This window comes from Pezoporus wallicus, unplaced genomic scaffold, assembly GCF_028554395.1.
Source record: "Pezoporus wallicus isolate ANWC-B61680 ecotype Strahan unplaced genomic scaffold, APGP_CSIRO_Pwel_v1 contig_10790, whole genome shotgun sequence".
Classification (NCBI taxonomy): domain Eukaryota; kingdom Metazoa; phylum Chordata; class Aves; order Psittaciformes; family Psittacidae; genus Pezoporus; species Pezoporus wallicus.
Window position 1 is genome coordinate 829,905 of NW_026640522.1, and position 280,086 is coordinate 1,109,990.

The 280,086-nt window shown below is 52.3% G+C and overlaps 9 protein-coding genes and 1 non-coding gene across 20 annotated transcripts; 6 read left to right on the forward strand and 4 right to left on the reverse strand.

Moving 5' to 3' along the window:
• The first annotated feature begins 19,375 nt into the window (after positions 1-19,375).
• On the forward strand, positions 19,376-19,448 carry TRNAT-AGU (transfer RNA threonine (anticodon AGU)). Its single transcript has one exon. It is a non-coding gene; the product is annotated as a tRNA-Thr (tRNA).
• A 75,948-nt stretch (positions 19,449-95,396) lies between these two features.
• Positions 95,397-170,209, reverse strand: RGS3 (regulator of G protein signaling 3). 8 transcript variants are annotated; one of them, XM_057419267.1, is made up of 24 exons: positions 170,167-170,209; positions 165,693-165,839; positions 159,605-159,655; positions 159,005-159,063; positions 158,279-158,373; positions 157,405-157,473; positions 156,577-156,637; positions 154,821-154,911; positions 154,141-154,208; positions 150,256-150,337; positions 149,593-149,698; positions 148,953-149,292; positions 148,466-148,505; positions 143,729-143,919; positions 141,931-142,014; positions 135,023-135,134; positions 128,960-129,000; positions 117,864-117,986; positions 104,893-105,519; positions 101,431-101,504; positions 98,130-98,231; positions 97,466-97,527; positions 96,718-96,884; positions 95,397-96,638 (listed from the first exon to the last, which is right to left on the reverse strand). In XM_057419267.1, exons 4-24 carry the CDS (start codon positions 159,059-159,061, stop codon positions 96,453-96,455), a joined length of 2,778 nt encoding a protein of 925 aa, XP_057275250.1. In that variant the 5' UTR covers positions 159,062-159,063; positions 159,605-159,655; positions 165,693-165,839; positions 170,167-170,209; the 3' UTR covers positions 95,397-96,452. The 8 variants fall into 8 exon arrangements, with proteins under 8 accessions (XP_057275250.1, XP_057275247.1, XP_057275248.1 ...); XM_057419264.1 differs by having other exon boundaries at positions 169,839-170,199; XM_057419265.1 differs by lacking the exons at positions 165,693-165,839; positions 170,167-170,209 and adding an exon at positions 164,026-164,110.
• A 6,409-nt stretch (positions 170,210-176,618) lies between these two features.
• Positions 176,619-180,624, forward strand: POLE3 (DNA polymerase epsilon 3, accessory subunit). The gene is made up of 4 exons (XM_057419335.1): positions 176,619-176,718; positions 177,537-177,622; positions 178,333-178,451; positions 178,911-180,624. Exons 1-4 carry the CDS (start codon positions 176,653-176,655, stop codon positions 179,069-179,071), a joined length of 432 nt encoding a protein of 143 aa, XP_057275318.1. The 5' UTR covers positions 176,619-176,652; the 3' UTR covers positions 179,072-180,624.
• A 3,675-nt stretch (positions 180,625-184,299) lies between these two features.
• Positions 184,300-189,343, forward strand: ALAD (aminolevulinate dehydratase). Its single transcript, XM_057419336.1, has 11 exons — positions 184,300-184,433; positions 184,607-184,657; positions 185,364-185,460; positions 185,820-185,955; positions 186,407-186,490; positions 186,704-186,792; positions 187,378-187,433; positions 188,073-188,160; positions 188,743-188,829; positions 189,002-189,131; positions 189,207-189,343. The coding sequence occupies exons 1-11, from the start codon at positions 184,321-184,323 to the stop codon at positions 189,284-189,286; spliced, it is 1,011 nt and encodes a 336-aa protein (XP_057275319.1). The 5' UTR covers positions 184,300-184,320; the 3' UTR covers positions 189,287-189,343.
• Positions 189,344-189,615: 272 nt separating this feature from the next.
• Positions 189,616-190,540, forward strand: HDHD3 (haloacid dehalogenase like hydrolase domain containing 3). Its single transcript, XM_057419256.1, has one exon. The coding sequence runs from the start codon at positions 189,743-189,745 to the stop codon at positions 190,457-190,459; it is 717 nt and encodes a 238-aa protein (XP_057275239.1). The 5' UTR covers positions 189,616-189,742; the 3' UTR covers positions 190,460-190,540.
• Positions 190,541-190,938: 398 nt separating this feature from the next.
• On the reverse strand, positions 190,939-199,446 carry BSPRY (B-box and SPRY domain containing). Its single transcript, XM_057419338.1, has 6 exons — positions 199,328-199,446; positions 198,811-198,909; positions 198,455-198,685; positions 196,878-196,903; positions 195,442-195,566; positions 190,939-192,212 (listed from the first exon to the last, which is right to left on the reverse strand). Exons 1-6 carry the CDS (start codon positions 199,382-199,384, stop codon positions 191,686-191,688), a joined length of 1,065 nt encoding a protein of 354 aa, XP_057275321.1. The 5' UTR covers positions 199,385-199,446; the 3' UTR covers positions 190,939-191,685.
• A 60-nt stretch (positions 199,447-199,506) lies between these two features.
• On the forward strand, positions 199,507-208,172 carry WDR31 (WD repeat domain 31). Its single transcript, XM_057419272.1, has 10 exons — positions 199,507-199,571; positions 202,001-202,134; positions 203,464-203,593; positions 203,964-204,038; positions 204,962-205,106; positions 205,195-205,295; positions 205,695-205,762; positions 206,533-206,674; positions 207,262-207,424; positions 208,012-208,172. Exons 2-10 carry the CDS (start codon positions 202,088-202,090, stop codon positions 208,170-208,172), a joined length of 1,032 nt encoding a protein of 343 aa, XP_057275255.1. The 5' UTR covers positions 199,507-199,571; positions 202,001-202,087.
• Positions 208,173-208,881: 709 nt separating this feature from the next.
• PRPF4 (pre-mRNA processing factor 4) lies at positions 208,882-217,357 on the reverse strand. Its single transcript, XM_057419332.1, has 14 exons — positions 217,272-217,357; positions 216,543-216,720; positions 215,696-215,882; positions 215,388-215,475; positions 214,585-214,664; positions 214,230-214,323; positions 213,257-213,351; positions 212,882-212,940; positions 212,154-212,277; positions 210,899-210,988; positions 210,482-210,604; positions 210,222-210,329; positions 210,022-210,140; positions 208,882-209,901 (listed from the first exon to the last, which is right to left on the reverse strand). Exons 1-14 carry the CDS (start codon positions 217,341-217,343, stop codon positions 209,708-209,710), a joined length of 1,611 nt encoding a protein of 536 aa, XP_057275315.1. The 5' UTR covers positions 217,344-217,357; the 3' UTR covers positions 208,882-209,707.
• Positions 217,358-221,167: 3,810 nt separating this feature from the next.
• SLC31A1 (solute carrier family 31 member 1) lies at positions 221,168-226,461 on the reverse strand. The gene is made up of 4 exons (XM_057419261.1): positions 226,176-226,461; positions 223,654-223,726; positions 223,107-223,275; positions 221,168-222,444 (listed from the first exon to the last, which is right to left on the reverse strand). The coding sequence occupies exons 1-4, from the start codon at positions 226,269-226,271 to the stop codon at positions 222,243-222,245; spliced, it is 540 nt and encodes a 179-aa protein (XP_057275244.1). The 5' UTR covers positions 226,272-226,461; the 3' UTR covers positions 221,168-222,242.
• A 19,868-nt stretch (positions 226,462-246,329) lies between these two features.
• Positions 246,330-273,939, forward strand: FKBP15 (FKBP prolyl isomerase family member 15). 4 transcript variants are annotated; one of them, XM_057419257.1, is made up of 30 exons: positions 246,330-246,410; positions 248,034-248,143; positions 248,941-249,031; positions 249,655-249,724; positions 250,478-250,552; positions 251,603-251,701; positions 252,152-252,301; positions 253,302-253,370; positions 254,848-254,991; positions 255,436-255,581; positions 256,307-256,355; positions 257,030-257,149; positions 257,399-257,498; positions 258,455-258,558; positions 260,030-260,123; positions 261,153-261,262; positions 261,655-261,765; positions 262,437-262,531; positions 263,190-263,292; positions 265,031-265,063; positions 266,627-266,798; positions 267,298-267,434; positions 267,845-268,000; positions 268,726-268,878; positions 270,409-270,501; positions 270,928-271,038; positions 271,546-271,653; positions 271,853-272,616; positions 272,910-273,000; positions 273,457-273,939. In XM_057419257.1, the coding sequence occupies exons 1-30, from the start codon at positions 246,352-246,354 to the stop codon at positions 273,529-273,531; spliced, it is 3,792 nt and encodes a 1,263-aa protein (XP_057275240.1). In that variant the 5' UTR covers positions 246,330-246,351; the 3' UTR covers positions 273,532-273,939. The 4 variants fall into 4 exon arrangements, with proteins under 4 accessions (XP_057275240.1, XP_057275242.1, XP_057275241.1 ...); XM_057419258.1 differs by having other exon boundaries at positions 246,352-246,410; positions 248,944-249,031; XM_057419259.1 differs by lacking the exon at positions 265,031-265,063.
• The last annotated feature ends 6,147 nt before the right edge of the window (positions 273,940-280,086 follow it).

Consider the following 280,086-nt stretch of genomic DNA (forward strand, 5'->3'; position numbering starts at 1 on the left):
TTGGTAAAACTGGGGGCAGACACCACAGCACATTCCCCACAGCAGTTTTGAAATGCGAGACTTGCTCTCCGTATGAACAAGTTCTCCTTGGCCCATCTCACTGCAGCCCTCTTTTCTCTTCCTCTTCCTCAGCTTTGCTGTGCTTGATGCTGGAGAAACGCAATAATTTTGCTGCCCCTGCTGCTGGGTGAGGTTCTTCCTCTGTCCCAAAATGAGATTAAACCAGACCTGGCCCAATAGCCCATTTGCTCACTCAAGTCAACACAGCCCCACAGCCATCGCATAGCTCCCCCTCCGCCCCATCAGCCAGCCTGCAGCTTTGCTTTGATGTTTTGGGGGATACAGGCAGGAAAAAGACAGGCGTTTGGAGGGCTTTCGATGCTCAAGACCAGACACCTGACAGAGAGTGGGATTTGCAGAGCCATTTCTGTGGATTTGGCATCTTTTCTGATTAAAATCTTCCTTCCCATCTGCTTGTGTGGCACACTCACCCCCAACTCCCTCCCCACCGTCACCCAGCAGCAGAGCTGCACCCACTGCCTTCCCTTCCCATGTGATTCCTTCGATAGCTCTCCGTACCCTCAGCAGCACATTTGTTACTTGACAGCTTTTATTTTATATTGCATTTGCCATTTGTCAGCCCTGTAACACAGATTCACGTTCCCTTTTGATGTTTGCATGTTATCTACAAACGCTTTAAAGTCTCAGCGCTTGCAGGGCTGCGGAGCTCCCGTCAGCACAGGCACCTCCCTCTAGTGGTCCAAAGGCAAGGAGCGCTCTTCCGAAAGTGAAGCGGTTTTGAATGGGTCCATCCAACTTCCACAGGCTCCAATGCGCGGGATGAAAATGCCCACAGCTCCATCCTTTAGGATGGAACCCCAAACATCCAGCTGCTGAGCTCCTTGCAGGGAGACTGTCACACCGTCTGCCTCCAATACTGTTTCTTTCCTTGGAAAATACGGAAATAAGAAGATGATGTCCCGTGACAAAACTGGATTTGGTCCCTGTTTTGTGGTTCTGAGACTGCAAGGCTCAGTAAACATGAAATAATAATCTAATCCTGTTTTGCACTCTGTGGCTCTAGAAATCACTTGACTGTAAAGTTAAAGTGTGATTTAAAATACTATAAGCAGGGAAAACCGAAATTCAGAGTTTATTAAAATTACACAGTCATTGTCACTGTACCTGAACTTAATCTTCCCCTGGTACTGCTAATAAATATCATATTTAGAACACAATACCAGCAATGGCCAGAAGCTGATTCCTGTCCAGCTGTGTGTGCTGCCCTCCCTGGGCCAACACGCTTCGTATTCTCCTGGAGACTGTGTCCAACACAAGACAATGTGGATGACATTTAAGTAGAGGTATGTTTAGTTTAAGCACTGTACAGGAAAATTGCTGCACATTTCAGAGTCTTTAGATGATGGCTCATAATTTTTCAAAGCTATCAGTGAATGAATTTTCCTCACAGATAAGCTCATCTGTAACCATCTATCTCATTGCCAAGCTGCCACAGGGGAGAAGGTATCTGAGTGAATTTGAACGTGAGCTTTAGTAGTTTTCTATCATGAGCACTGGATAGCAATTGTAGATCTTCACAAGAAGATCTACAATCTTCTCAAGATTTTTAAGGAGATCTTTAGAAAGCCTGAATCAGAGCACTCAATACTGTGCTGAATTTCTGTGCTGAACTGAAAGAAGGTATTACCGAAGCTGAAGGAACAAACTCACTTGACCCCTACGGTACATGGCGGTTAGTTTAAAACAAATTTCAAATGAAAGATGAGAGAAGTGAAGGTAGAAACTAGGAGGAAAAAGGACACCTATTTATCCAAGATAGCTCCAGGCAGACTAACACAGCGCCCTCCTTCAGTTAGATTCCAGATGCTATAGGCAAAGGAAACACACATCTCATCTGCACAGACTTCAGTATTTGATACTGTGCCCCCTGGGAAATTGTTATTTAATCTGGAAAACATGGGGATTAGCTCAAAAATTTCAAGGAGCTAAGGAATTATCTGGAAAAATCATACACATTGTGCTGAAAGGGGAGCCGCTGAGCTTGGAAACAGGAGTGGTGAAGTTTCAGGTCTCAACCCTGGAGCAGACCAAACTGATCTTCTACTCAGCGACCTTGGCAGAGAAGCAGGTATGAGGTCATGAAATCACTGGAAGGTGAGGGTGGTTCAGTGGAGTATCCAAAGTGTTTTGTGAATTTTAGGACTCGATCAACAGAAATGTTATGAAGTTCCCAAGTAAGTCTTTAGGTCATGCATCTGTGGGCTCAGTACCTGAATTTTGCTATGTTATAGAGCTTCCAACTGGAAGCAAGAGAGGTAGAAAAATACTTAAACACAGTCATTGTATTGCCACTATCATGACGTAACTGAAAACTCTGACAGGTATGAGGCAGTAACAGATAAAGTGTTTCCACAGAGGTTTTGCAGTTAGTGTTGCGGAACAAGCTGTTGATGAAACCTCACCTGAAACACTGTGTACAGTCTGAAAAGGTGAGTAGAAATTGGAGCAAGAGCAACAAAGGGGCATGAAGAACCTGTTCTCCAGGAGGAGATGAAAAGCTTGGCTTGTGATGCCAGGCTGGGAGAGGAGTGCTTGAACTTTATGAATGAAACAGCAGAGTGAACTGCAGGGAAGGAATGGATCTCTACAGAGCAAGAACTGTGTAGGCAATTGTGAACAGATTCGGATAGGACTCAGAAGGTCCTAAATGTCAGGATCCAAGTTGTGTAAGCTTGTCAACAGGAGACATGGTGTTAGGACACACCATAGTTTTCAAACACATCCGTTAAGGCGATAAAAATGATGGCTAGAGACAGTGCAGGCGTGATAAAGTCACCTGTACCTTCGTATTCTAAAGAGCACTGAAAAGTATACACAGTACTCAAAAAAAACAAATCAAAGTTTTGTCACAATTCCAATGTCAGACTTTTGCACAAGAGATAACCTGCTTTGTATTAATGGGTTTTGATGAATATCAAGAAATATTTGTCTCACCTTGTTGAGGAGGCCACAATCCAAATGGTCTTTATACACTGGGACTTAGAGGACAGCTGTAGCTGACTCCAAATGAAAGATTGGTTTGTTGGCTCTTGCAGGTTTTATCTGATCTTCTGTTTCAATTGTCACAGTAACATTACTGCCAAATGATAAAAGATGTAAAACAACCAATGTGGCCATTCCTCCATGTGATGCCTGGCCCCTGGAGCCCAGCAATTTGCAACAGCTCCCTGCGCCTCTTTAATGTTCATGCAGCCCAGCATCACCCACTGTTCTCAGCCCAGGCCTGGGAGGCACCAGTATAAACACAATGACAATATGGAAAGGAATTTCTCTTGTGCCATTGCTGAGAGCTGAGCAGGACTGAGTTTGAACCCAGTCCTCTGCGGGGATATATGTTGAGTGCCAGCACCAAGGCTTCTCCTATAGGTCACTTCCTTTTCTCCTTAATCTCTGTAAAACATTCACAGGGACTGGTGTTGGCACAAGGACGTTCATGTGGCTCCACCATGTGAACATATACCCTGTCCATAAACACACATGATCAGTCCAGAAAGTCAGCTGCCCTTTGTGTAAGGAACTTGCTATTTCTGTACCCAGATCCATGTCTCTCAGGACAAGCAGCCATTAACTGCTGTCACATATCCTGCAAATTCTCCTTGCTCTAATTAAAGAATAATTAATGGCTCCAAAGTACTAGGTGGATTCCCAAGTTCTCTGCATGACACAGTATCAAGACTGTTTTCTGCTTTTCGGTATCAATTAAAAGAGCTAATATTCCCTTTCAGCATCCTTGTGTCTACAGTCATAGTCCTTATCAGACACTGCTATTACAGCAGTGACTCACTTGTTCCTCACATGAAATAATACTTAAAAAGAAAAGCTTACCTTCATTTCTTTTCCCGGCTTTTTCCCCTGTTATGAGCAGCATGCCTAGACTTGCATAAGAAAACTCAGCTCTATTGCAACCACAGCTGACATCCCCTTCTGAAGGCCACTGAAGATGCCTTGCTCCCCTGTGCTGTGCTCCTTGCTCAGTCCATTGCAGCCTCAGCTCAGTTCCTGCAGCAAGGTCAGAATTAAGGTGGTTTCCATGTTGCATGGAAAATATTATTTTTAATCTACACATTCTGTTTTCTTCATGATTCCTAAAAATACAAGGATTCCAGCTGAGGGAACTTGGCTCATTATTTCTGGGTGCCTGTTGTGTATGGGCTGTATTTGGTTGCCCTCCTAACACTTCTTTTTTTTGGCAGGAACAATGTGTGAAGCCTTTAAATGAGCATTCTTCCCTTGGTCCAATTTTTACATCTGTTTCGGACAGGGCAGGAGGAAGGGGAAGCCCAACCACCTCACAACACCTTTAACGCTGCCCAACAAGTCTTCCACGCAAGTGAAAAACCAAGATGTTGCCCTCCCTTGGGGCAGTGAAACATTTCCCATTGGTCTCCCTGCCCCTCTTGTCTATCCAGCCCGGATTCTCTAGTGCCTTAAACATTGGCTGCCAGTAGTAAAGACTACCCACCCCCTGAGCAAATGACATTCTCCAGCTTGCCCCTGCAGAGCTTAGGGCAACCCTGGATCTGCTGAGAGAAACATCGGGTTTAATCCAGAGGCACCAGCTACAGCTCAGCCAGACACCCTAGGCAGAAACTAGAGTTCCCTGGAGAGATGCAGACTCCAGGCTGGTTTTTGTTGGCCCCTCTACATGGCCATTACAAACCACAAACCACCAAGGCACAACACAACTGCAGTTCAATGAAGTCTTTGGGTGACATTCCCCTCCCTGGAGAGCAGGGTCTGAAGCTGTTGCTGCCTTCACACTCTGCAGGAGTTGGCATGGATATTCCCAACTGGTGACTTGACTCCTCAAGTTGCTGGAGCACCCGGGTTTATCTGGAGCCCCGTTATTCTGTGTGCGCACCTCAGGGCAATTCAAGGCATGTCTATTTCTGGAGACTTTTGTCCAAGTGGACCAGAAAATCTCCTTTTGTGTGGGTTGGTGGGAACCCTGCAATGGGTTGATACAGTCCATATGCTTCTGCTGAGCTGGTAAGCACTAATATGTTATTTTAGAAAATAGCAGTTATTAGCTTTTACCATGGAAAACTTGCATTTGTGGGACTCTATTTTTATCACTTCACATTACCACTATTTCTACCACTAATTTATTGACTAGGCTAGGAAAAATGCTGCTCCCTGAGTTGTAACTGTTATGATGCCAACATTGAGTTCATCGTGGCTCCAGCAATCTCTTAATATGGACTTAGGGTGTCCCACTTTAACTGGATATTGCCTATAAATCAGCACGGGCAGCTGAGCTGAGTAAACAGTGAAGGTGACTGGCTGGGCAATGGTTTTCAATGAAAACAAAAGGGTTCAGTTTGCTTGTGGTTTTCATTTGGGAAATTGCGAGAGTTCGCCCTATTAACGAAAAACATCCCAGCAATGGCTGAGGCTCTCATGGAAATTATGGTGAATTCCAGAAGTTCCCCAAAATTTTGCCTGAAAGCATTATTCTGCTGGCTCCAGTGCAGGTACAGCCTGTTGCCTCTTTCTGCTGGCTTCACAGCATACACTTGGTGCATCGAGAGCCTCAGTGGGGAACAACCACCAACAGTCCCGCTCAGCTCAGCACTGTGTTGGGCCTTTTGTCTTCAGGTTGCTCTTCTGTAAAACATTAGATCAAATTCTCATGGACAATTAGAACTAGGAGAATATTAACAAAGGAGAAAATTATGCATTGAACATTTTGCTTGCAAAATTCACTGAATAAATTATTCAGATTTAATGTGGAAGAATAATGGAGGAAATAATTGAATAATGAAATATCGTAAAATTAATGGACTATTCTATTAATAATTTTACGTCTTGGTCTAATACAATAGAACGATGAAGAAGAAAAAAAAAGAAAAAATAATTTGGGTGTGTTTTGATGAAAACAGAGCAGTGGGTCTGTTATGAAACTGCATGCAGCATTGTCAGCACTCATGAATTTACCATGACTCCTGTGATGCACAGAGCCTGCGCTGAGCACTGAAAGTCCACATGCAAATCTCAAACTTCCACCTCTATGATGACACCAAAAAACCTGAATGTGGCCTCACACACACACACACACCCCATCCCTAAGTATTGCCTAGTGCTTTTTAGAGCAATCTTGCGACATTTCGAAGTCAACTTGCCATGAGATTCAGGATCATACTTGCAAACCCTGAGGAAGGTGTGAAACCGCCAGGGCAGGCAGGCCCTTGGGTGTCAGGGATATGGAAAGTGCCCACAGGGCTTGCTGGGGATTGGTGAAGCCCATGGGCAATTTGGATTATTTCCAAAGACCTAAAGTGAGGTAAGATGAGCCGCACCTCAAGAAGACTCAATGTCTTAGCAAGATCCTTCAGGTTAGCTGCAGAGAATCAAGTGTGGGAGTCTGATCACTGAACTGCTCATTCCTGCAGTGGCTCCTGGGAATCCATATCCTGTTTTGCCCAGTAAGGTAGTGCAGATGCTTCATTTCACACCAAAAGAAATAAAAATGGGGCTGTTCAGCCTGCAGAAGAGAAGCTGCATGGAAACCTCAGAGCAGCTTTACAGTATCTAAAGGGGGCCCACAAGGATGCTGGGGAGGGAGTCTTCATCAGGGACTGCATCAATAGGACAGGGGGCGAAGGGTTCAAACTGAAACAAGGGAAGTTCAGGTTAGATCTAAGGCAGAAGCTCTTCCCTGTGAGGGTGCTGAGGCGCTGGCACAGGGTGCCCAGAGAAGCTGTGGCTGCCCCATCCCTGGCAGTGTTCAAGGCCAGGTTGGACACAGGGGCTTGGAGCAAGCTGCTCTAGTGGAAGGTGTCCCTGCCCATGGCAGGGGTTGGAACTGGATGAGCTTTAAGGTCCCTTCCAACACAAATCAGGATTCTATAATTTACTCCAGAGGACACAGAGCTGAGGTGGACCTGCCTGCATGCAGCAGGAGGGCAGCCTTGCTGCAGACCCACATCGCAAGGCTTACATTTCTCTTCATTAGTTACCATAACTGATGAACCCGCAGAGGGTCAGTATGTTCTTTAGCAATTAACTGAGCTCCAGAGACTGTAATTTGTCTTGTTCATGTTACAGCACCAAATGAATTTTGCTGTGTTTAATAATCATTCTAAAAGCAGATCACAGAGCCGGGAGGGAGGGAGGGAGAGATTGTATCAATCATTTGTTTTCTAACTCTTTCAAGGAATTTCCTACTGTGTTTAATTTCTTGCTGGTAAACCTCACATGAGCCTCGGGAAGGCGGACACTGCTATTATTGCTCATTTTTTAATCATCAGAGGAAACTATTTAGCTGCTCTAGAAAATTAACATGCTCCCAAATTCAGGAGGAGCCAACAATTTGGGAAAATGCAATTTTCACGGGCGCTGTCATATTAGTCTAAATGGTATAATTTAGGGCAGCTTCATTTAGGGATTTTTGAAGAAAATTTAGCTAAAGCCTTTGGATCCCTGCTGCAGAGAATCACTTTTGGGCTGTGCGACTGGGCCATTATCCCACTTTGCAAATGAGGCAGAGAGAGAGGAATTGGCTTGCCCAGGCTACCCTAGGGATACTCCAGCCTCCCTCACCCCTGGGACCCAACGCAAAGGCTGCCAGGGTGAGAGAACAAGGTGAGGTGTTGCATGCCTGTCCTGTCTCAGCTGAATAAGGAGGGGTGTTAGAAATAGTCTCAGAGCAGTAGATCACAAAATGGAAAGAAGACCAGAATTTGCTCTGATTAAAGAGGAAAAAAAAAAATAAATAAAAAAGAAATTAGCATTTGACCTGAAAGCCAACTCAGCTGGAAGGAATTGCCAACAATCAGTGTAGACAAATCATCCATATTCTGTGGGAAAAGGCTGCTTTTTCCTCATTCTGCCTGAACTCATCTGCTGGCACTGCTCCGAGGTCAGCCTCAAGGGCTCCAAGGAAAATAGCTGTAGACAGGACCTCCTGGGGAAAAGCACCTCCTTCCTGCTCACCTTGGCCATACTTCTCAGAGCCTTCCCTTTCCAGAAACCAAGAAATGTCCACTCACAGCACCACACCTTGGAACTGGCCCATGAAAGGCAACAAACACCCTCTCAAAATGTATGATGAAGCCCTCCACACCCTGGAGGACACTGCCCTGTGTGATATTAACAGCCCATATGGAGCATTTATAACATTCTGCAAGTATCAGCAGAAGACATAAAGTGTCATGAATGACTGAAATTACAGCTTCTGAGGACTTCTGCCCTGAGTCAGGAGTTCCAGAGCCGGCAATGTGCCTATCTCCATAGAGCTCTGACCCCATCCTGGTGAGTCGTGCCCTGGCTGAGTGTTCATCTCTTCCAAGGGTGATGCCTGCTCACAGCCACTGTGCCTGAATGCTTCATTTGAGGGTACATCTCAGGATCTCAGTCCTGTGCACCACGTTGCTGTCACTGCAGCACAATGCCGCTGGTACCACCACAGACACCACTACACACCACTACAGATACCACTGATACCACTACAGCCCACTGCAGGGAAGGCAGTGGGTCAGAGCTGGCCTGGCACCCAGCTCTGCTCTTCAGTGATTGCCATGCCATGGGGGGACCCTTTAGAGAAGCCTTCCCACATGATCTGAGCTCTTCTCAGCAGGACTTCTTCCTTCAGGAGATGATGTGGGTTTCTGCTGTGACAGGTTTTCTGTGTGACTGCTGCTGTCTAGCTGTTCAGTGACACCCAATGGGAGACATTTCTCACCTACTTTTCTTCCCAGACACCAAGTGTGCAAGAATTTGGAACAAATAATCAGAAAGGAAATTTCCATGACGATGCTGAAAACTCAGACCCATTTGAAAAGTACTGAAATAAGGTGATTTTCCTTAAGGAAAGCATTCCCTGTCGCTCCTCTTTCCTGCCATTCCCATGGCTAAAGGCATCAGTGTGGATGGCCCACGGGGAGTGCTGTTCCTTCAAGGCCTGGGGCTCAGGCGTGGGGTCCCTTTTTGAGAGGCGCATCAAGGTTGGGGTGAAGGAGAGCTCTGGGTCTGCACTAGAGGGCACTCGTGCCATGCGAAACTGCGCTGATGCTTCCCGGAAAGACAGAGGCTGTTTCCAGAGGAGGTACACGGCTGTTCCATGAGGAGGGAGAGGGGCTGCAGTGAAGAAACCCCCATGCACCTTCCTTCCCTCCGCTCCCTGCCACTGTCTCCTTCAGGAGTCTGCAGGGAGGTGTATGAAGCGTCGGTCTCATCGTCCTTGAAGGGGCAGCCCTGTCTGCAGGAGGGGTTTCAAAGCTTGCTGTTTCATAGAACCACAGCTTTGGGTACGAAGGGACGTTAAGCTCATCCAGTTCCAACCCCGTGCCACGGCAAGGGCATCTTCCCCTCGAAGGTGGCTAGCCCATCTCCTGGGCTGTTTCAAGCTCCCAAATCTGTTAGAGGAGTGCACAGTGGGGTCAAACTGCCGTGTTAGAACTGTTCATCTAGAAATGAGGGGGCACCTGGGAAACATGATCTGCTCAAGAAGAATCAGCGTGGCTGCCCAAACTGGAAATGCTGCTTCGTCAGCTTTCTGGAGACCCTGGGAAGCACCAAAAAGCATATGGAGCAAGGGTGATCCAGTTGATGACGTTTACCTGGGTTTCTGCAGCATTTTACAAAATCCTTACCTAAAGTTTTAAGGAAATTCAGAGAGCAGAGGACAAAGGAAGGTCCTGGCATTGACAGGTGCAGGTGAAGAGGAAGCAGAGGTGAACAGTCAGCTCTCATGGTGGGGAGGTCTCTAGCTGACCCCGTGGGCTCTGTGCTGGGACCTGGGCTGTCCAGCGCATTCATGGCCTGGAGAAGGCAGCGAGCAGCAAAATGTCTACGTTTGTGGGTGATAATCCAAGTAGTAAGGAGAAGAACAAACTGTAACTAGCTTTAGGAGGACATTACCAGACTGAATACACAGTGAAACGGGAGAGGAAATCTAGCATAGATAGGTGTAAAGTGGTACAGGTGGTGACAAACCCAAGGCAGTCCAGGCTCACCCACCACTGTTTGGGAGTAAGGCAATTTCATGGAAGCAGAAGTGCACCCACTGTCTCCAGCAGGAACCTACCCTACGTCTACCCTTTGTGGCAGGAACCACCGTGTCACTCCCACAACGTGCGGCTCCTGCAACACACATGGTGCCTGATCTTGCATTTGCTGCCACAATCCAGTCCCACGGGGATCAGATTCCTCAGTGTTAGTCTTACTTGCTGTCAGGGTTTAGTTCTGATGATGTGAAATACGGATGGCAAATACACTCCCTATCACATCTACTGTAGGGCTCTGCTGAGTATTAGACAACAACTTTCCTGTCTGCAGCCACTTTATTTATTGAGGTGACTGATACATCTGGGCTGATGCCTGGAGTCTGGTGCTGCTGCTAGCTGAAAATTCTGCTTTAGTCACCTCTGCCCTGTCCTTTCCTTCGGGATAGAATAATGAATTCTGGTGCTGCCACGGTAAAGAAGAAAAAAGGATCACGTTTTAGTTTCCCAAGAAGCTGGAAGCTACGTTGACTGAGTGGCTTCATTACTGGCACTTCTTGCATTAACTGAGAAAACTGAATCTTCTCAAAACAGGCTGTGCTCGCACTGGGGCGAGGGAGAGATTTGGTTCCCTCTTGAATAAGTGATTGGGGGTTCTGTGTACAACAGGCAGAAGGGTCGTTTTGGTAGATAGATACATGCAGATTTCTATGCCTAAAGCCAAAACTGGCCCTGGGTGGTATGTGAAGTAGCAGGTAAATAAGGAGTTCATGGGCCCAAGTGTTTCTCACGAGAGAGATTTTTAGGGCTGTGATTTATCCATTATTCCCCCAGGACTGAGTCTGACAGAGTTCAGGGATCAGCACCCTGCAGTGGGGCTGCAAACCCACTTCCCTGGTTTCTGCAGAAGCCCCTTCACGGGATGCACCCGCAGAGCTCATTTCCCATAGCTCATTTCTACCCTTGGATGTCTGGAAACACTTGTCTCCTGAGAGCCCCACCAGCTCAGGATGCGCAGACAAGCATTGTGCTGTGCTGGCACAAACCCACTGATAAGAGACTTAATATGAAAGACTGCTCAGAGAGAGAGAAATAAGATTGTCTCCACTGATAGTCCGAAGAACAGGAGCTGTGCACAGGCGCTGTTTCGCTTTGATAGGCCAGTTCTGCTCTTCTGATCATTATTTTTCCTTGCTGAAAGCTTAGCTTCCTTACTGAGAGGTCAGTGTGTTCTGCCCATCCTCCCAGCCTGGTCCCTACTATGCTAGCAGCTGCTTTCATGGGCTTTGCTCTCCTTTCAGGCCACTGGAGAAGAGCTCTTAAGGACTTTCCTCCCGCCAACCACATGCCTGGTTTTCTTCTCTGTAATGCACATGCATGAGCTGGAGCTGGACATGTAAAGCAAAATCCAACCTCCTGCCATTTCCTGGGACTGTTTCAAGGAGGCAGAAGTTGGGATGGGAAAGACTGGAGATGAGGTGGGAATCAGAGACACCACCACCACCGCCATCGGGACTTCCTTTCCTCTGCAGCCTTCTTGCAGACTGCTCACCTGTGCTGGCTTCAGCCCGTGTTTGTGATCTCTGTGTTTCCTACCATGTACAGAGGGGGATGCGTGGAAGAGAGGGGTTTTAGCACTTCAGCAGAGGAGCTAAGGGTTTCTGCAGCTCCATGAAGCCAGTTCTCAGGACAGGAGCAATGCAGTATGGGTTGTAAAGGTCTTGGCACTTCATAGATGTATGTTGCATCTCAGTAGCAGAGGGAAACAAACACATTCCAGTCACAGACCACCCAACCCTGACCCATGGCACAGCCCCTTGCACCCCCAGCCAACACCAAGCAAGAGAGGATCTGTGTTGCAGCAGTTTATTCCAGCAGAGCTGAGATGCCAGTGGTGGCTGTGCTGTGATGACCTGTCACCTCCTGGGCAGGCAGCAGCTGATGGCCAGGACACCTCCGCATGAGAGGGCACTGGTGGCAGGATCAGTGTCTTCTCGCTGATTGACATCAGCAACCTGGTGGGGAACGGAGCCGGCTGTGAGCCCCCTGCCACACTCCCTCCTCCTTGCCACCTCTCCATCGCCCAGGGCCGGCATTCCCAGGACATCCCCGCAGCGCCTGAGGACACGTCAATGACCTGCAGGAGTGATAAAAAAGGAACCACTTCCAGCTTTGCACCCTCCAGGCACTTCATCTGAGGGTGCGGGTACAGCCCTGCTTGGAGCATTGGTCACCAGGCACGATGCAAACCTTCTGCCTGGCCTGGGTCAGACTTGAGCAGCCATTGTTACCCATGGGGAGCCAGTCCAAAAGAGGAGCTGTGCTGGGAGAGGCTCCTGGGATCGGCAGGGGTCGTGGCAGAGATGGGACAACAACTGAAACTGGGGGACAGCCCCAGGCTGTAGGGACACTGCTGTCAGGGAACAGCACTCACTCCCCTAGTGCTTGTTGGTGTCAGAAGCAAAAGCACAGCGGTGGCAGTGGCAGCTCGTGACATGCTTGTAAGGGTCAGGAGTAACAACACCTTTCCAGGACAGCTCTCAGCATTGCAAAGGTCTACCACTGAGGTGACAATATCAAAGTATCTCAGGAAACATGGACTTTGAGAAATAGAGTTGCAGCAGAGTCACTCAAGAAAGCAACGAGACAGCCTTTCCAGCACCAGCAAGCCTTTCACATTCACACCACTCCATCACTTTCCATTACCAGACACATTTATTTCTCATAAAAATGCTTCCAGCATCACATTTAAACCATGTTATTTTTCACATCAGCGGCTGAAAACAGCCTGTACCAAATTGTTTCCCTCTTTCCTTTTGCCAGCCAGTGTCTCTCATGGCTCGGCCATGTGTTCGCAGGCCCTGAGCCCAGCTGCTCTTGTAAACCACCCTCCAAGCACATGTTCTTGGATAAGACATTCATGATTATTTTCAGGATTTTATTGGTGTATGTCCTTACTGTGTGCCCCCAAAGGGCTCCTTGTCAGCAGGATTTGTACAAAGTGGCTTGATTGGCTTCAAGCTTCTTTGTGAGTTTACCCAATGCCAGGCTCAGACATTGAACCCATGCCAGGGAAACCATCATTTCTCCTTAAAAGCTGCAGGCAGAACCGTGTTCTTGGCTTGTCAGATAAAGGCCTGAGAATTGCTTTTCAGCCCACCTAATGAGGGTTTGTGTATTTTGACGCTTGGAAGGATGGATAGTCTTAATTTCCAATTTCTCTCAAAGAAAGCAATTTTCTTCCACAAAAAAAGAGCAGGAATAATAGATACAATGTGACTTACTCTGAGTCACCCTTTAACCATTTACACTGATATTTTCTCTTTGTACATCTCTGACTAAGAACCTGAAAGTCAGAGTCCTCTGTTAGCTGCTGCTGTACATTTTCCCCTGCCATGAGGTATTTCAGTGCCTAAGGCTATAATGCACAACCATCCTCCACTCCTGGAGTTTCTGCAGGCTAACAGAGTCTTCATAAATGTTTCACTCAAATTTAAGGTAGTACAACCAGACTGGGCTTTTTTACCCCATCACTGCAGGACTTGCCTACTTGATGTGAAGAAGTCAAGGCATGGTACAAGGGACAGCAGGGAAAGAGCTAGCTTTCTTCTGTGCGCTAGAGACGCTGGAAGTGACACCCCAGTGGATGACATAGCTCTATATGGGGTCTCACGTCAGACCGGCTCACTCCATATTTACCATGTATATGCAAATATGCATGCAGATGACAGGGTTTCTCATAGCCCAAACTTTGTTCAAATGCTAAATACAAAGTTCTGCTCCACTCCCCTGTTTCTTGCTCTCTCAAAATTAACCCCGTATTTGCCACTCTTTCATCCCCACATGGAATCTTGGACTTTAAGGGGCGGTCACTCAATTAGACCATTGGATTCAGTCTGCTTCCTTGGAGTGGCATCCTGAGGGCTAACCAAAGGATGGTGTTTTGTTGATGAGGCAGAAGGGAAGGAAGAAAACAAAAGCTGATCTGTTTGCTGGCTTCCCACCCTGCTGCTGACTCTGCGATGGGAAGGAGAATGGGCTGAAGTATCCCTGCCGTGCTCACTGCCCATGGACAGCCTGTCTCAGTTTGCCTCAGCTGAATAAAAGAGAACCCACATCATGTCACCACTCTTCCTTACTGTCCTAGGTTTGGCTGTAACAGTCATTTTTCTGCTTCTTAGTAGCTGGTGCAGTGCTGTATTTTTGACTTTAGCCTGAGAACAATGCTGATAACACCAATGCTTTTAGATGTTGCTAAGTAATGCTTACTCCTATCAAAGACTTTTCAGTCTCATGCTTTGCCAGTGAGGAGGGGCACGGGAAGCCGGGAGGAAGCAGAGCCAGGACAAAGGGGTATTCCATACCATGGCACATCATGCCCAGGATAGAAACTGGGGGGAGTCACCCAGAAGGCCCAGATTGCTGCTTGGGTCAGGTTGGGTAGCGGCCTGTGGGTGGTGAGCAATTGCATTGTGCATCACTTGTGTTTGTTTTCTTTTTCCCCTTTTAGTTTTATATCCTTTCCCCTTGTTATTTCCCCTATCATTATTGTTATTGGTGGTAGCAGTAGTGGTTTGTGTTATACCTTAGTTACTGGACTGTTCTTATCTCAACCCATGGGATCTACATTCTTTCCATTCCCTTCCCCATCCCTCGAGACCGGGGTGGGAGGGGAAGGTGGAGAGTGAGCGAGGGGCTGCAGGGTTCTGAGTTATTGGCTGGGCTTAAACCACGACACTTAGTCACACCATGATTGCATGCTGCAGAAAGAAGCACATATATCCCAAAATACAGCTAACAAGTAGAGTCACTCTGCCAGGCAGCCCAATAAAAAGGTTGTGGTGCTGCTGGAGCAATGACAGAGGAGGCCACAGAGATGCTGCGAGGGCTGGAGCAGCTCTGCTCTGGAGCCAGGCTGAGAGAGCTGGGCTGGGGCAGCCTGGAGAAGAGAAGGCTCCTGAAGGGGAGACCTGAGAGCAGCTCCAGTGCCTGAAGGGGCTGCAGGAAAGCTGGAGAGGGGCTTGGGACAAGGGCCTGTAAGGACAGGCCAAGGGGAATGGCTTTAACCTGCCAGAGGTGACACTGAGATTAGACATAAGGAAGAAGTTCCTGTTCTTACCAGCTGCACAGCTAAGTGCACCCCACCAGCCTTTGCAAAGCATGAGGAGCAAAACGGAAAACCTGACATTCCAAGTCCAAGTGCTGACTGTAAGACTTGTGGTACTCTCTCCACCCTCCTATGTCCTTGCAGAGAGACCTTTACTTCATGCAGTCATCTGGAGGACCTTCTGGAAGGGTATATCCCCATGTATAGGTTGTGGCTGACCTAAGTTCATCTTCCATGAGCCAACATATTGAATCTTGCTGCTATCAAGGCCAATGTTTCAGATGTCTGTCTAAACAGAGATACTAAGATCCCTGCAATCCTATCGCTTTGCCTGTCAAATGGTAGGCAAACACCTCTAAGTACATTGTAATTGATTTAGACACCATCTGTTTCTTTGCTCATGTGAAGAGTTACTGATTTCAGGTTAGTCCCTGGAGTGTTTATTTTGTAGATGGCTTCTTGTGAGCTTGGTCAGTCATTCTAAGGTTACACCATCTGTTCACTGATAGCTGGACCCACATAAAGAGAAATCAGAGATCCCTAGGCTGGACCTGCTTTAGAGGAAAACCCTTGCTCTTAGCTTGAGTGGATAACCCTACTCAAGTAAGGACTTCAAAGGTACATCCCAGAGAGCAATGTCTGGGCCTTGCCTTTTCATATGAAGAGTACACTATCTATTCCCCTTAATTTCAGCCTCACGACTTTGAGCAATTCTTCTCTACTTTATTACCTACATAGATTTATTTATTTACAATGGATGGCAGAAAAGAAAACCAGCTGCAGCAGTTCCTTGCTGACAGTCACCCGAACCACAGCGTGATAGTGGCAATGGAAAAGCACTGGGGTTTGGGTGCTGCCAGCGTGTTGCATGAGCTCTGGACAAAGCAGCTAATGTGTCTCTCAGGAGGACATTTCCTCAAACTCAGGGGCAGATTTTCAGATTACTTGATTGTTCCCAGATGTTGCTTGTTCGAATAAATACAAGCACAGATTTGATGGTGTGAGCAGCAGAGACTAAGCTATGGGAAGTCCAGGGTGATACTTGGAGTTTGTTGTCTTCTAATTGATGGGATTAACAATGGATTCTGTTGGAAACCACTGAACTCTGAGCAACCAGCTAAACAAATGGAGACAAAACGAATGCTCCTTTGGCTAAAAGAACCACCAGCACGTTTCCTCTTCTTCTTGGCTTGTGCCATTCTAAGAAGCCTATTAGAGAAGAACCACATGCTGGTGGTTCTTTTAGCCAAGAAAACCAAACTGAGATGCTTTGCTCTGTGTCTTCCCAGGATCAGGAATATTTCCAGGGCAGGTTCTTTTAAGTGTGTTTAAGGTGCTTTATAACAATAAAAATTACTGGAGGGTTTAGGGTTTAGTGGAAAGTAAGGTGTTAGTGAGGGAACATGCACATGAGGGAAAGTGGCCTCTTCCGTTAGCATCCACTGCTCCAAGTACATCCTGATTTTCTAACTGCTTCTCACCTTCCCGTGCCATGGTTTTCACCCATAGAAAAAGGGAAAAAAACAGAAGGAGATGGAACCAACTAAGGAATAGTTGGATTGGAAGGGGCCTTAAATCTCATCCAATTACAACTCCGTGCCACAGGCAGGGATACCTTCCACTAGACCAAGTCACTCAAAGTTCTGCATCTACCTGAAAACAGGAGCACATGGTAGGACCAAGAAATACCCACCAGATGCAATTTTTGCACAGTTTATTTCCCTCTTCCCAATCAAGTCATTTCTTTCCCAAGCTTACCAAGATGCACTGGCTGGCCATGAGTCAGGGACCAAGTGGCAAACGTAGACAGCCTGTGATTACACCAGGCAGCGGGACTGGTGCCGGCCCCTTGGGTAAGCTCCTTGAATATGAACAGAAAGGACCTAAGCCCCGACAGCATCACCAACACACCTGCATGCCAGGGGCACTGGGAGATCAGCCCCGCGGGAACCACCAGCCCCACTGCCTGCCCGAAGTGGGACAGGTGCTAAGACCTCAAACCAGCACCAACCACTCTGCCGGTCCTGGCAGGGACAGGGGCTGAGCCCTGACACCAGCGCCAGCCCCACTGCCTGCCCAGGAGGGACAGGAGTTGAGCCTCAGGGCTCACATTCTGTTCTCCCCCCGTGCAGGCAGCGGGGCTGGTGATGGCCTCGGAGCTCAGATCCTGCCCCACTTATGTAGGCAGCGGGGCTGGTGCTGGCCTCTGGGATGATCTCCTGTCCCCCCTGTGCAGGCAGTGGGGTCGTGCTGGCCTCGGGGCTCAGCTCCTGTCCCCTCCTGTGCAGGCAGCGGGGCTGGTGCTGAAGTCGGGGCTCAGCACCTGTGCCCCCAGGCAGGTATCTGCGCTGGTGCTGGCCTCGGCGCACAGCTCCCGTCCCCCTGGGCAGGCAGCGGGGCTGGTGCTGGCCTCGGGGTCCGCTCCTGCCCCCCTCTGCAAGCAGCGGGGCTGGAGGTGGTCTCGGGGCTCAGCTCCTGTCCCCCCTGGGAGCTCCTGGCCTTCCTCTTGCAGGGAGCCACGAGCAGCCTCTGCCCCGGCAGAGAGCAGAGGCCCCGGCCACAGCCTCTCCCTGCTTCCGCTGCGGATCTTCCTGCTGCCGTGGGATGGGAGCGGGGACGCAGCCGGGGCAGCTGGGATCCCCCCGCGCAGGGCAGCGGTCGAGATGCGGGCAGGGTCGGTGCGTGACCCCGCTGCTGGCCCGGCTCCGTTTGCCGGTGCCTCAGGCATCACCACCGGTGTGGGGGGGTCTTTGTAGCTGCCGGCCTTCGTCTTGCGAGGGGATGGGGCTGTCACAGTGCACGGTGGGCTGATGGCACTGGTCCCGGCCGGGGCATGTCACTGCGGGCCTCTCTCTCCTGCAGAGCTCGCCCCAGGAGCCTGGCAGCCTTATCACAGGCTTTGGGACTCCGCAGTCCCGCTGCCAGCTCCATCCCCACGGCTTCAGTCAGGCGCTCACAGCCGGTGCTTCAAGCCAGTGGCAAGGCCTTGCCAGGGCGTCCTGTAGCCCCGTCCGGACGCGCTGACCTGATGTGGGCCACTTCTGCGCACAGGCAGAGCAAGAGGATTCCTAGAGGTCCTGGCTCAAGAGCAAGAACACAGGCATCTAGGTCCGGATTTAGCACTGCTGAATCACCTGGAGGACCAACTGCCTTGACCTAATGCAGTACTTTGCTATATTCAGCCCAGCATAACATTTAACCGCTTGGCAGCAAGGGCACATTGCCGGCTTCCATTCAACTTTTTGTTCACCAGGGTCCTCAGGTCCTGTTTCTGTAAAGCTGTTTTCCAAACAGCTCTTCCCCAGCACTTTCTGGTTCATTCCCAGGTACACTTGCTCTTGTTGATCCTTTCAGGTTCGTGTCAGCCTCCTGAGAAGGAAAGTTAGAAGAAGTGAAGTGAGAGAATAAAGACAGAAGCATGAGTTACCCATTGTCACGGACGGATACGTGCTTTGGGAAATCCTCCTGGTGGAAACAACGCATCCCAATGAAACATAACCTGGCCACTTGGTGTGAAGCAGTCAGACAAAATCCCGGGGTTGGAAACAAGCACAGAGCTGTGCTATGCAAATATAAGACAGACAAACATTGTTGACTGTCATAATTAGCTAACAACATCTGATACACCAAGGCTGTTAAAGTTTAACGGGTGTTTCAATAAGGGAGGAAACAGAACAAATGCTAGGAGTGTTTCTCATGACACCCCTGTCTAACTACCTGCAGTGAAGAATGAAACTGCAGGAGATAGATACTATCCTGAAAACTCAGGCACTATGAATCGCTTAAGAGATGTGAAAGTGCACCCATCAGCCATAGTAACCAAAGCACATCATGGACTCCTAAGAATCAACACGTTTGAAGAGCCAAGAGGAAAAAAGCAAATACGCAGCTGATATCCAAAGAAAACAGCAGGTTATAAAGAGTTCTTTTTTCAGAAGCTTCGCTTTCTTCCTTTGTAAATTAGTGCAACTATAAAGAACCCAAATATCATTTGGAAAGTTTGTAAGCTTCCCAAGCTACTTAGCTAGGGAAAAGACAGCCACATATCTTGGTGTCCTTACAGGGGTGAGCTGAAGGAGGGTACAGCTTGGTTTGGATTGATGTGGTGTGCTGCTAGTTTTGTGACTCGGACGTTTGCGTTAGTGCAAATCCTGGAGCAGCACAATTTGGCAGCGCAGGTTTTGTTTCACTCCAGAGGCAATTATTATATGGAATATTTGGAAATGAAAAGCTAATATTGGAAGGCTCCATAGCTCAGGGGTTAGAGCACTGGTCTAGTAAACCAGGGGTCGTGAGTTCAAATCTCACTGGAGCCTGGGGCCTCTGTACTTCCTACAAACACCTTCATCTTTCTGGGTTTTTTGTTTTCCCAAACTCCTGCTGGTGCCATTTTTGAGAGCACCCACTCAAGTCTGGGTGAAATAGAAACATCCTTTCATGCCTATACAAAATAACAGGCAACAAGAAGCAGAGAAAAGCAGCAGTGGTCAGAGTTAAATGCTTGAAAAAAAATACCTCAAAATATTTTTAATGTATAGCTCTCGGAGACAGGAAATACCTAATAATGGGATTTAAAGTCTTCAGAATCCCACAGACATTGTGAAGCTCGTTGATGAACCAATCTGAAATGACTGCTTGATACTTACAGTCAGACCTGCTTCACCTCTTCATACTTCAGCGCGACAATCAAATCACATCTGCAGAGCTCAGCAGTTACAGTGCTGGCTGAAAAAGTTGTAAATAGGGTTTGTGGAGGAATGTGGAGGGATAGTAACATTGATCATCAGAGTCCTGCTGGGGGCAGGGGGGAAGTTGTGATTTTTAAGAAAAATGTTAAAATATAGGAAATAACCTATTTTGCACCTTGTGTTCAGTGAATTGCAGCCCAGGTTCACGAGGCTGCACACTCTGCCATTGCACATGTCCTATTTTTTGTTTGTTTTTTTTTTTTTTGCTTATTTTCAAGTAGACTTCCTGTTTTGTTCCATCAAAATGATCCAAACCAGTGATGTAAAAGATTTCTGAAACTGAAAAGGACCTTTTCCATTTGAGGGAAAGAAAGCTCAAAAGCCTGAAACATTTCTGTCTTGTGGAGGAGGACTTGGGGTGCCAGAAAGGACATGGCACATTCATCACTTCTCTTCAGCTTTGTTTTGCCAAAACAGGGAGCACGTTACAGCTTTCGTGGGTTGATGTGTTTCGTCTGCATGAGAGGTGACCTGCAGGGGTTTCCTAGCTTTCCTTTCTATGTATATAACAGTAAGGCTAAAGAAACAGAAGTCAGCAGGGTTCCCATTAATCTGCAACCTAATAAGCTAGCACAAGTTATTGTTATTGTAACCCAAGATACTAGAAAATGGAAAGATGTCTTACTAAAAGTGAATTTGTTTCTAGACTGTTGTGGCTGTATATGTATTTATCCTGTCCCTTGTTTTAGTTATCTCTTTATTTTAGGCTCACAGAATCATAGAATGGTTTGGGTTGGAAAGGACCTTAAGGTGATCGAGTTCCAGTCCCTGCCATGGGCAGAGGCACCTCACACTAGACCATGTCACCCAAGGCTTTGTCCAACCTGGCCTTGAACACTGCCAGGAATGGGACATTTATCACTTCTCTGGGCACCCTCTGCCAGTGCCTCAGCACCCTCACAGGGAAGAACTTTTTCCTTAGATCTAACCTGAACTTCCCCTGTTTCAGTTTGAACCCATCACCCCTTGTCCTGTCGCTACAGTCCCTGATGAAGAGTCCCTCTCCAGCACCGAATTTTGCTTTCATATGACACTGATGAGCAATATCTAAAAAATCTTTATGGTTCAAGTTCACTTCAGTAATCGTACTCAGGGTTTCAGCTTAGCAGAGCCTGGCAGTGATGGAAATGGTCCTCTGAGAAATGAATGTCTTTCATTTCTGTGCAAAACTAACAAATGTTCAGGACATGTATTGCTGAATTCTTAATCTAGATGGTACCTAATATCAATGTAAAAACCCCTTTCTTTTGTAACCCCCCCTGCAATGAAGAACACCAAACATACTGATGCTACTTGTTAAAAATGGGACTGATGCAAAGATCACTTTTAACAGTGGACGTTGGACCCTGCCCTAGCTAAATCCTTTTCTATCAATCACCCATCTTCTTTTTCACTGCTGAAAACAGGGCTTGTCAAAGAATAGAGCTTGACAGGAGTGGCGAAGAGGGCAAAGTCATTTGTATCCATATCCTGAAGCCCATGTAAATGTTGGAACCTGTGAAATGGAAATGCTATACACAGGTCAGAGGGGCAGGAAAGGTTGTATTGCTCTGCCACAAACAGTGGCACAAGGCTGGTGCACTTACGGGTTTACTCAGGAAGAGCTCTCACTGTTGAAAGTCATGACCTGCCCTAATCCAGATGTGGACAGTCCCTTAATGCTTTGCTTAGGGAGATTTGAAAGTATCTTCCTGTATATCCTAGAAAACTTGCTTGTTGTATTTTCCTGAAACTCCAGAATGCCATTTCTATTTTTACAAACATTGTAGATGCTGTTGCATGCTTTTCATTCCTGGGTCTCCCTCCAAGGGTTGCATGCATCAAGCTGGACCAAGAAACTGTTTATTGTAGTATAAACAACATTGAACTTTGTGGCAGCCTGGATCATTGAAGTGCCCATGGTCATTCCCCGAATCCAAGGACCATGTTAGCAGAGCTGTATTTCTGCCTCTGGTCCAGTTCTAGTGAAGGCCACATAGGCTTCAACTAATCCATGTGTTAAATCACATGGGAAACAGCCAATAAATAATTGAATCCAGGGAAAAAACTTGCAGCAAGAGCCAGTGAAAATGTTTTCCTGTTTGAGGAGCTTTTAGGCTTAGAAACACAATTCAGGCCAAAGTTAAACTCTAACACACAAAATGGTGACATGGCAGCCAGTTAATTCACACACTGAAATTCATCAGCTGTGCAAAGGGGCCTTGGCACCTTGCTCAGTTGGAGGCAGCTACTGTGGATGTTGGCGGGAGGAAACCCGCATGCCGGTCTCGCAGTGCTTCTGCTGACATCTCTGTGAAAGCCAAGCTGGCATCTTTGAAAGAAATCAAATGCAAACCCTAGGGAAAAAATATTCACAACAGGTAGGTGGTGAAAAACAAAAAAGAGAGAGAACGAGAAATGCTGGTATGTTCATCCACACTTTGCAGTGTGGATGAGAAACCAAGGTTTCTCTTTCGAATGCAGAGAAGTCAAGTTTCCTTCCTGACTAGAGGACAGACATTCTTCAGTAATAGCAACATGTACCTGTCTGCCAGGCTCAGGGAGCTCCATAGCATCCCCAGGGAGATCTATGCACAGCCTTGTCCATATCCAGCCAGTGGAGATTTCTCCACCGCCTTGATGCAGAATTTTTCCCAGGGAGATTGTCATCTCCTGGAGCCAGTGCAATCCCTACCTTCTTCTCCTGAACTATGTGGCTTGAAAAGAGCATTACCATAAACCCCAGTCATGCAAGCAGCTTTAATGACACCTTTCTGGCTTCCCAGAAAGGCTGACTGCAAAGACACCATGCACGAAAATGGGTCTGAATGTGGCCTTGGTGCTCCCCATGTCTGCCACATACTCAAGGTGGTGTTTTTGCAGAAGCATTGATAATCTTGATGACTTAATACTGACTGCCCATTGCTTTCAAATATACATGAGCCTCTTACAGCAGTCCTGGCAGCTGACAAAGGTCATCTCCATGCTGAAGACAGGCACAGCAGCTCATAATCAAAGCTTCTGGCCAGTATCACCATGTTGCAAATATCTCTGTGTGAATAAGTGGAAAGGTTTACACCCAGACTGAAGGGCAAAGCCCCCAAACAGCAGTCCACAGGGGAGTAAGATCACCCACAGCCAGGAACAGCACTGGCAACTTGTCTCAAAGCCATAGACTGATGGGGCAGATATTCAGGACTCTTCCTTAGGATCCAGTGTGATCTGTGCAAGACTCCGATTCCAGAACTGCTGCAGCATCCCAGGCTCTGACTTACTGTGGTGCTCACTCTTACAACTTCCATCCCTACAGAGCAGACTAGGAAACCCTGTCCCCTAAATGGCAGGTCCCTCAGGATTTAATACTGGCATTATAGTTCTCCTGGGCTCAATCAGTGAGATACCATTGATCTGATCAGAGCAGCTTGAATATGAGGTTTCCTTCCCAGCAAACATGCTCCTTCCTGTAGGCCATACCTCCATGAAGAAACCGGGGGGGGGGGGGAAGAAATAAGATTTGGTTTGTAACTGAAATTTAACCAAGCTAAATAAAGCCAACCACATCTGCTTTCACATAGGTGCCTTGCCATGCAAATAAGAACTTAAAAGCAGATGCAGGATGGGGATAGCCTCAGTCTGCTTTGAGGATGCAAGAGAGGAACAGAGGAGCTGCCCTAGTTTAGGAGACATAAGGAGTTTGTTGTGTTTGGTCTTGCAACAGGAAGGCTGAAAGTAGACACAACCAGCTCATATGAATACCACAGAGTAAACAAGTCGAAGGAGAAAGCGCACCAGCAGGTTGTGGAGGGGGTGGATAGCAGAGCTGGACTCCAGGAGCCAAGAGCTCTCACCCTGCCCTGTGTTCCTCAGTGATACGACCTTGTCTAAGTTAGCAGTGTCCTTTGTTGTGTGAATGCTGGTGTGTACCCATGTGTACTTTTATCAGTCTTTTAAGCAACTTCTTTCTCCAAATGTTTCTTCCATTTCCAGAAGCTGGAGGTAATGACTTTAGGCCTCCTTTCTCCACCATGGAGAGCTTGTGATGTACCTGTTGTACTTCCCCTGCCTGTTTGGGAAACAGTTCATTCCCTGTGCAGTGAGCCTAGTTTGAGAGCTTGGCTGCTCTAATAACGCTCATCTATTTATAGCCTTTTATAATTTGTTTCATGACAAAGCGTTTCTGCAAGATGCTCCTTGATTCTTGCAAGTTTGTAATGATTTTTCCCTTCCTGTGTTATTGAGAGTAGCTTTTGTGCTCATAAAAATTACTGTAATAAAAGCTATTTCATGTGTTCAGAGTAAATGATAGGGGCTTTAATAGGGTTTGGATGAAAGCTTAGAATTCATCTTTGTTTTCTTTCAATTCTTTTCAATCTTCTGGGTCAGATGAGCCTGGCTTATCCTGAAACTTGTAAGAGCAGAGCAGGGATGGAGTAAAATGATCTCGATGCTGTACAGCCTTGCCCATTGCTAGCAAAGCAGCTCAGTCTTCTGCCCAGAGTCTCTGATGGTGGCATGTTGCAAAGAGCAGAAGGGCAAAACCTGGAGGTGGCACTGTCTCTTCTTCATTTGCTCATTCCGTAAGTGTTACCAGATATGACAATCTAATTCTTTCTGTTAGGCCACCTATTAAATTTTGGTGGAATTGAAACAACTGGCCTGATGAAATACTCTCCAACGCTCTCCTCCCTCAGATCTCTGCACTATCATAGCTGCCACTACATTTCTGTTGCCACTGTGAGCTGCACAGTTGCATCAGTTTTACTCCAGGAGAGGGTCTCCAGGTTTTCTCAATTCCCTGCAGTATTTTTAATCTGAAGCAGAGTTTTTCTCTGCTGGTTCCCTGTTCTACAGAGCTGATGGGGCAGTGCCGAAGCAAAGGGAGAAGTCTTTCTATCTGTTGTCTCTGTGCCAAGGCTCAGACTTACCACAACTACCCCCATCTGAAAACTACCCCGCAGGGAAAACTGGGCTGGGAGAGTTGATTCCTGAAGCTACAGCCATGCCATTGCTCTCTGCCAAACTGAGTGGGCCCTCATTAAGCAGTGGGCTGTGGTATTTCATTACTCAAGTTTCAGGTTCATACTTCTGTGGTTGTCCTCATCTTACCTGGTCACAGCTGTGTCTGCAGTTTATTTACAGTTAAAGGTTTCAGCAGTTCTCTGGTGGGCTCCAGCTTTGCTGCTCCTCCCTGGTCAGTCCATAGCCCAACACCACTTCCCTGCCTTTCCTCTTTCCTCATTTCCCAGTCTTTGCTTTTTTCCTTCTTGCTTTGATTACCCCTTTCCTCGTATTCCCAGCTGGTGACCTATGCATCTCCATGGGCACTTCTAAGTGCCAGCTGGGATGTTCCCAGCATCCCAGCAGCCAGGAGACCTTGCTACTAGTGGATGTAGTGAAGTACATTTGAGTGCACTTCTACACTCAAGTGAGCTGTGTCTGGGACCACCAGGAGGCATTAGTCCTCCATCAAGGTGGTGGGGATGCCTTCCTCATCGCCAAGGTCTGGTTCCCGCTTGGCTGTAGTGCCCAGCAGTGCCCTTCAAGTTAACCACAGTTAGAGAAGAGAGAAAGAGCATTACACCACTATCAAACCTGGTGTTTTGGAAGTCTAGCAAAGCTTGATCTGGCCTTTCTTGCGAATGCAAGTTCTGGGGCTCAATCAGTTACCATGAGAGGGCAGCACGTGGGCTTTCTGGAAGAGGTCCTGGGTATTGAGATTCCAGCAGAGATCCATCAGGCTCCCTGGAAAACATTGAGCAAACCTACAGAGACTTCTTTTTCTTCAAGTTTCAGATGCAGTCACGCAGATGACAGCTCCCGACTAAACCCTGCCCACAGCTTCCCTTCGCAGTTGGGCTGTTTGCTTCTTTGTATGAGCAGTTTCACAAAAGGACCTCAAATTGCCAAGAAATTCTCCTGCTTCCGCTCGGGACGGGAGTGAATTGCATTTTGTTTTGTTTTCTCAGCTGTTGGAACCAAAGTGTGCAAGAATTTGTGGGGACCAGAGGGGGATTATGAGTCTGAGTCTCCAGTCGGGACTTTGGGATTCCAAAACACCCACAGCTGTAATTCTCCAGCTCGTCACCAGTAACAAACCTGAACGATGAGGTCCACAGGACATTAGTGAGCCTGGTACTTGCTTCCTTTCTGGAGAGAGCCTTGTGCTTCCTTTCTCAGGAAGGCAGAGCAGCTTGAGGTGGATGGTGCTTTGATTTCACCTTGTTTCTCTCCTTCCCCTCTGCAGGAGTGAGAGCAGCAGGATCCAATTTGCAGGGAAGCAGCACAGGACTGAACAGCTCAGCATACGCTGTAGTGCAGAGGGCTTTCATAGAGCTGAACACAAACAAGCTGCTCTCTGTATTTGGATGCTTCTGGCTGGAAAGCAAAAGGGCAATTTCAATAGGCGCTATACATCACATGGATGTCCATCTGAATCCTTCCAGGGGGTGGCACATTCACTTTTGAAGTGAAGCATGTTCTAGGAGTGAACTCTGGTGTTGTTTGTAAAGGTAATTTTCCTGGGAACCATACAAGAACTTCCTGATTCAAATACAATTGACTGTGATGGTGCTGGTGGAAAGCAGCATAATTATATTGCCACTGGTGCTCTGTTGGGCATGTCAGATCCATCCCATAACCTGGAAAAGTTCATCCTATACCCAAACCCATGATAATGCGAGGGGTTGAGAACTTTAAGTATTGGTTTCAAGGAGTTCATTTTCTGCCATGGAATTTACGGTCTGATCATAAATGAAAGAGGATGACTATCCCCAAAGAGAACAGAATGAACCTCTTCAGGTGGTTTCATTGGCAATGAACTTTTTTCACCGTAACTGGTTGTTTCGGTTAAATTTGGAATAAGCCATCAGAACTGAAACAAAAGCTGTTGGGTTTTCCTGTGTGGGATTCTCTGCTGACTTGTGCTGGCCCCGCAGTCAAATGTGATATTCCCCCTGGCATTTCAAAGTGTTAATGAAGTCCAGAGACGACCTCGACTCTTGTTCTGTATTTCATGGAACATTAATGGCAAATTCAGCCCCCTGGCCCCAGCCAAGCAGATGGCCAAAATGCAGCCTTGGCTCCATTTCAACCCCTTTTATAGCCTGAGGGCAGAACCTCAGCTGGCGTCACAGCTCAAGACACTACAACCATTTCCCTCAGCTGGAGATCTGCTTTTCTGGGTGCAATATTGTATATGCTGAGCCTGTACCCCAAGATAAATTTTATCCTCATTGCAGTCCTGAGTCCAGTCCTGGACCTAGTCCAAATGCTGGGCATTGTCCAGAATCACTTCTGCAGAACTATCCCCTATTAAGTTACTTTTTTCCATGCTGGATATTGCTGTGCCCCATAAACCCATCTGTTCCTTACACCATTAGATTTGATGGCGAGTGGGAAGGTGTTCCCATGGAAGCATCAGTGGGAGGACTCAGGCAGAATTCCTCCTGTCTTGCTGGACACTCTCTACCTTTCCCCAGGCACTGGGGCAAGGTCATGTCCTTTCTGCAAGGTGAGGTGTGAGTGTTGAAATTATGTATTCTGATGGCAACTGGTGGTTTATGTCCTTTCCTTCTGGCCCCACTAATTTAAGCTACAGCCTGTTCTACAGCTTCTATTTTCTCCTGTACCATAGCTCTCCTTTGGGACATCAGAGTTTCAGAAGTAGGGAACTAATCTAAGACTGAGCTAGTGACTTGTACTAGAAATTGCTGCTTTTACATACTCCCCACCTAGAATACAAACAAATCTCCTTGGGGTCTCACAGGGGAAGATGTTGGTTCCAGATGCAAAGATCACGAGCTGTTTATTAAGCTGCAAGCAGAAATATTTATTTAATTGTCTGGAAACCAAAGGCAGGGATGAAGTTTCGGGTGCACCAGGCAAAGCAAGGGCAAATGGCACTCAGCTGGCACCTACCACTGTTTGCAAATGCTGGAGGTTTAGGTCAAGAAAACCCTGGTTATTTCTCACCTGGGCAGATGCTGGTGGCCACATTTGCAGACAGACTGTTTGGCAGTAAAGCTGCCTGAGACTCAGGGAATGCAAGGCAGTGAGTGACAGAGGTGAGGAGCTGAGGACCAATGGAATCATAGAATTCCACCTGGCTTGTGTTGGAAAGGACCTTAAAGCTTCTCCAGCTCCAACCCCTGCCATGGGCAGGGACACCTTCCACTAGAGCAGCTTGCTCCAAGCCCCTGTGTCCAACCTGGCCTTGAACACTGCCAGGGATGGGGCAGCCACAGCTTCTCTGGGCACCCTGTGCCAGCGCCTCAGCACCCTCACAGGGAAGAGCTTCTGCCTTAGATCCAACCTAAATCTTCCCTGTTTAAGTTTGAACCCATAGTCCCTTTTCTTAATCACTACAGATACTACCATGGTGTGATTTGTAAGCGGTCAAGCTGCAGAGTATTGCCAGACAGGAGCATCATGCCTGCACTTCTGACCCCCTGCAAGCAAGATGCTGATAGCTGTGCTCAACTGTGAACTGAGGCAACACCAAGATCTGGGTTCGTGGGTTCATTTAGGAATTGAGATGCCGATTCAGAGGCTTGTATCAAATGTGTGAGGGTGCAAAATCATGTAAAGGTTGGGACTGTAAACAGGCTGTCTTCTAGACCCCCACAGCATGTAGTGGTCTTAGAGGTGAACCTGCAGTAAACAGCAAGTCCAAGAGGCTGATTCAGCTTGAGCATCAAATGGAGAAGGGAGCAATACATGGGAAGACAGCTGTCCAGTAACTACAGTGCGTGTAGGGGTTTCTCTTCATTTTTGTGGTTTGTGACTCCTGAGCAGTGTCTTCACAGAACCGGTTCTGCTGGAAAGGTCTCACGTTTCCCTGCAGACCACAGAGAGTTCAGGTATTTGGGATTTCATCCATTCACCTTCAGTTTGCCTCTTGCACCCCATTCCCAGCTCACAGCTAATGCTGAGCTAAAAGTGTTCAGGGATTCCAGGATGGAAGGAGTGGGCTCTGCACCTGCTTGTTCCCCACAAGCTTCCCATGCAACGCTAGGATATTGGGAGTGAAGCATCACAGAAGGAAGCAAAATACAGCGGGATGGTGTGTTTCACAATAAGCTGATCATAACTCAATTGCAGGAAGAAAGAAAATCAAAAGCAGAAGTGTTTCACTGAGCAAATCCAAAGTTATCCTGGTTGTAAAATTCTACATGTAGCAGGAGGTCTGTGGGAGCTGCAGCAGGTATCTTCAGGTATCTGCAGCCATGAAAACACAAAATGTGTAGCACAAACAACCACACTGAATTCAACACTCAAAGAATAATCAATTCAGCCTTCCAGAATAGTGTTTAAACTGCTTAAATCCTGTTACAGCAGTAAATGGATTCCCCAAGAACCTCATCTGTCTTCAGAGAAAGATCCAGCTGCCTAATCTGTAGGTGGTTATGGAAGAGGCACCCATGTGAAAATCCTTCCTAAGGCTGTGCAGGGGACAGCAGGAGCAGAGGAAAACAGCCCCATATCTTTACGAAACAAGCATGGGCATTGCTGGCCCCTTTCCCCTCGCACAGGGGAATGGAAACTGAGAATTCCCAGAAGTTTCCAGCCACACTTGGCAACTTGCAGCAACCTCACGAGAGAAGCGAGAGGTGAGCGAAGAAGGGCTGCAGCAGAAGCCCAGGGTCAGTGAGAGACCCAGCATGAGCTCTGGGCAGCACGGCTGGTGGAAGTCATGAGTAAGGTACCTGGAAGCCCTGTTTCCTGGCATTACAGCCCCAAAACCCCCTTGGGGGTGTTTCCTGCTCCTTGACTATTCAGGTTCATGCAGCCACCTGCTGCCCTTCCCGCATTGTGCTGGGCAGCGGATGGAGGATGTCACTGGCCAAGAATTCCTTAACCCGCAATAAAACTCCACCAGGCTTTCAGATCTGTAACAAGCTCCTTGCAGTTACAAAGGCAGAATAATGGGTGGAAGAGATTTTGCCAGGTGCATCCTGCAAGCCAGGAGATGTGCCAGAGCCAGGCACGGGTGTAAGACCTGCACATGCAGGGCTGAAGCACCCCTGTGAAGGAAGCTCAGCAGGATCAGGACTCGGGTGTCAGAAGAGAGATGGCTGCTCTTGAGGCTTGTTCTGCAGGAGACTGACATGTTGTGATCCTTGAAGTAGGACCAGAGCCCTCCAGAGGTCCTTCCCAACCTTGGTCATTCAGAGGTGGTGTGATTCACTGGAGCAGATTCACCAGCAGCGAGGATCTGCCTAGTGCTATTTTTGCAAATCAGGAACTGTGTTGTTGTGACAGTGCAGCATCATCCAAATCTCATGGATTTACCCCAGGATTTCAATGTATGATCAAAAATCACTGAGCTATTTACCAAATCAGCCTACAAACTACCAAAATATTCTATTTCATTTTCTTTTTGATTCTGAAACCTGTTCCTAAGTGCACATTTCCTCTGACCTAGAGTAATGGGCGTATGAACAGGTCACTCCAGCTGATCCTCCTCTGAACCCAAAAGCCTGTTTCTTCTCCTCTTACACATGCCCATGGGGTCCAACAGCATCTTCAGCAGCTCCTGCCTCCTCTTCTTGGAGTTTGGCCATAACCGCTCCTGTCCTCTGCATTTATGATCCTGTCTTCTCCCCTCCCTCCCTGCAGCAGAGAGAGCAGCTGACGTGAAGAGCTGCAGGCAGCCAGCAGCTTTCCATCAACAACACACCGACCCATGGGCTGACCCTAGTCCAACTGCACCAGCAGATCCCTCCTCGCCAGCGCTGTCAGCAGCATCGGCTCACTGCATGGCAGGTGCTGGGATGGCTCCAACCATCCCATCGAGGCACGATGGAATGTGCCCAGCAGCTGCAGACGGGTCATGGAGAGGACACTTCGAGGCTCTATGAGATCCCAACTACGCGTATCAGTGCCAGACACCATTAGTGTCAGTTGACATTTCAGCTGCTGTTTTGGGTACCCATAGAAGTTGTTTTGCTCCCTGCACTTGGGACCCAGTCCTGCCCTTCACTGCGGTGTGGAGCTCCCTGCCCCATCAATCCCAGCACATGGAATAGCCTCTGTCCAGGCAGGAAGAAGTGGACACTGGAGATGCCCTTCTTTCTTCCATCCCTTCCTGGCAGTGCACCTTCTCTTCCCCAGAATCTAGGGTGGGGGAGGATGGGGGAGGTTGTGCTGTCCATGGGGAGAAGGAAGGAAGCAGTTGCTCTGGGTAATCTTTCTTCTCTGAAACAGTCCACTAGTAAAGAGGAGTGAGAGGGAGAGCGACACGGGCACATGTACAGCTCCTTTTACAGGGCTGCAGCAAAGTATCAGATGGGATTTTGATGTCTTTTCAGATAATACTGTCTGATAAAACCGAGTGGGTTTGTCCAGTGCTGCCACAAGTGCAGTTTTAGGATGGGAAGGGCTTTGTCTGAGCAGTTCCACAAGAGGGAAAGAAGGACAAAAAGAGCAAATGGACTTGGACCAGTTTTTCCTATTTAGACTCATTTGTTACAGAAGTATCAGAAATGCTGGAAGCCGAAAAGCTTTAAAAAGAGGAGGTTATTGCCAAGGCTTATCCTTGCCTAAAATGTTTGAACTTTTGCTCCAGAAGTCTCAGAATTATGTCAGGGTCCTCATTTTTTGCTAACTAAAAATATCCTCATAATGGAGAAAGAACCTTGCATAGAAACTATGATGTAAGTAGGAACCTGAAAACACAGAAACTGGAAGGTAAAGAAAAACCCAGGAACTGTTCTCTGAAGAGATGACACCGTATTAAAGCCAAATTATGATCTGGGGGAATGTGTCATGATTTTCAAACACGCCCTGGTTGGCACAGTGGGCACTGGCACCTCTTGCAAGCTTGAAGTTCAGTCTTCAGAGCAAAAAGGTTTTTGCTTGGTTTCTTTTCATTTCCTTCATAGCAGGTATTCTGTGTCTTTAAAAACACCACTTTGAGGACTGTGTCCCTCCATCATACAGTTATGTAGGTGTTGGGGGTCTTTAGATATCCTGATTCTCCCTCCTCTTGTCTTGTAGGGCAGAACACCCTCATGCCCCCAGGTAGACAATGTCATCCCTATGAACCTATACACTGAGCTAGGGAGAAGCCTGTGCATTGCACTTCTAATCCCAGCCCTCCTTCAGGGCTCACTTTGGAGTTCTCTCTTCCAGTATATGACAACACCAAGCCGGAGGTGACCCATGGTGGGCCATGATCATGTCAGGGACCCACTGTCACAAACAGCATCTGGCATTTATAGTTCACTGAGTCTGGGGGCTGTGATACCCCAGAATGTGGCTCACGGAGCTTGTGCTGCTCAATTCACAGCCCTGCATCACCTTGTGCCCTAAACTGTTGGATTACATTTCCCTTGGGCACTGACCTTGTGAGGCAGCAGCGCTGAGAGCCCTGCACATCCCCATGGTGCTGCTGCAGGACTTCAAGTAGTTCCCTGCAGGCACTTCACAAAAACCTGCTGAAGAGCAAATAGAGGGCAGCTGCAGGCAGGACAAGGCATCCTGTGCTGAAAAAAAATGAGGCTTAGGAGGAACTGAGGGGATATCAGGAGTGGTATCTCTTCATTGAGATTCCTGTGCTCAGATGAAGTGAGCAGGGAGAGAAGTGAAATTCCACAGCAAGGAACCACCTTTTCATCCCTCTTGTCACATCTGCTTTGTCCCATGAACAGCTGGCAGACAAGCCTCTCTTCACCTTCAGTGGTGCAACAGTGATGCCCTCCCAGCCCTGCTCTGCAGAGACCTTTGGGGAGGAGACAGAGCAGCAGGGAGCTGCGGAGCCTGTGCAAGGGTGATGTGGAGACTCCCGTATCCCCTTGTCCCTTCCTGCCCAGGCTGCCACAGGCTCCATCCCTGCTTGAGAGACCTGTCAGACACATGTGCATCCCTGCACAGAAACAGATCCATTCGCTCCCACCCAAGCACAGCAAAATGAGAATGAAGAGCTGAAGAGCTGACTTCAGAAACCACGTGGTAGAAATCTGTCCCCCACTATGACTGTGAACATCAACAGAGCTGCATTAAATACAACCGAATGGTGTCTGTGGGTGGTATTCTACATGCTCTCTTCTTAGGAGAAATGAGACCAAGCCAAATAAGTTATACCTGATTTAATACATAAATTATATGCAGCTAAAAAATATTTCAAATAATTGCAGGATTACATCTTTCTTTCTCCCCTCAAAAAAAATCAGGTCACCAGCAAATGACAGCTCTGCTTTTTCCTCTTTGCTGTCTATCATATCCCACCCAGGCAGAAACCAAGTGGCTCCAATGTGGGGGAAGAGCAGCAGCACCCACAAGCAGCCACTAACCCCCAGAGAGCTGGGGCTTCGCTGCAAACATACACATACCAAAGCTGTTGGGGGCTGGCAGGAGTGAGTGAAAAGAGAGTTTTATCTGTCAAACCATGGCACAGGGCCTGTTGATGCAGTGGAAAGGCCACAGACATGACCTGAGGCCAGCGACCTCTGTGGTATTTGTTCTGGTGTTAGATTGTAGTTCAGTAAAGGGAGCCAGGGGGGCTTTGAAGAGGGGTCATAATTTACATCCTTGCAAAACTGGTGAAAATCAACATCAGAAATGGCATTTCGCATCTCACACGTGCTCCTGCCTGCACTGGTACCCCCATGCTGTGATCTCGGCACAGGGATTGGTTCCCATCACACTGAGAGCCTCCCTTGAGCTGATGCTTGGGTGAGCCAGGGAAGGGAGGAGCGAGGGACCCTCCCTGGCAAAGGCACAAGTTTTGACTGTAGATTTGGGCATGTCCCTGTGCAGAGGCTGAACCATCACAGGAACTGATGTGAAACCACAAACAGCCTCAGCTGCAGTAGCTGTAATGAGCTCTGAAGACAGGTTTGTTTTGTGTATGAAAGATAGTCCTCCTTGCAGCTCCAGCACTGGTCTCTGTATCACATCCATACAGGGAGAGCTCACCTCCAAGTCCCTTCCCTGGCACCAGATGGATGCTAGGACATCCAGTTTAGACCTCAAAGCCAAGATGAAGCTCTCCATGACTTTCTCTGTCTGTGTGCAATATCCACAAACTTTCTCCTTTGCTGTTTTCCTTTTATTTAGTCAGTTTAGGGTAAGATTACAGCTGACATTATGACTAAAATTGTAGATCAGGATTAGGGATCACTGTTGGAGTTAATCTGGGTTAGGATAAAGATGTCAGTTTAGGGCTTTTTGACTTTTAAGGTTAAAATATACAATTAGGTTTTTCTTTGTCAGTTTAGATTCATTTTAGGGTTATATCTATGGTGATGATTAAACTCAAAGACAGGTTTTCTATTTCAGGAGATAATTTCCATTGGGTTGGAATTAAATTTGAAATAATATGAAGGATTAGTCTGGTATTAAGGTTCAAACTTGAAATACATCACAGAATGGTTTGGGTTGGAAAGGACCTTCAGATCATCTAGCTCCAGTCCCCTGCCATGGGCAGGGATGCCTTACACTAGACCCAAGGCTCAAAGGTTAGATATGATCAACCATAGCATTATAGTAGATTACAGTTAAACATAAACTGGGGCTGATTTAGGAGTTCAGTTTGAATTTAATTATAATTAGGACTGTTATTTGGCATAAACGCTGATTCCTGATCAGGGGAGACAGAAGGATGTGCATCAGTGTCTCATGCTCTCTGAGCTGCATTTCCAGCTGATGCTGCTGTTTATGTGCTTATCGTGGTGGGGGAGCCGAAGCCCCTCTGCCAGCAATTTCTATCCAGTCTGCGGCACAAGATCTTCCAAATCCGTGTGCTCATGAAGGGGGATGTTGCTCCCCTACCCCACTGGCAGCAGTATCCCCATCTGGAATGCTCCTTGCCCAGGAGCATGTCTCCCAGTGGTGGGAGACAACCAGACATGATGAGCATCCTGATCTAGTTGAAGATGCTTATTTCAGGGGGATTGGACTGGATGAGCTTTAAAGGCCCCTTCCAACCCAAACCATTCTGTGATTCTATGAGAAGGACCAGATGATCTCCTCGGTCTCCAGCCCAACACCCTGCTGAGGATACAGGGTCCTGTAAGGAAGCCTCCTCCCCACCCCAGCACTCAGGCAATGCTCCTCAGAGGGTCCCCAGCCAGATGACATGCTCCTAGCACACACTGTGTCCCTCCTTGTGGAAACCAAAAAAGAACCCCAAAGCCAAATAAGAGAGTTTATGCACACCTAAAATTCATGGCTTAAATCCAGGAGCTGCTGGTTGTTACTGTAGAGAGCCTCAGAATTATGACTCCCTGATGCCACCAGGCCAGAAGCAGTTTAGAGTTCTGCTGGATGTCAGATTACAAATACAGATGCTGCTTTGGTTGCAATCCATATTTTTGTTTTATGAGCACACAAAAAATAAATGAAGTGGTTTTATTTCTAACATGTTGATGCTCCCCCAGGTTTCCAGCTATTCAAAGCAAGTCAGCAGAAATACCTGATCATTTAAATCTGTTTTCCATTCTATGCTTAAACCTTTATGAATAAAACCTACATAGTTATTTAGAAATAACTCTATTCCATCTATAACTACAACTTCTCTGCGCAGAAAACCCTCTTGATGTTTATCAGTGCTATTTTATTCAGTTGCAGTTAAAGCATGGAAGAGAAGACTCAGTCGGCTCTTTATTACTGTGGATGTTGTTTTTTTTGTACTTTACAGGATGAATTTTCTGTCAGAATTTGTAAAATATTAATCAAACAAACAGAAAACAGTACAGAAACTACAACTTGAAACGAAGGTGATTTCACAGCAACACTAAATCCATAATGGCATCTTCCCCATCTTTTTTCTGTCAACTATGCCACCTAAATGCTTCATTTACAGAAGGTTTGCTTTTGTTTTGCTATTTCTTGACATTTTATTGTCGCAGTTGCATTGAAATGAGAACAAAGGAGAGAAACTCTCTGTGAATAACAAAGTTAAGAAGCAATTAGCCAGTAGAAATCATAGTACGTGATCATGCGATTAAAGTATGTGACAATTCATATGCACAAGAGGGAAGAGTTACACTTCAGTAGGTAATGTTTAAGCCAGTGTATCACATATAATACTTGTCATACTCATTGCACAGACTGTGATTCTTATAGCCTGAGGGAAATACGAGGTGGGAGGTTGCCATCTCCCCCCACATCTCACTACCCAAACTGTTTGCCCCATCTGTCCGAAGGAAAGCCACCCAAGTTACATTGGCTTCCACCAGAAATGAGTGCTAAATGAACACACAGGCTGTGTTTTGTGCTCGCCTGTTGTCAGAAGTCCCTAAGAACTTACATTGGATCCACTGGGCAGTGCTGAAAGAATCTGATGGGAGAAAATCAATTCAGAGTTTCTGGGGTGGTTCAGTCTTATGAGAACTACAGACTGAGAGAGGATGTAAACCCAGACTGATTCCCACTGCAAAGCAAGCTCCTGAGCAGGGATGCTCAGCATTGCGCATCCCAAATTCCCACCAATGGCTCCTGGTAGATCACGGTAAGGGTAGGAGGCATCGAGGGGAGAAACTGCCAATGCTCTGCTGGGTGAGCAGTGTTTGGAAGGAGACCTGCAGATACTGCCAGGAGACCTGGGGCACGTGCAGAGCTTGGGAGGGCTGCAGAGAGGTTTCTAAGTGGACAGGTGAAAGTAAGGTATTATGAGGTATGCAGAGAATAGCATTAGGCAAAATGGATTCCATCCCAGACATCTGAGCTCCTGCTTCCACGAAGCACCAGATTGGAAAGTGTGGGGGTTTGTGGAAAAAAAAACTGTGGAAAAGGAAATTTGAAGTGATGGGGTTTATTATTTTATTTGAAAACAAACCCACAAATTCCAATGTTTTAACAGCAATTTGACTGTTCTGAGACCAAAAATATGTTTTATTGAACTCCAAGGCTAAGGAAAGTCCTGCTCAGAATAAACAATTAGCAAAGATAATGAGGTTTGGTTTCCTAACCTTAGCGTCTAAAATATGCGTGCCTACAGCATGTTGTGTGTCACAACCCCATGACCATCAGAAGAGACACAAACAGTGCAGGCTGGGGGGATCACCTCACCCAGGGCTCTCAGACTCCACATGGCAAAGGTCTCCATCACCACAGAAGATGCCTGGGATCATGGATCTGATGGATACCTCCATCTTGCCACACCTACAGTCAGTCAAGTTGAATCCTGCTCTCCTGTACTGGACACATAATGCACTTCCCACATACACCAGATACTAACTCTTCAGTAGGACAGCTCATGAAGCATCTTGAGTCATGAGGTGCGTCATGAACAGCTTTGCAACTCCTATTCCTAGAACCAAGATTTCAGTGTTTCTTATTAAGGTGTTTTTGTCGTTAGCTAAATATCATAAAACCACAGGATTCCAGCCTGGTTTGTGTTGGAAAGGACCTTAAAGCTCCTCCAGCTCCAACCCCTGCCACGGGCAGGGACACCTTCCACTAGAGCAGCTTGCTCCAAGCCCCTGTGTCCAACCTGGCCTTGAACACTGCCAGGGATGGGGCAGCCACAGCTTCTCTGGGCACCCTGTGCCAGCGCCTCAGCACCCTCACAGGGAAGAGCTTCTGCCTAAGAGCTCATCTCAGTCTCCCCTCTGGCAGGTTAAAGCCATTCCCCTTGGCCTGGCCCTACAGGCCCTTGTAAAAAGTCCCTCTGAATATGACATTGTCATAACATGTCACATGTAACATTTTACTGTGATTTTTATTGCCAATTTCCAAAGCTGTGCTGAGTGCTGAAGACACCTCTGCCTCCAGGTCTTGTATGATAATTGAATGTTGGGGATATCTATAGCCTTTCCAGTTCTACAAGTGTTTCCTATACTTAGCATATAAAAGGAACATTTCCTCATTAATGTTTTCAAGATCCTCAAGTCATCTTCTTCTGAGATATGCCAAAAGAGTTTCACAATCACTGCATCTGATGGATCCATTTTTCAGAAAGAAGTGGTTTGGCATTAATATCACAGACCTTCCATTTGGACTGCAGTAAAGGCTGTAGCTGTTTTGAAAAGGGCTTTTTAAAGGTCCTTGTGATCTAAAGATGTATTTACATGGTCTTATCTTCAGGGGATTTTGGCAAATCATTGGACCAAGGCAATGGGTACATGTTTCTTTCTAAGTCAGAACAACTTTCCTCAGCTGGAGCTGCTGTCCTGGCTGCTTCTCGTTTGTGGGTTTTGATCTTGCACAGAACACTTGCACTTCATTCAGATACTGCAATTCTTATTTCAGGACCAGCTGTTCAGTCCAAAAGCATCTGAATTTCCCTTATTTTAGGTGCATGAGTGGAGGGTTTCGGTCCTCATACTGGGATTTCAGGAGCCTGTGCAGATGCATCCCCTCAGCCTCAGTCTGAAAAATCCATTAGGAAAATAATTTCTTTCTGGGCCTTGCCCCATCCTAATGGTTCACCGAAATGGGTAGAGGAGACAGGACGGTGAGGAGATGCTTAGAAATCACCTGCTGAATTTATTCTTTCCCTTGCTGGATCAGCAGGGCATTATCTCAAACCACTTAGATCAAAACCTGCTTGAAGCCTTTTTGACATCAGAAAATGTCCAATATCAGTAAAATCCTCAAATGCCTACATTTTTCCTTATCAGTTTTGACCAGTGGCACTGAGGAGCTGTCCCAAATCTCTGCACTGCTGCAGAGGTATCCAAACACACAGATGCAATTCATGACAAAGCAGCCTTTATAGTTCTTCAAGCAATTGTCACTGTCATCACGGCTGCTCTGCACGTTATTTCATTCTCAGTTCCATGTTATCCAGATACTGAACTGTAAAAATCAATAGAAACAAACAAAAAAGATAAAGCAGTATCTGAGCAGTGAGATCAGCCCCATACAGCATAGAACCACAACCCGAGAGCTGGCAGGGCCAGGCAGGCAAGGCAGTGCTGCCTACAGACATAGCACAGATGTCCAAGGAGTGGGATGGGATGGGATGGGAAGGGATGGGATGGGATGGGAAGGGATGGGAAGGGATGGGATGGGATGGGATGGGATGGGAAGGGATGGGATGGGATGGGATGGGATGGGATGGGATGGGATGGGATAGGCCAGAAAGGAGTAATAAAATAGGTAAGGGGATGAAAAGAAGATAAATCTCAGAAAGAGTGCAAAAGGAAGGAAACGGGTTGGGTCGTAGAGGCAAGTAGTGAAAAGTAAAGGTGGATAGACCAGAGCCTGTCCTGAAGACCTGTGGTAGCTGCAGCGGTGGGTGAGGGACTCACTCTGGCAGTTGATGGCCTGAATGATCTAATGGGTCTTTTCCAGCTGAGCCTTTGAGGCTCCACAAAGCTGCCAGAGACACTTTACGTAATCAGTTGGAACAAGGCACATTCCAGAAATAGTTTTCCAAAAGAAAACTTCGGAGTTGGTGCAACTTTTTCTCAAACCAGTAATGAAGGCGGCGGGGGGAGGGTGTGGGGGGAATTTTTACAGCGGCCCCAGAGGGAGCACAGTTAATATCGGACTGGTTTATTGCTACATGAAGTTTTTTCTGGCTCTATTTATACTCTTAACTTGAAGTGGAATCCATTCCTGAGGGGGAAAAGGCAGGAACATGTTTATTTTATGCAAAAAGCAACCTCCTTTTACATTGCAAAACCTGCACAGTGGAACAGGATGGGATCATTTCTGTAGCTTTTTCTTGGTAGTCTTTAACATTTGTTCCAGTGCTTTCACTGTTAAGAGATGTGCAGGACATTGTGTCTGAGGCACAGTGAGAGGAACAGAGCAGTGACTTATACCCTGCAGTCACTGATACTGATATTGTTTCCTGCCAGAGAGCTCAGATCAGAGTGAACAGCCATCCTATTTCTATGGCAGATGAAGCATCCCCCCAGGCCCACACTCAATGCTGAAGTATCTCCATGATCATTTTCTTTCCTTAAGCCCCTCTGCTCTTTGAGAACTTGTTTGTGCATCAGTAGCCAGCAGCTCTTTGGGGAGGAAACCTGCTTTTTATACAATCAGTTGAAGATTTTTATATGGCTTTGAGAATTTCCTATAGAATCATGGAATCTCAGACTGGTTTGTGTTGGAAGGGACTCTAAAGCTCATTTGGCCCCAACCCTCTGCCACAGGCAGGGACACCTTCCATAGACCAGGTTGCTTCAAGCCCCATCCAACGTGGCCTTGGATTTGTTGACCACCAACTCGTCAATTGTTGCAGTACAGGACATGGAGGGATCTCTAAGTCACCAAAGCCTACACCAACAAAAGCAGGGTGAGAAATATGGGGTGTGTTAGGATGGTGTGGGCTGGGAGAACCTCATGCACTCCAGGACAGCATGTCCAGGGCCACCTTGGCCAGGCCAGTAGGTATCTATCATTAACTTGCATGGTCTTTGTGAGCACTGAGGTTGAGGATATGAAGCTGTGTGCTGGGGATTCATCCAGGTCTCTTCTCCGCAGCTCCTGTGAACTGTCCCCAGCCAAAAGGCAAGGTGCATCTGCTACATCTAGTCTGGAGTACCCGTGAGGCTTGGCTGGATGCTGTGTGAGAATAACCAGTTGGGCTGCACTGGCCAAATCACAAGGCAGAAAGCCAAGTTCTGCTCTGGTCTGGATGGAGACACCCCCCGAAGAGGTTTCTCTTTGCACTGTAGCATTCTTTTCTGACTTGGAGATTGGACAGAAACTGCTTCTTTGCCCTTATGGTCCACCAAGGACATCTATAAAGTTAATTGCAGAAGGAAAATAATAGCCTGGAGATAAGGGAATGAGTTCTTTGGCTCTGTTTCAACTGTCCAGGGCTCTTATCCCTGGAGAGGTGTTCCCAAACTGTGTCCTCCATTCTGTCCCCCTCTCCTCTGACAGACTTTCTTGTGGGTCAGTCCCAGAAGGCTCCTGAAAATTTTTAGAGAAGACTTTTCCTAAAGCTTCTCTGAAGGGGAAGCAGAACATTTCTGAAACAGAGGTGACCTGGGTGGGAAGTTAATGTGGTGTTCTAGGGTAGAAGACAAGGGCTGGCATTTGATGGTGAGATGTCCAGCACTGGTCTCTGGGTCACTCTGCCAGGTTAGGAAATGCACTGGTCAGTTGTGAGGACTCATGGATAAAAAAAAAAACAGGCAAATAGAGTGTCCCTTTGCTGCAATAACCTTGCAATGTCTCAAAATCAGTGCTGCCTGCCACAGCTCATTTCTCATTTGGGCACCTGGCCCAGGAAGGCAAGTCAAAGCACATAAACCAAAGGTCTCACCTCCCTACCACATAGCAGCTCCGTCCCAAGCACCTGAGCAGCATGGAGATGTTTTGTATCATAGAATTATAGAATCACAAAAGATCTGGGTTTTTGGTTTGGGTTGGAAAGGACTTTAAAGCTCAACCAGTGTCAATCCCTTGCCAGGTCACGGACCCCTTCCACTAGAGCAGCTTGCTCCAAGCCCCTGTGTCCAACCTGCCCTTGAACACTGCCAGGGATGGGGCAGCCACAGCTTCTCTGGGCACCCTGTGCCAGTGCCTCAGCACCCTCACAGGGAAGGGCTTCTTTCATATATCTGACCTGAACTTCCCCTATCATTTCTGGAGGACTGATAAAAGCATGATGCAGGTAGGAAGACTACCAAATTGTGAGAAGCCCGGCAACGAAATGGGAAAAAGGAAGATGATAACAGTGAGTGGTCCCTATGGCCAGGGCAGGCTGAAGAAGGTGAAGGTTCTTAGTTCCAGCTTCCAACTCAGGATGTCCCTTTGGCCAGGAACAGGGTGAACCAGGAAAGGATCTCTCTGTTCTTGGGATTTTTCTTTCTCTTCTTCCCTAAGCCAGGGCCATTGGCCGTTATGAAGCAGGGTACCAGCCTGGAAAAGAAACTGGCTGCATTTACTTTGACTCAAGCCTGTAACAATATTTTCCATCATGAAGCAGCACTGCTTTGGAAGCAGGGAATAGGAAGGAGCATTGGAAAGGATCTTAATACTGTAGATGGTACCTGAAAACTCCTCATATGTGTTATAAAGTCCCAGAGCTGAGCGAAGTATCTGAGGCTGCCCTGGACTCCCCGCCTGCCCCATCAGTCCCAGGCTTTGCCATTAGTGATGACGTAGACACAATGGCTGCCCCTTTGCTCAGAAAAGCATCAGACCAAGGACCTGTGGGACTCCAGTCCATCATTCCACCCGATTGTTACCCAGACACCAGCCAGCAGGGATCGGGTGCAGCTTGCAAGCAGCATTTAATGAATCCCTGGTGGCCTCAGAGCACTGGATGGAGGTCAGGAGTCATCTTTGCTCTGCCAGGTCCTGCAAAAGCTCTTCCTACAATTAAATACCATTATCTGTTGACAGGCCATCTGGAAGGAGTCAATTTTAAATGCTGATGGAAGATCCCCGTAGCCAAGATGCCAAGATCACATCTCAATGCAGTGTTACAGCCTCTGACAGGGCTGGTACAGCAGCTCCTTCTGGGTCAGACGATGCTCTTCTAAGTGCTTGCAGGAATCACACAACACACTGAGCCTTGTATCTCTGCTGTGGGTATCCACTCAAAGGTATTCAAAATCTGGAGCTTTGCTTTGCTGCTGAGCCCTCAGGTGGCAACACCAAATGGCCAAGGAGGTTGTATTTGTACCTGGAAACCCCTAGGAGTGCAAGTCCTGGGTGGGCTGAAGAAGCTCACTGGATCATCAAGGAGCCTGCAGCTGTCACAGGGTCAATGCAGAAGCAGTCACAGTCATTCCTACCTCAGAAAAAAATAAGTGTGAGTTAAAATGCCCCGAGACTCATCCTCCAGCCTCCTCTGATGAACAGGGCTCTGGGCCCTCCTGCATAGGGCTGGAGCCCAACTCTAACATCAGTGAGGGGTGTAATGTTGTGGTTATTTCCTAACACTGGATGTAGAGCTCCAAGCATCTCCCTATTCCCTGCCCTAGAAAAAATGAGTAATTAAAGTATTGAGGAGCAATATTCTTAGCCCAAAATATTTTGCCAATGATTTGCCATTTTAATACTCCCAAAACCCACGTGAGGGCCCTGGACATGAGTGCTACAAAGGAAGCCATGTCAGGTCTTTGTCCTGATAACAAATCACTGAACTCAGCACTGAACAGGATGCCTGCAATAAAAACATTGATTCCTCTGCAAGTTTGGTTGGGCATTTCATGCCTGGATGCAGGAGTGATAACGTGGCTCTATTTCTGTCCCATCAGCACAGCTGGATCCCCGCTCCTTTCAGCTGTAAATATCCGTTGAAAAGAACATCTGTGATTTAGAAATCAAAATGTGGTGGCTGTAAATAGCAGCAGAAGGGGAAGCTTGTGAGACTAATGTGGTTGTGTGGAAAACACTGGGAGCGAAAGAGAAGCAAGGAATATAATGAGGAGGTGAACGATCAAGAAAGGTTAAGGTTGGACACATTCAAAAGGTGGAGTTGCCACATCTAAAGGGGCAGTGATGCTGACAGCAGAGACACTGAGATGTCTACATTGCCTTTCCAGCTGTAGAGGGGAAATGCATTTCTGTTTGTCCTCCTTCATGAGTTTATGTGCAAAGAATTCATCTCATGTATTGATCAAATTCCTGACTGACACCAGAGCTTACTTGATTGCCAGTTTTCTGTATCTCTGATTTTGTCTCTCTATTAAGATGTTAGTTTAATACATAGGTCGGCACGATGCTCAAGCTCACAGCCACAGAAAGCACCTGCTTTGGAAATGTCAGGCAATCAGGTTGCAGATAGTCTGGATTCACTGGTCTGGATGCAGCCCGGGGCCAGGCAGTATCACGAATGGGAATGTGTGGATCAGCACTTCACATTTCACTTACTGTAAACATTTGGATTTAGGAAAACTCAGGGTAACCGTTGGCTTTAACTTTCCACTGGTCAATATTTACTTATTCTGTCAATAAAACCTAATGTTCATTTTAGCAGAAGCCTGTACTTGTTTGAACAACACGGATTCTCCTCTCAAATAGGCGTCTGCAAGAGCAGTCAGGTTTGCATCTTTGCTGTCCTCAGCACCCAGGCTGGCAAAGCAAAGATGGTCATTTCCAGAGAAAACTTCCCCAAAATCACAGTGTGAGCTTCAATCACAGGTGAGCAAAACCCCAGTACCTCCTAGCCCTCCTCACTGCTGAGAACCAAACTGTGCCACGGGAAAGGCTCCTCCGGACCCTCCCCAGCCTTTACAAGCTGCTGTAGACCCAGGCTGCACCTGTGGAAGGTAAAGGTGTCCTTTGGTACCCTTGTGAGGGAACCACCTTCCCAGGGTTGCTTGATGGCCACACTCCTCCTTCAGGGACAGTGTCTCCTTTGGCTTGTCTTGCCCATGGTTTTGACCTGGTGACAGCTTCAGCTGCCAGTGTACTCTTGATGTCCAGGTGCTATCACAGGAAAGCTGCCTGGGATGAGCTTCTGGAGGTTCCTTGCCCCACATCCTGCTCTGAGCAACCATCCGTTGCTATCTCTAGAAGAGATCAGTCATAGGTTTGCCTTGCCTCATTCTGAAGACTCCATCCAGAAGTGCACTGCCCCTTCCTTCACGCCATGTAAGTTGGCTGCCACCCAGTATAGCCGCATTGATCCAAGGAGCCAAGCCAGCCAGGGAGGTGCTCTTTCTCCTGTGATCCTGGCTGTCTCCTTGGCTGAGCATCCCGACCAGCTCTCCAGGGCCAGAGGCATGGATCTGCTAGGGCAAGGGAGGAACAGACCTTTGGGTATGGGAGAGGACTCTAGCAGTAGTGTACCCTCAATTTTGGGCTATATTAATAGATCCGCAGCTTTCAGACATTAGGTGCTTGAAAACACAGTAGCAGAGGGATGTTGCATTGATATCCAGATTTATTACAAATTTAGAGTAATAGTGCCCTAAATCCTGAAGTTCTGAGCTCACATATCCCATTGATAAAGCAGAAAGGCTGCTTAGAGCAGGGGGATGAGGCAATGGGCTCAGGTGCCAGCACAGACATTTCTGTGCAGATACAAATAGTGTTTCTGACAGCTGTCCTCATGTCCAACACTACCTCTCTGATATGCTGCCACTATAAAAGGCCAAAATCTAGGGTCAAATATGTGTCTGTAAGACATCTCCATGAGCAATAAGATTACTTTCATAAACAAAGGGCAGTTGGTTTTCCAATAGATCAGTCTTCCAGAAAGACTCAGGAAGAACGTGATTCACAATCTCATGTATAGAGTCAGCACTGTGCCATTTGTAAAACAAACCAGTCCTCTCCATGTCTGCTAATAATCATTTTTCTTAAGGAGGCTTGTTACAGCCTCCAAGTGCCTGGCTGGGTTATTTAATCAGTTCTTGTAAGGAGCAGAGCACAGAAAGAGCTGTGCAGAGACAGGAGGCTGGACTCGTGCCAGCACCAGGGCGCTGGTGAGCTTCGCTGACAGCTTCATTTGTTCCCTCAGGGGAAGGGATGGCTCCCTGAAAGGCTGAGGCTCAAAGGAAAAGAGCCCAGCTCCCTGCGCTCTAGCACTTAACAGCAGTCAAGGCTTGAGTCAAATCTGGGGTATCACCAGCTCCCACTGCACCAAGAAACCTGGGAGAGTGAAGTGACACTGCTGCTCCCTGCAATGACTGGGTGCTGCTTTAGTGAAGGGAGAAAGATATCACAACAAACTGCTTCTGTCTCAGTGTGAAGAGCTGTTTCTGGTCCCAGCCTGTGCTTTCTGGCTGGACACTTCTCAGGCTCTGCCCTTCTCTACTTCGGGTCCAGGCTACATGACTTGGTCACAACTCGACCATCACGTGAGTCATCTGGCTCCAACTTCTATGTCTTCATAGGATTGTTTCCTCTCTTGCGCTCAGCCTCGCACCTCACTGGAACTGCACTGCTCTCAGACAAATGGCACTGGTTAGAAATGTGCTGGTGCCAGACCTTCATCCCTCCCTCCCTGGCAGGGGCTGGCTGCCCTACTGCTCACTGGGATCTCCAACTTGGCTGCAGCCAGGGCAGCCAAAGGCTCTCCTCAGGCGAAAGCCCCGATGCTCTCCCAAGGAGGTGATGTGTTGGGCATACGCGATAGCTCTTCTGCAGACACAAAGCGTGCAGCAAGGGAGTCATATGGAGTTTCTTGTGTCCCCTGGGTTTTATTCCCACAGAGCAGGAAGCCTCCAGCCTCCATCTCTCCCGGCTTGTACAAGGGTGGGCACAAAGATCCCCTCTTGTTCCCAGTGCTCGTTGTTTGGCTCTTGGCTCCTGCCATAGCTCTGCACCCGCACTGCCTCCAAGCCATGGAACAAAGAGCACAGAGGGACTTGGATCCTCCTGGACACCATGAAGGGCTCCTGCAGTGCCGCAAGAGGAGGTTTGCTGGGCATATGGTCACTGTAACCCTGCTAAATCAACACGCTGAGGGGCCCTGGCTTTGCCTGGTAGGTTTGCTTTGACACTTTGGGGAAGCACGTGCCCAATCTTGTGGATTATTTCTGCTTCCTACAGCCATGCCCAGGAGCTGCTTCCCTCCCATCAGCACTATAGCACATCCTAATCCCCCCCACATAGCTCATAAGCCAGCCACCCCGGTGTTGTTTGGAAACAAAGGGCAAAACTGGTCACATGAAAGATAAACGCAGCTGGGGCTGGAATAGAAGTGCTCACACAGCAAGGGAGGGGAAAAGTGAGTGGGGAAAAAGTCACAAAGAAAGTTAAAGACCTACAGCTGGGAAACACATGGGCAGCTGAGAGAATTAAGACAAAGAGAGATCAAAGCAAACCCCTGGATGTACTAATGGTGCTGAGGGGGTGACAGAAATACAGATGCTAAAAATCAAGGAGCCACATCCCAGCCCAGCCACATCAGGGGGTGGGATGAGGGGTATGCTCCCTGCCTCCCAGTGTGATCCTAGAGTTATTCAGCTGCCCAGAATGCAAAGCTGCTGCCTACCACCGGCTTGGCTGCAGCATCGTGGAGAGATGCTCATGTACTGGAGGTGGTAGCATCCCTGCTTGCAGTCTGTCTGAAAGCAGAAACTGGACAGAGGAGCAGCAAGTTGCATCCATTTGAAATTCAAGTTGAAGCTGAGGCAACTTCACTGAAAATCTTTCTTCTGCTCTGAAGGGTTTGGACCACATGGGTTTGAAAGGGAGGACCAGAAATGTGGGTTATTGGTTGTTGGTTTTACTTTGGAAGTGAATTCCTTTGATCTCAAACTGAGCATGCCAAACCTATGAAACAAGGTAACTCCTTGGAGTCAGCAGCAAGGAAACTTAGCATCCTGATCACTTTCATTGTGTTCAGTACCCATCAGACAGGACAAGAGCAGAGCAGAGCAGACCCTGTGATGCATCGGTCCACTTGGGAGGCAGCAGACCTTCCTGCTGTAAGTGAAGGTGCTGACACCTAGGTGTGTTTTTTGTGCTGGTCTATTTAACTAACATAGTAAGAAAGCCTACACCAGGTGAGGCTGATGAAAAGCATAACAAGCTGACAATTACAGCTATGAAAGCCCCAGAACATTGAGGGGTGTTGCAGCCATCAGTCACATGCGGATCAGCTTGGCAGAGCCTGTTAACAGCAGCCAACGCCGCCACCTCCACCTTCAGGTTGCAACCACACAGCACCCGGGGTCTCACTGCATCTTATAGGATGAAGTGAGCCTCTCAGGCAACCAGTGGAAGCAAAAGCACCTCCAGGACATGTGCAAGCTGGGGACACACATGCAGGGGTGGATACTCTCCTATCTGCAGGCAGAGGATGGGGTAGACTTGTGAAGCTACAAAAGAGAGCAGTTTTCAGGAGAGTATTCACATTAATAGGACTGCCTGCTTCCAGACCTGCTGACCTGCTCACTGCTGGACCCTTGCACTGGTATGTGCCACCCCATCTGCACGTACGCGGTGCTGGGGAGGGATCCAGCAGGCACAGCTCCTACAGCACCGAGCCAGCCTGTCCAGAGGCTTCATCTCCTCGACAGCCACATCTATTGTGAGATGTTTGGGCAGATTCCCAACGGCTGAGGCTGTTAATTGTGCCTGGCTTTGAGTGAGCTTAGGGCTTTTTCTAGGGTTTTGGACATCTGTCTGATGGTGATGGCTCAGAGAATGGTTCCCATTGCAGGGAGAGCTTTGAAGCTGTGGGACTGCAGGAAGCTGCAGGAAGCAGATGGATTTAACTGACAAATTGAAGCTCACTGAGTTGTCGTTTAATTAACTTTTAATTGGCAAATTTGGGGCTTGTGCGTTTTTGGTATAATTAGCTGCTTAAATTAGCTTTTAAGAGAGGTTTAAATTTAGAAGCATGCTTTTTATATCCCACGTCTGGTTTTCTACTGTATCCATGCTGCGATTCCTTTTAAGCCAAAGGCTTTAACTCCATCACACCAAAGTCTGAGGAGATTTGGAAGCTGCTACAGAGACCAGGAGCAAGAAAAGCCAGATGCACAATCCCACAAGGATTATCCCTGGTCTTCCTTGTTCTGTGCGGTTTCCAGTCACTTTGCACAATCAGATATGTAGGATCAAAGGGAGACCAGAAAATAAAGGACCCTGGGAAATCATGTGTACATTCCCTGCCCCAGTGAACACAGGATTTGCTCACTCTCAGGCTGCACAAGGGATCACAACCCATCACTGCTGCAGGTTTGCAGTGCTGGCAAGTCCTCTGTCACCACGAGAAAGGACTTTTGAAGCTGGAGCTGGTACAGATGTCATGAAATGCAGCTTTTCCTTGTTATTGTGGTAGAAGACAAGGTTTTGAGAGATGTTAATGCTGAGGGAAGTCCAGCTGGTGCACCCTCAAATGTTTGCCTGGAAACAGGCAGCACTTAATAAATCCTGCACCTTTCCAGGCTTGTTACTCAGTGTTTAGTACCACCAAGCAGCACATCTCTGCCTCTCCTCCCAACTAGATCACTGCTAAGGGAAGGTTTTTTTCCCCATCTACCCATTCAGACCTGTAGAGAGGGGCGATCATGAAGGGCCCGTTGCCACAGTCACAGGGAAAGCAGAGCTCTCCAGGATCGCTCTCATCACCATGGATCCTCTCACTGGTTTTAGTGAACCCGACTCCTCATGTCAGTCCTTGAAGCCTGCTTGTCTCCCTTATACCTGAGCAGCTCAGTGAAGTGCTTCAAGTTGGCAAGCGAGTTCCTGCCACCTCCTTGAGTGGATGGAAAAAGAAGGGCATAGAGTGAGATTCAAGCACCCAGAAAGGTTGCTCTTGGATGTGTTCTCCAAGGAACCATGGGCTACTGATCTCCCAAGGCAAAATGCCTCCATAAATTGGGTTGAATTAGCATCAAAGGATGAGTTATGTTGAAGGAAGAGTTCCCAGCAGCAGGGTGTACAAACAGTGCCAGGCAAATAGAGAAACCCTTGCTTGTTGCAGCTGAAATCAGCAGAGAAGAAAACCTCTCACAAGGTATCAAGAAGGAGACCATACAGCCACGATGTGCTCCTCTCTGTACAGCTGCACAAGAGGGGTAGGCAGATCCATACTGGTCTTAATCCACCAGAATAAGGGCAGCAGAGGAGACAGAGCAGCACAGCCAACAGCGAAGGCTAACGCCAGTTCGAGCAAAGCTTTAGTGTGTAAACCTGCTTTTTCTTCAGGATGAATAAACTCCACATTTTTCTTCTCTTTGCTAAGTTCTGCATAAACAGAACAAGAAACATGTTGTGGAGCAATGACCTTTCCCCAGACCAAACAAGAAGGCATTGTCGTGGCTCTACTCTTTCCCGGTAGAAAGGTCGAAAAATATTTTAAGAACTGCAGAAAGAATGGAAATGTGGGCAAGTGGAAATTCAAGTGGAGCAGGAAACAATAGCGTGGATTAGGTCATTCCCAGCAAGAGCGGGGAGGAAATGTCAGGGATTCAAGTGGTCTGCACCCTGCTTTCCTCTCCTCTTATGGGCAAAGGGAGGACCGAGCTCTCAACACCCACATAATCCTGGAGTGAATGAACGGCTGGGGAAGTGAGAGCACCCGTGAGACCATCCCTGCGGTGACAGAGGCTCTTTGGACTGATGGCTCCTCCAGGCTAAAGCACATCCGCAGGAGGTGGCACGAGCCAGCGGAGCCCTGACGCATCCCTGCCTCTTCCCACAGGGCTGGAACCTTGGAGGCCTTCACCCCCTTCGCTGTTAAATGCACTTTTAATGGTGAAAAGATTTGGAATGATTTTAACGATTAAATGATTAAACACATTAAATGAACGCACATTTCCAGTAACCTCTGGTTGTCAGCAGCCCCCAGCACTCACTCAGCCATGAAGGTTCGTGTAAGCTGGACAGATAGAAAGCAAGTGCCCGGAAGCCTCCCACATAAACTCTTTGCTACGGGACAAGCTGGATTTACACAAAATAAAACCCCTCAAATTCCCGGAAGAGGTCCGATTTCTGCAGAAATGGTGGAAAATGGGGGGGGGAGGGGAATAGGGAGGAGATATTTTCACTGACCAAAGTAAAAAAAAAAAAAAAAAAAAAAGAAGTATTTTCACTGTGATTTTCTTCAGAAATTTCTACCAGCATTTCTGGAGAAGAGAAGCTGCGTGGAGACCTCAGAGCAGGTTCCAGTGCCTAAGGGGGCTATGAGGATGCTGGAGAGGGACTATTCATCAGGGACTGCAGCAATAGGACAAGGGGCAATGGGTTCAAACTGAAACAGGGGAAGTTCAGGTTAGATCTAAGGCAGAAGCTCTTCCCTGTGAGGGTGCTGAGGCGCTGGCACAGGGTGCCCAGAGAAGCTGTGGCTGCCCCATCCCTGGCAGTGTTCAAGGCCAGGTTGGACACAGGGGCTTGGAGCAAGCTGCTCTAGTGGAAGGTGTCCCTGCCCGTGGCAGGGGTTGGAGCTGGAGGAGCTTTAAGGTCCCTTCCAACCCAAACCGGTCTGGGATTTTATGACTTTATGATTCTATGATCCTAACATCTTTCAAAAAGCACTTCTCTGGGCCGTGAGGGTTATAGGTCACAGTTTCTCCAGCAGAATGGCTCTGGAGGAGGCAGAATTGCAGAGCAGAGTAATGAGCTGAATCCCTATCCAGATGGGAACCCCACGGGCTGGAGCTCTTTTCCCCGTGCAAAGCATTGGGGTTTATTCCCTCACTGGTTCATCCCCGTGCAGATTCTGGTCAGAGACCAGATGATGGCTTCAGTCTGCTGCCTACCTTGTTTCAGTGCAGCCCATGCTCTCATGCCCTTGCTCCTTCCTCTTGAGTTACTTGCCAGGGGCTTTGCTCTCTCTCAGCTGTCTATCTGCTCTCAGACCTCACTGTTCAGCTCAGCTGTCCTTCCAATCTGCAGGAAGGCAAATTTAGGACTTGGTGAGCCAGGGAACAGATGGGCAGATTGTAGTATGAATGGAAACCTTTGCCTACGAGCAGATGAGGAGCACAACATCCACAGCCCTGCAGGGCTGCAGCAGTGACAGCCATTTACTCCGCAGTGGGGAAGCAAACAGGGGGGCTGGAGCAAGGCTGGTGTATGTGAGAAATCCTCCTTGTCAAGGAGGCATGAGGAGAGCTCCAGCTGCTTGCAGGGAACCTCTGCACCTGGCCAACCTAATAAATCTGTCATGAACTCAGTAGCCACCGACTGCTGTCGCGGGAGGGTGGCTCCTCTCGTGCCATTTGCACATCCTGCTAGAGGAAATGTGCCCGAAAGCATTAAGGCAAGGCCACGTTTCATGAATTGATCACATCCTGAGCCTTTCAGCCACGCAGTGAGTCAGCATCAGATGCCCAAAGGGATATTTCCTAAAGGGGAATGTCAGGTTAAAATGCTGTGTTTGTCAAATTGAGGTAGAGACTTTCCCTGCTCCCTACGTGATCTCAAATACATTAGAAGCCCATCTGTTGGGCTTGGTTCCAAGAAATTAATTACTTCCAAGGGTGACGAGTTGTTACAATAAAGTAATTATCAAGCTAATAATAAAGGCAAAGGTTGGACCTTCAACAAGAGCAAATTGCTGCAACTCCAGGGCCTGCAGCTGGGTGCTCCTGAGGCTCCCTGGGGACCCTTGCCCCCCAGGCTCCAGGAGACTGGTGCAGTTCAGTAAATAACCATGACACTGTATTTGCCTGTGCTAAGAAGTGCCCAGGAATGGGCTCCTAGAGACAACAGCAAGCACAATTTTGGAATTAGCAGCACATTTTACCGGGAAGTTGGGAATCTCTTGCAGTTTCAGCAAGGAAAGTGGCTCTGCTCCACACAGCATGGCTTAGAGGACATTTGGCTTTTGGGCAGGGTTTAGAAAGTGCCTGTATGCACCTCAGACATTTGGTCTGTCCTGGCAAACCTGAGCTTAGCACTTCAGGATTTACTGAAAACAAAAGGGAATTAAAACCTGATTTTAAAAGCAATTTACCTGATTTAGATGTAAATAGCCATTTAATGAGGGTTTCCAATGAGGAGCTCATGCTGGACACCATCCTGGACAAGGTCTCTGCCCCAGGGATGCCCATGGCCAAGGCTGCTGGCTCCTGAGGTTAATATGCCATAGGTGGCCCAAAGCCCTTGGAAGGGCACAGAGTGTGATGGGAGAGTCAATGACTGCCCCACAGCATGCATACGGCTGGTGGAAGGCAGGGCAGAACGGTGGGAGGCTTTAGGATTCTGTGGCCAGAGATACCACTGGCTTCAAGTTCCATGTGTGGGATGAGTCCCATGGCTGATGGGCATGTGGGCACAAGGAATCACCTCCGTGTCAGTGGCTTTTCTGTGTAGGAATAAGTCAACGAGCTGCTTCTACATGTGGGGTCAGTTTAAGTGAGACAATCTCTCCCTTTGGTGCAGTAGTGAGCATCAATAAACAAATCCCTGCGTGCAGGGAGAGCTGAGCAGCTCTGATATGAACGTTCCTCTGAAAAGAGGCATTGGCCACAGCAGCAGAAGCCCTGACTTTGGCCTAAAGCAGAACTGAGGGTGGGACAGGGACTTTCTGTGCAGCTTTCCCAGCCCCTGCCCACAGGCTGCAAACCTCCTTCCTTTCCTGGGTGCCGATGTCCTGCAGAGCACCTCAGACCCCACAGAAAGCTCCCAGCAGGTTTTGCTGCTGACCCACTCCTAAGTGCCTGCTGAACGAAAGCACAGCGCTGTCTTGAGAACCAGGTCTTCTGGTGTCTTTCCTTTACCTTTATAGCTACCCTGAACCTAACCTGTTCTCTGTAGCTAACCCAGATATCTTCATTAAAATAAAGCCAAGCCCCATAACCAGCCACCTGATTTTAGCATTAAAAGAACGAGCAGCTAGCAATAAAAGTTACTGTTGTATATCCAAGAGCTGTGCTCGCTTAGTAACGAAACAAAAGGAAACGCAACGGAATTCAAGGGAAGAAAGGACAGGCTTAACCTCTTCGGAAACACACATTAGCGAGAATATAGGGACCTCAGGGAGCAGGGAATGGACTTCCCATCCTGCTTTCTAGAACATTATGCTGGAAAGTGTAATTTTCCTTACTAGGAATAGGCTTTGCTGGGAAGCTTCCCAGGAGATTATGCAAGTGAACCCCTCAACCACACGCAACATTCCCTTTCCAATGTGTCCACATGAGCTGTGGTTTCACCGAGAGCTGCTGCAGCCGCATTGCACCAGGCAGGGCAAGAAGAAGGAAAGGTTCCTGAATGCCCAGATAATATTCCTGCCACTTCTAAAAATACACAGCACTATGGAGACAAGCTTCAGCTCCACACAATTGAATGTTTCTGTGTTGGCTCAAACGGTTCTCCTAAGCTACGTCATTGTTAAAGACACTGAGTTACTCATGTGGAGGCCAAGGACTTTTTTCCCACATAGCTAATGGCCAAAAAAGTGATGAATCAGGGCTTTGGGGTGATTTATCTGTTTCAGTCACTCCTCAACTGTATTTTCTATTTCTAGCATCCATAGTCATTCAGGAAAGTCTTGTAGGTATCAACCAACCATGAGTCACTCTTTGGCTCTCCCAGCTGACAAGAACAATTTTTACTATTGCACAGATTTTGGCATGCTGGCTTGCAGCAAGTGGCTATCTGGGACCAGAACCACTACTGTGGGAAGGGAAAATGCTTGAGTCAGCCCAAACACTGTGGCCTTGTTTGTATTGTCATTATTAACACGTCTACTTAGTTGGAGGCATTTTAATGACCTTGATGATGATAATAGTTTTAATAATTGTTTTAGTTGTTAATAGTCCACTTTCCATCCCCCAGTGAGTCTCTTCTTTTGGTTTGTGAAGGCTGAGTGAAACCCAGATACCTGAAAGCCAACAATAAGATCTCCTTTGAGGAGGTGCCAATGTTTCACATCACACATATTCTTTCTTTCCCTGAGAAGTTTATTCCTGTATCTGGCTCATCTGCTAGGAAAGCTGATGGTCAGGTCTGGGAGAGTCACCAAATACACCCGATAAACCCAGAATAGCAAAGTAAAACCAGATCCAGACTGGAAGGAAACTGCATGGCTGGAAAGTGGAGTTAGACATTTGCTCCAGTTCACCCTCTTCAAGGACACCTTCACCCTCATGCTTTGCAAGGTGCTCCTGAACCGGGCCCCAGATGAGATCCTTGCACGTGCCCCCAGTGCCAAGTCCCTCACTTTTGCTCACATCTCCAGTCAGTTCCCTCCAGCCCCCATCCCTGAAGTGAAAGAGATACCTTACAGACAACCCAGACATCTCACAGGTTGGTACCCAGAAATCAGTTCCCACATCAGGGTCTTCCTCTCCACCCAAGCATACGATAGCCTGCTGCTCCTGCCTTCATGGACTGAAAAGATCCACTTTGTCTTGGCCTTCATCACACCCACAAGTTTATCCTGGTGAGAGAATATTTTCTGCAGAGGACAGGTTCTGCCCCACACCCCTCAGGCAGGTCTCTCACTGTCTTTGGGAAGATTCAGACGTTGAGGAAAACAGTCCCAAATACCTCCTTGTGCAGCTGATCTCCAATGGAGCACAAACTGCTTGAGCCAGGAAAATCATCATAAACAGTTCTTGGGGAAAAAAAGTCAAATTCACCCTGGCACCAGCTCCCAGTTTACCGACAGAAAATGGAACCATGGCAGATACTGTCCCTTTCCGTGCTGGACACCTTGAGAGATTGTTTCTGATCCCACCTCCTCCGTGTCCAGGCTCAGGCAGCCTTGCCCAGTACCTGCTCTGATGCATGTAGCTGAGGCCAGAATCAGGCTGTGGGCTCCAAACTGCATCCTGAGAGCTGGAGAATGAGGTTCATGTCTCAGTGCAGATGGGCTAAGCGCAAGGGTCCGGGTATGGTCAAGGGAGCTTGTGTTGGCTCCATGACTGGTTCTCTTCCCTACAGCCCTGCCTGCAAGCCAGGGGAGCACTTGGGCAGATGTCACTGTGCGCAAGGGGGGTGAATGCTGAAATGCTCACTTTGTGCGGTATGAGGCTGAGGAGCCTGCTTTCTGATGAGTCTTCCTTCAGCACTGGAGAAAAGACATTTCCTCTTCTTCTTCTTCCTGCTTGGGCTGTACTAAACTAACTCCTCAATCTGCTGCTCTGCAGACAGACAGCAGCACATCTGTGTGGCCACTCTGGCAAACACCCAGCGTGTGCAGGGGGATGAGGCCATTGGGAATGGATGCACAACATGTCCCCCTGACCACCCACAGCCCGCAGCATCTGTAAATACACTGCACAGTGGTCAGAATCACAATAACCAGTTCAGGTCTGCAAGAAACCTTTCATGCCAGCCCTGGCAGCTCCCTGTGTTTTCCTTTAGTGCAGCTTGCAGCCAGATTTGTCATTCTGAGCATGGAAATATACCAGAGGGGTGACCTTGGGAATGCAGACACAAATCTCCCGAGGTCCTTTCCCACTTGGAGGCTCAGGTGGATGGAATTCCTCAGCAGGCATGCAACAACAAAGCGCAGCAAACACAGCAGAGTTCAGAGCAAGACTGTTTACACAGGCAGGGGGAGTTTATTTGAAATCCAGCTGATCTTACTCATTCTTTTATAGCCACGAACTGACCAGCTCCAGGACACAGGATCCCCACTGGTCTGCCCAGGAACACTCGCAGTGACAGAGAGGACAAGAAATACCAAACAAGGCCTTGTCACATCCCTTCTTAGGCTGGCAGCCACATGCTGACTTCGAATGTGCCCCTCTAACCCTTTAGGAGCTGACACTGGCTGTGATCATTTAGGTCTCCATCCTGGGCCACCTTGGTGAGCCAGGAGGTGACATTGCTGATTTACTCACAGCCCTTTCCACCCTTATCTGTGTGTGTTATTGTGCTGGTGCTGTGAATAAGGTAGCTGAGCAAGCGGTAAAGAGAAGGTGGATACATGATCACAGCCATGATGGGTTCAAGGATATTGGCACTGGAGAAAAGGCCAAGGATTAGAGCTAGCTTCAGACCATATGCTGCAAGCTAGCTCCCATCGATGCTTCCTACTTCACTTTGACTTGCCAAGGAGAGGACGACAGGGCAGCCCATGGTTTCATAGAATCATGGAATCACAGAATGGTTTGGGTTGGAAGGGACCTTAAAGCTCCTCCAGCTCCAACCCCTGCCACGGGCAGGGACACCTTCCACTAGAGCAGCTTGCTCCAAGCCCCTGTGTCCAACCTGGCCTTGAACACTGCCAGGGATGGGGCATAGGATGTCTCAAGACAGGACTGGAGATCCCTCAGGGCCCTGTGGCTTAACAAGCTCCAACAGCAGCGTTGGGTGGCTGTGGTGCAGCCGGTAACCAGGAGCTGAACCCCACCAGCCCCCCTGCTGCAGGGTCAGGCTTTGTCCTCAGTGCTGATGAACGGACAGAAGTTTTCCTGGGAGCCAGCTGCACGTGTCAGAGGGAACGGCTGTAGCCCTGTGTGTGCAGCAGGGAAACGGGAGTTGTTCCTGTGCGGGCAGCCAGGGGATGGGTTTGGAGGGCACAGAGCTTTCTGGAGAGGTAGCCCAGGATTTCTGCACATGGAGACGCCTCTTGCTGTTTGATCCACTTCTGCCCAGGGCAATGCAATATTGTGCCCTTCGCCAGCAGCTAATGAGAGAGCACAAACCAAGCAGAACAAAACAAACAAGGATTCAAAGCAGGGAAGTGCTGCTGACCTGGGTGATTGTTTACTCTTCTGATGGAAGCAAATTAGCACGGTCCCACCAGCAGGCAATCTGCTCAGGCTGAAGAGAAGCCGTGTTCTCCCATTCAGATTACACTGACTTGTCATATTAACTCCAGATATGCCTTGGCAGAAGTGATGCTGCTGTATGGAGTTTAAACATTTGCAGCCCTGCTGGGATCCTGTAGAAGCTGCTGTTCCAGGTTGTATCAAGGCTTCATCCCCCTCAGGGCTTTGTGCCCATCCTCAACCCAGGTGTCCAGGAGACTGTTCAGGACTGCAGCTCCAACCTCCAACATCACCTTCGATCTCTCCACCACCTGATGTGCTGCTTCTGGGGAGCCGCTCACAGATGGGCATGAAGAGGCCCAACTGTAATTACAAGTCTTGCCCTTTAGCCATTCCTGCCAATAGAGCTGGATGGTGCCTTCTCAGGTGTCTTGGCCAGCCAGGCACATTGGCACAGTGCAGTCCAGGAAGATGCTGCCAGTGTGACCATGGGGCTAAACCACATGGAAGGGACTGGAACTGCTTCTGCTGCCTCTCTGCAGAAATGGGTAGATTAAGGTAGAAACCCAGAGTTTCTCCATAGTTTCTACATAGAGAACCAGGATTTAGGATATAAACACAATGCAAGTCTTTTTAAGAGTAAAGAGTGGACAAGAGCTCAGATCTACAGAGTCCCTTCTGAAAGGGTGACCCAGAACAAAGGTGCTCCATCTGCAGTGAGGCCATTTCTTCATCTAAGCACCAGGAAGAAGCTCACTGCAGAATGATGGACGTTCTTGGACATTTTCTAAGAAAGCTCATTGTCCTTGCACAGGGGAATTAAGCCACCAGTTTGCCAGCAGTAAATCACCCCCAAGCATCCACCATGGTGCCTGAAGGCCAACGCACAGCCTACAGACTCTTACTTCCTTGACCAGTTCCGGTCTTACATGGGGGAAGTTTTAATTGCAGAGGGAAATGGAAGAAGACAAAGAGCTCTTTCCAGTTGTCACTGGGGCAGGGAAAAAGGAGGTCACACCAGCCAGCTTGCCAACACAGTATCCCCTGCAGAACTTACCTACTCACAACACAGTTATAATTAGGTCAGTTGATGGGAACAGGAGGGATGAAGCAGGTCCCCAAGCAGATGGGGACATGACTGATGTGTGCTCCCTGTGGTGAAGGGATGGCTGTAGGAGGACATGTGGTGGGGGAAGTGTTCTGGTTGAAGAACTTGTAAGAAACAAGGTCACACCTTAATACACTTTTCAAGGAGTTTTGGGGAGGACTTTGACTTTGAACTTCCTTTTTAAAAATAAGAAATGGCCTACATAGGACTGAGTAAAAATTATACAGGCATCCCATGGTAATGTATAGAGCAGCAGTAACCTCCAGAATAGCATCAGTGAGGGATTTGTACCCTCAGCAGGGACCATCTGCAGGTGAGAAACTGCAGCTGCTTTGGAAAGTCAGTGGTGGGTCACTGAGAAGAGACATTTGCCACCTTGCCAAGGAGCTGGGATGACTGAAGAACTGCAACATGTGCTCGAGTTAAGAGATCTCCTGAGCAGGTCCTTGGCCTGGTCCTTGAGACACAGCTGAAGTCCAGAAGGAGAAGCACTTGGATCAGCTACTTACTCCCCCAGGACCAAGCGGTCTTTGCTCAAACGCTGTAGCACCAGAGATGTGGAACACACCCCAGGTAGTGCGTTGTGTCCAACCACCCTGGTACAAGCTGGGACAAGGGGAGCTGCCTGAGTGTGCCTGGAAGGATGTCTCACCCCACCAGCAAAGGGGTGGATGAGAGGAGGAGCTGGTCAGAGGCTACTAACTTTCTGGATTATGGATATAGCCCATCCAGTGCCTGCAGTGGGAGGCAGCAGGGTCATGGGCTGCCCACAGGCAGAGCATCCTGAATTAGCATCCTTGGCCCAGTAGGAGCCCATCTGAGCACCATCACCAGCTGTGAGCTTGCCCTACACCCTCACCCTGGCATCAAGGCAATGGGGCCAAAATTGCTGTGGATTTGAAGTCTCTGTCCTCCCCTCTACTTTTACTGCCCTGGAAGGGCAGAGTCTCACCACTGGGCAAGCTAGGCACTGAGTGCAAGTTTGTCTACCCCTACAAGCAGCTCTCTGCACTGCCCTGGGCAGGACTTGCTTCCATAGGCACCATTCCTATATTTCCCAGAGCTGTGTGGGAGGCAGCCAAAGCCTAAAGGTGACGCAGGGTCTGTGAAGACAAATTATATCCCTTATTTGCGATGTTTAGGGTACAAACCAGAGCAGCAATCTTTGAGACACACCTGCTCTTCCTTAAAACAAATCCTCCTGTTACTGCTGCCCCAAACACAAACCCCAATTCATTTACACCATGGCATGTGGACACCATTTAGGAAGGCAAATCTGTCAGAGCAGGTGACTTGGCTGGCAGCAGAGCCCTTCCAGTGCTGCGTGCTGTGCTGGGGCAGCTACCCAACGTTCACTGGGACCTTGGGGCTGTGCGAGATGCAGGGTGACCAAAGGATGCTGAAGACATTTCAGATCTGTTTGTCTAGTTGGAATTATCAATGCTCTGTTCATCTTGGGGACACATCATCCTTGGATTGCTCCCTACCTCATTTGGAAAAGCCATAAGCTCCTGCAGAAATGACCTGGTTTGTATGAGTGTGGTCCCAGAGCCCAGTGACAAGGACAGGACAGGGTTCCATACTTCTGGAACCACAGATTTCAGTAATATTCCAGTCAGTCTGGCACAACTCCACCTTGGTCAGCAACTCGGGACGTCAGCCAGCTCAACCAAGCAACTTGCAGGTGGCTAAATACAGCATTCAAGAGGCTAAATACAGATGTTCAGGCTTGAAAAGTACGAAGAAGATTCACTCGCTGTTTCTTCCCGGAGGAGGGAAGGGAGATGAGGATGAAGAGGAAGCCAAAGGAGGAGCACAAGCAGCTCCATAGGCAAGCTCACAGCATTTCAGCCACTCTTTTGTACTCCGGCTGGATTAGCGCTTAGATCTGGCCGAGTGGTCTGTGCTGTGAACCGGGAAACAACCAAGGAGGGTGTGAGAGGTACCAGACCACAGTGATGAGCTTTGCCCAGTGACAGCCAAGAAAGGACATGGTTGCCCAGACTTAAGCCTCTATTGTATTTGGAGATGCCCTGGGGTATCCCAAAGGGAGAACCTGTGGGTCTGTGCTAGATCTTCTTGCCCCATGCACATGCCTCATGTACCCCGGAGCACAGGTCACCTGCATTTAGGCAACCGAATGCCCCAGTTCAGTGCCTACGACCTTCCAGTTCCAAAGCAGCAGCTCCCAGCTCGGGTCTGCAGCGAGTCACTGGGACGGCTGCGTGCCAGAGCCTGGCTCACAGCCACGTCACACAGGGAGAGGCTCAAATCTTGGCTCTGCTGCAAGCCACGACAACATTCCCATCAGTTTTCATGGGGACGTGATTCCCCTCAGATCCCAAATGATGCTCCCTGTGCTGTCACCTCATTTGCCCACCCTGGGGGGCTTCCCATGGCCTCGGAGCAATGCGGAGGCACCAGGCACTGTTCCCAAACCATTGCCCTCCTGGGAGACCATGTCCAAAAGGCATTGCAATCCTGGTTGTGCAGCACCCAGCCAGCACAGACCAACTCCCCAGCTCTCCTGTAGCCCCTCGGACCCTCCCTCGCAACCAAAGGTGCAGTTTTTGACCCAGTTGCTGCATTAGTGATGCTCTCAGATTTGAGACGACCCTGCCTCAAGGACAGCCCAAGAACACACCGCCGGAGACCGGCTTGGTTGCACACCTCCTCCTGCCTTGTGGCTCTCATAAAATCCACCTGGAAAAATAATCCCGGAGGCCGTGCTGACAAATGACTAACTCTTCCTGGTGCAGCAGTTTGCCCCTTCACTTTCCACGTGTGTGCTTTGGAAACCAAACAGAGAGAGACGCTTGGGGTGGCCAAAGAAAACAGCTGTTTCTGGGCAAGTGCTCTGCTTCTAATACAGAAATAAATATATAAACCAATGTATGGACAAATTATCAAGAAGCATAAATACAAACCCTGCCATGGGCCAGACGTTTCCAGTCTGCAGAGCCAACGAGGGGCTCTTTTGGGGCTGTCAGACGTTATTGCTGCTGCCAGGTTGATTTACAGCAGCTCTTTGTGCAGAGCCGCCTCTATACTGGGATTGTGAAGGGCTGGCTCCAGTGGGGGAGAGACACACACAGGAGATGGTCACGATCCTTCTTCCATCAGATGCAAACCCAGCAGAGGAAATCCCAAACCTTCTCTTTAAAGACATATATATGTATGAAAGGAATGTTAAATATCACCATCTTGATGTGATTTCTTTACTCAAGAGTTGGTTTTAGAGGCTTTCTGAGGCCATGGGGAGGAGCAGCCACTGTCTGTAAAACAGATCAGGAGCAGGGCTACCTTCTGTCTCTCTGATTAAGGAATGGGGGATATTTTGGGAACATTTACCCTGGAAAGACAGGAAGGGAGGAGTCAGAATGGAAACAAAGGGTTGGATTCTCCACTGACATAAAGCAGCATCAGAGGCAATGGAGTAGAGATGTCTCCTGCCAACAACTCTGCCTCAAAATCCATGAGCAGCAGAGTCACCTCTAGGAGGACAATGTTCTCTGCAAGGGAGACCTTGGTCTAGGATGAAGATGTGGGTCTGGAAGAGGACCTGTGGGACAGGGACTCTGTACAGGAAGGATGTCTCTGGAAGGAGGCTCACTGTGACTTTCACAAGCCAGAATGTGGGACATGTACTAAGCAAATGGGTTTCCAGCCATGCATGGAAGCCCCAGAGCATCTCCTACACATGACGGGGGGAGAAAACAGTCAGGCACACTGGTGAGAGCACAGCAGGCATTTCTAGGGTCCTCAGAGACAGGGGGATAAAAAAATCTCTCAGAACAGCTTTCTTTTCCCCAAACCTCACTTTCTCTCTGGCACAACCATGGAAAGGGGTTGCTTTAAAACAACAAATACCCCCAAATCGAAAATAGTCTTGACTGAAAATAAGATTATCTCAAGAGCAAAGCCTGCCACAGCACAGCAAAGAGGTGGAGTGTGCCCCCATCCCTCCAGGCCAGCTACTCCTGCTCAGTGTGTGTTCTCATAGGCTCTGAGCCCCTAGGTCAGTGCTTCTAAATCAAAACTTATATGTTTTGGGCACAGAAAAGATAAGTTTCTAAATGTTTTTTCAAACCCTTCTGTTTCTTACTGAGTCAAAGGCCCAGATCAGCTCAGAAAACCAGAAACATCCAGTAAATGCACTTCGATTACTTGGTGCCCCAGCAGATGTTTGAGCTACAGGACAACCCAAACCCTAACCCTGACCAGAAGAATGGCAACTGAAGTGCTCACAGCGTTAAACCTTCCACCCAGCTTATGCTCCAGGCAGAGTAGGGACCTGAGTCACCTCTTCATGCCGGGCATGATCAAAGGCTTCATAAATATTGGTTGGGCACCTGTAACTGGCCATGTGATGATCTTTTGTATATCATGATTTAAATCGTGACTGGCTACAACAGCGATTTTCAATCGATTTCAAATCTGGAAAGTGATGCTGCATTTTCCATGGCAGTGGCTAAAGGATTGCACAAGGGTGAGTGCAGATGGTGGCAACAGTCAAAAGGCATTTCACAGTATGAGCAAAGGAAATTTCTCAGATGCTCGTGGTACACGGTCAAGTGTAAAAGAGGATCATAAAAACAATTCCAGTGCAATTTCTAAGAGGAAAAGCTCTTCAGACTTCCTTTGGTTGCTAAGAAATAACAAAACATTAAAGCAAGCAAATGACTGCTGCAGAGGACACAGATGTGCATAATAGAGTTGGTCATAATCATTCATGGAGATACTCAGCTGTGACAGTGAATTAAATGCAGTTGTTTTCCATGGTTAAAATGATACTTTGTGGTAGGACAAAAGCTTCATGTATTACCAATAATAGATTAACTACTCTTTGGAGAAAAAGAATTGAAGACTTGGCTAAAATATTCATACTTTTCTTTGTGGTTACTGAAGTCTCAAACCATGAGGATTTCAAAGCATTTCATATAGGTCATCACAGCTTAGCTAAGGGGGAATAATCTGTTGTCTAATTATTCTGAAAGATGAAACAGCACTAGGAATATTTGAAGATCATATGGTTTGAATTCTGATGATGACTCACCATTTGTCACCAGAATTTTAATTTTCAAAGTCACCATTTGGTCCAGAAATTAAATGGGGGGGGGGGGAAGGACTGAGCATTCGCTTCTAAGTGCTCAACTCACACATGCAAACCAGAAAATACAGTGTAAATTCATTTTGTGACCTTCCACGTTGAGTAACAGAAGTTTATGAACTCCTTTCCCCAGCAAAGAGCTTAAAAATTGCAGAGGGTTTGGGATCTTTTTCATATTAAATACAATGAAATGTTGAGGCAGCCCATTGTAAAATGGCCCTCTCTTCCTAAGAAAATCATCCCAGTGTGCTCAGCAGCAATAGCTGAAGTCTTTATATTCTTTAATACAAGACAGATGGCAAGAGGGATGGAAAGTGCTTGGTATGCAAGTGCTGAAGGCTTTCAATGTTCGTTTTAAAAGAAATAATAATACTTTTAAAATGAGACTGCATCAATCTTTCCGTGCCAAAACTTATAACATGCACTCACTGAAGTGTAAATTAGAGCCAAGGACTGACAATAAATTCCTTGGCCATAAACGCTGGACTTGTCTAAACAAAAAGCAACAGCACTGCGGAGCAGAATACGTAGAAAAGGATCTTGCTTGACTGCGTGCATTATCCTACAGACACCTGACTGCGCAGTGATTGCAGCAAATGGAATTCACTTAACCTGATTCAATCATCTTCCCTGAAATTCGTGCTGACATTTCTGGAAATCATAAACGTCATGGAAGTGTTGAAATTTTAGAGCAGGCTTGCTGGGAACATCTGTGTATCAAGAGGGAGCACGCACATGTTTAAGGAGTCCTGAATCATGGAAGGGTCGAATAATGGAACTGCGAATCCCAGATCTCTCCGTTACTCAGAACCTCAGAGGTCTCTTGGAGCTATTATGGGTGTCTCTGGCTGTGCCATGTGTAAGCAGATTGGACAGACTGCAACAACCTGCTACACACTGATCCTGCTGGAGGACAGGCACAAATTAACATCATTTCTCCATGTGAAATATTTTATGGATTGATTGGAAGAAGAAAAGCAAACAAAAGCTGAATGGAAGCCTCATTGTCATCCTGCCCGTGAACCTTCTGAATAAAGTACTGAGGGGCAAGAAGGCTCTCAAGGTGCCTGAAGTCACCACTGAACTTTTCCAGATACCTCCCCCTGGGCTGTGCTCTGGGGAGACCCCCCTGCAGCCCTGATCCAGCTCTGGGGCAGCAGCACAAGAGGGACGTGGAGCTGTTGGAGCGAGGCCAGAGGAGGCCATGGAGATGCTGCGAGGGCTGGAGCAGCTCTGCTCTGGAGCCAGGCTGAGAGAGCTGGGCTGGGGCAGCCTGGAGAAGAGAAGGCTCCTGAAGGGGAGACCTGAGAGCAGCTCCAGTGCCTGAAGGGGCTGCAGAAAACCTGGAGAGGGGCTTGGGACAAGGGCCTGGAGGGCCAGGCCAAGGGGAATGGCTTTAAACTGCCAGAGGGGAGACTGAGATGAGCTCTTAGGCAGAAGCTCTTCCCTGGGAGGGTGCTGAGGCGCTGGCACAGGGTGCCCAGAGGAGCTGTGGCTGCCCCATCCCTGGCAGTGTTCAAGGGCAGGTTGGACACAGGGGCTTGGAGCAAGCTGCTCTAGTGGAAGGTGTCCCTGCCCGTGGCAGGGGTTGGAGCTGGATGAGCTTTAAGGTCCCTTCCAACCCAAACCAGGCTGTGACTCTATGATGTGCCCACTGCAGTTGTTCATTAAACAAACCCATCACTTCCAAACTACTTTTTCAACCCCAGATCATTTTCAGAGGGAGCAGTAACCCAAGTGGGATGAGAGGGACTCCAGTGCCCTGTCCCTGACCTGAGCAGCTGCCACCAGCAGGCAGCCGGGGCACATTGGGTGCCTGAGCTGAAGACTCCCTTGGCTGCACCGTGGAAAAGAAACCTGAATATGAGACTATCAATCTGCTCCGCTCCAATCTGCCCCAGACTGTCCCCTTTGTGTCCGTGGGGGGAAGGCTCTGGCAGTGCCATTGCCTGCAGGACCCTGTGGAGCCTCGGACAGCAGCCAGATTTGCAGCTGCCATCTGGTTTTGCATCATGCTACAGAGCAGGGTCCATGGGGAGCTGTGAAGTGAGATCCCCGCACAAGACGTTACGGCTCGACAGAGGTGTCCCGCTGCCTGGCTCTTGTTTCAGGGCTGATTGGCACAAACCAGAGACAAAGGCTGCTGGGAAAGCTGGCGTGCAGGGCTCTTTCCTCCTCTTTTCTGGGTAATTTAATAACAGCCTGGGCTGGAATGGAGCCAGGCTGCACGGTGAAGCGAGACAGGCTCCGTTTGGCTTGTTAACTTCTTTCTTGATCCCAGTGAGCTCTTCCTGAGGAAAAAAACCCTTCTGTCCCATGGGCCAGCATGGGGCAAGCAGACTGGACCTGCACGTCTCGTTTCTTTAGCTCAGCCTCGTGCCTGGGCTCCTTGGCCACATGCCGACGAGCATCAGCTGGCTCCAAGCTCACCAGTGGGACGTGTGGTCCTTGTACCGCCTACCTCTGGGGAGAGGGTACCAAGAAATACCTAAATAAAGCAAATGCTAATGGGTTAAAGGGGCTTAAATGGGTTATTTTGCTTTTCTTTCTATTTTGGTGGTGTTTTCTCAGATAAAACAAGGATGTAGCAGCCCGGAGAAGTCTGCTCCAGTGTCCTGAGAGCTCACCTCATGGCAAAGACCTGGGAAAAAGAAATCATAACCTCAGCAACTAAGAGGGAAGACGTGCAGAATCACAGCTAAAAATCACAGTGAAATGGGCTTTATTTTAAACGTTTGCCCAAATTCCTGTAAGTTAAGTAGATCCCAGGTATCCTGTACTCAGAGGTACATTCCTGCAATGTCAAGCAAAACACTGATGTGGATGACATCAGTCCATGGGCATCAGCTGTCTGGGGATCTCTGGAATGCCTTGTCCAGCAGATATAACCTTTGTACAAGAGATGATGTTTGGTGGTTGTATTCTCCGGCTATTTCTGGAAGTGAATGCAATAATCCTCAAGTCGGATATGACTGTTTCCAGCATAAACAACTGCGGGCCAGCTTTGTACCACAGATCTAGTGTCTGGAAATACCATCATGGAGGATGTTTGGTTGATTGTTTCCAACCCTTTTTTTTATTCTCTGGTTTGTTTGCAGAGTAACTAGAATTTTTTTCTTATACTTTTCCCAACCTTTCTGTCTTTTCCCTATCATGTCAGCATCTCTTGCTTCCAAAGTGGAGGAGCAGCCAATCTACTTCACTGTAACTAGTTTCCACTTAGGACATGACATTCTTCCAAATTGTCATAAAGCCTGAGTATGTATTCTATATACAGCAACCAGCACTGAGAGCATGTGTTAGCTTTGGCACAGGTACTCATGCGTTACAGCCACTGCAACAACAATCCACGTCCCTTCTCTGCTGCAAACGCTTCCTTCAGTGTGTTTACATATGCAGCATCAGACTTCGGAGTCTGGTTGACCTTTCATCACTTAGGTGACGTTTCTCAGAGCATGTAGGACACTTGAATTCTATGGACTTGGCTTCATACGTGCTGACAGCCTCCCAGTGCTGACATGGGATGGTTGGGGGTGACGGCAGACTTCCTTTTGACAGCAGAGACTCCCTAGAGGATGTGCAGGGACAGACTCATCAGTCTGACTGTAAACATCTCCCATGCAGATGTCTCTGTCTGACAGTGGAGAAGAAACCAGCACTACGCTGTAAATTGAAGGTATAAGATGAAATAGGAGTGACTGCAGGGAAATCTGCCTTCAGCTGAAGGCTGCCTGTGGGCATTCAGTCAGATAATGCCCCTGTGCCTCAGTGTGATGGCTCTTGAACACCCACAAGTGCTTACAGCATCGGTGACTCTGAAGGTGCTCTTGCATCAAGACTGGACCTGGGGAAGGGAATTTAATATTGCAGGAAAAGGAGAGGGAGTTTTCCAGATAGACTCATATATTTCTGGATGGTTTGGCCCGCAGAGATACGTGGGACATTGGCCTTCTTTCCTGGCCACACTGCATGTGGCAGCCTGGGGGATCACCATTGTGCAGGCCCACCACCAGCCTCCAGACACACAGAGAAACTCATTGCAGGGCCCATACACCAGAAAAGCATGAAGTGGCTCGTGACACCCATGCTAGAGGCATGGCTGTGCATCCCGCTTCCGTCCCCCTGCTGCCAGGAGCTTCTCTCTTAAAACTTGTTGGGACAAAATCTCCCAGGCAGAGCAGGCTCACACAGGCCCTGGAAGGCACATTCAGTGGAAGTGAATCACAGCTGCCACTTCAGTATAAGAGGGACATGGAGCCATTGGAGGAAGTCCAGAGGAGGCCACGAGGATGATCAGGGGCTGGAGCACCTCCTGTATGGAGACAGGCTGAGAACATTGGGGATGCTCAGCCTGGAGAAGAGAAGCTGCGTGGAGACCTCAGAGCAGCTCCCAGTGTCTGAAGGGGGCTATGAGGATGCTGGAGACGGACTCTTCATCAGGGACTGGAGTGATAGGATAAGGGGTGATGGGTTCAAACTGAGACAGGGGAAGTTTAGATTGGATATAAGGAAGAAGTTCTTCACTGTGAGGGTGCTGAGGCGCTGGCACAGGGTGCCCAGAGAAGCTGTGGCTGCCCCATCCCTGGCAGTGTTCAAGGCCAGGTTGGACACAGGGGCTTGGAGCAAGCTGCTCTAGTGGAAGGTGTCCCTGCCCGTGGCAGGGGTTGGAGCTGGAGGAGCCTTAAGGTCCCTTCCAGCACAAACCATTCTATAATTCTATGGTTCATAACACCCAGCACTGAAGAGCAAGGTAGATCATGAAGAGTACCATCAGCCGTCAAGACAAGTCCTCAGAAGTTACTCAGCTCCCCTTGCTCGGAAAGGTTCCACTTGTTACTCTGGAAGAAACCCCCATATCACAGACCCCTGAGCCAGAAAACACTGGGAATCAGATCTGTGTGAAATGCACAAGTGGTTTTTCCACCTTCCCTCTTCCCCTAAAAAGCAACTTCCCGAGAAGCCTCGGACAAACCTCTGTGCTCACTCACATCTGCTTTCACTAACGAATAAACCTGCAGGGAATGAAACAGAAAAGGGAACATCTTAATTCGGTGCGTGCCCTCCCAGCCGAGCATTACAGCAGCGGATATGTGTATTTCTGTCCTGCTTCCTCTGAGGTATTTTTAGCGCTCAAGTGACTTGTGGCAGTTCCCTGAGGCCAGAGTGATTCATGCGCTTTGGGAGAAGGGCTGCAGAGGCTGTGCTGCAGTGCTCTTTGGGAAGGGAGAGTCATCCCAATGAAATCAAGAGCCGGTTTCAAAGGCAGGAGGACTTTGAAAAATGGAGCAGCGTTTGCACAATGAGGTTTTTGGCTCTGCCTGAACTGGAGCTGGTGAATTTTCTGATTAGTTTATCATGGGGGAGGGATCTCTTTTTTTCTCATGCTGAAGAAAGTGAGTGATTGACATCACAGTCCGGGTATAGGCAGTCTGCAGTGAGAGACTGCGCCATGGAGACTTTCTCTTTCCTCGGTCATCAGCATCTTTTAACCCTTCCCTGGGCACCATCTGCCATTTCTGTCCTGCTTTCCTCACCTGCAGCCTCCTCTCCGTTAGTGCACATCAGTCCTCTTCCTCCATCCCCTGCCCCATGTACCTCTGACATGTCAACCCCTATGAAGGACTTTCCAGAGGCTTTTTCAAGAGCTCCTTTGCAGACAACTGGACTTTTCCAGCATTGGTGAAGTTCAGCATCCAAAAGGAGGTGGGGAACAGGACAGTTCTCATGCTCCAAATCTGGTTGTTTCTCCCACAGGTACCCCTTAAAGATCCTGTTCAAGAACTGCTTGCCTGTAGACTGATGCAATACAGAGCCAGGAACCTCACATTAATCCATGGGGAGATGAGATGAGGTTGATTCAGAGGAAAGGGGGCACATCTAGTCCTTGTCATTCCTCTGCTTAGGAGAGGGGCACACCCCGGATGGCCTCCCATTGAGCCCAATGAAGTGGACTGAAGGTAGGTTTGGAAGAGTATTTTGATGTTTTCCTACCACCTGGAAGAGAGTCAGGAGAGGAGGTCGCCTGCCTGGCTTGTCTTGGTAGGGGCAGTAATTGGCAAGCCAGTCTGTCGGTTCATTTCCATGGGACAATGAGGAATGGAAATTACCATAGAGGGCAGAAGCACCACGAGTAGAAACCAGAGCTACCTCCCTCAAGCACCGTTCCTCACTGAGCAGAAGAGGGAAGGGACTGAGGGGCTCCAGGCAGGCGGGAGCTACAGAAAGTAGGAAAGATCTTGAAGCAGAGAGAGCGAGGGAAGATGACCCTCTGCCAATGCTCTCTGCCAGGCATGAGGCTCTGAGAGCCATGTCTTTGGGATGCTCCTTGGGGCTGAAGCAGAAGCCAGGCTTCCAGCCTCACTTCTCAGTTTCCCTGGTCATGTGGATTCTGCTGGACCCAAACATCCCTCAGCAGCAGTGTTTTGTGGCCGCCCTCGTACGTTGTCAGAGACTGTCAGCGACCCAGCTGTATCAATGGGTCCTTCATGAGGTATTTTTGCGATGGACAGGAGCCAGTGAGATCATGTGCTTAGAGGTCAATTACCATCTTCTGCCGTCACACGCTTGGACACAACAGCCAGGCTCCAGGAGTTATTTACAGCAAAGCAGCCAAGCCCTTTGGCAGAGCAGCTGGTGAATGTCAGCGCCAAAGGCAAGTGCTGAGGCCAGGGTCCTTCTCCCCATGACCGGAACTGCTCCAAAAACAGATCCTCCAAGCCCTGTCCTGCCTGGGGCTCAACCATAAACTGCTTTTGCAGAGCGGAGAAGAGACAGGTCTCCAATGGCCACTCTTGCTTGGTCGGCTCTTTGGCGAACACAGTGGCAATGGCTCCTGCTGCCAGCCCATGCTGCTGGATTGCCACATCTCGGCCCCAGACTGGTGGGCTGGACGATGAAAGCATGGGGAGATAGTCCTGACCTCTGCAGCCGGAAGAAAAGGCTGCTCCTTGCAGCAGGAACAGAAACAAAACACGGCTCCAAGCTGGTTGTCACCCAGGAATGGCAGGCAAACTGCTTCAGATCTTTACTGCAAAGGCTGCTCCTCCACAGATCATGGCCACATGGAAAAACTTCCTGTTCCAGGTTGTACCCCAGAAAAGCAATGCACAGTAAAAGGTGGCCACAGTACTGGTCAAACCTGAGGATATGCCAAGCTCTGCAAAGGAGATACGTGCTTAGCCAAGTGTTAAAGAGATGCACAAAGTCTTTCAAGTGCAGCTAAGCCAACCTGGGTTGTGGACTCTGACCAACACTATTAGAAATAGATGCAGGACTAGAGAGTGAACAAGCCCACTCCTGAGACCCTCCCAAGGTTCAGGAGGAGCCAGAGTAGGAAAGGGAGCATGTGGGAAAATGGGCTTCAGGATGAAACCTCACCACAGAGCAGTGAGGCTGTTCTGGGAGAACATTTCCCACCAGAGAGTGTGGTCACACTGCTCTCAAGAGCAGGCCAAGATGAAATGACTGCTTTCTAATTTCTCACTTGTGGCAGGGCAGTTTCATTTTGAGTTATAGGTTATGCATTTCAGTGTTTTAAGTTAATGGTTTAATAATAATGTTCTAATTCAACAATAACACAGCATGTTAAATTTGATGTTCTGGGTACATGCTAAATAAGACTCGTGATTACATTAATGTTTATGTTCTGACGTTAACAGAAAGAAACAATTCAGTGTTACTGCATGGAAATCTGTTATCATATCTGTTCTGGGGTAAATGCCAGCATTGTAGGGATAGGACAAGGGCTTTAACCTGCCAGAGGGGAGACTGAGCTGAGCTCTTAGGCAGAAGCTCTTCCCTGTGAGGGTGCTGAGGCGCTGGCACAGGGTGCCCAGAGAAGCTGTGGCTGCCCCATCCCTGGCAGTGTTCAAGGCCAGGTTGGACACAGGGGCTTGGAGCAAGCTGCTCTAGTGGAAGGGGTCCCTGTCTGTGGCAGGGGCTGGAGCTGGATGAGCTTTAAGGTCCCTTCCAACACAAACCAGTCTGGGATTCTATAAACATCACTATGGGTTAAAATCATATCTTGCTCTGAAAAACACAGAGACCGGGGACATCTCCCCAGCTTGGAGCAGCCCAGCTTTTCTGAACTGCTTGTCTGGTGTAAGGCAACAAGAAACCCCAACCACACACCAGAATCCTGGATAAATTACAAAAAAGATGAAGGCAGTCCTTTGGAGGAAGGGCAGAGGTGGGCTGCGATGGAAGAGGGCCAAGATACCACAAGTGGGGGCAGAAATGCCAGGGGGACCCCTGGCTCACAGGTTTCCTACAGAGTTAAGCACTCACATGTGAGATGACCTGTGGTGCTGAGATGCAGCCTCAGAGCTGAAGCTGCTGGGCAGAGCAGAGGGACCATCCCCACAGCTGGAAGCCAGGCCAAGGCTGGGCTCAAGGGCCATTCAAGGGCATCGTGTAGAGGTTTGGGTGCAATCACAGCTGTGGGCCCAGACTGCTTGTAGCTAAGGCTGGCAGAATTTGATTGAAATAATAATCATTATTCTTATAATTATTACAATAATAACAAGATTAAAATAATAATTTAAAAATCAACCATTATTTTTGGCCCCTGTTGTTTAGCACCAGTTATAATTTCTGGTTAGCTTCGGTTTCTTTCTTCTTTTCCCAACTCCCAGACCCCAGAGCTGCCCCTGTGCCTCTGCTGTAGAGGTAAAACCTACAGTTTCACCCATTTACCATCTTCCCTCCCTCCCCAACTCCCTCTTCTTCATCTCAGCAGAGGAAAGAGGCTGAAAGAAAGCTGTGGAAAAATACAGAATTTACAGCCAGGAAGTCAGGGTGAGAGACATGCCAGGGAGCAAAAACTCTGCATGGACTGAGTGGAAGTAAATGTTATCAGGAGTCTGGGACATCATCTCCCCAAATACTGCACAAAGCACTGACTGAAGTCCCACGCAGTGCCCTACCTTAGCTCTTGAGCTCTTAATAAGCACCAAGCAGAAAGCACGTAGCTCCCACCCTGCATTTTCAGTGCATTAGCAGGAACACCTCCAGCACAGGAGGTGCTTGTCTCTGAGACACTTGTCTTTTCCTCTACAACTTGCTGCCCAATATTTGTGAGGAAATAACCCATCCCTCCTGAAGCCAGGGGATGAATCTGGAGTCCTGGTGTGTTAATGCTGCTCTTATGCAACCTTCCTTGGAGTTCTAATGTAATAACTGTTTAGGTCTTTCTTATTTCAGCTTTATCAGTAGCTGCCAGACAGATTTTGGACCAGCCACAGGAGAAGAAATAAGGCAGAAGTGCCCATCTCTGAGTAGAAAGCAGAGCCAGGGGCTGTGTATGAGGGGAATCATGATTTGCAATGTTATAAAGATGAGGAAAAACAAAGTACTGCTGTTAAAACACAAACATTTAGAATCTGCGTCTCAAACTAGCCACAGAATTATACTCATGCGTTCTCTAAAGAAACAGAAAAGATTCCCACATCAAAAGTGATAATAAGTAGAGTCATGGTAGGAAATAACGCTGTGGATCCTTAGTTAGCATCATGAAAAGCAGTGTAATTGTACAAAAATTACAAGTAGTTTCACTGAGAGAGATTGATTACTTACATCAAGAGGAAGTGATTTCGTAACGCCTCTTCTGGATGCTTCCCAGATTTTATGGTATTATGGTTTTCATTTCGTTTTAATTGGCAGAACAGCAGTAAGCAAATGGAGACACAGGAAAGGGGCTTTCTCCACACAGGAGAAGTTTTATGCTTGGAAACTCAGCTCTGGGCATGGTTGGGGAGCCACACATACAGAGCTGAGCAAACCTGGATCCAAACTACCCTGACAAGGAAGGCAGGTTTAAAAGATAGCTCTAAAGCCTGGGACTGCTGTGCAGGCTAACAAATTATACAAGTGAATGAGAAGTGGCATCACTGAGCTGTACCGGCTGCTGCAGGGCAAAAGACTCAAGAGTTTAACTGCAAACCCTTTAGCAAACCCTAGCCCCACACATGGACTCCCTTGGAAATCCCTTCTTTTGACCTCAGTCCTTGTGAAGCTGGCTCTGTATCCCTGCTGCATCGCTGCTGGGGTGGTTTTATCTGCCATACTGCATCCAGAAAGCCAAATGAACAAGCACTGGTTGTCATCATGATGTTCACAATTGGTGCCTTATGCTCTAAACATTCACACTTTTCTGAGGATAAAAGTGTTAATGTTTTATGGATATTAAAGTATCTAGGGGAATCCATGGCATTCACACCATTTCATTATGACTCGATTTGAAGTGTAGGAGGCAGCACCAGCGTGAGGACAAGTTGTTGGAAGGCAGTCTCAGTCTGATCTCTCATCAGAGGTGGTGTGATTTGGTTTCTGATGGCAGAGAAAGACTTGGCCTCGTAACACATGGGATCCACGGGAAACATGAGCTGGCAGAAGCATATCACAGCTTGAATTGTCTCCTTGGTCATGAAAGAAAGGTGATGGATTGGTACAAAAGTAATGGAAAGGTTGCACATGCTGGAGTGGCACAAAACACCTGAAAAACAGGACCTGCCAAGGCCTGGCTGCTTTTGCATTGTGTGTATCCCAGGATTCCAGCCAGGCTCACAGCTTCCAGCCCTGATGGGACAACACTTCAGGAAAGAGGGGTGAGGGAATTTGGCTGGGTATTTGTCACATCCTCCTCTCTGATGCTGTTTCCACCCAGGCCTATGGCTGCGCTGACACATCACCAGGCCATCCAGAGCTGAGGTCACCCGGCATCACACACCTTGGCATCGCACAAGGTGCTCAGGTGGAAGCGGTGACACAGGAGCGAGGGGCCAGGTTGTGCTGGAGACGCTGCCCCTCTCCATCCGCACCCTCCTTTGCACCTCTGGTCCCACAGTGCTGCACCCCCATAGCCATCCACAGCTCAGACCTGGTGTGACCAGCTTCCCCATGGCCACCGAGACCTCCATATCCTCTGGGAAGAGCTGGGCTTCATTTCTCATTCCCCCACCTCTGGGCTCCCCTGGAAACATTGCTGGTGCCAGGCAGGGTGAGCAAAGCAGCTATGTGCTTTGTGCAACAGGATGGCTGTGGCAGTCCCAGCCCAACCTGCCTTGTCCCTGGCACCCACTGGCTCACACATGAGCTAAAATGCTTCCAAAAGGTTTTCACAGAGGGAATCCAAAGGCTTCTCTCATTCTCCACTATCCAGTGGCCGTGCTCTGCCTGAATAAGTGGCCAAGTCTGCTCTCAAGATCACAAACACTGAGCAGGACCCAGGGCTGATGTACCTCCCTTGTCTTTATCTGAATTCAATCTCTGAAATGAGTCTGGATGAATACCTTGTTTCCTCAAATAATTGGATGTTTCTAGCCCTGCTCCCTGTGTCCACACCTGGTACAACTGCCCTTGTGTGCCACTAGACATATGAATAAGGCCACTGGAAATGTCCCTCTCCACCTGAGTGACCATGCCCGTGCTGCACCTCAGACGCTTCCCCACCTTCCATAAAAAGCCATAATTCAGAGACCACACTTCATGCACATTTGTTAATGGGAGCAATCAATACGGCTCCTATAGATGTCCTGAGAGCAGCAGTGACAGCAATCATCTGCTCTCAGGAGACACTGGGGTGAGAGCCTCTGGCCCTTAGCCCGCCCTTGGAGGGATGCTGTGACATCAAGTGATGCGCCACTCCACAGAGAACGGATGCTTCACTCCCCATCTGCTCATCGTGTCCATGGGCTGCCTGAGGCTCCTCCTGCCCCAGCCCTGGCCAGGAGATGGATTGAGCCTCTGGGAGTCTGTGGGAGCACAAATGCAGCGTCAAAGGCTCCAACCTCTTTCCCAGGGCTCCCATCTGTCACCAGCCCTCCTCTGCAGTAAATTCCTCAGGCTGTGACCATGCTGAGTGAAGAAATATTCCTCTCCTTCGTTTTAGATTTACTGCCCCTTCGTTGCAGGAGAGCCCTTGCTCTCCCATCTGAGGCAGGATGACTGGAGGGACCAAGCAACCTTGTAGACAGAAGACAGACTGATCTATGTTAATTACAACCTCTCCAGCTTTCCCTGTTGTCAAGCCACAGACTCCTTACATTGAGAACATCCAGACCAGAAACCTAGGGTAGGAGTCAGGTGCTTGAAGATGGGGACCCAGTGCTGCTTCAGACACATTAGGGGAGCCCAGGGCTCTTGCAGATCTGATCTGAAAATGGAAGTCAGGTAGGACAAGCCAGATCACCTCTGGAGGCACTAGATGCCAATGTTTAAGTGCATGAACCCTGCGCTAAGCCCCAGCATTAGAGCCACAGGTTGAGCCCCGTCCTGGATATAGCTCCCCAGATAAGCATACCCAAGGACGGTACCTAAGTGGTCATACCAGAAGTAGAGGGATAACCTGGAGCTGCTGCATCAAGCTCTTTGTAACAGGCATGTTCTAGCTGCTGCAACGGAGGAGTTACTGAAGCCATCACCGGTTCCCACTGGCCTAGAAATCCTCAAGCCTGGAAGCTGCAGGAGGAGCAGATGATGGCTCATTTGGATCCCAGGAAAGACCCTGTCCTGTAAGAGTGTTCATCTCACACACGGGGAGTGATGCCCGAGCTATTAGCCCTGTTTGTTTGATCCCCTGTAGCTGTAGCATTGCCCCAGGTATCACCCTAGACACGGATGCACACTGCAAGGTGGCCTCTTGCCGAGTCTCAGAGGAAGGAGCGTGTTACTCTGCTCCCCCAAGAACAGAGCAGTGGTATTTTTCCTGTCCCTGTCTCATTTCCTACCTGGTATTTGCATTACACTGCACAGCTTCCTCCTCAGCCAGGGTTCAGCCATCACTGGGAGAGAGAAGGAACAGAAACATCCACAGGGTGGCAAGTCTGGTACAAAGGCACGTTCAAGCACAAATATCCCCAGCTGAAGGCCAAACACAGGAAATGTAATGCTGCCCTTATCTGCATGGCCATGGGTCACCCTACCAAAGCCAGGAGGTAGCTCTGGACAGCCTGGCCATCAGGACTGACCCAGAAACCTCTAGGCGGGGGCTGAGCCCATCAAAATCAAAGCTCTAGAGTGGGGGGCAAGTCAGGGTCCCCCCAGCTCCCATCTGGCTCCATGAGAGGCTTCAGAGAGGGGACACTGGAGAAAAATCCTGTCCTGGAGAAGCACAGGAGCAGCTGAGCCACCACCCAGCTCTGATGGGAAACATCTGCTCTTCAGAGGGTCTTGCAGCCCCTTGGGCTCAGCCCCTCACACCACAGGCCATGTTTCTCAAAGCCATTGCCCCTTTGGGAGGAAACCAAGGAAAACCTCCCTTCCTGTAGAGCTAACCTTGCAGCCTGGAGTCCAGCAGGGTTATTTCTGTGGGTTGTACTGGGAGGGTTGGACTTGGGCTGAGCTGGAACACGAACAACGGCGCGATGGTGCTGGGACCTGCTGAGCCGGTGGAGCACAGTGAGAGGATCTCTTTGTCTGCTGGAGCATCGCGCAAATCAAAGGATGTTTACGCAGCTTGTGGGGGATCACTTGATTGGAAATGACATCCCCCGAGCTGCAGTCACTGCTGCGTGCCTGCCAGCTCCCCCCGCCTCCCCCTCAGCCCCAACCACATCTGAGACTCCCAGAATAGTCCCACAACCAAGCAGATGTGAGCAGATAACAAGTCAGGCCCTGCCTGAATCCTCTGCTGCTCTCTCGCCTTCCCCAGCCGCCGTGGCAGCGTCCACTGGAGATGTCACACACACATCGCGTGGAAGGAGGGCACCGCTGCAGGAGCTGTCACTCACCCAAACAGCCCATGGCAGGAGCAGCTCCACCAGCACACGGGATATGCCTGGACAAGTTGGATGACACATGTTGGGATTCTCCTGAGCGGGGGGTCCTGCACTGCCCTGGGCCCTGTCTGCGTCTGGGGTCTGTCTGGTGCTCCAGAAAGGAGGATGCCAAGCCTATGTCAAGCCAGAACACTTGACCGTGACTCCCTGCAGCCCCAAACCCCCAGTGTCCCATTTTGGACGTGTAAATACAGGTAAAACCTGGTTTTATCCTCCTTTTCTTATTCCAAGGTGCACCCCTTCCCAGGAAACACAGCCATCTCCAGGCACTGTCACTAAACTGTGATCACAAGGAAGAGGCTGGTTGATGCCATGAGTTGTTATTGCTGCAGAATGTTTGCCTTCCAACTGCAATGACCAGCTGTCAGATCATGATCAGATGTCAGAGCCATCCAAATGAGTTAGAAAGCTCCAGATAGCAGGGGAAACTGAGCTGTACGTGAGGCAAACAGTTCATGCAACTACAAGAAGACTGTTTTGCATGTTAACAGCTCCTTTCATCTGCAGAGGTCGGAGCACTTGAAAATGTTTATAAATAAGCCTGAGACATCTCTCCAGAGGAGACTTTATTCCTCTTTTAACACTGGCCAACTGCACAGGAAAGGATTGAGCAACTCAGCAGAGACCTGAGTTTGATGCTTGGAGCAGAGACCCCATCTCCTGCTGCTCTGGCTCCTGGGGCAAGGAGCCAATGCCCTTGACATCTTGATGCCAAACACAGGCTGACAGAAAGGGTATCCCCTGAGGGATTTAACAAGGACCACGCAGCCTGGTCCCAGCCCTGGTGCTCCACACCACTGAAACATTTATCAGAGGACCTCATCATGTGTTTCCTTTAGGAGCCATTCCCAGTGAGCCAACCTCCTTGTGGAGCACAGGAAAGAAAACCACAGGGTATCCCAGAATCTCCAGATAACCAAGGCAAGGGAGCACAGGCACAGAGTGATTCTGCCTGCCCTGAGCATGGCCGCAACCTTGCACTCCAGAACGCGCTCTGCTTCAGCAGAAGGCCCAGAGAATCATTTTTGGCTGCCCCAGTGTTTAAGGGCAGGACCAGTGCAGGGACCTGAACCTGTGGGAGGCAGTGGTGTAGGAGGTCCTGTCCTCAGTCTGCCTTTTCCTGACCCACATTTCTGTGCTGCTCCTCCAGCTCCAACCCCTGCCACAGCAGGGACACCTTCCACTAGAGCAGCTTGCTCCAAGCCCCTGTGTCCAACCTGCCCTTGAGCACTGCCAGGGATGGGGCAGCCACAGCTTCTCTGGGCACCCTGTGCCAGCGCCTCAGCACCCTCCCAGGGAAGAGCTTCTGCCTAAGAGCTCAGCTCAGTCTCCCCTCTGGCAGGTTAAAGCCATTCCCCTTGGCCTGTCCCTACATCCCTTGTCCCAAGCCCCTCTCCAGGTTTCCTGCAGCCCCTTCAGGCACTGGAGCTGCTCTCAGGTCTCCCCTTCAGGAGCCTTCTCTTCTCCAGGCTGCCCCAGCCCAGCTCTCTCAGCCTGGCTCCAGAGCAGAGCTGCTCCAGCCCCCACAGCATCTCCATGGCCTCCTCTGCACTTGTGTGGTGAAACCTTACTTTAGAGGGTCCCAGAAAGCTCTGTCAGGTCCCACTGGTCAGGTCCAGTTTCCCTGCACCTTCTGCAGCACCTGTGGGACCGCAGAGGGGCTGTTTGTGCTCAGCAGCCTCCAAACCAGCACTGTCCCCTCATTTCTGTCTCAGCATTAGTGTCAAAACACAGGGCCAGAGAGCAAGGTCTGGCCCCACCAGTGCAGAGCTGCAGAGGCCAGAGGCAAGCTCTGGTTTACCCCATGGGCAAGTCATTCCCAGTCTGTGGGGTGTACTGGGGGCAGGCAGTTCCATGCCTGAATGAAGCATGCGATGGCTGAGACCTTCCGGTGCAGTGAGATCCATGCAGACCTACATGGCCATCAGCAGCAGTGCTGCTGGCCCCAGCCTCCAGCCCATGCTGTACCAGGGTGGGGAAGAGACCCCCAAACCACTCAGAGCAACAAGCCAGGCCATGCAGGTTCCAACCCGCAGGCATCCAGGCCAGAGAGGCAGCACCGGCAGATGGGAACAGACCTCGGGATGGAGAGGAAACTCAGCCTCCTGTCCCGGCAGCCTTCCTGCCCTTCCCAGAATAGCTCTGTTGTTCTGCAGCCCCTTGTCAAGTGAGCTGCCATTAGCTCCTTTCTGCAGCCTCATTAGTGCAGGGGATAAATGGGCCGATTGTTTCCCCTTCTCCCCGAATGAAGGGGTATTTTGTTTATTAAAAAGTCATGCTGTTAATAAGGAGCTTCTCATCGCCAAAAATAACTGAGGCGACGATTGTTTCCTCCCCGCTTCCTTATCTGTGCTGGAGAACTCACAAGGAGAGCCACAGCCAGACCAGATGCAGCTCTGCGCTAAAAATACGCCTTGGAGCGAGAAGCAACGAGACGTCGCAAGAGCAGCAAAGGGCATTAGCAAAGCGCTCAGACACGCAGGAGAGACAGGCCACACTTCAAAAGCCTCTCCAGACGTTTGCGAAGCGTGTCAGGGCACAGCGTGGTGTCTGTCAGCAAAGCCTCTTCACCCCCTTGGCGCGGGGGGACAGACCCCCCAGTGGGGCAGCACGTTGCAGCTCCCCTAAGGGTGGTCACCATCGATGGCGTGGAGCAGAGGGCAGGCATTGACAGGCACTGCAGGGCTGGGAGCCACCGAAAGGGGCTGGGATCAGCACGGGCTCTCCCCAGAGCCTGGTATTTAATGGGGTCTCATGCCCTGAGTGTTCTTTGCAGCTCCCTGCACCGTGGACAGCCCAAAGAAACCGAGCCCCATGGTAGGAGCAGCCTCCAGCCAAGCAGCCGCTCTGGTTTGTTGGCTATCACGGTGCTCTCAGACAACACATTTGTGCCTCCCAAATAACCCAGAGGTGTGCAAGGGCTTAATTGACCCTTGGAGGCCAAAGTGGCTGTGTAGGGCACACTCTTTGTAACCACCTTCTCCACCCTGAAATATACCTTTTTCACAGCTAAAAGAGGGGAGATTGAGATGAGATTCTATGATTCTACAGCACCCCAGCCTTGGGGACCTCTTTGCTCCCCAGGGAGCCTCCAGGCACTATATCCAGCATTTCCTCCCCACCAGCCCAGCCTCTTCACCAACCTTCAGCCCTCCCAGCACCACTGGGGAACCCAGGTGTGCCAGTCCTGCTCCATAGCCATGCTCCTGGCAGGAGGGAGAACAAGGAGCTAGGTCAGCATCAGCCATGCCCAAGCAGGTCTCAGTGGTGCCCTGCACACCCTCTCCAAGTCCAGGCAGCATCCTACAAGTAGTGCCCCCAACACTTGCGACCTCCCATCAACTAAAGCCCTGTGAACCTCTCCCCCTGCCTTTTCCCAGCAGCTCCTTGCACTATTTGACTGTCTCTAATTGAAGCCCATCACTTCACCTGGGCCAAAGCTTCTGAGCTGCTCTGAACCCTCACACTGGAGAGCAGAGGTTGCCCGGGACATGGTGCTGGTGATGCTCTGCCCAGGTCCATCCCTCAGAAGGGTAAGACATGAACTCTCCATAGCAATATGAAAGCCAAGTCAGGCTTTCTGACAGGGTCTCCTGACCCCTCCTCTGCAATGGAAGGGCCAAACAAGGTCCCCACTTCACATCAACCCCTGTGGAAGCGGCACATCAGAGCCAGACTCGGCTCCTCTGGGCAGCCCTGGCTCCAGACACAGCCCCATGGTCCAGCTGTGCAGCTGGGACTTTACTGCAAGAGCATTGCATGGGCTGGGGTGGGAGAAACTCTTTGTTAACGTACACGGCAGCTTTGGAACTCTTGCTGTTGCTTTTCCAAGAGCCTGATTTTTGCTTTCTGGCCCAAACACACCGCTCATTTTTCTGCAGCAGTGAAGATAAACGCCAATAAATCTTCCACAGCCATTTTATGAGGCCAAGAGTGATCTCAACCCCAAAGTATTTCAGTATCCTGCCGCCTGTGTTACACCCTAAGCCCCTGATCCAGCAAATTTACATGGGTCCATAGCCTCAAATGCACAAGTACCTCCTTTAAGGAGGTGCAGTCCCTCTGAACTCAATGACACCTCTGTGCTCAAGTGTTTCACTGGAGCAGCTCCTAAATAAGCAGCCTGTGTGCAGCAGAAAGAGCTGCCAGTGCCAAAGCCCCTTTCACAACCCCCCCAGGACCGCTCCTGGGGACCAGACGTTCTGCTCCTTGCCATTGTCACCAGCACATCGCAGGGTGGGACCCAGCTCTTGGAGCCTCTCATGTGGGTGCCTGTTTGTTCAGCAGGTCAAGGCTCACACGTTCTCCTACTGCCCTTTAACAAACACACTTTGGAAGGAGGGTGACTCCCTGTCCTCGTCTGCAGAAGTTCCCACCAGGTGGCCAGTCCCCTGGCGATGCAAAGACCTTTTTCAGCTGGATAAGGAGGTACAACTGGGTGGAAACCACATTTCCCAAGGTGCAAGAGGCCTCACTGCCGGACAGTTATCACACAGTGGGGTTCCAACACCTTTCAGTGGTACCCCAGCACAGGGGTGGATGCATGGCGCTGGTGTCTCCTGCTGTTCCTGCCCGCTCCGGCTTTTCCCTTCTGCATCTTGTAGTAGGGAGGATTTTCCCCTGACACCCAGCCCAGGCGTCTCTGGGCATCTCACACACCTGGAGCATCAGACTCATCCTAACACAGGGTCGTTGCACTGCTCTGCACGAGCCGTCTGCCCTGAGAAACCCAACAGAGAGAGCACAGAGCGGTCAGCTCGGCTCTGTGTGCAGAAAGGGCACCTTTGAAGATGCTGCCTTGAGGAATAAACGGTAAGTCCGTGTGCTGGATGGAGCTGCATCATGCTTGCACTGATGCAGCACGCACGGGAGGTTGGAGCTGGAAATGGGGTTATGGATCTGCAGCAGACGGCACACAGCCACAGATAACTCCCCATCTCCCCATTCCTCACCCTGCTCAGGGCACCAGGCTTGTTCCCCTGGGGAAGATAAAATGTTGGATTTGTGGGAAGGGACTGTTACTCTGCAGTTTCCAGGTTCTAATCAAGCCTAAAGCCAGCAAGTATTGCTCTGCTCCGGGCACACGGGAGCCAGTTTGTGTTGCAGGGGTGTGTGACACCAACCAGTGGGGTAGCAGCCCCTTCCCCTTGCAGAGGGACAATGTGCATGTTTCGGTCAGCAGTTCTACATCTCCAGACCGCCTTCCCTCTGCTTCTCCGGATGAGCAGGACCCGCGTATTGCTTCAGCTGCAGTGAGGGAGCCCGTTCCCTGCCATGAGTTAAAGGGTCTGCAATGCCATAGCCCTGTTTCCACCATTATTTTGGTCTGTTTAACAAGTGTGGGGTGGTCCTTGCTAAATGACTTGACCTTGCAGGGTACCAGCGAACGCCGACTGTTTCAAACCATTCCAGAAAGGCTTTGTCAGAGCTCTTATCAGAAAATGAGGTTGGAAATTCCTCAGCTCCCAGAGCCCGTGCCAGGTCAGGGCTTTTATCTCCTGCAGCCTCTGCAGAAGAACATTCACTGTGTTCAGGAGCAATGCAGAATGTCCTGGCTTGTTCCAGTGAAGCTTCATGAGCTGGGATGGAGCCCAAAGGAATTGAAGGTATTGTTTTGATTCCATTCCCTGAGTTTCTGATGTTAAAATTGTCCCTTTGCAATGGTTCTCCTGCTCCAGTTCAAACACAAGCCTGCATCATACAGGAGCATCAATCAATCTGAAACATAGCTACTGGAAACTTTGCACCCCTGTGAAGTATCTGAGGCATCCTCATCTGAAAGTGCCTGTGAATAACGTGTTCATTCCTCTTCACCCCTCGCAGTAAATCCAATTTGCAGCCCAGAGCATGTAGACACGGCTGAAGACCTGCTCAGCACCAGAAATGTTGCTCTTCCCAAGCCAGGGTGACCATATCCCAGGAACCAAGCAGTGCATTTCTCTGGTAAAACCCCAGCGAGGTGGGATGGGGCAGGACAGGCAGCTCAGCCTTCTCCTCCTCCTGCCTGCAGCCCCATAGGGTTATGGAGCACAGAAACACTCAGTCCAGGGCAACTTTCCCATCTGCCCAGCAGGGATTACACATTCCTGTTTGCTCTGGCAAGCCAGGAGCCAGCTCCATCTCGCAGGGTGGAACGCACTGTACTGCAGCCCTGAGACAGCCCAGAGCAGTGGGACCACTGGACAGGGCCCTTTTGCATGACACAGGCAAAGCTTGGCAAGGGCAGTCCCACCCTGGCACCCCACTTGCAGGTACTGCCAGGGGACAAAGGGGCCACCTTGCCCCGTACACCAGGACTCTACCTACCAGCTTGCATGGGCACCCGTTGAGGCACACACAGCCCTGCCTGGGTGCAGGAGCAAGGCGAGCCCCAGCTCCCACCGCAGTCAGCCTCAGCAGCTGGTGGCATGTGCTTTAAATCACTTCCATACTGTTGGGAACTGAAACAGGGAGAGGAAGGGGGCTGAGTCCTCCTCTGCAGACGCAGGACCAGGTTTTATGTGGTCCCTGCTTGTACGCAGCGGCACGTGCTGCTTGCAAGGTCCTTGGAAAGATGCTGTGAGTCAAGCAACTGCAGGGAACTTTCCCACAAGGTCCCAGCCACAAACAGACCCGAACTCCCAGGGCTGTTTCCCAGTCATCTCCCCTGCATGTGCTGCGTTAGCATCAGAGGATGCTCCGGAGCCTTGTGCTGGCCTCTTGCCCAAGTGTGACTTTCGTTTTGTGCCTCGCTGGAGCTTAGCTGCAAAGCTCAAGGTTATTGCTTTTGGAAAGTGCCGCAAAGGGAGCTTCAGGGCCCCCAAAAAGGACTGACAAGGGAGCCCAGGAGTCTGGTTAAAGTCACTGAGCTGGTTGCATGTAATTTCGGGGCAGCAGCTCTGCTGTGGACAGTGTCTGAACCTGTCCCACTCCCTTTGCCTGTACCTATGTTCGTCACGTTGAGTTCAGCCTTTTTCTGTAAATTCACTTTCCAGAGCCTGGTGCAGTCCTTGAGGGAGATGGGGAACCGAATGCAAGGGCCTTTTGTTGGCTTCCCACCAAGGTACCACTCCTCTGAAGGGGACCCGCGGAGCAGAGCCCCGTGCTTTGGCACACACCAAGCCTGCAGGTACAGAGCGCCTGGAAACAGATGTCAGACAGATATGGCCGCAGGCAGGCAACGCTCCCCAGCCTGCTGGGGTTGCTTTGGTAACATTCAAACACAAACCTCACCTCCAAAGGCTTTGCGACTTGCCATCAGCGCAGTGATGCGATGAAGTCTCACCCTGCAGAAGCCACCGGCCTGGCTCACAAAAAGCCAAGAAACGGAGCAGGTCAGCAGGGGCTTCTGGAGCTACAGCAGGTGTGGATCCCAGAGCAGCTGCAGTTCCCAGCAGACTTAGATCAGTCCAGGGCAGGGCCAAGAGGAGGTCCAACATCTGCAGCACACAGCACTGTCTCCTGCCTGCACCACTGGGTCAGATGGTTGAGAGTCACCCGTGTTCAGAGCGGTCCCGTTCAGCTGCTCCTCCTGCCTCAGACTGAGAAGTCCCCATCCCCTTTGCTTCCAACCTACCAGCCAAGGTGCTGTTCTGTGCATGGTGATCAAAGCCTCCCCAATTAGCTGAGGATTTGGTCTCCCAAACCCCACCAGTGCCCCCATGTCCTGATCAGAAGAGGCTCCCCTCAGCCATGCCCTGGGAGGAGGTGCTGGTACCAGCACAGCAAACCCTCATTCAGGATGGACCCACCAGGACATTGAGTGCTCAAGGTCAGGAAGGGGGAATCACACAGAACCACTGACTTTGGCCTCAGGCCCTGCACTATCTTGCTGCCAGTTATCACCCCAAGTTATAGCACATCATTTTGGGGAGAAACAGCACCCAAGTGGTGCTTTCCATTGAAGGGGGGTCATGAGATGGCCTCCAATAGCATTCACTGGGGAGTTATCAGCATCACTGATGGGACCCTGGAGCAAGTCCTTGCCCTCAGCCCTGGTCAGCACCATCCTGCAGGCACCATCATGTTGGTCTGGCTGTGGTTTTGCTGAAGGTCCTCTGCAGGGGAAGGGCCACTTGTGTGTCCCAGCACCCAGCCATGTGGCAGGAGGGAGAGCAAGAGAGGCTGCTGGAGCTGAATCACCAAACCCATGAACCTGGGCATGCCATACCGCTGTGACTCAGCCCACAGTGTCACCACGTAGGGCCCGATAGGATTGCCGCTCCCGTCCTGCCTGGCGCTGGATGATAGCACCTACCCCTCACAGCAGCGTTAACCTGTGCCTACTTCCACTTTGAAGGATTGCTGCTGCAGGCCAGCCACACCAAGGGCACAGTCAGAGGGTGGGAAGGGATTTAGAGCAGCGTCGCCCTCGATCATGCCCAGGAGGAACTTTGTCACCTGGGGACAGGAGCACAGGAGGCAGCCACGGGTTCAGCCCTTTACCCTCGTGCAGTCCCAGGCACAGCTACAGGGTGGCCAGAGAAGTGATTGAGAGCAGCCCTGAGGAGAAGGACCTGGGGTGCTGGGCGAGGAGAAACTGCCCATGACCCTGCCTCAGTGTGCCTGGAGACAGGCTGAGAACACTGAGGATGTTCAGCCTGGAGAGGAGAAGCTGCGTGGAGACCTCAGAGCAGCTTCCAGTGTCTGAAGGGGGCTACAAGGATGCTGGAGAGGGGCTCTTCATCAGGGACTGCAGTGACAGGACAAGGGGTGATGGGTTCAAACAAACAGGGGAAGTTCAGGTTAGATCTAAGGCAGAAGCTCTTCCCTGTGAGGGTGCCCAGAGAAGCTGTGGCTGCCCCATCCCTGGCAGTGTTCAAGGCCAGGTTGGACACAGGGGCTTGGAGCAAGCTGCTCTAGTGGAAGGTGTCCCTGCCCGTGGCAGGGGTTGGAGCTGGAGGAGCTTTAAGGTCCCTTCCAACACAAACCGGGCTCGGACTCTGTGATTCCTGTCTAACGCTCCATCACTGCTGTTTTCCTCCATCCACACTCCAGCCCATGGTGTGGCCACTGCAGGAGCAGAAGCGATCCCAGACTGCAGAAGTCAGTGTGCAAACTGGAGCAGCCGCACGGGGGGAGATGCGCTGGAGGCAGGAGGGACCCAGACAGGGAAATGACTAAAACAGGAGCTGGGCCCATTTCTAAGAAACACACTGCAACAGATTGGATCGGTCCCAAAGCAGAAACTGCTCCCATGAGGAGCACAGCTGCTTCCGAAGGGTCAGGGAGGGAGGCTTGGGCTGGGTCTGTGTGGGTCACAGAGCCACACAGGTCTCCTCCTCCCTGCAGCCACCATCAAAAAGGGGGAGGGCTGAAAAGAGCCCCCCTGCTCTCTGCAGAGCCCCTTTTTCTACCCCTTATGTTGAGAATGCGGCCGTCAGAGAAGGGCAAGCACCAGAAGCTGCTCCCGCAGGTCCGCAGCGAGCCCTGCAGCCCTTGGCCACACACACCCCAGGAGCAGCTCCAGCCCTTGGCCAGGCTCCTTTCTCTCCCAAAGCTCTTGGCTGGAGGACAAGGAAAGACATGGGTGGCCTGTGCAAAGGCTGCTTACGGAGGACACGTGTCCAAGGGTTCAGCACTGGCCGTGACGAGACGTCTGGGTTTGAGTGACACGGGCTCAAGAACTGCCAAACATCACAGGAAAGGACCATTCCCACGGCTCCAGGGTGAAGAGTGAAACCCTGATGGTGCCCGTGGGGCAGGATGGTGGCAGTGCCACAGTGCAGCCTGGGGGCAGGTCTGTCCTTGGCTTTCACCTCACTTGGGAGGATAAACCCACCGTGCCAAGGCATAACACACACACACGCCTTGGTCAGCCCAGGACAAAGCTGGGTCTCCCTGCACCATCTCCCAGCACTTTCGTGTTTCCCCACAGATTCTTCCCCAGAGGGTGCTCAGGCATTGGAACAGGGCAGGGCTGCAGTCACCGTCCCTGCAAGTGTTCACACCCCGTGGAGACGAGGCCTCAGTGCCATGGGTTAGCGGTGGCCTTGGCAGTGCTGGGAACGGTTGGACTGGATGAGCTTAAAGGGCTTTTCCAGCCTGGTTGGTTCATCCTGGTACCTCCACTGCAGAGCAGACCTCTGGATCCACTCGCTTTGGGTTTGCCTATCCTGACACCCAGAGGAAGGGGGATGCAGCCCCAGGGCTTTGGGTCAGCTCTGGGGAGAAGCAGGAGGTTAGGGACAGGTTTGTGGAACATGATTTTTAAATAAAACCAACAACTTATTTTAGGAATCTCAGATGAATGAGCCTGTGCCTGTGGTTTCCCTGACGTGGAACACGCACATCTACAGCATTCCCGCATCCAAACGAATCAGTCTGGGTATCGATGGCTTAACCAAGGGCTGTATTTCCATGGTGGCACGGGTTGGAAATCAGCAACTACCCTGCACCCGAGCGCAGCCTCTGGGATGCAGAACACCCCGGCTGAGTCTCGGGCACTGTCCTGTCCTGCCGCCCACCCCACAGGCGAAGAGGTAAAACACTGCTGGGGTACCCACCAGGCCCATCTCCAGTGCTGGCGCTGCCTTTGATGTATGCCAGCCTTTGACAACAAACATCTCTGGATGGCCGCTCACAAACCCACGCTGTGACCTGAAGCTCACAGGAACTGCCACAGCAAAGATCAGTGCGGGCACGAGGGCCTCCAGCACGTCAGGATGTGCATGGGGAGCCAGCAAGGAGCGGGTCTCCCAGGGCTTCATTTCCATGAAGAGCTGCAGTTATTTTAGGAGCTCGGCACAACGGGGAATGCGTTTGGAGGGGGCTGGTCCAGGAAAAAAGTAGAGATGTTTTTCTTCAATAAAAATACGACAACGCTGCAGCCTGATTGGAAAAAGGCTGAGCTTGTTTTGTTGGGTTCTGTTGCACTGGGTTTGTTTTTCCTCCCTGGCCGTTCTTCTGACGCTCTGGAGCAGTTTAAGGTTTTTCCAGAAGACGAGGAGCTGCGGCCCTGCCAGGAGCAGTGATGGAGCTGCGAGAGCTAAAAGTGGCCGATGCAGCCAAGGTTCCAAAAGCCACAGCTGGAAATAACCGAGCGCGGGGAAGCTGAGTGGGATCCACACGATGCTGCCTCAAGCCTGGGGCTTTCCATCGCTGTCTCCTTGTGTTGGAGGAGCCTGACATTTATTAAGCATAGAATCATAGAATGAGACTGGTTTGGGCTGAAGGGACCTTAAAGCTCCTCCAGCTCCAACCCTTGCCACAGGCAGGGACCCCTTCCACTGGAGCAGCTTGCTCCAAGCCCCTGTGTCCAACCTGGCCTTGGAAATACAGTGTCTGACCCCCTCCTCAGTGCTCAGGCTGCCTGACCTCATCACCTCCGCAAACATGCGTGGCCATTAATACAAGCAGGAAAGTATATCCCCACCTTCCACAGAAGGCTTTGCCTCTCCACATCCAGAAGCACTCAAAGCTCTTGCTCTGGTCTGTGGGGACAGTGCAGAACATCAACACGCCAGTCTCCTTACATAGGCGCCTGTGTGTCAATAACCCTCTTGTAGGGTCTGTGTGTGTCTGTAGACCACAGGGGTCTCTGGCAGACCAGCTCAGATGGAGACCTGCGTACACTGGACAGCAGGAGTGTGTCTGAATGAGGAGCCAGAAAGGGCTGTTGCATTTCCCAGCATTTCCCAGCAAACCCCTCTAAAACACTTCTTTGCAGAGGGACCAGTGCCCTTGAAGCCTTTTGGCTGCAATGATGGACCAGCAGTTCCAAGCTGAGACCCCACCAGATCTTCCGGCCCTAAACCTGCTCCTCAGGCTTCTCACTGAGCAAGAAATAAAGTAGGACAGAAAGATAAAGAGATAAAGACATTGAGGTGCTGGAGCGGGGCCAGAGAAGGGTACCGGAACTTGTGCAGGGCCTGGAGCCCAAGTGTGATGGGGAAGGGCTGAGGGACCTGGGGGGTTCAGTGTGGAGAAGAGAAGGCTCAGGGGGGACCTGATCGCTGCCTACAAGTGCCTGACAGGAGGATGGAGCCAGGAGGGGCTGGGCTCTGCTCCCAAGGAACAAGGGATGGGACAAGAGGAAACGGCCTCAAGCTGCCCCAGGGCAGGTTTAGATGGAGCTGAGGAACAATTCCTGCCCCAGAGGGTGCTCAGGCATTGGAACAGGCTGCCCAGGGCAGGGCTGCAGTCACTGTCCCTGCGAGTGTTCACAGCCCATGGAGACGAGGCCTGTGCCGTGGGGCAGTGGTGGCCTGGGCAGTGCTGGGGACTTGATGAGCTTAAGGATCTTTTCCAACCCAGCTGATTCCATGATCCTGTGAAGGAGGGATTGGATTGCCTCCTGTGGGATCAGTCTGCAGCAGCCCCAGAGCCTCCACACTGGGTCTGCGGGTTGTGCATCCCAAGGCTGCCCACATGGACCCAGAACATTGTCCCATCTGCTGCAAGGAGCCCGGCTGCAGCCTCGGCTAGTGGAGGTTCACGCAGCGTGGTGGCAAGTTCCACTTCCCAGCATGCGGACACTGGCAGCAGATGAGGGCAGGGACAGCAGCACCACTGCCAGAGTCAGCTCCTGGGTGTGATGAAGCTGCAGTGATGAGCGTGTCCACAATTCCCATCTCATTATTCCGTGTGGCAGCGCTTCAGGAACTATTATGGCTTAGCCATAAATGTTGACACCACGTTAAAAGGTGCTTTGCAGGGAATCCCCATCCTTCTTCCTTCCTCTCTATTTCAGAAAGGGGAATGTTGGCCCTATGAACTCATCAGATTTCCTACCCATAACAACACTGGTTCCCTGAGAGATCGTCCAGTTAATTAATTGTTTGCATTCAGATGGCAAAGTAAATGAAATACGTTGGGCAATAGCTGCAAGAGCCATCCAGTGCCCCCATCCCATGGGCGACCCTTGCAGTGATCCAGGTGCTCCTCAGGTGGTTGATGCGTTTGTGGGGCCAAAAAGAGGATTTTTAGAATCAGTTCTGGAAAACGTGGAAATCTGGACACGGAAACTTGGCAGTCGCACCCCTGAGCAGAGGAGCTTACGTGGCCAGGGGACAGGGCAGCTGGAGACCCGTCACCCTGAGCTCCACATCAGCATCCCACAGCCCAGCCCAGCCCGATTTCTGGCACTTAGCCCTCCTCTTTTACCCAGAACCAAACAGCTCCAGAGCTGGTCAGAGGGCAGAAGGAAGGAGCAGTTCCCTCACTCAGACATTGACATGATGGGGCCTTCCCCAGGCCATGGAAACTAGGATTTTTTCCTGTACAAAATCACAGGACTCATCCCCACTGCTCCTGTCAGGACTCTGCTCTGCTGCATCTCTGTCCCATGTCTCCCGTGGGATCAGTGCCTGTTTCCTCATACCCACCAGCAAAGCGAGGGGCAGCTTCCTTGTGCAGTTATCACTGGTCCAGCCCTCCCTCAGAGCAGGAATATCACCAGCACCCAACCAAGGTCAGCCGTGGCTTTGTCCACATCTTAACCGCTTCCAACGATGAAGACCCCCTACTTCTCTGGGGGCCTGTTCTACTGCATCATGTAGTCACAGAATGGTTTGTGTTGGAAGGGACCTTAAAGATCATCCAGTTCCAACCCCCTTGTCCAAGCTGAAGGCCTGAAAGCTGTCACACATTGTGGCTGTTGCCCCTTATTTTGTCACCTGGTGCTACCAAGGAGAGTTTGGCTCCATCACTTAGGTCGCTGTCCCTCCGAAAGCTGTAGACCACCCCCCCACCCACCCCACCACCCAATTTCTCCACATCCCTCTTGAGCTGGTTGAAGCAAACAGGGTACAAAATCAGATGCATTCATCCAAACATTGAGTGTCAAGCACAGGAGCTGCATCAGAGCAGATCAGTGTTTGCTGGGGTTTGCAGATCAGCTCTCGACACGTGAGCCCATGAGCTTTGATGTGCCCTGGACCCGGAGGTTTGTCTGGCACTTGGTGTCCTGTCACTGCTGTCTCTGGTCCAGGAGCAGGAGGTTTCACCCCCTTGTCTTTGTGTCGGAACACTGTGATCAGCAGAACGGGGTTGCTACACCGACAAACTGACGCACAGGCCGGGTGAAACTTTCCATGAGGAACACGTGTGTCCTGAAATAATTGTCCCATTAGTTCAGGAAGGGACAAGAAATTACTTGCAAACGGCTCCTATGCAAACACCTCGTCCCCAGGTACTACCTGCTTCTGCTTGGCTCTTCTCCATCTCTCGAACCTTCTTAAGGGATGAAGGCAAGGAAGATGGGGAGGTCCTGGATCTTTCCAGCTCACCACCTCCATCTCTGCCCCTGCTTGGCAGTACTCAAAGTGGGGTGAGGGATGTTGGCAGTGGGTCACTCTGCATAAAGGTCCTCCTCATCCTTCCCCTGTGCCACTGCTCTGTGGGTCTGCTCAAGCAACAAAGTGTTTTCCACCATCCTTTCCTCCAGGCTTCCCCAGCGCCTCACAGCTGGCGGGGACTCGGCATTATTTGCCTCCTTCCCCAGCACAGGGAATGTGTGAGCTGGATGAGCTGAGTAAAAATGACCTAATGCAGCGAAGACTCAGAAAATGAGCGATGAGAGGGTCAGAACAATGCTTCCTGAATGAGCGAGCGGCACCCAGGGGACTCTTCCCACCGCTGGATTTCCTGTCCTGGCAGCAGCCCAGCCCAGCTCGTTTTATTTCCTTGACACACAGCATCTGAGCCTATTTTTATTTTTACTGCAGAAGCATTTTATTTCCTCCTTCCCCGTGGACTGCTCAGGAGTGACATTGCTGATGCCATCCACAGAGGTTGGTGGCATTTGTCCTTACAGCCTCAATTCACAGAATGAGACTGGTTTGGGTTGAAGGGACCTTAAAGCTCCTCCAGCTCCAACCCCTGCCACAGGGAGGGACACCTTCCACTAGAGCAGCTTGCTCCAAGCCCCTGTGTCCAACCTGGCCTTGAACACTGCCAGGGATGGGGCAGCCACAGCTTCTCCGGCCACCCTGTGCCAGTGTCCCACCACATCTGGGCATCGCTGCTTGTAGCTCCCCAGGCAGGATGACACTGCACACAGGGCAGTGCTGAGCTGGGAACCCCCCATCACACTGCAGAGACACCCCTCAACATCCCCCCCATTCAGAGCCCAGCCCCTGGGCCACCACCTGGAAGGACGAGAGCCCTGAAGCAGACCTCAGCACCCCCAGCCCTTATCAAACCTGGTGGAAGCAAAGGTCCCCAAACCCAACCCAACCAACCCCAACTCCCACCCCGCCGTGCAGACAAAGACTGCCTGTTCCATGGTGGAGCTCCAGATGGCTTCTGGGCACCTCGGCCACCAAGTAAGAGCTCGGCTGCTCCTGAAGCCCCAGCAGCTTTCTGAGCAGGGTGAGGTGGCTCACGCAGCAGGTCAGCAGTGTGAGCAGGGCAGGGGGACACCTGTGTCTGCAGCCTCCCTATCTCGCTGTGGAGCTCTGCTCAGTCTGTGCCTCTCAAGCAGCCTTGTTTCTAGTCTGAGAATATTTGTCTAATCGGGGGGGCAAGGAATTGTTTTGCTCAGTAAAAAGTTCTATTTGGCTAAGTTTATACTCCAGGAGGGGTCTTGGAAAGGCCCCGTTAAGGCTGGGGTTGCTGCAGTGCCCTGGGGCAGGGGCAGACATTTAAAAAAGGCAAACTTCTTCTTTTGACAGAAATAAGAAAATAGCTCCAGGCTCACAGCTTCGAGCCAGCTCGGAAAGGAGGCCCCAGCAACCTGAGTGCTGCAGTTACAGAGCTGAGCCCAGCACCCACCTCTGGCTGCTGCGCTGGGAAGCTGATGAAATACTGAGCTGAAGGACACCGGAAGGGTCAAGGCCCATCATCTCGGGTAGGTGAGACCGATTTACCACCCTCCCCAACTCCCTCTGGTTCATCCCAAGCTCCTCATCCCTGAGGAAGTGAGGGAACTTCATCAAGGACTGCAGTGATAGGACAAGGGGTGATGACTGAGATGAGCTCTTAGGCAGAAGCTCTTCCCTGTGAGGGTGCTGAGGCGCTGGCACAGGGTGCCCAGAGAAGCTGTGGCTGCCCCATCCCTGGCAGTGTTCAAGGCCAGGTTGGACACAGGGGCTTGGAGCAATCTGCTCTAGTGGAAGGTGTCCCTGCCCGTGGCAGGGGTTGGAGCTGGAGGAGCTTTAAGGCCCCTTCCAAAACGATCCATTCTACAAGTCTATTAAACCATGATGTTAAACCCGGAACCTTAGGATGTTTTTCCCAGCAGTCTTACCCTTTTCCACCTATGGGTCACAGCATTTTTTTAACTTAACAAAGCATTCGACACCTGCTGGTGATGATTCCCATTTTCCTGTTTAAATGCTCTCCCTGGGCTGCTTTTCCTCATGGCTGCCTTCAGCTTGGTGAGCTTCATCCTGCGCGTGAACCAAGATCACCCGCGCCTCCGTGGACTTTACCCTGTTTGCACGCAACAACCACGGCTGAGTTGTGACAACTTGCAACTGAGCAACCACTCATTTTTAGCCCTGAGATAAACCCTTGTTATCTGCTCAGATAAGGCCCACACCAGCATCCTCCCTACTGCAGAAGGCACGAGTTTCTGCATTTGCATTGGCATTGACAACTCACTTCTTTCACATCCCTTGCAGCCTGGTTAGATTTTGTCTTGGACATCTTATTTTATGGTAAATAAGGACAGAAATCATAGAATCCCAGCCTGCTTTGTGTTGGAAGGGACCTTAAAGCTCCTCCAGCTCCAACCCCTGCCACAGGCAGGGACACCTTCCACTAGAGCAGCTTGCTCCAAGCCCCTGTGTCCAACCTGGCCTTGAACACTGCCAGGGATGGGGCAGCCACAGCTTCTCTGGGCTACCAAGTTGTGTTTTAAGCTAAATACCCCTGGTAACTAGCCCTCCATACCTTAATCTCAGCTGCAAGAAGAGCTGATCAGGGCAGTGGGGCTGTATGTCCATCACAACCAACGTCCCCCCAGAACAAGCCCCCTCCATGAGCTGACCCAGTTCCCATTCATAAACTGGGCTCCCCAAACCCTTCACTCTGGGCACAATGTCCAGGAGAGGGCACAGCTCCTCTCCTGCAGCACAGAGAGGACAAAGCTGTGGCACCGGTGTCACCGCAGGGTCCATGGTGAGACCTGTCCTCCTGCAGAGAGCACAGCAACACAGGGCACAAGCATGGGGCATCCCCACCTCCCACCCCTCTCCTGCAATCCAGCACCTCCCAGGCAGGCAGGGTTGGAGCTGTGATGTTTGCAGAGTGACTCAGGCCAACCTGGCAGTGAATTCTGCTACAGCAATAACCCAACTGGTGTCACTCACACGGGGCAGTTCCGTTTTCTCCAGGGAGTCATCCCAGGTCCCAGGTCCTTCACCTTTTGCCTGCAGGCATTGGTGGCACTTACTCAACCATGCAGCAGATTCCCACGTGTCCCACAGCAGCTCCAGGCCTTGCTGCCTGCCCTGCTGGATGAGCTCAGGTAAGTCACATAAGGAAGGCATGCTATAGGCTCAAAACCAGGTGTGGATGTGCAGGTTGGATGCTCCTGGGCATCACCAACAGCCTCAGGAAGGCCCACTGGCCCTGGCCTCCAGAGAGAAGGTAATGGCAGGTACTGAGCTGCCAAGTACCACAAAGCTCCATGAGCCAAGTCCCCTGCATGAGACACGGGAAGTGGGGACCAACAACAGGACCCTGCAGTCAGTGTCCTGACACTGATGGGCTGGGGCTGTGAGAGGAGGTCAAGAGTATATGCGTGATGGAGAGATAGGGGAACTGCAAGAAAATCTGTGTTGAGGCCAGATCTGAAGGGAAATGCTCCTGGCAGGTTCCAACCCTAACTATTCTATGATCCTATGATTCAATGAAGGCTCCCAACAGCGCAGGAGGAAGAGGAGGGCCTGGCTTAGAGGAGTCAGTTGGGGTGACCATGGCAGTGCTCGCAGGGAGAATGCACTGACCTGATGGGTCCCAGCAGGCATCCCACTACCCTGCTGCCTCCAGCCAACTCTCAAGGGATCCCCTCAGCTCTGCCTCAGTTTCCCCACCTGGCCATCACATGCTGTGAGTTTAAAGGGGGAAACGCACAGCTCCCAAGTAGAGATCATATCTGCCACGGGAGAACTGTGCCTGGGTGGGATTGCTGGGGCACCCCTGGGCATCACCTCCACACCACACTGTGGCCCCACACAACCCCCCGACACCATAAACACATAAAGCCCTAAGCCATCTCAGCCAAACAGCGTGAACAGCCCTTACAAAACATTCTCATCCTAAACCAGAGCTGTCAGAGCGCTGCCTTTCCCAAGGGAGCAGCAGCCCTGCCAGCCAGGACCTGAAATAGCACTGCAGGGCTTTCTGATGCTTGTTTTGGTATGTCCCCAGAGGGACCCGGAGCTACACTTGGTCACTTGTGTTTCTGGGCATTTCCATGCCCAGAGGCTGGTGCTCTGCCGTGTTTAAACAGTGAACCCTGTCCCTGGGAACAGTCTCGTTTTGGGCAAAGCTGTCTGTGTTCCTGCAGGGCTACACCCGGGCACGGCCTCACAAAACCCAGCTCAGAAATCCAGGGAACCAGAGCTTCCCATCTTTAGCCATGCAGGAACAGGAGTTTACACTTCCCCGCTGAAGAAGGGGATGTCTGCTCTGGCAGTGCCGAGAAACACGTCAGGAAGAAAAGGCAGCTACAAGACATGATATTCTCCTTTTATTTACCTATGACCATGACAATGTATTTTTGCCAGCTGCAGAGATGCTTCGCACTGTAAACTGGGTGCCTGGAGGCAGGCAGTCCGTCCAGCTCCGCCAGGGTCAGCAGTAACCCCCGCTCCTCAAAACACATATTGTTATCCAGAGTAAAGAGAGCATCTGGTCCACGGAGCTGCTTTTCTCCATCACCAAACCCTCCGTCGTCAGGGCATGATATATACACCAGGCTCCCCCAGCGGCCCGCTGCCAGGGAATGGGTTTGTCGGATAAAACCGAACTCAGACAACGTTGTACGCACTCAGAAACTAAAAAAGCATCCACTCGAGCGGAGAACCCGCCGTGACACACACAAATATTGCACTTGTCATTTCAGACCGGGAAAGGACACGAGGGTTTCCTATGACACAGCAACGTGTCCAGCTACGGGAGGTCAATAAATAAACCAGGGGTGGGAGCAGGAGGTGGCTGGCCTCACACACCTCCAGTGCAGGGGAAGGACCCGGCTTCCGCTGCTCCCAGGGGGACCCACCACGAGCAAAGGAAGCGCCGGGCTCCTGGGATATAACTGCTTCGGGAGGCATCGCCAGCATGGGAAGCACAGCAGCATCCTGGGGCTGATCCAGTTCACAAGTCTCACATCCACGGATATAAGGTGGTGCTGTTGTCCCCTTGCCGAAGCCCTACACAGAAGTCCTCCTCCTCAAGCTGGGATCACTCGTCACCTTCCAGCCATGCTGGCAGCTCGGGCGCCTGCTTCACAGTAGTGACGGGAGCTTCCCTCCTGGCTAAAATCCATGCCGGAGTCACCCCGAAGGCATCGTACCAGCAATGGTGAGATGGGGCGATGGAGCAGTACCAGACTGCTGGGCTTGTTGGTCCCCTTGGCCCCATGCTCAGTGCCTTCAGCTGCCCCACACCCGTCCACTGCAGGAATACTTTTGGGGCCACAACGGCAGCTCCCGCTATCCCCCAGGAAAGCCTCTGCTGCCCGATTCCATGTAAACACTCAGCTCCCAGCCTGCCCCGAGAGAGTCCTTGGGTCTACAGTGGGGAGCTGGCTTTCTTCTGGTTAATTATGTCCAAGTACAAGTCGGAGCGCAGGAAGCGGGGGTACGAGTCCTTCTCCATGAGCCCGTAAATCCTCTTCTGCGCGAGGTCGAAGCAGCTGCGGGTGATGTTCTGCAGGTTCTCCTTGGTGTGCTCACGCGTGTAGGAGTCCAGGTTGACCTGTGGGCACAGAGACCAGCGCTGGTGAGCAGCTCCCTGTGCCGCGGAGCCACACACCAGCACAGGAGCCAGCCCTCACCTCCTTGCAGGACTGGATGGCGATGTACTCAGCAAAGATCTTCTTGGCCTTGGAGACCATCTTGGACTGGGACTTGATCTTCTTGAACTCCTCACAGGCCAGCCAGAACTCCAGGTTCTCCTCGCTGAACTCGGTGCGCAGGAAGGCCCTGAAGGCAGCGAGCCCGTCTGTGGGGACACAGGCACATCTTTACTCCCGGCTCACATGTGGGGAATGGCCCCGCAAGACCCTCAGCCCAGCAACCTTGCAAAGGTGCAGACTCAGCTGCCTCCACACACTGTCCCCTAAACCCACTCAAGAACCCCCGGGCAAAGCAGGCAGCGGTGGCATCGCCAGCGCAAGCTCAGCCATGCAATCCATCCGCACGCTGAATCCCCAGTCCTCAGCCCTGCTGCATGCATGGGGAGACGACTCCCTTGCTGTCCCTATGGGAGCTGGGTGTAGGATGTGGCCATGGTGTGGGGTGCCCCACACAAGAGGGGAATAGTCTAAAGCAGCTCCTGCTTCATAGATCAGGCAGAGGCAAGAACTGCTGCTTTTTCCTCCCCAAGAGGGGCTGCAGCCCGAAGCCCTGGCTCCCCCCGGCCCCTGCACCAGACAGGAACAGAAGAGGTGCAGGCAAGGGGCAGCCTCATTTCCCTTCGTCTACCCCAAACACCGGAAGGGATTAACAGAGGAAATCCCTGCTCTAGCCATGCACATCTCCGGATACTCCCCCAGCAGCAAACAGAGTCGGTCAAGCACTTACATTTGTGCAGCAGCAGCTTCTCCAGGGAGTCCCCCCACTTGAGAGCTTCCTCGGGAGTGGGCCTGCAGGAGGACAGAGCGTTGGCAAGGTGAGGCTGTGACAGCCACAACCGGTAACAGCACCGCGTGTGCCCCAGCTCCAGCACCGCACAGGGACCGAGGGAGGGCTCTGCACCGGGCAGCACAGCAGAAGGAAAACTCTGCCTTTAGACTGGCTGGAGGATAACTCGACCCACAGAGCTCTGCGCGCTGGGATCTGCGGTGTCTGAGCCAGGACCGGCCGCGGCACGGCGGGATTTCAGCAGCCGGATAAGCTGCAGTGTGAGCAGAGAGGGCTCGGCTCCAGCGGCTGGAGCATCTCCAGGGAAAAGTGGTTTTTCAAACCGCCCTCCGGCCAGTTACAGTTTCTCGTACAGGCACTGGGGAAAGCAGCCATCAGGTAAATTTCCAGCCCAAGCTGCCGCCTCCCGGGCACGGAGCTTCCCCCGCCTCGGCAGAGGTTTTGGCCAACAAACGCCTTTTAATGCTCCTCCAGAAACAAAACCTGCTTGTCCACAGCTTGCCCCAACAGGGTGGCCCCAGCCCCGCTGGAGGCGATGCTCAGCCCGACCCCAGCTTGTCCCCAAGCTCCCCCGGTCCCCGTGCCCCCCGCTCGCAGCGCTTACTTGAGTGACTTGAGCACTTTGTCCAGCTTCCCGGAGGGGTTGGCCCCGGGGGACTCGTTTCGCCGCCGAAAAATCCCCAGTCGGTTCTTCATGTCCTTGGCTCTAGGGGGAAAAAGGAAGCGTTAGCAAGCGGGCGAGGGGCTGGGGGGACACCCGGCACCGAGGGGAGCCACCCTCAGCCTCAGCCCTGTGGCCACCACCTACTCCTTCATGGTGTGCCGGCGCTGCAGGCTGCCGTTGTGGGGTCTCTGCACGCCCAGCAGCATCTCGGCGTGGAACTCCAGCGGCTGGGGCTTGGAAAGGTCCCGGAAGAAGGGCATGTTGGCTGGGGCGCTGCCGGCGCGGACACACGCTCCGCTGCTCTGCCGCCAGCCCCGTGCGCGCTCCCGCCCGGTGCGCCCGGCGCGGAAGTGGGAGGGCTCAGCCGGGGGAGCTTTAAATGCGGAGAGGGGCGGCCGGGGTGCGTGTGAGTAAGGGCTGTGTCAGCCCCGCTGCCGCGCAGGGTGGCTCCGGCGTTGCTGGGGAAACCCGAGGAAAGGTGGAAAAATCAACGCCGAGGGTGGAGAGCGGGGATTTACGAGGCTATTTATGGAGCGCAGGAAGCCGGGGGAAGGCAAAGGGGTTGGGAGCCGCCGTGTGACCCGCTGGTGCTCACACTGCTCCAGTGCCAGCAGAGGAGGGGCACAGCCATGGGGACATCTCCATAAGGGGGTGACTGGTACCGGCGGCGTGTGGCACTGAGGGGCAGGGACACCAACACGCTGCCACCCTGCACGGGCACAGTGATGGACACCCGGACACGGGGCTCCCTCTTCCCACCAGGACAAAGCGGGACCAAGATTTTCTGGCAATGCCATGTGAAAATGAGAGCCCAAAGCTCAGCCCCCCGGCGAGAAACGGAGAGCAGGAGGTGGGAGAGGTGACGGGAGCAGACGATGCTGTCCCCTCGTGGCACGTTCCCTGCATGACACCACGGCACGAAGGGGCGCGGGGGACACTGCGTGGCCTGGGATGCTCATCCTGCACCAAGGCTGCTGGATGGGACCCAGGGTAGCTTGGCCAAGCCACCCCCTGCAGCCTCCCACACCGGAGGGTCTATGCCAGGATGCTTGGAGCCACCGAGCCATGCCCAGAGCTGGCTGGGGACATAAGAGGGGTTCAAGGCAAGGGTGTACCCCCTATCCCTAGTTATGCTCTCTAGACCCACAGCTCTCTCCCATCCCAGGACAGTAAAACACAGCAATCCACTGGGAATAAATGCGACCACCCCAGGGCTCAGTCCCACAAGGTGCTGAGCACCCTGAGTCATGGAAGGATTTAGAGGGAAATATCCCCTCCTAGTCCCGAGCGCATCCATGCCCTCATGGGGGGCACAGAGGGTTTCTCTGCCTTCACATCATGTAGGCTGTAGTCCCAGCAGGACACAGATCCTGCTGCTGCCAGCACTAACATGGGAAAAGCTGCTCCAAACACAGAGCCTCACACTCCAAACACCATCTGCCTCCCATTACCACTCAGCCAGCGACGCTGAGAGCTGAGCACCAGCCACCACACGGGACGGGCCACCCCACACAGCCCTCAGCAATAGCTCCAGCATGTTCCCAGCTCTGCGAGGCAGCCGCCGCAGCTCGGCACAGCTTTCCAAGCACTGAACGGCGCTTGTGTGTGTCCCCAGCACATGTGGGCTGCCGGCACCAGAGCCCGAGCCCTGCGCACACCAGGCTGGGGGTGTTTCCCAGCTGTAATACACCAGGAAGCACCACCTAAGGAAGTTCCCCAACTTAAAACCCACTGTTCCCCTTGCACGTGCTTGCAAATAAACAGCAAGCAGCACAAAACCAGACCACAGACACACAGAGCCCCAGCTGTATAACCTGCAGCATAAAATGCCACAGCAAAAATAGTTCCATTAAAGAACTGCTGGTTTCTGCCTGGAGTTGCCCCTATAAAGCAATCAGCTCCCAGCACGGCCATGAGGCCACATCCAGCACCATCACCCCACGCTACTTCCAAAGCATCCCCTGCAAAGCACATCACCTTTCCTCTCAGGATGCCAAGCCCTACCTCTCCAGGTATCTTTCGGAGAAGTCCACCATCGTGTGGCACATCGGGGGGTGCCGGCCGAGGCGCGGTGAGCGCCAAACCCCAGCCTCATGCACCATAAATAGTCCCTGCAGATGGCCGGCAACCCAGCTGCGCAGCCAATAGCCGACCGGTGCGATGCAGGAGGCTCCCAGCGCATCCGCAGCCGGCTCAAGGTGAGGACAAACCCCCCCCACAACCGTCCCTGACCCTGCGGGATGGAGCTCCCCCCCCAGCACCATTCCCCTGGCTCAGAGCTGCAGCAGGACACGGGAAGGGGGGGTGTCCCCGTGAGGGATTCATTTTAATTTCAATTGGGAGGAAATAATGAAAAGAGCTAAAAATAGGCACCTGCAGCCAAGACACGCGGTTCAACAGTGCCGCTCGCTGGCAGGAGGCACATGTGTGGAGCTGTGCATCCTGGTGCACATCCAGCACACTCGGCCCCCTCACACCCCTTAAGCTGCTCAAACCACGTGCAGCTTCTCCACCTGCCCTGAGCCCACACGAAGGACCCAGCTCCAGGAATCCCCGTGGCCGTGACACCCGGATGGATCCTGCACTGCAAACCCAGAGGTTGTTCCAAAACCATCCTCACTCGTCCCCACCATTGCATTTCCAGCTGTGTTCATGGGCAGCAAAGGCCACGGCTGCCTCATCCTTGCCTGGACCCAGTTCTTGGCACCCCTAAAGCCTTACCTGGAGAGGCAGAGGGGCTGTGAGCATCCCTCAGTTCCTGGTGCTTTCACCACGCTGCCCATGTGCTGTGATGGTGGAGTCTGTCCCACAGTGGGAAACCTCCCGATTCCTCCTCCCTGCATAGGGCCAGTGGGAAAGAGGCCCCCAGCTCATGTTTCAGCACTTGCATGGCCTCTCCCTGAACTCAGCACCACCAAGGCAGAGCTCTGCCAGCTCTGGGAAGCTGCTTTCCCCATGGCACCAGCTGGAGCAGGCTCCTGTCTGCCAAAGCAAGGCCAAGAGGGGCTGCTCCCAGCCAGGTGTGTGATGCCCCATTATATCTCCCACCTCCTCCCTGAAAATCACAACTCCCTGTATGAAGCGAGACCTCAATTCACACTTTGCTGCTTTCTCCCCAGAAAAGCTTGGGAGAACAAGACAGGGGGACCCTAAGGGCTGCCCGGACCAGCAGCGCTCTGCTGAAGTGTTTGAGTGCCACAAACAGCCCTGGAACACTCTGTCGCCACAATGTGACACTTACAGGTTCCTGCTCCGTTTCTTGAGGGAGGTCTCGTCCCCTTCATCACAGCTGCATTCGGGGTCGGCTCTGCTCAGCTGGGGAGGGGGGAGAGAAAAACAGTGTCTGCATCATTGTGCCAGTGCATGGCCCCAGTGGCATCCCAAGGTCACCCACCAGCGTTGCCAGCAATCCCCGTGGTCCCCACACCTGCACAGCCCAGAGCCACAGCATCCGCAGGGCTCCCTCCCCGCAACCACAGCTGCCTGCAGCAATGCAATGGGACAAGCTCTTCTCCACCCTGGCACGGGGACTTACCTCCCCCCATCCATCCCATGCCCCCTTCAGTCTGTGGCGTTCCTGGGGCATCTGAGGAGACACCACGGCTGGTGACCCAGGAACCCCTCTGGGTTTGGGATGCTGACAGTGGGGAGAACACCTGTATCCATTCCTGATGCTTCTATTCCTGCTGTCCTGAGTGGGCAAAAGTCCCTGCACAGCCTGCAGAGCACCTTGTCCTCCCCAGAACCAGGCTGGGCCCCCAGAAACAATGAGGGGTTCCCCAGCAGTCCCCAGGAAGGAAAAACCAGAACAATTTACCCATAATTGAGTCATATCATGGCAGCCTTCAAGTTCAAGGAGCACCCAGAGGGCTCCACTCCTTGCCCAGCAGCCCAGGGCAGCCTGAGCAAACCAAGGGGACATGGGATGCACTGCGAGCTCGGGGCAGTACCAGTGTAGCTTCTGAGGCTGGGGTCAGGCATGGAGACCCCTGGGACCACTGTAGCTTCCTATTGGTGAATGAGACTGGAAGATGCTCGCAGCCAGCCCCGTATCCAGCTCATCCCTGCGCTGCCGGGGGCCGCAGGGCACTTCCCAGGATCGCCTCCCCGTGGGAACTGGCCGCGCAGCGCCGCAGCCCGGAGCTCACGGCTTTGGACACTTCCTTCCATTCTGCGCCCTTGTTTCCGGAGTTTATCGGCCCCAAACAATGCAGCCCTTGCAAAGCACCTTCCCCAGGCAGATAGGGCCCCGGCAGGCGGGCTGGCCGCGGCGACACGCAGCCGGAGCGCGCTTCCTGCCATTGTCCAGAGAGGCTCCACCGTGCTCCGGGACAAAAGGCAGCAACGGAGCTCGCCCGAGGGGTCCCAGCGCTCCCAACCACTGCATGCTCTGAAAACAACCCCCTCCCCGCCCCACTGCGGGGTGAGGGGGGAGCGGGACGGGATGCTGGGCACGATGGTGTTAAAAGGGCCAACAAAGCGAGCCCCTCTGAAATGCTCGCAGAGGGGAAGAAGCAATCAAGCAGGTCCATGGATGCTGTGGCCTTGCCACTGAGGCCACTGGGTGCAGGTATCACCCGTGCTTGCCAAATTGGAGGGGATCTAGAGGGGAATTGTGCATCAGTGCCTCACTCCAGGAACCTCGGCGGGTTTTATCAAACTAGTCCAAAGGCACAGCCCAACAGAAATCCCTCCAAAGTTTACCCAGGGGGATGGCAGTAGCACAAAACTCGATGCATGTCGTGGCCAGGCACCCTGCACGCTGCAGCTCCCATGCATCCTATGTACATCAGCAGGGAGCTGGGGAGACACAGCAATAGGAGCAGGCAGGGGTGCCCCAGGAGGGCATACGGGCAGGGGGTTTAGGCACCGGCCATGCAGACAGAGCTGCTCCAGAGCTGGCAGCAGCAGGAAGTCCAGCAGCCCCACTGCAGGGGCTCCAAAGCACCCCGCACCAGAGCAGTGCAACCCAGGAGGAGCCCGGTTCACCCGGGTCAGTCCAGGACGGGCACTGGGGGCTCTCCGGGGCAGGACTGGGACACGCTCCCTGGGTATTCCCCCCCATCGGCAGCGAGTGCAGCCCGTGGGGCCCCAGCAGCGCTGCACTCCGCTGCCTGCAGGGCTGCACGCTCCCGGCCGCACGCACAGCGGCACTGTGAAACCAGCGGAGCCGGCACTGGCAGCGCTGCCGGGACACGCTCAGCGGGCAGGGCTGCTGCCAACGCCTCCCTTGCTCTGTGTCCCTGCCAGAAAGGGCCTTTCTTGATAGGATCTGGGAAGGTTTCTGAATCCCGCAGCCCACAGCTGCTGGCATCAGAGGGTCTGGGCTACCCTACTGCACAGCAGCCCCGTCTGACCAGCCTGGATTAGAGCTAAAGGCTCTCATCAGCCCAAAAAGCGCTCCAGGGAACAGCAGCAGAGGTGGCTCCTCAAGCAGCATGAGGCTGGCAGGATGGTTAACCTCATCACAGGCTTAAAACCCCACCACACTGCATGCTGGGTGGCAAACAGGGCTCTGTACCAGCCCCTCCTGCCAAGGAGGCAGCACCATGGAGCACCACGCAATGTGGTCCTGCACTTTGCAATGTGGTCCTGAGCAGTGTGACATGGTCCTGAGCTGTGTAGCATGACCCTGGGCAACGCAGCATGATCCTGAGCCAAGTAATAGAGCCCTGATCACAGCAGCACACAGCCACTGGTGGAGATGAAGCTGGGGTGAGCTTGGTTGGGCAGAGCGGGGTGCTGGGCTCTCAGCACCCAGTCAGGCTTCACCCGGACAAGCAGCACTTCCCAGGCACAACCTCTGCAATGGCACATTGGTTCCTGCAAAAGCACAGCCAAGGTGAGCTCTGCTCCACGGGTTTGTGAGAAGAGCTCCTGCTGCATGGCCCTCCACTGCTCCTGTTCTGCAGGGTCAGGAATCACTGCTGAGCTCAACCTTCTGAGATGGGCCCTCCACAATGGACAGCAGCTCTCCAGGACATGGGACCTGAAGGATCTGGACACACTGGTGGGAGATGCCCACCCAGAGCATCAGCACACTGCCAAGCATCTCCCAGAGCTGACTGCCTGGGGCAGAGACATTCCTGGCCCCTCAGATGCCAGCTTTGCTGTGGCCATGGAGAGAGGGGCCACGTGTGTGCAGTTAACCCTCAACATAAGAAGGAAACGGAGCTGTTGGAGCAAGTTCAGAGAGGGCCACAAGGATGATCAGGGGCTGAAGCACCTCCTGTATGAAGACAGGCTGAGAACACTGGGGTTGTTCAGCCTGGAGAAGAGAAGGCTGCGTGGAGACCTCAGAGCAGCTTCCAGTGTCTGAAGGGGCTACAAAGATGGTGGAGAGGGAGTCTTCAGCAGGGACTGCAGCAATAGGACAGGGGTTGATGGGTTCAAACTGAAACAGGGGAAGTTCAGGTTAGATCTTAGGCAGAAGCTCTTCCCTGTGAGGGTGCTGAGGCGCTGGCACAGGGTGCCCAGAGAAGCTGTGGCTGCCCCATCCCTGGCAGTGTTCAAGGCCAGGTTGGACACAGGGGCTTGGAGCAAGCTGCTCTAGTGGAAGGGGTCCCTGCCCGTGGCAGGGATTGGAACTGGTTGAGCCTTAAGGTCCTTCCCAACCCAAACCATTCCATGGCTCTGTGCTGGTACACCTCCACCCCAGGAACTCCCCATCACACAACCAAGCAGGACCCAGCAGGTCACGTACCTTCCTGTGGCCTGAGAAGAGCAGCGTGAGCTGGTGGATGGAGCCGCCGTTCTTGGTGAGCTCTTTCTTGAGGGTCCTGGGGGAAGGCAGGGCCCAGTGGCCCGTGGTGCCCTGGCTGTCCAAGCAGTTGAGGGTGGTATCAGAGGTGAAGCAGTGGCTCTTGGCCTCCTGCAGCAGGCTGCCCTCGCTGTGGGTGCGGCGCCGCAGGGAGCTCTGCACGCTCAGCGTGTAGACGGGCTGACAGCCCGACGTCTCGATCATGCTGCTGCGCTTCGCCTCGTTCCTCTCCAAGTACTGCTCATCCCCATCCTCCTCCTCATCCTCCTCCTCCTCATCCTCCTCGTCCTCCTCTTCATCCTCCTCCTCATCCTCACCATCCGTGGTGCTGCCCGCCATGCCCGTGCTCTGGCTGAAGGTGCTGTCGAGCCGCAGCTCGGGGATGACAAAGGCTGGCAGGGTGCTGGGCTGCTCCTCTCCCCTCTTGGTAGCCGCCGGCTGCTTTTCCAGCAGGAGAGGATCCTGGGTGGTTCCCAGAGCGGGCTCTGTGCATGGAGGAGCATCACCCGCTGCCGCCTTCCCGTCCTCCGAGTGCATCTGCCCCGGCTTCTCAGCATCTGTCTCCAGCATCTGCCCAGAAGAGAAGACAAGCATGAGGGCAGAAGCACTCCAGATCTCTCACTTGCACCTTCCTGGGGAGCCTTTCTGCTCCTGACACCCCAACCACAAGGCTGGCACCAATTTCTACAGCCCCAACAGTGCCCTGGCTGGGTGGGATGGCATCATCCCCATGTCCTCAGGAGGTGGCAGATCACCCAGCACTCCCACAGCACCCAGTCCTGGTCCTGATCCTGGAGCTCTGGGTTCCCCTACCAGCAGCAAGCGGGTGGTTATGGGGCAGGAGTGGGATGGGGCCTCCTGGCTCCCACCTCCAGCACCCGGCGGCACTGGTGGGTTGGAGGACAGCAGGGGCCCATGGTGGGCAGCTCAGCACGGCAGAGCTGGGCTCAGCTCCAACCACAGAAGCAGAGCCAGTAACATCACAAAGTCATGGAATGGTTTGTGTTGGAAGGGCCCTTAAAGCTCCTCCAGCTCCAACCCCTGCCACGGGCAGGGACCCCTTCCACTAGAGCAGCTTGCTCCAAGCCCCTGTGTCCAACCTGGCCTTGAACACTGCCAGGGATGGGGCAGCCACAGCTTCTCTGGGCACCCTGTGCCAGCGCCTCAGCACCCTCACAGGGAAGAGCTTCTGCCTAAGAGCTCATCTCAGTCTCCCCTCTGGCAGGTTAAAGCCATTCCCCTTGGCCTGTCCCTACAGGCCCTTGTCCCAAGCCTCTCTCCAGCTTTCCTGCAGCTCCTTCAGGCACTGGAGCTGCTCTAAGGTCTCCCCTTCAGGAGCCTTCTCTTCTCCAGGCTGCCCCAGCCCAGCTCTCTCAGCCTGGCTCCAGAGCAGAGCTGCTTCAGTCTTTGTGGCCTTGCCCTTTTTATGATGCCAAAGGTCCCCCTTTACACCTGTGAGCATGGAGAGGAGCTGCTCTGTCCCCCTCCAGCCTGACTCACCACAGGCAGCGATCCAGCATCACTTGAACTGCCCCAGTGAGTCTGGAGACTAAAATTCAGACTATCATCATGTCCTCAGCCCCATCTGCAACATCTCCCCCACCCCAAAACTAGCTGGATTTGGTGGGAGGCACAAAGCAAATGCTCAGTTTATCCCATCCCTGGGTCTGTTTCAGTCCTCCTATTGTAACCTCTTGTAAAAAGGGAATGCTACCAGACCTGCCATGCAAGGATGCTCTTTGCACCAGCGCATGTTTTACTGATGCTGTTTGTGTCCTATTTGTATTGTAATCACTGTCATCAGTATTTCATGGAATAATTAGAGGAAAAACCCACACAGCCTCAGCTCATGCCCCCAAAGCCCTTCCCCTCCCAAACAGTTCCCTGTCTGCCCAGTCCTTCTGCTTAATACTGCTGGTTGCCCGCATCAGATAAGGCCCTAGAAGGAAATGAACAGGCTCCTTTAAAATGAGATTCAAGGATTAAATTAAACCCCTGCACTAATTCAATCAGAAGCTCTGCTGCTCTTCAGTGGCACGGAGGGTATGAGTAGCAGCCTCAGCACAAGCAAAGTTTCCATCCTGGGTTGGAAGCATCACTGGGAGGGTGAAATCCTGTCCTTGCAGGAAGGGCTGTGGCTGAGCTCTGCTAAACTTGACAGCGATGGGTGAAAGACAGGGGGAAAGCAGCAGCAATGCCATCACAGCCAGCCAACGAGCCTGATCACAGCTGGAGGCACCAAGGGACTTCATCACCACAGAGGCAAGGGTCACCTTGCTGCACAAAGCTGATTTGGGCCAGCAAGGACAGGGATGTGACCAGGTTTCCTTCACACCATCACTGCAGCCAAGGGGCTGCAGGAGGAGGCAGCAGAATGAGGCACAGCTAATGCTGTCTGAGCAGGAATGTGCTGTCCTTCCACTTCAGGGACTCATCCAAAACACCCCATGTCTCACTGCAGCATGGGTCCTTGGCCAGCAGCACTAGCTCAGGAGGCCAATATCTGCTTCTCTCCATCCTCAGCGTATTGGTCTCACTGTTCTCAGCATCTGTCTATATCCTCAATATACAGGTTTCCATGTTCTCAGCATCTGCATCTTCCCGTCCTCAGCATCTGGGTCCCTCCATCCTCAATGTGTTGGTCTTCCACTCTCAACATCTGGGTTTCTCTGTCCTGAAGGGGAAGGCCTGGGGGCTTTACTACATCCCCTCTGGAGGACCTCACACTTCACTGTGTTCCTCAGTTCCTAAGTGGCCAAGGCAGCACGTCCCAGGGAGGGGAAGAGCAAGAGCAAGAACGAGCTGCCTCCAAGCCCAGGATGGCATTCAGGGTGGTTTTAGGGAAGGAGGATAAGTATGAGATCAGAGCAAGAGAAACAGAGTCCCTAATATTAAACAAGCTTCAAGACACTCCCAAAATGCCAAACATTGCCCTGTCTGTTCCAGCATCCTCAATCTCTGCACATGTAACCCTCTGCCCAGACACTGACTTTGGGCATCACTGACTCAAAAGCTTTCTTGAAAGCCAGACTGGAGAGAACAGCAAACCCCCTGCTCTCAGGCTGTATTTGCTCAGGGCTTTCCAGAACTCATCAAATGTCAGTGAACAGAAGCGGGTTTGTCAGTGGGCTCTCAACTTCGCCAGCATTCCTCTGAGTAACGTTCCCTTTCTGGTGTCCCACAGCCGGGACTGCCAGCTGGGAAAACACCAGCCCCAGAGCCAGCCCAGCTGTGAGCTGCAGCCTGCACTGACTTACCCTGGTGCTGCCAGAGGTGCTGTGATGGGCGGCATCCCCTTAAATCCCCAGCTTGGCGAGGGCAGGGATGGTTTTGAGGCTTCAGCTTCGTATTTCAAGACCTCTGCTCCTTGAGCCACGTGGCTCAAGTAACACCCGGGTACAAGAAAACGGAATTCAGCCTTTCCTGGCTGCTGATGCGGATGCTCAGGTTTTGCAATGCACATCTTCCTCTTGCAGTAACAGTGAGGAAGAGGAGGCTAAACAAGCCTTGGAGCACTGCCCTGCACCTCAGCCTCAGAGAATCCCAGACGGGTTGGGGTTGGAAGGGACCTTAAAGCTCCTCCAGCTCCAACCCCTGCCACGGGCAGGGACCCCTTCCACTAGAGCAGCTTGCTCCAAGCCCCTGTGTCCAACCTGGCCTTGAACACTGCCAGGGATGGGGCAATCAGGGATTGGGAAAAGCAGGAAAGTCCCTGCAGGTAACAGACTGTTGGACATCGAGGTGAACGGGAGAGCAGTGACTGTGCTGCTCTGACTGTGCTCTCCCCGCAGGAGAAGCCAATGGACCTCCCGAGATCCAGCTGGCAGAGGTGCTCCCATGGGCTGTCCCCACACCTTGGCAGTCCCATCCTCTGTGTGCCCCATGGAGGAACCTCTCTGGCTCCTGCTGCCCTTCAATCTATCCTTGCTCAAAGGTGCCTCACCTGTCCCCAGAAGCATTGAACTCCATTGGAATGAGACCAAGTCCCTCTCCAGGGGGATTTTGGGAAGGATGCAGCCAGCTTCACTGCTGGCAGTGTGTTCCCTGTGCAGAGGCAACATCCCTCCCCAGGGCAGATGGGATGTGGGGAAAACAGCACCTCCATCACCCAGGGAAACATCAGGGTTTCCAAAGAGTTTTTTGCTAAGGTGGAAGAAAAATATTACCATTTCAGTCCTTAACATGGACAAACTGAGCCATCAGATCAGAAACCTCTAACTGGCCCTGTGATACGCTACCAAAACCGTTGGTGATGCACACCTCAAGACTTCAAATGTGACCACGAGGAACACAAAGTACATGGCTAGAGGAAGAGGTATCCAATACATAGCATGGGGTTGAGAGGAAGGAAAAGAAGGCAGAAATACAAAGCAGAACTACTGGAACTTGAGAAAAACCTCATGGGAGTCATGGGAGAGTCCTCACAAGGAGAATCCCCCAAGCAGCTCCGCTCCTGCCTTCCTCAAGCCGCGATGGAACACAGCAGCTTTGTACTCATTCCCTGCTTCATTACTGAATCCATGAATAATTGATCCAGAGCAATTAGTGTAAGAGCAAAAGCAAGCATGGGTGTAGAAACCCAACCAGCAGGAACATTCACACCACCCAAAATCCCTGGCCATGAAGCATCTCAGAGCCCTGGAAGGAGAAATCCTCCTCCAAGGGAAGAAATGATCCCGTGGCAGCAGCCTGCACTAATCCCATTTCCCATTACTGTCATCCCCAATTGATAGCTCTGCAAAGGGTGCCTGAGCGGGGTATCGCCCAGCCCTGCCGCTGCAGTGCTGCTCCCTGTGCCTCTGCTCCCTGCAACACAGCCCTGAACAGGAGCCAGGGCTTAACCGAGGGCATGAGCCTTGCCCCTGGCAGAGGCAGAACCTCCCCACGCCACGTACTTTGGCTGAGCAGCTGAGAACGCAGTCCCAGCTCCAGACCCCAACCTGTCCCCTGCCCAGTGCCCTCCATCCCCTGCACACAGCTCTGATTTCAGCAGTAAAGGCTGAATTCGTTGGTGTTCCCCAGTGCCAGTGAACAGAGAGTATGCAGAAGGCTGGAAAAGCCCCTGGAGCACGAAGCCCATGTTGTCAGAGCACTGTAGTGCCACTCCCCCAGCAAGAGCCAGCTGATGTATATGGCACAGGGAGCCTCAGGAAGTCCCCATCACTACATGCCCCTTCACTCCTTCAGATGCTGCCCATCATGAACCCTTCAAACTCGAAGCCCGGCAGCAGCCACAGGTTCCCCAGGAGACAGCAGGGACCAGCCCAGCACATGGCGACCAGCGCAGGGAGCAGAGCAGACACCTTTGATCTGAAAGGACATCCCCGTTGTGCTGCTTCCTCAGCCTGTGCCCAGATCCTGCCCAGCAAAGGGTACAGCCCCAGACTGCAGCCTCTGAAAGCAAAACCTACCAAGGTGGGCTCTGGGTGCATCTGCAGCCTTTGGCACGTGTGGCCGCAGCGCTCGGCTCTGCTGCTGCACTTACTGGTGTCTGTGTAGAGCAGCAGCTGAAGCTGCTCCAGCCTCCCCCCACCCTGGCTCCCTTGTGCCCATTGTGCTATTCCTGGCTCTGCTCTGAGCCCTGAGGTGCTGTTACCCGTTGGTAAAAGCAGACGATCGCTTGGCCTCGAAGAGCTGAGCATCGCCCTGAGACCTGACACATTCACTTGTGCAGCTCCCCCTCACCTGCCCTCTCCTGCCCCTGAGTGACAGCACGCTGGTTCTGATGCTTCCTCCTGATGAAACTGCTGCAGGTTCACAGTCGGGCTTTTTCCCCAAACTACTTTCTATGGAAAAAGTGAAAGCTCTGAGGTGGGAGATGCTCTGCAGTGTAATCCCCTTGCTGCTCTTGCCACTCCATCAGGAAGGTGCTTGTTAGAGGGCAGGATGCCAAGCCTCACAAAGGGCCAGAGAATCCCATGGGACAGGATGGAGCCATGTCTCCCAGTCACACACAGCCCTGGGTATCACCACCCAGAGGCCCCCAGCATTTCAAACACACTCTCTAGCTTTACAAAGACATCAGGGTTTGAGTAACTTTTGCAAGGAGTTGCTTGAACTTGCCTTCAGAGTCTGCCCAAGCACAGGCTCGCAGCTCCCCACCACAGCAGGGGAGAGCACCATCAGCTACCTGGAACAGGAGTCACTCGGGCACAGGAATGCTCCAGTGGAGCAGACAGTGCCAGCCCTGCCTGGCACAGGCAGTGTCCCCCTTCACAGGCAGCACTGCACCACTTCCAGCACCTTCACTGACAGCAGCACTGGCTTAAACCAGTGCTGAGTCTGAGTCTGGGCTTTGACCAGCCCTGATCCCAACACTCACTCTTACCAGCTCTGCTGGGGCTCCATGAGGAGCAAACCTCCAGGGTTTAACACCACCTCTGGCCACTATGGAATTGTTGGCAGCTGCTCCAGCTACTACTAAAGAACCGTGCCTGGAAGGATGTAGGAAGGTTCACTCTTGGCACTGGACATGGCCCGGAGAACATCACACAGCACCAGAGAAACGAGCTGGTGTTTGCTGGAGGGCAGAGCTCTGCTTTCCTCATGGCTCTGGATGCAGCTGAGCACATGAACAGATAAAACTGGAGCATGGCTCTCAGCTGCTCCATCTGCTCCACCATCCCTCCTGCTCGCTCCCAGCACACAGGGACCTCAGGAGCCCCTGAGCTGTCCTGGGCTGGCAGCCTCAGCACCTCCCTGCCACCAACACCAGCACCAAGAGCCTGATGGAGCCTGGGCTTGGTGCTGAAGGAGATGCCACAAAGCCCAGCCCCACATCCCATCCATCCCCAGTGAGCAGTCAGTAGAACCTCCACCTGCCCAGGCTTTGTGTGCCCCTGTGCTTAGGGCTGGAAGCCAACTGATGTGCAGGAAGGGAATGATGAGGTGAAAGATGAGCCCAGGACCCCTCAACACTCACCCAGGCTCACTTGCACTGCAGGGAATTGAGTCAGGCTACTGCACAAAGAGGGTCCTTAGATTCATAAAGGGACATTTGAGACACACTTTGAAGCCTCATAGGGAGCTATAAAATCTCCCCACAGCCTTCAATGCCCTGGTTGCATTTGGGGCTTGTTCCATGAAAGAAAGCTTGAAAGTCAGCAAGAATATGGCTCAGCATGGGTCAAACCAGGGCAGCTCAGACTGCATCTACTTTATATTTGCAGCCTGATTCACATCTACTGCTCTCTCTTCAGCTCCTCTCCCGGCTGAATTAACATCAACACGTTGTCCTTCCCCTGGCCCGTCGGGTGCCAAGGGTGAGATCCACATGCCACCATGCACTGAGATCACCAAAGTGGATTCAAGGGTCCCATTCGTTCTGATGGAATGGAGACCTCTGGCAGGGACTCCTTCCTCCAGACACTCAAGTGGAGAGAGCTGAGCTGGAGCCTGATTCACAAGGGACAGCACCTCCCATCCCATGGCCTCCTGAATCCACAGCCTGTGGCTGCCCCCACATACATTTCCCAGCCCAGGGTGAGAGCCGGGCTCTGCTCACTGTCATGGAATTATTTGCTTTACTTTTGTATCCTGACTCCCAAGTTCTGGCAGCTGATGCTGGAACCCTTCCTTATTGGGGCAGAATAAACCTCAGTGCTGTCTCCCCATTTGAGCACACTGACAGCAGCATGAGGTGCGTGTGGCCGGGGTCAGGCTGGCCCCTCCGATGCAGGTAGGATGAGCTTAGCCCTGCCCAGCTTCCCTCGTCGAGATCATGGAAGAAAAGCAGGCACTGATGAAGCTCCAGGTTTCCTGCACCCGTGGCTGTGCCCTGCCCCGTCTGCTCCACAGTGGTTGGTGAGCAGGGCCCTATGGAGCAGAGCTGCCATGGATGGGCCAGCAGGTTCCCAGCCCAAAAGGGAAGGACTTTGAGCCAAAAACAAAGTGAGAAGGTGCATGTTCATAGGATCCCAGCCTGGTTTGGGTTGGAAGGGACCTTAGAGTTCATCCAGCTCCAACCCCTGCCACGGGCAGGGACACCTTCCACTAGAGCAGCTTGCTCCAAGCCCCTGTGTCCAACCTGCCCTTGAACACTGCCAGGGATGGGGCAGCCACAGCTTCTCTGGGCACCCTGTGCCAGCGCCTCAGCACCCTCACAGGGAAGAGTTGCTCCCTCTCTTCCCCATCAAACAGTCAAACACACTGTGATATCTGCTGCTGAGTGAAGCACCCAGAGAGAGATGGATTCACCCCACTTGTCCCCAACCTTGTCACAAGCACCTTGTCCCCAAGTTTTATCACAGCCACCCCAGTGCCAGGAGCCCCTCGGCTGTGCCAGCCCAAGTGTGCACATGGCCACCCCCCAAAGGCAGGTCTGGGAGGTGACTCAGTGTAAAAAGAACGGGTGGTGCTGAGGGCAGTGAGGTGCTGGGGAACAGGGACTGCAGAGGGACTTGGGTGCCCACCAGGGGTGGCCGGGCATGGGACAGGAGAGCAGTCACCCACATTCAACCTTCCCTGTGCTGCCGGCTCCTGGGGGAGCACCCAGGGGAGCAGGGCCACCCCTGCACCCCAGCCCAGCGCCGAGCCCTCCCTGCACCACCGGCCCTGGTTTCAATCATCCCTCGATTACACGCTGTTTGCTTTTGTTGACAGCACATTTACTTGCACTTGTCAAGCACGCTGTAAATAGTGACAGAAACAGCCCTGCCCTTCCTGAGCACAGGAACAGCCAGGAAGGGGCCGGACGGTCCCTCCCGGCCACGCACCCACCGGCGGCTCATTCCCAGCACCGGAGCCAGCGCTGCCAGGAAGGGCCGGGCGCAGGATCGGTCCATGCCTGCTCGCACCATCAGCAGCCATGGGAGAGACACTGGCCACCAGGCTTTGGAAAGTGCTGAGGATCCACCAGCTCCCGCGGGAGACAAGGGGAGCACCCATCCTGGACTGCCACGGCCCAGAGTCCGCACCACCGAGTGTCCGGAATTAGTTAGTTTAAGGATAATCTACATCTTTCAGCTACAGCCAGGCAGCATCTCGGAGGTAATCTCAGGTCACGGAGGCAGAAGGAAGAGTAATCAGCCGTTCTGAGTGTGGAAGACACAAAGAAACAAGCAGTGAGAATCAGAGCTGGTGGCAGGTTGGTTATAAGCAGGGTGCTGTGCCACTAATCTCCCTGGCAGCCCAAGCAGCTGGAGCAGCTCCAGCTCGGGGAGCCCTCTCCTTGCCCCTGCTCTGCTGTTTGCCATCTCTTCAATCATGCTAATGCAATTCCTCGTGGGGCTGAGCCAGGAACAGGACCAGTGCAGAGATGCAGGGTTATAGAAAGCCCCGTGCTCTGTACAGATGGGCATGATTGGGTCCAAGGAGGCAGCCTCACTAACTCAGTTAAGTCATAATTATAATCACATTGCCGCTGCTGTGGTTCCTCAGCAGCCCAGCCCAGCCCCAGGCTCCACACTTCCCTGCCTGGGGACATCTGTCACTAAGCTGGGTCACCCTGCAGATGGGTTTAACAGCTCCTTGCTCAGCACAGCCAAGAGGCAGGGAGCTGCCTCCAGTGAGACCTGGACCCCAGGATGAGAAGGGGAAGGCTCTGCAGGGGGAGAAAAGCCCCACAGAACAAGTCCTGTGACCTGCAGCAGCTGGCAGGATGGGTGCAGCATGCTGTGAGTTCAGCCAAGTCTTACAGTGGCAGCAGAGAAGCCACTGGAGCCCATGTCTCCACCATGGACCACACCAACAGCCACGGTTATCCCCGGAGCTCCTCCTGAACTGACTCTGGCAGGAAAAGCCCGTTGGGAGCATGGGATACATCACAGCTGTAACCCTCATGGCTTTCTCTTCCTACGTCTCCAGAAGTGGATGCCACATGCTCCGTACGCTTGTGTCTCCCAGAAATCAACAGCTTTGCTCTTAACCCACCTGCTCTGAAAGCAGGAGGCAGAGTGGGCTCCACACACCCTGCATCCTCCAGGCTTGACACCATCCTCCAGGAGACATTCCCAGAGGCAGTGACAGCTCTGCAAAGCCATGACCCTGTGCCACAAGGACCTTCCCTTACTGGTGCCCTAGCCAGGCACAGCTCAGGGGCCTTTTAAAACAAGAGGTACCATCCCAAGCCCCAAATCCTTCTGATTTCCCTCAGCCCCAAGAAGCTGGCACCATACAACTTTTCCTCCATCAGTTCAGCCAGTCCAGCCCCTCCTCTCCAGATGTACCCACCCTGCTGGGGATGCTCTGCCTCAGTACAACTGTCTGTTCAGGAAGGGAAGAAGCTCTTCCCTATGAGGGTGCTGAGGCGCTGGCACAGGGTGCCCAGAGAAGCTGTGGCTGCCCCATCCCTGGCAGTGTTCAAGGCCAGGTTGGACACAGGGGCTTGGAGCAAGCTGCTCTAGTGGAAGGTGTCCCTGCCCATGGCAGGAGTTGGGACTGGAGGAGCTTTAAGGTTCCTTCCAGCACAAACCAGGCTGGAATTCTGTTGTTGATGGACAGCACTAACAGCAGTGTTAAGGTGTTGAAGGAGAGATGTTCCCAGCTCTCTCACTGCTGAGGAGCTCTCTCTGCCCAGACAATGTCCCTTTCTCCAGCACTCAGCTGGCATATGGCACATCTCTGCCTGGCACTGAGGCTGCACCAGCCCTTTGCTCCCACCGCATGGCAGAGCCCCAGACCCATGAGCTGCCTCTGGCCAAGCTGGAGTTTTGAGGGCTTTGCAAATGAGATTCCTGCTTGGAGCAGGCATCAGCCATGCTGAGGCTGATACTTCCAGCTTAATTTGCCTCTTCACAGGACACAGACACTGTTCTGTTTCCCTAAATAGCCCTGGCATCGAATGACTTGTAAGCAACAAGCAATGCTAATGGATCACTTCTCCCTTGCAAAACACGACTGACTTTCCCAGCTCCTGCACACTGGCATCCCTGGAGCCTGTGCTCTGGCAAACCAGCTGTGGAGCAGCCTGGTCACAGCAGCTCCAACTGCAGCTCACCCGTGCTGGGCTCCTGCCCACAGCCTGTCCCCAGCACAGGCACCCATCCTGCCCTGGCCCCAGCACCCCACTGAGTACCTCGCCTGTTCCTCAGGCACTGCAGCCTCTCACAGGGCTGCTCTTTCTTCCCCCCACTATTTCAGGATCAGGTTTGCTTTCAAACTGCGTCCTGAGCAGTTTACACCCTGCTGGGATGGGAAATGGGGATATGAAAATTATGCACATGGTTAAGCCTCTCTTGCTCCTTTTCTCCCTCCCGGCCCCAGTGGGATTTCCATCAGCTTTGGCAAACCAAGACAAAACCCCCTTGTCACAACCTTCTCCACTGCACCCAGGGATCACCCTCTTGGCTACTGAGGTACTGAAAAGCCTTAGGTTTGTGTTGAGTATTTGTTCACCCATGCAGCAGCCTGGCTCCCTCCAGAACATGAGGAGCAGATGCTCTGAGAGCTTTGCTCTGAGCCACAGGGCCTGTACATCTACCAGAAAGCCAAAGTCCCAGCCGCTGCCATGAAGTCTGGAGCAGGAAGGGCAAACAGCATCCAAAAACCCAAAGTCCTCGAGGATGTCTTATGACAGAGAGCTGCCAAGATCCCCCCTTTTGGGATCTACTGGAGATGCTCGGATGTATGTCCCTGCACAGCATCAGCCCAGAGCAACCCCAGCCCGTGGCTGGATCACACCCAGCTCAGCGCAGAGCCAAGCCAAGCCCCCAGCAGCATTCCCATCGCAAGCATCCCCCAAGGAGCTGCCGGGAACCCCCTGCCTGGGCACTGTGTGGTGTCAGCCAGACACACGGCAGGAAAACAAGAGACATGTTGTCACCTCCCTGAGCTAGCTGCCGGGGTATTTGCATTGCTGAGGTACAGCTGGTAACTGTTTTCTCAGGCTCTATGTTGTTGCTATTTTAGTACATCTGAAACGTGCAGGAAAAGGAATCCAGAGGCACTGTCTCCTGCGGAGAGGTTTGCACTGACCCAGTTTGGGAGCTGCGGAGCAAAAGCCACATCATTGCCTCTGGTGGCACCGCTCCCTCTCCCTGCCGTTGAGCCAGCCAGGACCATGCACCAAGGCTGTATCCATGCAGCAACATGGGGCAGGAGCTGCTCCACCACCACGCAGCAGCCAAGGGGAGGCATCCGGGTGGTTTTACCCCCAAGCTCCCCATCTGCTTCACTGGAAGCTCTTTAAACACTCAGCACAGTGGGTTTCTCTTTTCCACCCACCGAGGGTCCAAACCCAGTCCCCAGGGGATGGGATGACTCCAGCAGATTGCTGCTGTCTCAGACAACTCTGTGGTGGCAGCACCAGCCCCAAAGCCAGGCAGATGGAGAGGTGTTAACTACAGTGCTTCAAACCCCCTCCACACACACATCTCTTGCCAGTGCTGCTGAGACAGAGCCCTGGGGCCAGGCTGAAGCTCTTCAGTATGGGAAAAGTGCTGCTGCTGCCTTGCTGGTATGAAAAGCAGCACTCATCAAATGACCTTTCTGTGCTCTGAGGCCATCTGTGGGGTCTGGATCAAACGCTTGAACCCATCTGAGTGTGCAAAGGGCCAAATCTCTGCACCACGACTCCCATGCCCTTGGCTTTTAATCAGGACTCAGAGACCCTGGCCTGAGCCTCTCCCTCTGCATTCAGCTGTGCCCTAGAGCCAAGCTCTCAGGGAAGGCCACAAACTGGGTTGCATGGTCTCAGCTGTCCAAATACAGATGCTGGGAGGTCTCAGAAGCCGCCTGCTCACTGGAGTCTGCCTCTACTCAGGTCAGTAGATGCAAATGCAGTAACTGCTTCCCAACCAGGGCAGGAAGCTGCAGACATAGCAGTGCCTGACCACAGTCTCCCTTCTCTCCTAGCAGAAAACCAGCCTCCAGAGCAGCTCTCCTGGTAGGAGCATCCCTGGAGCAAAGCCCCTACCACGAACAGAGCCCTGTGATGCTCCAAGCAGTGTTCTCAAGCTCCCGCATGGATCTCTTACCTTGCTCTCCGTAGGAGCTGATGCTGGATGTTGCTGCTTGGTGATGTTCTCAGCCAGACACCAGCAGATCCTCTTCTTCTGCTCCTGGGAGTAAGCCTCCAAACTTAATAAGCACTCCGACTTCTGACGTAAAGGAAACACAGGCAGAGAGAAGGTCATTAGCTGTATGTCTCAGACCCTGGCTTCGTTTGCAAACTACTCGCTTCCAACACACTGTAGCAGATGAATACAACAGGAGAGCTCACACCAGTGCCCTGTGCTCCGGGAACAAGAAAGGAAAAGAGATGGGAAATCAACTTCAGTGTCATCTCCTCTGGAGAGGGGGTGAGAGGCTGCTGCGGTGCAGAGCAGAGCGGGGAGGCACGGGCAGAGCACCAGCAGCTCTGCAGCCTGTGCCATCGCGGTGGAAGCACGTCTATTAAAGCTAATTTAGAGGGTGGAAATTGCTCTGTGCCGAATGCAAACATTAGCGAGGCGCCGCAGCGAGAGCTGATGGACACGAGAGCCTCTGAGCTGGGTGCGGCTGGGGGAGGCAGAACTCAGGGGAATCCCAGAATCCCAGCCTGGTTTGGGTTGGAGGGGACCTTAAAGCTCCTCCAGCTCCAGCCCCTGCCACGGGCAGGGACACCTTCCACTAGAGCAGCTTGCTCCAAGCCCCTGTGTCCAACCTGGCCTTGAACACTGCCAGGGATGGGGCAGCCACAGCTTCTCTGGGCACCCTGTGCCAGCGCCTCAGCACCCTCACAGGGAAGAGCTTCTGCCTAAGAGCTCATCTCAGTCTCCCCTCTGGCAGGTTAAAGCCATTCCCCTTGGCCTGTCCCTACAGGCCCTTGGCCAAAGCCCCTCTCCAGGTTTCTTGCTGGGACATCAACCACCTTTAAGCCAAATCCCACCCATTTAAGAAACTTTCTAAGCAATTTCTCTTGGCAAATGTCTCCAAGCTGGTAAAGAGCTCATCTCAAATTAGGCATTAGTAACATTTGCTGCCCACTGGGATTTTTCAGGTTTCACTCTAAAGAGGGTCCAGAAATGCCCCTGGTTTGATCTTCCCTTCTGAGACCAGATATGAAAAGAAAAAATAAAGGAAAAAAAAGGCAGGATTTTAGGACAGATTTGGCAGAGAAAAAAAGAGTCTCGTACTACAGGGCAGGAAAAACACTTTTCATTTCCCCCTAGGATTTCCTTCCAGAAGGGCAGCTCTACAGTAGCCTGTTTTTCCCAGAAAGGCCAAAGAGAACTAAGGAACTCACAGCTTTGTGACTGACTCCGGAGACACAACACAACCGAAGGGGAAATGCTCTTTAGTCACACCATTTAAACCACTGTTTTCATTGGATGCTAATTCATTCACTTTTAATCCAAAATCCCTGCTAAAGCAGGAAATAAACCAACCTCCTACGTCACCTCTGGCAACAGAGATCTCCAGCTCAGCCCTTTGCCCCTCCAAGGAGACTTCCAGGAAAGAGATTTAACCTTTCCGATGTCTGATACCACCACATCTGCTCCTACAGCAGGAACAGGCTTAAACACAGAAAATGCATGCTCAGGCTTGCAGAGCGCTATCAAAAGGAACAGGGGGTTGTGATTCAGGGACACAAGGTGGTGGGGCTCCCCCTTGCCCTGCAGATCTCGAGTTGCAGTGATGCTTTGAGCATCCCCCAGAGCCTCGCCGCGCTCTTTCTCTTTACTGATGTCTCAGTCTCTCCCAGTCCCAAACCAGTAGATCACCACTGTGATACCCCTCATCCTAGAGGTACCTAATGATTCCTGTCTTTAGAGGAGAGGATGGGTACCCATCTAATGGGCTGGAGATCCAGGCTGGCATTTCCCCACCCTGTACTTGGGACCCGAAATGAATGACAGCAAGGACTCAGCAGAGCCTGAAAGACATCAGTTCAGCTACAAGGAGTCCAGTGCCCACACTGATGCTGTAACCACTGCACACTCCATCCCTACTGAGCTTCTGCAATTCCCTCAGCATGAAACTTAAAGCAATTCCAAGGACATCTCACATCCCTCTTCCTGTGATGGATGCACACTCACCTACCCCTGCTCTGCAGCCCCTCACTGATTCAATTACAGTCCCCATCTCTTCGATTGAATTTAGCATAAAGCGATGCTCAGTCCGCACTGGCTGCTGAGAGCAAAGTGCCCCTCTCCCTCCTGTTCAGCCTCAGTGAGCTGGAGAGGCTTCCCAGCCCCAGCTGCCTGGGAATATTAAAGCCAGGAGAGGAGATTTTCCTCTGGTCCGCAGAGATGCTGCGAGGGCTGGAGCAGCTCTGCTCTGGAGCCAAGCTGAGAGAGCTGGGCTGGGTCAGCCTGGAGAAGAGAAGGCTCCTGAAGGGGAGACCTGAGAGCAGCTCCAGTGCCTGAAGGGGCTGCAGGAAAGCTGGAGAGGGGCTTGGGACAAGGGCCTGTAGGGACAGGCCCAGGGGAATGGCTTTAACCTGCCAGAGGGGAGACTGAGATGAGCTCTTAGGCAGAAGCTCTTCCCTGTGAGGGTGCTGAGGCGCTGGCACAGGGTGCCCAGAGAAGCTGTGGCTGCCCCATCCCTGGCAGTGTTCAAGGCCAGGTTGGACACAGGAGCTTGGAGCAAGCTGCTCTAGTGGAAGGTGTCCCTGCCTGTGGCAGGGCTTGGAGCTGGAGGAGCTTTAAGGTCCCTTCCAACACAAACCATTCTATATGATTCTATGGCTCCCAAGGGAAGAGCTCTGTTTCTCCCTCTTCCATCAACCTGCTTCCCCCAGTAATATTCACCCGTGCTGGCGAAAGAGGCAGCCCAACCCACATGAGGTGAGAACCCCCAGCTGCCTCTAAAGCACAGGCTCCTACAGAGTCCTTTGGGATGCAGCCAGAGAGATGGCAGACACGTGAAGGGCTGGTGGGGACAGGGGACAAAGCTCTACAGATGGCACGTGTCCCTGGAGGCCAGCCCCTGGCCGTGGACCCAGCTGCCCAGCTCAGGGCTCCTGTGCACAGGGGAGGCTGGAGCAGGGACTTGGGCTGACAGGGCTCTGGGAACTGGCCTCCCCACTATTGTTTTCATTCAGGGAGGCTGCTGCTGTGCCTGCCAATATTTACACAGAGAAAACAGGGTTTAATCTCCCCGTGCTGGGAAAGGAGGATGCAGATGGTGTGAAGGGGGTGTTTGCGACCAGATAAAGCCAGCAAGTGAAGTGGCTGCCAGTTGCTTTCTGCCTGCCTTCACCCAGCCTTTAGGACAAACATGTTATTGCAGGTGGTGTGTGCCCAAACACAGGGGAGCTCAGGGAGCCCACGGCAGCACCAGATCCCACGCCAGTCCTGCCCCTGGGAGAGCAGGAGGAAAACACGGGTGTGTATCACAGAGGACCCAGATGAGCCAACACAAGCCCCAAATGGGCCCTGCTACAGCCAGGAAAAGGTTCCTTCTGCTCCATGGGAAAAGCTCACTCCTGTGGATGCTTCCCCAGCTGAGACTCGGCCCCACTGCGCCCAGGGAAAGGAGAGGCAAGGGGTCTGGCCAAGCAGAGCTCCTGGCTACCCGAGCAGCCACCAGCCATAGAGGGACTGTTGGCTCTGTAGCCCATAGAGCAGCTGAGGAGCAACCAGAGAACAGCAGCACATCACAGAAGGGACGCCCAGACCCTACACACTAAGACCCCACGCTGCAGACGTGCCCCTTTGACAGGACCCAGCACAAGAGCATCAGGTACACAGGTGGCTGTACCTGACACACCAAGATAACACAATAGCAACGAGGCAGACTCAGCCTGACACCTCTCAGTGACCAGCCTGGCCAGGGGCTGTTCTCATCCCACCACCACCTCCCTCACTGTGCCAGCAGACACGCTCCCAGCGGTGCTCAGGTCCTTGGGTGTGTGCTCCAACCCCACAGAGCAGGAGGATGCACTTCTCCTTTCCCCAGGCTCCTCTCCTCTGCAGGGTTTATGGTTCAGGGTCAGGGCTCCCAGCCCAGCTCCTCTCTGCCCAGCCCCTGGCCTCGAGCACTCAGAGCATTGGTCCTCAGCCAAACCCCACAGAGATCCCAGAGGGGAAGTACCTCGGAAACGGGCTCCAGACTACAATAGCTTTAAATCTCAGAGCAAACCTTCCACCAGCAAAACTGCAGCCCTGGGAATATCCTGTGCACAAAACACGGGCAGCAGATGCCTGGTATTTCATAACCCAGCGCCAAGCCTGAGGAGAAAGCTCAGTTTGCTCCTGTGCTGAGCTGTGCAGGGGCGTGAAGGGGACCACGTCTCTTCCCTCTTCCTCAGTCCAGGGTTTTGGACTGCTGGACACACCGGTGGTGCCCAGAGAACAAACACTGGCAATAAAAACAGGGGGCCTATTGAAAGCTGGGATGACTGAAAGGTGTCAGGGTCCCCTTGGTGCTTCAGCAGATGATGTGCACGGAGGGGCTGCTTGCAGGGCGCAGCAATCTCTCCAGAGATGTGTGGCTCATTGCTGTGTGTCTTGTTTTCAAGACAGGGAGGCTCTACAGATGAAGGCAAAGGATAGATGTGGCCATCCTTCCTTGTGACACCAAGGGCTAGCTCTTAGGAAATGGGTTTTGATTGTCCTGCAGACACACATGGGTGCCTTGAGAGGCACTAAGATGGCAAAGTGGACCTGCTACTTCACGGTGCAGAGCCAACCAGTGTCTCCAGCTCACCACACACTGGTCAGATCCTGCTGCACTCAGATGCTGCTGCTAAGGAGAGAGTAAATGGAGCGATGCCATGGGATGTCATGGCACAGTTTGGAGGATGCTCAGCCTCCAGGAGGAAAAGCCAGCCTGAAGAATCTTGTCCACCCACTTTGGAGCAGCCAGCAAGGACACAGGGCATGGACCTCACAGACCAGCACTTTGTCCTTAAGTGGATCATCAGATAACAGCCTCCACAGGAAACTCCAGCCTTGAGACTATGCAGGCATGGAGCTCCCAGTGCAAACACCACTGGCAAACAGAGAGCAGGTCCACGGCCCTCCCATTCTGCAAACTCAGGCAAGAGGGCTCAGGGCTGAGCAGCCCCAGTGACAATAACACCAAGCTTCCCCAATGCAAACACAGCCCCAAAGCCATTTGGTGCCATCTCGGCACCAAAGACAGCAAGCTCCAGCCCATGCAGCCAGCCCCAGAGAGCAGCAGTTCCACCCTAAAATCACCCACAGGTGCCTGGATCTTTTAAACATCTCTCCAATAGTGAAACTGCATCACATCAGCTCTGGGAAATGTGACCAGAGTTAAGGCTGGGGAAAAAAATTAGGAACTTCTGCTCCAAAAAACCCATTTTATGCTCATCTCAAAACTCAGATTTGGGTTGAAGTGTTTAAAGATTCCCAAACCAGGGAAGCAGAGTGCCCCTGGTTAGCTGTTTCTCCAGCTGGGATATGAACGTTTCCTGCTCTCCCAGCACTTCCAGCCCTGCCTGCAGTGCCCGCTCCACCCCAGCCAGAGGTTGTCACCTCACTGCAGTACAAGCCCATCTGACAAATAACAGCCCCCAAATCTGACAAGCATCTCTTTTCCTACTATGAATTAAAGGAAATTGAGATGCAATTTCAACAGAGCTCATAGTTCGCTCCACAGACAAGCACCCATCTCTTTTACCTTCTTCCATCCCACGCACAGCACCCAATACCATCCAACACTCGACTTTCTCCCATCAGGAATGTAAATCCCAGCTATAATCCCACCCTGGCATCTGGGTGACTCTCACAGCACCAAATTCAGGGTTTTCTGTTCCAACGAGGCTGAGGGACTGCTAAATCACTGCTCTGTTTTGTCAAGGGGCTGTGGTTAAACCCCTCCTGCAGGGAGGTGCGGGAGGGCTCACAGTGCCCTTTGGCCAGTGCTGCTCTGGGGTCAGTGCTGGGCACAGCTCCATGTCTCATTCACAGCCTCGATGGTTCCTGAGCTCATGGCTCTAACCTGACCTTGCTGTCATTGCTTTTTGTGGGTATTTTCTTGCATTTAACCACTAAAAGTACAGAGAGCATCTGAAAAGGACCAAGTCACCTCGCAGGCTGCTCAGGCCTCACCAAGACGACAACTAACTGGGATGGGGTGGAAACCACAAGAGCAGAGCCCAACCCAGGGCACCAGATCCTCCTTAATGCTGGGAAACGGGAAAAGGGGAACAACTTCCTCTGCTTTGGGCCTTGCCAAAACCATCACATTTTGGTCAAAAGCAAATGCAACACAAAATGCAGGTCTTTGGGCTACCACTTTGGGGTTAGAGAACAGAGGAATTGGAAAGTTGACTGAATCCCAAAGTCATCATTACTGATGCCATCCTCTCAATGCAGGAGCTCATGGCTGCTGATCATCCTCCCCCCACAAGCCTTTTTCAGTCCCTTCTGACCCTCACAGACCTGTGTGTACATCGTGTTCTCCCTGTGATCACATGAAAACACATCATCAGCTTACATCCAACTTAATCAACCTGTGTTAACCATGCCAATGCTGACTGCCTGCAGGTAAGAGCTAGGCTTCCCAAGCCCTCCCTGGCAGAGCAATCCTCACGGAAGATGATGCTAGGGCTACAGACCAGAGTTGAAGGTTCCTTCCGACACAAACCAGCCTGTGATTCCAAGATTTCCCCAACACTCGTCTAGAGGATCTCCCATGCAGAGTTAGGATGTGCATCTCCAAGGCAAAACAAGATCAACCAGGGATTCACAGCATCACTGGGCTCGGCTATGTAAGCGTGCTCATCACAGCAGGCCAAGAAGTTGCTACTGGAAAGATTTTCTGTTCCAAGAGGAATTCTGTGTCTGCAGATGAAAACTTCCAGAGGAAAAGATCCATTTGCTTGTGCTTTTCAGATGAAAAACTGTTTGATTTTAATTCAGAATGAATACATTGGGTTTGAATCAAAACCTTCCAACAATGCAATAAAACACTGATCTGCAGTTTCCTATCAGTGGGACATTTCCGGAGCAGGGAAGGGTGTGAAGGCAGCCCTGGATCACATTCACATCTCTGCACTGGCTCCCTGTGGGGCTACTGATTCCCACCACAGCTGATGCTTTCTCTGACAGGTTTTACACATGTCATGACAGGAGGTGTCCATGTCCTGCAGGGAGTGGAATTTGGGCAGGAGGGAAATGGAGCCCAACAAACACACTCCAAAGGGGAAATGGAGCCCAAAAAACACACTCCAAAGGGGAAATGGAGCCCAACAAACACCCTCCAAATTCTATAGGATGCAGACACATGGGTCCACACTGAACCAGCCCAGAGCTTCCACAGGCAGAATCTGTTCAACTGACTTTGAGCTGTTTCATTTAGATTTAACACACTAAAATGAAACACACTCTGGACCAGGTTTACATGCACTGAGAGTACTTCACGTACCAACTGGCAGGTAGAAAAATGAGACAAGCTTCCAGGTATACACAGCATTCCTCAGATCAAAAGGTACCACTTCCCCTCCCAAACCCTGGCTTGCTTATGCGCTGGGACTATCGCAGCTACCCCATGACCACACAAGGAGCAAAAGCCCCAAGAGCAGACAGCTCAAGGGAGAACCTTCCTCTCTTTCTGCATTCCTTCCAACACCAGCCTATATTTAGCCCTTCCAGGAGGCCACGTGTCCCACTAGCATCGGGGCCACCCGCACTCAGGACCTCCAAGCACTGCAACTCCCACCCTGGGGAGCTGTAAAACAACCCCCCCTCTGCTGTAACCCACACTGGGCTGCAAAGATCACTGTAAATAACAGGATGCACAGGACCTAAGCTCCGTGGAGTGATTTACTGACATGTGATTAGGCAGGATGAGCAGCAGTGGCTGGTTTATGGCACTCCAGTTTCCCCTGAAAGCTGGGATTTTCATGTTTAAAATCAATGAAGCATCTCACAGACATTGAAACGTACTTCTCTTTTGGGTCATGCCAGATCTGAATGCAAAAACACAGCCTTATGGGTTAGAACTTTATCACAAACCTTCCAGATGAGAAGGAGCAGGAGGGAACAGCTCGAGGCCTCAGCAAAGAGCTCTTCCTGCAGCAAACACAAAATCAGCCCAGCCCCATGGGCTCCCTTTTGACTCTCAGCAGCACTAAACACATTACAGCTCATTGCAGATGATTTGTGGGCTAGAAACAGCAGCATGAGAGCGTCCAGCAACCTCCAGGCCCTGTCACGGCAGCGCAATGGATGTGTCTGCCCAGATCACAGTGACAGAAGAGCTCAGTGATGAGCACCAACCCCCCCAGACCCATCACATCCACCCTGGAGAGGCCCAGCCGGCAGAGCTGAGCCAGGGAAAAGCTCCTGGCAGAGTAAAGTGCTGCTGGCAAGCCCAGGGATGGAGCAGTGGCTGCAAAGAGCCTCTGTAAAGAGCAGATGAGGAGGGAGAGAGACTCTCAGGGTGACATGGGACCAAAAAAGCTGTGTCCACACAAGCACTATCCCCTCCTGCATTCTTACACAAAGCTTTCCAGTTGCCGCAAGCAGTGGCAGGAGTGGCAGTGGGACAGCCACATCTACCAGCAGCGAGTGATGCTTCACCGGACCCAAATCACAGCTTTCATTTGACAGCAGCCCATGCCTTGAACCCACCCCACTGCAAAAATAACCTGAATGCCACAAACTGACGCTCCCACCAGCCCCTGCAACCCCCCTGTGTGCAGCCAGCCTGCAGGAATGCCTTTGAGGGAGACCATGTTCTCCATCCCACCAAGACTTAAAACCTCCTGGTGACACCCCATGCAAACAGCCCTGTAACTAAAGCTTTGCTCCTGACAACTGAATACAAAGAAGAGATGACCTGAAGGCGATTCTCTTCTTAGCTTCCCTGCAGGAAAAGGATGCTCAGATGCTCTCAGGCTGGCTCCCACAGCAGCATCCCATCAGTTAAGAAGTCTCCATTTGCCTGAGGACAATTCATTGAGCCACACAACCTACACACGGCACAAGTGTGAGGTTTCTGCTCTCATACCTCACCAGCCCTGTCCTTGCAGCACTGCAGGTCACTGGTCCCAGAAGAGCAGCCATGGGGAAGTCAGGAGGGCACCGTCCTGCCCTGGGTCACTGCTGACTCACAGGCACGTCCCTCCTGCACCTCAGCTTCCCCTTTGAGCCAGAATTACTCATTGCTGGAGAGTCTGATGAGACCCACAGCTAGAACTGCTCCACTGGCCCCTGAAGCGTGAACACTGGCCTTTCTATCTGTGCTATGTACACACAGAAGCCACCTTCCCCCTTCCTTGCAGCAAAGACCCAGCCAAACCACAACACTGGAGAATCACCTCCTCACACCAGCCTGATCTCAGTGCAGACCAGCAGCCTCAGAGCACCCCTGTGGGGTCTGGGAGGGAATGGGTGGCACAGGGGATGCCCTGCACAGCAAGGTGCTGTCTTTGAGCCAGAGGATGCCCCAGTGTCACCTGAAAGCCCTGGGCTAGTGCAGGGTGTGAGCAGCCACTCCAGGGTATGGGCATGCAGCAAACCTGCTGGTAACTGCAGGTCAGGAAACTCCTGCCTCACTTGCAACCTGCTCCAAAATACCTCCAGGAGGAACTGGAGAATCCCATGACAGTGGCCAGTTCAGATCTACTGTCCTCTGGAAGAGCATGCATGTAGGAAAGCAAATGTTTCACATTTTATATACAACACTCCAACTGCAACACATGTCACTGATAGAGAATCACAGGATCCCAGCCTGGTTTGTGCTGGAAGGAACCTTAAAGCTCATCCAGCTCCAACCCCTGCCATGGGCAAGGACCCCTTCCACTAGAGCAGCTTGCTCCAAGCCCCTGTGTCCAACCTGCCCTTGAACACTGCCAGGGATGGGGCAGCCACAGCTTCTCTGGGCACCCTGTGCCAGCGCCTCAGCACCCTCACAGGGAAGAGCTTCTGCCTAAGAGCTCGTCTCAGTCTCCCTATTTTCATCTTAAAGCCATTCTCTGATCTCAAGGACCAGAGCAATTAGAGCCATTTAAGCCCCTCAAGAGCTTATGCACTTAAGTCTTAAAGACAAGTTTTCACCTCTCAGGATCTCATGAAACATCTTTCAGGCACTTCTACTTAAGGGGCTCCAAGCACTGAATTACATGTCAGGTCTGAATGGATCTTTCCAAATGCATGAGAAAGTGCCAGGTGCCTCATATCCCACTGTTGGGATGTCGCTGAGGTACACCCATCACAGCCCTTCTGAGTCACAGCACAGGATTAGGGTATGGAGACATCAATATGCCTGGTGTTCCACAGGGGCAGGCACTGAGCAAACCCCTGAGGAGGCAGCTCCTGCCCAACCACCCCAGGCAGAAACAGAGGAGACAAGGAAGGAACAGGAGGAAAACATAAAAGATGGTTACACAGCAAGTCATGGCCTGGCCCACGTCCCAGCCACTCAAGGTGAACAACTTCATTCTGGACATTTTCACCCAGCTTTCACAATAGCTTGTTCTTGCACAGTGCTGCTGAGCAAAGTCTGCCCTTCCTCCTCTGTGCCCTGGGGATCTTCCCCACACCCGCGTTTCCATCTCTGGAAATACAAAGCCTTGAAAGCAGGAACACAGTAAAGTTACTTGAAAGGGACAAAAAGCCCCAGCATCCACCGATCAGATGGGTCCAGTCACTATGAGCCAATTTTGCAGTCTCCTTGGCTGCTTCACAGCACAAATGTAACTGTGCCAATGTCTGAGCGATCCCAAACCTTAGAGCATTTAGCCATGTACCAGCCACACATGACTTTAGAGCTATCATTACATGTCCTTTAGACTGAGCTTCCTTATTTATTTGAGGGCTCCACACCCGGGTGCTTGAAGACAAGAAAAGCAAGATGCCTAAAGACAAAACAGTGTGCAAGGAAATGTGCCCCCAGGTAAAGAATCCCAGAGTAAGACAAAGTGAGATGCTGTGCACAGGGGCGGGGGAAAAGCAAACCTGCCTCAGTGCTGCCCAGCCTCCCCCAGCACAGATTCCTCTTAGCAGCTTCTCACTAAGACATTGTGGCTGCAGCCATTTCCAGACCTCTGGCATATCAAGAAGGAAGTAAAAACCAGCCTGCCCAGTGCTCCTGCCCCAGCAGAAAGGGTCGGAGTTGTTGGTCCGTGTTCAGCTCCCAGCAGAAAGTTCAATTGGACAACAGCAGCACTCACCTCTGCAAGGTAAAGGATGCAGAATTTCCGGTCTTCTGAACCTATAAAGAAGGAAAAACCAGGATCAGAATTCAGCTACAAGCACATTTCTGCAAGCAGAGCCAAGGGCAGAGGAGCTGGCGAGGAGACAGCCTTTAATGAATATTTATTGTTGTCACCCCACAGTACCAGGCTGTGATGTGGAGTGATGTATGCTGCATCTGCAGGGCCATGCGCCGGGCAGGCTGCATCGCATGGTGTTTGCATGGACTCACTGTGCTGTCATGGATTCTCCTTTGGGATTGTCCTTTGGGTTAAAGGTTTGTCTCATTCAGAGGCCACATCCAGGCTCTTCTGCCCTCCTGCCATGGTACATGCAGCCTGATTCCTCACCAGGGCTGTGGAGGCCCCACAGTGCACATGGAGCTATCCTGGGCACCACCAGGTCTCATCCCCCTGTGGATGCTTTGCTCCCAGGAACACCGACCAGAGCAGCTCCTGTTCCTACATCCTTGCTCATTCCCAGCTTCCAGCCCTAAGCCCTTGGTAAGGCTGGTGCAGCTCTGCCCAGTGATGTCTGGCCCAGCCTCCGCCAGTGCCAGTGGCTGGGGTCAGCACCTCTCCAAGGAGAGGGAGCCAAATTCCAGGGCAATGGGAAGTGGTTGATGTGGGACAGAGCCCATCCTGCTCCATCGGGCTGAAGGCAAACTCCCCAAGCTCCCACCAGTGTGGAGCTCAGAAGACCTGACCAAGAGACTTGCACTTCCACAGCCTTGGGAAAGGAGATGGTGTTGGAGGCAATGCAGTGACCATCGCTGCAATCATGTCACTGGACCAGGGAGAAGCCCAGGACGGCTCCTCATCTTGCTGCCAGCTATCCCAGGGGATGTATCATGCCCCAGCTGCTCCACCAGGCTGGTTTCTGCAGGCCTGGCCTTCCCTGTACCCAGCAAGAAGGCATTCCTGAAGATTTGCCCCAGGTTTTGATCCCCGTTGGCGAGATGTGAGTGTCCCCAGCACCAAGAGAAGCCAGCTCCTGGCATACATCAGCCACACAGGAGGACATGAGACTGCCACAGGACAAGGTCACCCCAGCTCTGAATCAGGACATCCCATCTCCTGGAGCCTGCTCTCTCCTTCTCACCACCGTGCCCTGCACCAGCTTTGCTCTTGGTAGCTGGGCTGCAGCTTTCATCACCCTTCTAATGACATGATCTGTACCATGAGGTCAGAGCCGCAGCCTGGGCACGCTGCACATCCCATTCAGAGCACTGCCAGCACAAGCTCTGCTTCATTTCAACAGCCTGGGCTGCACTAATGACAACGGGCTCTGTGCAGGGCTGGAAACACCCTGCTCCCCAGAGGAAAGCAATTCTGCTGCTGCAGGCAGCAGCCCAAGTGTCAAGATAAGAGCTGTGACCCACTGAGGGACTCACTGATGCCTCTTGAGTCACCCCATGGACAACGCGAAGCCCATGAAGAAGTGCAATGGCCTGGAGCCGTTTGCTGGGTGTCTCTTCCCACTGGGATCACAGACCTGCCTCTGCCAGCTCCACTTCCAAAGCACACTGCAGGATATGGGCTGGACACCACCACGGGGACAGCAGGACACTGCCAGAGGGGCTGCTGGAGCCAGCACCACCCAGAGAGCTGCTGTGGACCACTTGGATGAGGAGCCCCTGTGTGTTTGAGCCCCTCTCCACTTCACCCCGGGCACTGTGAGGATCAGGGAAGCAGCCTGGCCCCACAGCTGCCAGCCCAGGGCCCAGCACTGCCCCTCATTCCTCTTCTGGAAGTGAAGCTTTGATGCTGAAGGGGGCTGGCTGGGAGCCATGTCTCACCCCTGCACCACAGGAAAACCCTTCACTGCTCTCCAACAGCAATGTCCAAGCTCTCCCAGCACCCACTTCCATAAATCCCAGCAGCACCATCAGGAAGCATTTTCCTTGCAAAGCCAAAGCCTCTGATGGGAGTTCCTCAGCTACTGCTTCTTCCCTAAAGGGAGGGTTTGGAGGCAGGACCTGAGCCTGCTGCTGGCACATCACGAATCCACCATCCGCTTCTGCAGCTCCTGCTTCCCAAGTGGTCATCAACACAAAACCCACCCATCTTCTCCACCAGGGTCCCTGCTCCTCCCTGCAACCTGACCAAAGCTTGCCAGGCTGCCCTGCAAAGCAAACTGCAGAACAACATCTCCCTTTCCAGCGTGAGCCACTTCCCCTCAGGAGCTTTAAGCAGGCTGATGTGAGGAGCAAGTCACTTTCTAGAGACAAGCACCCTCAGAAAGGTGATGCTGGAGTGTAACAGCCTGGGAATGACCCTGTTTCCCTTGGGCCTCTCTATTCCTTCTGCAGTAACAAGTGACCCCAACAAAGCCCGAAACCATCAGAATTCAGCTCCTTTTCAAATTCCTCTCCATTGAGCTTTCAATCAAGCATTGGCAACCTCCACAGCCAGCAGCTCCTATCCCCTGTCCCTCCAGCACTCACTGCTAGGTGTGGCCAAGCAGCCCAGTGCCTATAGGACACAGAAAGCAGGGAGCCAGCCTAGGCTAAGGAACTGCTTGAATCCCATTTTCTGCCAGGGATTGCCTTTAGAGGGACAATAAATGGGAGGTAAGAGACTGGCCCCAGGCCAGCAGCTGGGCTCGAGCCAGCGCCCATCCCCAACGAGGGCAGAGCTGGGAAGGGCAGATCCGAGCAGATCCCAGCACAAACCAGGATTTCTTCCATGAAGGTTTCCCCAGTGTCTGGAGGGTGAGGCTGGAGCACTGGAGGCTGCTGTGCCCTGTGCTCCGCTCATCTCCTGCACCCCAGATCGCAGAGGCCACCAAAGACGAGGCGAGAGGCACAACCTTGTCCCGGGGTTGTGGCAGCTCAGGCTCACGTGGGGCTGCATTCCCTATGGAATCCACACCTTTCTGACAGCTGAACAGCGCTCAGGCTCAGGCAGATTCAGTGGAAAGCTGAAGGAAACAAGGAGGAGAAGAAACCAAACTCCAGGATATTTCAGCGCCTTCCTGCTGTGCTGTGGCAGGGACTGGCTTGTGTTAACTGGAGCCGTCCCTGCCCCAGGGCTGGGCTGCTGCGAATGCTCCACACGGACAAGAGGAGGTGGGAGTTTTGTGGGGACACGTCCCCATCTGCAGCTCAGCCTCGTCCCATGTTAACGTGTGGGGCAGGACTCACCCAGCACAGCGGCAGCCTCCAGCACCACCCCACACCTCCTGGGCAACCCCAGGAAAACACCCACTGGCTGCAGGGTTTGGGTGGTCTGTGCCAGGAACTGGGCCAAAAACATGGGAAAAGAGGGAAGATGGTCCTGGATCCTTTCCACAGCTCCTGGTGTGGCTCAGGGGACCGTGGCAATGTCCATGGCAAAGGCAGGACCCCTCCTGACCACCCCATGTCTGCTCCACAAAGAGGGGTCTCAGGGAGGGTACTGCAGGGCCCTAGGTACATCAGGAGAGAGGAAGGTTCTTCTGCACACCCAAACCTGGCTACCAAGAGGGGACAAGCTTGTCACCCCCCGTGGCACATGTCCCTGGGGAGGTGTGGCAGGGTTCAAGCCCTGGGTGCTATCATGGAATCATGGAATGGTTTGAGCTGGAAGGGACCTTAAAGCTCCTCCAGCTCCAACCCCTGCCACAGGCAGGGACACCTTCCACTAGAGCAGCTTGCTCCAAGCCCCTGTGTCCAACCTGGCCTTGAACACTGCCAGGGATGGGGCAGCCACAGCTTCTCTGGGCACCCTGTGCCAGCGCCTCAGCACCCTCACAGGGAAGAGCTTCTGCCTAAGAGCTCATCTCAGTCTCCCCTCTGGCAGGTTAAAGCCATTCTCTTGGCCTGTCCCTACAGGCCCTTGGCCAAAGCCCCTCTCCAGGTTGCTTTCTTTCCAGCATCACTGGGCAGCAAGGAGAAGCTTTGGCAGGACAGAAGACTCACAAATCATTCTTTGCCTCTATCTTGGAGCTGTTTGCTGTGAGATACAGCGGGGTGGGATGTCAAGGACAGCAAAGCAGCCCATGAAAAGTGTTTGTTTGCAGGATCCCAGCTCAGTCCTGAGGTTCCTCATTCCAGCTGCAGAACAGGAGAGCTCTTCCCTATCCCAAAGCCAAGTGCACCCACCCGGGATGGGGGCAGGATCCCAGCAATGTGGTGACCTTCACGTGGAAATTCCCACAGTATCTGGTGAGGAAGCCAGCCCTGTCACACTGGAAACATTGGCTGGTGTGGTGCTCATCAGCCCTGCTCGGCTTCTAAAGCAGGAAGACTCGCATTGTACAGCAGATCACACTGATCTGCTTTCGCACAGTGCAGCGAGCGGCAGCAACAGGAAACATCACAATGGTCTGTAGTGCACCGGAGATGTCCCGATTGTTGTACTCAGCAATACGCCTGTTCCTATTCATGTGCCATTCAGTCCTTTAGGAGACCAGCAGAAAAGCCCTGCCAAAAGGGATGGACACCTTGCTTGTTCCACCCGCCTTTGAAGCGGCCCTGCCTAAAGCAGGAGGATGAGCTGCCTCAAAACCAACTGTGCCGGATTCCTGGTGCACGGGGGGTGGTTCAGTGCTGGAGAGACAAGCACCCCCTTCACAGAGGCTTGTTAAAGCTCTTCCAGATGTGATCCAGCCCAGTTATTATGGCAACAAGGAAGTAAGTGGCAGAAAAGCACTCACGAAATCCAACTGCTCTGCCTGAGGTTAGGAGGCACATTCCTGTGCCGAGCTGTGAACAGATCTGGGTGCACAGAGCCAGGACCAGAATCACCAGGGAAGCTGATTCAAGGAGGTGAAGAAGAGCAGAGTTGTTCCATGCAGCGCATACATGCTCCAGGAGCAGACACTGACCAACAGCTGAGCACTCCAACGACAAACAGTTTTGTTTGGCTGTTTCATAGAAATAAGCAGCACCAAGAACAAACCCCAGGGAAGCTTCAGGGGCTTCTCTAAATGGCTCGTGCCGTGGTGCCCCGTCACTCTCACCGTTTCTGCCCCCACCAAAGAGGTCCGTGAATGAATCTGGGAGCAGAAATTATGGAAATGGGAAATAACAACTGAGAGGCAGCCTGTGGTGCCCTGCTCAGCACTGCAGACCACCAGCACTGAGGCTCACAACAACATGGAAAATACAGCCTATCCACAGAGTCATGGCAAGAGGCAAAATCCAGCCAGAAAATGATCCCTTTGGAGAAGCAGCCTGGATCTAGATGAACCCCTTTTGGTGAGGGCCATGGGACTGCGTAAAGACATCAGCCCCACACTGACACAGTCAGGGGACTGCACACAAACCAAACCCGTACCCAAAAGTGACTGCACCAAAGAAGGAACAAGGTGGGACTGAACTTGGGGCCAAGTGGTCCCACAGTAGCAAACAGAATGTGGTAAAGCAATTCATTTGTTCTCCTTTTGACCCTGAGCACCCGAAGGCCATCTTTTGTACAGCCTCATTGCAACTTGAGATAACTGATTTCAGATCAGCCCCTGCCGTAGAAGCCCTCTCTGAGCCCTCAGCTTGATGGGAAAGCATAGCCAACAGAAGAAGGGCATGGTCCACAGCCTGCCACTGAGGCCAGGGTTTGCTCTAGGTTTGCTCTTTCCTCCTGCATGGGGGAGGATGCTGGTGCAGGGGGAAACTGTGGGCGGTTGAAGGGAGAAGTAGCAGAGTAAAGGTCAGCAGGGCTCAGTCAGGCTCCCCGAGAGACAACCTCTGAACTCCCTTGAGGGTAACCTCAGACTTCCCCTTCTCTGCCTCGGCAAGCCCCAGCTGCAGGCAGGGTAACACCAGCAAGGGAGCAGCCCAGCACAGCCAGAGCCCGGGGAATGCCAGCCCCAAACCCCCAAGAAATGCACCACAAAGCCCTGGAAAGCAAGAGGTGGCACCCACGTGCCCCCAAGGTGTCCCAGGAGATGGAGCTCCTGGGGACTGTGTTAATGCAGGGACAGGGAGGGTGGTGATGGCCCTGCACCCCACTGCAGGATGATGTTAGAGTGGAGTAACAGGGTGCTATTCTGTGGCTGGCTAGAAACATTTATAGCTAGTGGCATGAAAATGCACCAAACTGCTGCCTGCAGACACTCACCCTCCTGGAGCTTGACACTCTCCAGGTAGAGAGGGTTCCTCAGCACGTTGCAGCGCCCAGGCTCGTCCTCCTTGGTGAAGAGCAGCAGGTCAGAGTAGACAAAGAGAGTCACCTGGAAGCACAAAAGCAGAAGCTATGAGACATTCACCTCTTGGCACTGAGACAAGGGAATGTCCTGGGCAGGTTCTCTGCCCTGGGGAGACTCACCAGCCATGGCAGGCAACCCAGGCACCCTGTCCTAAGCGCTGATCCCTGCTACAGCCCTTGGGGTGCTCCCAGACCAGGCTCCCCACACTCAGCAGCCACCCACTGAACCTTGTGGAGCCCCGTGACAAGAGGGACAGACCTGCCCGGCAGTTTAACTCCACACAAACACACCCTCTGCTCGCTCATGTCACTTCCCATTTGCATGAGTTATAAATCAGAGGAGCAGGAGGAGGGAATAAGCTGCCGACTAATCCCAGCACGTTGCAGAAGTTGCAACCTAAAAGCAAACGTGCTCTCCCAGGACACTTCTCACTTCCCAGGGCTCCCTCTGGGAAAATAACAGTTTGGCTTTTAAAACAGCAGTTACAGGAAACAAACTTGACACGTTTAAACCACACTGATGGGTCGAAAGCAAACACTGAACCCCCAGCTCCATGCCTGAGCAGTGTCCTAGAGCCTGGGAGCTACTCCAGAGCAGTGGTAAATGCTCACAGCTCAGAAGGGAGGTTTTGCTCTGCTTCTGGCTCTTGCCTGAGGTCCCTGCTTCAATCAGCACAGATCAGTGGGATCTTTAAGAATCATAAAGTGGTTTGGCCTGGAATGGACTTAAAGTTCACCCAGCTCCAACCCCTGCCACTAAAGCAGCTTGCTCCAAGCCCCTGTGTCCAGCCTGGCCTTGAACACTGCCAGGGATGGGGCAGGAATGGAGCTTCTATACTGGAGATCCCTGACCCAGGAGCCTACTGGAGGCGAGTAGCTCAGTGCAATCACTGTGCCAGGAGCCAAGGCTGGAGCCTGTTTCATTCTCCAGCAGCAACTGGGGACACGCAGCGAAATGCAGAAGATGCCAGGAAGCAGCTGCAATGCACCAGTGGACATTCTGGATACCAGAGCTTCTGCATGCTTCCAAGCCACATGCTGCTCTCTGCCCAGGATGCAGCATGGGAGCACATGGCTGCTTCTAACCGCTCCTTGGGATGCTCCCAAAAACCTCCTCCAGCAAAGGGAAAACTGCTTTGCAACACTGAACAAAACAATGAAGGTTTTGTGGCCTTTTAGCAACCCTTTTGCAAAAGCAGAAAACAATCAAGCATCCCAGGGCCAGGTTGGACAGAGCTTGGAGCAAGCTGCTCTAGTGGAAGGTGTCCCTGCCCACGGCAGGGGGAGGAACTGGATGAGCTTTAAGGTCCATTCCAATACAAACCAAGCTGGGATTCTATGATCCAGGGGCTCACTGGGAGCTATAGCACCACCGCCACTAAGTTACCTTCGAAAGGTGACTGCTCTGTCCTAGTACAGTTTGTCTCCATGCCCAGCAGCTGATGGACACGTGTCAGCAGGAGGACAAGCTGGGTATCAGTTCATCACACGATGGTAAGCTCATGCCAGGGCAGCAGCATGTGGCTGTGAAACCAAAAATCAAGCCCTTGCCACAGGATTTCTCCTTGCTGTGCCAATTCATTTCTGTGGGATTCTTAATAAGCACAAAGCTACTGGCACAGCTCTAACTGACAAACCAGACAGGGTCTGCTTTTCTCTGTATTACTGGGAAAATCCCTTCCTCTGCTCTCAGGACACTGTTGGCCTTGTGCCCACACTCACCCTCTTCACTACCTCTACTACTACATTATTATCAATACCAGGAATAACAAAGTACAAGCTGCACTATAAACTTTCTCCCATGCCCGTCCTGTGTCAAAGGTAACTTCTGGGACATGTCTGGTGCCATCCCAGGTTCCTCAGCCTCAAATAAGTGATGTTCAGGGATTCTGAGAATAGCAACTTGAAGTGAAGGTGTCAGCATCATGCCCCATCCCTGGCAGTGTTCAAGGCCAGGTTGGACACAGGGACTTAGAGCAAGCTGCTCTAGTGGGAGGTGTCCCTGCCCATGGCAGGGGTTGGAACTGGATGAGCTTTAAGGTCTCTTCCAACACAAACCAGGCTGGGATTCTGTGAGATAAAAGAAGGATCAGGAAGTGGTCATGCTGGAAATGGAGAAAAGAAAATGAAGACACATGGAATTTTAAAGGGTAGAAGAAAGATGAGAAGTATCAGTAGGAATAAAAATATCACTTCAAAACCAAGCAGGTTTACACAGGGCAGCATGGAAACAAATACACAAAAAGTATTTACAGGTAACATTGTGTTTTTATGAGAAGATAGAACCAGAGTGATCTGGATTGGAGGGGACCTGATTGAATTCAGGATGTGGAGAAGATAAAAGCGCAGCCAGTGTGGGTCACATAAGAGCATCTCTATTAGATGCTGCTTCCAGGAAGACACTTGATTTTAGATGAGTGCCACACAAACCAGTTTACAGAGGTCCTGCTGCTCCTCCACATTGCTGGGGGAGGAAAAAGAGAGTGTCCCTTCTACCCACAACGCCAGAGCCTGCCAAGAGCACCCCAGCACTGCCCTGGGCTGCAGCAGACCCTGATCACAGCACTGGGAGCAGGATCAGCACAGCTGAGCGCTGGAAACTCGAGGTATGGATGACTCTTAAGGCAGCAGCCAGCAGAGGGGAGGGCTGCAGGAAGTAAGCTGGCACTCTGTCTAGGGTTGTCATCCCACTGCTGACAGGCTGCAACGTGTCCCAAACAGCCCTTTGCAAACAGACCTGGTATCTACCATGAAAAATCACAGGGCTCATAGAAGAGCAAACACAAAAGAACCGCAGCACCTGAACTCACGCAGGCAAGACACAGGACCCACAAGAGCTGCCCCTTGCTCTGTCAGTGTCTTTGTGCATTTCCCAGGGCTGATTTCCTGCCCCAAAATCAGAAATAAAACAAGTGACGTGATGACAGGACTCTGAAGACAGATACAGGCTCACCTATTACTGGAGTGACGAAGCCACATGGCAGATGTCACACAGACCTTAGGGGGATGGGAATAGATTTTACGGGGGGGGGAAATGTTCACAGAGGCTGACACTGATGTGTGGGACACAGTGCATGTCTGCATGCTGTGCACACAGCAAAAAGCAAAGCCTCAGCTGCTGATAGATTTGACTAACTACAGAATATAACCAGGAAGGCATTGCTACACAGGGAAGGGCCATGTTTAAAGTGCTTCCTACAAGAAAAAACATGGAAGCCAGGAGGGAAAGCAGCAGGTTAGTGCACTTCACAGAATCATTAGGGTTGGAAGGGACCTCTGGAGATCATCCAGCTCATCCCTCAGGATGCTTCCTCAGGATGAGAACAAGAGCTCAACGTCTGGCAGAGCCTGGCCACAGGGCGCAATAGCCACACATTGTAAAGCAAAGCAGGGTAACAAAGGCATTGTGAAAAGTGCTCAGAAATAAAGCCTTGTAGCCACAGCACCTTCATATTCAACCTTAGGAACTGTTCCTAACCCCATCCTCTTCTGCTCAAACACCAGCATAAACAGTGATTGTGCAGATGGGGAAATGGTGAAAAACAAGGAAGAAAAGGCTATTCAGAGGCAGTGAAGAAGGGACAGTGTAAGAGGGACCAGTGTGGTGGAGAGAATAGGTAAGCACAGGTTTCTGATGTTCTCACCCAAAAATGTCTAAAAAGGGCTGAAAACAAGATCTTGAAATGTCTGTCCCAGGGAGAAGGGTTTTGGTCAGCCAATTGCATTGGCCAAACTCAGCCACCCACTGAAACATGGAGCTGGGAGCCCTGTCCCAGGCCAGGAGTGCCAGGGACTTGCAGTGCAACACTTGGGATGAGAGAGAAAAGCCTTTTGCTCTGCTCTGGACATGCTGGTCCATGACCTCCAGGCTGCTGGCCAAGCTGGGGGCTTTCAGAGCTCAAGGCAGGACCATCCTGATCTGCAGAAGAGAGAGCTGGGAAAGGGAAGAGCATGATTCATGCTGTGAAGGTGCCTCAGGGCTTTGGCAAGTTGCCTCCACGTACATTAGAGATGGACCCACAAGGACAAAGCCCTTCGTTGCCTTCATGGGCAACCGCAGCATCACGCAGGTTCCTCTGGCACTCCACAGACTGAAGGGATTTCAGAAGAGCATAAAATGGGAATTGCAACAAAGTCTAGACAGGATGTGATTAAAGCCTGAATAAGGATTGCCCCAGAGGTAAGGTCAGGGAAAGGACAGATCCTGGCAGGCCTCCAGAGAGGTAGGTTGACTCCTTCAGGAGATGGGAGAGTTTGCTCAGTGATGAGGATGCGGGCCCTGATGGCAAAGCTGCCAATGGGGAAAGGTTCTGGGTGGGTTTGAGATTTTTGGGGCTGAAAGGAGCAGAATTAACCAGGATCTCCAGCCCCTGCACCAGGGCCCTCCTCTCTTGAGCCGTAACAGAACAACATGCAGAAAAAGCTCCTGCAAAACACAGGAGCAGGGGTCTAGTTTGAGAGAGACAGGGTGGGAAGAGCAGTGGGAAAGTGGAAAACCCCATGGAGCAAGGAAGAAAGGACCAATAGGAAACAGGACAGCCTCTGTTCAGGCAGCAGAGAAGGCTGGAGAGGGAGAGAGCTCAAGTCCAGCAAAAAGAGAAGTCAGAGCCCTTCTGTACCAGGGGAAGCTCCACTTTGTCCAGGCCAGTTTCGGTCTTGCTGGCTTCAGAAGCTTAGGTTCTCATCTCACAGCCCATCAAGACCAAAGCAGAGCCTATTGCTCCATTGGAGAAGGGAAGTCTCTGGCTTTCCAGAGACCTGCAGCAACCCCTGAAAGCTCTGCAAAGCCTGCCCTGACCCTGTGACACACTGCAGGCATGAGACAGCCCTTCTGTGGGGATGTGGCTGATGTCCAATGTTGCTACCCTCAACCGTCAGCTCCCAGCAACAGGGAGCCATGCAACAGCACCACGCTTGGGCTCACACCAAGGGAAAGGCACCTGCCTTCCAAAGCAGACACTGCCACATGCTTTTTCCCATTCACTGCTTCTGTTTTTCCACTCTGCTTAGTCACAACCTCCTGACTTGCCCCTCTGCCAGGCTTGCACAGGCATCACAGCCTCAGGGCACCATCATTCCCAAACAGTGTCTCACACTCCTGGCCAGCATGCAGCATCCTGCCCTTCCCTGGCAGCAGCTCCAACTGGGAAATCCTCTTCCAGCTTCATGCTCCTCTTCAGGGTATCATAAGCAAACAGAGTCCTTTCCCTGAGATGTCCTCCTCCTGATCCTGCCCAAGCTGGGTCTCTGGATTGGCTATTTGGAGACAGAGCAGCACATCTCCTCTGGACATGCTTGTCCTGAGGCTCTCCATCATCTAAATATGAACCCCTCCGTGCACACACATGCTCCACCCAGGCTCAAACAGCATTAGTTATTCAGTTATTGTACATTTGGCTGCTACTACAGACCTCTGAGTCTGGTCTGAAAGTGAACAAGTGCAAGGTCCTACACCTGGGTGGGAGCAATCCCAGGCACAGCTACAGGTTGGGCAGAGAAGAGATTCAGAGCAGCCCTGTGGAGAAGGACTTGGGGGTGTTGGTCGATGAGAAAATGAACATGAGCTGGCTTCAGGTGCGCTCACAGCCCAGAAACCAACTGTATCCTGGGCTGCATCAAAAGGAGCGTGACCAGCAGGTCAAGGAGGTGATCCTGCCCCTCTGCTCTGCTCTTGTGAGACCTCACCTGGAGCATTGTGTGCAGTTCTGGTGTCCTCAACATAAAAAGGACATGGAACTGTTGGAACAAGTCCAGAGGAGGCCACAAGGATGATCAGGGACTGGAGCACCTCCTGTGTGAAGACAGGCTGAGAAAGTTGGGGCTGTTCAGCGTGGAGAAGGGAAGCTGTGTGGAGACCTCAGAGCAGCCTTCCAGTGTCTGAAGGGGGCCTATAGGGATGCTGGGGAGGGACTCTTCATTAGGGACTGTAGTGATAGGACAAGGGGTAATGGGTTAAAACTTAAACAGGGAAAGTTTAGATTGGATATAAGGAGGAAATTCTTTACTGTAAGGGTGGTGAGGCACTGGAATGCGTTGCCCAGGGAGGTTGTGAATGCTCCATCCCTGGCAGTGTTCAAGGCCAGGTTGGACAGAGCCTTGGGTGCCATGGTTTAGTGTTAGGTGTCCCTGCCCATGGGAGGGGTGTTGGAACTGAATGATCTTAAGGTCCTTTCCAACCCTAACTATTCTGTGATTCTATGAACTTCAAACGAACCAGGAGAAGCATCCTGACTTCAGGCTGGCCTCCACATTTCCAAACCATCATAGCACAGCTGCTACTCAGCCATGGGTTTACCTGATTTTCATTCATGAGGGTGTGCCGAAGACCCTGAGCAGCAAAGAACAGCAGCACAGACAGGGAAAGAGGTTTTCTACAGGTCAGTGCCAAAGCTTCCCCAAGTTTTTAACAGCCCTCTGATAACATTGCAGAGAAGCAGCAGAAAGAAGGAAAAGGGGAATTTGGACAAGGCATGAGACCTGTTTCAGAAGCTGGATTTCTGGAAGCTCCTTTTCTCTGTCTAGATCTCTAACCTGGCCTATAATACTCTTAAACTCCCTCTTTCTGTGTCTGAGTGGCCTCAGCTACCAGACTGCGACCAGCAGGCATTTGCCATGTGCGGTTTCTTTGTGAGCATGAAGGAAGACAAGAAAATAAAGATTTCTAGCAGAGGAAAGCTTTGGTATTGAGCTTATCCCATGATAAACTGACTAAAAGTTTTCCAAATACAGTATTGATATCAGCACTACACAATAAAACATTTCCCTTTGCAATCTGCTATATAAGACTGCAGAGAGCATGTTTAGAAAGCTCAGAGTTTTACCTGTATGGTCCTGGTCCTGCTCTCATGAAGCAGCAGCTCCTCTGACAGCAGCAGAGTCCGGGCTGGGTTACAAAGATCTAGGGGCTACATTTGAGAGGAAACAGGAGAAAAAGAGACCGAATCAGTCAAACCTTCCACTGGAAACGTGGTTTGCCAGAACAAATTTCCACCCCCAAACCCACTTTGTCTGCACTTTGAGCTCTAAGTCATTCAGGAAGAAGCCACCCCACAGTGTGCTCAGAAGGACAGCAGGCCTGCAGTCCAGCCACACGATAAAAAGGCTGAACACAACACCTACGTCAGACCAAGCTATAAAAAGACCATCAGCCTCCTGCCTCTGCACGTCAACTGCTCCGCAGCGTGGGCTTGGGGATGGGTGCTTCTTAGCAGGAAACACAACCACAACAGTGGCACGTTGGATTCTCACACCCCTCAGACAAGAACACTTGATATATGATTTTGTGGATTAGAGTCATGGAGCGGTTTGGGTTGGAAGCGACACTAAACCATGTTGCTCCAAGTTCTGTCCAGCGCTGCTGGGGATGGGGCAGCCACAGCTTCTCTGGGCACCCTGTGCCAGCGCCTCAGCACCCTCACAGGGAAGAGCTTCTGCCTAAGAGCTCATCTCAGTCTCCCCTCTGGCAGGTTAAAGCCATTACTCTCACAGGAAGTTAAAGGGACTTCAAGAGGGCTGTCACGCTGAGCGCTCAGCTCCCTGGTTCGTCCCTTCCCTGTTTAATGCTGGAGAAGAACAGGACAGGTTCAGTTGTCCCAGCTGCAGAATAAACCCTAACAAACCAGTCCAGGACAATCATCCTGAGCTGCATGACCAGCAGGCACATGAGGACCTGCAAAGGGGCCTTGCAGTATGTGAGAACATAAAACCAGTTCCTCAATTGCAGCAACAGCCCAGACTCAACCCAAGGCACGAGTTTTGGGACTAAACAGTCTGGTTGTGACCTTCCACAAGGCAAACTGTGCACACAGCCAGGGCTAGTGGACACACTGGTGCTAATGTGAACAGCCACGCAGGTGCTGTTGGGAAGGATGGAGATGAGCATAACGCTACCCCCCAGCACCAGCCCAGCCCCACGTTTACCCCTGGGTCTGGATCAGACTGGAGTGATGGACAACATGGATTATGGGTTTCAGTTAATCATCACCATGAGCTGACATGACACCGCTATTGCCTCTTGCAGGGGAGGACTAATGGTTCTCCACAGGGATTCAGCAGTAACATACTTAAACATACCGGATTGGATGAGGTTTTCTGGGGTCCTGGCCATATGAGGGACAAAATGTAAGACACAGATGTAGTTAGAGCTGCTACCACCAAAGTCAGGGCCAAGTCTGAAGAAAAGCATTCATGGAACTGGGGAGGGAGAACATCCCCTGTCAAGCCATTTCTGCTCTGGATCCTTGTCTGGGATTTTAGTGTTGGCCACCAGCTAAACAAAGAACCTTTGCACACTGTTAACAGAACATAGAACCCATGGAACTATGTGAAACTGGTGGCTGAAGCCCAGAAGCTGGGATACCTTCTCCTGACTCAAGCAAGCACTCAAGGACCAGATCTGAAAGCTGAAAAGGGAAAAATCTCCAACGGAGAATCGCTTGGGCAGGACACAATTCCCTTTAAGAATGTACCCAGTTACTGTGCTAAGTACAGCCAGCACCAGAGGGGATCCATGCATTCGTGGGATATACTGCTGGGAAACAAATCCACTTTGCATGGCAGCCTGCAGCAGCAAGAACTGAGTGCATCAGATCCATAACACCACACTTCAGCTGCCCTTACCTGCACAAAGATGGGGAACACCAGCACTTTGGGAGCCAGCGTCACGTAGGTGCCGTAGCTGGAGTGTGGGATGTGTGGCCTCACTATGGTGCAGTTTTGGTAGTTCCCATAGCTCTTCATCGTCTGCACAGTCTTCATGAGCCTGGATTTTCTGCCGGAGCCCGTGTGTGATTTCCCTTTACATGCATTTCCTGGAGCGACAAAGGAAGCAGAGGGAAACCCAGACTCAGGGGATTGCTCCCGCTGAGCTGCTGCACGCTGCCAGCTTGCTTCCTGCTCCCACAGGCTGCAGGAGGGCAAGCAGAGCCTGAGGGGAAGAGCTAGAGCCCAGAGCTGCAGGAACACCCATCCTACTGCTGTCAGAGTTCTCCAGGGATCCGTGAAATAACAGCACTGAGCTCACTTCTAATGCAAACTGACTTCTCCCTGGACATTTCTGCTCAAGAGCTACTCGCCTGTTGGACCAAGGACAACTGCATCACAGCAGCAGCACAAACACCTCCGGGTGTGTGCAAATGAAAACCCAAGGAAGTCACAGAATCCCAGCCTGGTTTGTCCTGGGAAGGGACTTTAAAGCTCACCCAGCTCCAACCCCTGCCACGGGCAGGGACACCTTCCACTAGAGCAGCTTGCTCCAAGCCCCGGTGTCCAACCTGGCCTTGGACACTGCCAGGGATGGGGCAGCCACAGCTTCTCTGTGCACCCTGTGCCAGCACCTCAGCACCCTCATAGGGAAGAGCTTCTGCCTAAGAGCTCATCTCAGTCTCCCCTTTTTAAGTATGATCCCATTCCCCTTGTTCTAGCAAGTCCAGCTGCAGGTCAGCTCTGTCACTGCGTGTCCACTGCTGTCTGCACAATGTGTGAATACAGAACTCTGGAGGAAGAAATGTGCTGTTAGACACCTCCCTGTGCAGTACTGAAAGTACAGCATTAACACAGAACAACCCCAAACATGACTTTAAATGGACATTCTTGAATCACAGGAGCACCAAGGAGGTTCCCACCATTGGGGAATACCATGGAAGTATGACCCTTCCCTTTGCAGGGAGGGGAAAACTCGCTGTGACTTACTCAGCATGGAGAGAAACACTGGAAATTTCAACCTTGGGACATTTTTGTCCATCCACAGCCAGCCTGCTGTGGATTCTGGGCATGGGAATTAGCAAGGTGCAGGAATTTCACATGATGGGGTGCCTAGTGATGGGCTAATCGTGGTTTTTAGAAGATATTAAGATTGGAGGTGTCAAAGAAGGGCACAGGAGTGACAAACATATTCATGGCATGGGACCAACCCATGCCTTTCCAAATCACTCCCAGGGATGCAATGGCTGCTCAGATGTGGGGGTGTATTTATAAAGGATGAGCTCATTTTGCATGAGGCTGGCACAACACCAGCCACTGGGTTCAGCATCACATTTCAGTGCTGGAAAATGTCCAAGCAGCCTGACTGGACTTCACTTTGTCCCTCTTCACTGCAGGGAGCCGTTATCCCCACTCAGAGCAGGGATTACACAGGAGCTTTCCCCTCCAGCCTCCCACCTCAGCTGGTTGAGCACAGCTCTGACTTGCCCAACAAGCCAACACACCAGCTAATGCAGCCACCCCAAACCCTGCATCACTAGAGGCCAGGAGACATCAGGTGATGTGTCAAACCAGCCCCAGCATCCCAAATGCAATTGATAATCCTGTGATTGAAAGCATTATTGATAATTATCAACAGTTATTATTGCTCCCTGCACTCTCCCCCCTGTGAGGGGGAGTCCTTCCTTCCCTGATACATAGGATTTCTAAGCTCTTTTTTCCCACCCCAGAGGAATGCCTTTGGATACACCCAGCAAGCTCCCACCAGCATTTTCTCTCATGAGTGAACGGATGGGATGTGGGGTGCTCTGGAGATGCTTTACCTGGATAGAAACAACCATTTTCTCAGCACCACGGTTGAGGTGGGAGCATCTCAGACCGCTGGGAGCCAGTCCTAGAACTCACAGGCAACAACCCCAACAGGAACTGACTGTCTCTGACCCAAAATTCGTGCCTCCATCAAAAGAAATGCCATTGAAAAATCCAAGTATATTTCATCCCTGCCTCCTGAGGCTGAACCAAGTGAGCTTGGGTCCAGCAGGCAGACCTGTCCACTTGGATTTGAACATACCCAGCTGAGGAGCTGGAGCACTGGCCCATTCTCCCCTCCACTATGTCTCAGGAACATAGAATCTGCTCAAGACCAGATTGGACAAGGCCTTGGGTGATATGGTTTAGTGTGAGGTGTCCCTGCCCATGGCAGGGGGGTTGGAACTGGATGATCTTAAGGTCCTTTCCAACCCTAACTATTCTGTGACTCTATGATTCTCCTCCAGCTCCACTCCCTGCCACGGGCAGGGACACCTTCCACTAGAGCAGCTTGCTCCAAGCCCCTGTGTCCAACCTGGCCTTGAACACTGCCAGGGATGGGGCAGCCACAGCTTCTCTGGGCACCCTGTGCCAGCGCCTCAGCACCCTCCCAGGGAAGAGCTTCTGCCTAAGAGCTCATCTCAGTCTCCCCTCTGGCAGGTTAAAGCCATTCCCCTTGGCCTGTCCCTACAGGCCCTTGTCCCAAGCCCCTCTCCAGCTTTCCTGCAGCCCCTTCAGGCACTGGAGCTGCTCTCAGGTCTCCCCTTCAGGAGCCTTCTCTTCTCCAGGCTGACCCAGCCCAGCTCTCTCAGCCTGGCTCCAGAGCAGAGCTGCTCCAGCCCTCGCAGCATCTCCATGGCCTCCTCTGCACTCACTCCAACAGCTCCACGTCCCTCTTGTGCTGCTGCCCCAGAGCTGGATCAGGACTGCAGGGGGGGGTCCCCCCAGAGCACAGCAGAGGGGCAGGATCCCCTCCCTGAGCTGCTGCTCACACTCTGGGGGTGCAACCCAGCAAACCATCCTGCAGCCCCTGCTAGAGGGGTGCCCAGCAGAGACCCCTGAGCCCTACATCCCTCCCCAGCCCCCCAGCCCCGGGGGGCTCTGCTCCCAGCACAGCAGCTTTCTGCACAGTAGCTCCTGCCTCTGCACTGAGCGGATACCCACAACCTTCCCAGGCAGAAACGAGCCAAAACACTTCTGACCATGGCTCAGAGCAGATAAGGTCTCGTCCAAAGCAAATAAACGAACCTACCCAACATTACATATTCCATTAAGTATTAGGAAATAGCACATTTACTTTCAGATAAGCACCAGCAGAGCCAGCCTGTGCTCTGCTGGCAACACAAACCTGCTGTTTACCGCTTGCTTTGAGAGCCTGCCTTGGCAGTGGTGCGGCCCTGGTGACCTAAAAGGTTGTTTCCACCTCTAAGTGCAACAACCCTGACATTTTCTTTTCCCTTTGTCCTGATTGCTCTGGCAGGTGAAATCAAAGCATGAAAGAGCTCAACCCAGGACAGATACAATCTGGCTAGGAATGTAGGATCTGCTTTTCCTCTTAGCCCCAAATCGCCTCATTTTATCAGAGGAATTCACCTGCAGAAGTCCTGCTTTCTGCACACTGGCAGACACAGATCCAGCCTGCCCCAAGTGCCAGCTCCTGTCACTGTGGGACTGGTGGCCAGCTCTTAATCACTGCTCAGGGTAACTAATGCATCCCGCCCTCTGAAGACTTAACATTAAATACACTGAAAGCCATCACTAAAATGTGTTATGGGAAGAAGCAGAGTCTCACAAATTCCACCCTGCTGTAAGAACAAGTCCCCATGGTCCAGCTCATCTTCACAGCATCCACAAAGAGCAGAAGGGAGCTGCAATTATCCACAGTACGGAACATCCCCTGAGCTGAGCTATGGGAATACTTCTGGCTGCAGAGCTCCAAGGCTTGCAGCACCCAAGGTACAGGGAGCTTGGACCCACCCTGCTCCCTCCTACTGCCCAACATCCCCAACATGCCTTTGCCAGCCCCACACTTTGCCTTCAGTGGACACTGTCCCATCTTTACAGGCAGTACAGAGTTTTGTAGCTGAGGTAAAGACACCCCTGAAAGATCAAGCCTGGGAACTCAGCTCTTTTGCAGCTCTTCCTAAGGGCATCCCAACACACCAGGGTGCAAGCACAGCCTCCCAAGCTCCCAGCTTTGAGCAGGAAACAAGTGGTTCTGCATGGAGCAGGATTCCTGCAGTCCCCAGCCCTGCCACATGCCTCATCCCACAAGCCCAACCATACCTGGTTCTCCAGTAAGACCCAGCAAACCTGTTGCAGAAAATGAGTTTGTTTCAAAGGGGTTTCAAGAAGAGCTGATCCAGAGCCTGCAGAGACCTGCAGCAGCCAGGAAATGAGCATTCCCCAAACCTGGCACATCAGCCTGCACTATTGTTTGTACAAATCTGAGTCATGGCCACCCTCACTGCCTTAGCAATAAAGTGAACATCAAAGCAGAGGCCACAGTATTGGCACCCCCAGCAAGGCAACATGCATGAGAAGGGAAACACAGCATGAATGGGCCCAGGGACACATCTGGGGAACAGCCACAACAGCAACACTGAACACTGTCACACTTCATTGCTTCCATCATACCCCTGATGGAGAGACCTTCACACCACGCACAAGGCTGTGACACTGTGCTCACCTCTGGGTCTGGGGTAGGGCTCTTGCTTTTATCTCTAACCCAGAGTGGGAAGATGATCCTACCCAAAAGCCCCAGGCAAGGCTTCAGTAGCACTAGAAAGACCATGTTTAGCTCTGCTGGGTGCTCTAAGCAGTGTTTTCAACACATCAGGAACTTACCCACAGTCTCATTGTTCTCTTGATAGACAGGTCTCAGCAGCTGTAAGACACAACCCGAGGACAGTCACCTGAAGTAGGCTTGAGGTAGACTTGACGACAACCAATTGCAAATGCTAGCATGACAAACCCAGCAAAGCCAAAGCTCTCACTCCAGAGAGGTGAAAATCACGTTTGCCCTGTTGCCAGCAGAACAGGAGAGCACTGACTTGCACTGTGGTCTATGCAGTGGAAACACTTCCCATATCCTCACCCCTTGAGTGAGCCCTGAGAGGAGGCTGCAGATCATTCCCCATTCTGCAGTCGTGGTGTAAGTGGTTTAGGAATACAGTGAAAGCTCCACCAAGGGACACAGGTCTGGCTTGTAAAAATGACATGTGCTCTAGAAACAGAGACGATGCTCAGTAGGACTAAAGCAAGAGAGGATGCAGCAAGCACAGCCAACAGCCACATGCACTAACTTGAGCACGGGGCTGGAGAGCAGCCCTACCTGGCTCCCGGGGTTCACAGGGGCTAAGATGATGTAGTTCTGGTCTGCAGCAGAGGGCACCCGGGACAGGGCTGGCAGGGTGCTCTGGCCCCGCTTGCCGAGCTCCGTGTACCTCTCCCAGCTGTTCAGCACCAGCCCATCGCTCCCATCGTACAGGACGTGGCAGCTCCGGCGCTGCTCGGGCCGCAGGGGCACGGTGCTGTTCTTCTCCCGCTTGTTGGGTGGTGACTGGAGGTCGTAGGCAGACTTGCAGGATGATCTGCGGATCATGCCCTCATGTCCCGACCTCACCTGGGGCACCAGCCGCCACACCAGCAGGATGATCTCAGTGGGACAGTTCCTGGAAGGGATGGCAAGGGACAAGTCAGGGATGGAGCCGTAGGGAGCGAGGCCTCTGCATCACTCAACCATGAGTCCTGCAGTCCTTCCTCCCTCTAATGCCTCTGCCCCCTCTTCCACCCTTCCCAGCCCCTGCACCCTTTCCTCTAGTTCAAAGAATCCTTTCCCAGTCTCCTGCATCCCTCCAAGCTCCTTCCCACTCAAAGCTCCTGCTGCCTGCCCTGGAGCTCTGAGTGACAGGGCACTGCTCTCAAACCACCTCTCCCACAGCCCTGCAGTGATGCTTTGGGGGAATACTCACCGGATTTCATGTGCCAGCTCTACACACTTCCAGTGCTCCACAGGCTGCTCATTCAGCTGCAGCACCATGTCAAGTTGCTGCAGACCTGCCTTTTCCGCTGGGCCACCTACAGAGAGAAGAGAAAAATGCCAGTCACCCACTGCTTCCTTAAACACCCACATGTGAAGTGGGGTCAGCCAGCCTGGAGCTTCACCTTCCAATGTGCAAACACACTCAGTGCCTGGGACAAAGTCATAAATGCTCTCTCAGAGCTATTGCATGAACTTCCCGTGTTTCCTGGTGTGCAGTTGGAGCACCAGGGCACAACAGAGACACCAAGTGCATCCTGCGGATCCACACCAAAGGGAGGCTCCCACGACCCTACTCCTCTCTGTGCACCCCCACATAGATCTTTCCATAGGTTTCCAAACCAGCCACTTGTCAGGTTGGAGAGGGAACAAACTCTCTGCAAATGACTGCAAACACTGCCAAAATAGTGACCCAGCACTAACTCAGTGGCCTCTGACCTCATCAGAGGCACTAGAGAATTCACAAAGTGAAGTTTCTTGGGGTAACTGGGATCCTGCAAGGCACTGGAGCTTCTGAATCAGCATGCTCTGGGAAGTAAAACAGCAGCAGAGTCACCCTTCACATCAAGAGGCACAAAGTGACCTGCTCTCTTACCCGAGTCCACTGCCTGCACGCGGACAGGGGAGTCACAGCAGATGGTGAAGCCAAACCCATCGCTCCCTCGAGGGATCGTGATCTGAAAGAGACACCGGAGTCACCGTTAGGTAGGAAACAGCCACTGTGTGCAGCCAGCGAGCACCCTCCTCACCCGCACCCTGCCCGAGGGGCTGCCACAGGGACCCTGTGAGCCCCACAGACAGCGGGTCTACCCTGCTGCACCCAACAGGGTGGGAAGGGTGGTAAAAGCAATGCAAACCCCAGCTGAGGAGCAACATAATGCTGAACAATACATGGTGACTGAGCATACACAAGTCTCCGCTCCAGACTCCTGCAAGGCTAAGGAAAGGTCTGACAAGCCATTAGGAAGTGGAACCTGGCAGCCTGGCTCTGACGCTGGTTTCCAACACGGCTTCTCTACACAAGACACTTCAACGTTTCATTTCCAGAAATAGCAGCACTCCTCTGCCCTGCAGATGGGCACCGGCATCCATGCTGGAGCAGGCTCTGTGCACAGCACCCCATGGGCTGTGGATGTTTTCTCTCACTGAGCCTGGAGAGGATGGATGCTGTTGATTTCAGTTCACTTCTCCTCCTGATTCAAGAGCCATTGAGCTTATTACTACAATGATATTTATTTTGTGATGCTGGCTCCCAGCAGCAGCTCAGCAGGACAGTTCCTGTAAATACCTGATTATCCCCCAAGACATTTGTCAGGAGCCTTGTTTTACCGACAGGGAAAAGAAAACTCCAACATCTGACCTCTATTATTTTGAGAACAGCCTGAGAGATGAACTCAGAAGAAGCTGCCAAGGAGGAAACTGGCTCCTCACTCCTTTACCACAGGAGGGCAAATGCAAGGAGCTTCCATTTCCCCGCACCTCGTCCCTGCTTGATTGCTCAGCAGAAAGCCAGGCTTCAAAAGATAAAAGTCTTTCCCTGGCAGGATGTAAAATGGGTCCAGTCTCACCACACTGTTACTCTCTGGAGTTTGCTGGATTCTCAAACAGGGAGGAGGCTGCTTGCGGCTCTGCACCTTCAAACCAACTTCACGTTCCAGACACAAGGCACAGGGATGCGAGTTCTGTTACCACCTCAGGAGCCAGCTCAGCATCTCTCCACCATGGAGACTCCACAGGCACTTCCCAGCCCAAAGCTTCCTCACAACAAGAGGGCTCCTGCTCCTTCTCCCTGAGCTGCTGCCTCTTCTCCACCACCAGTGGACACTTCCCTGTGCCACTAAATAGGAGCTCCTCACTGCTGATGGTTCCCTCTCCTCAGGTGGAGAGAGACTCCAGCACCACAGGGGTCTCTGTAGCCATAACTTTGTCACTAAATGCAGAACAAATTGCCAAAATAGAGAACTGAAGAGGTTTACGACACAAATCACAGTCCCTTGGCATTAATACAAAGCAGAGCAGCCTTTCAGCATCAGATGGTCACTACAGCCCCAACAAGTGGGCATTTTTAGTGCAGCTGGTTCTTTGTGCAGTGCCCACACAGCAGCTTTAGCATGGCATGAAAGATCAGCACAGGAGTGCACAGAAAAGCTGACCATCAGCGAGGAGCACCGGTCCAGACCATGGAGGAAAAACTGTGTTCAAAAGTGCAGGAGACTGGGACCTGTGCAAGCAAAACCAGCACCAGGCATTGCCCACTGTGCAGGTCTAGAACAGCTTCCACCAGCATTCACAGCAATCTGCTCCTCCTAAAGCAAGCCCAGCTTCAAGCAACACTCAATTCCCAAATACATCCACATTAAGACAAGTTTGAAGAGCTGTAGTAGCAGCCTGGCAGAGACCTGGCTGCAGCGGTGTCTTGCCTTGCCTCTATGACTGGTGAACTGAGACAACACCTCACAGCTCAACGCTTCCACCATCAGAATCATAGAGTAGGTTAGGGTTGGAAAGGACCTTAAGATCATCTAGGTCCAATCCCCCGTTACCCTCACATTACACAGTCAATGCTCCCCTTCTGTCCCCATTTACACACTGCAGCATCAGCAGAGACACCTACCTGAGGATGCTTTCCATGTATTCCCGATAATATAACTTAGAAACTATAACAACAGCAAACCAACACCCTGGAATCAGCACATACAGCCCAGGAATAGCAAGAAAGCCCACAGACACTCCTAAACTTAGCCAAGCCTTGCACACACACTCACGCTGGCACAGGGATTTCTTCCCATGGGAGACACAGACCTGCCTGTATCTCCGCTCTGAGCACACCTTGCAGAGTCCATTGAAGCGGTTCATGGCTGGAAACACTCAACTCGCCGTTAGCCCATGAAAATCCAGTCCCCTGGAGCAGGCGTGATCCCGAGCTCCTCGTATCGCACGAGTGTGGAACAAACCACAGTCAAACTGGCATGACCGCCCATGGGAACCCAGCTCCAGAGAAGAATGGCAGGAAGCCACCTTTCACCTCCCCAGCCCCTGTCTGTGCTGTATGCCGCTTGACGATAAGCCAGAGGGCTTCCTGAAAACCCTAACTGACAAGGAAGAGAGAGAGTTTTATATTAAGATTCCTGTCAACTATTGAGTATTCCCTAGTCCCTGCTCTGTTGATGGGGCTTTTGTTCCCGCGGCATTCTTCAGCCCCACGGAGCACTTTGTTATTGCAACTCTCTCACAAACACTTGGAGGATGTTAGAGCAGCGTTTCACAGGCTCTGTGAGCTTTGCTGCACTAAAGAGAGGAGCTGTGCTTGTTACAGGCGTCAGGATAAGAGAAGGTTTAAAGGGGAAAAGCAAAAGCAGAGTTTGTTTTGAAAGCACAGACCCAGAGGACAGGCACATCCTGATGCTTTGTGCTCACAGTCACGGAGGGGGAAGCGGAGAGGTCAGTGGATTTGCACCCACGGTGTAATACTGGAGTTGAAGATGAGCTCTTCACACAGGCAGCAGCAGGGCACAAAGCAGGACTTGGTGAGTCTGCACTGCACAGCCCCAACTGCCAGCACTGCAGCACAGCCCCGTGGAGGTGGGTTTGCAGTGGAGAAGAAAGCACCTTCCCCACTCAGGCATGGGGATGGAAATGAGAGGAAAGGCTCAAGGGAAAGCAGACCCCGGGCTCCCTGGGCTGGCAGGGCCAGGGGCTGGGGAGGGAGCACAAGGAGGCCCAGCACTCGCAGCGGACGCTGCCCGGGGCTGCTCCGGGCGCATTGTCCCAGCGGCCGCACCGCCAGGCTGGAGCTGGATGGGATCATTCTTCCTTCCCAGCCACCATCTCCCAAGCCGTGGCGCTGCCGGGGAGGAAGGGAGGAGAGGGGCGCTGGCTTTGTTTGTCTTGCTCAATCCTACGCTTTAAAGCAAGTAACTGAAAATGCAGCTGAGGGAAGCAGCAAAGCGGAATTCGGCACAGATAAATCACGGGGCCGGCGGAGCCCGGTTTCCGATGCAAGCCGTGTGTTTGTGTTCCCATTTCCCATCCTTGCCTTCCTATAAATCACCGAGGCTTCACCATGGGCCTTTCCCTTCCCAGAGCAAGCAGCCCTGATAGGAGAAGAGGAGCAGATACACCCGTCCAGGGAGACACGGAGCCGGCCAGAGACTGATGCTGTGTGACAGGCAGTCAGCCAGCCCTGTCCCCACTGCTCCCAGTTCCCATCGCTCCCAGTCAATGGCTGCTGCTTTGTCTTTGTGGCAACAGACTGAAAGTACAGGAGGTCCCTGTATGGGAATGGGGTTACTATCCACATCACCCACTTCCACTTCAACTGGGATAACTAACTCCCTATAAAAGCCAGTGCCTACAGAGAGACTCCCACAGCTCCCACCTCACTAATGCTCTGGCCGTTGGCTCATTTGCCACCCATCCATGCAGGCTTTGCTGCCAGCAAGCTCCCTACCCCGCGTCTTCACAGCCCTGTCATACCTACCTTCAGCTGCTCCATGGTCACATCATCCTGGCTTTCCTGTGCTGCACTCTGACTTTCCAGCATGGGCTCTTAAAAAAAAAATCAGGGAAAGGCCATTTCATCCCAACAGCACACACCTGACAATTCCACACTGCATCTACACACTGTACAAGATCTTTACATGTCACGGGCACATCTCCAGGCTGGGGCAGCCCTGCATGGCAGCAGCTGTGGCGTAGCTGTACATGTAGGACAGGCACTGCTGTCTCTGCTCTGTGCCAGCCTAGCCTCCTCCACATACCCTGGCAGCAAGACCAGGGCAGGAGAACAAGCTCCCCACTATCCTGCACAGACCCCAGAAGACAAACAAAGTCTGGCCATGGGACTCAGCCCCAAGTCTGAGAGGCAGGATCAGCACGATAGAAGGCCAAGCAAGGAGAAAAGTGGCTGCAGTGTTGGGGTCCCCATAGAGCCTCAGATAGCCCAGTGAGCAGAAGCAAGGGCTGAAGGGGAAAGCTCAGTGCCTGTGCAGAGCCTGCTGAACCAGCCAGTCTTTCATGGACCCAGAGCCCACTGAGCCTCACAGGGCTGCCCATGGGGGAGAGGGTGCTCTGGGGCTGGGGGCTGCTCCCACGAGGATTGAGTCCTCTTCCAAACCACGCCAGAAGTCCGTGGAACACACCCAAGTTGGGGGAACGCACCTCTGCTCTGCCTCAGCCGTCGCATGGCCACCTTCAGGTGCTTGGTCCTGCCCAGGTCCTCCCCAAGGAGATAGTACCAGCCACTGATCTCCTGGGGGGAGGAAAGAAGCTGTTGATGAAAGGGCAGATACTCATCCCTATTCTTTTCTCACCTTGGAGAAGAGGAGGCTCCAAGGAGACCTTGTAACAGTCTTCTGATACCTAAAGGGGCTACAAGAAACCCGGAGAGGGGCTTTGGACAAGGGCCTGTAGGGACAGCCCAAGGGGAATGGCTTTAACCTGCCAGAGGGGAGACTGAGATGAGCTCTTAGGCAGAAGCTCTTCCTTGTGAGGGTGCTGAGGCGCTGGCACAGGGTGCCCAGAGAAGCTGTGGCTGCCCCATCCCTGGCAGTGTTCAAGGCCAGGTTGGACACAGGGGCTTGGAGCAAGCTGCTCTGGTGGAAGGTGTCCCTGCCCGTGGCAGGGGTTGGAGCTGGAGGAGCTTTAAGGTCCCTGCCAACACAAACCAGGCTGGGATACTGTGATGATTCTATGAAACTGAGGAAAGGGGAGGTATCCAGCAGCATTATGCAGCACCCAGGAGTCAGGGCCAGCTCATCTCAGCCCCTGCTGAGGTCCCAGGAGGACCACATGCCCCAGCATCCTCCTCCCACCAGTGAGAGCAGGGTGCTGTGCACAGGTGCTATGCACACAAACACTCTGTCCTCTCTGCACACTGTGACACTGTGAAACTCCCTGCCACAATCTGAAGAGGAAGGGACATTTCTGGGGAGGTCAAATATGACCAGAGGCCCCTCCATAGGAGGGCTGCAGTTCAGAGCCTTATTATCTTCACTGTTATAAGAAAGCTGCATCGTTCAGAGGAGGCCATGCTCAAGCTGCTTCTTACCCTTTTCTCAGGTCATTGCCACAAATTGCTTCCTTTTAACCTCTTGCTAGGGAGTGAATTTCCACACTTCAGGGGATGTATTAACACCTGCACAAACCCCTTCTGGCTGCCGAGAACTCTGATGTACAGAGGACATGACCAGGGATGAAATCTCTGCCCACTGGCAGCAGGATGATACATTTCTGTGTCTGAGTGGATCAGCAGTCAGTCCCAGCAGCAGCCCCGCGGGGCTCTCCACGAGAGCAAAGCCAGCTGATGTGAAAGCTGTATTACCAAGCAGCAGCCAGGCTGGGGCAGCAGCACTGTGACTAAACCCGCAGCAGGGGGGACATGCATCCTGGCATGGAGACATCCTTGCAGCACCACTGCCTCCAGGAACAGCCCAAGACCTCTACATCTGCCCCCTGCCCACCACCACTGCCTCCACTGCTGAGTGGAGGGAATCGGGCAAATCCTCCTCAGAGGAGCATGTCCCCATCACTGCACCCACTTGGCCACCGCTCAGGACATGTCAGATGCGACATGTGCCAGACTGAGCAAGGCTGACCTCATCTCGTCCCCCCAGCAGGCAGCACTCACTGGGGCCACCTCTCTGCACCCCCAATTGCTGCTACTCTGTGTGTCCCTACAGGTGGAAGTGACAGTCCCTGCCCTAGGATCCCTCCTTTCACAGCCTCCCTGCCTCCCACAGTCACACCAACGTCAGGCTCACAGTGGCACGACCTGGGAAGGGGACCAGGGAACTCAGTGGGCACCCTTTGTCTGAAGTGGGACCAGCCTGCTCCTGCCCCTAGGATGCCCCACATCCACCCACCAACCTGAGAGACAGACCCCACACCCACACGCTGCGCTCTGGCACTGGGGTACCTTGTCCATGGTCAGGAGGGACTTCACACCAAAGCTCATGCAGCCGATGAGTTCACTCTGTCTGCAGGAGAGGCACAGACCATCAGCACTTGTGAGAACTCCCCAGGCATCAGATCCCCACGAGCATCCCTTTGCAGGGAGCCCACATCCATCTCAAACTGCCCAGTCCAGGAGCCAGGCAGTGACTGGGATGTGCCTCCCTCCCCATGCTTTTAGCAAGCACAGTGTAGCCACATGGCTGAGCTGCAGCAGGAGCTGGGCTCAATATCCTGGTCCCCCCCCAGCCTACCCAATGCTGGCAGAAGCTTGGCTGAGGAGGCAGATGCCACTTGCCTCAGCAGGCAGCATAGCCTGCAAAGTGCCAGACCCTTTGCTGCTGGGCTCTCCTCCTCACTGCATTGCCCTCAGAGGTAGGGAAGGTCCCTAGCACACAACCAGGCTCCAGCCAGCTTGGCTTTAGCCAGCAGTGTAGGCACAAATGGCTGCAGGAGTTCTAATCACTGGTGCAGCTGATGGCTACCACACAGCAGCAAAGCCAAAAGAGCACAACAAGGGCAGGGTTTACTCTCCATCAGCCTGGAGTGTTGAGGTGCTCACCAGCACAGGCTGCCCATGAGGACGACCCTGGCTGGGTGTCCCACCAGCAGGTCCCAGCCCCACTGCTCATGCCCCTGCCTCACCGGCCTGTAGCCTTCATGTGGGCAGCCCTGATGTCAGGGCCAGCCCTTGAGGCCCATGGCACTGGAGGAGCTCACAGGGGGGGTGGGCAGGTTCACTGCCATGCCAGCCCCATTTGAAAGGTTTTGTGGCAGGCTGGCAGCCCCTTACCTGGAGTTTCTCTCTCGGTTCCAGACTGTGACAAGGAGACGTTTCTGCTCATCCTCCTCTTGCACTGGGCTGTAACAAGCAAAGGGGACAGCCCATGAGCTGATGACACCGCATGATCTTCCCCTCGCAGCCAGGGACCCCTCACGCTCCTCAGAGCCAGATCTTCTCCATTCCCTGCACTCCCATTGCAACATCACCCCAAACATCAACCTCCTCAAACAAGCCACTGTTCCACCAATTGTCTCATTCCTGACAGCCAACTGCAAAGGGATGTGACCCCTCCTGGGCAGGCACTGGGGACACCCTTCAGGTTAAGAGGAAAAACAATGCTGCAGACAGACACACACCCAACACCAAAGGGTAAATGCAAGGAACAAGCCACAGTTCATGATGCTGCAGGGTGACAGAGGTCTGACAAAGACTGGTTACTGAGCAAAGCCAAGCTCTATCAAAACAGCTCCATCCCCATGCAGACATGCTGTAGCTATAGGAAATCCTTTTACCTTCCTCATTCATCACAATGCCCATGCTACTGCAGGTGCAAGGTGTAGGAAATGGAGTGTGCTTGCCCAACTCCTGCCCAGCAAGAGAGTCCAAGCGTGCAGAGCACTGCTGCCATGCTGTGCTGACAGCTCTATGAGCCTTCATCAAGCTCTGCCCAAAAGTTCAAGGCATTTCAACTATAAAAACCCAGCAGAATAATGTCTGTCACTCCTCATCTCAGCAGCAGATCTGCTCATGCATGATGCATATTTGTTATGGATCATAATGCACGACAAACATGGGGTTTAGCTTCAAGAGGGTGCCCCAGGACAACAGCCACGTGGACACAGTAATGGATGGACCAGAGCTGCCTCTGCCCTCTCATACTCACAAGAGAAAGTGCTCATGGAAGACAGGGTTCTTGCTGTCTGGCACAGTCTTTGTCTTCTGCCTGCTCCTCCAGTCAGCATCTGGCACTATGGACATCTTTAGGGAGGGAAACAATCAGCGTGTCAGTGCTCCTAAAGCCAGCCCTGGCACAGCACAGCCACTGCCATGGGTGGCTGAGCCTCACAGCTCCAGCTGAGCCTGTGCTAACAGTGGATTAGATCACTCTATGGGGTCCAGCACTTGCATTACAGAACTCCTCGGGGCAGCGGAGGGCAGGAAAAGAGCAGAAGAATCAAGGACTGGTGCACACGAGTGATGCTGGCTGGTCTCTGACTTGCAGCCCCCTTGCAGGGGAGATGCTTCCTGCACTGTGCACAGCCCTGGGGCAGCCTGCCAAGGCGACCTCCAGGAGAGCCCAGAGCCACCCTATGCTGGCCACACTCCTATCGCCACCAGTGGGATGCCTCTACAATGACTGACACAGCCCTCAGCAGGGTCCTGTTCTCTGCTTTTCTGGCTCCATGCTGACACCGTGCCAACAAAAGCCATGAGCCCTGCAGCACTGGGCAAGGGACCAGCCACCTCCCTGCATGCTGTGGGTGCTTGGCCAGAGCAGGACAGAGTGGGAAAGGGAAGGGACAGGCAGGCCAGAGCACACGTGGAGAAGCCAACCACAAAACCCCAAGAAAGCATGAAGCTTGCAGAGCAAAGCCTGAGCAGAACCCACCTTCACGTAGGAGTCGCATGGCCGGTGCTCCTTTCCCATCAGACCTTTTGCTTCCATGACTGGAAAGGAAACAGAATTGGTCATGGCCCAAAGCTGAACCCAGCTCCTACCCCCCCAGGATGCTGCACACACCTCCCCAGCAGCCTGCTCTCACTGGGCACCCACAGACACGTGAAGGACCTGGACCAGGGCAAATACTCTTGTTGAAATACTGGTGGTGGCAAAAATGCACCATTTGGAGGTAATGGAACGAATTGGAAACCCTGGAAAATGGCTTTGGCCAATGTAAAAGACATTTTATTGGAGATAAAGCATTTCCGATTTTCTTTTCCAAATGATACTTGACTTTTTTCTCTTGGAGTTAAAGAAAAAAACAATTTATATGAGCAGATGCAAAACATATACAGAAATGGTCCCCAGAAATTTCAGGTTGGCCTCCAAATCAGAGAGCTCCCAGTCCTGCCACTCTACCACAGCTGCTCCCCACAGCCACCATGAAGCTCCAAAGAGCTTAAAGCAAGGGCACGGCAGTGCTGCCCCCATCACTAGCCCACCCTGGCTCTGGGGCCACCTTGCCATGTGCCCCATGGAGGTACTCACTGTGCAGCACCAGGACGCGGTTCTGCACCTCGACAGACAGCTTCAGCTGGCCTGGGGGAAAGGAGAGGAGAGGACAGTGATTTCTCAGCACACAGTAAACTGACGGCAGGAGACAAGAGCCCATGGCAGCAGGGAAGTGGGAGCACCGGGATGAAAGAGTCACCACGGGGTGGATTAACCCTGGTTGAACAGAGGGGTGCAGATGCTCAAATCCTGCTCCCAGCCCAGATTCAGCTTCCCCTTTGCCCCTCCCCTGAGCTGCTGGTGGGCAAGAGGCTGCCGACCCTGCAGAAGGTGACGATGGGCCAAGCTGCAGACAGCCTGGACAAAGGACAAGGACAAACAGTGCCTTTGGTGGCAGGAGCACACCAGCACAGGGTCTGCCGGGGCAGCCTGCGCCATGGCACTAACCTGGTTTTGTCCATCCGCTGCTGCAGGACCTGCTCCCTGCTGCTTCCCTCATCTGTCCAGGAAGGCTTTGGAAATGGCAAAGCCTTAAGAATCCCTTTTCGGGATTCACATCCAGCAACAGTTCCTTTCCACTGGCACTATGGAGCAGGAAGGACGCAGTGACAGCACAGCCCATGCAGCATCCGCAACTGCTCACAGCAGAGCCAAGAATAAAGCCCAGCCTTTGCACAGCTCCAACTCCCACCTGCAGCTCCTACTGCCTGTTGAAATGCCCATGCCAGGACCCTGCGTTCCCACCTCTCATCATGAGCTGCAGTTTGTGCTTTTCCAGCACTGCCTGGACCTGTTTGCCAGCAACTGATTCCCAGCATTGAAAACCAGAGCAGTCATAGCCCTGTGCCAGCTCTGGGAGAGCCCCACGTGTAACCCCTGCTGAGCATGGGCACGGGCCCAGGGCAGCAGCTCTGCTCTGCCAGCTTCCCAACAGGAACACACCGGCCTTCCCATGCTCCAGCAACCCTGCATCAGCCCTAAACTCGATCCACAATGCTCACACTGGCAACTGCCAGGGTCTGGGTGAGACTCCATGGCACAGAGGGCTCTGAATTCCCAAGAGGATCCCTGGGAGCTGCCGCCTTGCAGCCTGGATGGGATGTGCAGATGTTAAGGGTGATGCAGGGTCTAGGAATCATAGGATCAACCAGGTTGGAAAACACCTTTAAGATCACCAAGTCCAACCTCTAGCCCAGCACTGCCAAGGCCACCACAAAATCTGCATAATTGCTCTGAACCAACCCCAAACTAAATCATTCCCAATGCTCCTGGAGGATTAAAACATCGAAAGCATTGTTAGCACAACACTCCATTTAGCCCAAAGCAAAATATCCCCTTTTCACTTGTCCAGCTTACACAACACAACAAATATGGAAACATCATTTAGAGACATCTAAACAGCTTGCAAACTAAACCCCAGTTTGCAAAACACACACCCAAGGGCCTGGCCTGCTGGGGGTTGGGGGAATAACTCATGGGCTTGTAAAACCTGAAACAACAAAAACCTCCTTTTTTACTCAGAAAAAATACATTTAAAATCTCTCTCAGCTCACATTTGTGTCCATGTGTGTGCACATGTGGAAATGCACATCGTGCTGTTATATACGAGTGACAGCAGGGTGAGAAAGGACAAGCACCAGGCAGGGTAGGTCAGGAGAGCTCTATTGCAGCTAACACTGATGTACAGCAGTGAGAACACTGACCCCTGTTTCACTGCCACCCCAGCCTCCCGGACCATGACTGTAACCCCTCTGCTATCTCCGGATCTCTGGCTCTGCGGGAACCCTCTCGCTGCTCCACTATTAGCATGGAACAACCGTTACAGCATGGGAGCAAAATGCCCCTGACCAACCAAGCATGATGAGGAGTCCGCCCAGGGTGAATGGGCCCCAGGGAGGAGAAAGGAAGCTTTTGTGCTGGTTCTTCAGGGCAGGAGGCTCTGAATCCAGCAACGGCCTGGGGAGGGCTGGGGCTGCTCAGCTCCTGGGGTAGCTCATGAGGCTCAGTGAGGGATCAGGTCACACAGGATCACAGCCTCTAATGTGCAGGACTGCTGCTTCTGGTGCAGGGACAGGCCAAGGGGAATGGCTTTAACCTGCCAGAGGGGAGACTGAGATGAGCTCTTAGGCAGAAGCTCTTCCCTGGGAGGGTGCTGAGGTGCTGGCACAGGGTGCCCAGAGAAGCTGTGGCTGCCCCATCCCTGGCAGTGTTCAAGGCCAGGTTGGACACAGGGGCTTGGAGCAAGCTGCTCTAGTGGAAGGTGTCCCTGCCCGTGGCAGGGGTTGGAGCTGGAGGAGCTTTAAGGTCCCTTCCAACACAAACCAGGCTGGGATTGTATGACAGTGCCCATGACCCCTGTCTTGCAGGCTACACCAGCACCAAAGAGGTGGGAGAAAACAGGCACTTTTGACTTCTCCACAGATTGTCTCCTAGCAGAAGGGATGTGGGAGGAACAGATGACATTTCTCTTAATGCATTTGATCCCAAATGTCTCCAAAGCACATGAAGGGACAAATCACACGGCCCAGAACACCCCAGCCAGCCCTTCTGCCCCAGAGAGGTCCCAGCCTGCTCATGCCAGGGAAGCACCCATCAGCTTTGTAAAAATTCCAGGGCTGGGATCAGAGCAGGAAGCTGCTGCTGGAAAGAGCCGGTCCCGCCTGAGCTGGCAGAAGGGATCTGCTGCACCAGTGCCTGCACTTGGACAGAGCAGTTGCATGCTCATGCACAGAACAGTGACCTTCCTCCAGACCTGGCTGGGCAGCAACACAAATCAAATCAAAGCAAGCTCTTGGGCTGCATCTCCAGCTCACTCCAAGACCAGAGGCTCAGAGAAACATTATCCTCTGGGTTTATCCCTTTGGATACATCCCTAACACAAACTCAGGGAAACAGCTTCAGCAGAGAGGCCCCGGCACAGCTTGTCCAGGCCACCAGTGCTCAGTAAAGCTTCATATAAATGAAAATAGGTGCAGGGAAAGGCCAAAGGGAGACAGCAGAGCAGACAGCTTGCCTCACAACAGGCCCCACACACAGCTCCCTGGGCGCACACCCCATCGCAGAGAGAGGGTGCCCAGGCCACCATCCATCTGTGCCCCACAGGGCTGGGAGAGGCAATTCAAGCTGATGAACAAAGCTGGCACATGGAGAACAGGGGGAAACCAGCACAATATGAACAATCACAAGATAGTAATCAAGCATTCCCACCCACAAGAGAAGCTGGCGAGGCTCAGGGAAGGGACACATGAATGTTCTCCTTTGGGAGCAGCCCTGACAGGCAGGAAAAGCTGCTCCTGACGATCTCTGACAAACAAAATTTGGGGATCTGCTCCTGAAATGCTTTTTTGGTTTATTATGGGAAAAAAGCAGGTGTTGCCCTGGCTGGGACAGCCGAGAACCATCAGTGCAGATATCAGGGGATTCTTACCAGAGGAAAGCAGTGTCAGAGAACTGCTGGGGCTGGAGGTCCCCATGGGCACAAGGCAGAGCACCCCCAGACCACCATCTGCAGCCTCGAGCCCTGGCACTGGCCCTTTTGAAGGCCCCCTCTTTGGTCACGCACATGGAGAGGGCAGCACTGGCCCTGTCCTGCTGCTGCTCTCCTGCTCCAGGTACACACCACCACATCTCTCTGGGATGGTCAGCCCATGAAGGGAACTGCAGCTGCTGAAATGATGCTTGGCCTGGACTTGGTTACAGAGCCAAGAGGCACCATAAAATTCACATTATTTGGCATGAGTGAGTTCTACAGACAAAGACAGGAGGGTTTCAGCTCCCAGGCTAGGCTGTCCTCAGCAGATGGATGCTCCCAAGCCAAAAGGGGGAAGGAGCAGCATCCCTGGCTGCCCTGGGAAGGGCACCAGCTCTGCTCAGGTAACCCCCCCAGTTCCCTCTCTGACAGCACACACTGCACAATCACCTGCCCTGCTCACTAACACAAGCAGAGGCTTTAAAAGAAAACTACTGATGGGTGTCCAGTGGCACTGGGAAGGGTACCCACCTTCTGGTGAGCCATCACACACCACAGGCAGCAGCCAGGCCACTGCTGCTGGGCCAGCTCCAGCCTGCAGAGCCAAGTCACTTCTTCAAGCCCATGCAGCAAAACTGAGGCAACCACAGAAATACCCACAGGGAGCACAGAAGGAAACTGGGGCTCTGCCCTAGTGGGGGCCGCAGCTCCAGCCGCCCCTAGAGCAGTGGCAGCTCCTGCCCATCCAAGGGGCAGAACGAGCTGGGTGCCTGGCATCCATCCGGCTGCTGCCGCACACCGCAGCGCCTGCAGCTTGGCTTCAGGGCGCTCCCCACTTGCACGCTCAATGAGCCACGTTCCAGCTCAGCTTCAGTGCCTGCCGGGAGCAGCGCTGCAGCCCATTGCTACCACGGAGCTTCGGCCGTGCCTCGCTGCAGCTCCCCCCGCGCTCGCAGCCCCGCTGCCGGGCTGCAGGCTCGCCGCTTACCGAACGTGCTGAGGCAGAAAGAAGCTCCGAGGGGGGCAGCGCGGCGGGTGCAGAGCGAGACCCTGCGGATGCTCCCGGGCTCCATGGCGGCAGCACCCGGAGCTGCCCCTGCCCAGCCCGGAGAGCGCTCGGCAGGCAGGGACCGGCAGCGGGATCCCACGGGACGCGTCCAACCGCCGCCCGTTGGGACAGCGCCGCTCCCATTGGCCCCGCGGGTTTGAACAGGGACCGCACCTGCCTGAGCAAACAGAGCCGAGCCCCAGCCCCAGCCCCAGCCGCGTGTGGGGATGCGGGCAGCATCCTGCGCTCCCCGAGCATCCCACGGCAGCACCGGCCCACGGCCACGCCGCTCAGGCACCGGGAATGAGCTCCGGGGAAAGGGGAAACCTTGACACGCTTCTCCTGAACTGCGGCGTGCCAGGATGGAAGTAACCCGGTGGCTCTTGGTGCCATGGGGACTGCCAGCACATGTCCCACAGCAAACTCACAGCGCTGAGGAGCTTACTGCTGGCAAGCAAAGGCGTGAGCTAAGAAAGAGATGGCAGAGCATGGGTGCCTGCTTGGCTCTCAGAGACACAGAATCAGCCAGGTTGGAAAAGCCCTTTAAGCTCATCCAGTCCAACCATTCCCAGCACTGCCAAGGCCACCGCTAACCCATGGCACTGAGGCCTCGTCTCCACGGGGTGTGAACACTTGCAGGGACGGTGACTGCAGCCCTGCCCTGGGCAGCCTGTTCCAATGCCTGAGCACCCTCTGGGGAAGGAATTGTTCCTCAGCTCCATCTAAACCTGCCCTGGTGCAGCTTGAGGCCGTTTCCTCTTGTCCCATCCCTTGCTCCTTGGGAGCAGAACCCAGCCCCTCCTGGCTCCATCTGAAAAGGCAAAGACACACAGTCCCCCAGGCTCACGGGATCACTCTGCAGGGCCCCAGAGCTGCCCCTTCCATCACCTGGGAGCTGGCAATGCACCCAACAGCTCCAGGTGCTGCACCACAGCTCACTGGGAGGCACCCAGTGCTAACACCACTCTGGGGAGTGTGGGAGAATTACAGAGAGCTCTCCAAAGGCCAGGCTGTCCCATTCTGCTCAAATCCAAGCACTTCTGCTCCCCACAGTGCCAGGACCCCCCAGGGCTGATCTCCATCAGTCCCCAGCAGGGTGGACCTGCTCCCGCACCACCTCATGCTGTAGGAAACACCACACTCAATGAGTCTGGATCCTTGTGACACTGGTGCGAGGCTGCGGGGTCCCCAGCAGCATGGAGGCTGTGGTGAGCCTGGAGCAGCCCCACAGGAGCTTTCAGGGTGAGAGTGGCTGATTCACAGCTCCCACTGCCCTGGGCCTGGGCAGAGGTGAGCAATGGGAAAGCTCAGCCCTGACAAGTGAAGGTTGGAGGGACAGGGGTGCAGCCCAGCACAGGCTGTGAGCAGACATGACAGTGGATGCTGCTGTCAGTGCTGTGAGGGCAGCTTCAGTTCCCAGCCTGCATCCAGCTGGAGCATTATTAAATACATTGACCTCTCTGGGACAGAAAAGGACACAATCTCCTATAGATCCAGGGTGCTGGATGCACACCCCTGCCATCCTCCCCATGGCTGCCCCTCCACAAGCTCCTGGCCATGGCTGAGCCTCCACTGGCCCACAGCCCCCCTCACACCCCATCACTCACCTTTCCCCTTCACCCGTGCGTGGCTGATCTTCCTCCTGCCCCCCGAGGCTCCCCTCTGCTGCCGTGGGGAGGATCGTGCAGCCCCACATCGCCCCTTCGCCAGGGGCAGGTGCTCCAGCTCCAGCAACTGGGGACTCTGCCCTGTCCCTGCCAGAGGGAAGAGAAGATGAGACAGCAGGATGTGTGCACAGTGGACATCACAGGCTCTGCAGAAGGGTATGGCTGCACCTTGCCCCAGCCTTCCCCTGCATGCCCCGCTGCCAGGGCCCCTGCACTGAGCCTTCCCTGGCCAGCTCTGCACAAATGGGGCACATCTGCCCCCCACCATCACCCCACTGCTCAGCCCTGCCTGTGTGCAGAGAGGAGAGGAAGGATGGAGATCCCCTGCCTCCAGTGTCACAGCAGAACAGAGGCATGCTCACACCTGAGCTGCAGCCATGGCCCTTTGGCACACAGAGCATGCACCCCAGAGGCTCTGCTCAGCACCCTCACTGCATTTAAAACAGACAACCAGCCCCATCAGGGCTTCATTAGTCCATAAGCAGCTTTCCAGGACACTGGAGATGCTGCCCTGCCACTGCTGGGTGCTCACGACAGTCTTGCAAGGCTCCAGCTCCGGTCCACACTGTGCTGATGTGCTGGGGCTCAGAGCAGCAGGGAGGCCCTGCACCAGGAGGACCTGGATGGTTCCATTGGGGCCAACACCCTGCAGATACAGCAGGTACAGGGGTCCCAGTCTGCCCCTCCTCCCCCACAGCCATCAAACCACCACGGGATCCCATCTGATAAAGAGGGAAGTGCACAGAACCAGAGATGGGAGCCTTCAGAGCACAGAGCAGGGGAACCTGCATGGCTCAGTAGCTCTTCAGGACCAGAAACTTCTGCCCAGGCTTCTCCCACAGAGTTCAGTGCAGAGTTAGTACAGCACAGATGTCTCACATTGCCCTTATGCAGACCCAGTGCAAACACAGCCCGAGCTGTGGAGTCTCAGGTGAGTCCCCCCTACGAGGGCAGAGCAGTGTTCCTCATCCATGGTGTGCCCATGGCTGTAAGTTGGATAGAGTGAGGGTTGGATGTGAGTTGGATAGAATGCCAACACTATCCATGCAAGCAGAAGAGCCTGACCTGTGATTCTGGTGCAAGATGGAGCCCTCTGAAGCCAGGATGTGTCACTGTGGCAGGGTGTGCCAGGACACACAGCACTGAGCTCAGTGCCTCCACGTACCCCAAAACACCCCCCCAGCTCCATTGTCACAGCCCTTAGCCCAAGGGGCCTGGAGCAGAGGCAGCAGCTTGGAAAGGCTGTTTGCTCCTAGAAAAGCTGCCTTTTCTCCCAGAGCTTGGCTCATTCTCTGGCAGGGGCACAGGTTTGATTCAGCTGAATTTACACCAGCAAAACTGCCTGAAACTGCAGCAACAGAAGGGACAGAGTGAGCAAGGGAGGGATGCTCTCTGGACAGCCCAATCCATCACTGCCAACAGACACCTATTGTACCTCTGCCATAAATCACAGGGCATCAGAGAAGACACAAATAATGATTTGGAAGTCTCCAAAGGCCTCCAGACAAAAATCATGGCTCTGTGCTGGCAGCCCCACACCTGCTCAGCCCTAACCTTGACAACCTGCAGGCAGCCAGCCAGTTTCACCTCAAGGTATGCAGAGCCTGGGAAGGCCTTGCAGGACTCTCTGCTGGCAGCTCCCATGCAAAGCTCCTGCCCCACGGTGGAAAGGAGCCAGGTGCCTCCTGATCCCTCCTTCACACAGCACAGCAGGATGTGAGGTGGATGATGCACAGCTCAGAGATCAGTGGAGCAAAACAGGCCCAGAGCTGAATCCACCTGGGCTCCCAGAATCACCTTCCTGCTCAGGGAAGCACCCACATCCATCCCCACAGATGCTGTGCAGCTGGAGCCTCCTGCACACAGGGGAAGGAGCACCAGGCACTGTCATGGGTGAGAGCTGTCAGCACCACCGAACTGCCCTCCTGCTGCTCAGCTTCTCAGCAGCAATGCCTGGGAGCACAATGGGCTCCAGCTGCCCCCACCACAGGGACCCAGAGCTCAGGGTGGGGCGAAGAAGGAACCCAAGGAAAGGAGTGATTTCATCTGTAATTGCTGCTCATTCAGCACAGCAGTGGCTTTGCTGCCCTAATCAAGAGGCAGGGGATACACAAGCCCTGCAGCACAGGCAGAGCCAGAGCACCAGCAGCCCCACAACCCTGTGCTTCTCAGCAGCTACAACATGCTTTCCTAATAACTCTGGATTTGAGTACAGGGGGAGATGGATCCCGATTTCCCAGCAAGGCTGACAGTGTCAGAGATGTGGGAGGCAAGCAGAATCCCAGCCTAGTTAGTGTTGGAAGGGACCTTAAAGCTCCTCCAGTTCCAACCCCTGACACAGGCAGGGACACCTTCCACTAGAGCAGCTTGCTCCAAGCCCCTGTGTCCAACCTGGCCTTGAACACTGCCAGGGATGGGGCAGCCACAGCTTCTCTGGGCACCCTGTGCCAGTGCCTCAGCACCCTCACAGGGAAGAGCTTCTGCCTAAGAGCTCATCTCAGTCTCCCATGGGCCATCACATCCTGCAGTTCCCTGTCCCAGCTGCCCAAGGAGATCCTTGCACCCTGGCATTCAGAAACACATCCCCATGGCTGCTCATGCTCTCCCTATAGACCCAAGTTCAGCTCCAGCACAGCTCACCAACGTCAGAGCTCATCCAAACCATAATGCGCTGAAACCAGAGGTGTCACATCCTTTACCATATCTTCTGACATGCAAGAGAACACTGGACACAGAGCCAGGGAGAGAATGAACCCCTTCAACCCATCCTCACCTTCCTCCCCTGTCCTCACAGGCAGCACTGTGGGAAAGGAACCAAGCCACAAGTAGTTCTACTACAGAATATTATGGGAGCTCTCCCTTTCTCCAGACAGGGAGGGTCTGGGGACCCCTCAGCATCCCAGCCCTGGGTGTGTAGAGGAACCTCCCAGAGGCTCAATCCCCTTCTCTTACGGCTGCATCTAACAGCAAGATCACACATGGAGGTTCCCAGAGGAGAGGCCCTGGACTGACTGGGGTCACTATCAGTGCTGCTGTCACCTCCTGACAGGAGGGTTGAAGAAGGACCCTGCCACTCTCCCCAGCATCCATCTATCCCTCACCACATCCCCCAGAAGCCCCGAGCACCACAGGCACAGGTAAAGGATGTCAAAGTTGCCTGGACAACAAGGAACCAGCACACAGGTGGGATGGGCACTGCTCAGGGGTACAGAGTGCTTCAGTGTTCCTCCCTTCAGGCTTATCAAAAGCTCTTTGTTGAGCTGAATCCACTTGCTGACATTCCCAGCGATCTCCATGTGCCATCCATCAAAATTAACACTTTACCCCAGCAAATTTACTTACCCCCCAAAAATAGTCTGGGATTGTATGTTTTGGTGCACAGTATCCCCAGCTGTGACCAGCATATCTCAACCCACAGCACACACAACACCAAGCAGTCTTGGGGGAAGAAGCAAACCATCCTCTCTGCAGTCCCAGGTATCCTGAACTTCTGTTAGCGCAAGCAGAATGTGCACCAGCCCAGCCCTGCCATGTCCCTACCTCCTTCACACAGTCCTCACAACAGCTTGTGTTATTCCCTATGGCACACAGCAAGCGGTGAGAGGCGTCTGACATGGCCCTGTCTCCTAGGAGCTGCCCAGGCTCACACAAAGCCTCCTCTCTCCATGGCAAAATGCTTCTAAGAGGCAAAAGGAAAGACAAACAGGTCACTAACGTGCACTGTCTCTATCAGGTCTCACAGGTTTGGGTAAAGGAACCCCATGAGACAGGAGGTTTAAAAAGAGTAATCAAACATTATTAGTAAAGGACTCTGGGATTGCAAGGCCATGGGAGTCCCCATGCTCCCCTCCCAGAGAGTTTGCTGCTCACTGCAGGAATCACTCCTGACTCTCCAACCCAGCAGATTCCAGTCTGCTCCTTCCTGCAGCGCAAGGCATGAGCAGAGCGCCCAAACGGGATCCTGCAACAAGCAGGGCACCTCCAACACCCCACAGAGCATGTGGGAGCTACAGTCCCTCACCTCCAAATACCAGGGTGCAGCCATGATCCCCCCACCCCACACCCAGCAGACAGCAGCAGAATCACCTGAGCACTCTGGGGCGATCCCCGGCTCTCCCAACTGCTCCATGACCACACACGGGACGATCGCTGTCTCCAGCCACCTCCAGGCACCAGCGTAATGTGCCCAGGCTGTGCTTTGGCTGCCACAAGCCTTTGGCACCGCAGGTAAAATCCCCACTATGTAAATGTCCCAGGGGATCTGAGCTCCAGTCCTTGGAAGTCACCAGTTAAAGGGTATGCTGGGAAGAGATGGTGGTGGTGGCACCTGCAACAGCCTCTTTCCTGGCTCCCAACAGGGACGGATCAACTCTTTCTGCCTTCCCCCCTCACATCCAAGCCCCTGGGGACTGACCTTAACCTGCATTTCCATTGGAGTCTGCAGCAATCTGCACATTCAGCTGCTTGGCCCCGGAGTTAATGGCTTTCTTTTAAAATTTAACACGTTCTCAGTCACCCATTTCAGTTTCCCAGCACCGGGACCTGCCTTTGGCTGGAAATTCAAACCCAGACATGTGCCCTGACAGTTAGTCCAGGCAAAAGGGTAACAGACACACACACACAGAGCCCACAAGGTTGAAGCTGGCTTTGAAACTAAGATGAAATCAGACAGGGGAAAATCACTTGGCTTCCCATGTGGTAGGAGGATCGGCACAGAAAGGGCCTGGGCTATTTCTGGGGAATCCTGAGGGCAGATCCCTGGCATTAGCACGGTCCCACAGGACCTCAGCACTGTCCCAGTGGTGGGACTGCTGCAGCCCCCTCTGCCCCAGGGTCTAAGAGCAACACCGAGTCCAGGGCACTGCTGGGCTGCTCCTGTCCCTGACACCACTGCTGCAGCCAGCACAGCTGGGTCGTTCCAACAAGTGCCAATAGAATCATCAAATCATAGAATAGTTAGGGTTGGAAAGGACCTTAAGATCATCCAGTTCCAACCCCCCTCCCATGAGCAGGGACACCTCACACTAAACCATGGCACCCAAGGCTTCGTCCAACCTGGCCCTGAGCACTGCCAGGGATGGAGCATTCACAACCTCCCTGCGCAACCCATTCCAGTGCCTCACCAACCTTACAGTAAAGAACTTCTTCCTTATATCCAATCTAAACTTCCCCTGTTTAAGTTTTAACCCATTACCCTTTGTCTGTCACTGCAGTCCCTAATGAAGAGTCCCTCCCCAGCATCCCTATAGGCCCCCTTCAGATACTGGAAGGCTGCTATGAGGTCTCCAGGCAGCTTCTCTTCTCCAGGCTGAACAGAATGAAGAATCATAGGATCAAACAGGTTAGAAAAGACCTTTAAGATCAAATCCAACCTTTACCCCAGCACTCCCAAGTCCACCACTAACCCATGGCACTAAGTCATCAAATCCTAGATTGAAGGGACCTCAAGCATCACCTGGTCCAACCTTTCTAGGCAAAGCATGACCTAGTCTAGATGCCCCAGCACCCTGGACCCAGGGTTCAGTGTTGGGGAATCTTCCACTTCCCTGAGATTATTCCAGTGGGTGATTGTTCTGACTGGGAAAAATTTTCCTCGTGTCCAACCGGAATCTCAGGAATAACTTGTGCCCATCACCCTTGTCTTTTCCATGGGACCCCTTGGAAAAAGGGAGTCTTCATCTTCTTTGCATGGTGACAAGATCTCCTGGAGCCTTCTCTTCTCCAGGCTGAGCAGTCCCAGCTCTCTCAGCCTTTCCTCACGCTCTGCCCAATCCTGGGATCCTCTTTGTGGCCCGTCTCTGGACCCTCTCCAGCCTGTCCATCTCAGCACCCTGCTGAAATACCAGTCTGTGATGTCCAGTTTTACAAGAACCTTCTCTTTGCATCTTTATAGGACTTCTTACATTTGGCATCTTTCACCCATAGCTTTGTTACAAACTTCCTTGGCTGATCCCTTCTCTAAATCTCTATCCCTTACCCCCAAAATGAACACAACGGGACTCACCCACAGTGATTCTGGCCTCTGCACTGGGGAGGTGTTGCTGTTAGAACTCAGGCTTAAAGCATGGCCAAGTACATCTAGGGCAGGCAAAAGGCCTGTAACAAATTCCACATGGGCAGGAGCTGTTACAAACCAGGAATGCAGAGCACAGAGCAGTCTGTGTGCACATGCCCATCTTTCAGCAGGGCCAACCAAGCTTGCTGAACTCAAAGCAGTTCATCTTGTCCCTCACCCCTTTGCTACTGCTAAGGCTAAACGGTGGCCAAAACTGCCCATTAAGACAGCCACAACTAGGCTGGGTTTGTATTAGAGCTACTCCATCACTCAGCTCCTCTCCATGAGACAGTCACAGCAGGGAAATAGATGGGAGAGCAAGAAGCTCTTCTTTTATCTCCAGTTCTTGAGGATTTTCACCTGTGTTGAACACTCAGAGACTGCAGTAACTGCCTGCCTGCTTCCCTTGCTAGCCCTGGGGCTGCTTAATTCCATAGGGATCCCTTTGAAGCTCAGCAATGCTTCCTGAAACATCCTGTACAAAACATCTCCTGCTGGGCCAGGCAGAGCCTCCCACTGTCACCCTTCAGAGTGAGGAAACAGCAGCCACACAGGACAGTGGCAGTGGGAGCAACCCCTGGGTTAGCCTCAGCAGCACAGCACAGTCCAACTCTCAGAGGGCTGAGAGCAGATAGCACCCCATAGCACCAGTGGGTAACAATGAACTGTGGTTTTCACCTTTTTACCCCCTTTTTTTCCTTTTGCCATTCTAGCCTGCAGAGTAACAGTAGGCTGAGTACACCCCTGACTTAAGAACATCACCCAAACACCTCACAACTCTACCATGAAGAGGCTTTGTCCTTGGCTTTGTGTTTCAAGGCAGTGGGATTTCCACAGGCAGGGTATTTAACACATACCTGTCCAACAGGCTTTAACCTGAATAAAAGCAGAGTTTACACAGCACTACACAAACTCACATCACCATCCATTCCATGCTCTGTACCCCTGATTACATTAGCGAAGAGTAGCAGCAAGATATTCCAGGTCTTAGAGGTTGGATGGGGCTTGGAGCAAGCTGCTTTAGTGGAAGGTGTCCCTGCCCATGGCAGGGGGCTGGAACTGGATAAGCTTTAAGGTCCCTTCCAACTCAAACTACTCTATGATTCTATGAACATCCAGTTCCCTTTCTGCAGCAGCTCTAGGGCACGTTACATCTGACAAAGAAGTTGACCTAGGTCAAGCAGAAACATACATGAGATAATAAATACAGTGGAAGCAGAGCATAAACTGCAGCAGCAAGAGGTGAGGAACAGCAGCAGGGATCACCCAGTCCCACAGGGCACCGGAGCAGCCTCTGCCACTTAGAAACCCCCATGTGGACCTTAGAAACTCTCACTGGGGCTATGTGATCCCAGGTCCACAATGCTGAGTCCCTGCTCTCAGCCCCTGCTGCCTTGCACACGGGGCTGGGATCCAGCTTTCCTGAGCCTGCAGTGCTGCTGGGATTGCTGGATTTGGACAAATGCTAAGGATACATCTGTGGCTGGCTTGTTTTAATGAAATAAAAATAATAAGCTGGCTCTTCAACAAGTTTAGTGACGCTTCTCCCAAAAGAGATGGGTTTCAATATAGGAAAAGATCTCTTGGGGATGATGATTTTGGCCTTAGGATGGTCACATGGATCAAAGTAATTAAGTTACAACAGCTTAAAAAGTCACTGCCTGTCACCTGAGCTGAACTGAGAGCAGAGACTGAAGCTACCTGAAGGAGTTGAGCTGCTGTCAGCTCACTGACACCAGGCACCTGGGTGCTGCTTTCCAGGGCTCCCCTTTTCAACCTCTCAAAGCCAGGCCAGCTCAGTAACTTGACAGAAAAACAAGTATTTGTGGTATTGGCAAGCAAACAGATTTGGCCAGGGCATCTGCTGGGAGGAGACAGAGATCAGGTACCAGAAATGGCTCAAAGTTGCCCTTTGTTGGAAGAGATCTTCTTCACTCTCAGGTGAAGCCCCACACACTTTGGTTCTGCTACACTTCTGTGTCCAGGTGAAGCTAATTTAGTTGAAGGCTGCTGCTGAAAGGGCAGCTGCCCTTTTTCTCCCCTCTTTTGCCCAAGCATGGGAGCAGGCACATGGAACCATGGAATCTCTCAAGTTGGAAAGGACCCACAAGAACTACTGAGTCCAACTCCCTGCTCCTTGCAGGACTACCTACAATTAAACCACACAACTGAGCACAGAGCAATGCTCCCAGAGCTCAGGCAGGCTTGGTAAGAGTTCCCTGGGGGGGTGACCAACAACTCCTCAGTGAAGACCCTTTTCCTTACAGAACTCAAGGATATGTAAGAAGCTAAAAGCAAACATATGGGGTCAGACAAGGTCTGTGCAGCTCGAGGTCCTGTTCCATGTCAGAAGGAAAAACAAGAACAGCATGAGACAGTCTCCAACAGTAGCTGTCCAGCCCCTAGGACAAGGGGTAACGGGTTCAAACTTAAACAGGACAAGTTTAGGTAGGATATAAGAAGTTCTTTACTGTGAGGGTGGTGAGGCACTGGAATGGGTTGCCCAGGGAAGCTGTGAATGCTCCATCCCTGGCAGTGCTCAAGGCCAGGTTGGACAGAGCCTTGGGTGCCATGGTTTAGTGTGAGGCGTTCCTGCCCATGGCAGGGGGGGTTGGAACTGGATTATCTTAAGGTCCTTTCCTACCCTAACTATTCTATGATTGTGTGACTTTCCACTATAATAAGGTCACCCTGAGTTTACATTTTGCAGCCATAGGAGTTGGATCCCATTGGGGCAGCAGCACATGAGGAGTTCAGCCTCACCGTGGCCACTTTAAGCCACATTTGTATTCTGGCTCATTTGGCAGAGCATGGCCTGGTTACTGCATAATAGTGATCATGTTCTCTGCAGTCAGAAAGGCACTGCCCTCCCTCCAAGCGCAAAGCACTCACTTCTACAGTGTTATTGAAGAGCATGAGGTTCCTCTGTCCAGGTGAGATAACGTCTGACCCTGCTGCAGAGTTCAGGCCTGGAAAAACAGGTCTTTCAGAAGCTCAATACAAAGAAAAGCAAGATTCATGGTGAAACCACTTCGAATGAACAGTCAGAAAGGCAGCTCAGAGCTTAGCCTACAGGTTTCCTCTGCAAAGCACCTTCCAAAATGAATTAACAAAGCCAGCATTAACGTAATAGTTGGTCCACGCAGCTGAAAATAGCCCCTGCACTGGTACACTCAATTTGCCCAAGTATCTTTCTTAGGTCAGAGAGGAAAGTGCACTCAGAAGAATTTTAGGTTGGCAATGTTTGGATAATCAAAACTGATGAATTAGTTTATGGTAAAAAAGGATCCCAGGAAGACATTTCAAGGATGAAACAGCTTTGTTTGGAGGCCTTCATCAGGGATGATCTAACCTTAGAAAACCCAGGGCAGGAAGAGAAGCCTGCAAGCGGTATATACAAGGTAGCTCACTCCACTGGGAGCTGGGCTCCTCCTTGCAGCACCTGTTTTGTCTTTAGGGAAAGGAAAGACGGAATGGTTCCAGATATTAAAGTTTGGGGACAGATGCACTCGGAGGGCTACAAAGATGCTGCAAGGGCTGGAGCAGCTCTGCTCTGGAGCCAGGCTGAGAGAGCTGGGCTGGGTCAGCCTGGAGAAGAGAAGGCTCCTGAAGGGGAGACCTGAGAGCAGCTCCAGTGCCTGAAGGGGCTGCAGGAAAGCTGGAGAGGGGCTTGGGACAAGGGCCTGTAGGGACAGGCCAAGGGGAATGACTTTAACCTGCCAGAGGGGAGACTGAGATGAGCTCTCCATCACACAGCAGTGATCAAAGCCTTCAAGGAAGAACAGAACCTGTTGTACACACAACTTGCTAGGAAGGGCCCAGCCTTTGCCAGGGAGCAGGGGAGCTTTGGGCCCTGGGCTGGCATCGCCCCTGCTCCTGCTGCACCCCGTCACCAGAGCCAGCACCAGCTCGCTTGGTTCTCAGATCAACCCAGCTCAGGCCCTGGCAGAACAAAGCAGAAGGAGCCGGAGCTGCAGCGCTGCTGAGGGTCACAGCGCCTAGGAGCTGACACCAGCAATGGGCCCCGTCGCCCACTGCAGCACCTCACCCCAAGAGCCATGAACCACGTGTGTTAACAACAGAACGCGCCAAAAGGAGCTAGAAACGAGGTTCAGGAGGCAGGACCTGTACACACAGGGATGGTCTTCATGAATCCAATCACTGTAACTGCGAAGGGCATCAAGGCCACACAAGCCTTCCGTCAGGTCTGCCCTTTGTGCCCTCCAAATGCTGTGCTATCCCCAGCACACTGTTAGGTCAAATACAAATCACTATCACCAATGATAAACAAGCCTCAGAAATGTTTCTGAACTATCCCCATTGTAACAGTGCTCTTCGTACTGGGAATCATACACTTGCTGTGGAAAAAAACTGCAGTCCCTCACTGCTCACAACTGCAACTATCAGGTAAAAACTGATCACAGAATCAGACCGGTTTGTGTTGGAAGGGACCTTAAAGCTCCCCCAGCTCCAACCCCTGCCACGGGCAGGGACACCTTCCACTAGAGCAGCTTGCTCCAAGCCCCTGTGTCCAACCTGGCCTTGAACACTGCCAGGGATGGGGCAGCCACAGCTTCTCTGGGCACCCTGTGCCAGCGCCTCAGCACCCTCACAGGGGAGGTCTCATCCCGCCCCTTCCCCACGCCCGTTCCTCTCCCGCCCCGCCGCCGCTTCCGCCCGCCTGCTACCCCCCCGCTGCACGCCGGGAAGGGTCAGAGGGCAGCGGCTGAGCGCGGGCTTTAGTGCGGGCCGGGCCTGGGGCCACCGTGACCGCCCCCCCCCCCCCCCCCCCCCCGGGCTTCCCTCCGGCCCGGTGACACCCCCGTTCCCTGCAGGAGGCCCAGCATGGCGGAGAGACCGGAGGACCTGAACCTGCCCAACGCCGTCATCACCCGCATCATCAAGGAGGCGGTGGGTGCCGGGCCCGGGGGGCACCGGGGTGGAGGAGCGAGTTCTCCCCCGGGCTGCAGTCGAAGGGGCTCCGCCGAGCTGCGGTTTGGCTGCTCAGAACGGGCCCAGGCCCGGGAGGGGTGCGGGAGGGACGGAGCCAGGCTGTGACCCACCGAGTACTGCGGGCCCGCGCCGCGGCGGCAGCGAAGTCCCGGGGCACTGGGGCTGTGTCCGGGGAGCGAAGGGAACCGGGTCCTGGTGAGGGCGTGGAATAATCCCCTATGGGGGTGCTGAGGCGCTGGCACAGGGTGCCCAGAGAAGCTGTGGCTGCCCCATCCCTGGCAGTGTTCAAGGCCAGGTTGGACACAGGGGCTTGGAGCAAGCTGCTCTAGTGGAAGGTGTCCCTGCCTGTGGCAGGGGTTGGAGCTGGATGAGCTTTAAGGTCCCTTCCAACACAAACCAGTCTGGGATTCTAACCCCAGTCACTAGAGGTCTGTTTGGTCCTGAGCATCGAGCTGTGGCCAGATGGATCCAGATGTGCCAGGGATCAGGCTGTGTTGGGAACCTGGGAGCCATCTTACAAATTGCCCTGAGACAGTGGTCAGACCCATCCCTGATCCAGAAGTGTCTTTGCTCCTGTGTAGCCCATTGCATTTAGAAGAGCACAGTCAAACTGAGGGTGCTTCCCAGCTGGCATCAAAGTTGCTGGGATAGTGACCAAGACCAACCTTCCACTTCCAGTTGTGCTGAGTCTTCCAAATGCCTTAATGGGCCTGATATGTGAATTACACAAGTTTAATTTCTAGCAGCTGCTGATAAAAGTTGAATTTGTTTTTCAGCTTCCTGATGGAGTCAACATCTCCAAGGAAGCTCGGAGTGCGATCTCTCGAGCAGCGAGTGTGTTTGTGCTTTATGCAACATCATGGTAAGAATTTGTTGCACTACATAACCGGTGCTGTTGATGTAGTTGAAAGTGTCCCTGCCTGTGGCAGGGGTTGGACTGGATGAGCTTTAGGGTCCCTTCCAACGCAAACCAGGTTGGGATTGCCTGTTTACATCAACAAAACAATCGTTAGTGCAGGCCAGTTTACCAGATCACAGCAGTGGCGTTCCGGCTGCTCTTTACTACCCCAGGGAAAGCAGCTTTGGGCTCTGGACATGGAGATCCATCCCTGCCAGGAACAGGAGGGGTCCCAGGCTGCCATTCCCTTAGAGCACAGCTGCGTGGCCTTTCCCAGGAAAGGGAGGAGCGTTTGGTTCCCTCTCCAGGCTGCTCCCCACACAGCAGCCTTAGGCAAGCAGGAGCCTGCCTTATCAGCCCAGAGGACACAGCAATGTTCCTTGCGCAGTTCGGATGCTGTGCAGGCAGTTGCTCCCCTGGTGTTGGGTATGGAATGGCTTTGTGGAATTGTCACCCTGCAGCCAGTGTTCTGACTAGCTCCTTCCCCCTGGTTGTGGGAAAGGTCCAGCCAACAAACAGCCAATGTAGACAGAGAGGTACCTTCAGCTGCCAGTAGGAGATTCAAAAACCCCAGATGTTTGAGAGATGGGTTCTTTTCTTAAGTTGCTTGTGACTAACAAGACTAAACTGGAGCCAGTTACCAGTTCCCTCTTCTACTTCTCATTTTTGACTAGTGCAAATAACTTTGCCATGAAGGGGAAGAGGAAAACCCTGAATGCTGGTGATGTTCTCTCTGCCATGGAGGAGATGGAGTTCCAGCGATTTGTAGCCCCTCTGAAGGAATCACTGGAAGGTACTGGCCTCGTTCACGTGGGGGGACTCTGTAGCACTGAGCCCTGTTTTCCTCAAGCACTGGACAAGCAACACTTACTTGCCTGTCTTGTTTCTCTTCTCTTTGCCCAGCAACCTACACTGCCTGGGGATAACTAATGTGCGCCCTAACAGGACTGGGATAACATTGTATGTCACAACTGATGAGGATTGAGAAAGTCTCATCTGCTGTCACCCCCCTATTATATTTATCTAAGGGAAACCTTAGGTGCTGCCTAAATGTGAGCTCCTGCATCCTTTTCAGCAGGTTTCTGCTGAAACTTAGCCTGATTTCCTGGTCAGCACAGCTCAGACAATAGGGTGAGTGGCTGCTGTGGGGTCACTGCTCCTTTGAAGCAGCCGTGGGACTCCAGCTGCTGTGTGGTTCGTGCCGTGGGGACGCCAGTGTGTCGTCTTTCAGTGTTCTCTTTCTCTCTCTTAGTTTACAGGCGTGAACAGAAAGGAAAGAAAGAAGCAAGGAAAGACAAAGACAAGAAGGCAGACTCAGAGGAGCAGGATAAGAGCCGAGAGGAAGAAAATGATGACGATGATGAAAGGATGGATGAAGAAGAGCAGAATGATGAGGAAGAGGTGGACAACTGAGCTCACTGATGTGTGCAGGCGCTGGGTTTTGGTCAAAGGGCTGTAAACACTGTAAATCAACTCTGCTGTGTCCCCTCTTGCTTCCAGTAGAGCTTTGCTCTGCTCCTCTGCAGCCTCTCCCTTTTGGCTTTAACTTGTACATAAAGGACTTCGGCTAAACCTTTGCTTGGACGTGAGGGACTCCTGCTAAAGGTTTTCTGGTGGAAGGACTCCTCCTCCCTGTGGTCGGGGGGCTGAACAGTGACAGGACTGAGCTTTTCACACTGGCTTGGCTCTGAAATAGAAGACAGAAGAAATACTTGGAGCAAGAACTTGAGAGACCTGAATAAGCTCATTAAAGCATGTCAGGGGCTGAAGCAAATAGGTCATTAACCCTTTGGGGTTTAGAATCTCCCTGATGATGTCAGGGGGCTTGGAAGCTGAACACTGAAGCTTTTATCCCCGTGACTTGCTTTATTTTCCTTCATTTTCTTGCATTCTGGCTGTGCCTTTTCCTCCTGCTGTATCTCTGTCAGAGCTGCTGTGTCTTTCAACCACACCGGTCCTATGCAGCAATGAGGTTTGACTGCACAAGAGCCGGTGGCCCATTCACCTCACTCACCCAAACCAGCGTACTTCACAGCACTTTATGATATAAACTGAGTACTGAAAGTGCTGTTTTGTGTCTTTAAAGCCCTGGGAGACCCAGAGGAATTCTATTTAGGATCTGAATCAGAATGAACAGTGGAGCTCTGTTGGGATGTATGGTGGAGCTCACAGTCTCACTTCCCTCCCCTGCAGAGCTGCAGCGGGTTAAAATGGGGTTGAACAGAGGTGGATCTTGTTGGCTTGAGTAGGTTTTTCTCTTTACCTGATTGGAATGGGTTGATTGCCTCATAGGTCCTTCCATAGCCTTCAACAACCATCCCAGAGGCACAGTCTTGCCTCTGGCTGGGGTCTTGGGCTGCAGTGTCAGGCCTGGGGCTTTCCAAAGCTCCTTCATGACAGATGGACTGAAACAAGCTGTGTGTGTTTCTCGTACTCATGTAGGTTTGTGCTTTTATACTTCTTGTTAGTTTTGATGCCTTTCTCTCTGAGAAAATATCCATTAGAATAAGGGTCCTGTGGGGAAAAGCGCTTTAGTAGTTGAGCTTTTTGAAGACTGATAAACCCAGTGTTTGAACTTAACTAGGGAAGTCAGGGGGCAGTTTTAGGTATGTTGAAGTGAAACCTGCGAGTTTCACTGATCTGCAGTTTTAAAACAGCACTTGTGAGGAACAGAACATCCCTTTCACCATGAATTGGATGCAGAACAACCCCAAGAGCTTCCCACCTTTGTGCCTGTGCAGAGCCCAGCTCTGGAAGAAAACTGAACCAACAAAGACTTTGTGCTGTCTGGCTCCTCCTGACATGCAGTCAGATGAACAGGCAGAGCTGACACCATCTTCCCAAGATCCCCAGTGACAAAAGGCCTTTCTGCTAGCTCTTTGTCCTTTTTTCCTCTCCTTTCATACCTGGGTGCATATTCTGGAAGGGAACAATATCCAAATAAAAGCCAGAGTTTTTCTACACAAGTGGAGTCTCTTGTTCCTGTCAGTAATGAGCTTGTGGAGAGGGCAGAAGCAAACTGCTGTTGATGGAGTGTCTCACAGTGAAGTGAGGCTGGAGGCTGCTGCAGCCCAGACCTAGAGTCAGGGAAGGCTCAGAAAAACCTTCCTGAAGCCTTCCAGTTAGCAAAGAATATCCCAAAAAGGCACCTAAAACCTGGTTCCTTACACCCGCAGCACCACAAAACCCTGCTCCAGGCTCCCTGAGCCCCAAAATCTGGGTCTAGAACTGGTCCCAGCACCCCAAAACCTGCCTCCTTACCAGCCCCAGAACCCCTAAACCTGCTCTACCTCACCCAGAACCACAAACTCTGGGTCTAAATCCTGCCGCAGCTCACCCAGAACCCCAAAATCTGGCTCAAGGTTCCACTGCAGCACCCCAAAACCTGCCTCCTTACTGCCCAGTACCACAAAGCCCTGCTCCAACCCCTTCAGCAGCACAAAACCGGGCTCCAGATCCCCGCACAGCCCCCCAAAACCTGCCTCCTCCTCCCCCCAGCACCCAAAGCCCTGCTCCATCCGGCTCAGAAACCCAAAACCTGTCCCCTTCCCCCCCAGCACCCCAAACCCCTCCTTCCCCATCTCCGCACCGCCTCCAAGTCCTTTCCCGCGCTATTTCGCGCGAGACTTCCCGCCACGCCCCCGCACTGATGGGGCGTGTCTATGCTAACCAGGGGGCGGGATTATGCAAATCGGGAGAAGGCGCTGGGAGACTCCTACGGACGGAGCAGGACGCGTTGGCTGGTGAGTGCCTGCGACCGGGACGGGGACGGGGACGGGGACCGGGACCGGGGGCACCGGAGCCGGGGCGAATGCCGCGCCTCTGATGCCCCCGGTCCCCGAGCCCGTCTTCTTATAGGCCTGCTCTGAGGCCGGAGATCAGGATAAGTCGAGGGGTAGGGTCCGGCCGGGCAAGGAGACACCGCTTGGGTGCAGGCGGCAAGGACAGCTCTCGGTAGCGCAGTAAGGGCAGAACGGGTTCTGCTCGGTAAAGCACGAAGCAGCGTGTGATGGTGCGGTGTAACTGCAGATCCACTGAGCCCTGAGTATCTGCAGCACTTCAGGTAGATGTTGTGCAGGGAAGGATGAGGGCCGGAGCAGCTCTGCTCTGGAGCCAGGCTGAGAGAGCTGGGCTGGGGCAGCCTGGAGAAGAGAAGGCTCCTGAAGGGGAGACCTGAGAGCAGCTCCAGTGCCTAAAGGGGCTGCAGGAAACCTGGAGAGGGGCTTGGGACAAGGGATGTAGGGACAGGCCAAGGGGAATGGCTTTAACCTGCCCAAGGGGAGACTGAGATGAGCTCTTAGGCAGAAGCTCTTCCCTGGGAGGGTGCTGAGGCGCTGGCACAGGGTGCCCAGAGAAGCTGTGGCTGCCCCATCCCTGGCAGTGTTCAAGGCCAGGTTGGACACAGGGGCTTGGAGCAAGCTGCTCTAGTGGAAGGTGTCCCTGCCCGTGGCAGGGGTTGGAACTGGATGAGCTTTAAGGTCCCTTCCAACACAAACCATGCTGTGACTCCATGGTGCAGTGTCCCCTTATCGCAGCACTCTTGCAGCCCTTACTCTGCATCTCCCCTGGCCTTCCCCGTGCATCACACAGAGGCTGTAAGACCCCGGTGCCCTCATGCAGGCGGGTGCTCTGGCTGGGCAGGGGGACTCTGCAGCTCCACGTGGGGCTGGTGAGGAGCCCCCGGTGCCCCCAGCTCGCAGCAGACAGGGCTGTGCTGGGCCCACCCCCCCTGGCTGTTATCTCTGCTCTGCAATTCAGCCCTGTCCCCGTCCCCTCCTTGCCCAGCGAGGGCAGCCTCTGAGCTGGGGCCTCTATCTGCCCTGCACAGAGTCAGGTGCCTCTGGTTCCACCCTGCCCCTTCCTCCTGGGGATTAACTGTTAAAAGCATTTTTGGGATTCTCGAGGTGGGTTTTGCTCACTGAGCCCTTTGTTCTCCACTCGTCCCAGCCTGGAGCCCGGCCACTGCACTGGAGCTGCCAACTGCAGTTCAGGCGAGGGCTGGCCCCTTCCCTGTGAGTAAGGGCAGAGCAGCAACTTTCCAAGGGCTAAAAATGATTTGCCAAGCGATGCTGTGACTCTGCCAGCTGGTCTGCAACCCCCCCCCCCCCCCCCAGCACCATCCAACTTCATAAGGTGTTTATGTAGGTGTGAGCCTGTAGGCAACCGAGAGGTACCTTTTGCCCATCCCCAAGCAGAAGAAAGAGACTGAGGTCAGGCCCTGGACTTGACACGATGCCCCATATTACCAGTGCCCTCTTCCTGTGGTGCTTTGCTACAGACTGAGAACCTGGCTCAGCGTTGCAGTATCTAGAGCGTGTGAACGCCTCAAATTAAAGGTTTTCCTGCAGGATGGAGCCATCTCCTGCACAGCCCCGGTGCTCCCTGGTGCCGTGGGTGCTGCTGTAAAGCATTCTCCCTGGGCTGTATCTGTGCCCTGGAAGCGGGTCCATGAGGTTTTATTGCTTGGGGAATCCCTCCAGGGGTGGGACTGGGGACCCCAGGGCTGCTCCAAGCCAGCTCCTGTCCTCGTGTCCCCTCTCAGGGCAGCCCCCCCTGCCATGGGGAGCTAGGGGAGGAATCCGCTCGCTCCTTCAGAAGTCTCCAGCTCTCAGAACAATCTGGTCTCCAGCAGGGACTTGGCTCTTGTCTCCCGGGACACCCTGCGCAGGCACCTGCAGGATGCAGCCTTGTGAGAGCAGCCATCCTGAGTCCTTGGAGCTGCTTGTACAAACAGGCTGCAGCCCAGGTTGGGGTTCCCAGGGCCCAAACAGCAGCTCCTGCTGTGCTGCAGCCAAACAGCCCTTCCATCGCGCTCATCCACCACACCACACAGTGGTGAGAGTTTAGCTCTAGGGGGAATTTAAATCTTAGCGGTCTCATCACAGACTTGTTACCAGATCTGCTACAGAAGAAGAAAGCATTGCTACAGGAGAAGTTCCAGCACTAACACAGCTAACACTTCATTTCTGTGCATCGAGTAATTCTTCTTTGCAACCTCTGCAGTCAGTTTGCCCAACTCCCTGGTGTTCCTCACCCTCACTTGCTGCAGCAAGTGGCCACTGGAGCTGTGGAGCTGTGGGGTTTAAAGCCCTGGAGTCTTCAGGGTGATCCCATGCAGCTCTCCCATCCAGTGCCTGTACTGTTCTGTAACTGCACCTATACACTGCAGCCATAAATACATTGTGCTACATAGAGCAGCTCTTCACTGTATACAAATCTGTTATCAAACAACTTACACAGCATTAAGCAAAATGAATTCAGCAAAGACCATCTCACTGATAGAAAACTCTGTTACAGCTGTAGCAGCCAAACCAGAGGAAGCCTGAGGAGGGTTCTGCTGCGGGGGGACACTGGTGGTTGTGAACTGGTGGTTTCATACACAGAACTAGGGGGTTTCATGGGGAGGAATCAGCATCATCCCTGTTCATGTGACTGCTGCTGGGGGTCCTGCAGCACCCACCAGCAGGGCTGGGATGGAGCTGGCTGGGATGCAGCTCGTGCTCTCTGTGTGTGCCCAGTGAGGGACAGGGATGGTCCTGCCATGGCTGCCTGGATCTGAGCCCCCTCCTCACATGCACCAACAGTAGCAGCTTCCCAGGGCACCACCGGTGACCAACCTGCTGGCTTCTGGTGTTTCAGAGCCTCCTTCCACAGCATCCACGATGCAGGCAGATTCCCTTCTCCACAGCGGCTACTTCCACCCTGTGCTGCGCTCCTGGCAGTGTACAACCACCACCTTCGATGCCTCCAACCTCATCTACCCCATTTTTGTCACGTGAGTGAGCCCTGGCTCTCTGGGTTAGGGATGGACCACACTCAGGGTGACCGGTTTAGGTGCTCCCTGAGCTCTTAGATAGGTTCAGGTTCCCCATGGAGCGGTCAAGCCTGGGATGGGGGTCAAATCCTCACACCGAGTCTTCACGTCTCTGTCCCATCCACCTCCTGCAGTGACAGCCCTGATGCAGTGGAGCCGATCCCCAGCCTCCCTGGACAAGCCAGGTAAGAGTCCAGCCCTGCTGAGCTGCATGAGAGTCACTGCCGTGCTCCATGCCAAAGCAGGGTTGATGCATGGCCTGAGATGAGCATGAGCCAGGAGCGATGCTTCCAACCCTCTGTGGTCCCTGCCTTGGGGACCCTCAGCATCAGGCAGGGCAGGAGCACTCATCCATCATATTGGAGTGCTGGGAAAGTACCAGTACTGGCAGGGATAGTGCCAGGCTCCCACGATGTCCCAGAGCACTCGCACATGGGCTCAGCATGCAGGGAAGTTGGAAATGGGGTTTCCAGCAGCAGCTGGAAAACCTGTGCAAGGACATGGGCTCTGGTCCTGCACGAGATCCTGCTGGACTGGCAGCTCCTGTCTTCATCTACTGCTGCATCAGCAGGGTTGTGGTCACAGAGCCCCCAGGAGGTGTTCCTATGGGGAGGTGGGCTGGATCTGCCACAGGGACACCACAATAAGGGGTCCAAGGACAGGGCATGCTTGGCCTTTCAGAGCAGAGAGTGTCCATGCAGGGTAGATAATGTTACTGTACTCCCAGATAAGGTCCTGGGTTGTTCCTCACAGTGTTCAGGCAACGTGTCCCCTGTATCTCCAGCTGCTGCTTGCTGTGGATGCTGGGTCGCTCCCGGTCCAGCACCCAAGGCACAACCAGCTCACCCATGGAGCAGGTGCCTGGCAGCCCGTTCCCTTTGCTCTTCTCAGGTATGGAGTCAACAAGCTGGAGGGGATGCTGCGTCCCCTCGTTGAGGACGGTCTGAAGTGTGTGCTCATCTTCGGGGTGCCCAGCAAGGTCCACAAGGTCAGTGTGCAGGGTGGTGGCAGGGGGTAACCACAGGGGTGTGGGAGGGCAGAGTGGGGCCAGGGAGGTTCTGCTGATCAAAGAGGAGTAGCTCAGGGTCTCTGGCCTTGCTTGCACCTCACCCAGTAGAGCAGGATGGGGATGGGAGACTGTAGTGAAAGCTCTTGCAGGTGGGCTTGAGACCTGCACTGGCTGCTCAGAGGCCCAACTCCATCACCCTTTTCTGTGGCTGGTGCTCACACTGCCCGGTGTAACAGGGTCTCAGGGTTCAGAAATGGGTCCCTGGGCAGAGCCTCTGCCATGGAGGAGTGGGTGGGAAGCCCTGGGCTGCGCATGCTGAGGCATTTCTGTCCTCACAGGATGAGGAGGGCTCTGCTGCTGATGCAGAGGACACTCCTGCCATCCAGGCCATCAAGAAGATCCGCTCCACCTTCCCAGAGCTGCTGATTGCCTGCGATGTCTGCTTGTGCCCTTACACCTCCCATGGGCACTGCGGTGAGCACACAGCCTGGGTCCTGCGCTGCTCCTCAGGCATTATCCTGGCACTGGCAATCTCGGGGGGGGAGTCATTTCCTCCTGAGGAGCTCCGTGTGCTAGTGAGGTCTGACCAGCCCCTGCACCAGGACTTGGCTCCCCAGTACTGGTGCAGTTGAGCCTGGGAGACATCTCCTAGGTGTTGACAGCAGGGTGGGAGGCACGGCTGCTTGAGGCAGCCACTCTGGCCATCTGAGTCTGTCTGAGCACCCATCTGTGTCCTCCATCTCCATCTTCCCTTCCCCAGAGCACTCGTGGTTGTTGGTCTCCTGGTCCTTATCCATCTCCCTTGACACACTCCCTGCTGTTGCTCTGAATATCCTCATAGCTTGTCCCCAGAGCCATCTCCTTCCCTAGAGATGGAGGCAGGAGGGCCCGTCCAGCCCCTGTGTAACCCAGCTTTGTCTCGCAGGCATCCTGCGCGAGGACGGCACCATCCAGAACGAGCTGAGCTGCCAGCGCCTGGCACAAGTGGCGCTGGCCTATGCCAAAGCAGGTGAGGGTCCCCCGCAGCGGTACCCAGGCTCAGACCTGTCCCCTCTCCCTTTCAGCTGGACACAAAGCAAACGGGGCCTGGCTCCAGCTGGGAAGGATTTGTTCCAAGATGGGGGAGCTGCAGGCAGCCGGGACCCCCTCAGCACTGGGGTCTCCTGCTCCTTGTACAGGCAAAGCCAAAGCCTCAGGCACTCCTGTGTCTGTTTCCCTGCAGGCTGCCACATCGTTGCCCCCTCAGATATGATGGACGGGCGCATTGCAGCCATGAAGGCAGCGCTGATCTCCAATGACCTGGGCAACAAGGTGAGCTCAGGATCTGCATGAGCCAGAGGCAGGAGTGATGATCACAGGGAGCCTGTGCCACCACGGGACCTGGGAGAGCAGTGGGGGAAGCAAACCCCTGCCTTGCCCAGGATGTAGGGACAGGCCAAGGGGAATGGTTTTAACCTGCCAGAGGGGAGACTGAGATGAGCTCTTAGGCAGAAGCTCTTCCCTGGGAGGGTGCTGAGGCGCTGGCACAGGGTGCCCAGAGAAGCTGTGGCTGCCCCATCCCTGGCAGTGTTCAAGGCCACGTTGGACACAGGGGCTTGGAGCAAGCTGCTCTAGTGGAAGGTGTCCCTGCCTGTGGCAGGGCTTGGAGCTGGAGGAGCTTTAAGGTCCCTTCCAACCCAAACCACTCTGTTATTCCATGTGCCACAGGCATTTCCCTGTCCATGTGAGCACAAGAGGGGAATGTCCTTGACTGGATGTGGGGACGCTGAGGTGCCAGGGCTCTGGCATGGAAAGGTGGATGTGTTATAGATCAGCCATGGGAGGGAATCGCTTCTGCCCTGTTGCTGGGATGCAGCACCCTCCTTCTGGCCCTCACAGCTCCGCTCTCCTCTGCAGGTCTCGGTGATGAGCTACAGCGCCAAGTTTGCTTCGTGCTTCTACGGTCCCTTCAGGTGGGTCTGTCCCTCAGCCAGGAGCTGCATTCCCAGGCAGTTGTTTGGGAAGAGGGCTTGGTCAGAGCCTGGGACCATTCTGGTCACTTTGGAGCACACTCCTCCTGCTTCCCAATGGGAAAGGGTGATAAATGTACCTTGCCCAGGAGAGGCAGCCTGGGGGGAAGATCGGGGTGGGACAGAGACCACCTTGGTCACTTGCTTGTCCAGGGCATTGGTGGCAATGCAGGTACATAGGGAGCTGCCAGAAGCAGTGAGGAGGGCAGTTACAGGAGCTGGTGTTGCCCCAAAGGGTGGCTTCAGGGACAAGCTCAGCTTGGTCAGCTGGTAGACCTTGTCCCAAGAACAGCCTGACCCTGGTGGGGCATCCCTGAGGAACCTGCCTTGGAAAAGAGCAAAAGGAAAACATCTGACACGATTTCACCCCATCTGGGCATGGGGAGGGCAGTGGGTGCTGAAGCACAGCTCAGCCTGGCCTGTTGTACCTCCCCAAGTGATCCTGGGGCACAAAGGTGCGTCAGGAGACACCCCTCAGGTGATTGTCCTGGTCTGTGCTCATGTTTCTGAAGCTGTATGAGGTGGGAGGCAGGGGGAGCAGTGCTGGTCCTTCATCCCCTGCCCTGCCTCGCCTCTCACCAGGGATGCTGCTCTATCCAAACCTGCCTTTGGGGACAGGCGATGCTACCAGCTGCCGCCGGGCGCCAGGGGCCTGGCCATGCGTGCTGTGGTGAGTGAGGGGGTGAGCGGGGCTGGGGCTGTGGGGACCAGAACACCCTTCTGTGGGGTGACAATTCCTCAGCAGGGCTTGGGGAGAGCAAGGTCAGGAGTCAAAAGGGAGCAGGAGGCAGCAAAATGGCCACGGGTCTTCCCCTTCAACAAGCAAGTTAAATGAGGCCCATCAGCCTGCAGAGCTGGTGCCCAGCGCAGGCCCGAGGACTGGGCTGGGAGCTGTGGAGTTGGTGATCCCATACCCTGCTGTGGCTTGGGCTGTTGGGTCATGGATCCCAGCCTGGTCTGTGTTGGAAGGGACCTTAAGGCTCATCCAGCTCCAACCCCTGCCACGGGCAGGGACACCTTCCACTAGAGCAGCTTGCTCCAAGCCCCTGTGTCCAACCTGGCCTTGAACACTGCCAGGGGTGGAACAGAGCCACAGAGCCATTGCCTCCCCCAGCACCGGGTGTCTGGCAGGGAGGGGAGGAAGCTTTGCCTCCCCCATCACAGCCCCTCTGTGGGCTCTTGTGGGTGAAAGCATGGACCTGCTGGAACGTTCTTGTACCCGAGCTGCTGGGGTTGTGCGTTCCCCTCACAGGACCGGGACGTGCGGGAGGGAGCCGACATGCTGATGGTGAAGCCGGGGATGCCCTACCTGGACCTTGTGAGGGACGTCAAGGCTCGAGTAAGGTCCCGCAGCCGGGGAGGGCGCTGGGTGTCCCCAGGGGGGTGAAGGTGTGCGGTGGGGAGGGCCGGTTGGGACCTGTCACTGCGGGCCTCACGTTGGGGTTGGGGCTGGTGCTGCCGTGTGAGGGGGGGGCAGCAGACACGAGGCCTGAGCCCGCCGCTCCCCGCAGCACCCCACGCACCCGCTGGCCGTGTACCACGTCTCGGGGGAGTTCGCCATGCTGTGGCACGGGGCCCAGGCCGGTGCCTTCACCCTGGAGGCCGCGGTCCGGGAGGCGGTCACGGCCTTCAGGCGCGCAGGTGAGACAGAGCCCCCGCCCCGGGCCCGGGCCGCTGCCGCCGCGGGGCCGCTCCACCCGCCCGCTCTCTCCGCAGGAGCCGACGCCATCATCACCTACTTCACCCCGCAGCTGCTGCGCTGGCTGCGGGAGGAGGCGGCGGCGGGGCGGGCTTGAGCCGGGCCGAGCTTCCGGGGCGGGCAGCGGCGCTTCCGCGGCAGAGGTGGGTGCGGGACGGGGGCTGCCGCTGGGTCCCGGTGGCGCCTGGGCCCTTGCGGGCAGTCGCGGCCGCCCCGCTCCTCCCCTGCCCAGCTCCGGTACGGCCCCGCGGAGCCCTCGCACCCAGCCCCGGTACAGCCCCGCGGAGCCCTCGCACCCGGCCCCGCTGCGGCACCCACGGTGTGGGGCGTTCACGGCCCGCCCTGGGACACCTTGCACCGCGGGCCTGCGAGCGGGGCGGCCCCCCCCGGCAGTGTCCGTGACCCTGAGCCCTCCCGAGGGACGCGGGTGTGATGCGGGCCAGGGGCCGGTTCCCGCACTCTTGCGACAGTGACCGGCGTGAGCCTGCACCGCCCCCGGCTCTGCCCTCCCCGTTGCCCCAGGTCTCCCGCGGCGCCGAGCTGCGCTGAGGCCATGCTGCGGCTCCGCTTGCTGACGTGGGACGTGAAGGACACGCTACTGCGACTGCGGCAGCCCCTGGGGCACAGCTACGCGGCCGAGGCCCGGGCTCACGGCGTGCGGGTGCAGCCGGAGGCGCTCAGCCGCTCCTTCCGGGAGGCGTACGGGGCCCAGGGCCGGCGCTTCCCCAACTACGGGCAGGGCCGGGGGCTGAGCTCCCGGCAGTGGTGGGTCGATGTCGTCAAACAGACCTTCAGGCTCTCGGGCGTGCAGGACGAGAGCGTCCTCACGGCCATGGCCGAGAAGCTCTACCGCGACTACTGCAGCGCCCGCAACTGGGAGCCGCTGCCGGGCGCCAGCGAGACCCTGAGCCAGTGCCGCCGGCGCGGCTTCCGCATGGGGGTCGTGTCTAACTTCGACAACCGGCTGGAAAGCATCCTCTGCCAGTGCGAGCTGCGGCACCACTTCGACTTCGTGCTCACGTCCGAAGCCGCGGGCTGCGCCAAGCCGGACGCGAGGATCTTCGAGCAGGCGCTGCGGCTCGGCGGGGTCTTGCCCCGGCAGGCAGCTCACGTCGGGGATGACTACAGCCGGGACTACAGGGCAGCGCGGGCCGTGGGCATGCACAGCTTCCTGCTCCGGGCTGCGGGGCAGGGCGAGGAGCCGGAGGTGCCTCCCGAGCACGTCCTGCCCGCGCTGAGCCACCTCCTGGCTCTGGTTGAGAAGGAGTAGCTGAGTGCAGGGGAAGAGCCGGTGCTGCTGAGCCGTGAACTGGCCCCAGCGTGGGGTTTCTTGCTGCTGGTTGGGCAGGGAGCAGTGCTGCCTGTGGACGGGAGAGGGGTCCTGCAATAAAGCGTACCTGACACTAAGCATTGCTGCTGCTGCTGCTTTTATAGCTCTCAAACACTGGGCAAGGTGAGCGGTGGTATCTGTGCCTCACAGCCGGGGCCTGGGTCAAGCTGCGTTCCACAGGCTCCTTCTGGCAGGAGGGATGGAAGCAGCCTTTGAGGTTTATGCCTTCGCAGTCACACTGGGGAGAGGCTCCAGCAGCCCCGGGTTGGTCTGTCACAGGTTGTCTGTCCATGCAGGGCACCCACACGCAGTCCTGATCACCTCAGTGTACCCCAGACTGACCACCTCACCACCCCCGCCACCCTCTTCCCAACAGTGGCTGTGGGCCTCCTGCTGCCAGCAAAACAGAAGTTGGGCAATTTCACTTCATTTAATGTACTGCCAATTAAACTGTACCAATTTGGGCACTGAGTAATAAAGATGTCAAATTTCATACAGGGAAGCACCTTTCCTACCCTTCTCCCTTGGCTCAACTTCAGCCCAGCACCTCTCCTTCCTCCGGGCCTAATATCAGCTCCCTGGGGTTTTGCCACATTACACTGAACCCTCAAACTGTTGGCAAGGTAAGGAGCAGCTCAGGTGGGGTTTGTGCTCTCCTTGCTGCTTCCTCCCTGACATGGGCTCCTCCATGGACCACAGCCCCTTGGGGTGCCCCTGCCGTGGCATAGGTCCGCACAGGTGACAGCCCCCTGCCCTGTCCCTGCTCCTCCCAAAGCATGTCACCAGCTGGGTCCCACTGATGTCCCTTTCCATGTTCCTCCTCCCTTCTGTTCCTCCAAACACATGTCCAGAGCTGTCAAGTCAAGCAGGAAACATTCCCTATTTCTCCTTTATGAAGCCCACCATCAGGCGGGGAGCTGCCTTTGGTCAGAGAGGAATTAAATAACAGAACAAAGAGCCAGGCATCACCCTGACCCCTTGCCCTGGCAGACAGGGTGGGTGATCCTCCCCGAGGAGGGAAAAGCTGCTGTCAAACACATGGAGAAAACATGTAGTCTGAAGGCAGGTCCTGTGTGGTCTTTTTCCCCACAAAGGTACTGTATAGTGCATATACAGTCACTGTACATACAATTGTATTCACCCCCTCAGTGAGCACAATGCTGCGCTCACTGGACAAGCGAGATGCTCTCGTGTGCCACAGCGAAGACAGGGTACAGAGGCTCTGTGAAGGTCTCCCTATGGGAGAAGAGGATGGTGCAGGAATCGGGGTCGTAAAAGAACACCTCCCCTCCTGCCAAGTCAAGGAGGACCCCGATCTCTGCCGGAGCCTTGAGCAGCTCCACAGCCTGCAGGCGCCCGGCGTGCAGGAACCTGAACTCCCTGTCGTAGCGCGAGAAGACCCAGGAGGCAGCGTTGAAGCCCAGGCGGGCTTCGTTGGCAGAGCCCTTCCGTGGCAGGGAGCTGTAGCAAACCCCCAGCTTGTAGGCACAGCTCTTGTCCACGCTGATCCTCCATGCACAGACTCCTGACTGGAAACCTGCAGTAGCCAAAGCGTTGGGCCAGTGGTCAAACCGCTCGGGGCTGTCCAAGTCCACCTTTGCTTTCTTGGGGCTGAAGGTCAGCGTTTTCTTGTCCTCCGACAGGCTGAGGTGGGGGCTGAGTGTTTTCTCATCGATGTGAATCTCCTGTGAGCCTGCAAGAGGAGCCACACTGTGAGCACCGGCTCGGTGGCCACCACCTGAACCACCTGAAGAAGTCCCGGCCCTCAGAAACACAATCACAACCAACCTCCCCTCGCACATCATTCCTGAGAAACCCATCTGTCCCCCCGGGGTGACACGGGGCCAGGACAGCAGCTCCCAACAGCTTCCCCTCTCGAAGCAGACTCAACAAAGCCCAGACTTTACCTGGCACCTCTCCCTCCTTGCACTACAAGTGCTACCGAGTCAGAGATCACAGAATCAGAGTGGTTTGGGCTGAAGGGACCTTAAAGCTCCTCCAGCTCCAACCCCTGCCATGGGCAGGGACCCCTTCCCCTAGAGCAGCTTGCTCCAAGCCCCTGTGTCCAACCTGGCCTTGAACACTGCCAGGGATGGGGCAGCCACAGCTTCTCTGGGCACCCTGTGCCAGTGCCTCAGCACCCTCACAATAAGTGATTTCTTCCTAATGTCTGATCTAAATCAGCCTTTTCAGTTTGAATCCCGCATTGTCTTATCACTACTTGCCCTTGTCCAAAGCCCCTCTCCAGCTTTCCTGCAGCCCCTTTAGGCACTGGAGCTGCTCTAAGGTCTGCCCAGAGCCTTCTTTTCTCCAGGCTGAACAAACACTGCTCATCTTACTCTGTCCCATGCCCAGATCCCCACAAATCAGAACTCCACAGGTTTGGCTCATCCCACTTTTGGGAGCGACCCAAACCTCAGCTCCCATGTCCCTTCCCACCCCCACTGTGGGTGCGCAGGACCTGACTTCTCCCCTAGCCCGGGTGAGTCAGGAGCCTGCCCCAAGAAGGGAGGGCTCTTTGCAGAAATCCTGCAGAGCTGGAAATACAGGAACGAGGAGGAATGGAGAGGGCTGGGCAGGGAAATCCCTTGCCTCCTATAAAGCCCAAGTTATTTGTGAACCGAGCATGCTGGGAACAGTGGAGGAAGGAAGCACCGGGCATTAGAGACGAGCACGACCGTGATTTGGTTTTGCTGTGAATGAAGGCGCTGCCCTTGCACCACAGCACAAACCCAGTGAGCTGCAGCACAGGGCGAGAGCCAGGCTGGCTGCAGGACACTGGCACCCACCAGGGCTCTGCACCACTGCAAACTCATGGGTGAGAGCACCCAGCACTGCTCACCCTGCATGAAACCCCTCAGCAGACCGTGTGTGAGTCCTGAATAACTACACAAGTGTCTCCCACCTCTGTAAATCCAAGAGATGAGGCCAATGCCCACCTGACTCACCTGCTCCCAGGGGACAGAGTTTCTACCTGTGGGTGCCCCTCCTTGCCCTGCCTTCCTCTGCCCTCACTGCACCCATTTTATGTCTTAAACTGCCAAGGAAACAAGGCTGGAGCAGGTGAGTCATTTGCCAGCAAGAGCTGTACCATATCACAGAATCCCAGCCTGGTTTGGGTTGGAAGGGACCACCTTCCACTAGAGCAGCTTGCTCCAAGCCCCTGTGGCCAACCTGGCCTTGAACACTGCCAGGGATGGGGCAGCCACAGCTTCTCTGGGCACCCTGTGCCAGCGCCTCAGCACCCTCCCAGAGAAGAGCTTCTGCCTAAGAGCTCAGCTCAGTCTCCCCTCTGGCAGGTTGAAGCCATTCCCCTTGGCCTGTCCCTGCAGGCCTTTGTGAACCCCAAACCTAAGCAACACAGAAGCCTGGATGCCAAGTGAAGACATCAAAGGAATCGTGTTTATTTTTGAGTGTGAAGTGAAGGCTGTTTCCTGCTGGCCTGCAGGTTTTTGAGAGGCTACAGCACAAGCCCTCGAGGCCAGGACTTTCCAAGCAAAAAACCAAGACTGATGCCTGTTCAGCTGTCTCTGGAAGGAGGGACCACCATGTGAAACACAACATTACTGTCTCTGGAAGAAAGCTAGGACCACCACAGTTAATAATCTCTAAGGCTAGGTCCTGGGTGCACTACGGACTAATGAGGTATGCAAGGGTATGGCAGGCATCCTCGGCATGCAGTAATGGCACATCAAACGCAACAACAGACAAAAACGCACCCAACTAAAGCCAAACAATGAACTGTGTGTGAAGTGCACCACTACAAAAGCCGAATGCCTGAGAGCCATTCCATTTCATAGGGAGGCTATGGGGAGAGGAATCCAACAATAAAAACCTGTGAAAACAAAGAGAATCACTGAAAGGTTTCCTGCTTGACTCGAGATGTTCCAAGCACAAGAGTCTGCACAACTGCCAGCACTCAGACACCAAGAGGGAAATTAATCCCAAAGGAAGAGCTAGACCATGGTTTGCAGTAGAAGAAATGAATGATGATGGTGTTTGGTCCTGAAGCTAACACACAAAACCACAAGAGCAATGAAAGCCAGAAGTGCACACCTTTGAGAAGGACCTGGAAACAGGGAAAACTGGAAACAGGCAACACTGGAAACTGCTCACCAGCATCAAAAGTGAGACGAGCCAAAATGAGAAGTTCATGCAGAAGCTTTGAAAGGTCACCCCCGGGCCTGCTCACCAGGCAGCAAACGGGACAAATGTTCTCTGGCTGTGAAGGATGGTGCCACCTTTGAGGAACAAAGGAAGCAATTGAAATGCTCTAACGATGGCCTGAAAGCGGGAGCAAAAGCAAACGTTTCCCACCCAGCCACTGGAGCAGAGCAGAGCCGGAAGCAAACCCTCATCCCTGCTCAACACAGCCAACACCAGCCTGGTAAAACCTGCCCAGAGCACAAACACCTCCCATGGAACCTCTGTACAGCAAGAGCTGAACAAACCTCGGGGGTGCGGAGCCACAGCCTCACCTTAGGATCAGAAAGCTCCTGCATTCCCTCCCTTCTCACTCCAGCAGGTCAGTGTCTCACAGACACCACATGGGTGACTTCACCTCTTAAAATCACCAGCAGGCCAACGCTGGACACAGTGAAGAACTTCTGTGACAGATTCCTACAGCAGCACCAGCTTCAGCGCTGACAGCAACCCAGGGAACAGCAAAAGAAACCAAGTGGGGCTAAGCCACAGAGCTGACACAAGGCACAATCCTGCCAAAGCCCAGCTCTCCTCCTAGCCAAAACCAGCTGCTTGCAGCCCCTATCCCCCCTCCCCAACCACTGCTGCCTCCCTGGCTGGAGGCTCCAAACAACTGGCAGGGGCTGGGCAGGACGCAGCATCAGGGTGTTTCTTTGGGCACAACGTGAATGGGTGTACAGGAATGCCCAGGGAGTGTGGGACCTGCAGGAGACACTGACCTGTGATGCAGCAGAGAACAGCAGAGGCCCACAGTCGATGCAGCAGTGGACTCTGAACACACGTCTGGTTAAAGTTTAACTTCAGGGACTCCTGTGGCTCTAAGATTCCCTCCGCCACCTCTGTCCTAGCAAGGGAAAAGTATTTTGAAAGACAATGACTTATTGACCAGAGCTGGGAGGTGTTTATAGAGATCACCAGAGGTTATGGCAGAAATGTGAGCTGGAGCAGTTGCAAGAGGAGCACAGAGCAGCTACAGCAGGAATTCCTAGACAAGCTCTTATCATAAGTGGTAGTTTCGGTTGGCTTCAATTACAGCCCCTTCTGAAAGGACTTCAGTGTTTTAAATACAATCCCAGCATCCTGAGCCAACAGCCTCCTCAATCCCTGACACAGAGCAAAAGCATCTGAGAGCAGGCATTCAGGTACAAGAGGAGCACAATGAAGAGGCTGCTGGGAGAGAGTCAATTCGCCCTGCACCAACAAAGGCTGGCTCAGAGCAGGGGGGATGCAACGAGAGCAACTCCAGATTTCACAGAGCATAGCCAGGAGATGCTGGGCTCCCATGGCCTGCAGCACACACAACTCATGGCTGCTAGTAAAGGCTCTGGCACAGGCTGGGGCACATTTCCTGCTCTCCATAGGTAGGGTCCAGGCAAAAATACCCCTGAAAGTCCTCTGGGCAGCAAAGTCCAGCCAGTGCCAGGCAGCAGCCTTGTAGCAGCCCCAGAAATCAATGCCTGTAAAATGCAGCCACCACACTGCCTTCTCAGGCAAGGGCAGCACCGTGCTACTGGTGATGACTGTTAGAAATCCCAGAATCCCAGCCTGGTTTGGGTTGGAAGGGACCTTAAAGCTCCTCCAGCTCCAACCCCTGCCACGGGCAGGGACACCTTCCACTAGAGCAGCTTGCTCCAAGCCCCATCCAACCTGGCCTTGGAATGCTGACATCAGCCCTTGGTTCACCCCTCAGTGCATCCTGCCTCTCAGGGAAGGAGGCAGCACAGGTCTGGGCACGCTGCTGCTCTGGGCAATGTGGTGCCAGCAGCAACCCCAGGCATGGAGCACTCCAGCTCTGGGGATGGACCATCCCATCTGCTGCCATGAGGCCAGGGTCAGGCATGCTCCATCTCCCTGTGAGCCCCGTGGAATTTTGTGGGGAGCTGGAGAAGGTCCCCCATAAGCAAGAGCCAGTGCATCCAAAAAGACATTGTGCATACAGTGCTTCTAGGTGCCAGACACCTCTGTCTCTAGCAGCATGTGAAGCAGAGACAAGAGGGATCTCTATTGTGTGTCCTTGAACCCCACAAGAGCAGCATGAGGGAGGAAAGAGGGGTGTCACCAGCTGCCTGAGCAAGGGCATGCTGCTCACAGTGGGAGCCAAGGGGTGCAGGCAAGCTTGGAGCAGGGAAAGGACCGGGAGCAGTCAGGTACTAACCTCTCGAAGATCTCTTGTTCCGCATGCTGGGGACAAGGAGAGAAAGAATCATCACAGCAGCAATGCCCATAGATAAAACCCCAAACCCAGGCTGGGCACTGCAAACCCAGGCAGCACTGTTCTCTCCTGAGCCACAGAAACCACTCCTCAGTGCTTGCCATGGGGAGCAGGGGGAACCAGCACCCATTTTATCCTGCTGCAGCACTTTCCCCTCCCTGACTCAGGACTCAGCCAGCCCTAATTCCACACCCTCTGATAGGCACCAGCCTGTCTGCATCTGACAGATGCACTGCACCCTGCCTTGCCCAGAGCATGAGAACCCCAGCCCTGAGGTCCCCCTGTCCCTTATCCCATCAGGGCCCCAGCCCTGAGGTCCCCGTCCCTTATCCCATCAGGGCCCCAGCCAGCCCTGAGGTCCCCGTCCCTTATCCCATCAGGGCACGCTGCAGGAACACCCTGTGCTTGCAGCAAACACCCCCCCAAAGCTGTCAGTGAGGGGTGAAGCTGTGGAGGACCCGAGTCAAGAATCAACCAACCTCCTGGTCAGTCCCTCTTGTTTCTGCACCCGCTGGCAGGGTACAGCTCCATTGATAAAGTGCTAGGAGAACATTTGATCCCTGCTCAAATACGAGCTGCAGGGTGCCCTGCGTGCCTTTCACTGCCCTGCAGCATGACACATATCGATGCCTGACAGATGCAAGCACCAACACCAACATCCCAAGGTGGGGAATGTGTGAGCCCCACTTTCTCTCCACTACATGGCAAAAGGAGAAACTGAGGGTCTCCCTGTTCTCTGCCACAGGCATAGGATGGATCTTGCTTTCCACCCCCTGCTCTCCCCAGTGAGGCCGCAGCCCAACCAGCCAAGAGGCTGTGGCAGGACTGGAGCTGCATTCCCACCACAGGAGCAGCATCTGCCTTCTGCCCACAGGATCCAGCAGAGCTGCTGCCCCCCCTTCACGAGTTACACCCGACAAGCAGAGGCTGAGAGCAAGGCAGGAGGTGCATGCCTCCAAGGACCTGCCTCAGTAAACCGAGATGATTTAACAGCCAGAGGAGGAACTGAGCAAAGGGAAGCACTGGCTGCTCTGCGCAGTAAATATCCTCAGCAGAGATGGGCCAGGCAACAGGGCAGGCTCTCCAGATGAGCTGCAGGTGCTCCCGAGGGTGAACTGAACAGAGCCCTAGAAAACTGGTGGCTCCATTAACCCAGAGCTGTCCTGGCTGTCCAGCCAAAGGGCATCTGAGGGCTGGCAGCTTCAAGCTTCAGGCTGGGAGACCTGAGCCTGGGTACTTCTGAACCTCACTGCAAGCAGAAGCAGCAGTGGGCAGAGCCGATGCTCTAGGACTACAGGGGCTTGAGCCAGGTGGAGGAGCCACCGGTTCCTAGCTTAAGGAACCAGGTGAAGGAGGTTCCTTGAGCTAGATCTGCAAACGTAGGTCCTGTCAGGCTCTGCCTCCCCTCCATGCTATCAGTGCAGCAGGCTGCCGAACACTGTATTTAAGACCCATCATTAAAAGCTTAGGTCACTGCTGGGCTGGCTGCGCTGGCCCTGGGTACAAGCAGCAGTACTCACCACCAGGCCCTGGTCATCCAGGCTGGTGATCATGTCCACCAGGTAGGTTCGGAGGGCAGCCAGCTTCTGCAGGGCCTCGCTCCAGTGCAGCCGCTGGGTCAGGATGCTCTGGTGCGCCCGCTCCTCCTCGGCGTGCACCCTCTCCAGCAGCCGCTGCTCCTCGTTCTCACACGCGTTCCCCACGAAGATCAGCCTCTGGATCACCCGCTCCCGCGCCACGCTGGCTGCGCTCTGCCGGGGCCAGGGGACACGAGCCCTGCTCAGCCCCGCCAGCAGCACCGACGGCTCCTGCCGGCTCTGCCCGCGGCTGAACCACCCCGCACCGAGCCCCGGCCCCAGGCACCCCCGGGACTCACCAGGACGCCCTGGTCCTTGGCCGGCAGCACCTCGTCCACGTGCCGGGCGATGGCAGCGCTCTGCAGCTGGAGCCGCTCGCACCGGTCCACGATCTTGTTCTGGAACACAACAGGGGGGGCCGTCGGGTGACCCATCCCATAGCCCCCCATGGACCGCACCCTGCCGGGCTCCCCACAGGCGGCCCTCATTCCCTCTCACAGCCCCACACCTCAACAGGGACCCCCCGAGCTCACAGCCTGCCAGGAGGCACCTGTAGGAAGCCCCCATCCCCACAGGGACCCCTCACACGGTCCCGCACCACATCAAGACCGCCCCGGACGGCCCCAGACCCAGACCCGCCCCACCCCAGGCAGCCCCGCACGCCCCGCGCTCCCCTGGGCACCGGGGAAAGGGCCCGGCCCGAGACTGAGGCATCCCCGGGGCAGGGTCCATGTCCCGGTCCCGGTCCCGGTCCTGGTCCCGATCCCGATCCCGATCCCGATCCCGATCCCGGTCTCGGTCTCCGCCGCCGCTCACCCTCAGCTCCGCAGCCCGCTCCGCCAGGGGCCGCGGCTCCCGGCCCCGCTGGGCCATCCTGCGGCCCCGCACCTGCCGCTGGGCGGCGACGGCCCCGCCCGGGCCTCCCGCACAGCCCCGCCCCGGCACGGCACGGCTCCGGTACGGTACGGTACGGCACGGCACGGCACGGTACGGCTGCCGAGGAGCCGGGCGGCGCGGACGGGATGGTTCGGGACAGACGTCGGGGCCCCGCCCGCTCCCGGTGAGTGCACGGCGGGAGCGGCCCCACAGGGCGGGTTCCGGGCCCGCGCTGGCTGCCCCAAGGCCTCGCCGTGGGGCCGGCCCGGCTGCAGGGACCCGCACGGTCCCCGTGCCCTTCCCAGGGGCTGCCCCGGCTGTAGCGACCTGGTCTGTGCCCACAGCGCACCCCCCAGGCCCTCGTCCTGCTGTGGGGCTCCCCATGGACAGGGGCTCGGGATGCTCCCGTTAGCATCCACCGGGGCATCCCCGCTGTAGAGACCCAGGTCAGCACCGTCTGGGTGCCCCCAGCTACAGAGACCTGCGTTGTTGCCATGGGTCCTTCTTGGCTATAGGGCTCCAGGTCATCGCTGGGGGGTCAACCCAGCTATAGGGTCCCACATCATCACCATGGGGTCACCCCCAGCTATAGGGCCTTGGGGCTGCCCCTGCATCCACCCCCTCTCCTGAGGGATGTTTAATACCCTGTGAAAACAGGGAGGAAGCTGCCGTGACTCCTGTGCTCACTGCTGTGGGTACAGTTGTTTCCCTATTCCATGGTTTGGATCCACAGCAGCGCCTCAGGCTGAGGCAGCAGCGCTGATTATGCTTTAAATACACTGTAGTAAAACATGGGTTTGGTCTCTGAAGCAACGCACGGGGGGAAGGGAGGATGGGAGATCCTCCAGAGGGAAAATCAGCCTTCCAGAGGGGCAGCTTCGTACGAATCAGCTGCTGCAGGGTCCCTGTGTTATCAGAGAGCTTTGCGATGGACCGGGCTCATGGAAAACGTGCAGGGAAGCCCCGGGTGAGCATCCTGCAGCTGCGGCTCTTGTTCAGGGCTCAGCAAAACCTGCGGTGGGCAGGGGGCAGGAGCAGGCAGGTGGGCACAGACAGACCCTGCTCGCTGCCGCTGGCAGCTCTGTGCCCTGGGGCACGGCTCTGGGCTGTCCTGCAGGCAAGGGGGATTGCACTGAGCACGAGCAGGACCCTGAGGGCTGGCTGGGACACAGCAAGGACCGCGATTAAAACATCGGAATTTAGGTTTTAACCTGGAATCGCGATGTGCAGGAAAAACGACTTCCAAAAACTGCTTCAAGCTCAAGGCCCCTTCCAGCCCAAACCAGGCTGGGATTCTGTGATTCCAGTGTACTGGAAGGACTCAGATGCTTGGTCTGATGGGAAGCAGTGAACTGCTGATCTATCCCTGCTTCTTCTCAGCATCCGCAGAACAAGCAAACGCAGGGGCAGGGCAGGTGGGGATTAGCGGGGTGTTACTGACTGCTAATCACAAAAGCTGCCAGGGTAAAATTAGACAGGGAATGGTTTGCAGAGCCCCGACCCCTCTGGCTCAGTGCTCCCAGGGTTTGCTGTTGATTTCCTTGCTGGAACAAGCAGCGGTATTCCTGTTCTGGTTTTTCTGAGCAGAACCCCACTGCCCCCGCAGACAGGAGCACTGATGTGCCCCGGCTGCAGGCTATATCCCATTAGTGTGTCTGGAGCTCAGGAGAAGCCAATTACTGTCCATGGCGATTCACTGCCATTGAAACTGGCTTGTGCTCGGGCTGTGACCCGGGAGGATTAGAGGGAAGGTGCTGCCTCAGGCCCTGCTCTGACCAAGGCTCCTGCAGCTCATGGGGCCTGGCTGCTGTGATGCGGGTTGGGATGGGGCAGCCTGGCCTCACCTGAACACCAAGGGGTTGTGTATTGAATGCATCTGCGTTGTCAAGATGGTCTTGTCTACCCTGGACCTGGGGCTGGAGTTTGGAGGTGGGAAGACCACTCCAAGCTTCACATGAAGTCATAGAATCATAGAATAGGGCTGGAAAGGACCTTAAGATTATCAAGTTCCAGCCCCCCTGCCATGGGCAGGAACACCTCCCACTAAACCACGTCACCCAAGGCTCTGTCCAACCTGGCCTTGAACACTGCCAGGGATGGAGCATTTGCAACATCCCTGGGCATCATAGAATCATAGAATGGTTTGGGTTGAAGGGACCTTAAAGATTATCCAGTCCCACCCCCTGCTTCTAGAGACCTTAGAGTAGCTCCAGTGCCTGAAGGGGCTGCAGGAAACCTGGAGAGGGGCTTTGGACAAAGGGCCTGTAGGGACAGGCCAAGGGGAATGGCTTTAACCTGCCCGAGGGGAGACTGAGATGAGCTCTTAGGCAGAAGCTCTTCCCTGTGAGGGTGCTGAGGCGCTGGCACAGGGTGCCCAGAGAAGCTGTGGCTGCCCCATCCCTGGCAGTGTTCAAGGCCAGGTTGGACACAGGGGCTTGGAGCAAGCTGCTCTAGTGGAAGGTGTCCCTGCCCGTGGCAGGGGTTGGAGCTGGATGAGCTTTAAGGTCCCTTCCAACCCAAACCAGTGTGTGGTTCTGTGATTATCAGCAACTTCTATGTAACAAGCAGAAACCTCTCTGGCTTCCCACTAATGCTTTGTCCCCTCACCCCCAGGCCATGTCCCAGCAGCATGTACCCAAGATGCTGATGTGATGCTTGTCACTGCTGGCCAGAACAGGAGCTGTGCTCATCAGCAGGGCTATGGGGAAACTGCAGAGCAAATTCAGCATCCACACCACCAAATACAGGTAAAGCAATGCCAGGTGATTGTGGCAGGGGTTGGAGCTGGATGAGCTTTAAGGCCCCTTCCAACACAAACCAGGCTGGGATTCTATGAAATAGAATGGCAGCAGGGTGTGCGATCTCTGCCTTGGCAGCAGCTGAGAGCCCAGGGTGGCAGCATGGGGGACTCCATGTGCTTGTCAAGGAGGGTGCTGGGTGTCAGAGCACAGCCGAGCTCTGAGCCAGGCTGGGGTCAGTGGAAGAGGAGGCTGGGGAGACAGGAATTCCTTCTTTGACCAGCACAGATAGAGCAAACACCTAAATATTTGGCAGCTCTGGAGGTGGAATAGGTCTGTTCCATCCCACCCAGTCCAGGAGATGCATTTGTCCATTCACAGCTTCGCTTTTGCTCTCTAAAGGCAGATGTCGTTCCTCTCCAGCCCAGCCACAGATGCCACCTCAGTCTCACTGGGGCAGGGCACCTGAACCATGCCCAGAGAACCCTGCCTATGGCTGGAGCCCCCTGACCATGCCCGGAGCCCCCTGACCATGCCCAGAGCACCCTGACTGTGCCCAGAGCATCCTGACCGTGCCCAGAGCACCCTGACCATGCCCGGAGCACCCTGACCGTGCCCGGAGCACCCTGACTGTGCCCAGAGCACCCTGACCATGCCCAGAGCACCCTGACTGTGCCCGGAGCACCCTGACTGTGCCCAGAGCACCCTGACCATGCCCAGAGCACCCTGACCGTGCCCGGAGCACCCTGACTGTGCCCAGAGCACCCTGACCATGCCCAGAGCACCCTGACTGTGCCCAGAGCACCCTGACTGTGCCCGGAGCACCCTGACTGTGCCCAGAGCACCCTGACCGTGCCTGGAGCACCCTGACCGTGCCTGGAGCACCCTGACTGTGCCCAGAGCACCCTCACTGTAACTAGAGCATCCTGACTGTGCCCAGAGCACCCTGACCATGCCTGGAGCACCCTGACCGTGCCCAGAGCACCCTGACCATGCCCAGAGCACCCTGACCGTGCCCGGAGCACCCTGACTGTGCCCAGAGCATCCTGACTGTGCCCAGAGCACCCTGACCATGCCTGGAGCACCCTGACTGTGCCCAGAGCACCCTGACCATGCCTGGAGCACCCTGACTGTACTGAGAGCACCCTCACTGTGCCCGGAGCACCCTGACTGTACTGAGAGCACCCTGACTGTGCCCGGAGCACCCTGACTGTGCCCGGAGCACCCTGACTGTTCCCAGAGCACCCTGACTGTACTGAGAGCACCCTCACTGTGCCCGGAGCATCCTGACTGTGCCCAGAGCACCATCAGCTTCCGTCGCTGTCTCTGCCTGTGCAGGGCCGATGGCTCCATGGGAGAGGTGGGACGTGCTCAAGCCGCTCCGCAGCGCAGCCCCGCACACAGCGATGCCGTCACCGCGGTGGCTGCTCTCAAACCAGACCTGTGCATGTCCGGAGCAAGGGACAAGGTGAGGCTCCCCCTGCCACAGCACAACACGGTCACAGGTGGGAAGTGTATTGAGAGGCTGGGAAAATGGGGTTTGTGTGAGCTTTAGACATTCCCATGAGTGGTTCCAACTTTGTCACTCCCTGAATTTAGGAACACGAGATGAGCTTAGAGCGAGGGCAGACACTGAACCGAGTTTTAGAAGCTCTGCAGAGCTCAAATCACATCAAATGCTCTCACCCAGGCTTGGAATCACTGTAGTGGCCCTTACAGTACCTGGCAGTGGATGGGCTCTACAGACAGCTCAAACCAGAAGAACCAGGGCTCACCGTAGCAGGACCAGGGAGGTGTGTGTCCGTGCTCATGGCCTGCTCTCCTGTCCTGCCCTGCAGAGCGTGGCTGTCTGCAGCTGGAGGTCCGGGGCTGTGCTGCAGCGGTTCACAGGCCACCAGCGGGAGATCACCAAGGTGAGTGACTGGCCTGAGCTGGGGGTCTCCTGTGCTCCTACCGGTCAGAAACCCGGAGCCGGGAGTGATGGAGCAGTGGTTTGTCACCGGCAGAGAGCTCGTGGTGCTCCCTCGGAGAGAGGGACTGGGGTAGCAGGGTGTGCTAGGTCTTTCCCAAGGTCCCAACTGATACTTTGCTGTCCAGGGAAATGGCATGGAGTGGTTGCATCTGGGCTAAACAGGGCTCCAGGAGGCTTGGACGTGCTCTCCCTGCCAAGAGACTACTTAGCAGCAGCTCAGGATGAATTCCTAGGTCAAGTTTTTGATCCAGAGATGCTGTTCACTTGTAGCAGGCCTCATTCCACGAGACTCATCGTTATTCTTGGGTTTTATTCTTAATGGAGAGGGGCTTGGGACAAGGGCCTGTAGGGACAGGCCAAGGGGAATGGCTTTAACCTGCCAGAGGGGAGACTGAGATGAGCTCTTAGGCAGAAGCTCTTCCCTGTGAGGGTGCTGAGGCGCTGGCACAGGGTGCCCAGAGAAGCTGTGGCTGCCCCATCCCTGGCAGTGTTCAAGGCCAGGTTGGACACAGGGGCTTGGAGCAACTTGAGAGAATGGGGATCCTGGGAGGCTGCTGCCCGATGCTCCCCATCATAACCAGCATGGTCACAGCAGGGGCTGCACTGGGGCTGAGCAGTTCCCCTGCTCCCACTGTGTCGGGGTTTGCCTGTGCCAGCATCCGGCAGAGCAGAAGGCAGCAGGAGGCTCAGCGTGAACAGTCGGGCACGTGCACATCAGCACGGGCAGAGCAGGGGCTGAAGGTCGGGCTCTCCCCAGTTGTGTCTCTGCACATCTCAGGCTCTGACGCGGCCGCAGCAGGGTGGTGCTGGCCCTGCTGGGCTGGCGGCCAGGCCACGCGGCTTCTCCCATCTTGTCCCTTCCAGGTCACCTCAGCCCCTGACTCCAGCAGAGTCTTCAGCGCATCCCGGGACAAGACAGCGATGATGTGGGAGCTCCAGGGGGCCCCGGGACCAAGCCAGCGCTTCGCAGCGCATGACCTGGTTGTGACGGGCCTGGCCGCGAGCCGGGGTGAGGGACACCGGGCTCCCGTTCCCCAGGGATTTCTTGGCAAGCTCTCCCGCTGTCGCTGTCGATGCGAACGAACGTGTGCTTGCAGATGCCTCCCAGCTGTGCACGGGCTCTCGGGACAACGCCGTGTGCACGTGGGACACGGAGACCGGGCGGTGTCTGCGCAGAGCCGTCACCCGCAGGAACCTGGTAGGAGCCGCTGGTTCCTTGCGCCCCGTCACAGCACCCGGGTGCCGGTTTCTCACGTGTGTGGTGCATTTGCTCTGAGCTTGGTGCTTCGGGACAGCCCTGAGGCACTGCTCAGGTGGCAGCTGGGGAGGGCAGGGCTGCAGGGGGGTTACTGCGTTCTCCAGGCAACAGCAAAGCACGGAGGTGCTGAGAGCCACACAGCAGCTGATGAATGCTGTAAGTGGGAGCCGTTTGGAGCACATCAGGGGAGGAGTTGGTGGGAAGCAAGAAGAAACTTCCCGTTTTCTGCTCAGAGCCCAGCACGAGGAGGAGAGGAGGTGGCCTTGGTGGCTCGGTGTCTGCAGGACAGCAGCCTGGGCTGCACAGGGCTGCCTTCTGCTCACCCTTTCCTTCCCACAGGTCACACATCTGTGCTGGGTGCCTGGGGAGCCTTATGTCATCCAGACCTCAGAGGATAAAACAGTCAGGTAAATGAGAGTCCCCCAGTGCCGAAAGGGGGGACAAGAGACCTGGAAAGGGGCTTTGGACAAGGGCCTGCAGGGACAGGCCAAGGGGAATGGCTTTAACCTGCCAGAGGGGAGACTGAGATGAGCTCTTAGGCAGAAGCTCTTCCCTGTGAGGGTGCTGAGGCGCTGGCACAGGGTGCCCAGAGAAGCTGTGGCTGCCCCATCCCTGGCAGTGTTCAAGGCCAGGTTGGACACAGGGGCTTGGAGCAAGCTGCTCTAGTGGAAGGTGTCCCTGCCCGTGGCAGGGGTTGGAGCTGGAGGAGCCTTAAGGTCCCTTCCAACACAAACCAGGCTGGGGTTCTGTGACAATATGGAATTCTACCCGTGGCCACACAGCCTGGGGTGCACAGGGATTATGGAAAATCCCAGAGCACAAAGGGCTGTTTCTGTTGTGGTTTGTCCTGACCACCCGGCCTCCTGTGCTCTGCTGGGGTGGACAGAAGCTACCTCCCAGCTCACCTGGGTCTCGGAGCGAAGCCAGGACAGGAAGCCTGGTGGCTGTAAGCAGCACTGGTGGTGACTGGGTAAAAAGGAGAATTCATAAAGAAGAAATCTCAGCACAGCTCCAGTGGCTGGAGCTGGAGCCTGAACGGGTGCAGGGAGAGCTTTGGGGGTTTGGCTTGCTGGGGGAAGGAGAGGGACAGCGGCGAGGGTAGCGCAGGGGGGATGGAGGGACACCCATCGTGGCAATGATGCATCAGAGTCCCCCTTCCTCTCCCGGTTCCTCCGAGGCTGTGGGACCTGCGGCAGCTGGAGGTGGCTCACAGCTTCCCCGCCAAGCAGCACATCCAGACCTGCTGCGACGTGAGCCCCGACGGGCGGCTCTGCCTGAGCACCAGCAGCGGCACCGCGGGCGAGGGCTGCGAGGCCACGGTGAGTGAGAGCCAGCCCCGCAGTGCGAGCGGGGCAGCACGGCAGGCACCTGCCTGCCCGGGGGCTCGCGTTCCCGTGCCCATGGCACGCAGCAGAGGGCAGCAGGCTGCCGCTCCAAGCACCTGCTTGCTCCGCTGCTTAGGATCTTCCTGCGTGTCCCTTTGGCAAGCCTGGTGCTCGGGGGGTACCTGAGCAGCTGCTCTTGGTTAAAGCCCTGGATTTTGCTCCATGGCGTTGAGGAGCACGAGGCTCGCACAGGAAGCCCGTCAGGAACCCCCCTGCTGGAGGCATTTCCAAACCGTGCAGGGTCCCAGCCCTGTGTGTGAGCATCGGGAGGGTGAGACCTGTGGGTGTGATTCTCACTATTACAATGAAGACAGCTCAGGACCTTCTTGGCAAAGTATCTGAAACATCGTGACTGTGCGTGCTTGAGTGCAGCCTTTCCAGGGTATCCTTCAGTAATGAATGTCGAATGTTCCTTCCCCATTATCCACCCCAATTACAGTCCAAAGTCTGCCATAGTGGTGCCATGTCCTTGAAACGATGCTTGTGGGCATCCAGCTCTGACATTTGCCTGTGCCCTGCAGCTGTGGGACCTGCGGCAGACGAGGAGCCACCTGTGTGAGTACAAAGGGCACTTCCAGACCACGACCTCGGGCGTTTTCCTGCCGTGGGGCCCCACGCTCGCCCCCAGCATTGCCACGGCCTCGCTTGACAGCACCGTGAAGGTCTGGGACCGAGACACTGCAGGTAGGGCAGGGCGCTGCCCGCCCCGTGCCCCACTCTGGGTAACAGAGCTCCTGCTTGGTTTCTGTCTCCCAGTGCTGATGGGCACGGTGAAGCCTCAGATCTCTGGGTTTTCCTCTAATCCAGCTGCAGGGCAGGGTGGAGCTGCCCCAGGGGCTTCTGCTTGTCCCCCAGCCAAGGAAATGGGAAATGACTTCTCTTTCCCGTTTGGGGCTTATCGAAACCACACGCTGCGTTGCACAGCACGTAGGAAAGGTTCTTCTGGAGTATAAGCAATGTGGGAGAAAAAGGGGTGTTGGGAACGCGTCCACAGAGCCCTGCAGCTCTGCCCAGTGGGGCCGTCCGTCCAATCCATCCCTGCCTCCTCTCCAGGGAAGGGGCAGAGCCTGACCTTAGCCTGGATTCCTGTTTGCTGGCCACTGCCCGACTGGGCAACACAGACCCACCGTGGGGCTTAGACATGGAGAGTCCCTCGTTCAAAGGGCACATCCCAATGTGGGGATGCAGGAGAGGGACAGAGACAGAGCAGAGGAGGTGGGAGGTTGGTGTGGTTGTGTCTCACCTCCGTGATGTCTCCGTTCCCTCTTCAGCCTGCCTGGCCACGCTGTACCTGGATGGAGCAGGACCGTTGTCCTCGCTGGCTGCCTGTGACAGCTCCACGCTGCTCTGTGCCACTTCCAGCTCGGGGATCCACGTCCTGCAGCTGCGTGAGGGTGCGGAGCCGGTGCTGGAGGAGGTGGGGGTGTTCTAACCGCAGCCTTTCCAGCGGAGAGCAGGTGGCTCCCCAAGCACCACTCTGCGCCTGCAGAGCTGCCACGTGTGATCAGCGGGGATAGGACCCAAGGGTTTCAGCTTGTGGGTGGGGAAGGCACTGGAGCTGCCTGGAACAGCCACGCCATGGATGCGACCAGGCCAAGGTCCTGTTCCTGAGGGAGCCTCGTGTGTTACTGACAAACCTCCTGCCAGGCAGCTCCCCAATGAGCCAGGGGCAGCATCAGGGGTGCCAGGTCAGCCTGAGCTCAGCTGCTCTTGGAAGGGGGTAAGTCACCATGAGAGGTGGTCATCTACAACCTGTATGACTGTGCCCAGTGCCGCTCCGTGAGCAGCTCAGCTCCATTGACCTGCTGGCTATGGTCCCGTTGATGCGGGACAAGGTTGGTGTTCTGACCTCTTATCCCACAGCATTTTCCCTGGGAGCAAATAAGAGCTGGCACAGAGCACATGGAGCTGGCACCCCACTGCTCAGAAGGGAGGAGAAAGCCCACAGGGTGCTTTACAGAAGAACAGTAACTTGTGGGTGGGTTTTTTTCTTAGAACATCTCCACTGCAGGTGCTGAGAGCAGAACCATGTTCATGCTGCCAAGGAACACGGAGCTGCTCCAGCTGACAGTGAGGACATGAACCAGTCTCCTCGTTCCTCCTGAGGGGTTTTTATGGTGGCAGACAGAAAGCAAACTGCACTGTGAAGTTCCTGTAATTTCTCCATTCCTGACTCAGGCCCAGAGGCACATTCAAAACATGCTTTGATTTTCCAGAACACAACATCTGCAAAGCCTCAATGTGAAGAATAAACATCAAGGAAGAATGCTCCCTGCAGTGTGTATGTTAGAACAAGACAGTCCTACACTGAAACACCCTTTCTCACATCACCTCAGGTGAGACACAGCAAAAACTTACACAGGAGATGCCTACGTGCATTTGAAGCACCCAGCTCATCAAGGACATGAGGTGGTACATACAAAGAAACTTCCCTGGCCTTTAACACCTCCTGTGGGTGAACACAAAGGGCACACAGACCTCCACACTTGGGGTACCATGTTCCTCTAACACTCACACCAAGTTTTCCCTTCTTTAAATGCAAATCAAGTTTGAAGCCACAGACTCCTTCCAAAGGCTCCTGGAAATGGAAGGTAAGAAGGGAATGAGCAGAGGCTGACCACCACAGCACATCTGAGGGGTGTGTGGGGAGCCACAGATGTGTAAAATGGACTGGAGGAAACCTCTGAGGCTGACAGGGAAGGGAGGGTGGAAGCAGATGGATCATCTCCAAACGGCAGCAGAAAGTATCTGCAGTATGAAACCAGCATCCTAAAGGGTACAAAAACATGACCCAAGATTTGCCTCCAGCAAACACAGGTACTTCACAACCACCTCAACCCAAGCCCAGCCAGTGCCCAGCTGCCCCACCACATGCTGCAATAGCCCATTCCTTTCTTTAATATAAAAAAGGTTGTCCTAGCTGACGGCCACGAACGTCTCCTTCAGTTCATGAGCAACAGCTCTGAGCTACTCCGCTGTCCACAGCTTGAAGGTTCTGTCATAGGAGCAGGTTGCTATCAGCTGGCCATCGAGGGAGATGTCCAGTCCCATCACCTTTCCCTCATGACCAGCCAGTGTCTTCAGTGGGGACCAGCCAGGGTGAGTCCAGATCTTGGCTGTGTTGTCATAGGCGCCCGTAAGCAGGAAGTTTCCATGGTTGGCTGCAGCAGAAGATGAGAACAAGGGAGAGGTGAGATTTGCAGATAAAACCATCCCAAACCCTGACCTTCTCGACCTGAAGGTGTTTCATCCCCTGCCACCTCAGCTCAGGAGTTACTTACGTTCAAACTTCACCCCAGTCACCAGGTTCTGGTGGGCAGGAATGGTGTAGATGCACTTCCTCTGGCGCAGGTCCCACACCTTGCATGTGTTGTCACCACTGCCAGTCGCAACGTGGTATCTGCCAAAGGGTGGGGGAAGGCCTTGCTGGGAGCTTTGTACTCAAGAGCTCCCAATCCCACCACCCAAACTCTCTTCTTACCCATTAGGGGAGAAGTTAATCCCATAGATCTCCTTCAGGTGGCCTTCCAGGAACATGATGCAGCGTCCCGTGCGCAGGTCCCACACCCGGCCAAAAGCATCCAGTCCTCTAGGAAGGGAGACCACGAGTGTTACCCATCAGAGCCTTCCACAAGTGCCAGAGCTCAGCCTCACCAGCAGCATCACTGGGGCACCTGGCATCAGTCAGCAACCAAACCTTGATACCATTTCTTGTCTGGTCCCAATGCAAAGCACACTCACCCAGTGCCTGCGAGGGACCCGTCTGTGTGAAAGGCAATGTCATAGACCCCTTTGCTGTGCCCCTCCTGATGGAGAATCTCCTCCTGAGCTTCCAGGTCCCACAGGCGCCACGAGTGATCGTAGCTGTGAAAACAAAGCATGTGTCCAACCCAATGGATCTCCAAGGAGAACGAGAGGATACTGCACTAAATGGGGGGGGGGGGGGGGGTATTTCCAGCTGGAGACCAACAGGTTTCCCATGAGGGGCTGAGAAAGGAATCCCAATGCCTTGATATTCCTTACACTGCAGCAGCCCAGCTGCTGTCAATGGCCAACCCTTGCCCACACTCAGCTCCTCTGGACAAGCAACAGCACCCACTGGACTACCAGATAGAGAGCGAATGGTAATGTCTGAAGGAAATAAGCAAACCTCCCTACCAGGTGGTACCCAGGAACCGGCCTGACGGGTGCCACATCACACGTGCCACTCTCATGCTGTGTCCTTCAATATCTGCCACCGGTTCATCACTGAAAGACAAACAAAAATCAGGCACTGGTCAGAGGAGGGGGCTCCTGGAGGCCTTTGCAAACGTTCTGCTCACAGCACAGGATCTGCTCATTAAATGCCACCCAGCCAGAACATCAGAGCTTTAACTAATGGCTCTGAATTCTGGCTTTGCTCACCCAGGTGCCCCTTGATCCACACTCATGCTGGTTACAAAGTTCTCCTAGGATAATTATTATCATTATTCCTGAATATGCCCTTGTCATTAGCACTTTAAAGTGCAGAACCAAAACACAGACTACTGCAACAGCAGATTTCCTGTGGCTTCACAGAACTAGAGCAAATCCTGCTCTTGTGCAGAGCTGCAGGGAGGCAGGATAGGGGGAATATTCTCCCATAATTACAAGCAGCAGGTAAGCAACCTTCAGCAGGAGACCTGAGCAGCATTTAGTTTCTTTCCAACAGGGTAACTAAAGAGATGTGGTCATCTGAGACTAATAAGCAGCCTGTGCCTGTGCAGAGCTGTGCTTCTATGACTGGAAACACTGACTTCTAGCTAAGGATAAGCACCTGAGCACTTCCACTGCATGAGGTGCACTGAAGGGCTCCTCAAACACAGCCAGTGCCAGGGCTCAGTGTCTACACCTTCTCTTCTTCACAGCCTTGAGACAGATGCTGCACATCTTCTTCCAAAACTACACTGCAATGACAGAGCCACTGAGAGGCTGAAGCTTTTGTGCATCCTCCTGTATTTGGTTACTCCCTCTCCAGATACTGGTGCTTTCTAATAACTCAAGTTCATTTTTTAATATCCATAGAATCAGCTTGGTTGGAAAGACCTTTAAGACCATCAAGTCCAGTCTAAGAGGGGATATTTTCTCCTAAATCAAAGGTTAGAATGAAACAATCTCCAAATATTCCATCCATCACCCAAAGCATTCACCAGAGCCCAGCAGCAACCCGGACTTGATTCTCTTCAGATGACTTCCCCTCACCTGGATGTCCCTACTCAGGGTGATCTTTTTTCCTGCTGAAGAAGGTGGCACAAACTGAGGCCAGGAACTGCACTGGTATAACTACAAGAAAAGGTTGCATTTGCAGGAGGATGGTAAATGTCCAATGTTTAGCAGCATGAAATAAACCCCAAACCAACCATGCTGCAGTGTGCTTGTCTGGTATCATTCTGACCTTTCTAGGCTCCAGAGTTTGACAGAACCATCAGCTGCACAGGAGGCCAGGTTAACATCCTTCTTGTCCAGGGAGACAGTGGCTTTGGGATGGAAAACTATTGCTCCTACATTGGTGCTGTGTCCTTAAGAGAAAGGAAGATCAAAAATCACCGTCTGCCACATGATCTTGGCCAGTTCTTCAGAGAAGCAGCATTTTTTTGTTGCTCAGCTGGCTACCAGTGAACGCTGTCGCTGTGTCCTCCCACGTTGGGTGAAGGTGCACTGTAACCACCAGCGACAGCTGCCAACAGCTACACTGCACTTCCAGCAGCACCCACTTCAGGGTGTCCAACACAAAGGTTTGTGACACGCAAAATGTAGTGAAAATCCAACATATGAATCCAGAGATCTGTCCTCACCTTTGTACCCAGTCAGAGTTGTGACCACTGTTCAAAGAACCTCACTGCTGGTAAGTGACTGGCCAAAAATGCTGCTATTTGCCTCTAAATAATTCAAACCAGGTTTTGAAACAAAACCCCATTTAGAATCAGGAACAGCAAACTCTGGTCTCAGCTCTAAGAGAAGGGCCAGGACTTCCTCGTCATTACCTGACAGTGCCCCAGCTCCCCAGTGCTCTCATGAGAACAAAACCTGCCCAAAGATCACTACATTTGGAGCCACAGAGTAATTGAGAAAGGGGAACTCAGTCCACAGAGGAACAAAAGAACTCAGCAAAGTCGCTCTCACCTCGTAAGGTGTGGACAAGGTTGCAGTCGGGCACGGACCAGAGCTTGCACAACCCACTCCTGTTGATGACAAGAAATAGGTGTCAGTGTAGGCAGGAATGTCAAAGAGCAGATCAAACCCAGAGCTGCAAAACCACCTGGGTATGGGCAGCTGCAATGGCTGAAATACCAATGCACGTGGGGCAACCAGCCATGGCAACTAATGGACTTGGACTGAAATATCTCCTAGGCTCTAAAATGAAGGGAAGAGAGTTCAGAGTAGAAAGAAAAAGCATTTCTGAACTCTCCTGATTCACCGGCCTGCAGTAGCACCCCTCTCCTTCACTCCTGCTGTGCTCTCCAGCCCCTAAAGCAAGTGCTGTGGAAGGAAACTCACCAGCAGGCAGTCGCGAGCAGTTTGGAATTGGGGCTGAAGTGGCAGTAGGACAGCGGGCGATCATCTCCAATCTGGCTGCAGAAGTTATTCAAGGACTGAAACCAAAGACAAAGAAAATGATAACTGAGCAAAGTACAACCTAGAGAAAGCCCCAGGCAAAGAGTGGGGTGAAGGAGAAGGCAGAGGCCTTTGGAAAATCACTTTCAAAGGGAGTAGCTGCCCCACAGCCACTCCAGCTCCAAGCAAGCCACTGAGCTGGACTGATGTAGGCCTGGGGCACAGTGAAGCTCTCCAGTGCCACCCATGGTACTGGCCACCAGGAAGCCCTCAGGCCTGCTTTGCAACTGTAGCTTTCATAAAGAACATCCTGCAGCTTTGGTTTCTTTCTACACCTCATCCAATGAATGCATCCAGACAGAGGAGGGCAGGCACTGTGGTGTGCTGAGGGGAGAAGCAAACCCTCTGGCAGTTAATGCCTCTGGGTGTAAACTGGATTTGAGCAGCTCAAGCCTCCCTGTTGGGTTAAGCTGGGAATCTAACTTAACACACAAGGCTGTCTCAGAGTCATCTAAAAGATGGTTATTATGGTGTTGCTTGTATTTTCCCTTGGGTTTATGGACTGGTGACTGCTGTACAGGAAAGGAAAGTGAGCAGTCCATTCCTCACCAGCTAAACCTGTGACAGAGCCAGGAACAAATGCCTTTAGCTTCCCAGGCAAGTGGCAAGGCAGTGCAGGGATGTCTGCTCACCCCTCTGCCACGCAAAGGGACAACTAGAGTACATCTCTCTGAATCCCTGAAGGAATTAGTACATGCTCTTTGCACACCACAGGGGAAGGGAGAATAAGCAGAGCTTCCCAACAGGTGACAGTGCAGAAAACTGCACACACCTGCATAGCATGTCGGGGCACTGACCCATTCCTGCAGTCTTTGGAGGAGTAGCAAGAAGCTGTAAAAGCAGCAGCCAAACCTACCCGCAGGGATTTGTGTAGCTCCTGTCTCTGCGATGTCCTGGTTGCCTCTGGGATCTCTTTGAGCAGGCGGGCTTCTTCCAACCGCTTCGCTGCCCTGCAGAGCACAACAGTGAAGTAACAAACCCCTACAGTGCCCTACCCTGCTGCTGGAAACTGGCCGTGCCCTCATCCTCCCCTGAGCTGGGCTGATGTTAGTACTGCACGGAGCACTCGAGTCCTGCACTCACTGGACTTGTCTACCTGTGTATGTTCCCCATTCCTTTGGCCTGATTGCCTGCACTACCTGCAGTGGGATGAGCAGCCAAACTTTACACCAAGTTGTGCCTCCTCCTTCCTTTGAGCTGCTGGGTCTCACCTGGGGAGTGAGTAGTTTGCAAGCCAGAGCCGCGCTGTTTTCAGGCTGCGTGGTCCTTCGTGGTACCAGGTTTGCTGATACTGCAAGGGAAAGAACGCAGCTGATGTGATGCTGCTCTTCCACCCAGTGACCTCCTCTTAGCAGATAAGTGCCACCACTGTCTGCTCTTAAATCTCACTGTGTTAAGGCCTCTTTTTAAAGATATTTTGTGTAACTATCAGCCCTAGAAAAAGTGATTAAAGAGACAAGGCAAACTCTGCCCTGCAGATAAAATCCTGATGTGCAGCCATTTCACTCGAGAATATTCCAGTTATGACTTGCTTTTACTTGATGAATTACAGCTCCTTCCTTCTCTACACATTGCCCTGGAAAATGAAAGCCCAGAGCTGCAGAAATTGTCCTTGTTTCTTACACCAACCCCCCAGAATAAGAAGGGAAAAATGGACTTAGAAAAGAGACAGGAGAAGCAGAAAGAAGAATAACAGGCAGAAACAGATGCAGCAGCAGGAACATATTTTCTTTTCTTCCCAAGTACAAAGACAGCAATAAAGGCCCTGCTAGACTAAGGAACAGTTCAAACACCTGCTCTCCTCTTCTACATGCAGCATGGGATTTGTCCTGCAAGCACAGGCTAACTTAGTGTTGCAGATTTAGAACTGCTAAGACAGGCAACACAAAATAAGCACGAAGGGACGAAAACCCACAGAGTGACCCAAACCAAGAGTCCTGGGCAGAGCAGAGCCCATCAAAGCCAGGTATCACACAAGCTTCCCTCAGCACTGAGGGAACAGGGAGATCATTACCTCTTCTCTGGACTTTTTAGACCTGTCGTCATCTTTCCTGGTCTTTTTTAACGCGTCTGTGCCAACCACTGAAAGGATATTTCTTAACCTGGAAAGAAAAACAGCAAGTTGTATTCAGGCTGTGAATTCTCAGCTGACAATGAGCTCCTGCCAGCTGCTCCTTCTTCCTCAGTGCTCTTGCAGCACTGTAAGGAAGTGTTACAGAGCAGTGGCACTCGCTGCACCCCAACCACATGGAAAACATCCAACAAGAGTTGGATAAACTCCAAGTTCTCCCTATGCAGAACTCGGGCAGCCTGACACAGCACCTCTCCCTCCTTTCTGCAGGACCTTCTCCAAAGAGGGTGATGGGCTCCCCAAGCGCCCGCAAACAGGCTTTGACTTCAGAGTCATCAGTGGACACGTTGATCTGCCGGGCTCGCTTCCTGCGCTCGAACTCCGCCAGCACCTCAGCCTGACGCTCACTCATGTGGTCTTCGAGGTCAAAGACCTCACCTGAGAAACAAACAGAACTGTCAGCTCACAGCAGTGCTGGATGAGAGACCATCCCAGAATGCCAGCCTGGTTTGGGCTGAAGGGACCTTAAAGCTCACCCAGCTCCAACCCCTGCCATGGGCAGGGACACCTTCCACTAGAGCAGCTTGCTCCAAGCCCCTGTGTCCAACCTGCCCTTGAACACTGCCAGGGATGGGGCAGCCACAGCTTCTCTGGGCACCCTGTGCCAGCGCCTCAGCACCCTCCCAGGGAAGAGCTTCTGCCTAAGAGCTCATCTCAGTCTCCCCTCTGGCAGGTTAAAGCCATTCCCCCTTGGCCTGTCCCTACAGGCCCTTGGCCAAAGCCCCTCTCCAGCTTTCCTGCAGCCCCTTTAGGCACTGGAGCTGCTCTAAGGTCTCCCCTTCAGGAGCCTTCTCTTCTCCAGGCTGACCCAGCCCAGCTCTCTCAGCCTGGCTCCAGAGCAGAGCTGCTCCAGCCCTGTGTTTGTGCTGGGGTTGCCCTGACCCAGAGGCAGGACCAGATCCCTCTCAAACAGGAAAAGCCAAACAAAGAGCCATTTGTCCAGGCAAAAGCCTCATGGGTTTGACTTTAAATTATCCTAAAAGTTGATCACAGCCTTTTGAAAGTGTCATGCTGCAGAACATGGGTCAATATTCTCACCACTGCTAATGTTGATGTTGCCAGCTTCGATCGCCGCTTTCATCCCCTCCTTCCCCAGCAGCCCCGACTCTCCCTTTGCCAGACGCTCCTTCTCCTTCTCTTCAAGGCTGCCATAGAAGATGGGGGCTCTCTTGGCCGGGGGAGCATCGCTCTCTTCTGCAGCCTTGGTCTTGGTGGCCTGGAAGGTAAAGGCAGACCTTTAAGTGTGTTTTGGTTGACAAGGAGCCAGCAAACAGCTCCAGTTGCAGGGGAGGACACTGGGGACGTTCTGATGAGACCCGGACACTCTGTTTGAGGCAGCAGCTTTGGCCCAAGTGCAAAGGGCAGAAGTAAAATGCCCCATTAAATACTTCGCTGCAAGTGGGCTCTGTTGTGTTCTGGCTCACTGTGAGCTGCTCAGACCTCACTTTTAAGGCTGCTTTCTGGACTACAATGAAAAACAACAACGTTCCAGCTCAGGAAGGAGGCGATGCCGCCGCCCGCGCTCGGGGGCGCTCCGCACGTGGAGGGAGGCGGCGGGTGACCGGTTCCGGCTCCCGGGAGAGGGGCCTCAAACAAACATCCCGGGAAGAATCCGAGGACCCCGTCAGGCCGCCCACAAACGCGGCTGAGGAAGCTCCGGCCGCCGCGAACCCCGCAGGCCGCAACAGCACACACCGGGGCGGCCCCGCTGCCGTGCGGGTAACGGGCGTGGTGCCGCCGCCCTCCCCGCCTGAAGCAGGCACCCACCTCTGCAGGCGCGGGGGCCCGCACGAGCGGGCGGGCGCCACCTCGCGCTGCCGGGGCCCGAGCGGAGGCCATGGCGGCGGCAACGGGAACCGAGAACGGCAGCAGCACGGGGTTCGGGCTCCGGCGCCTCACGATCACTTCCGGGGCACGCGGGGCACGCCGGGAAGCGCAGTAGCCGTTAGCGGCGGGGCTCGCAGGGCACGTCGGGAGCAACGAAGCGGGGCCTCCCGCGGGGGACACGGCCCCCCCCCCCCCCCCCCCGCCCGCTCGGGATCGCCCTGACGCGGCCCCTCTGCCCCGCAGGGCCGCAGGAAGCAGCGGGAGGACGCGGACGCGGCGGCGGCCGGTGAGGAGGCGGCGGCGGCGCTGGGCAGCGACCACAAGAGCCGGGAGCAGATGATCAATGACCGCATCGGGTACAAGCCGCAGCCCAAGGCCGGCGGCCGCGCCGCGCACTTCGGCACCTTCGAGTTCTAAGGGCGGGGCCGGGCCCGCTGCACCCGCGCTCCCGGCTCTGCGGTGAAGGCGGCCGTGAGCGCCCCTTGGCAAGGGCCGTGTTCAAATAAATATGTCCTTTTTTATTATTGCCGTTCAGTAATAACCACACGAGCTGCTGTGAATGGCCGAGGGGGAAACACCCGTGTGTCCTGCACTGCGCGTGCCCGTGTGGGATGCAGTCCGGAGGTGAAACACAACCGCTGGAGAGGGGACTGCTGGGGACTTTTTGGTGTAGTTGCCCTAAAAATGGAGGCAGTGAAGGGATTTTGTTTAAACCTTCACCCTGTGAGCTGGTGACACCGCTAAGGAGAAGGTACCAGAGTGCTACAAACCTTCACATGAGTCAGGGCAATCCAAGCACAAGCACAGGCTGGGAGATGAAGGGATGGAGCAGCCCTGAGGAGAAGGACTTGGGGGTGTTGGCTGATGAGAAGCTCCCCATGATCCAGTTTCAGTAAGCGCTTGAGCCCAGAATGCCCCTTGTGTGCTGGGCTGCACCCCCAGAGTGTGAGCAACAACACAGGGAGGGGATCCTGCCCCTCTGCTGTGCTCTGGGGAGAACCCCCTGCAGTCCTGATCCAGCTCTGGGGCAGCAGCACAAGAGGGACGTGGAGCTGTTGGAGAGAGTGCAGAGGAGGCCATGGAGATGCTGCGAGGGCTGGAGCAGCTCTGCTCTGGAGCCAGGCTGAGAGAGCTGGGCTGGGTCAGCCTGGAGAAGAGAAGGCTCCTGAAGGGGAGACCTGAGAGCAGCTCCAGTGCCTGAAGGGGCTGCAGGAAAGCTGGAGAGGGGCTTGGGACAAGGGCCTGTAGGGACAGGCCAAGGGGAATGGCTTTAACCTGCCCGAGGGGAGACTGAGATGAGCTCTTAGGCAGAAGCTCTTCCCTGTGAGGGTGCTGAGGCGCTGGCACAGGGTGCCCAGAGAAGCTGTGGCTGCCCCATCCCTGGCAGTGTTCAAGGCCAGGTTGGACACAGGGGCTTGGAGCAAGCTGCTCTAGTGGCAGGGGTTGGATGGAACTGGAGGAGCTTTAAGGTCCCTTCCAACACAAACCAGGCTGGGATTCTGTGACTCCCAATCACTCTCTGATTGCTGTGGTGGGAGCTGCCAGCCCCCACTTCAGCTGCAGTCTGCATTGAGGAGTGTTTCCAAAGCACATATCCACCACAGTAAAATGCAGTCTAGTTTATTGGTTAATTATATACAGGAGACTCTTGATATTCACAGTAATATCAGACACATTACCTCCACATAGAGCAAGATAAAAACAAAAGTGACAGTCCACTGTAAACAGAACTCAAACCCTGCTGGATGTGGGGCTGCTCCAGGCAAACTGAACAGGCACTGAAGGAACGAGAACAGCGGCGGGTGACAGCCTCGTGCTTGGGCACTTAGGAGATGACGGATCCAGACGCACCACGTGTGGAGACCAAACATGGGGCACAAACAGACACAGGACATCGCATTCCAGGCGTGCTACACTGTGGTGACGTGAATTAAGTTTACTTGAGCCTTGCAGAGCCCTCACCTCCCTCCAAGCACCACCTCATGTGGGTTTAGTGTCATCAGCACAACTGTCAATGGGCACACCCTGGACACGGTGGGTGAAGCCATCAGGAGGCAGCAGGTTCTGCTCAGCAGCCTGGCCCAGGGACATGCAGTCGGTGGCACTGGAGGCACGGGGCAGGCTGCTCCAGATTGTCTGAAGCTAAAGGAAGCACATCCAAAGCTGAAGGGGAGGTGCTCATGGGGAGGTGGAGGCTGTCCTGTCCTCAGCAGCAGAGAGGATGCAGCCTCCATCCCTCCATGATGACCCTCCCCTTCAGACCATCCTTCCCTGGCTCAGCTCTCCCCTGTCTAAGAGGCGCTGCCCCTGCTCCAACCATCACTGCCAGGGTACCAGGGACTGTTGCCGGGGCTCTTACCATGCAGGTGACCACTGCTGCGGCAGCATCAGCACCCAACTGCACACTGAACACAGGGGGATCACCTCTGGGAGGAAACAGTTTCCATGCTACAGGTAAAATGAGGCAGAAAAGCTAAGGAGAACCTGGCTTAGATTGTGAAAGCCACAGCTACTGCCTGATCTCTGACTCATCCATCTCTGGTCACTTGAACCAGAGAATTGGGTGCCCAAAAGGAGACAGCAGGATCAGGCAAAGGGAAGGTTCTATTTTAGAGAAAGACACAGCAAGAGGTACATGGAGTAACTGGTGTCACACAGAGCCCCTTGGGACTCTAATCCCTGGTGCAGCAGCTCCAGCTCACTGCAGAGAAATGACCAGAGCAGCGCTGCCACTATCGGTTCTGATCAACCCCAGGGATCAAGCCCTGCAGGTTAAAGCTTCCAAACCAGAGCCCACCATCTCCAGCACTCAACTGCTTCACTCTTCCCTGACAAGCACTCAGATTCCCTCACAGCTCTCAGGGTGGCAGGGTCTGGTTTCTGCTCCTGAAGACAGGCAGGATTGCTTACAGAGATTTTTACCTTTGGGGCAGGTGCAGAGAGCAGCATCTGTCCTTCTGCAGCCTGGTAGGTTAACTCCCTTCAAAGGTCACACTGGGGAAGAGCTTTTCCTCTCTCTCTTGAGGAGGGGGCTCGGATTCTTTGCCTTTTTCACCTAGATGCAAAGTCACTACAGAAAGCAGCTCTTTAGGAACTGACCCCTGCCTTTACCTCATCAAATTGCATGCTGTGCTTGGGCTGCCCTAAGAAAACAAGATGTCCAAACAAACAGATGGCATCAACCTGGGACAGTCAACTTCACGTGGAGCAATTCAGGATCCTGGCAGCAGCAGTAATGGACTTCCTGCTGCCCTTCACAGAGAGTGGTAGGGTGAGGGTGTGCTCTGGGCTGCTGATGGACCATCAACGCAGAAGAACCCACCACCACAGGGATGGGCCTCCCTTATGGGCTAAAACGTAATTCCCAGCTTTCCTTACGCAGCTACTGTGGGACTAGTTACATCTCTGGAGAGAAAAGTGCTGATGCACGTGCCCAGACACTTTTACCTCAGGAGGATTCCCTGTTCTCAGGGCAGATCTCAGGCACCAGTCCCTGTCTGCAGGTATTGCCTGTTTTCCAGTGAAAATCCCACCTTCATCCCTTCCAGCCTGTTACAAGCACAAACTGGGCATCCCGAGTGCGATGGAGACTCCAGCTTTGCACCACGCTCTGCACACCACTCCCTTCAATAACAAAGTGCTAAACCAAAACTGCTCCCTAGAAAACGCAGGGTGAGAGGTGGACAACTCATGCAGGAGGCTGCCTCTGCCCGTGTCACAGCCTGTCCTGCCCACGACAAGTGGGAGCTCTTCACTGCACGGCCAGCACAGGTAACTCCTGCACCTCCAAGCTAAGGTCACAGCACAATTATCAAGACAAAGAGGAGTCATCTGGGTCAGGAACACTTTTTAATCAGCCCAAATTGCTCCAAGTTTCACCTGAGAAGAGACCAAAGCCTGCTCAGTTCTATCTTTTCTTTCTTCTCTTCCCCAGATCTCTCCTTTACAGGAACACGACTGTTTTACCTCCTTCATTTCCACCAGGGAATGCCCGCTTCAGACATCTTAACCTTTAGTGTCATGAAATCATTATTTAGCTCTTGCCTCATTTACAGAACTAGTTCAACCAGAGCCCACCTCTAGCTCCACCCAGGTGCAATCCAACATGAAGTAAATGCAGGTTCAATGGGTTATTTACAGTCTTTTTGCCCTGTAAATACACAATTGTCCTGCATCTACTCCATGTATTTCCATGACTGGGAATTGAAAGCAGCCAAACTTAAATGTTACCACCTGAAGCTGAGTAATGCTGCTGGACACATCCAGTTATCAACACTCATCATACACGGATGGACTTGGGGACAGGCCATTGAGACCCCAGGTCACACACTTATGTAAAGTACTCCCTTGCAGCACGCACCTGAGCGTGTCTGAGGTGCAGCACCAAAATCTCCTTCTGCATCAGAAGGTGTCACTGGCCCCAAAAGCCACAGTGCCAGGGAGATGTCCCCTGGCATCCTGTACAGCTTGAAACAAGCAGAATTAAAACAGCCATTCACACATGTAGCTCCATGGGTGACTCTGGTCTTTCCCTGCTGTTCATGAAACCCTCCCAGATGAGCTTTTAAAAATAAAATGCTTTTTGTTTTCTTTTTTTTGTTTTCTTAAAGAATAACTTCTACATTTCTGTCAGCCAACTAATTTCAATCACGGCATAATCTAAGACTAAAGCAAATCCTGGCCCAGAGTGGCAACCATAGGACCCTCGAGTCAACACTGCTGCCCTGCAGCAAGCAAGCAGCACACCCCAGCTCCTCACATCCCTGCACTCCGGCCAGGAACCTGTGGTGAACTCCAGTTCATTTTCTGTACATTGATTCTCTGTCAGCTTAGGAAGGATCCCTCCCTTCAAGAGATCCCTTTTGTTCAAGAGAGCAGTGGGGTGGAGAGGCTTTTGGGCAGTGTCCACTGTTAATGGCAGTGCTCTGTGATATCCACAACAACCGCCTTTTTCCAGCTGAAGAAGAAATAGCCCATCCCTGCCCCGGCTGCCACGGCTATGCAGAGGTATCCGTTGTATGTCATGAAGATCAGCATGAGGAAGTAACTGACCACGACCTGGATGATGTGCAGCACGGTCTGCAGGAGGTGAGGGAAGCTCAGCATCTGCTGTCTGGGAACACAAAACCCAAAGAGCAGTCAGCATCCGTGAGACACAGGCAGGAAAACACACATCCCCCAAAGAGAAAATGCAGCTCAGCTTAGGCTGACAGGATGCCAGGGGGGTGTGAGGTGGCACACAAGGTAACAGAGCAGCCTGGACACACACTTCTGCATCCATCTGCCCCATGTAACTGTGGCTTTCCCCCTAGAGCTGACCGATGACAATGACAGCATGGTGCTTACCAGGAGGACCACACTTTTACCTGAGAAACAGAGCTCTACAGCTTATTTTACCCCCACATTCAATAAGCAGAATGGCTTTTCTGAGTAGAGGCTTTGTCTACCTGTCAGCAGAAGGATCCCAAGAAATTCCTGGCAGAGTCACTTGTCCCTAACACCTAAATTCTGCTCATGGGAACTCCCTGAATATGTTTAACAACTATGGTGGAGAATAACCAGGCTTATCTGACTCCTTGTTGCTTTCCTCCTTTTGTTCCCCATCCTAAAGGGTGGGCAGGTGACTGCGGCACAGTGTGGAGCAGTGTCCCACTCTGCAGCCATTACACAAGCAGAGGGTAATACTGCTTGCATGAAGTGTTTCTTTTTCTGTCCCCATTTTCATCTTTGTCAGCTGCTGAAGAAACGTGTCTTAGAATGAAGGGAAATTCTTACCCCACAGTTTTGTGTGTCTCCATCAGGATGGTGCCGTTGGGACCTGGCACTGGCATGGAGTTGTAGCGAATGCTGACCTGGGATTTACGGAGCAGACATTCCCGGGCAATCTTAAGACCTTCATAAAACATGGCCAGGAAGAAGACAGCCACAAAAGCACCAGCCATTTCTGACAAGAGAGGAGAAGTTATTGTATCTGAGCAACAGGGGACATTTGCTTCAAAACACACTGCGTGCGTCCACAGCCACGTCCCACTGCCCAGGCTATGGCTGGTCATGCACGTGTGCATGGTAAACCTGAGTTTCAGACAGGCACTATCTGGCACTCCACCCATGAAGTGAAACCAGTGCTCACTTTTGGAGTAAAACCAGTCAAATCCTTGAGCTACACAAAACATCTGCCCTTTTCTTTCACCCCATAGATGCCATTTCAAGCACACTCAATGCACTGTGCCTGTGTGGTTTTGGCATAAAGAGCAAGCCGGCTCCTGAAACATTCACCACTGGTAAACCTTTTGTTGGGACTGGACAAGAGAGTTTTACTAACCTCCAGGACTATTGATTGTAAGTCCAGAAAACAGCAATGGCACGTTCTCATAGCTGAAGTGGAAAGTCATTGCCTGCCCAAAACATAAAGAACATCAAGATGAGCCTGAGGAGCTCATCCTGAGACAGAGCTCACAAGGTTCAACAAAGGCTTTTGTGTTATGGCAAGCACTTGGGTCCTTTCAGTCGGTCACCAGAGAGACTCAAAGAAGCTCCTCAGTAAATCCAGTGTAACACACACAAGTGAGACATGGCCACTGATGTTCCAGGTTCCACTTCCAGTGGGCAGGTCTTTGAGGCAGTGTCCCTGGGCAGATCTGTCCTTTACAGTACCTGCTACAGGAAAATGCCTTCTCCTTGCTTTCAGAGCTCCTCTCTGCAGCATCAGAAGCAGTCAGGGACTGGGGATGTCTCTGTGGAGCTCACCCCTGCCTCCTCATGACTGCTTATGGCCCGGGGTGCACAGAGCACTTTCTTCCCCCAACCTGACCTCGTGTGAGCTTATATAGATAAAGGTTTCTGTAGCTGAATCCTCTGGCCCCAGACTCTTGTCTCCCTACAGAACCTCCTAATATCCTATGGGAAACAGAGGCCTCAGTACCGGTACAACAAGGATTATATAAATCAGGAGCACAGCTTGCCCTGGGTAAAAATAAGAGCTCCTGAATGTGCAGAGTGAATGCTGTAGGAAGGGGAGACAATGATCCCCGGCCAGCTGGGATTCATGTCATCTTCCCATCCAGGTACATACACCGCAGTTCAGCATGTCCTGACAACAGTGTTTTCACATGTGAAGCACTCACTACGCTGGAGGAACTTCTCTTTCAACTCCCCTCATTGCTTTGTGAAGGTTATTTGCTGAAGGTCAGAGTTATGACTAATTTCAGTGTCTCTAAGCAGCAGCATTCATTACCCTGAGAGCAGGAACTACAGAACAGCTTTTACAGAGCACTTTTGTTTCTTTAATGAATGTAATATTCTCATATTTAAAACAAGCCCCACACAAGACACAGAATGTTACAGAGCTCTGTAGCCCACAGCTAGAACAGGGCCTGTCCTTGATGCAAGTGGGGAATGGGAATACATACATGTTAAATGTGTTCAGTCCATGATCTAAGGTGCTGGCACCTATTTACTTCCTTCCCTGGCAGTTTTACATGCAACATTAGTTCAGAATCTTGTGCAATTCATCACAGTTTCCAGTTGCAGGGTTAGGCAGGGTCCTGCAACCACCACTGAAGGTAAGAGCACTTGGCACTGGCAAAGAAACAGCAATTAGAGGGAAAGTAAGAGATGAGGGAATGCCACTGCAAGTTAGATCAGATGAGCTTCACAAGGGCACCGGTGACACCACTGGACTGCAAGTCCCACCAGCACCCCTGGCTTTGCACTGGGCCATGCTCCCAAAGGGGAGGCAGCTCTGGTCCTCTCCTGCTATGACACTGTTTGAGGTGTAAGCAGAATAAGTGATTCTTGCTGCCTTCTTCGGGGCACACAGCTGAGCAAACTCTAACTGAAGGTTTGCAATGTATCCAAGTACATTCCCATCTGGAAGGGAAATGCACCCTCTCTGCCCTCCTTTCAAAGTTTAACCCTAAAGAGTCAGGTTTTAATAAACTGAAACTCATTCCAAAAGTACTCAGAAAAGGGAGAAAAAGCTGATAACATCCCAAGAACTGGCTACACACAAGCACACATCCCTGGTCATCTCCAGGGAAACTCTGGCCAGGATCTCTGCAAAGCTTCTGTGCGGTCAGCACACCCAAGTCTGAACCTGTTTAAATCAGAGTTAGCTAGAGCAGCAGGATTCAGCACCAACACAGCCTTAATGCCAACATGGCAAAGAGCCCTGCTAGCACTTTGCTCCCCAAGCCCAGTGCATACCGAGTTCAGAAGGAAAAGGGCACAGGGGCTGGTCATGTGCAGGTCAGCACAATCTATCACACTGGTGTGCAGCCCCCTCAGTGCCAGTTAAGGCTTTTGCTAACACCAACAGACTGGAGAACTCCATCCATGTCTGTTTCCTGCAGGAAGGAATCATTTCTGCCTTTACCTGGCTGGAGAGCAGACACCAGGCTGTCTGCTAGAAAGGTCTTTGCTGGAAAAGACCATTTTGCCACAGGCTCCCCAGCTCTGAAATGCATTTCGTGTTGCTTATCACCTCGTGCCACTCCTTCATTCCAGAAGAGCCACAACGGGGCCCCGTGTTTGGGTTTTAAGAACACCTTCCAAAGCTAAGCTTAATTTCTGATTAAACTTAAGCCCTGGCACAGGGTGCCCAGAGAAGCTGTGGCTGCCCCATCCCTGGCAGTGTTCAAGGCCAGGTTGGACACAGGGGCTTGGAGCAAGCTGCTCTAGTGGAAGGTGTCCCTGCCCGTGGCAGGGTTGGGAACTCGTGAGCTTTAAGGTCCCTCCCACCTGGACCAGTCTATGACCCTCAAGAGCACAATCTTTAAGATGACAAGTCACTCTGAACCACAGAGAAGGAAAAGCTCTCTGGTTAGCTATAAATTTTCCACTTACCATCATCATCATGTCAGATCCATGGCTGTGTTCTGAGGATGCCGTTGGGTGGTGATGTTCAGGAGGATGAGTGGCTGGAAACATGGAGCCGTTCATGTGGTGATTGTGAGGTATCTTTACCACGGAGATTCAAAAAGGCACGTAGAAAAGTGGGACCCTGAGAAAGAAACCAAAACTACAATAAGCACTTCTCTAATCAGAATATGGTTTCTCTGGTGCTACTGCAAGAGAAAATATTCTAAGCCACTGACAGGATAGGCTTCTGAAGCATCCTCTGGTCCTGCACTGGGACTACAGAGGACACAGAGCAAAGTGAGCAGGACAATTTAAAGGAGGTGTGTCCCTCTGGGCTTTACCTCATCCTGCTGCTGCACCACCCTCAACCCTCCTGCCAGCAAGGCAGCCTAATGTGATTGAGGTAGCACATGGGGACAAGTGCTCAGTATAAAAGAACATTTCTTGTCTGTAAAAGGACAAAAGAACCCATGTCTCTTCTCAATTGCAGTCATGCAAGATGCAAAAATACCACAAGCCCCATTTTAAATTGCATATACTAAGGCATCAGATGTCAATATTTCTCCTAATTGACAGTTATACATTTACTGGGGACATGTTTAACAAAGAAATTATGTTAGGTGGTACACGACCTATTACCAGGCAAAGGTCTGCAACAGCCCCAGGCAATCCAATTTCATTTCCATGAGCTTTATGTTGTCACATCTCTCCTCTAATCACATCACATGCAATGAGAGAAACACTCCAAAGGCTGCCAGTGCAGATCCCTAATCTGGTTACTGCAAATCAGTGTGTCTGGACACACTGCATTAAAAGTACAGCTCTTGGGTAGATGGGGACATGGCTTCTGCACTCGGCACCCAGCGCAGCTCTAGAGGGACTCGGGACAATTTCTGGTGTGAAAGAACAGCCTGGTTTGGGTTGGAAGGGACCTTAAAGCTCCTCCAGCTCCAACCCCTGCCACAGGCAGGGACACCTTCCACTAGAGCAGCTTGCTCCAAGCCCCTGTGTCCAACCTGGCCTTGAACACTGCCAGGGATGGGGCAGCCACAGCTTCTCTGGGCACCCTGTGCCAGCGCCTCAGCACCCTCACAGGGAAGAGCTTCTGCCTAAGAGCTCATCTCAGTCTCCCCTCTGGCAGGTTAAAGCCATTCCCCTGGGCCTGTCCCTACATCCCTTGTCCCAAGCCCCTCTCCAGCTTTCCTGCAGCCCCTTTAGGCACTGGAGCTGCTCTCAGGTCTCCCCTTCAGGAGCCTTCTCTTCTCCAGGCTGCCCCAGCCCAGCTCTCTCAGCCTGGCTCCAGAGCAGAGCTGCTCCAGCCCGGCTCCAGAGCAGAGCTGCTCCAGCCCTCGCAGCATCTCCATGGCCTCCTCTGCACTCACTCCAACAGCTCCACGTTCCTCTTGTGCTGCTGCCCCAGAGTTGGATCAGGACTGTGTGGGGGTGGGAGTCTCCTCAGAGCACAGCAGAGGGCAAGAATCCCCTCCTCAACTGCTGCTCACACTCTGGGAGTGCAGCCCAACACATATATTATGAAAAGTCACCAGGTGGAAGGAGCAACCTGGGAACACCATCAGGCTTGAAATACCAGCATCTCTGAGTGTGACAGAACCAGGCAGAGGCAACCCTCACAGTCCAGGTGAGACAGCACTGAACATAAGTACTGACACTGCTGTGCCAGACCCTGTCTGGAATCCTGTGTACCCCCGTACTCCACTGAAGTAAAACCAAGTGAAATAAAAAGCGAAGTACAGGCACTATATTAAATCAAAGTTTAAGAAAAACCTGAGATGAGGCTGTCCTGGTTTGGGCTGGGATAGTGTCAATTTTGTCCCTAGCAGCTGGTGCAGTGCTGTGGTTTGACTTCAGCCCAAGAATAATGCTGGTAACACACTGATGGTTTAGTTGTTGCTGGGTAGCACTTACCCTGATCAAGGACTTTTCAGTCTCATGCTCTGCCAGTGAGGAGGGGCACACAGAGCCGGGAGGAAGCAGAGCCAGGACACCTGACATGAAGCAGCCAAAGGGGTATTCCATCCCACAGCATATCATGCCCAGGACAGAAACTGGGGAGGTTGGTCGGGAGGAGCCGATCGCTGCTTAGTATGAGCTGGCATCAGTCCGTGGGTGGTGGGAATTGTACTGTGTGCCACTTGCTCTTCTTGGGCTTCACTCCTCTCTCCCTTTTTATTTTCTCTTCCTATCATGTTTCACTTTATTTCAATTACTAAACTGTTTTTAACTCACTGGGTTTACCTGTTTCCAACGCTCCCTCTGCATTCCACCAGTGGCTCCACGGTGCTCAGGTGCTGACTGGGGTTAAACCCCAACAGAGATGTGCTTCCTCTCGGATCAACCACCAGGAGTGCTTACAACTGGGGAAAAGGAGCTTTCTAAGCTAAAAGCCACTATGATGTTTGAGCAGATAGGTGTGGATATATAGAGATTGGAAAGGGGAAATGAAACTCCAGAGGAGCTTTCAGCAAACAAACCCCGAAGGGCAACCAGCCCATGGTAGAGCTGGTTCCGAGAGAGTGACCTGATGACAATGGTGTGCAGGAGCCACTGGTGGTCCAGGACATGCAGCCTGGCAGAGCATCAGTGACAGAGGACCTCAACAGGCTTTGAAGTTAAAAAGGGCAGTGACAGAGGTTAAGGACTGGGGGAAGAAAAGGAAACGAAGCCAGCATTGCTGGGGGGAGAACTCAAGAATTAAGTTCTTAATTAAATTAAGTTCTTCATTAAATCAAGAATTATACTCATGCAAGCAGCCACTCACCTGACACCAAAAAGCATTCCCAAAGGACAGCTACAGAACGCATGGTGCAATTTTCACACAGCACAGCTTTGAAGATGATCCCATTCAGAGATGAAATGTTCAAGCACTGAAGTCCCCAAATACAAACATTTGGGAAAGGAAGCCTGTGCCAAGACACACAAACTTCAAATCGTCTTGTGCAGCAGGGAAGGAAGAAGAACAGCCCAAGGGAATTACAGCACGGGATCAAAGGTGAGTGTGCTGTGAGAGGAAAGAAGGAAGGGGAGAACTCCTCTCCCCAGCTAAAACTCATCTCCTCCCTCTTCTTCCTCCATGTGACTGACACATTGCTTGTGCTTTGGCTGCAACATTCCTGCTAGTGACTACTGTCCAATTCCATTATTTATTCTTCTCAGGATCCCATGCTCCTGCCAAGCTCTGCAGGTTCCAACATGCCCCACAGCAGCCCTGGCTGTTCACCACATTAAAAACTCCCTTCATGGTCGGGTTGTGTCCAACTGCTCACTGATTTACCACCATGGTCTGCAGAAAGGAGAAACAGGGGATGTGCTCTCTAGATATTGACAGGGTATGGGCAAACAAGTGGCTGCATGTGGATGAGCAGGGACCTGGTAGAGGTTACAAAGAGTGAGTCCAGAGGAAGCCATGGAGATGCTGCGAGGGCTGGAGCAGCTCTGCTCTGGAGCCAGGCTGAGAGAGCTGGGCTGGGTCAGCCTGGAGAAAAGAAGGCTCCTGAAGGGGAGACCTGAGAGCAGCTCCAGTGCCTAAAGGGGCTGCAGGAAACCCAGAGAGGGGCTTTGGACAAGGGCCTGTAGGGACAGGCCAAGGGGAATGGCTTTAACCTGCCAGAGGGGAGACTGAGATGAGCTCTTAGGCAGTTCTTAAGACCTATTAATTAGATTTTAGGAAGATGATCTTTAATGTTCCTTCCAACCCAAACCAATCTGTGATTGTATGATATTAAGTAGAATAAGAGGAAATAACCCAGACTGAGGCACTTGAGCTGCCCTTTGTGCTACTAAAGATAACCAGCATGTGGATGTATTCCTGTTTAAAAATAAATCACTTCCAGTGGAACACCCCAGTACAATCAGTCAGTTATAACTTAGGTCTCTACCTGTGCTTTGGGGTAAAACACAACACTTAGAGCAGGAGCAGCAAGAGATTCATGGCTGTGTAATATTTCAAGTTGCTAATGTGTGCTTGCTTGCACAGACCCTAAGAGACAAGCAACTGAGGTGGAGCTGTGTGTATCACAAAGAGAAAGGCACTTTTTGACAAGTCTGACTCCACACCTGGAGGAACCCACCCCCCCCACCCTTGCCATAAGTTTCTATTATTGCCAGCTCTTTAAATAGGTTTAGTCTTGTACAAACCCAGCACTCCAGCAGGTATTTTTGCCTGAATGGGTGACTTGTTGCACCCTGCTCCCATGTTTGCAGAGAGAGAAAGAGAGGCTTTGGCGTGGATTCCTGAGCTCGCCCTGGTGAGGGTTCTGGAGCAGACCCTGGGCTGCAGCAGGCTCAGGTATGTCAAAGCATTTACCCACCTGAAGGGGCACAGACCTCAGGGTGCCCCTGCCTCCATGCTGCAGTTACCACACACATTTCTTCTGTACTCTGCAATTGCTCTACCACATAAGCAAACAAACAGGGTGGGACAGGAGACAGGAATGAGGAAATTCTCTCCAGGTCTTCTTTCTTTCCCTCCTGGTGCTGTCACCCCAGGGAAAAGGAGCCACAGCCTCCATTTCACAAGTCCTCAGATCCTTAAGGAAAACAGCAAGACTCAGAGCTACACACAGGACTTCTTCTTGGAATAGGACTGACCTCAGCACTCAGGTGGGCACTGCTCAGATGTTTCTACCCCTCTGCTGCAATGGAATACCCCTGGAGCTGGGTCAGGGAGATGAGCAGCCTGGAGCAGCATCTGACAACAGCAACCTCCCAAGCTCAAGCTCAGCATCAGGTTGTACTTTCACCCTCCACCAGCATGTAACCAGGGCTGCCTCATCCCATATACACACCAGGAAGCCACATTAGCAACTCCGGGGCACAGGAAAGGGAGGAGAGATGACATCTTCTGTCAGTGCAACAGAAACAATGGGCAAATGGGCTGGACCTGCTGAGATGTCAAACACAAAGCAGCCTTCTCAAGCAGCTCTTAACCATAAGCTGATGTACATTATACAGAAACTCCACCAGAGTTTCCCAGTCCGTTGTTTCTGCCCTGTTCACTGAGCATCCTGCCACTCCTGCCACAGTTTTTCCTGTGGCAAACAGCCTTCCAGACCCCCAACACAGATAACACCTTTTAATGCAGAAACACAGGACATGCACAAACAAGACAAAGGGAAGGATCTGCCAAGCTCCCTGAAAGTGCTTTACAGATCAGCTGGGTCTGAAACATGGTGTGCAAACAGCTTCCTTAAAGCCACATTCAAAAGGAATGAAACCCCTTTCCAAATCAGAAGTCTGACAGGATTAACAACAGCCCTAATTCAACACTCATTAGAGCGGCAAGCCCTACCCTTCAAAACAGTGCCTCATCTTTCCCATCCAAGTGCTGAGAAAGCAAGGAATAAAACTAATTCCACTGGCTGTGCCCAGAAGTACCAGAGCCTTAAGAAAACCCTCTTCAGTCTCCTTTAAGCCTGGTTCACCAGAGCCATGCTGATGGAGCCGGCTCCAGAGTCCTGCCTCCACACAGCCGGAGTGATTCTTACCTAGGGTCTCTCTCCACGAGCGCTGCTGGTAGCCAGAACAGGGTCAGGAGCTCCCTCTGTTCTCCTGAAAAAGAAGGGAGAAACGCTGGGTAAGATTTACTGAGAATTCAAATGAAAGCTCCCGAGAGTAATCCAAGGGAAAAAAGGTCACAAATAACATGTTGCAAAGTCAAAGATCTCCCGCTTGCACATCACGTCCGCCTCAGTCCTGCATGCCACAAAGGAATGCCACGTATAAAACACGTGAGTAATGGAAAAGGCAACCAGAAGTTATGGGTGCTCTACTTACAGCAGCCCAGCTGGCAACTGTAGGAGCTCCACAGGCTCCCAGCCTGTGGTCTCAAGCCCAATCCTTGTTTTTCCCCTGAAGTGCTGTAGATGGAGGTGGGAGGGGAGGCAGGCAGCTGCAGACACTGCTGCACTGTTCCCTGGCTAAACCCTGCTCTCCACTGACTGCTCTGAGCCAGTCACCCTGAGGCTTAAGCACTGCTTCATTTATTCAATTTCCTGGCAAACAGGACAACTTTAACTGCTTCCTTTCCAAAGGGGGGCACTTGCTGGGACTCCCCCAGGATCCAGGCTTAGCTCCTAAAGGGACAGCCTAATCCTACCTGTTCATACTACAGGAGCAGCCAGACACAGCAGGCAGAGCCCACCTGGGGCAAGCTATCTAGGCACACTAAAGCTTATGGAATCCCAGACCAGTTTGGGTTGAAGGGACCTTAAAGCTCCTCCAGCTCCAACCCCTCCCACAGGCAGGGACACCTTCCACTAGAGCAGCTTGCTCCAAGCCCCTGTGTCCAACCTGGCCTTGAACACTGCCAGGGATGGGGCAGCCACAGCTTCTCTGGGCACCCTGTGCCAACACCTCAGCATTGGAAAGATACCTGGAACAAACAGATCATTCTCCAGTAACGCAATGGAAGTGTTCCACAGACACACACTGTTGTTCTCCAATGCCAAAATTCCCCTCAGAACTCTCCCAAGCAGCTTCAGCAACCCCAGGCAGGAGCTCAGGCACACAGGAGGGACTGTGCTGTGCCCAGCACACCCCATAAATTGCACACCTCTGCCCTTCCCTTGCTCAACTCCTGCAAGAGCTCTGAATGCTATATTAAGGATTCAAGGGATGTTTGCAAGCTCACAGCAGAGCTGTGGCTTGGCCTGGTCCTGTGTTACCTCCACAGAGTCCCAACCAAAAGCCTTTACCAGACATTTAAGGCTTCCTAAAAGCTCTACACACTAGAAGGGGTTTGGATAAAGAGCAAGAAAGAGAAGGGAATAGCTCGGGAGAGGAGCACATGGTCCCTCTCCACCTGTGAGTGGAAGGGATACAGCTGAGCTGGGCTTCAGAAGCTCTGAAGAAGACAGGTACTCTGGAGGATATCCAGCTTGTGATGCCCAAGGGTAGAGTGCAGGGAGTGGAGAACGATGGGCAGCACAAGAGCTGAGCAGGGCTACAGACAGCAGCTTGCGTGCAGCTTCTAAAGGGGCCGCTGTCTGGGCAGCCTGTGACATGCACAGATGGAAGCAGTCAGCAGGGATGTGGAAGGGAGATGCAGCCAAGCTGGCAGCATGGAGAGAGAGCAGCTCTTCAGCAGCTATCACACATGGCACAAGCAGGAGAACGGGCCCTTAGCAATAACCTCCAGGGCTGTTAAGTTTTTCAGGAGGGGAGAAAGCCCTGCAGGAGAGGTGATCCTCCTCCAGCAAGGATCTCAGGCTGGAACCCTTTCAGCCCGGTCCTGGATGCTGAAGGGGACAGCAGAGCACATGGCACATCAAGAATGTCCCGTTGTTCCTGAGCCCACAGGCGATGGCACCTGCCCAGGCTCAGACAGACCCTTTCCTCAGGTGCCTCTGACAAACCTGGAGACAGGATGTGAGCAGGGGGTGGATCAAAGCCTCCCACCCCGCACTCAGGGCGGTTTGGGGATGGAAGATTCAGCCAAGGTTCAGCTCAGGTGCTCGGCAGCACAGCCACATCCCACTGCTGGGGCCAGCAGTCGCCCTCTGCGAGTCCATGCCCCTGCCCTGGAGCCAGGGGAACACACGGGGGGTCCATGGGGCTCTGCCCTGCCAAGTGGAGTCGTTCTGCTGTTTTCTCACACCTAACTGAGCTGCAAAGCTCCATCCTGCAGGGCTCTGGCTGCCACCCCTTGCTTGTGTTACTCTTAGCAAAGCCTTGGGTTTCTTTCCCACATTGCACATTTCCAATACACATTTGTCCCACTCATAGAGCTGCCCTGTCCCAGCAACTCCCTCCACATAACTATCACACAGCACTCATGGGCATGGCAGAAAACCCTCTAAAGTGGTCCCATTTCAAACCACAGGTTCCAGTTGAGATGCTGGCTCACACAGCCTTCCCAGAGTCGTGCATTATTTGACAGCTTGGTGCAGTTATACACATTAATCGACTTTTAATTAAAATTAAGATGAAAAGAAGTTAATGAAGTATCAGCATGGGTTCAAGCCCTTAGGTCCTGTGCTTTGCTGTGAACTACAGCTCTAGAGCTAAGGCAGAGCTGGTGGCTTTCACCCAGCACAACCCCCATCACTCGAGGAGGGGCCAGAGCTCTTCCTCTCAGCATGGCCACACTCACGTCCCTTTGATGGGGTTTATTTTCATAGCAAGCTTGTCTGGTCACCTTCTGTTAGAGACCCTGCTTGATCTGCTGCCCTACATGGGGACGGTCACTCCTCATCCTCCAGCTTCTGCAGACTCCTCAGGAAATCCCTAAATATTTGAACAAGAAGAAGAAAAAACAAGCAAGGACAGAGTGTTCCTTACAGGACAACGCCCTGAGCTCCATGAAGCGCAGCATCACACCAGCCCATGTCATTAACTGACCCAGTGGAGTGAAAGGCAGCAGAAAACAACCCTGCAGAGCAGAAACCCCAAGACCAAGACCGATCAGAGGAAAGGCTGAGAAGTGCTGGCAAGAGACGTGTATAGGTGGAGAAAATAACGGAGAGTTAAGCAGGCTGAGCAAGAACAGCCTCCTCTGCAGCCAAGCGTTTTGCTCATACCAGACTCCAGGAGATGGAAAAGTAATAAAGGAAGGATACTACTGAGAAGCACGGCAAAACTGCAGGGTCCTTGCCAAGATTCTCCTGGCTCTTAATCTCGTTTCTGCAAGAGGAGTCTGATGCTGACAGCCCAGGCTCAACCACCTGGAGCACATACAGAGCTTTGCACTGACACCATGAGTGCTCCTGGGCCGGCTCACAAAGGGTCCCAGACTCTAACCTGGCAGTTAGACTAGATGACTGCCATAGGTCCCTTCCAACTCAACTATCCCATCCTGTCCTACAATGGCTCCTCCGCTTGTGCTGCCCACCTCTCAGTCCTTGCCTCAGTGGAGCAGGGTACTTCCACAATGAGCACATCAACATTAAGCAAGAGGTGACAGAACCAGCTCCTTGGTTTGTCTCACAACAGCAAGTGGGTCAGCAATGCAGGGGGTACTGCATCAGCTCAGGCATCAGCAGGAACTCCCCTTATCCGTGAGAGAATCCCAGGCACATTCCCACACAGATTAGAACATGAAGTTTTCTCTTTGACAGTAGAAAAGCAATCCTGGAGACCGATCCATGCCTCCACCCACTGAGCCAAATCTCTGGGTCACCACCTATACATGCTCCCTAGGCTGCCCCACTCTTGGCAGGACATGAGACAATCATACCATCTCCTCAGCACAGCAGCCACGAGCTGCTGCTTCCTGTCCCCCACAGAGTGCTAGAAGTGAGAACGTTTCTGGAGGTGGGTGATAGGCTTTGGAGCTCACAGCACAGCACTGGGTATACCCAACGAGATCATTTTCATGCAACTACAACAGTCCTTGCCCCAGGATGCAATACAGGAGGAAGAGCACGACACCAGGAATGGCACTGGGATTGGAGCTGGCAGCTCCTGTGAACACCACCAGGTACAAGCTTGCAACATGCAGACACTGCTCAGCAATCATTTGTCATAGAAACATGGTGCAAAGGAGCTATTCTGAGTGGACAGATGGGAAAGCTGTGGTGGTGAACTGTGTGCATGGCTCTTATCCACACACAGGCAGGACACAGCAAACAAGTGCTGGAGAAATGCATCAGAAATAATGTGAACTGAAGTATCCTGCTACCCCAGCAATAACCTGCTACCACCCTGGTCAAACATGAGTACTTCCAACCTGAGCAAGCCCAAAGTCCACGGTGGGATGCTTCCAAAGGCGCTGAGCACTTTCCACCCTTGGCTGTGTTTGATCACCCCAGCTGAAGAGATTGTTCTGAGGTGAGCAAGTCAAAAGTGCAGCTCAGGAACAAAGCACAGCTCTCCTGGCACAGAGCCTCCCCTCCGCCGACCACGGCGGAGGACCAGGAACAGACATGTCAAACACAGGTTGGATTCCTCACTGCTAACAAGTGCCAACAAACGTTAGTCAGCGTTCAGAGGGGTGAGATGCAGCATCAGCAGACACAGACCTCGAGTGTTGGCAAAGGTGATGCCAATTAAAAGTGATAAGGATCACAGAATCATCACAGAGTGGTTTAGGTCGGAAGGGACTTTAAAGCTCATCCAGTTCCAACCCCCTGCCACAGGCAGGGACACCTTCCACTAGAGCAGCTTGCTCCAAGCCCCATCCAACCTGGCCTACCAGCTTCCAAAGCAGAGAAGGTGCCATACAAAAGCTGACTCAAGCACTCATCTGGAGAGCAAACCATGGTGTGAGAGATGCCAAAACTGACACAGGATGCTACATTACAGTTTCTTTATACAACATCCAGGCTAATGACTCCTACATCATGTCAGACACCAGAACTCCTTATAGCCAATGCCAGTGTGGATTCAGAGCTAGTACTAACAAGTCCCCATCAAAGGCAATTCCCAGGAGGCATCGACAGAAGAACCTCTTCATCAGCTCTGTGCATGCCAAAGACTGCTGAAGCAATTATCCCAGGTCCACAGCCTGGCAGGCCACTTATCCCAGCTCCATCTCTCTTCCTCAGATCATCCAGAGTATGAACAATACCTGTGTCATGATACGTAACCCATGTCACAAAGTGCCCACTATTCAGTACCCAGGGAGCAGAAACTCAAAGGTCTCCTCTTCCCCACAGGAACCAGGCTGTGTTTAAGCAGAGATAAGGCAGAATGGCTTTAAATCCCAGTGGCTTCACAGGCCCTGCTGGGATGTGGGGACAGCTGAGAGCTGCCTGCCTACTGTGCATGACTGGTCAGAAACCACCCGAGGACCTCACACTCACTGGTCAGCAGAAGCTGTCCAACCCTCATCCTTACTGGTGGAGAGAACCAGGACAGCAGTGGGGCAGAGGAGACACAAAGGAAGTGCCATGTGACCCGTATTTTCCAACATTACGCAACCTCTTGAACAAATAAAACACTTCCTTATCCTCTGCGTGGTTTCTGCAGGGACATTACACAACTGAGAACAAGAATGGTGACCAGGGAGATGTGATCCACACAGCCACACAGCGGGAAACATCCTGCTGCCTTGCTGTATGCTGAGGAATGAGTGAGACACATAGAATCCCAGCCTGGTTTGTGCTGGAAGGGACCTTAAAGCTTCTCCAGCTCCAACCCCTGCCACGGGCAGGGACCCCTTCCACTAGAGCAGCTTGCTCCAAGCCCCTGTGTCCAACCTGGCCTTGAGCACTGCCAGGGATGGGGCAGCCACAGCTTCTCTGGGCACCCTGTGCCAGCGCCTCAGCACCCTCCCAGGGAAGAGCTTCTGCCTAAGAGCTCATCTCAGTCTCCCCTCTGGCAGGTTAAAGAGTTCTAAGACTTGCACTACACTTCAAACACTTTTTAATCTAAAAAAATTATTAATATCTGGAACCATAAATTGCAAGATCTGTATCACGTATCCTGTGAGATTGCACAACTTCTGCTTCCTTAGAAAGCCCAGGCCCTAGCGAAGGATTTCCCTTCCACTTTTATAGGCCCCAACCAAGAACAGCTTCCAGCACGGATTCTTCTACCTATCACAGACTCAATGAAGGGAAAACCTAAATCTTAAAATGGAAACAAACCCCTTTTGCACACAAGATTCTTCACGGTGCTCATGAATTCAGCACCAGATTCCTGCAGGTTCACACCGCCTGCAGCACTGGTATGTATGAAAGGAGCCAGCCCGTCTCAGGCTAAAAGGTGCCTCTGGCCAGGGGATAAGCAGAGGTGTTACTGTTTGTGACCATCCAGTGGCCACATGCAAAAGCATTCAATCCCTAAGGAACGCTGGGTATAACAGGATAGCAGCCAGGGTACTGCTTCCAAGTCAGTACCTTATCAGCTGTTGCTCCAGGGTTTCCTGAGGTGGGAGGGACACGCACCAGGCTGAACAGCAAAAGCAGCTCTGACCAGACTTGCCTTCCAGCCTTAAGCTTTGTAAGACTCTAAAATAATCTCAGGAGACACGAAAGACCTGCTTGAGTGAGCCCAGAGGAGGCCATGGAGATGCTGTGAGAGCTGGAGCAGCTCTGCTCTGGAGCCAGGCTGAGAGAGCTGGGCTGGGGCAGCCTGGGGAAGAGAAGGCTCCTGAAGGGGAGACCTGAGAGCAGCTCCAGTGCCTGAAGGGGCTGCAGGAAAGCTGGAGAGGGGCTTGGGACAAGGGCCTGTAGGGACAGGCCAAGGGGAATGGCTTTAACCTGCCCGAGGGGAGACTGAGATGAGCTCTTAGGCAGAAGCTCTTCCCTGGGAGGGTGCTGAGGCGCTGGCACAGGGTGCCCAGAGAAGCTGTGGCTGCCCCATCCCTGGCAGTGTTCAAGGCCAGGTTGGACACAGGGGCTTGGAGCAAGCTGCTCTAGTGGAAGGTGTCCCTGCCCGTGGCCGGGGTTGGAACTGGATGAGCTTTAAGGTCCCTTCCAACAGAAACCACTCTGTGATGCCGTGATTCTAAAATGAAACCAGGAGTCAGCAAATGCACTCCCAAGCAAAAGTTTCCTCGGCTGCAAAAATACAACATGACTCAATGTGGCCTAAAAGTGCATCTCCTGGCTTTAATACAGGTGCCAGATTGCAGATGATACCCATCACCATCATAAATACCTTTGTCTCGCATAGATAAAACTAATGCTGAGGGTAATAAAACGGGTGGTTTATTACAAGCCTCATAAAGAGAGCCTAAAGTCCATCAACACAGACGATTCAGGAGACTCACAGAAGGATGATTCCCAGACCTTACCCTCTCTGCCCCCGTTCCACAGATCACCACAGGAGGACCACTGGTTAAGATTTTCAGTCACAGAACCACTGGGATTTAGGAGACCTCCTGCAATGATCTAGTCCAAGCTCCCTGCTCAAGCAGGCTTGGTGGGAGCAGGATGGCCCCCATCAGCACCCCTCTGAGCACGACACCTGCGCGTCTAGTTTGATACCCTGCATACATTGAGGACTTATCTGCTCTTGCAGAGATGGTGAGAAGCAGCTCTGTGCTCTGGAGAGCTGGACCCAGATACAGATCCTGTAGGTGAACCAAAGAGCTCCTGTTCTTGAGCACCCTGCAAATCCTTTGGCACAGAACTCTTCCCTCCTGGGAACATGGGCAAAGCCTGGGGCACAGCAGCACAGTGGTAACAAGTTAATGGGTCAGCTGATAACAACCCAGCACTTACACAAACCTCCACACCCAGAAAACAAGCTCATTTTTCCCCTCTGGCTGCTTTTCAACATCATGATGAGACTTAGCCCAGGAAGGGCAACATCTGTACAAGTTCTGAACTGGCTTCCAGGTATGCTTGGAGAATCTGACATGAAGAAAACCACCCTCTAGAACTCAGTGGTAATTCCGAGGAATCTGTTCCACACGTGATACAAGAGATACCGGTTTAAGCAATTCACACACATTTTTCCATGTCCAGTACTGCCACACACTCATCAAAGAGAAACACCTTCATTGTGCCATTGGCTTCCGCCACATGTGAATGCTTCCTTGACCAGCAACCTCAGGAGCATGTTTCATCCCTTGCTTTTCACATGTAAGCAGTTGTTTGCCTACAGTGACGCCTCAGATGTGTGCCCATGTGCAAACACAGCATTTTAAGGTGGCCACTCAAGCATTCACCTTCCCTGGGGCTGACACATTCTGGTCTGTGCCAGATGTTGCCGCAATAGCCCTGTGCTGTTGATGTCATCTCCTACGGAAACACACCGACTCCAGCTCTGGTGGGTGAGGGTTACCTCTGCAATGCAGGCTTTTGACTACAGACCTGATAGTTTGCAAGAATGACTTCTAGAAATATGCATTCCCTGCTTGCAGAAGGGAAATGAATGCGTGTTCACTGCCTTGTGCATCAATGACTCTTCCTCACAACAAAACCTTGCTCCACCACAGGCAGGAACCAAACTCAACTGCTCAAAACACCTCCTGTTTTGACAAGCCTGCAGCTGTTCCTGAACAAAACCCAGGGGAGCAGCAGCAAAAACCATCCCACTGTGTTTTCAATTAAGCCCAGGAAGTCAGTCTCTGAGCTGATGGTTAAGACCAAACTATATATACATCACCACAGGCACATTCCTACTCTTCCTCCATGATCTTAGAGAACAAGCAAGAGGATGGAACATGTGACATACAAATAGCTCCCAGGCAGTCACGCAAATACTTGCAAGAGTTTGGAGAACAAATCCATAGCCCTAGTCCATGGAACAGAGCACCCCTACATTTTCACTGTGCAAAATGCCAAAATACAATCCCATCTTCGCTCAAGTCAGGAAGGGAGAAGACCTCCTGCCATACAAAGCAGAGGGAAAGGGCAACCAAACCAAGCCATTCTCTGTGAAGGAACTTGTCTTTGGAAGAGCCTTGGTCTCGTGGCACTCTTATGACAGGACCACCTCTAGGGCATGGAATGCTGGAACAAGCAGCCATCAACAGGGGTTTTGTTTCAGTTATGACTGAGTCCAGGACCAAGCTTCAAACGTGGCCTTTTCTACGCAGCTTCCAAGCCCCTGCACTGCCACAAAGCTGCTACTCCAAACAGACATGATTCAGAGCTCAAAAAGCTGAGTACTTACTATTCCAGAGCCAGGTTTTCTACTTCCTGACTCCAGGAGAGCAGTTTGTCTTCTCCAAAAAGGCAACAAGTCTGAGATGGATCAAAGTTTCTAAACTCACAGATAATGCTGACGAGCAGAACCCACATCAGTATCTGCATGAAAGGCTAATCATTAACCACTGCTCAGATTTACCTATGAGCACTTTTACTCCGCTTTAAGCCTATTTATTGCCTGACCTACAGCCCATTCCAAACCAGACTCATGACTTGTAGTATGTTTAAATGGGAAATATTTGTGTTCGGCTTCTCTGAGCTGTGCTGAACAGAGGTGAGGACTGAAGCAGCAGGGATGGGGGCAGCAGGGATTCCTGCTACATTCTGCTGTGGGGGGAAACCACCCCTCACAAAACATTGACAATCCTTATTGTTACAGCAAAGATTTCATCTGACCCAAGATAAATATTTACTGTTTGGATTGTGCAGCCTACTGAACACAAGCTCATCATGGTAGGACCAGCCCAAGGACTGGGATGCTCACAGAAAGATCCACAAACAGCAAAAGGAACTCCTGAGTCTTTCTAATGAGATCTTTGCAAAAATGCAGAGATTTTAGAACCCCCTGACCTGAAGGGTGTGCAGGGAGGGTGCCTCTTCAGAGGGACATTCCACAGGCCATCTGCACAGGTCAGGGCACTCATTCTACCTGACCCTCAGGGATTAGGGTGGGCACTTACTGGAAAGCAAAGGCTGCAGCTCCAGGGGGGTCTGCACCATCTGCCTTGGTGGTGGCCAATGCCTTCACTTGGAGCTGCTGAAGGGAGAGGCTGCAGTAGTGCCCAGACCCTTCTCCTAGGGCAGGGACAGGCAGCAAACCAACAACAGCAACCAGGAAAAGGTGATGGGTGATAGTAGCAGGTGATGTACAATAGATTGTGCAGGAATTCAACAGTGTGTACAAGACAAGCCCTGTCAGGGCAGCTGACTCCCTGACCTCCTGATCCCAAAGCTGGCGTCAGCAACTGTGGTGGAAGAGAAAATGTGACAGAGGAGAAGTAGTGCAAGGAGTAAGGCTGCACTGTGCTCTGCAATGCACGGGTCTTCATTGAGGGTACTGGTTTCAAGCAAGATCAAAAGCAAGAGTATGAAAGCAGTGCACATGATCCTACTATCATGATGTACTGGAGGGAATTCAGCAAATTAAGGGAAGTTGTGCTGCTGCCAAAAGGTGTTTTAAACTACTATAAACTACTTCTTACCAAAGAGGCAAACCAGAATAAAATGGATGAGGCTTTGCCATCCATACAGCAGGATATCCCACAGGCACTGCTCTATGCCTCCTATGAAGAGAGCACCACAAAAATGGCTTTACAAGCACAACCAAACCTGTAGCAGGAACACGAGCATCAGTAAGAATAGGAAATGTTCAGTCCCTTACAACATCTTGGTCTGTGATGCAGAGCTGCCAGTCAGCTATATTAATTTAGATACACAGTAGAGATTACATACATGTTATAGATTATGTATGTTTATAGATTATATTGAACAGATTATATACAGGTACAACTTTTTAAACTGATTATAAATGACATTCGCATCTGTGGTCCAACTGTGGCACTTTCTAACATTATATATATGTGCAAGGTGAAAAGAGCAAAAAGAAAAGCAGTTGCTCCAGCCAGCAGGCACAGGAACCAACAGGGCCCTGGCAGGTATGAACTGGTGAGACATAGGGAAGAAAAGATGTTGGGAAAAATTATGCTGGGAAGATGACATTAAAGATTGTAGAAACAGAAGGAAGGACAAAAAGGAGGTATTTCATCCCAGCCTCCCACTTCCAGATTAGCTTCTAAATCAGAGAAGTCTTATTCCAGGACCAACAGATGAAAGGCTTTAGAAAGTTAATTTCCAGAGTAGCAAAATTGGAGTTTAATTCATTTACAATAACTAGTCCCATTATTCCCTGCATTAACAGATTCCAGCTCTCGGCTGAAAAAAACTTACTGAAGAAATCACTGGTCTGGAGCCCCAGGGATTTGATTTGGAACACGTCCAGAAAATTAGACTGAAACAAAAGACAATGGAGCAGATTAACCAAGAGTGGATTTGCCAGAGAAAAGCAACAGACTGGACTGAATCTTTTTCATCTTTCCCCAAGAAAAAGCTGCCAGGACTCCCAGGGATTTCCTGGCAGACTCTGGAGAAGGTCACAGCAGCAGCCTGGTCCAGCTGAACCTCACCAAGTGCTGCTGTGGCCAATGCTGCCTTTCAGATGACCTTCAGCCAAGCATGGAGGGGCAGGTCTGCAGGGACAGGGAGTTTCCTTTTGGGTAAAGGGGTCCTTGCAGCAGATGCAGACCGCGAAAGGAAAGGAGAAAATAGTGCAGTTTAGTTCAAAGAGCAGAAAGTTCTGTCTTCTCTCTGACCTAATGTATGATTGGAAATCAAGAGAGCTGGAAGGAAGCTCCTTAAGCCCTGAGTCCAGACTCCCTGTGTGAATGTAGCCAATCTTCTCCTCTGTACAGTAAGACTGTAAAGATCAGCATTCCCAACACCCTCCCTCCTCAAGCATATAGAGGGTCTCACTAACCCAAAACTTGAAGCAACTCTGTAAAGGGGGAAGTGAAAGATGAATCCTCCCAAACCTCTTGTCTAAAATAGAAGAAACCACAAACCTTTCTGTCCTTGCAGCACTGCAACTCAGAGCACTTGGCAGGGGGAATGAATACTCCTTTAAAACAAAGCAGCAAACATGTGAAAGTGACCTGGAAAGCTGATTTAATTCCTCCTCTCTACTGGCAGAAATGCTCCTAATTCCCAGCCTAGTTAAAAAGCTGCTCTAGATTAGTATCTATAAAATTAAAGTAATTCTTTGTAACTACCAAAAAGCAGCAAGTTCTCAGTGGAGAACAGCCATAAAAAATTCCCAGTCCTCGGCTGTGGAGGAGTCTGAAACTCCTCAACTGCTGCTCGTATTCTCTCCAATCCTTGGGTTTTTTTGGTTGGAGGGCAGGAGTGGAAGGACAAACCAGCTTACTGCAACAGTTTGGTGTTGGGAGGCAAAAGCACCGCTTGGCTTCTGTGCAGGGTCAGCTTCACCAACACAACCACACTTACAAAGCCAATGTGCATTTAAACAGAAATATTGACACATTCCAGGACCCCTTTTTCATCAACGAGGGGAAAAAGGTGCTGTGTAATCCATAGCTTCAGGAAAGCCTCAGGAGATATTACATCATAAATGCCATGAATCGGGACCATTGAACTGAACACTAGCCTGACTAGAAGATCACTCATGAAAAGCACTGCAGAAGCTTTATTTACCTCAGGCTCAAGCAGAGGCAAGTGAAGATCAAACAGGTTAAAAGTGAATTTAATAAACACCTGGAGAGCATTTAATCACCTTTGCATAAAATGCCACACTACTAAGCATTCCAAGGCTTGGAATCCGAGCACGAACAGGAAAAATTGGTCTACAACTGGGAACTCGTGTGGAGCCATGAGGCCACTGCAAATGCCAGCACAGAGAAGGGGTGTGAATAAAACTGGAATTAAGAAGGGCAAGTGGCCTAGGCCGGGCTTAGCTGGGATGCTGGCCATGGCTGCAGGATGTCCTGCCAGCTCCCTCCTACCTCACACACATCCTGACTTGCCAGCGCTGAACCTCAGTATGGGAAAGCACGTGGGGTTCCAGGTAAGACGCTGCCCCCAGGATGGGAATCCTTCCCTGCTTTCCAAGTTAAACTTTGTACTAAGGGGAAAAGCTGGGTACAAAAATAACATTACCTGGACCTAAAGTACCTAAACTCAAGTGCAGCACTAGGACTTGGCCACACAGCTCTTCACTGTTTCAAATACCTATCCTGACTGTGCACTTGATCGAAATATGGAAGGAGGCAAAGCAAGCAACTATCTCTTCACCTGAGGAAGGCAGGAACCACATGTTCTATTTGAAGATCATATCTACCTGTCATAACAATATAGAAGAACCTGCCCCCATCCGGAATTTACATCAAATCACAAAATCCCAGCATCGTTAGGGTTGGAGATCATCCAGTGCAACCCCTGCCAAGGCAGGGCCACCCAGAGCAGGTTACACAGGAACAAGTCCAAGTGGGTTTTGAATGTCTGCAGAGAGGGAGACTCCACACACCCCCAACAGCCTGTCCCAGTGCTCTGACACCCTCGATGAAAAGTTCCTCCTCTTGAGGTGTCTATTACTGTATAACTATCCTGCACGTGAGTTGGTTTGAGGGCTTTTAACAGAAATAAGGTTTCTGAACTTCTGCATGTTTTATTTCAACATAAACACACATTCTGCAATAAAAAAGTTACTTAATACTCCCCCTACTCAAGTGAAATCATCACTATCTCAATTGTGCTGGATTCTCATTGCAATAAATCCCCAAACTGATGCAAACACAGCATTACAAGAGACCTGGAAACTTTGTGCTCAGACTCAACCATAACAGACTGGTTTGGGTTGGCAGGAACCTTAGAGCTCATCCAGCTCCAACCTCTGCCACGGGCAGGGACACCTTCCACTAGAGCAGCTTACTCCAAGCCCCTGTGTCCAACCTGGCCTTGAACACTGCCAGGGATGGGGCAGCCACAGCTTCTCTGGGCACACTGTGCCAGCGCTTCAGCACCCTCACAGGGAAAAGCTTCTGCCTAAGAGCTCATCTCAGTCTCCCCTCTGGCAGGTTAAAGCCATTCCCCCTTGTTCTTTAAGGAGCTATTACTACAAATTCCCAAGCAGTGCCAGAAAACACCCAAGGGCAGCAAACCCCTGAACCCTCGCTGCCATTTCACTCCGTGCGTTCAGTTCTGCGGCATTTCACCACCAGCTGGTTCTGAAACACTGACAGTGACGCCAGGCAGCAGGTCCCACAGAGCACCGGGAGGTACCAGCTTTTCAGGAGGATAAAACCAAATAAAACAGACAAATTTCTCAAGCTACAAGGCAAAGGTGGAGAAGTACTTAACGAGGGGCAACTCGTTAAAAACCTCTCAACTCTTCCGACAGGCAGGGATCAGGTGTTACACACCAGCTGCCGCCTCTCGCTAACTCCACGTGAGAGCCAAGCCCGGACGGAGCGCACGGAGCCCGCGGGCAGAGCCGTGAGGCCACCCCTGGCCTCACCATTCACCCCGCGGGGGCCCCGGGGGGCCCGGACCGCTGCGGGGCAGGGTGGCGCGGCGAGGGCGGCCCGGGGCCAGCCGTCACCTTGGGGACAACCGCTGCCGCTTGCCGCGCCGGGCCTGCGGCAACACCGCGTGCCGGGCCCCGCCGCCGGGGCACCTCCCGCCGCAGCCCCCACACCCCGCGCCTCAGCGAGCCCGCCCCGCCGAGAAGGCGGCCCCCCGGCCCCGGGGAGCCCCGCAGAGGCCTCGGGCACCGCGAGCACCGCACAGGCCGCACCCGCCGCGCCCCGCACGGGCCGAGGCCCCCTCAGTCATCGGGCCACGGGACCACCATGACCCCGGCACGTCACTCACCACGCGACCGCCACGCGCACCGACTGCTCTGCTCTGCCCCGCCCCGCCCGGGAAGCCGCGGCGCTCCTGTCTCTCCGCGGCCGGAAAGCACCGCTGTCGGGCAACGAGTTTACGACATCGCGGGCGGTGGCGGCGGGACCGGGACCGGGACCGGGACCATGTTCGGGGCGGCGGCGGCGGAGGAGGACGACGGAGATTTCCTGTCCCCCGCCAGCGGGTGAGCGGCGGCGGGCCCTGCGGCCTGCCTCATCCCTCATCCCTCCTTTCTCGCTGCCGTCAGGAGCTGGCAGCACTGGGGGAGCCTCCCGGCGAACGGACCCGCGGGGCCCCATGGAGCCCTCCCCGCTGTTAGCAAGGCCCTGCTGCTGGCTCCGGGGGTGCTCTACCGGGTGATGGGGACCAGAGGGGGAGCGGAAGCCGTTCTCCCTTTACGAGAGTCAGCACCGGCTCTGTACCCGCCTCTCCCGTCCCGCCTTGCTTATGGGCGTAGGCAGAGCCTGACCCCCGGCAAGGGACTGGCGGCCGGAGCGGACCGGGCCGGGGGGCTCCGTGGCCTGAGCACCCTGCCCAGGGACCGTGAGCTGCTCCCGTGGGAGGAGGCGGGGCCGCCCCTGCAGTCATGGGGGCACAGGCGGGGGAAAGGGGCTCCTTCCACTCAGCGTTTGGGGGCCCGCGGGTGCTGGGTTCGGGGGTTAAGCAGGGCTGGGTGCTGCGCCCTCAGCAGCTCCTAGGCCGTGGGTGTCGTTTCGGTGTGCAGCACACTCGGGATTCCTGCTTATTGTTCCTTGGAAGGTTCCTCCACAGTTGTGCTTCCAGCTGTGCTCGTTCTTTGCCCTCCAAGGAGCTCCAGACAAGCACTGCGAGCTGGTCCTCTCCTTTTAGCAGGCAGTTATGCTTTAAAAAACAAGAGGGACGTGGAGCTGTTGGAGCGAAGCTAGAGGAGGCCATGGAGATGCTGCGAGGGCTGGAGCAGCTCTGCTCTGGAGCCAGGCTGAGAGAGCTGGGCTGGGGCAGCCTGGAGAAGAGAAGGCTCCTGAAGGGGAGACCTTAGAGCAGCTCCAGTGCCTAAAGGAGCTGCAGGAAAGCTGGAGAGGGGCTTGGGCTAAGGGCCTGTAGGGACAGGCCAAGGGGAATGGCTTTAACCTGCCAGAGGGGAGACTGAGATGAGCTCTCAGGCAGAAGCTCTTCCCTGTGAGGGTGCTGAGGCGCTGGCACAGTGTGCCCAGAGAAGCTGTGGCTGCTCCATTCCTGGCAGTGTTGAATTAGTGTTGAATTGTTGATTAGGTTGAGTTATTCACTTGTCCCACAGGACCAGGTGATTAAACAGGCTTAAAGCAGTAAAACTGCCAACATGTTTTGTAAGAATAACCTGTTTACCTGCAGCATTAAATCCTCTGCCCTCTGACAGCAGAGCGTCTGCTCTTTTAAAATTTAATGGAGAACGTGTTCCCTGAGCATTTCAAAAGGAAAACTTCTCATGTGGAATGGTGGCTTCTCCATTGTCACATAGTTTTTCCAGTACTGGAGCCATCAGCTGTTCCATACAAAGGCAGTCCTAGGCATTGCTTTAAAAGTTGCTTTCTTTTTTAGTGTAGTTTCAGCCCTTGTTTCTTCTCTGCAGTAGCTTTTGAGGAAGTGAAACACAGGCCACTTCCAGCCTCTTTTACTTTTGAATAAGCAGAACTTTTAGACAATGGTTAATTAGGATAGGACTGTTTCATGTGCATCCCTTTGCTTATTTCTGAAGTAATGGTAAGCACTTTACAACTTAGAATTAATGGTGTTTGTTCTCTATGAAGCCAGTGCTAAATAAGGTGAAGCAGTTTATTTCTCTTTCTAGTGCCAGATTAGCCTCTCTCTTTGGTTTGGATCAAACAGTCTCAAGCCATGGAAATGAATTCTTCCAGTACACAGCACCAAAGCAGCCTAAGAAGAGCCAAACAGCAGCTGGTGAGGAACTGGGCTTGGACATGGGGAAATAACTTTGCAGCTCGTGCCTTGGTGGCCCTTTTGTGAGAAACACTTGAATCCTGTGTTCAGCTCTGGGCCCCTCACTCCAAGAGAGACATTGAGGTGCTGGAGCAGGGCCAGAGAAGGGCAATGGAGCTGGTTTAGGTGCCTGAGCACAGGTGTGATGGGGAACGGCTGAGGGCCCTGGGGGGGGTCAGTCTGGAGAAGAGAAGGCTCAGGGGGGACCTGATCGCTGCCTACAAGTGCGTGACAGGAGGATGGAGCCAGGAGGGGTTGGGCTCTGCTCCCAAGGAACAAGGGATGGGACAAGAGGAAACGGCCTCAAGCTGCCCCAGGGCAGGTTTAGATGGAGCTGAGGAACAATTCCTGCCCCAGAGGGTGCTCAGGCTTTGGAACAGGCTGCCCAGGGCAGGGCTGCAGTCACTGTCCCTGCAAGTGTTCACACACTGTGTAGCTGAGGCCCTCAGTGCTATGGGTTAGTGGTGGCCTTGGCAGTGCTGGGAAACAGTTGTACTTGATGAGCTTATAGATCTTTTCCAACCTGTTTGATTCTATGATTCTATGGACAGCTGTGTAAATAATCCTCTTAGTTTTCTTTGATACTACCCTCTAGTATGTGTGGCTACTCAATGGCCTTTGGTGATTTTGGAACATCACTCTTTCATTTTGTTTTTTTTTAATCTTCTTCTGGAGTTGTTTTTCTTTGGAGGAAGGAATGTGCATGGAATTGTGGCTGTTCTGTCTTGCTGATGCTGTCCCTGCTCTTGGTTCCTCAGCAGGCCAAGCAGCCCAGAAGGCTCCTGTGGCCCCAGCAGCTTCAGGAGCTCCATCTGTGTTTGCAGCTACCGCAGTTCTTGCTTATCGATAGTAAGTGCAGTTTCCTGCCTGACCTGTTAGTCTGCATATCTGGGAGCTGGAGCCCTGATCATAGAGGGAAGGTATTTTTGGATGAGTAGGATGAGACTGTGGTTATAGACATGGGTCTGCATGGCAGTAGTGCTACAAATCAGTGCAAGTTTCTGTGCAAAGCCAAGCTCAGTTACTGCGCTGCTGTCCTGGGTTATGCAGTTGTCAAATAAATAGCAAGTTTCTTATTTGGCCATTACAGGGAGCTGCGTCCTGAGACATCAGCCTGACATTCACACTGTTTCCAGGCAGCTCTGTCAGGTGCTTATGTCTTACGTTCCTTTCTGCAGAACTGAGGCTTTGAGCACAGGGTGACAGCAGTAAAATCCTCTGTCCATTTGACACTGCCATCATGCCCTAGAGCCAGGTTGAAAGAGTGGTTTTCAACTCAAACTCCATAATGTATGCTCCTGTGATCTGTGGGCAAGCAAGACATGTAATGTTTTTAAGCTTAAGAAAGACTTTCTGATCCTTGAGGCATGAGGACAAGAGACTTGAACTCTAAAGAATTAAAACTCAGCAGCAGTAGAGAGAAATGTGAGGAAGGGATGGTTCCACAGCTGATTATCTCACTTGTCTTCCAGTACAAATGGGCAGTACTTGAAGCAAGGCAAGTATGGAGCAGCTGTAGTGGGGAACCACGCCACTAAAGAGGTGAGGAACACTTCAGTCCTGCAACGTTTCCATGTTGAGAGCATGCTCTTATGGGGTAGTGTTTCTCTGAACTCACTGGCATGTCTTTGCTTTTGATGTTGGAGGTCTGGGTTCCACTGCTGCTTCCGCCTCCTGGCCTTTCTTAGGGCTCAGCCATTTGCCTCAGTGACCTCTTTCTTTTCTGTGATCAACAAGTTTGTAAGATCTTTTACAAATTATGCCTGAGAAATTTAATGTGTTGAGTGCAGGTGCATGAAGGAAAGCACTTAATAGAGCCAAATATGTCAATGTGATGCTGTATCTGCGTTGTTTAGCACTTGGAAAGCTCCCTCCAATTTATTTCTTGATCTGTTACACTGGCTTATGCCTGTATGGCATGTATTGAATTCTGTGTATCGAAGGGTTAGTGCACCATCCTTTTACACAGTAACTGTGACAAATGTAGAATTAGTCAAAGCATCTTGCTTACTGCAAAATAATTAGTTTAAATTGCTTGATCCATGCATGGATTGCTTAATCCATGTGCATGGATTTAGCTAGTATCATCCATGCCCATTTTCCATGGGATTTAAGAGGTGTTATAATACTGCATTAGGTATTTTTGCTGTGGAAAAAGCAGCTGCTGGGTCTATTTGGTAAATAAATACTGTAGCCTTAGGCTCAGAATTTGAGAAAGCATGTGAGAACTGAAGATGAGGTTTTGAGTTCCTGCTTTTTGTTCTTTTTCCCTGCCCAATTCCTTGTGGAATCCAGTACAGGCTCCTCCTTTACATCAGTCAGCAGCAGCAGATCACAACTGCAAGGATCCATCCAGGCTTTGTGTTCACGGTAAGACTCTGGCTTAGAAAAGTGTTCAGGGATATATGTTATTCACAGCAAACAGAAGCTGACTCTGAAATACTTAAGTCTTAATTTATAGCCTTTGAGATCAGACATCTGACACAGCAAGAGGGGTCTTGGTGACTGGGAGCACTGTTCTCCTCCTCTTTGTATTGCACAAGGGATCATTACATCTGCCTTTTGCAGAGCAGTAGATTTCATAATGCAAGTTCATCTGCTGTGGGAGGTGTATTATTACCTCTAGATCATAGAGGGGTGCTTTGAGTTTTGCAGTCCTACAGTGGATAGAAACAGAACAATTCCTTTTGCTGATAACTTGCAACTGAGCAAGCAGAAGGAAATGTTTTCTCTCGGAAATCTGACACTCGGCATTTTCCTGCTGATGAGAACAATTTGGAGCATTGCAAGTCCTAAAATGGGATCTCTCCGGATGTTCTGTTTTCTGCCGGCTTTACAGAAAATTGGTGTGTTGATTTGCTGCTCCCAGCTCGTCATCAGGTGACATGAAAATTCTTGATTTGATAGAAGTAATTTTACTCTGAACTGGTAGAATTTCAGTCCAGATCTTTGCTGAGGATGGCACCTTGCTCTTCCGATTTTATAAGTGCGTTTTGGGTTCTGTAGTCTGCTTCTGGTGGCAAGAGTTTTTAGAATCAAGGGCGAAGTGACTCCTCCAGTTGATTGTGGAAGTCTAAACATAATCAATACTTTTGAAAAGTAGGTTGCTTCCACTTAAAAATCTCAGCATGTATTATATGACCTAGCTGCAGAGAAGCTTGTGAAAGCTGCAGCATCTCTAATGAACTTAATATTTCCTCATGTATTTGAGTTATAATAACTCTTCCAAGATAATGAGCACATGAATAAAAGCTATTTTGTGCATTCAGAACTTGGGTGGTTCTGAACACAGCAGGATTCTGCCTCTGTTTAATTTCAGGAGCTTTTATTTTAAGCTTCTTTTGGGATGTGGATTTTTTAATTTATTTCAGTTGAATGCATCATTTAATGTTAATATAGGACTGTTTTCCTGTTTCACAGGTCCAGCCCAACAATTACAGTACCTTCTATGATGATCAGAGACAAAACTGGTCCATCATGTTCGAGTCAGAAAAGGCTGCCGTGGATTTCAGCAAGCAGGTAACTACTGTGTGCGAGGCAGGACTTGCCGCCCTGTTAGAACTACAGACAATTCAGACCTGTTTCTGAGAGCACCGTATTGCAAAAAGGATCCAAGTTGGTTGTACTTTTACATTGCAAGTTCAGCCTTGAGTATCTGCATGGCTGTGAAGGAGGCAGATCTGCCATGAGCCTGATGGAGTTCTGTTGTTAGATACAGGCCTCTGAGGCAGGGAGCCTGTTACTTCTAGGGGGACTTTTGATCCAGGTTCTCAAGTACTGTAAGACCAATGTCTCTGTAGAGCAGAGGGTATTTATGCAGCAGGATTCGGGACAAGGAAACACAGAATGCCTCTTAGGTGCATCTATAGCCTGGGCTTGATCAGTACAGTAAGAAATGCATCAGATCTGTAGTGAGTCGCAGTGGAACTTGTCACTCTGTTTTAATGACCAGAGGCTTTCCTTCTGCAGGTGTGCATTGCCAAATGCAACAGCTCACCAGTGCTGGATTCAGTACTCTCCCAGGATCTCCTTCTCGGAGAGGGGCAGGGAGCAGAAGCAGGAGACTCTCTGGAGGTTGCCTATACGGGTTGGCTGTTCCAGAATAATGGGCTTGGACAGGTAAAGGCATTTCAGCTTCTTCCTAGTACTGAAAGTGACAGCACCTGGAAGGAACCTGCCACATTGAGCATAGTATTGGTGCTGATGGTAAAAGGATTTTGTCAGTCACTTATGGCACCATAACCGAGGTCTTAAGTGTTACCTATAGAATAATGCAGGATCCCATTACTGTTCAGGAGGAGGTGATTGAAAGGCATTTAACTTTCATTAATACGAATGTGTGAGAGTGCCTATGAAACTTGTGAGAACAGACAGGGAAGCCAGCTCTGCTCCTCTGGAAGCAGCTTGAGGAAGTGATAAGAAGGGCCTTGTCTGACATGAAGCATATCTCCAACTACTAAAAGAATGAGAACGCTTTCACATCCTCTGCAGCTAATAAACAAATGCTTTAACCTTCCAAAGCATTACTTCTAAAATACTTCTGCTGGCAAAATTAACAGCAAAGGGTTTGCACTTGTATCCATCTGCAGCTGAATCTTTTTGCTATAAAAAAGGGCTTTATGTTTTTCATCTGTTAGGAGGCGTTTTGTTTTTCTTGGCCTGCCTGGCATGCCCTTCACTCTGTGTACCAGTGGCACATAGCAGAGCCTACTTCTCATGTGAAAGAGTTGTTCAGCTGCATAGTTTAGTGTGCAAACATTAAGTACAAACAGCTGCTGTTGTAGTTTAATGTACAAAACTTGTAGACAGTTGTTTGCTGTTTGATAGAAGCCTGTTGTGTGGTGTTCTGGTTGGCCCAATCCTGTCCTGACCATCGAGCTCAAAGCAGTTGTAAAGTTTGAGTTTCCAGCTAGTGTTTCCTATAAGAAATTGGACTGAATTGTACTAGAAGCTGTAGCCATGCTCTGTCTTATGTCTAGTAATTAATTTTGGAAGAGGTAGAATAGGAAACAGCACATAAGAGCTTGCAGGAGTTCATGAAATGTGTTAAGTAGAGTTCAGAGTCTTGAAATCATTGGGAAATCCATATAGTCTATGTTTTTGTTCTTCAACTCTCTAGGTATTTGACTCAAATGTTAACAAAGACAAGCTGCTGCGCCTGAAGCTGGGATCTGGAAAGGTCATCAAGGTAGAACTTCTGACACTTCCATTATAACAACTGAAGTCTGAGCTTTGAATTACTGGAGATCTTTTTCAAGATTCTTTATTTTCTTCTTAATTTGCACAATATAGCCCAGTCTCCTCAGTGGCACTGTTGTCCTGTTTGGTAAAAAAGAAGCTTTTTTTCAAGAGTTTCAAGAGCTGGGTTTTTCAGTTGTCTGTGTTTTTTCTGGGAGCCACTTAATCCATTACCTTGTTCCCAGGGAGTCCTATTTCTGAAGGAGGATTTCTATTTGGGAACTACTTCATATTCCTCCACACTGATTGTGCCTCAGAAGCAGAGCATCAAATAGCCCTGACTTGTCACCTGGGGCAAGGGCATGGGAGGGTGAAGACAACTGACAAGTTCTTAGGGTGGTCTACTAAAACATAGTACTACAAGTGCTTTTACCCTCTAAACACATTGTGAGGGTTTTGACTGTGTGATAATTTTTCACTCCAGTGGTATGATGCTCCCTTATATTGCTCCATAAAGCCAGGTTATGAATCAGAGATGGTAGAATCGCAGAGTGATTGAGTTGGAAGGGACCTTAAAGCTCCTCCAGTTCTAACCCACTGCTTATGGGCAGGGACACCTTCCACTAGAGCAGCTTGCTCCAAGCCCCTGTGTCCAACCTGGCCTTGAACACTGCCAGGGATGGGGCAGCTACACCTTCTCTAGGTGCTCGCCACTCAGACATCATGGAGATGCTTATGTTCAAGTCACTTTCATTACCTGAGTAATTCATAGATGACCTGTTACAAATTTTTCTTCATTGAAGATACACTATTTTTCTAGTTTGTTTTAATATCCATTTTCTTATTAATGTTGCTTGGGTGCATTAGTCATCCTGTTAAATGCAGGCATCCATTGACCATTTGTATTTTTCTGACTTATAAATCTCCTTCACTACAGCTGTTTTCTGTGGGTGCTTTATAAATCCAACCACAACGATTCAGAAGTGATCTCAAGGATGTGGAGTCCTGTTCTTTGCCTGAATCCTGAGAGGTCACCACTGAGTGCTCTGCAAGCTCCTGCAACTGCAGAGTCTGTGCGCACAGCACAGCATGCAGCTCTGTTCTCCAGGATGTCAGTGGGATCTGCAATAGCTATTTTTAAGTTATGGTGCTTAAAACTTAAACCAGGTTTCTGGTACCTGCAGAGATCTGGAAACCTCCAGCCTTCATGCTAGACATTGCTGCATGTGTTTGATTTCATTATCAACATCTTGGGAGCTGCTTCTTTATTCTTAAGTCAATGTTGCAACTTACAACTGGCCATTATGATTTATTTTAAGACACAGGTTTAGTGCTGCAGACTGAAAACAAACAGGATTTCACAAGAATCTCTGTATGGGTTTTGGTATCTCCTATAGCCAGTGCCTGAAGATGTCTTAATGAGAACCATGTCATGTCACTGATCAAACTGTTTGCTTTCTGTTCTGTTGTGTCTCTGAAAACCAAAGGGCTGGGAAGAAGGAATGATGGGGATGAAGAAGGGAGGCCGAAGATATCTCATCATTCCTCCAGCATGGGCCTATGGAGCTCAGGGAGTGGCTGGCCGAGTCCCTCCAGACTCCACTTTAATTTTTGAGGTGGAAGTGAGGCGAGTGAGTGTCTCCTGCCACATTTATTTTACATATACTTTATGGCTGTTGAGTGGCAGCATTTATCTGCAGGGTGAAAACCTGCTGTTGGTATGAGAGCCACAGCTCAGAAACTGTTATAAACCAAATACCACAGGAAGATACATATCTTTAATTAAAAAAAAAAACAAAATTCCCCAAAATCCCTCTGGGCTGTTTACTAAGACATGTCTGTTCTAACTGTCTTGGGATCTTTTAATTTTCTTATTTGTGAGTCACTTGGGAAAACAGCACTCAGTGGGGAATGACAGGATGCAAAGACTCAGCTTCTCCAGTTCTGAATCAGTCATAAACCCTTAATTGAAGGGGATGAGCTTGACAAAGGAGTAGTCATAAAAAATAAAGAAGTTGCTGAAAACTTATTTTGGGAACCCAGAATAACCTGTGTTTTGTTACATGGTTTTTAAGGTGAAGCTGGTAAAGGACTGCTCTGGTTCGGATGGACAGAGTGTCAGCTCACGGGATTCTCCTGCACCTTCTCCAGTCCCCAGTTCAGATGGCTTCCCTGCAGACACTGGTTTACTGCCCCCATCTACAATACCTCCAAAGCCTGGGTAAGAGGCAGCTGCATTAAAAGATGGCAATGCTCATAGACACATAGCACAACCCTGCATTAACACAATCCTTTGGCAGATGCGGGTCCTTTTTGTGCCAGCCTAATGCTGTCAGTGTGGCAGAGAAATGCTTGCTGATGAAGCGTGCAGGAAATTTGCTGCTGGAATATGCTGAATAGATTGAAAGAGATTGGAATGGGCACAGATTAAGTCATTCCTCTACAGCAGTACTGAGATCTGGCCTGGTTAAGCCGTATGGGTACTGCTACAACAGTCTGCTTGTCTCAGGTGGCAGTGTGATCATCAACTGCTCTTGGGTAATGGCTCATTTGTTTAATTGCAAATTTTACGTTGTCATTTGTTTAACTGTGTCAGCCATCCTTTTTAGGGAGCTCAAGTTGAACTGCTGCTGTACTTGTCATAAGTAGTTTGTTATTAGACTTGATTAAAATTGTTTGTACCAGGATGTGGTTGTTGCAGCAATCCATGAAATCATCTTTCTGTAATCAGCTGTTCCACAGCCATGGAACTTGTTCATAAGGATATTCAGAAACTTACAGGTAGTGTTGCAAAGAATCTTCCAAAAGCAAGCTAAACTAAATGCTTATGGTAGAAGAAAATGGTTTTCCTAGGGGGAGGTGTATTTGACAGTATTTAGAAATGCAGACTGTTGAATCCTGAATTTCTTGTTAATCTCTAGTATCAGCATACACTTTGTTTTTCAGGGAGCCAGCTGTTCGGGCCAAGTCAAACTCCATCAGTGAACAGCTAGCAGTAAGTGTTGGCTGTTTCCTAACTAATTTGAAGCCTTAAGTAGGGAAGCTTGATTGTTTCACCATTACATTTGATATTGCTGAAGATAAAGTGAACATCAGGCAAGGAAGACTCTTCGATGCTCACCCTACTGACACTGGGTTAGGGCCTTGTTTTTGAAGGCATTAACAGAACATGAACTGCAGTTCTAGTTCCTACTCTTAAATGTAAGGTTACTTTTGACCATGTGGATAATTACAGGCTAGCTGTCTTTTCAGATAGATGGACAAAAATAAAATGGATAACAAAGAGTAAATGGGACATTTGGTATAACTTTATACAGCTGCATGGGAAGATGACTTCATGTGAGTACCTCAGGATAGAAGCAGCTGTTAAGCAGCTTACTCAGTTCACATATCTTCACCCTGTTGCTGTGCTTTGTGCAGGTATAAGTTTTAATGTGTAGTGACAGCAGTGTCATCCCAGAAGGAGGGTACATAAAGCAAGCCAGATGAACAAACCCCGTGTTATCTTGTGTGCTTGAAAATTACCTTTTTGCGCAGTCATTGAAAAATTGAAAGGGACAGAATTAACTCAATGATTTAGAAGAGTCTAATCCTGACAGATGTGTCTGTAATGTCTGAAAAGCCTGGGCTGAGGGACCAAGGGAGAGTAACTGCAAGCGTTTCTTTTAGAACCCAGATGTAGCAAAGGCAAAGCTTATTTCTCGGATGGCTAAAATGGGACAGCCCATGCTGCCTTTCCTGGCTGGGACAGCAGGTAGTCAGCTGGACTCCAGTGACTCGGAGATAGAGGTACATTATTATATAAGTATGGCTTCTTTGATGCTTTCTTTCCTGTGTGAATCCCTTAAAGGGGAATCTGTAGTAATAGCTCTCCCTTTGTACAGGGAAGCATACCCTGTTCCAGTGGCAAAAGGGTTGAACAAATGCTCTGGACAGTTCAGTTGGGTTAACTGGGTAACACCCACTCTGAAGTGATCTTGGGTTCAAACTGTTTGCTTGTTCTTCAGCATTCATTGTAATATGCAGACATGTTTTTAGGATCCAAATACACTCAGAGGGACAGCACAACCAGTGGCTTCATCTTCTGTGAGACCAGCCCAGCCAGCTCATGCGGTACTGCCCACAGTGTCCACACAAGGTAATGTGCTGGTGAGCTGGGACTGGAATAGCAAAACTGCACTTCTTTGCAGGCTTCAGGCAGAAAGGTTTTACAAATAAAGGATTCGTTTTGGGAGCTGAAATAGGAACTGATAGGTATGTTCTGGGTCAGGGCAATCCCAAGCACAAACACCGGCTGAATGGAGACTGGATGGAACAGCCCTGAGGAAAAGGACTAGGGGGTGTTGGTTGATCAGAAGCTCCCTATGACCAGGCTTCAGTGTGCACTTGAGCCCAGAGCCCCTTCTGTGTGCTGGGCTGCACCACCAGAATGTGAGCAGCAGATCAAGGGAGTGTTCTGCTGCACTGTGGGGAGATCCCCCCCTACAGTCCTGATCCAGCTCTGGGGCAACAGCACAAGAGGAACATGGAGCTGTTGGAGCGAGTCCAAAGGAGGCCACGGAGATGCTGCGAGGGCTGGAGCAGCTCTGCTCTGGAGCCAGGCTGAGAGAGCTGGGCTGGGGCAGCCTGGAGAAGAGAAGGCTTCTGAAGGGGAGACCTGAGAGCAGCTCCAGTGCCTAAAGGGGCTCCAGGAAAGCTGGAGAGGGGCTTTGGACATGGGCACAGTGAAATAAGAGTGAAAAGCATTAGAGACTGACAGCCTTGGTGTGGGCTTGACTTGTCTTCCCATGATGGACTAGTAATGTCAGCTGAGCAGGCTTCAGAGTCAGCATGAGTAACATCTCATATCAGTAACCTTTAGAGCTGCCTTTCTTTGAATGAAAAGAGGTTACCTAAATGTAGGTAGAAGTGGAATCTCTCTGAAAGATTACCTTTAATCACTTGTTTTACTGGATTTAATTTTCACAAGGCTGCAGACAGGTTTCTGTTAAATTTTTGTCTATTTAGTTAATGGTTTTTGGCCATTTCACACTGGGCGAGTTAAATTATTTCCAGCTACTTTATGGCATGCTGAATTTCTTTCTTCCTTTTCAGTACCTCAGGCATCTGGTTCTGCACCCCCAGTATCTTCCGCTGCTTTAATTCCTGCAACGATCCAGCCACATTCAGCTCTGCCTACAGGAGCACAGGGCTTTCAGGTACCAGAATGAAACTGAAGAGAGTATTGGTTCTCCTGTTCTTTCTCCTAAGTCTTACTTCTCCATTGCTGGGGCAAGGGTGAAGATGAGAATCCCAGGTTCCTTCCTGTGACACTCTGGCATTCTCAGGTTTACATTACATGCCTCTAATTTAGTCAAAAAGGGCAATTTTTCTGCTTGCTGATGGCTTCTTTAGGTTGAACCAAGAATTAACCAGACTTCTTTTAGTATCTGGTTTTGTAGTGGATAAAATAAAAAAACTTCCAAGTATTTGTAAAGCAAAAACTAGAAGAATTTTAATTGCAACTTTTCTTGGTCCTGGTCTGGTTTTCCATGAGAGCTCATTCGCACACTCCAGGTATTCATGGGTCATGGTTTTCACCCAGTGAAGGAACAAGCCTTTTAAAAGGCTTGTGGTGCTGCTGTGAAGTGATGCAGTCTGCTTGCTAAACAAGGAAGCTTTAAACATACAATGTGTTTGCCACATCAGATAGTAAAGACTTACTACTATGATAGTCATGCAAACCGTTCTGTAAAGTCTGAACCCAAGCCTTTTACCTTCTGCTTTTGCAACATATTTTCTGGAGCTTTTGGAAACCAGTGGCCTATGTCACAAAGAGTGTTTAATTTAAAGGGTTGAAGCAGAGGAAGAAATAATTTGATAATGGATAAAACCACTATGTAGTGATAACACCCACCCCCATCCCAAAAATCACCCCAAAACCCCCAGCAAACCCAGATCTGATGTGGCCTTTCAGTGCTTTTGCTTTGCAGTTTCCTTGTGTTGAAAATGAGGAAGGTTTGGCAAGTAACAGGATAAAGAAAGGCTTTTCTGTTTGTTGAAATAGAAACTATTCATTAACATGAAGTTTTAATCTGAGGGTGATTTGGATGTATTTGCTTTGAATGTTTTGAAAGTTTGACCCTGATATCCTGAATTCTTCTCAACCCTTGGCCCAAGTTGTATTGTAACCTTTCCTTTTACCTTGCCTGAGAGTGTGAATTGGTACGTAGGAGATAGCTGTAGCATTTAATATGTGCTTTGGTCTGTTTAGCTCCTCCTTGGCACTGAACAGTAAAGTTGCAATCAAGTCATGTTGCACTTTTTAAGCCCTCCCTAGGAAGAGTCTTGTGTTACAGTTAACCTAACTCCAAAGTGAGCTGTTCGTGTGCTGGCATTTGCCTCTCCCAAATGTAAGGTAACATATTTTTGCTTAAAATTCAGTGAAGAAGATAACTTAGTGAGCTGTGGTAACTTGAACATGTATTTAAGCCTTGAAAGAAGTGACTGTTATTTTCCCTGTACTATGACTTGTGTCACTTGACTTCCAGCTTCTCACTTCTCTTTCTTTTTAGTTTCCAAATATCATCTTTGCTCCTGGGGCTTAAAAAACCCCCATGAAATCCACTTAAGTGTGGCAAGCGGGGAGATATCAAAACATATTCTAATCTATTAAACCTGTTCTGCAAGGCATATCCAGGAATGGCATTTGCTTACCCCCAGACGGCTGCATCTGCTTCTCAACTCCAGCCTGTGGGACAGATGTATCCTGCACCTTACCAAGGTATGTTTAAAAAACTTCTTGCTTTCCAGAAGGTTGCAATACCTGCAGTAAACTGTTCAGCATGAGGATGTAGGTAGCAATAGTAGCAAACACATGCATATTCATTTTGTCTGTCATAGAATCAGACTGGTTGGGGTTGGAAGGGACCTTAAAGGTCACCCAGTTCCAACCCCTGCCACCAGCAGGGACTCCTTCCACTCGAGCAGCTCGCTCCAAGCCCTGTCCAACGTGGCCTTGAAGACTGCCAGGGATGGGGCAGCCACAGCTTCTCTGGGCACCCTGTGCCAGCGCCTCAGCACCCTCACAGGGAAGAGCTTCTGCCTAAGAGCTCATCTCGGTCTCCCCTCTGGCAGGTTAAAGCCATTCTCATTTGGCTTGTCCCTACAGGCCCTTGTCCAAAGTCCCTGTGCTGTTTCACAAATCCCTATTTCTTAAAATCAAATAAGGGTAAATATTTTCCAGTAAATATCCATCTTTTTTTTTAACCTTGACTTCTTACAGTGTGAAGGGGAGTGGAATTTCCAAGTGTACTGCCAAGGCTGTGTGTTACTACATGTATTTTATAGATGATTCTTCCAATTATATTTATAACTGTAATAGTAGAAAGCTCTCCTATGACCCAGGGAAGGAGCTGAAGTGTGCATGTAAAGGCCTTTAAGTGTGAGAATGTAGCAACCTAGGAAGGACTTAGAGTATTAAGGAACTTCAAAGTTTCAGAAGTCAGCCTTTGTGCCTTTTGTTTGACTGTTCTCTTTGCACACTACTGTTCCTGTGTGTCTGGGGGCTTCCCTCTTGTTGACCCAAGTGCTGTCACATTGCTCAAGAATTTTTTTATGCTCATAAACCTGCCTGGTCATGTTATTTGGAAAACACCTACATTAGTTTTCCAGATACCATCTTCTTTTTATTTGTTGGAAGAGAGTGGCTGTCCTGTCTGGAAGGCTTCAAACTGCTAAGCATGGCTTTTGGTCTGTCTGTGTGGAGGCATTTTCCCCTAGTGACTATAGATCTCTCTCCTTTCCATTCAAGCTCCTGGGGATATTACTTCCTTCTTGATGACAGAAGCTCGGCAGCATAACACTGAAATCCGAATGGCTGTTAGCAAAGTGGTAGACAAGATGGATCATCTGGCTGCCAAGGTAATGTATGCACAGGCAGGCTTGTTAGTGATGGTACTGCTTGGTCTTCAGGTGTAGTCTGAGGAGTTGACTCTGTTTAAATGCTGTATTAAGTTTGTAGGTGATGTTAGTAACAATGAAAACTTCAGTGTTACCAGACCTTGAAGCAGTAATAATTCACCTACTGTGAAAAACTAAGCCTGCTCTTGGGGAAAGGTGTTTTCTCTGTCTTTAATATCATATGGCACATTGTGTTTGGGAGGATTCACTGCCCTTCAGGAGGTGTCACAGTAGATACAGTAGCATACACCCTACAGCTGATGAGGTGCAGCAATGGATTTTTGTGGATGTCTGACTCTGATCTACACCCATAAATTCATTTCCTCTGGTTTAAGAATGGCTTATCCCTGCAGGTGGAGGAGTTGAGGAAACAAAGTGTTGGTAACAGCTCACTCCTGCCTGGTATCTCCTCTGTTACTATGGAAGCATCCATGATCATGAGCAATATCCAACGCATAATCCAGGTGAGCATGGCCAGCCTTATTTAACTGCTTCCATAAGGAGCTGCAGCCCACTGTTACTCCTAATTGGGACAGCTCTACTGGTTTGGCCCAAATGTCAATCTACCCATGTGTTCTGTCTTTGCATGGCCAAAACCAGCTGCCTAGGTAAGAGCATGAGATACACAATGATTTCCACCCCTCTCCCTCCTAAAAAAGCTCTGCTCAGCAGTTTGTGGTTTGGGTGCTTTCCCAGCCAGAGTTGATACACTGGTATTTAATAGGCCTTGACAAAAGGTTCATGTGGGAGAAATTCAGCCTCTGCTTAAACCTTTATGGACTTAACCCACAGCATCCTGCAGCACAATTTCACAGCTGGAGTACTATGTTGCAAAAACCACTTACTTCTGTTTTTCACTACTTGGTATTGTGCTTTGTAGCTTTCCAGAAATCAGCTTTACAATCTTGTGTTTTATGGGTGAAGAAGTCAACCAGACACAGTATTCTCTAGAATGTGGTTTGGCAACCGCTGTCCCAGGCCAGGATTCCTGCTAAATGCAGCACAGAGCCTTCCAGTGGTGTGACCACAGAAGGTGGTATCTCACCTCTGTATTGCATCTGTACAAAACAAAGGTTTAGGTACTGCTGCAGGGAAGTCTGAGTAAGATGAATATTCATGCTGGGCTGTGCTTTAGGAGAATGAGAGGCTGAAGCAAGAGATATTTGAGAAGAGCAGTCGGATTGAGGAGCAGAATGAGAAGATCAGCGAGTTGATTGAGCGGAATCAGAGGTAAGGAGTGGGAGGGTACATACAGCCTGTGCATTTGCAAAGACTATCTAGCTTACACTTGGTTAGGTATAACCAGGAGGAGTGCTCTTTAGAGTAGAGACATGCTCTGATATATTTGTTTAAGGCATTAAAAGTGTGGGGTGTTGTTCCCCCCTCCCCAGAGAGCTTATCTCCAAAACTGTGGTTTACTGTGTAAAACAGGGATGTGTAAAAGGGGGTAAAACCTCATCAGCACACTTGCTCTGCTTCTGGGAGTTTTTACATTTGCTAGCTTTTTAGCAAGGTTGAAGAAATTGTAGATGTGGTGTCCCTACTTCCACTGGCTGTGTGTCCCATTTGGTTAAAGAAGGGGAATAATTTGTTTAAGGAAATGGCAGAGATCAGTGGATATCAAGTTATCACAACTCTTGACTGTGTGGTAGGAACATTAGACTCATTAGAGAAGTAAAGCAGGTATCCAGACTGATACAAAATCTGCTGTCCAAGGCACACCCAGTCCACCCTTTTGAGATCAGGACCTTAGTGCAGGCCGCCATGCAAAAAAGTCTGGGACTTGTCATGAAGAAAACTGATGTGAAATACCATGTTTTCTCTCTGAGCCTTTTGCTCCAAATCATGTGCTTACATAGATGCTCATCCAATCTTCCCCCATTCACAGGTACGTCGAGCAAAGTAACTTGCTAATGGAGCAGAGGAACCATTCCCTGCAAACAACAACTGAAAACACACAGGCAAGAGTGTTGCATGCAGAGCAGGAGAAGGTAATGGTGACAATGAGCGGAGCAATCCATCTCCAGCTGCAGCCAGGAGAGGGGCTGCTGGTGGCACTGAAATGAGCTGAAGCCTTGTTAGTCAAGGCTTAAGTGCGTTCTCTTGCAAGACAAATGTAGTTCTGGACATATGTTCTGAAAGCTGTTCTGAGAAACACTTTGTATTCATGGCAAAGTCAGCACAGAGGATATAAATGGTGATCTTTATGCCGTCATAGCTTTCGTATTCATATCTCACAGGGAGGTGTCTGATTTATTGTTAACTTTGTAGGTGTATGTCCAACACATTGAGCAATTGTGTATTACAGGGCTTTGTATTTAACTGACATAGAACGAATGTAGCTGTAAGAAAAAGTGCTTGCTACTGAAGTTTCCTCATTGCACTTTTGCACTTTTGTTTTTTAATACTAATATTCAAGAACTGTTTGTTTCTACCAATAATGTGTTGTGCTTTTATGAAAGGGGCTATTGGGAAATAGCTTTCAAACCACTTAAATGCACCTGTGCATGGCTGCATATCCGGTAATGTGTCCACTTAGGACAGCCTAGCCCAGGCTGGCTTTGAGGTCAGTAATTGCATGGTGTTTTCTATGCCTTCTCAAGCCCTGGCTTCTTAAATAACACCAACTTCAGTCTTGCACTGTGCTCCCCTGCTGAATTGTGCTTTTCTCCAATTCAAATGTGAGATGATAAACGCTTGCTCTGCATGAGAACCATGACTAAGTGCAGCTTTCCAGGGTGTGCCAGCAAGTGTGCTAAAGAACAGCACAGTACATGGCTGATAACTGCATGCTGGTGTGAGCAGGCAGTGAGGGAGGATTCTGTTTTAACACTGGGAGTTTTAACACAGGATTTAACCTGTAATCATGTAGTGAGAGATTCTAACCAGGAGTAAGTCAGATTGAAAGAATAAATAAAATCCCTTCTGTCAGTGAGCACAGCATCCAGCTTGTGCAGTAGCCTTGGGAGGAAGTACTTTGGGAAGTATGAGATGATCTTTAGAAGTCTTTTGGGCCTCATCTTCAATAAGGCTCCACTTGATCCAGCAATCACTGCCTGGGAAAGAGCACTGTTACATGAACAGACTTCAGGCTGCACCAGAAAAGCCATGAAAGCCATGACATGCATTGAGTGATTTCTGCTGCTTTTGTGAGAGTGCTGACTGTAAATGTGAAGTCTGATATTCCTTTCTCTTCCGTTTATCCAAGGTAGCTGCTCTGTGACTGCAGTTTCAGAGATCACTATGGACAGACAGAATCAGGGAAGAGAGTTTTAAGCTATTTTATCTGTTCTTTAAATAAAATAGGGACTCACCACTTACTTTGTGATACAGGCCAGGCATCTGTGCCCAGGATCAAAGAAAAGAGCTATTAGTAGCTTGCTGCTTTTGGGTGTTAGGTCTTTGACCCTGGCAGAGCACATCACAGCTTTAGATGAAGGCTTTGTGTCCCACAGTCTCCATTGCAGGGAAATGGTAATCACAAGTAGGACCCACTGCTCCTACATCTGCAGAGTGAAATGTGCCTTTAGCTTCTTTCTTTTTAAGCCAGGCTTCACTACCTTTTTCTGTCAAAGCTTTTACAGTTCTTGGAATAATTTAAGGGCTTCTCTGGCATGCCTTAGGCTCCTGCAATGAAGCACTTTGCTTTTCTGATGATGATGAATGCCTCTGCCTTGCAAGTTGTGTTCTTAACTCTCCCTGTTTCCTGTCACTGCTTTCTCTTCCCAGCACATGCTGCCAGTGGATCGGGGCTGGGACCAGGTGAGGCAGTGTGTCTGCTGACTGTGTAGGCCATAGATAACTGTGCCCTGGGTAGTGCCAGCCCAGCTTCCTTTTGCATAGCTAGAAGGTGACTGGCATCAGAAGAATTGCCTCAGATCTTGAATTAGCATGGATCTTCCACTTGGGAAAAGGCTTTGGAAAAGGGCTTTCTAACTGGCAGTGTAGCCACTTGCTCTTTCTTGGGGAGCCCTTTGCAAAGACGTTTGGCAGGACATGGTCAGGACATGATCGTGTAATTATCAGAGCAGGTACAGATCATGTAAGATTCTTGGTACCTGAAAGCTGGAGGCGGAGCTGAGCTAGTATAGATGTGAAGCATTCGCTGCAGAAACTTGAGTCTAGTAACAGTTCCCAGCATAGGATTTCCTTTTTTTTTAATTTTCTTTATTTGCCATTAAAGATAAGTGTTAAAATAACCTTGAGATATGCCACGGGGTTTGGTTTTGGTTTTAGCATGCTAGGAGTTACCATCTTGAACTGCAGTGAGACACGTATGGAAACTTAAGAGAAAAGCAGGTCAGTCTCTGAAATACTGCCTCCTCTTTAAAATGAATGGTGTGGTATCCCAGCCCTCAAGGTTAGCACTTATTCACCCTCACCATAGTTGGAACAATTTTGCTCACAGCTCTTCTCTGCCCGAAGGTGGTGGTCCTAATCTGAAGTGAAGCAGTAGTTATTTTATGGGGATAAAGCAGAGAGAAGCTCCAGTGCTCCTGAACTTACAAGAATGTGAAAGCCTGTCGGGAGTCTGGTTGTAGGCATAGAGAGAGAAGCTGTTTGGGTATTCCCTGTAGAAAGTGAGGTTTTCCGACGGGTGCAGTTCTGTCTTTGCAGAGCATCCTCTGAATTTTGTGTGTCTTGCAATGAGATTGGGAACGTGACTTTGTCTTGATGCCTTGAGCCTCTCCTAACAGATCTCCTAACACAAGTTGTGTGACAAGCTGTGGTAGTGCCTGGGTTTACTGAGTCACTGACTCTGAGCAATATTCAATCTAAACAAGTCAACAAATGACCTTGAGATCTGTGCTGCAGAATGCCAGCCCTGCCTGTGCAGGCACCTCAAGGTGTCTACGTGCCGAGTGCTCTGGAGGGAAGGTGCTCTTGTGGCTGGACCGAGCCTGTGTTTTGTGTGGCTTTTTCAGTCGATTGTAAGCTTATTGAAGACAATGACATGTTGGAGCCCAGGCTTTTACTTGAACAGGCATTGTCATAGCTTAAACTCTGGGCAGAGCCACCAGGCACTGCTGCTAGTCTTAAAAAAACACATGTAAGCTTTTCAAGGAAAACTGCCTGAGTTGATCTGGTGTGGTGCTAAGGTTGGTGGTGGCCCTGTGCAACTTTCTGGTTGGTCTGGACAGCTTACAGGCAAACACAGTGACATGGCAAAAGAAGTTACTGTTACATCTTCAATTTGGAGGTGCCTGTAAGGTGCTGGATCAGCACTTCCCTGAACACATCTCCAGTGCTCTTCCTGCGAGAACAGCTGTGGTTGTCTCCTCACACTCACAGATTCTTTTTTCTACCTTGCTCCATTTTGCACAGGCCAAAGTCGCAGAGGAGTTGGCAGCTGCCACAGCACAGGTTTCCCAGCTGCAGCTGGAGCTGACTGCACATCAGAAGAAGGAGATGGACCTGCGGAAGCAGCTCTCTGCCGCCCTGCAGGAGGCTGAGCGGCACGAGACACAGCTCAACAAGCTGCAGGCGCAGTTAGCAGGTGAGGCTTCCTGTGCCTGCTCCAGCAGAGCTCCTTTGTCATTGGTTTTCCTTTTTTGTAAGCCATAGGCTTTTCCTTTCTTCTGGGCTATCTGTTCCTGCTTTTCCTAGGGCCAGTCACGGGGTATTGAAGGAGGCTATTGATACATTGAAGGTTATATGCATCCTTGTAGCACTAAAAGCAAAGTGGGCCAAGTCAAATGAACAAGATCATGCTGTGACAGGGATGTCTTTTGCAGAAGCTATTTCTTGCTATTACTGGCTGACATCTTGTAGAGGAACAGAAACGTTCCAGTGGTTGAAAAGTTAAGATAAAACCTGAGGTATAAACACTGCCATGTCACAGAAAAGCTGCTCCTCATCAATCTAGTCCCCAGTGAGGTGCAAGTTGTGTTGTTGATCTCATTGTGCAAGAGACACTGTTCCTTCCCCTCAGCCCCAAATGCATTCACCTGAAATATATGTAGTGCTAAAACCCACAGTAAATTGTATTTTTGCAGAGCTCCAGGAGGCCTCTGAGGACACTCAGACCAGATTTAAAGCTGAGAAGCAGAGCCGCAAACAGCTGGACATGAAGATCTCAGCACTGGAGGAAGAGCTCATGGACCTGAAAGTGGAGAAGGAGACCCTTGAAAGGGTATGTCCTGTGCCAGCATCACAGAGATACAGAGAGGGCTTCAGTTTGCTGAAGTTTAACCCAACAATCTTGTATGTTAGAATCATAATTCTATGATAATATCATGGTCCTATGAACTTAAGGTCCTTTCCAACCCTAACCATTGTATGATTCTGTGTAAATATCCAAGTTGGGTAAATCTTGACTCATCAGCAGGAAAGATCCCTGGTGGATACTTCGTGCTTATGTGGGTTCTTTGGTTTCTTTTTTAATATCTTAGCCAGTAATATGTCAACATTCTTACCTTTAAAACAGTATCTCCTTGATTTTAAAGTGATAAGACTCCCTGCTCAAAGCAGCTCTTTCTGCACAAGGAAGAGAAGCTTCTTGGGTGCAGGCTGGCCTATTCTATGTCCTGTTCTGTACTGCAGAATCTTGCAGAGAGGAAGAAGAAATCCCTGTCAGAGAGAGCTCAGGCAGAGGAGGAGATGGAGGAAATCCGCAGATCCTATCAGCAGGAGCTGGACAAGCTCCGTCAGCTGCTGAAAAAGGCACGGACTTCGACTGACCAGGCAGCAGCAGAGCAGGTGAGGAGCCAGGGGAGCTTCAACAAGTGTCTGGAAGCCTTGTAGGAACTTATTATTTCCTACCTATGTTGCAAGAGACACTGTGAGTGCAATATGGTGCAAGAGACCTATGGTAGGGAATAGTTGTACAAATGCTCAGGTAGTGGAAGAATAAAAACGTTATTGCCTTGATTGTAGGGGTTGAATTTAACACAGGGCTCACTTTGTTGTCTTTCTAAAATATCTTTGCTGGTGTTTGGCCCTGCCTCTGACTCCTGCCTTTCTAAGGCAGTGCCTGATTTGGGTGGGCAGGAAGGCTGCAAGGTCCCAGTTGTTCTCTGACTCAAATCCCAGGCCACTGACATGGCTGCAGAGCTTTGCTGCAGCGTTGATGCAGGCTGGCAAGCATCATCAGATGTAGACTGTGTTAAAGAGTGTCAAACTGAGGAAAGCAGAGGCACCAAATTGAGCTTATAGTAGAGACAAGAGTACAGGACTGCTGATGAGTGAAAGACTGCTTAGAAATATGCCAAGAGATCTGAAATGGGAGTGAGAGCTTCAGGTCAGCCTGAGGGATTGTGGCTGGAATTGAGCTGAGGATTGGGCAGGAGCTGGTGATGGCTACAGGGCTGCCATCTGCATACTTGCATGTTGCATGTTGTCCAGCCTCAAGCTTTCAGCCACTTCTTGTGCAAATACCCATTGCATGTGTGTGTTCCTAATGATTTCTTTTACTTGATGGGCAGCTGTCACTCCTCCAGGCAGAGCTGGAATCCCAGTGGGAATCTAAATGTGAACGTACGCTGGCATCGGCCAAGGAGCAGCACATGAGACAATACCAGGAGGTGTGTGAGCAGAGAGATTCCCTGCAGCAGCAGGTGTCCCAGCTGGAAGAGAAGGTAAAGGGGCTGAAATGTAATACCAAATAACCAGTAACCAGCGTCTCCCACCTCAGTGCATCTTGACTTTAACTTCTTATCTGCTATGATGGGGCTACGGAACTGATGGACAGGGGTAGAGCAGTTGACGTCATCTATCTGGACTTGTGCAGTGTTCAACACTGTCCCACACGACAGCCTTGTCTCTAAATTGGAGAGACATCAATTTGATGGATGGACCACTCGGTGGATAAAGAACTGGCTGGATGGCCGCACACAAAAAGCTGTGGTCAATGGCTCAATGTCCGGCTGGAGACCAGTAACGAGTGGGGTCCCTCAGGGGTCGGTGTTGGGACCGGTCTTGTTCAACATCTTTGTGGCTGACATGGACAGTGGGATTGAGTGCACCCTCAGCAAGTTTGCCAATGACACCGAGCTGTGTGGTTCGGTTGATACCCTGGAGGGAAGGAATGCCATCCAGAGGGACCTCGACACGCTTGTGAGGTGGGCTGATGCCAACCTCATGAAGTTTAACCATGCCAAGTGCAAGGTCCTACACCTGGGTGGGAGCAATCCCAGGCACAGCTACAGGTTGGGCAGAGAAGGGATTCAGAGCAGCTCAAGGAGAAGGACTTGGGGGTGTTGGTCGATGAGAAAATGAACATGAGCCGGCTGCAGTGTGTGCTCACAGCCCAGAAACCAAGTGTATCCTGGGCTGCATCAAAAGGAGCGTGACCAGCAGGTCCAAGGAGGTGATCCTGCCCCTCTGCTCTGCTCTTGTGAGACCTCACCTGGAGCATTGTGTGCAGTTCTGGTGTCCTCAACATAAAAAGGACATGGAACTGTTGGAACAAGTCCAGAGGAGGCCACGAGGATGATCAGGGACTGGAGCACCTCCTGTATGAAGACAGGCTGAGGAAGTTGGGGCTGTTCAGCCTGGAGAAGAGAAGGCTGCGTGGAGACCTCAGAGCAGCCTTCCAGTGTCTGAAGGGGGTCTATAGGGATGCTGGGGAGGGACTCTTCATTAGGGACTGTAGTGACAGGGCAAGGGGTAACAGGTTAAAACTTAAACAGGGGAAGTTTAGGTTGGATCTAAGGAGGAAACTCTTTCCTGTTAGGATGGTGAGGCACTGGAATGGGTAGCCCAGGGAGGTTGTGAATGCTCCATCCCTGGCAGTGTTCAAAGCCAGGTTGGGCAGAGCCTTGGGTGCCATGGTTTAGTGCGAGGTGTCCCTGCCCATGGCAGGGTGGTTGGAACTTGATGATCTTAAGGTCCTTTCCAACCCTAACTACTCTATGATTCTTGACTGTTACGGAATTTGGTCTTGTCCATGGGATGTCTGTATTGCATCTGTTCCATTGGGTTGGTGGGCCAGTGAATCTACTGCTCTAGTTCTGAATGAGGGGAAGCTGAGATGGTTTTAGTCTGAGACTGACATCAACAATCTCTTCTGCTTTTCTGAACTTATCTCGGTTTGAGCAGAAGCTGAGTTTTGAGGTGGGTGACACTGAAGGGGCTGTAACTGACAGGCTCTAGTTCTTGTGTTTCAGCTTGCGGCTCTAAAGCACTCAAAAAAAGCAGAGGAGCAAAAATTGTCTGAATTCCAGCAACGTTTGGAGCAACTGGAGCCTATCAAAGAGAAGGTAAAGGGAGTAACACAGCAGCTGAATGTAAACCAGTGTGCAGTAATTGCTAACCTCGGGCTTCCAGTGTCCAGAATAAGAGGAACATGGGAGGGGAGGGAGTAACTTCACATTGCTTCCAGCAAACCAGAACAGGTCCAGTGATGAGACCTGGCCCCTATTTCTCTGGGATCTCAGTAACGCTGTGCCTGCTCTTGGTGTTACTTAAAGACCTATTGACACAGTTGGGGATCTCCGAGGTTTTCACTTCCTTGGGTGTATTTATTTTGGTGCTGTTACTTTCAGCAACTCTATCAAAGCCCTGCTTAAAACTTCACTTGGCAATTTACCCCTTTACAAGAAGCTGGCTACAGGTAACCTGCCCAGGATGAGTTTCACTGTGGTGGTGTCTGAGAGCTGTTCTGACTTCCAGTTTCCCTTTGGCAGTGTTCAGCCTTGCAGTCTGATATTGTGGCACTGAAGGCTCACTATGAAGAACGCATCCAGGACCTGGAGAAGGATCAGGCTGGATCTTTACCTGCAGACTTCACCGAAGAAGTGAGCTCCACTATCCAGTATTTCTCCTTACTAAGCAAATGTATTTACCTTAAATGATTTCTCTTTGAGCAGAGATAAGAAAGAAGAACATTATTTTCTCCACAGAAGCACTGTGTTTCTAGTAGCAGGGTTTATAGAGGAGGCAAGGATGTGATCTTCCTACTGGCACTTGGTTGCTCAGTTTTATTTTGTAGAGTAAAACTCAAGATTTGAGGTTTAGATTAAAAAATTGAAGGAATAATTAAGAAGTAAATGTCAGTATGCCTTGGTTTGTGCAGCCTCAGCTCTGGAGGGAAGGGTTTGGTGTGTATGTAGTGGTTTTGAATTAAGGTGACATGATGTATTCTGCTTTGTTCTGGGAACTTCTGATTTGGAAAGTAGCTTCTTTGAAAACCACGTGTGTGTTTGGATTTGTTGTTCCTTCACCTGGAGAAGGATCTGCTGTTGAGGCCAGTGCTTCACATGTTAACGAATTGTATCTTTGTTTCCTGTCTTGCTCTTTTCCAGGTAAAGAAGATAATGAATGGGGTGTTTCAATCTCTTCGGGGTGAATTTGAGCTGGAGGAGACATACAGTGGCAGGACAGTTCTGGGCGTTGTCATGAACACTATTAAGGTACACCAGTGCTAAGAAGCACAAGGTGATCAACGAGAGAGGACAAATCTTAGGCTATATCCACAAATGTATGTTGCAGGGCTGAAATAACAAGCAGAAATCTGTGGGTGGCAAAGCAGCCCAGTAGTAGAAGAGACAGGGCTCTGTGATGGTTTATGCTCAGGATATAACCTGTGTTCTCTCTACTCACATTTTTCAGACTGTAACACTGCAGCTACTCAATAGGCAGCAGGAGAAACCAGATCAGGACAGTGAAAAGGAGGAATCTGAACCAGGAGCAGTGAGACAGGAGGGATCACCTGGAGCAAAGCCTGACCACGATGAGCCCGTGCAGCATAGCCCAGCACAGAGTGCCACATTCCCAGCTGATCCTGAGAAAGCAGCCACAGGCTCTGTGGTGCCTGGCCAGGAAAGCGAGTCTGCTCTTCTGTCTGCCCATCCCACAGCTTCTGAGGAGGAGGCGGTGACACAGAGCAGGGGGGTGTCAGAAGAGAAGATCCAGGGGGAGCATCTCTCTTCCACAGCAGAATCCCACCTGGATCCTGATAAGGGGCCTGTGCTTGCAGGACAGCCTGTTCCTGAGGTGGATGAGGACTTTGTCCCAGCTGAGCAAGGACAGGAGAGCAGTCCCATCAGGAAAGCTGAGACTGAACGCAGTCCCTCCAGAGTATCTTTGCAGGCAGAAGCTGTAGAACCCTCTGTTCTAGAGGCCAAGCCAGAAGAAGCAGATGTGGCAGTGCTTCCAGGAAAGCCAGCGGTGGAGCAGAAGGCAGAGGAGCCTGTGGGAGGTTTAGAGCCCTTGCCCTTAAACGGTGAAGGAGGGAACTGCACAGACCCATTGGATGGAGCCACCTCTGAGGAGCCTGCTTCAGCATCCAACAGAGCAGAGCTGAGCTCAGCTGTCATCAGAGAAAGCCCAGGGCAGCAGGAGCTGGACTCCAGCCCCAGGCAGAAGGAGTGCAGGTAAGATGTGACTCCTGGAGTAGCCACAGTCCCACTTTGCTGCTGGGCAGCTCGGGCTGGTACAGCAGCACGCAGAGAGGCTCGTGCAGCCGCTCCGCTGTAGAGCAGCACACTGCAGAAGGGGCTGAAGCTGGTTTTGGTGCTACCAGGTCCCAGTGTCATCTGCCCTGGTGAATGGTGCGTGCTTTAAGTTTGCCTGAGCAATAAAGCTCTTTCCTCATTCATTAACAGAATTTGTCAAGCCAAGATACTGTCATCTGCAAGTGAACTGTTCATTCTTTATCTTCTTCCAGCCTCTTTGAGGATGACAACTTCTTTGAAACAGCATCTCAGAAACCACTGAAGCCTCGAGTGCTCTCTGAAGAGGAGGATGAGGAGGAAGTGGTGTGTATTTGTATCTTTCTGCTCCCACTGAACTGGCTCAGGTTTTAACTGGAGCTTGTCTGTGGAATCCTCCCTGTGGCAGTAGGGTCTGACAGGCTCCTGCAGCAGAGCTCAGCACTTCCCCTACATCCTCTGTCTCAAGAATATGTGGGTGTTTTGGTTGTTGAGGTTCAAGGCATTGCCTGGCCTGAGGTAGCAATGACAGCTCCTGCTGGCATGAAGTTAGTGAGGCCTCCCAGGTTAAGGGAGGGGTTTTAGTGCCTTGTGTCCTTGTTACCCTGAGAACATCTCTCCTGGAATATTAAAACATCATATGAGAAATGCAAAAGCTTCACTATTCAGGTTTCTTGGTACCATCTCCTTAAAGGTGATGCAGGGTTCAGAGCCAGAACTGCATAGCAATTACTATTGGGAAACTGTTAAGACTGACAAGTTCCCCTCTGCTTTGACTTCCAGAGCATGAAGGGGCGTCCCCCTCCAGCTCCACTCTTTGGTGATGACGACGACGATGATCTGGACTGGCTGGGATGAAGATGTGCTGGTGAGCCTGAGAGCCCTCTCCTCTGAGCATGGCCTCTTCCTCTGCACTGAGCACTTAATGAGCTGCATACATGGGACAGTTGTGAACAACCAGGGACTTCCCAGGCTCTGGTACTGCAGACTGATGGGGCCTGAGGGCAAGTAGCTCTTTGGCACCCCCAGGCACTCAGACCCATCATTCTGACCTGACAAACTCTAGCAGGAGTTGGGAGGAGCTGAAGGAACCAGACAGTCTCTACATGTTTGTATTGTTCTCCTCCTGTGAACAGTTGGTTCATTAATCTGACACCTGATGCAAATACCAACTCTGTAAAGTGCTTCAGAAAACCAAGCCTGGCAGGACCTGTAGTAGGAACTACTTTTAAAAAGAAACAGACTGAAGTCTTGTCTGCTTCCCCAGTCAGGGTCTCCTGGAAATAGTTCCCAGGGACTCTACAGCATCCCGTCACCATCTATGAGCACTGTGGGGTGGGAGATTGAGCTGAGAGACCCCACTGCTGTCACATGTTCACTGCTGTGGTACATGGGGCTCAGACCCACAGCTCTAGGCAGGGACAGGGGCCCCTGTTTATGTGATGGGTCAGGGCTCTGTTACACCAATGCCCCAAGCACAGATGTAGCATCTACTAGTTGCTATTGCAAGAAGCCAAATCCCCAGCCATGTTCTGTGGAGGACCCTGAGCCACCTCCTTTCCTCTCTGTTTGCAGCCAGAGGTGAGGTTTTGGGGTTTGCTGCCTTGTGTTCCACTGGCAGTGGAGGCAGCAACACACGTGCTGCGTGTCCAGAGAGAGGAGTTCCTGCAGGCAGCCAGGCTCATCTCCTGTGCCTTTTCCTCTGCTGCTCTTTGAAGTGTGATGATCACACCACGAGTTCAAACCTGAGCTCTGCTGAGAGCTTGGGCTGTAACTGTTCAGTTTAAGTGGACCAAGAGGGGAAGGCAGAGAGCACAGGCACCAGGGCCACCACATCAGGTTCCTCGTAGCACTTTTACTTCTGTGCTCATTGGTACTAATACAGGTTAAAACTAGGAGCAGGTCTTTGTGTTTTTAGAACAAGTAACCCCCTTCCCTTAATAAAATGGAAGCACTTCAACTAATCCTGCTATAGTTTAGTTTAAAACTGCCTTTTATCAGTGCGGAAGGGATTTGGTCTTTGGCCTCCTGGCAGCCATGGCTTGGGAATGTGGCAGGTCCCTGTGCTGCACGCTCAGAGCAGCAAGTGGCCAAATGCAGCTAAAACCAAGAGACCAAAGGCTGTGAGACGAGGTTGGTGTGGCAGCAGGTTGGGAACCTCACAGGGTGACAGCTGGGGCTCCTGGGAGCCACTCTGGAAGTCATTGCATGACCCAGTTATTAAGTGATGGGTGTGAGATCTGGATGCTCTGGGGCCCCCCTTGGCCTGGGTTGAGAAGCCCCTGGAGGTGGCAGTGTCCTAATGGAGGTTGTGGCCAATCCTAAGCAATTCCACTTGTTTCCTGTTACAGTTTCCAACCCGAGGGATTTGCATTCACTTCTTGAAAAATAAAGTGCAATTAAACCTGGTTGGTTTGGGGTTTTTTTGCTTGCCTGGGTTTTAGTTCAGTCTGGGTTCATTGGGCTCAGGCACCTGAGCACTGACTGACCTCTGCCTCACATCAGGATGATACAGGATACAGGATTTGATACAGGAAACTGGTCTGGGGTTGTTCTTGTGTCCCTCTCCTGGGAAAGGTGGGAAGGTCCTGGTGGGACATTGGCTGTGTTGGTGTGAAAAGCCTAAGTACCAGCAATGATCGTGATCAATGCATAGTGCTCTGGTTCTTGTCAAGGTGTAGGAAAGAGGGACTTGAGCATCTCACAGGGGTTTTGCTCTCTCCTGAGCTGGTTGGGTGGAGGCAGGAGGGACCCCATCAAGCGGGGTTGTGGCTCATCACACCTCTGCTATGACCAGGGCTGGGGACAGAGATTAAGATGTGAAACTTGTCTCTTGTAGGACATATTTATAGAATCCCAGGATCCCAGCCTGGTTTTGTTGGAAGGGACCTTAAGGCTGATGCAGCTCCACTCCCTGCCACAGGCAGGGACCCCTTCCACTAGAGCAGCTTGCTCCAAGCCCCTGTGTCCAACCTGGCCTTGAACACTGCCAGGGATGGGGCAGCCACAGCTTCTCTGGGCACCCTGTGCCAGCGCCTCAGCACCCTCACAGGGAAGAGCTTCTGCCTAAGAGCTCATCTCAGTCTCCCCTCTGGCAGGTTAAAGCCATTCCCCTTGGCCTGTCCCTACATCCCTTGTCCCAAGCCCCTCTCCAGCTTTCCTGCAGCCCCTTCAGGCACTGGAGCTGCTCTCAGGTCTCCCCTTCAGGAGCCTTCTCTTCTCCAGGCTGCCCCAGCCCAGCTCTCTCAGCCTGGCTCCAGAGCAGAGCTGCTCCAGCCCTCGCAGCATCTCCATGGCCTCCTCTGCACTTGCTCCAACAGCTCCACGTCCCTCTTGTGCTGCTGCCCCAGAGCTGGATCAGGGCTGCAGGGGGGGTCTCCCCAGAGCACAGCAGAGGGGCAGGATCCCCTCCCTGAGCTGCTGCTCATGCTCTGGGGGTGCAGCCCAGCACAGGGGAGGTTCTAGCCTCAAGTGCTCACTGAAGCTGGGTCATGGGTAGCTTCTGATTGACCAACAGCCCCAAGTCCTTCTCAGCAGGTACCAACCCCTTCCCCATGCTGTAGGTCTCAGTTTTTTTTGGGCTCAATCTCAGACCTAAACAAACCCACATTTGTTCTCTGCCCCTGTTCCCGCCTCAGGTGCAGGAAGGGTGAAGGTGAGACAAGCCCTGGGCTTGCTAGGGGGACAGCAGGTTCTGGGGGTGATGGAGGAGCCGGACCCTGTGGAGGGGGATGTGAAGGGGCTGTTTCTGCTCTCAGGTTCTGGGGTGTGGGTGCTCGGTGGAGGGAGGGACTCGCTGGGGCTGTGCTGGGTTGTCCCAGGGCTGGGGGATGAGGGGATCCCCCTCTCCCTGCCCGGGCCCTCGTTATCAAACCAGCCCCTGCCCTGCCTGCAGAGGGCAAAGCGGCCGCCTTGTTCTCGGAGCAAAACTCCCCCTGCTTCGGATGCCCAGAAAAGCAACAGGAGCCGGTGCTGGTCTGTTTAATGCCCCACATCCCTGCAGGGCTCTGCCCCTCCGTCCTGCTGCCTGCACCACGCCGGGCTCTTCCCAGGGGAAGGGGTTTTAAGCTGCCCGTGAACAGTTCCAGAGCAGCACTTGGGGCCCTTCCCGTCCCCTTTTGCCCCGTCCTCGCTGCCCGAGGACATGAACTGAGGCGCAGCTTGGGGGGGTTCCAGCCTCCGGGAGTGTCCACGCCTCCCGCCGAGCCGGGACCGTCGGAAACACCCCGAGGGCAGGGGCAGAGCCGGGGTGAAGCCAAGCGGTTAACTCTGAAGCAGCGGTGCCGGGGGCCTGTGTGCGGAGCAGCCGAGGTCCCGGGGCGTGCTGAGCCCTCCACGGCCTGAGCCACCCCTGAGCCGCCGCTGGGTCCATCCTGGCTGCGGGAGCCGCTCTCCCCCGTCCAGACCTACTTGAGGAAGACGAGCAGGAAGAAGGTGCAGACGATGAGCACGAGGATGCCGGCGGCGAAGCCGAGCCGCAGGTTCTCCATGGAGGCGGGGGGGGGCTGCGTGTCCAGCAGCAGCCCCCGCCCCGGCAGCCCCAGCACGAAGGCGCCCGGGGCCTCGGGGCCGCAGGGGGAAACCGCCGCGCTCACCGCGAAGACGGGGCCGTGGGCGGCGAACGCCACCTCCACCGCCGCGGGGCGGGCCGGGGGGGAAGCGCGGCCTTCCTCCTCCTCCTCCTCCTCCTCCTCCTCCTCCTCCTCGTCCCCGGGCAGGGTCCCCAGGGCCGGCATCGCGCCGGGAGCCTCGGGCACCAGCGCCACGGCCCTGCAGAAGGGGCAGCTGACGAAGGCGGCGGCAGCGGCGCGGGTCAGCAGCCGGCGCAGGCAGCGCAGGCAGAGCGAGTGGCGGCACGGGAGCTCCCGCGGGGCCCGGCCCCCCCAGAACGCCTCGTAGCAGATCCCGCACTCCCCCGCGGCCATGGCGCTGCGGGACCCAGCCCCCGCTGGCGCTTTTGAAGGCGGGAGGCGGGCGGTGAACGGGAGGTGCTGAGCGGGGCCGGCCCGCGCTGACCTTCAGCCTGGCCCCGGAGCGGGAGCGCTCCCCCTGCACCGCCCCGGGCAGGGGCTGCCCCCGGGAACCGCCTGCCCCTGATGCAGAGAGTTGACCAATGTACAGGGGGGTGTACAAGCGGGTTCGAGGAATTTGCTTGCCTAAACGAAAGTATTGTCTGTTGTAAATGCTGCTAAGCAGAACAAAGGCACCTGGTCCTATTGATAAGGAAAAGCAGACACCTGGTCCTATTGGTAAGCAGCTATTGATAAGGAAAAGCAGACACTTGGTCCTATTGGTAAGCAGCTATTGATAAGGAAAAGCAGACACTTGGGTAAGCAGCTAAGGAAAAGCAGCTATTGATAAGGAAAAGCTTAAGCAGCTATTGATAAGGAAAAGCAGACACTTGGTCCTATTGGTAAGCAGCTATTGATAAGGAAAAGCAGACACCTGGTCCTATTGGTAAGCAGCTATTGATAAGGAAAAGCAGACACCTGGTCCTATTGGTAAGCAGCTATTGATAAGGAAAAGCAGACACTTGGTCCTATTGATAAGCAGCTATTGATAAGGAAAAGCAGATGCCTGAATCTACTGATAAGGGGGAGAAGCAGATGGTTTATGGCTGGGATACCGACCAAACCCTAAGGCCATATGTGAAGACTGAAAGGTGAAAAGTGCAAGGAGAGGAAGACTCATTTACTTCATCTTGAAGACCCCTACCCACAGGAGGAAGACTCAGTTACTTCATCTTGAGACCCCTGCCCATGACCAGAGGGGGCACTGCGCAGGCGCAGAGGACCTTCTGGCTCATAATCCGAAGCGGGGATAGGACATGAATATGTATAGGCGTGTTGTGCAACCTTATGAATATGTATAACTTTAGAGAATAAATGTAGAGGGAAACAACACTGAGGTACGCATGACTTTGGGGAATTATCCCCGTGCGTCTCAGCGCTGAATAAAAGCATACCTGCTTTACAATTGCCCGCACGACCCGGGCTGGCGCTGGTGTCCCCCGGGCACAGCGCGTGAGGGGCTCCTTGCGGGGATTCAGCTTAGGACGCGCTCAGCAATGGCGAGCATCCCTCCCACACCGGACCCGCGGCGTCACCCGGCACAAGGGGACGCGCCGATGGCCCCCGAAGGTTGAGCTGAGCTAAGGGCGGGTGCGATGCGGGCGGGGGGGATCCGTTGTTACTCATTCACTGCCTGCTCTCAGGCTGGGCGGACACGGGGCCAGCGCCCGCTGGGGACGAGCTGCCCGCCCCCCCCTCCCGGGGATGGTGCCTCGGTTGTGGTGTCCCCGTGCTCAGCTACGTGGGGCTCGGGGACAAAGGGCAGCGCCGGGAACGCTGGCACTTATTTACGGGCAGGAGCAGACCTTGCCCCCAGCTCCTGGCACCCACTGAGCCCCCAGCACCGCCCAGGGCATGGAGGCAGTCGGGAGTAGCCGAGTCCCTGGCACTGTGAGATGGGATGGATGGATGATGGGTGGGTGGGTGGAGGGAGGGAGGGGGGGAGGAAGGGAGGGAGGGATGGATGGATGGAGGGGTGGATGGGTGGATGGGTTGGTGGATGGATGGATGGAGGGATGGAGAGAGGGAGGGAGGGAGGGAGGGAGGGAGGGAGGGAGGGATGGATGGAGGGATGGATGGGATGGATGGATGGATGGATGGATGGATGGATGGATGGATGGATGGATGGATGGATGGATGATGGATGGAGAGAGGGAGGGAGGGATGATGGATGATGGATGGATGGATGGATGGATGGATGGATGGATGGATGATGGATGGATGGATGGATGATGGATGGATGATGGTTGGTGGATGGATGGATGGATGGATGGATGGATGGATGGATGGATGGGTGGATGGATGGAGGGATGGATGGATGGATGGATGGATGGATGGATGGATGGATGGATGGATGGATGGATGATGGATGGATGGATGGATGGATGGATGGATGATGGATGGATGGATGGATGGATGGATGGATGATGGATGGAGGGATGGATGGATGGATGGATGGATGGATGGAGGGATGGATGGATGGATGGATGGATGGATGGATGGATGGATGGATGGATGGATGGATGGATGGATGGATGGAGGGATGGATGGATGGATGGATGGATGGATGGATGGATGGATGGATGGATGGATGGATGGATGGAGGGATGGAAGATGCATGGATGGATGATGGATGGATGGATGGATGGATGGATGGATGGATGGATGGATGGAGGGATGGATGGATGGATGGATGGATGGATGGATGGATGGAGGGATGGATGGATGGATGGATGGATGGATGGATGGATGGATGGATGGATGGATGGATGGATGGATGGATGGATGGAGGGATGGATGGATGGAGGGATGGATGGATGGATGGATGGATGGATGGATGGAT

Excerpts from the sequence above, each read along its gene's own strand:
- RGS3 (XM_057419264.1), bottom strand. The coding sequence starts at position 169,881 with ATGGAGCAGTTGGGAGAGCCGGGGATCGCCCCAGAGTGCTCAG. Across the intron at positions 165,840-169,838 it reads GATCGCCCCAGAGTGCTCAG|GGACAGGGCAGAGTCCCCAG; the intron begins GTGATTCTGCTG and ends TCCCTCTGGCAG. Across the intron at positions 149,293-149,592 it reads GAGCTGGCACATGAAATCCG|GAACTGTCCCACTGAGATCA; the intron begins GTGAGTATTCCC and ends CATCCCTTCCAG.
- POLE3 (XM_057419335.1), top strand. The coding sequence starts at position 176,653 with ATGGCGGAGAGACCGGAGGACCTGAACCTGCCCAACGCCGTCATCACC. Across the intron at positions 177,623-178,332 it reads GTGCTTTATGCAACATCATG|TGCAAATAACTTTGCCATGA; the intron begins GTAAGAATTTGT and ends ATTTTTGACTAG. Across the intron at positions 178,452-178,910 it reads TCTGAAGGAATCACTGGAAG|TTTACAGGCGTGAACAGAAA; the intron begins GTACTGGCCTCG and ends TCTCTCTCTTAG.
- ALAD (XM_057419336.1), top strand. The coding sequence starts at position 184,321 with ATGCAGGCAGATTCCCTTCTCCACAGCGGCTACTTCCACCCTGTGCTG. Across the intron at positions 184,658-185,363 it reads AGCCTCCCTGGACAAGCCAG|GTATGGAGTCAACAAGCTGG; the intron begins GTAAGAGTCCAG and ends TGCTCTTCTCAG. Across the intron at positions 186,491-186,703 it reads GCTGGCCTATGCCAAAGCAG|GCTGCCACATCGTTGCCCCC; the intron begins GTGAGGGTCCCC and ends GTTTCCCTGCAG.
- HDHD3 (XM_057419256.1), top strand. The coding sequence starts at position 189,743 with ATGCTGCGGCTCCGCTTGCTGACGTGGGACGTGAAGGACACGCTACTG.
- BSPRY (XM_057419338.1), bottom strand. The coding sequence starts at position 199,384 with ATGGCCCAGCGGGGCCGGGAGCCGCGGCCCCTGGCGGAGCGGGCTGCG. Across the intron at positions 196,904-198,454 it reads TGGATGACCAGGGCCTGGTG|CATGCGGAACAAGAGATCTT; the intron begins GTGAGTACTGCT and ends CCTTGTCCCCAG. Across the intron at positions 195,567-196,877 it reads GAACAAGAGATCTTCGAGAG|GACAGAGGTGGCGGAGGGAA; the intron begins GTTAGTACCTGA and ends TTCCCTTGCTAG.
- WDR31 (XM_057419272.1), top strand. The coding sequence starts at position 202,088 with ATGGGGAAACTGCAGAGCAAATTCAGCATCCACACCACCAAATACAG. Across the intron at positions 204,039-204,961 it reads ACCAGCGGGAGATCACCAAG|GTCACCTCAGCCCCTGACTC; the intron begins GTGAGTGACTGG and ends TGTCCCTTCCAG. Across the intron at positions 206,675-207,261 it reads GCGAGGGCTGCGAGGCCACG|CTGTGGGACCTGCGGCAGAC; the intron begins GTGAGTGAGAGC and ends TGTGCCCTGCAG.
- PRPF4 (XM_057419332.1), bottom strand. The coding sequence starts at position 217,343 with ATGGCCTCCGCTCGGGCCCCGGCAGCGCGAGGTGGCGCCCGCCCGCTC. Across the intron at positions 216,721-217,271 it reads GGGCCCCCGCGCCTGCAGAG|GCCACCAAGACCAAGGCTGC; the intron begins GTGGGTGCCTGC and ends TTTACCTTCCAG. Across the intron at positions 210,605-210,898 it reads CGGTTCCTGGGTACCACCTG|CTACGATCACTCGTGGCGCC; the intron begins GTAGGGAGGTTT and ends TTGTTTTCACAG.
- SLC31A1 (XM_057419261.1), bottom strand. The coding sequence starts at position 226,271 with ATGAACGGCTCCATGTTTCCAGCCACTCATCCTCCTGAACATCACCAC. Across the intron at positions 223,727-226,175 it reads GATCTGACATGATGATGATG|GCAATGACTTTCCACTTCAG; the intron begins GTAAGTGGAAAA and ends TGTTTTGGGCAG. Across the intron at positions 222,445-223,106 it reads GAGACACACAAAACTGTGGG|ACAGCAGATGCTGAGCTTCC; the intron begins GTAAGAATTTCC and ends TTGTGTTCCCAG.
- FKBP15 (XM_057419257.1), top strand. The coding sequence starts at position 246,352 with ATGTTCGGGGCGGCGGCGGCGGAGGAGGACGACGGAGATTTCCTGTCC. Across the intron at positions 256,356-257,029 it reads CCATCAGTGAACAGCTAGCA|AACCCAGATGTAGCAAAGGC; the intron begins GTAAGTGTTGGC and ends CGTTTCTTTTAG. Across the intron at positions 266,799-267,297 it reads GCTGCAGGCGCAGTTAGCAG|AGCTCCAGGAGGCCTCTGAG; the intron begins GTGAGGCTTCCT and ends GTATTTTTGCAG.